Genomic DNA, 211421 nt, shown 5'->3' with positions numbered 1-211421 from the left:
AGGTCACTCACCTCACACCCAGGCAAAGCCAGGGCTAGGACAGGGCTGCTTCTCCTGTCGCCATGTGGTGTCTCAAAAACTGGGGAAAACACTCAATGGGAGCCAAGTCCTTCTCAGAAATAAGAGGGGAGCATCCCTCACCCTCCCCTCCTTGTGGTAATGTAACTACAACTACCAGCAGAGAAAGAGTAACACGGAGCAACTCGAACAAATCAGCAGGAAAATGGCAAACACTGGAGAACCAAGAGGAATCAATGGTTCTGGCATCACACTTTACAGCCACTGGCCAGCAGCTCCAAAGGATCATACCTGGAGACATCAGTTCCAGTATGAGAGGGACACTGAGTACAGGGCACCAGCAGCTCCAGATGGGACGAGTCAAACCACACGGGATTCTGATTCTGAGCAAGAGCCCCGGCCCAGGGTTTAACCAATCCTCACATTTCTGCTTTTTCCATCAGGCACCAGCATCAGGCAAAGCTTTATCCCTACTCGAGTGGCCGGGGGACATGAAAACGTAGCTAAAACCGCTTTCTGGCTATTTTTGTGTCCCCTGTAGAGCTGCGATCGCGGCTGGCAGGTAACAGAACACACCCCACCGTGAGCCTGCATCGCTGCGCCAGTCTTTGTCTCCAGTCGTTTCTGCCGACGCCTCCTCCCGACAGATCCAGCTGCGCCGACAGAAAATGTGCCTCAAAATAAACAAGTCAAGCCCGAACTGCTCCCCGGGACGAGGAGCTGTCGGTGGTGGAGGAGGCAGCCTGGCACTGCTGTCAGCACCTCAGGGAGCCTTTGCTTCACCCTCCTCCCTTCGGCTGCTCCGTGCCCGGCGCGTTCCTGCAGGCGATGTTGAGGGAGTTCCGCGGAGAATCCTCCCGGCTCTGCCGGGGATAATTCAGCGCAGGAGCTCCCCGGCTGCTGCTGAAGGGATGGAGGGGGATTGAAAGCTGTGTTTGAGGGAAAGCAGCGTGAGGGGTAGCGCTGCTCGCACGCCGGCAGCTGCTCTTCCATTTTTATAAGAAAAGGGAAAACGCTGTCCCCTCCTCTGGGAACCGCCGTGGATTTACTGCTGCTGGAAACAGAACCTGCCGCCATCCGGGCAGGGACACGGGGGCTGGGGTGGCAGGCGGGAGAGAGTGGGGAAGAAAAGAATAATAGACCTTTTAATACCCCAGAAATCCTGCTTTTGAAACCAGAAAGAGAGCCCTGAAAGCTGCCCCCGAGAACCATCTGCGCCCGTGCAGCCGCACAGAGCAGAACCCTCTCCACCAGATGGGCGGGGAGATAAAACCAAGGGTGATTTACACGGCTGCCTCGTCCCTAAACAATTTGTTCCCGAAGGCTTCACAAAGCCGGCGGCAGCGGAGAACAGAATTCATTAAAAGGGCAGCCGAAGGCTCAGACCCGGGCGTTACAAAGCCGAAGCACCGCCGGACTCCTCCCCGCCGCGGCCGGGCGCCTGCCGCGGGGTGGCAGCTCTGATCCGGGCGGGAACGGCAATGCAGCAGCGCCGGGTGAGCGGAGCCTGCTCCCCGCCTCCCCCCGCAAGCCTGCTGCATTATTCAGAGCGAGTGGAAAGCGTCTCACGGCATCCGCACCGCGCCGGGCTCGGGGGAAGGAGCGGATCCTGCGGATCCCCGGCCGGGAACGCTGGGCTAAAAGCGCCGAGGACAAATGGAAATGAAATCGCCCCAGCGAGACGCGTTCCGCAGGCAGCGAAGCGGGGAACCCCCCGCACCACGCCCAAACTCCTGGGTCTGCCTCGAGATGCTTCGACTTGTCCCTTCTTCCTCCGTGCCCTGTCGCAGATGTACAAATGCTCCTCGTGCTGTTCCAGCCTGTGTGCAATCGAAAGGATTCCACCGTCCTTCTGCTCAGCTGCTCTTGTGAGATGGCCGTTTAATGACCAAACACACTCAGCTCCCTTCTTTTCCTCTTTTGCTGTGTTTCGGGCAGGTTTCACACCTGTACCTCGTTCCTAGAGCACAGAACTAAAGGCTCCCGTCCCTCCCTGCCCTTCCACACCGGCAAAGCCAGGAATGGCTGGCTGGGGATTCGTGCCGAGGTCAAAGATCAGAGAAGCCCCTGGATCCCTGGAATTGTCCCAGGCCGGGCTGGACAGGACTCGGAGCAATCCGAGACAGCAGAAGGTGTTCCTACCCCGGGCAAGGACCGGAACAAGATGATCCTGAAGGTCCAACCCAAACCGTTCTGTGACTTTTGGTGTGACACCAATTCACACAGTGCCCAGCTGACACTTCACCCTCTCCACAAGGGAGAACAAAGCTCTTTTTGCTCTTCCAGCTCTGTTCTCAAGGCTTCCTCTCCCAGCCCAAGCTCCTGAGAGCAAGATGCAGCACGAGCAGCTCCTGCTGGTACCTGACCACAGCGATGGAGCGGAGGAAAGGCCCCAGAGCTGCGAGCTGACACCAACACACAGGCTGTGGCACTGCAGGAGGAAAAGAGCACGTGAAGAGTTAATCCATGTGGGAGGACACAAGGAACCAATACCAGCCCAGCACATACCAGGAAAATGTGTTGTTTACTTAGAGCACTGCAGAAGGGCTCAATAGCAGCAGATCCATCGCTCAAAGCTGCCCCGGCAGCCACCGTCCCCAACAGATGGTACATTTTTCACCACTGAGGTTCTCTCAAGTGTCAGATATATATAAACCCACCTTTGGAAGGCAGCAAGGGTAAAAAAAAAAACCAACAAAAACAACCAAACCAAAACCTAGCAACAACAAAACAAGCGCTTTTGAGAAATTCAAACTTAATTCACAAGATTAAAAAACAAAACAAAACAAAACGAAAAAGAACCAAGACAACTCTTACAGTATAAACATGCCAATTCATTCATTTTTACTGATGGTTGCATTTATGAATTTCATTCTTGTGAAAAAAAAGGGAATAAAAGGAAAAAAAATTAAGAAAATAGCTATTTATAGAAAACAAAACAAAAAACAAAGGGCTCAAACAACAGAATCTGTGCTGATGCTTTTGGATGAGCAGTCCGATGGCATTGAACATTACCTGGGCAAGCAGGCATGCTTGAAAACCTGTCTGAGTGCTGCAGCTTCAGTTCCACAATCCAGGATTTCTTTCATGGTTGTTGGAAGAATAAAGAGCCTAATAGTTTCATACTGTATTTATTTAATAACTAAAATTCACAAATAAAAAGATACTTGCAAAGTCCTTTAGTTGTCTCATCCCCTCCTCCTCCACTCTACTGCTTTCAGACCCATATGCATAAAAAAATGGGTTTGGATTTTTAATTTTAACTGTTATATGATTGGTCGTTGGAGCTGAAGCACCAAATGGAGAAGATGCTTTATGGAGATGAGGGTAGAATCCTTTGCCTTCCCACACACATTTTGGAGGAACACAGGAGATGTACCAGCGCCCGGACTCCTCTGCTCCCATTTCCCCCACCCAGAGCATTCCTTTCATTTTATATTTCCTCTGTTAAGTGACTGACTGCAGCCTCCTTTCCCCCTTTCTGTCCTCGTGGCACTGCACACACGTTGGACATTGTTCATGTCTCACTCTCCAGGCTGGGAGTCAGTGTCAAGTAGGTCCTGTTACAGCTCAGTGCGAGTTGGTTTGTAATGGGTCTTTTCATTTCAGGTAGGTTTGTGTGTCGATTCAGAAGGCTTGCGTTGTTTTCTTCCTTGTTTACATCTGACAAGCTGCTGGATAAGGCTATTCATACTCCAGGAACTGTTTGTGATAGAACAGCAAATATCTGGAAGAGAGCAGAGGGTCGGTGTCAGTTCCGTGCCAAAGCAGATGAGTTTCCATTGATGCAACCATGAAGCACGAGGGCTGTTAATTTTGGTTTTCTTTTCAGTTTGAGGCCATTCCAGGGACGCTAACCAGGGATGAGAGGGAGGGGAGCCAGCTGACATAATTTTACCAGCAACTCAGGGAACTGAACAGCTGTACATCAAAGAGGAACCCCATGGATTCCTCATCCCTGGAAGTGTTCAAGGCCAGGGACAGGGCTTGGAGCAACCTGGGATACTATAAGGCGTAAAAGTAAAAAGGTGGAATAGTAAAAGGGGCTTGGAGTGAGATGAGATTTAAGGTCTTTTCTTAGCCAGGCCATTCTATGATTCTATAGAAGTCAAACCTTGTGAAATCAGGACCTGAAAACTCTGGAAGATTGGATTCTGTTGGTGCTGAGGCAGGCAGCAACCATTTAATAGTAATGTGACACAAAAGAAAGGTGCTTTAAGGTACAACTGTTGCTTTAGAGTCCCACTGCCAGAGATCAGACCAGGATTACTGCAAAATGCCTCCTATTTACTGGAACAGAAGCAAAACGAAGCAGCAGCCATGTGGGTGAACACTCATGTCCCAGTCCAATATCTGATGTGTCAATCTGTACTCAAATCTGGTGTTTTAAAGGATGAAATTCTTCCTGTCCCTAATTACTGTGAGTGCACTGGTACAGAAGGGAGCCCAGCCCCTCAGCAGTCACACAGAAGAAGGGGACTGATCTCCACACAACCCCGTTCCCACACTGGCACAGCCACTGCTGAGTCCTCAGAGCACTTCTGAGATGTTCCAATTGTTGTAATTCCATCCAGGCCCTAGGGATTCCCTCACACAATGCAGAGCCACTGTGTCAGCCTTTATCTGAACCAGGGAAATGCATCAAAGCTCAAACCAGCCTTTCTGGGCAATAGCTGTGCCGTCCATCCTCTCCTCCTGGCCTCTGGCAGGTTCTTCCATGGGCATAACCCCACCTGAGCACCAGGCACGTGTGACTGAATCACAACAAACTCCTTTCTCTGCTCGCCTCAAAGCAGAAGTTCCCCGTCAAGTCATTTAACGCTAAAATTCAGGTATTATGGATTTCTGTTTTTACTTCCTAAATGAAGTTTAAAAAAAGGAAAAATGGGAGAATCTATTAAAAAAATTACAACCTGAACACTGTGCCTGCAGCAATCTTTGAAAATGTCATGAATAATTAAAACAAGAATGGTAAAGACTTATCTCTGCAGTACCAAATCCATGGCTGAAAATGCAAGATGAAGACTTCAGATTTTAAGTTGCTTTTTTCTTGGGACATACACCAGTCCTCAGTGCTTCCCTCAAATGAGGAACACCACGGTGCTTCCCCTAAAAAATACCGCTCTGTCCTCCCAAAGCTTGTGTAATATAAATATCAGAAGGCATAATGTCAATCTGAGATTAATTTAAAGCCATGAGCTAAGAAACAGCTCATGTTCTCTACCTGCCTCCCATAGAGCCTTACTATTCTAGGTCACAGCACTTCCTTAATGGCTTTTCTTTAAATCTTTTACACTCATAACAATCCAAAGGTTCTGCAGGCGCAGACTGGATTGTGCCACAGAGGTAAGCACTGCTCCTGCACTGGGTGATCACATCACCCTGGTTTTCAGAATCCCTTCCATCAGCAGGAGTTTGGACATGAGCACCAGCTCCAGACATTGCAGAGTCACCCGATTCCCCTCCCTCTCCTTCAGCAAATCCAGGGTTATAGAGCAATTCTGTATAAATGTAATTGTGCAGTCTCATGCTGAAGCACTGAGCATTACAAGGGCTATTCAAGAGAGAAATTACCCTCCTCTATGAGTAAATGGGGTTTTTTAAAGTAAGGAAAACCCAACAAAGGTCAAAGTTTGCTTCCCTTTCCCCTTCCCAGGTGACCACTTACCCTTCACTGTCTAGCACATCCTTAATGCTTGCCTTGGTGATAATGGCATCATCACACTTGAACCACTGGTCCTTGTGCTGCCTGATGAAGCTGGTATAATGCCCACTCTCCAAGGTTCCCTGGTGATTAACTACTGCAAACAAGGAATACCTGGGACACAAAACACATCATGAATACGTGCATCAGCAGGGGGAAGGGGAAAACAACGGGTATTTCAGACAGGCAGAAGCTTTTGTACATAAATAGCACATAGCAATGGTGAAGGATCTGATACACGAGTAAAACACCAGCTTTAACACTAGGCTGGGACAAAGGTGGCCTTGCCCAGGGAAAAAAAAGAAACATTTTTTTCTTTTCCTGTCTTGCTATTTCTGCAGCTCTCCAGTCTGGTGACCACTGTCAGCTTTACCAATACTGCCTACCAAATTTCAAAAATAGATCAATATTGGTGCATTCCTGAAGAGGACCACTGATTATCCAGTCTGACCTTCTACTTCCCTGATTTACTCTAGTGAACCAGAAAAAAATGCATTTGAGGCATAGGGAAAGAGGTAGTCTTAGATATTTCTAATGATAAACTGCTGAACTGATTAACTATCCTTAATCTGCAAAGCCTGTACTTATTTTGAAGTACTGAATTTATTCAGCCTCAACTTCCAGCTCTCAGATGCTGCTGTGCATTTGCCTGAAAACTTTCAGGCCCACCTCTGTTCCAAAAAAGATACTGATAATCAAGTTGCTCTCATTTTTTTTTTTTTTTTTTTTTTTCCCCGAGTGCAAGACCGAAGTCTTTGGCTCTTTTGTTCTAAGGTAAGATTTTGTTTCCAGTCTTAAACACACCAGTGGCTCTTTTTCAAGCATTTTCCACTCTCTTTAACTCTTTCATAAAATGCTGCCCTCACACTTTGTGTGTGACACAAGGACAGCTACACAATGGTAAAATAATCTCTCTAATCTCACTTGACATTGTCCTACTCAAGTTTAAAATTCACAGACCTCTTTTGACACAGCGGTGCCACAACAAGGCACCTATTCACTGACTGCCTACAGAGCCACTGATTTAGAGCCACCCTCTCCAGGGGAGTCCTTGAATCCATCTCGGATGGATGGACAGCACCCCTCAGACCCAGCTGGAGCCTTCTGACATTGCCCCAGCTGTTCCCTGGCACCCAGATCCCTGAGGAATCCAGATGTCTTTGCTCTCATTACCTAAATCTGCCTAATTTTTAACAACTTCTCAAGTTGAGGCATGTGCAAACCTCAAAAGTGATCAGCTGTGTTACCTTCAGACCTTTTCCAACACTACTGAACACCCCACATGTAATGATTCGAGCTGTAGGCCCACACAACACCTGCTCTAAGACCTGGTTAGTTTGGTTTTACATCTTTGTGTGACTCTTACTGGAACTTTTAGTGGCAAACCAAGTGCCTTGACTTTAAATACACAACAGCAGCAATGAAACTTGTAACCTTATTTAACTGAAGAGGTAAGGTTTGTGTGACCATTTCTATTCCCATACAGCAGTGGATACTGGTTTCAATGACATCCCCTTTATGATCCTGACAGAGTCCCACACAAGTTCATCATTTATTCTGACTGGAATCAACATCTGACCAACAGACCCCAGGATTTCTGGGATATCTACTCCTGACTTTGTCGGTGTTCTATTAACTTTCTTTGGTCCTCTGGAACTCCCTTTGCAATAAGAAGAGGAATAATTCAAGGCGACACCCATCCCTTGTCATAAAAATTGTGACCCCAGCATTTGATTTTGCCCACAGCCCATGTGCTGGGGGAATCACCCTCAGCTCTGGAACAGCTGCCAGAGCAGGAACTGCAGGGAGTGAAGCTTTATTTTGCAACATTTCAGACTTACTGCGCTGTCAGACATGGTAATGCACCGGCACTGCAGGACATAAAGCAACACCATCTCCTTCTAGAAGGCAACTACCTTTCACAACAGGAGCCATGGAATGTAGCACTTACTTATTATCATTGTTTAGACTATCCGTCGGCTGCTGGTACTGCCCGTTCATTCTGCTCTCTTTACTGCAACACACACACACAAAAATCCAGTCACTTAAAGCAGAGGCTTCCCAAACCCAGGAATTTACTCTGGCACGACACAGCCCGGTTTGCTGAATCCAGGTCCTTATTCCAGCTGAGCAGCAAAGGGCTGATCAGGATGCTAAAGATGCTTTATTTGCTCTCCCAGCAGTGCTACATCACAAACACCATTTCTCCTCCTGGTCAAATACACATCTGTTTACGTCAAATGTTTTATCCAAAAAGCTTAAAAAGAGGTTAAGAGAAGATTTGTGTTTGAAACGCGGGAAATTATCTAATTACATCAATCCTTTATCTTGTGATGGGTCAATCATCCCGGCTCCGACTTGTAAATTCATTTTGTGTTTTGACAGCAGCAATAGGATTATGCTGGTGAAATTCAGAGTACTGAGTTATGCCTGCTGATTATCCCATCTCTATTCCATTATGCTGGATGCCTTTCATCAGCAGAGCCTGTTCCATCCAGGGAGAATTCACCACAGAGGACAAGGAAGTCACAAAATCTCCAGAATATATTGGAATAAACCATATATTCTTAATATAACAGTATTTAACAGAGCTTCAGGGCTCTCCTTTCTCTCTTGGTAGAAGCATCTACTTTTTTTTTTTTTTTCTTGGGAAATGAGGAGTGCAGGCAAAGCTTGAAATTTTAAGTAAAATTTAGGCATCAAATAGAGTCTCTCTGTTAAGAGATACCATGGTTTGGGGCTTTTTGCACTGCTTCAGATATAAATTCAATCTGAATACCCTCTTGCATATTTGCATGAATACCTGACAAATACTTTTTTAATTAAGCTGATTAAATTCCTTTCATAAAAAAGATGCATTTATATAAATGCCACTTCTTCCACAAACCTGGGAGGTGGGAGAAGTCTTGCTGTTTCTATTTTAATCTGAACTATGTTTTTGCTTCTTGCAGCATTCTCTAAACACAAGTTGAAGGCACTAAACAAAAACCTCTGGATTTGCATATGTGCAGGAATAAAGAGGAAGGGTTTTTATAACTTCAGGAATACTGGTTAGGGATTAGGTTGGCTCTGCTGTGGCCAACTGCACAGGATGGCAGGTGGGTGGGCACTGAAGGGATGGGACCAAAGCAGGGATCTGAAGGCAGGATGGACGTGGGTCCATAAATTTAACAGGCAACCAGAAACATAACACACATTAATTAAAGAACCCCACCACAATGTTTAAATATAAATCCTTTTCAGGCACATGAAACTGAACAGTTTAGCTAAAAATGGGTTTAGACAAGTTACACCTTCCACAGAGAAGCTCATGGCAGAAGTACCAGCACAGACACTGTTCTCCCTGTTTTGTGCTGCACATGTATGAACTGGGAACCAGTTCTGCTCAGGTCTCTGGGGGGTTTTGGACTGGGAACCCACCTGGAAGCCATGAAAGGTGTCATGTCCAGCTCCAGTGGAAACGAGACATACGTAGTGATCTTCCGCCTCAGTTTGGCTGAGTGTTCAAACCGCTGTAGGCAAAGGCAAGAGGGTTTTTTCTTTAGAGAAAAGTTAAATTTCATGTCTTTTATAAATGTCCTAAGCTTAGAAACAATAACATGAAAGCACATCAGCAGTCACCGTGCAGGGACAGCCCCGGATTTTTTCCTACCATCTCTCTGGGAATGTTCATGTAAATAACAACACGTTTCTATCAGGAAAATAACCCACCATTTGGGGGCTCAGTGTTAATACAGTATTAATTAGATTCTTTACCTTGATGTCTGTGCATACAAACTTATTCCCACCTGACATCAAAGAAAAAAAATCTATTAAACAGGGAGAGCACACAGAGCCTTTACCCAAAGCAGTGTTCATTGGCACGAGGGCTGTTCAAACCCATGGCTGCTGCCTACCCTGCCTCACAGAACTGGTGAGAACAGAGTTTGCCTTCAGATTCACACTCTGAATCCACCCATCCAATCATCTCAAGTGACAGGAGTCAAGCCTACACAGGAATACCCACTCAAATGATGGCAAAAAATGGAATATGCTAACAAAAAAAGCCTTGTCCCTCAGCCAAAAGGGGCCTGCAATACCCACCATCCTCTCCTCATCTCCTTCACTGAACATTAAATGGAAACAGGAACGAATACCAGAAAGAGATGAATGAGTTTCTATTTAAGGGCAGCTTCCCTCTCCATTTTTCAGAAATTCTGCTCTATTTACACTTCAAGTTAATTATTTTCCAATTGTGTTGCTGTAACAATTCCCTAGCAACAGATCCAGATGTGAAAAGCTGAGACTTCTGTAATACTTATCTTTTGTGTTTCTCTCTTGCATTAACACACAAAATGAAATTTGCATTTTGCATGGACACGGCAACACAATCACTTAGGAAAAGGAATTTATTTTCCAAAAGAAATCTTCAGTCATTTGGGATAACACAAATACTGAACTAAGTATAGGAAAGGAGTGGAGCACATTCACCTTGACTTGCCTAAAGAGCAGAATCATGAAGGTCTATTTTGTCAACTACTCTACAGCAATAAAGACAGAAGCCCAAAACTGATGAAACAATGTCCTTCAGGAAGATCAGAAAGAGCCAAATTAAAACTAAGGAACTGTGCTTCTACCCAGTCCAGTCAGGCTATAACATCTGGCACGTGACACTGCACATCCTCATGGGCAATGCTGAAGCTGCAGCTGAAGAAGCTGGTGGGGATGAACACCTGCAGGAATGACTGTCCCACAGTCTGGAAAAGCCTGTGAATTAGAGGGGGAAGTCCTTCCACCTGATACACCTTCTTCCAGGACGTGGCATCACTTGGCACGTGGCATCACGTGGCATCACAAAGGACCCTTTGCCTCTTGACACAGAATGACCTTCACCTGCTGTGACAGCTGCTCACTTTACACCACATTTCAGACAGAAATTATACAGGACTAAACTCTCCAAGGGCCCCAGCTGTGACATTATCTGCCATAACTTCACCTGACATCTGCTTTGGAAATATTTAAAATGTTTAAAACTTCACTGCAATTGGAAGATACAATAATGTTTCTCCATTGATATCAGAACTTTTCAATGCTTTTCCTTCAATACAGTGGCAGCCTTTCAGTGAAAGTGTAAAAATTGTATCATGTAGGATGAAGGAGTGTAACTTCCATTCTGTCTCCGGATTCAAGCTGGTTAAGTTCCCCCAGACACAGTGCAAAGCTACATCAGAGATAATGTAACACCATCTTAACAAAAAATCTACCTGGGCAAGGCAAGATGTTCTTTATATTAATTTATATCATAAAAGTTTAGTCAGTGAAAGCCAGAATACATATCCAGGAATTCAGCTCATCCTCTCAGAGAGGAATCCACATCCTCTGCTCTGTTGGCCCCCCGTGAACTTACTTTGAGATGAAAACAGGCCACAATGGGTAACTTCTTCATAGTGAGTTGTTTGGTAGATTCTTGGTAGCTATGGCAACCACTACATTTGATTTTGGCACTGCTTCCTAGATGTTCTGGCCTTGTAAACCTAAAAATAATATTGAAAAGCAAAGGAATGCACAAAACAATCAGATGGTTTTTGACATGTGCTGAAAACACTTTTATTTGTGGGTCACTGGCACCACAAGAGACCAGAGTCAGTGGGTTTTAAGTAATTTTGGAAAAGCCTACAATAACACCATAATAATGTCAAGTGCTGTGGCTCAGATATCCAAATGGGACATGGATCATTGCTCTCACCTGCACTGAAGTGAATCAGTGGCTAAGAAAGGAGCTCAGTGTTAGTTCATCTACAGCAGAACAGCTCATTTTCATAGAGAAAGCAAAGAAAGATCTTTTGTTTTCAAACCCAAAAACACTGATATGGAAGATACTCTTGTGCAACACACTATTCTACCTTGCAGCCCTCCAGGGCTGAGATCAAAGCTCTGAGATGGAAAGGCCTGTAAACACAAAGTTCTTTTCAAAATACCCTTCTAAAAAACCTTTGTTGACAAGTAGAAAAAATCTCTTTCAAAATTTTCAGACAGAGCTGCTCAAAGGAATGATGGGAAGAGACCATTAGGGAACAGGGAAGGGCTCACAGAAAATGGACTACCTCAATGTTCTCACTACAAACTAACGCAAAATCCTTCTTTTCCAGAAATTCAGAACAGAGAGGCCAGGACCATGGACTTTTCCTTTCTCAGTCCTTTCCTCCAAGTTTAGATTTCCACAGGGCAACTCAACCATGTCCCCAGAGGCTGCCTTGTAACTAGGATTTTTCAGATGAAGTATTTTGAAATGTAGGGTTTTTTTTTCCATTAATGCACACAAAGAATGTGAGGGTAACAGTGTCAGTTTGTCCCTCACCTCATTCTATGGCCAGAGCAGCCTCTAGACTTAAATGAAACCACAGCTTCCTGATTAATTGACAAGATTTCCTTTACCTGGCCTATGTGTCATCATCCTTTTGTTTTTCTTTTTTTTCTTTGCTTTGCATTTGTTTTCCCTTAAATCACTTCAAAGGCTTATAAACTTGCTCTGATAGTTGTTTGGAATGCCCTTATCTTCTCATTTTTGTGTCACATTCCTGCTGAATCCTTCCTTCCTCAGGTCAACTTCAGCTGCATGGCCACACTGCCATGAAGCTGCACACCCTTTTTCTTGCTAACTTTTGGATAAACACACAGACCCATCCCCTGTATCCATTACAGTTCAACTTCTTTCCAAAATCCATACTTTCTGGAAGTATCTTTGAACCTGGATGTTTTTCCTTCCCTATCATCAATTTTGATTCTACCAATCTCTGTGTTGAAGAAAATCACCAAAATTCGATTGGTTTTGCCTCTTGATGTATTCCTGCATCAGCAATTTTTCATCATCACTAATTCCCTCATTTCCTTAAAATTATTGATCTTAATGGTGTCAAGCAGATTAGAAACCAGATGTTAGAGACTACGAATTTTTATTTCAGGAGGATTAGCTTTGCCCTAGGCTCCACATAACCTCTTCCTCAGGCAAATATCTGCATTTGCCACAAGAGAATGACTTTCAGATCTGCTGAAAGATCCAAGTGAACTGTACACAAAGCCACAACCTTCTCCCCAGGTACCTCTTTCCAAGATGCCAAAGTGTCAGCCTCAGAATTACCTTTTCTTTTTGAAAGCTCCATTCTTTTAATCCTTAATGGCATCCCTGCAACTAAGCTGGCAGTAGCTGACTCTCAGCCGTGCTTAGAGCAAAAATCTGACCCCTACTTGGTGTTAGAATTTAGATAAATATTAAATGCAATGTAAATTCTTCTCATGTGCCTCCTCAGCCACCAGAACCAAGAACAGGGAGACAGATGTTAGCGATTTTGATCATGTAAAACCACACTGCCTGGCAGTAGCCAACGCAAAATTTGGTTTTTTCTTACATCATGCGGCAAGAGGCTTTGAGTGCTTATTGTTGCTGAGCCTTCTTACTTCCTCACGTGCAAACAACAAAAATACGTGTAAAAATGCCGCTTGTGGACAGAGCTGTGACAAAGCACCACTTAATCCCAGTGTTCAGAGCCACCAGGAGAAGGAGATGAAGGCAAAGTCCCTTTCTCCAAGGCCAAGCTGTGCCTGAGGCAGGCCATACCTTCGCAAGCAGTCTGTGAGCGTGGTGGTGCCCGACACGTGGCTTTCCCCATTGACGACGCTGCCATCGCTGCCCGGACTCAGCGGCCAGAACGGGGTGGAAGAGCCTGGCAGATCCAAACTGATGTCCCAGAAGGGGTCTATCGTCGTGGAAACGCCACTGTGGGAAACAGAAGGGTGCCACACACCTTTAAAGGAAGCCAAAGGAAGGGTTTCTCTCTCGCTTTGGGGGGGACACTCCAGGTACTTGGTTTTAAGGGCTTTGGGATCTCCATCACCCCTAGAGGGCACTCAGAGATGACAGAAAATAGAGCTGCTCCAGAGTGTTTCCCCACAATCGATCGTTTCCCTGCATATTTAAAAGCCCTGCGCCTGGGGAAATGCACCCGATGCATTAAATGCAAAATGAAAGCGTTTAAGACATTCTCACACTCACTGGAGCCCTGAGACTCAAAGCAGAGCTGCTCTGAGACAGAGACACTCCTGCCCAGTATAAACCAGTTCACATCTGTGACAGCAGCTACGTGCCATCCAACTCATTTACAAGCTGATCTTGTCTGCTCAAGTTATGGAAGATGGTGCTTGAGGCTACCTCAAAAAAGAGAAGTCTTTAAAAATACTTTTGGTGTCCAGCAATGCACTGAATTCAGCTTTGCAGTTCCTCTAACCATCTCCTGCAGCATTTGAGATTTGAGAGGCCAAAGAATAACTACACCAAGTGGTAGCTCATGTTCTCCATCAGAGCTGTCTAAAGACAGCTGAAGAGAAGCCAAGAGCCAGACTGCAGAAAAAGCTGCTCAAAATTTTAACTGCTATTGACTCAAATCTTTTCTTCCAGCATCCACATTTTTAAGAGAACTTCAGGGGTCTAAGCTCCTTGTTATGTTTAATTTTTGAGTTCCCTCTTCCCCTAAAACTAGCATCTTTCACTCTGCTATCTCATTAAGCCTTCAATATTCTACCTTTTCCCCTGCTTCATTTGTGCAAAAGTTGTCAGTTTTCAAAAGAAAACTGCTTTTGTCAAAGTTTCATCAATGTTAATATTGTGTCATAACAAATCAAGCTTTGCATTACCACATAAGGATTCTGTGGCTCTACCAGGCATAGAACAAAATCTCCTATGCTTTCCTTACAGTAAATCTTTTGCAAATCCCTCCAGGACACTGAGAATAAAAGCAGATTCAAACAAGCCCAGCCCATGTGCAGGACAGCAAGAATGCAAGGCAGAACAAAAAACAAGAACTCTGACTTCTGCACTATGGCAACACCAAACATCTCCAAAGAGAAGTCAACTTGTTCCAGTACAGAGCAGAACAATAAATACCTTTTTCCATACTCTTCTAAAGGCTTTTTTTTCTGGTACCTGAGATTACATTAGGCATCCGCCTCTTTGAAACCTCTCCCGATGATACATGAGGCTCCTGACTGAAGGAAAATGTGGCTCTGTATCAGAATCTTCTTCAAATGTAGTTGCAATTATGTATTTCGAAATTCAAAGAGATCTTGGAAGTCTTTTCCTTATGATCTTGGGAAACACCCACCTTTTCCAGACTAGTAAAAGGTTTATGTGCATAAGCCTGTGGTGCTCTTCAGGCAGCTTTTAAGGTGTGTCCTAATCTGTGACAGTTAACTGGTAATTGCTTGCATTTAGCTGATAGAATTATAGAATCCCAGGATGGTTTGGTAGGAAGAAACCTTAAACATCATCTCATTCCAGCCCTTGCCATGGGCAGGGACACTTCCCACTAGAGCAGGCTGCTCAGAGCTTCATCCAGCCTTGCACTGAACACTCCCAGGGATGGGGCAGCCACAGCTTGTCTGGGAAATCTGTGCTGGTGCCTCATGGTGCTGCACTTACACAGTTCTCATCCTTCTGGAGTTTTGCTGGTATTTATTGGCATTCAAGAGAGGAAAGGGTCAGGGCACTGCACTGGAGGAGGTGCAGATTCGAATCAGAGCCCAGGATCAGGAAGAAGTGACTTACTGGCAGACTTGACAGGTAACATCCGACTGCAGTCCGCCTGTGAAGATTTGGTCTATGATGCAGTTACAGTGGTTGGGGTTGTTGGCCTTCTTCCCATTATCATCACCTGCAGGAATGCAAACACAGGCTCAGAAGTCAAAAATCCTCTGAGGGAACAGTGGTTTGTCTTGGACTGTGTCTCCAGTAACTCTTTCTAACTCAGACTTACACTGCAAGTTCACAAGGATAATACAGAACCCTGCAAAAGTTGTGCATTGCAGAAACATGGAAGCAAGATGGGAACTCCTTGAAAAATATAGAAGATAATCAGAAGGTGACTAAATGTAGAGGTGAAGCTTTAAGCCGTAGCAGCTCTTAGCCAAACCCTTGCTCAGGGCATCTCCCTTTACAGAGGTTTCTTTGCACTGCCTGGCACAGAGATCAGCTCCTGAGACAAAGGAGCTGCCAAGATGGTTCATGAAAATCAATATTTAAACCTCACAGAGGGAAAGAAACTTCAGCAAATGCTACTTTTTACTTCTATCCCAGTCAGCTTCTGTGAGTAGAGTGAGGGGAGAGGGTTTGTTAAGAGCCATTTACCCCCAGCCCACTGCCTTTCACCATCAATGTGCACCTTCCATGCAGGTTTTCTCAGTGGGAAAATGAAAGATGTCCTTATCTGAAGTGAGGAGGCTATGCTGTGTCCTCCTCCAGCTTCTCCAGAGGCACAGCAATCCTCTGAGCTCCCCAGGGGCACAGTGAACACATTCCCATCTTTCAGGCATCACACACTGTCACTGCAGGTCCCAGGAGTAAAGTGTCATTTTTAGGACTCGAGTGCTGAGATTAGGCCAATTCAACTTTCTCAAAATAACCAGAGTATTAAATAACCAAACACTTCTTCACACAGTCCTCAGCTTCAAAGCCTTCTCCCTGCATTCCTCACAGGTGAAGTAGGAATGCCACCCTTTACTTTGGATGTGCAGACTGTGCACTGCTTATTCTCCTTGGGTAGTACAGATGCACCTGGGCTTGCTTTGCCATCAGAGCTGCACACACCAACTACTACACAGCACCAGCTAATTATTTTTTAAAATACATCTCAAGATGTTTTCCCAACTCCTTCAACAGCAACTGCTACAACAGAACTAAGTTTGGACAGATTTCCCAGTGTATTTAACTCACTGGGAAGTATTTGATTTCTGAAAGTGAAATGCTAAGACGGAAATACTGAAATACTCCTCAAATCTCAGCTATTTCTCAAAACCATTTATTTTCTACCCAAGAATGTCCAAAAAACCATCTGAAGAAATGGAAAGTTTCTAAAAGTAGGGCAACAGACCATCTTCATGTGTCTAAGGTGCTCTAACTGGAGTTTTCTTGTAGCAGGAACAGATAGAATTATGTTTTTTTTTTTCTTCCACTGAAGCTTTAGAATTATGTTGAAAAGTATTACATAATAATCTGGCAAAGGTTCCACGGGATCCTAAGTGTGGAAAAGCAGTCATAGGTGATACCTGCTAAGCTGCAATGGGCCACTTGAGTTAATTAGATTCTAAATGCCTCAGGAAAGTTCTCCCTCAGCTGCCGGATTTAGGCTTTAGAAACTTTTGTCTGAATTGCCAAGAAAAGCACATTGTTTCCTTAAAAAGACTCTTGAAGAAAATGCTCTAAAATTAGATTTCAAGTGTACGAGGTTCAAGTTGAGGGTTATCACACCCGGTCTGAGGCGTTTCTTGATGGGAATTTCAGCTAAATCTTACTGAACTTAAGAGCTTTTAAAGGGCTCAATTATGCTAAGCTAATGAAGAGGGCATACAGGATAGAGACTGTGCAAGGCATCCCTCACCTACAGCAAAAGCTTCTCTTACATTCACAAGCATTAAAGGAAAAAAAAAATTCAAAATAGAATTACCTGGGTTTTAGTTAAAACTGCACTTTTTAAAGAATCCACATGCAACTACCATATCTCTGTAACGTCCCCAGTTCAAACATGGTCTGTGCTTTGTTTGGAGGGGGCAGAAGGAGAAAAGCAGTGCTGAGAGCTTTTCCCTGGACCACAGGTACCAACCATCCCAGCTGGACACCTGCAGCAGACAGTCACCTCCTCCTCCAGAGGGAACTGAGCTCCCTTTTCAATTACACAAGTCACTTAGGATCAGTGATGAGAGGGTCTCAAACGAATATCCTGCAAGCTTGTTCCCAGCAAAACAGAAGGGTATTACCCACTCAACATTATTTCCCATGACATTTGGTTGGAGAGGAGGGAAAAAAAGAGTAAGATTACCACCTACACACACTTGTCAATATGGAACAGATGCTGAGGGGAGGTATATTATGCAGCTGAGAACTAGAAGCTGCTAGATTGGTGTGCTCAAGTTAAGGTTCCCTTCAACATTTCTCCTGAATGAGGTTTTAATTTCAGATTTTTTTGGAGGGTTTAAATCCGGTCCAGGGAAATCAGCAGCTTCTAAGAACGGTCAGCACGAGACTAAAAGCAAACTTAAAAATACATCAATGTACACATTAATTATTAAGAGAATGGCTGAAAATTGAGTTTAGGAGTTTAGACTCAAATTAAATGCAAGTCTCAAAAACCCCCACACAGGTTACTACTGTGTCTGTACAATAACTAAGCATGCTAATCTGTGCTCAAATTTAATATACCACTAAAGGTGAATAATACACAGCAACAGTAAAAACAGCTATAGACCATTTTTTAAGATTGTTTTTGCTTTTGATATAAAAATACAAATTTTGCCTCAGTCTTCCATTCTGTATTTTAAATGAGAAAAGGGAAGTCAAGAATTATCAGATTTTAAAGGGGTGTTTATCAAAACAAGACATTAATGTTAATATTTCAGCTTTGGTCCCTGGTGTTCTGAACAAGCGCTTGTTATTTCTGACAAAGCAGTGTACACACAACTCTGTATGGATCAGAGCAGATGACATGTTTCACAAGCATATGCTCTACCAATTCCTAAGAATATCATACAGAATTCACAGAGCAGGGCAGTGTTTTCCTCCCAAATCTCAATACACCACTCTTTTTCTGGCTTCAGATTTGTTTTGCAGCACCCCTTGTTAAAGGTTGAATGTAAAAAGCTTCAAGAAATCCTAATAAATGAGGACTAATCAGCTTTAAAGTACTAGTCTCCCTTTTTTTAGGCTACTGAGTAAAGACTGGCATAAAAACACAGGATTATTTCTATTTTTCTATCTCGCTTTTCAAACCTTTGTGTACCACTGCCCATCTCTGCCACTTGAATGCTGTTGCTCCTACAAACAGGAACCCCCACAGCCAGTGATGTCACTGGACAGAACAATCATTTTTGACTTGCAGCCTTGATCCTTTTAAGAGAACAGTAATTCTGGTCTAAGTTTCACTAAGCTTGACTTGAAGATGTCTGAGACCAAGGTGGGAAACTAAAAAGTGTCTGCATGACTGGAGCCTCACTGGGGTGGGAGATTACAGAATTAGAACCCCGAATTTATCCAAGAGCACTGGGGATAAAGATGTATCTGTCATGATGACTAAAAGCTGACTTAATGCTTTACAGTATGGGCAGAAATACAGATTATTTACACTATTTTTTTTCCACCAAAATACGAGTTTCCAGTCAGATCCCTGCCTCTGGCTGTTGGAATGAAAAACTGATGCACAGGCAAGACACACTCGAGCTCTTTTATTCAAAAATATTTTCTGTTACTCCAGGAGAGGAGTAACAGAGAGGAGCCCTACTGAGGGTTCAGAATATGCCCTGCCCAGGTGCCACAGCTCAACCCAACAGTGCCAGCACACCTATCAGCCCTCAGCCAGGATTTACATGGAGATCAGACAGATATCCTGGGCTTCCAAAACTCCACAATGCCACTAAAAGCAAAGTATAGATTCAATCAGCATTTAAACACCAACCAAATCAAAACAAAATTACCCGGGCCAGCCTGCCCACATAATATCTCAGGGCAGTTGTAGGATTACAAAACTTATCTTTACATGGACATCAGAATCACGTATTTTTCATAATTTAGGCAGTGACAGATAACAAATATTCACAGCTTTGTCTTCACTTGCACTAAGACACTTCCTAGACAGCTGAGTACATGGAATGGAAAAGGGATAAATGACTAATGACAGCCACACAAACATCACTGGATATTTGTACATAAGGAACACTTTCATTTACTTTGGTGCCTGAAGCTTTGGTGATCATGAATAATGTCCAAAAGCCAGAGCAAAATTTCCCCCATGACTTTATTTTATTTCACTGTGTGTTAATTTTAAAACTTCATTACTATTGACTGGAAGCTTTAAAAGCTTTTTTCGTTCATTAAAATAAATATTTAATACTGGCAGGGGAAGTATTATTTGCTTATTGTAGCTGTAGGACATATTCTCACTATTAGTAATAATATTTTTACATCTGCACACTTCACATGCAAGTGTGTCTGTGTGGATACACAAGTGGGAAAACTTTCTCATTACACTGGAAACTAGTTTGCTCCAAATGTGGTTTTGCATGACTATACTTGAAATTCTGGTTTAGATTAACTTGTTTGGTTCTCACACAACTGCTCAGCCACTTCTTTTAAATTACCTTGATGTGGTATAGATTATTTACTATGATTTAATAAAAGCCTCTCTATTTCTTCAGAAACAGAAATTTGAAAACCTGGCTGCAGAGATGTCAAGGAAGATATGTCAGAGAGATTCTTAATTTAAAGTCAAATCACATTTTCTTCTAAAGTCTTTTCAGATTCTTTATCAGTTTGAGAAGAGCTCAGGGACCTTTATTCTTGCAAGTTTTTCTCTTTACAATTCTGAGACACAAATACTATTCATTCATTCATTAATGAGGATGTGTAGAAGAAATATGAACATTCTCTTGTATCAGAGATAATGAAAAAGAAGATTTGTTAGATCAATGGTTCAGAAATTTAACAGGAACAAAGGAGTGCTTCTGTTTGCAGCTGAATTTGTTCAGTGTTCAGAAGTGAGAAGTCAATATTTGGGTAGATTTTGTTCCTTACTGGACTTCCACACCAGTTTCATTTGGATTATTGAAATCCAGCTAGTGATTGTCAAATGACAGATATTAATAGCTACAAAGGAACTGCTCTGTGTACTCCTGTCCTTAGCAATACTTTTTTTGGAGAAGATTCTTTTGGAGGCACCAATTATGGATGTGAACAAGCCCATCTGCTGCCACGCAGGGCTACCTCAGAGATAAAAGCAAGATTCACAGTGGTTCAGAGAAGCAGCAGCAGCAGCAGCCTTCCTTTGGACAGTCCTCTGATAAGGCAAAGAACTAAACCCTAAGTGCTTTTCCTAAGAGCATTTGAGCAAAGTTGAGCGCTTAAATCTTCTTTTTGATAGCCAAGGACTTTTTGTTTGTTCTGTTAGTATCAACCCTACTACTTTTCTCTTGGAGGAACAGTAAAATTTTTGCTGCTGCAGTAAGCGAATCAAGCTAGAGCAAACATTGGCAGACTGGGAAATTTTCACTTCAGCTAACAAACAGAACATACATAATTTTGTCTGATATTAGAAAATCAAGACTTAGATACTTCCTATCAAAAAAGCATGGCAGTGGATATTTTTATTGTGTGGTACAATTATGTATTGTTCTATACAGACTAATAAAACAAGATCCCATAGCCACCCATTTCTTTCAGCAGTTTGGTATCAGAAATACAGGAGAATCATATTTAAGCAGAATAATAGCATTAAGTATTAAGACATAACCTCTCCCCTATGTTATTTTCATCAGTCCCATGACACTCTGAGTAAGAGTTCTAACTACTTCACGTATAAATAGAATGAAAATGGCAATTTAAAAGAAAAGACAGTGACTCACAACCAATAAGAGAACATCATGATGGTGATTCAAACCAATGTACAGGCTTGTCTGCTTCTAACTCTTGATCTTTTTGACAGTGGAAACGGTTTGTTTATTTATTTATTTAGAAATATTTTTAAGCCTACCGAACATTTTAAAAGCAATTTGCCAAGAGTGCTGTACTGACACTAAACCTGGTTTAAGAAGAGATGGCTCTACCTCCTTTTGATGCAATAATCCTTGTTGATTGGAGCCTCAGGACAAGCCTTACCTTTGCAGTGTCTGTGTAGCACATCTAATGCAGCAATGAGGAACTCGTGTGCATCTTGTTGCTCGTACCCTGCTAAATGCCGTGCGTGAGTCCATACCAGGTGCAATAACCTATATGGAATGTGAGGAGATCGGTGCCCAGAGTAAAACTGCTCAAAGCAAAGAGAAGGACACGACTGTTAACAACTTACACAGCCTCAGTGCATTTCATTATTAAAAAAGTTAAATGAGCGCAATTAGTCAAATCAATTTAAAACGTTTAATTCTGATGGCCTTAATAAGAAAGGAGAGAGGCAGATTTTGTCACAAACTGCTGGAGAAGTGATCTCAGAACTGAGCAGCTCAGTTTCCTCCCCTGAAATTCCATCGGTTTGTGATGGATTAGCCTGAAAAATGTGGGGGTGAAGGGAGTGGGGTAGACAGACACAAACATCACTCACAATTTGCTTACTGTTACCATTGGCTTTTATTAAAATAGGCTGGGGAGGAAAGAGAGGAAAAAAATCCTGCATCTGAAAAGGATCAGCAATTTCATTCACAAATTATGTGAATGAAACACCCACCCCATATCAGAACAAACACGGAAGATGAGAATATTAGATGCTGACTGTCAGCCAATCCCCGACCCATGGCAACTCCGCATCCAAATGCTGTGCACAGTCCAATTTTATGGAAAAATTTCCAAGCAGGGCAGCAGTCTCATGCCAGTACTGGCCTTTCACTGTAAAAGGCTTTGAAAACAACTTTATTGAGCCAGCTGTTTGCAGAGCTGAAGGTCCCCATTCAGTCAGCAATCCCCAAAGCCAGCTGCCATCACTGCTCCAGCAGGGTGCCCCTGCCTGGGAATCTGGTGCTGGACCAGCTCCTGCATCTGCTCCTTCATCTGCTTCAGTCAAAATTTGATGAGTTGGCTCCAGAGTGACTAAAACTGCCCCAGGTGATTTTGCCAGAAGCACATTAGAGAGTGCACAGATGAATTATTCAGTCAGCCCAGCCTGATGTGAAACACTGCTGCTGCTGGGGGGTGACACAGCTGGGGAGGGAAGTCAGCACAGGGCAGGAAGACACTGCCACTGAAACTTTTTTTAATTAAAAATCAGCCAAGCCCCACTTGAAAAAACCCAAACAAACAAAACAATACCCCAACCAACCAACCCACCCCCCAAAAAAACATGCCAAAAAACCACCCATGCTAAGGGTCTGTGTTTCCCTGGGTTGAGGCTCAGCCCTTCCTTTATCCCTGCACAGTGATACCAGTTCCAAAAGCAAAGCAGGGATGCTTGTGGTGTCCCTGCAGGAGTCAGAAAAGGCTCAGAAGAGTTTATTCACTTGACAGAGTAACATTTTATTTTTAATAAGTGAACATTTGTGAGTCATTTTGCCTTCCCTCACCTTCGGCAAAGGTATCTGCCAGTAAATGCTGCCTGCAACTCCACAATTATGTTTTCCCAAGATCCTATCAAATCCATGGCAGTTTCTTTTCAGTCATTCTTCCCAAACAGAAGACAGACAGTGGCAAATACACAGAACAAAACCAAGATTTAAACCCCCAGCAGTATGTAATTCTCATCCTTATTGGAAAAGTGAGCTCCCTTCCCCATCCCCGAGTTTCTCCCTGCACAGTCTCTGAACATTTTATGTAAATCCAAGCACAGGCACTGTGCTACAAACCTGCTGAGAGAAAACACTGTATTTTAAGGGACAGGTTAGCAAAATGCAGCACAATCTTCACCCAGTCCTCATATTGGTAAGGATTTTCTACATTATTTTAGTGGATTTTCCCCCCACAGAAATATTCCCAAACAAGAAGCTGCACCTCTGCAGCTCCTATAAATACAAAGATCAATAGTTAGCTCTGATGCCAACAAGGATGACACCGAGGGGCTGGAGCAGGAGTGTGGTAATTGAAATCTGCTGACGCAGCTGCTGCTCAACATAATTCAGGGAACTGCAGCAATAAAACTTCCCTGTTCTGTCACTTCTTACAATTAGTCCCAGAGCTCTCCGGTCATTTTAACCACCAGCACTCCATGTAATTACTCCACTGCAGACACAAGACCTGCCAGCAGATTTCTCTGCTGCCTCAGTAGGATGAGAAGGATCTGACGTGAAGCTTTAGCGAATTATTAACAATTATCTCACAAAAAATAAGAAACCTGCCTGGTCAGAATGTGGGGTGGGGGAAAAGCTTCACTGCTCGAATAAATACTAAATAAAACAAAGAATCTGAGCACATTCAATAATAATATTTGAACTGGAATGTCTAAAACATCCATCCCATCTCTGTCATTTCCTTGCTGCTGGGAAGAGCAGCCTATCAGAGCTGTTCCAATCCACAAAAAGGAAAAGAGTCCATGTAAAGTCTTATTCCAACCTTTTCACTGAAGTGTGAAAATATAAACAACAATGTATTTGTCATCTTTAAAACACTTCAATGGCACAACTGTTCCAAACATAAAAATCTTTTTTTTTTTGTTTAAATTTGTTTTCAATTCAGCAGTACCAGCTGTTTATATTGGAGAGAACCAGTCTGAGCAATTTCAAAGTGTGGGGTAATACACTGCTTAATTGCTGTTCCAGGAAAAAAAAGGAAGGGGGGGAGAAAGGAACAAACCAACCAGGATTCAAAGCTTCCATTCTTACACACAGCCCAAGTAAAAGTAATCTTGCTTTTCCATTTAAAACACTTGCTGTTGTACTTTAGAATCTTTGGGGGATTTAGAAGACTACAGGCTTTTTAATTTGTATTGTTGTTACCAAAAATATACAGATACCAGTGAGGTTTTAAAACAAAACAAGACCTCAGCATACACATCTGTATTTCTTTCTCCTCCTCCTGCCAAAAAAATGTACAGAAGTTTTTCAGTTATGTGAATAACCAGATAAATTTGATTTATCCTGTACATGTATCTGCTAAATAGTCTCTGAGCTTTGTAATTATGAGTTTATAGGCAGAAATCCTGTACCAGGTTCAAGTCCAATTAGAGAAGTAAAATATACTCCTCTTGGAAATTGGTTCTCAGTAAAGACTTTAAATTTTCTGACAATTTACAATGGATGAAAGGACTGGGCAGCACATGGAACACATGCAGGAGAACACCTTCTGGAGATTTCCCAAAGAACAATGGTTCAAAGAATCACAAAATGCATTTTGCTTGCGTGAACTCTGAATGTTCTACACTTATTTCAGGGAAAAGGTTTTATTAAACCAGCACAAACTTTGTATTTTCCATGACAAAATGCAAGGCTTCTGTCTACGTAAAGAGCCTTAACTACATTTTCCCCTCCTGTTGTACCTTTGTTGTAACTTATTTTATACAAAAGTCACTTCAACAGTAGCATCTTCAGGTATCAAAGGCATAAATCATCTCCTCCTTTTCCCTCTTGGTCCTCACTTCTCAGCTCTTCCTGTGCTTGTGCTGTGCACTGAGATAGGTTCACGAGGATGAGTAATGATGGGAAGAAGGAAGGTTTTGTTCCTTCCATCTCTGATACGCTGCATTCTGCTCTACTCCCGGGTATTCTTACTATTCCAGTCACAGAGCACATGAGAACACAGATCTTCTAATCCTACCTTCCTGAGTGCTCATTCTGGGAAGGATTTGGATAAACCTCAGGGCGTAGACCATCCTAAAATTCATTTTTATTGCTGAAGCAAAACTACAACACAAACACCAGTAGGTAAAAAGGAGTGCACCAACCCTTTCAGCAAAAGGCTCAATGAATGGATTCTGGGTGTTCTATCTTCCCTCTGTCCAGCTTCACCACTATCTGTTACTCCCAAATCCTTTCCATTCCTTTTCTTATGCAGTGTAAGTCATGCCATGATTCTATTGAGAAACAGGTTTCATGTAGCACAAATGGGAACGTTAATTGATGCAGTCAGATATTTTTAAAACAAACAGAGCTCAATGCTTGGTGTGTCTGTAAGAAAAGCTACCAGGAAAAAAAACACTTCAGTCCTGAGAACCATTTGATAGTCATTACTCACCACCAACCTACTTCAAGGTGGAAGAACTTTGTAGGTTCCTATTTATCACAGAGAAATCACTCAACCTATATACCTACACAACCTTAAACAAAACAAAAGTGGGATGGTAACTTCTGTTTAAGAGCCAAAAGGGCAAAACTTGCTTATTTATATATAGCAAGTTTCATTTCATGCTCAACACAGTCTCGATTTTTTTCTCCTGGAGAGCTCCCACTCAGGCACTCATCAGATCCCCTGGCATTCCATTTGCCTGAGATCACACCTTCAGAAAAGAAGGGTGGAGGGGAGATGAAATTAACCCTTGCCCTGATTGTTTGTCCCTGGGTAAGATGCTTTGGGATAACCACACCAGTTAATCCCGGTGGGAAAGCTATGTAGAAACAAGACAGAACCTGAATCAAAGTTTCCCTGGTAATTCAATTACAGAGGAATTCTTAACCATAGCACTGAGATCTCCTGGTTTGCCTTCCTTCACTCAGACCTCAGCTCTGCAAAGGCAGTGACAGAATCTTCACTGGAACCACTGCACAGAGCTGGGATGTGAAGCATGACCAGGCTGCTCCAAACCAATCCAAAATTTTCATTTTAATTCTGAATGCAAAGAATTAAAACTCTCTGGGAACAGAGCTATACAATGGGTGCTGACAGCCATAAAACCAGTAAGGTATTTACTGCTTGTCAGTTAAAATCCACCGAGTTGGTTACAGACCCAACAGCTTTGCTCAGGAGGATTAAACTCCAGTTTTACTTCAAGGAGCTTGAGTCACTTTCTGTGTCCTCCCACAGCACATGGCTGCAGTATTTAATGTGAAATAAGGACAGGGACTATTGCTGTCTGCACAGTCTGGTGTCACAGATATGGCTGTTCCCTCATCCATACACCCTCGTGTTGCAGAACAGTTAATTAATAGAACTAATGCAAGTGTAGGCATGCATTTTGATTTGAAAATGGAGGCCGAGCTTCCCAAAGCTGTGTATGAAATTTAACTTGATTACAAGTGAAACTAATACAAATGCTGTATTTAACCCCCATTTTGGATAACAGCCTGTTCTTTGTTCCATGCTCACAGTAGAGCAAAAGGCATCCTGAGCCATCAACAGGGCTCCACATATAAAAATGGAAACAAAAATCATTACTTAGAGAGTCTTGATCTTTCCTGCAGCCTCTCAATCTGTAACCTAACACTCATGTCCCCCTTTCCCAAGGGATTTTTTAAAAAACCCATGTGTTAGTAGAGTGTGGTGATGTTCATCAACATAAGACTTTATATCACTATTTCAGGAAAGGATATCAAGAATATAATAGTTCCTTATTTTTAAATAAGCAAATAGGTTTCTGCTTTAACAGTGTACAGAAACTGGTATTTCTGTACCATGACTGATTTTTTTATCTAGGCATTGTGGTATTTCCCCACTTAACTGCACATCTGGTTTCAATAATCCTACAGCTGCTACCTATTGGTCTGCCTGCCTTTTGTTTTTACCTCTTTTCCTGACAGACTCAGGAACAATTGAAAAATAGAACAAAAAGTAAGAAATGTAACATGCAGCTAATGATTGATAAGCAGCATGAAACGTTGCAATTCCCCAGAAGTCTTGAGTATGAGCAGAAAACAGCTTTGTACTGGAACAACTAAAGGGGCTTTACCTTCTTATGAATATGTTTAACTCACCTGCAGTGGCCAAAAAGAATAATCTCTTGTGAAAAAGGCACAAGAGTAAAATCAAATTGAAAATCACAAGATAAAGGTAAAGCTATTTTAGGTTGGTCCCTGTCAGAATGAAATTCCACAACAGCACATCCACAGAAAACCTGCTCTGTGTACAGACATCTCCAGCAATTTTAAACACTCCATGACAGCACTACACTACAGCTCTTTTTGGTTTTTTGGTTTTATTTTACTTTCCAAGAAAGCAGATCTACCACTGAGGGAAAGGCACAGAACTGGGTTTGTTTTGAAAGACATCTTAAAATTACGAGCCTGTGTCCACCCCCAGTCCTTACATTACTGATGTGGAATTAAGATAGTTAATAAAAACTACTTATTAAGGAAAAGCCTGTGCCGGTCTCATACAGCACAGAGCAGACCTACAGTAAAGACACACTGCAAAGCCAGATTCCTGAGTGGGAAAGGGAAGGAGGTGCAGCTTGTACAGGGAAGACACAAACTGTGGCAACACATTTACTTCTCTTGATCCTCCTTCCTTGCCCTTACTGGGTTTGCACGTAAGAGATGACAGAAAAGATGTTTCTGCCGGTGAACAAGCACTGAATTGAGATCTTTAAAATATTCATACAGACCTACATAATCCAGCACCTTAAACCACAAGGATGTACACTACTGCTTTATTCTCACTCCCATTATCATCCAAAGAGCTCATGACATATTTTCCAGTTACAACTTGCACTTTTAATTAAAGCACACATTCAGCTTTAAGACTAAGGACTCCCAGATCAGTCTCAGAAGAACAGGCAGCGCTGTAATTATTTCCAGTACCAGCTTTGCCTAAACAAGGGTGACTTCACAACAGGACTTGAAAGCCGTTAGTTTTCGTTTCAGCAGCTGCGTATTTTTGACAGGGAGGTCTCAATCTTTACTGCTTCGTTTTACTACATTTTGAGGGGAAATATGACTTGCACTCCCTTTATATTTGCAAACAGAACACAATTCCTTTCGGGGTAAGAAACAGCATCTGTGGCAAGGCGATGCTTTGTGGCAAAGAGCACTCACCTCCTGAAAGAGCGTAGACATTTCACAGACCAGACATGAGCTGGGGCTTTGCATTTCACATTTGTGCCTGTCGGAGAGGAAGAAATCTCGCAGCAGTGGAGTGTGGGTAAGTGCCTGGACAATACAGTTCATAAAACATGTGTTCCCAAGATTGATTAGCCCTCGTAGACCTATAAAGACAGAAAGGGGGAGGGGATGCATAAGCATTATCAAGTTAAAAAACCGGTAATTTGCATTTTTATATAGTTTTTGCAATATTGCCATGGATTTATGGTATTACATGCACGGCTCCAAATACAGTTTTATACTGGTTTAGGGAGGCTATTGGTATTTCTGTACTCAAGTCACAAGAAGCTGCAGAAGCTTTCTGAACTACACTAGGATTTCTTAAATTCTAAGAAATAAAGAAACCTAAAAGTTCAGCAATACCAATACCACTATTTTGCAATGGCTGCTGTGCCACATGTCACCAAAACATGTCCCTCCCCAAGACTGATACCAAAGTGAAATGACAACAACTGGTAAATCAGTACAGTAAGAAACCAATACATCTAAAGAAATCAGTGAGTAAGTTTTCAAATTGTTTAAAAAGCTTTCCTGCATGCAGGTCATGAAGCCAGAATAAGCTTTTGCACTGTTATAATCATCATCTTTCTAAGACAGGCAGCAAAGGAAACACCCCTGACAAACCGAGTCAGGCTGTGACATCCAATGCAGACTTAGGAGATTTTGTACAAAACCCAACATCTGAACAGAACAACTTTAAAAAAGAAACTCTGAATAACACTAATTCCACACTCGTTTTAGGTAAATTAAACATTAATCTAGAGCATACATCAAAAAATTCAACTTGGCATAAGAGGATTCATCACACCTTAAGTCAAACGTTCAGTAATGCCCAGAGACGACTCCTTGTGCTTGGAAATCAAGATGCTTAAATGAAAGCTCTTTTGTTGCACAACAGAAGAGAGGTTAGGAGTGGGGAAAGCTTTTCAGTCATTTGCAAAGTCTAAGTGAGAAGAAAAACATGCTCAAATCCTTGAGTATTCTTCCAAAACGTTAACATAATACCACCATACAGGAGCACTAAACGAGAAGAGCACCAGGTGGCTAAGAATGCTTATTTTTAATCACCAACTTACTTCAAAAGGAGACAAAACGCACCGATAGATACAATTCTGGTACTGATTTAAAACTAACACAGTCCTCTTCTGCAATAAAAATAAGATTACTACAGAAACATTGAAAGAAAACACAGGATTACTGGACAGAGAACGAAGAATTTCCTTGTCATTCCACGGGATGAAAAAAAAACCAACCCCAACCCCTCTGAGCTGGCAGTGCTGTGCTAATTAGGAGTGGTGCAGTTCCCGTGCAGTACAGCAGATAGTGCTCCAAGGGCTCTTTAGCATCCTGCAGCAGGAGGGGGTGTGGTGCAGTTGCTACGTTACCGAGGAGAACGGGCACCACAGCAGCCTGAACTGCACCCGGAGCTGAAGGCACGGGCACAGAGCACTCCTAAATTTTTTTTTTTTTTTCCTGCATCTAAAGCAATATCGAGCTGCTTCCAACAGCTTCCTGTTCCTTCTGTTTATTCACAGGACAAAGTTTCTCATTATATTACAGTGATTTCTACCGGGCAGAAGCTTGTTGCAATTATTTGCTTGATTTTCATGCTGAGAGGCAATAAGTGTGTGCACAACATTAGCAGAGTGTTAAATAGTTAATTTGTTGGAGCAGCTTGAAATACTGTGTGATGCTTCAGCTTGGTCCACAACCCTATTTCAATTCCCAGTCTGCGTCTCTGCAAACAATGTCACAACAGGAGGGGGTTCACACTGTGCAAGTGGAGAAACGTCTTGGTACCTCTTGCTTACCTCTCCCCTCGTTTTCTGCCATTTAAAATTGACTGGGTTTATTTAAATCACAGGCTGCGCTCACAGGAGGCTGGAAGGCTCCCTGACATGCAGGGTATTTTGAGAAGCAGAAGAATCTCTCCCTATTTCTCCCTCTGGTTAGCACCAGATTTCCAAGCCAGCCTGTTCAGCACAGAAAAACTGGAGGAAAACCAGTAGTACATTTAGAGATTCTCCCTAGCACTTTTTGGTGTCTAATAGAGCAGTCACAAAAGCAAACACATAAAGGCAGCTTTTTGGAATCATTTATTAAGAATCATTTATTACATGCCTGTGGCTGGACTGTCTTTCCCTGTGACCACAAGAATCAAATCTTCCTCAGAGATGCCACCAGGAGACAGTTACAGGCATCAAACTCAGAAGGCTCTTGGTTTACTCTGCTTGCTTGGTCTTGGTCAGTTTTTCACGGATCTAAATGGAGTGATTCATGTGCTGGGGCTTCACTTGAATGAACCAAGACAAAGCAACCTGCAAAACAGAAAAGGCTGAAACGTGAATACTCCAAACCCCAATAAAAATCAGAAAATGCTGATTTGTAGCAAAACATGAGAACTTACTCAGTTGAAAAGGGAAAAAGGAAAGGAGCACACATCAATCTTATCCTTGTGGAAGCCATGACTGCAGCTGCTGCACAGTCTGTTAAACGGGTGTTTGAAATTAAACAGGTAGGAGGAACTACAGCTCAGGTACTGCATAAGTAATTGCAGCACATTGAAAACCATCAGAATCTGATGTAGGTAAACTAAAAGAGCTGACAGAACCCAGAGCAACACATCCTCTTGTGCTTAACTTTTATGGGGAATAATGAGTTTTGTTGGAAAGAAAAACAGCTAAAAGTGACAGCACGCTGGTCAATAACATATTGAGAATGTAAAAGCTTTGTGCCTGCCACACCTATTCCCTCCCCTTTAATAAAGCCTGGCAAGGTTTTGCTGGAACAGTCAAGCATTGCAACATGTGGGTCATAAATTAATAGAAAAATAATGTGCCAAAACCTCACATGCAGCAGCCCATTTGTGCTAGAGCACCCACAGTGGTCTCCACCAGGCTCTAATCAGAGTCTAAAAATTGCCAGCAGGCTCCAACCTCTATTAATAATAAAGCTCTGGTACTTTGCAAACTTCTGCTGAGCTTCATAGCACTGTCTTTATTTTTGTTTCTCACGAATTGTTTCTGAAATGAGCAAGGGCAACCTGTGAGATACTTAGTATTTTCTACACATGGGTGTGTGCTGTTGTGGTAAATTTACTTCACAGGAAAGCAGTTCTAGCTCTGAACCTTGCTGATACAATAGTAAATATTAGAATAAATTAATGTTGCTGTCAAGACAAAATCGTCATGTATGGTATAATCATAAAAGAAGGAAATATCCTTTAATCATCATGCATGGCATACCAACACTACTCTCGTTCTGCCAAAAGTTGGGTAAGGCAGGGCATAAGCAAAGGCAAGAAATCGACTTTTGCAATGCTTTGAGCACAGGGAAACCCATCTGGGAAATTCTTTGTACATTTGGTCTCAAGACTGGGCTTTGGCTGGCTTACCTTTGTCAGCTTCAGTTCTTCCATCTTCTTCCAGGAACAGGTTCTGTTTTTCCAATGCTCAGAGCAATGGATCTGCAACACCAGGCAACAATGGTTGTTGGGCTGCAGGGAGATCCAGAACAGAACACTGGTTCTGCCAGTCCACCCACGTAGGGACGATGAAAAATCCAAGCCAAGATAAGGAAATTCCACTTCTCCATGAAATGCAACTCTACAGCTATTAGAGGTGGGGAAGCAGGGAAATGAGAGGACCACACATGAATAGAAAATACAGAAAACCCAATCTTGACCTCATGGAGGAGGTTCAGTTTGCTTCTAATCCCAGGCTTGAGGCTCGGACTGGAAAGACAGCAAACAAACCAGTCTGAACAAATGTTCCCATGCAGAAAGCTGGGATTTAATGGAATGAAGGTTCTGGAAGGAAGAGCAGCGGTCACTGGTCAATGCACCTTGGTGAGACAACCAGGAGATAGTTCAGATGCACCGAAGCACGGCCAGCCTGTGATCCTTTCTACATGAAGCACAGGCTGGCAACACCTTAGAGCAATCTTTGTCCCCTACCCCCAGTCCCCCATCTGGTGTTGATGCTTCCCTGCAGCTCCATCAGACAGTGTCACAAGTGAGGAAGAGCTCACTGAAATATCAAGAGAGGACTGCCCTAGCACCTCAAACTACAGCCAAATTTTCTCTCAGCTCTCAAATTTCAGGTGTAGAACTAATCACACAGGACCTGAATGGAGCTGCCACAAACACTGGCCCAGTCAGACCCAGAGCTGCTGTTGCACCTGCATGCCAGGAGCAGCAGTTGTGCTAATGGGGTTAGTGACAGCAATTACTCTCCAAAGCTAATCCCTTTTGAAATGTTAATACAAAAATACTCATTTCAGAAAGCAGCAGTATACAGACATGTAAAATTACAAGTCTACACAGGAAAACTCATCACATTCTGTGACACCGATGATCACAAGAGTGATCAAAAAACCCCAACCATGCAGTTTTGGTGAATTTATTTCCCAACACTCCAGCTAAGCATCCTTCCTCAGGGACTGAAATCCACAGGAACTACAGAACCAGGAACACTGAGTCAAATGAATTAGAACTTCTTCTTCAGAGGCTTTTACTGAACATTTTTTACAAACTTACCAATAACACATTTGGGTATTAAATTGTTTTGACAACTGTTTAAGAAAAAAACTGCAGAAACTTTTGCCACAGCCAAATAAAATGAAGAAACTTCAATGACGTGATCTTAAAAACTAACTGAACAATTCGACTACCTCCAGCAAACACAGAACATGCAATCTACCCTAAAAGAAAAAAAAAAAAAATCACCTTGGGAGTGAGAAGAGGAAAAAGAAAATACGTGATTCATTGATTCACACTGCTTCATCAGTAGATCTTTTCTTCAGCAGGGTGGTTTTGACAGCAAGGGATTACACGACAGATCAAAGAAGCGAAGATGAACACTCAGGGCAATACTCTTTCCTTGCTGGGTTACTACTGAACCAGGTGAAAACACGCTCATGCTCCCTCTTTTTTATTTTTCTGACTTGACTCCTCCAGCTATTCAGGGCTGCCAGGTCAGTCCCTGCTCAGTGTGAATGACTGTAAATCCCTCTGGAAACAAACCACCTTCCCTGAGCTGCATCAGCAGCACCCACCCACCCACCTCCCACCCCCTGAGCTGCTCAGCACCAACAGGCACAACCTGGAGAGCTTCACTCACTCTTCTCGACCCAACTTCTAAGCTTAAACCTTTTAAATCACAAGTCAGGATAGAGCAATACATCTTACTTTAGAAAATGAGATCTGCAGTACATTTTTCCAATTTTTTTCTATATATGTTATATTCTATACATTAATATTTCTACTGTATCGCTCTGTTATCTAAAAATATCATATATATGTTTGTGCACATCAAGATTCATAGGCCATGTTGAATCCTACAATTTTGGGAGGCTGAGAGGATGACAGAAGACATTGTATTTAGATAATATTGTTATAAAAATTTGGATTTCTTTTTCCAGTTTTAACTATAAATAAGTATTTTCATTTGTCACTGACAGGAATCTGAAACCAGTCCCTTCATCTAAAAGCCTTGATAATACAGAAGACATTGAGCCCAGAAGCAGTCAGCATAAGACTATGAAGAATAAGTCCTATAAACAGTGAGAAAATAAATTATAGGACTATTTTAGATACACTGCATTGTGCACTACACCAAAACCTGTAAGTTTAGCAATCCCTACATAGCAGAAAGGCAAATAAAACAGAAAAGGCCTTCTGGAATGGGGAAAAAAAAGAAAAAAAGCCATCATAGGAAAAAGAAATATTTGAATTTTAAATGAAATCCCATCTTTAACTTTCCCATTTCCAGCTAAAGGATTCTGGATCACTGCATTTTTTCCATTGCTACTGAAGTAACAGATTGCTCAATAGCAAAAAATTTGCTTATGTGTACTAAAAGAAATTGTCCACGAGTTTGTTTCCAGTTGAGAACCCTGGAGTCAAACTACAGAAGCTGCTGCACTGGAGGGAAGAAGAATATGCCATGAGTGGTACATGTATTGCAAAATCATTAACTGTGGAGAGAAAACAATATAGTCATTATTCCTCCTTGGATGTATCAGCAGCACCAGAAGACAAGGACTATTTATAAGGCTGAATCATCAAACCCCAAAGTTCTCAGTCTCGGTGTGTCACTGCTGAACAGAGTTGGTGGAATTCATCCTCACTGCTGACCTGTTTCACTGTTAACGCTGCTCTACCCCGAGGCTAAACTGGCTCAGTCAATCCATTTAAAGGAATGATCCAGACAAAATTCACTCTCTACCTGAGCAACCGACAACCCAAACCCAAAAGGGGAATGTGTCCCACACACTGAACGCAGGCTGGCACCTCCACCAGGTGCTCTGGCATGGACTTACTTTTCCTAAGGTTCCTGACCAAGGATGGTTTTTTTTTTTCTAAAAGAGAGTTCATTTCCCACCTGGTTCAAAATAAACAAAACAACACAGCCGTTCGTATTTCCCAGTCTGTAAGAAAAAAAATCTCACCTTATGTGCTTTGACTTAAATCCAACATTTAACAGCATGTTCAAGTGCTTTATTCAGGCTCACAGGGCAACTTCAAGTCTTTTTCTGGATAATTTCTGGCATATTTGTGTGCAACTGGGCAGTTCTGGTGTGACCTCAGCATTCCTAGGAGACTTTCCAGATTTATTCTTTATGTCGTGTCAGAATTGCCATTCAAAAGTCAATGTTTTTATTTGTTTTCTCCATTAAAACATCCATAAACCCATGAAAAGTTACCAAATGGCAAAAACCCACCTACATCACATTGTCAGGATGGATGTACAGTGAGATTTGCAGCAATTCAGCAGCAGAGATGAATGTATTTTCTAGCACATGTATGAAGAGGACCCAGTTCATCCACACCACATGGAAACAACAGCACTTACTGAGACACCAATAACGTTTTTCCAGCATTTAGTTTGCCCCCACCCCTCTTAGTTAACAGGGAATTGATTGCATTCACTATTTTTATTCAATAGCTTCAGTGGCATCACATAATACACACTTAGAGAAGGGACAAACTGCATCAGGACAGTGCAAATGTAATTGGAAGACAAAACAATAACTCAAGAGCAACTTGTTAAAGGGGAGAAACTATCTGAAATCAATTAAATTCAATAAAAAACACTGTGAAGTAGGAAACAAGGAAAAATTAAGTGGACAAACACAAAATAAGGAGCAATGGCTACAATAACTCAGCCTCAACAACTCAGTCTTGAGCTGTAGCTCTTCTACAAACAGCATTTTGGAACTTAACAGGAATATGAGAAGGCCTGGAGGTCACTCTGCTCTGGTGACAGGTAAACCTCAGCTGTACCATGTCTGGAATTGAGCACCCATTTTAAAAAGAAACTATGCAAAATCAAGAACACGAGTAAAAATTTGAATGGAATCAATATTTGAGACTGGAGAAACAACTGAAGAATCCACTGGTTGAGTTAATTAATTAAAACCAGATAGTGCTGGTGGAGGAACAGCCAGGCTGACAATTTTCAAGTATGTTACAGGCCACTACAGTGAGGACTGTAATTAACTCTTGTGACCTACCAAAGCTATAATAAAAAAAAAAAAGACTGAGCTCACAAAAAGCAAAATTTAATTAGATATTAAAAATAATTGTCTCAGTTAGAAAACATGGCAATGAGGGAGTTTGGGACTCTGAGTTGCTGGAGTGGTTCCAAAAGCAGCTCTGTCAGCCCAGTGCACCTGACTCAGAAGAGGTGTTTGATGCCCTTCCCTGTTTCTCATCCTGACCCTGCTCAGCCCCTCAGACTGATCTCCCAGCCTGATCCAAGCACACAGACCAGCCCTGGCAGGAAGGGGAAGGTGAGGGCATTTCCACACCACAGCTCAGCCCACCTGATGCCAAGCGCAGAAGTGGTGTCACAGAAAGGATGGACTCACCCCCTGCACACAGCAAGGAGCCTCTGAGCTCCGAGCAGCTTCACCCAGCCCGCAGCCAGCCAGGACACACAGACAGTGCCAGAACAAGAGAGGGCTGCAGGACCTGTCAGTGCCTCCCAAAACCAGGCACCCCTCTCCTGTAACAAACCCCCAGTGCAGGCAGGTGTCTGAAAGCCACAGGCTGAGCAGCGAAAAGCCCTCATCCCTGGATCCCTACTCAACCTCACAGCTCTGGAAACCAAAATTACCTGCCCTGCTGCCACTCAGGCAAGGATGGAGAACAGGTAACAGCTGCTGCTGGAGTGAGGGCTGCTAACTCTCCTCAGTGTTATTTTTAGATTACATAGGTATTCTGTGCATGGGCTTTTGCATTTGTGGCTCAATGCATCATTCTCTCCATTTAGTAATTCAAAAAAAGAGTCACAGGATAATGCAAAGAGATTGCCTGGGTCTGGTATTTCGGTTCATTACCTTCGTGTCACACATGCTACTGTGTGTCAAGGAAAATTTAAGTTTGCAGCTATCAAGAAGGTTTAAAAATCAATTCTGGAGGAGCTCAGTGGAGTTCCTGTATCGTGCTGCACCTTCAATTAAAATCAATTGCAAAACATTGACACAAGACTGGACCCAGGGTTCAGCATAAGAGATATGTGTTTGTGGCTTATTTAAACAAAGAATTTCTAACAATGACATAAAATGGAGATGAGATTCAAGAAAGGTTGCCCTTTGCCAGATTTAGGAGGAAAATGACATCTCTAAGCAATGACTACCAGAGATGGCTTTACTACAGATCCTTCCCAAGAGCAACAGCTTGGCCTTTCCACACATCCTACTCGGACACATATTGCTGGAAGAACCTAAGGGCAAGTGACATCGCTGGAGCCAACACATCAAACAAGTTACCAAGAGTATGATCCAACACAAAGTGTATCATTTTATTATTATTGCACAGATGAAACCTCTGAGCCAGAAATGACTCCTGAGTGTGCACAGTGTGCCAGACACAAAAAGTACTCTCTATACTCTACTTCCAACATGCATATCTTTGAGCCAATTCCCAAAGTGATGATGCCAAAACAGGAGCCTGTGCACTGCCCAGACGAGTTCCCATTCCCTGCCTTAGGGCACGCTCCCTGTGATTTCATTTCCTGGGGTTGCTGTGTGTGCTCAGCAGTGTGCAAGCACCGTGCTCCTGATTCTCTGGAGGGGTACTGATCACTTAGGATTGTTTTTATTCCCGTTTCTCCAGGCTTAGAGCATTTCACACAAGGCAAATGGCCTCTTTGGACAGTGTGGGCTGTGAGGTTACAGCTTGTCACTACTTTGCAGTGGCTGCATGCCCAGATTAAGACCAAGTACACAGACAGAGCAGGAGCACTTGATGTCCTTTAAGTTCTTCTCCTTCTGATTTGGTGGCAATTGACTCCTGTGTGCACACCCTCAGCTTGGTAAAATGAGTCAGCATTCCTAAAATATCTGGCAATACAAACAAACAAACCCCTTAAGGTTAATTTTTCATATGGCCTGTGTAAATAGAGAAGCTGTTTAAAGCAAGACAAGGGACTGCAAGTATCTCTTCCCTCTGAATTTAAATTAAGAAATGTGTTTCCAAAACAAAATAAAGTGAGGGGTTTTGACCAAGCCACTGAAAAGTACATTGAATCTTCGACTAAAATCACAGGAAACAGCTGTAGAAGTTCTTGAGATGTCACCTGATCTGTCCCTATACCTCAGTGCAGAATTAGCAGCACATGTATTATTCCTGACAAATGTTTCTGAGTTGTTCTTAAATCTCTTCAGTGATGAGATTCTGCAATATTCCCTGATGCCACTTGTATTCTGAAGTGTTCCAGTCTCATTTTTGTAAACAAAGTAAGTCAGAGTTTAAGAACTGCAACAACATTAATATGGAAGATACACATACAATAAAACATACAGATAAGCTCCCCTAGTGCTCGAGCTTCTGAATTAGAATAAATATAATGCTGCAAACAGCAATAGCTTTACAAAAGCTCCTAAAATGAGGGAGGAGACAACTTGTCCAAGATACTGGGTTAATCACTGGTTTTCTTGATCTATATGAATTTACTATCTCCCACAGCAAGCTTAAGTTGAAAATAAATGTGAGGGAGAGGAAAAGGTGAGTTAAAAGAAAGGATTTCTGCATTGTGCAAGAGTAGTTTGGAACCTTTTAGCAAGCCATCTCACATGATGAGGACCCAGGAGCACCCTGCAAATAAAGGCCTTTTTTTTCTTCCCCTTCAAGGCCATGGAAAATGTCAGGTTTTATATCTGTAATTTTGTATTTCAGAATTTTTACTGACCATCTGCATTGCGAAATTGTTTTTCTCTCTCAGGTGTCAGGAGGAAACCAACACAGGATGTTCTCAAACCAGAAACGTACACAGCCTGTAATCATTCACAGCAACCATTTCTCTGTTCAATTCTCTCAACTGAAATGGAGAAAGCTGAAAAAGACGTTAAATTCTGCAGCAGAACTCAAACCAAACTTCTCTGAATTCCTGTCCTGGCATATCAAGACCCACTGAACAAATTTTGACTGTTGGGCTTCAACCTGACCCAGTCTCTGTCAGCATCTTTGAGCATTGAGCAAACATTGGGGAATGTACAGACAAGAGAAGAAAACACCTTTCATGTATGTCACTGGAAATAACCACATAATCAAATCTAGATAAATATCAAAGTAAAATATGATCCCTTTAAAATATGAAGATCAACTGCCTGGAGGAGAAAGAATTGTAGAATCCTGGAAAGGTTTGGGTTGGAAGGGAGCTTGAAGATCTCCTAATTCCAATCCCCTGCCATGGGCAGGGACTCCTTCCACTAGGGATGTGGAAGCATGTCAGAACAAGAGCTTCAGAAACAAGAAAGCTCCTATTCCTGAAAAGCAGAAAGAACAATGAAATGCCACATTTAAGTATATGCACTGTATAAAATGCCTTCGTTTACTATAGAAGCCAGAGACGTCTCAACTGTGGTGATCATTGCATACTCAGATTAACAAGCTCAACAAATTTAAAGAAATTGAATAAAGCTGTGGAGAAGCCCACAAAACAACCAGGAGCTGCCTTGTCTCACAGACCTTATAAAGTTCAAGACACTGAAGTCCTAAGAACCAGAGCATGAAAATAATGGTTATTCTCATAATTGCTGGAAGGTCAGGGAGAACAGAAGACATCCAGCATCAAAAAAGTAACTGCAGCAGGCAAAGAACAGGAATTCTGTTTGTGAAAACGCCTGAATGATGGATCCAGAGCTTTATGACACTGGTCTTTAACAGCCAGTTAAGCTGTAGACCCTTCAAGGTGTTTTCCTCTGGCAAAAGAAAGCGTTTATACAAAACAAAACACTTCAAAAGGTGGCACAGAATAAAATATTCTCTTTGCCCTCCCCCAAAGCAGCCGAAGTTAAAAGCTCAGCGAGCTCTTGCGTGCTCTGCACAGAGCACAAGCCTTGCAGAGAGAGCCCTGTGCAGATGGCACCCATAAAGAACAAGAGGTACTCCCACCAAACTGACAAAATAAAATTCACACCCGCAGCCGTCCTTTCCCCCCAATATCACACCATATGCTGCCTACAAGTTTTCACCCTTCCTCCAAACAGATTTCACAAATTAATAACTTAAGGAGCAGGCTAAGCGCCAATGAAATTAACTGCATCCAAATATATTAATATGCACAAATTATTGTTGATGAACTGGCACGGAGCTCGTCCAACAATCCACAACACAAACCACACCACATGCTGTTTATGCATATTCCTGCTTCCAGTATATACTGTATCTACCTTCTGGCCACAGAAAGCCAACTCTGGAAGCAGACAGGAAAGAGCAGAATGGAAGGTCAGAGTAAATATAATCCAAAAGCAATCCACAAAAGAACAAAACTGAGAAGGGGATGCCTGGCCTTGTTGAAAATGTCACGCCTGCTGTGCTGACACCGAGTTAATCAGGTGAAAATACAGTGGTAAATCAAGGTTTATTTCAGATTGTTGGCCAGAGGTATCTATGGATGTGCCATCCCTAGAAGTGTTTCCAAGGCCAGGTTGGAAAGGGCTTGGCACAACCTGGTCTAGGTGAAGGTGTCTCTGCCCATGGCAGGGAGTAGAACTGGGTGAGCTTTAAGGTCTCTTCTAACACAATCATTCTGTGATTCTTTTAAGAAAAAGACCTTCTCATGCTAAGGACACATGTCTGCCTATGACCAGGCAACAGGCACTTGCTATAACCACTGCAGCTCCATGGGCTGATTCTCAACTTCCTTATCTGTATCAACAAATACCTCATCAAAATGAGGTATCTTCTTCAGAGAGCCATAATCAGATTCTGGCTAAGTACTGCTGTTGGGTTTTACCTGGTAAGAAAATTCAGATTCCCATAAAAACCCATTCAAACAGATGACAAAGTCACTGACACCGCATTTTTCAGAGAGGCTGTTGTTTTGACTGCATACTGAAGTTATATAATGACTTAGTGAAGAAAACACAGAAAACACAGGAAAAAAATTAACTACCATTAGAGAAAGAGGTAAGACAAATAACTGAGTCAGCAAACATTTTACACTTGAAATCAGTATCTATGAGGGAGAAAAAAAAAGAGCTTCTGGTGCTTTTATCCAACTGGATTTAAGTGATTAAGTTTCACCTGAAGAAGTACAGAGCACAGTTTAGGCAAATCAAATTGAAACACTGTCTGTAAACTAAAAATAATGTGTCTGGATCAGTAACAACCATGGACCTACTTCTAAAAACTCCAGAGCAGGAAAATCAGGTTTGAGTTAGAAGTTTGGAACGTGATCCAAGCCCTGGATCAAGAACCCTGTCTTCTAAGGAATTTCCCATTGTGCACACACAGGATATCTTCCTTTGCCTCCAATCCCCAAGAGCCACCTAGAGTTACAAATTAAAGTATTTTCTATGCAAGTAATAGGAATGGCAGTTTTCCAAGACAGGATAAGAGAGAAATTCAACCCCAACTGCAATCTGCTGATTTCACATATAAGCAGTTTTAACTTTGTACAGTCTGCAGGGGTTTTAGCTGACGTGAAATGAAAACATCAACAGGACAACTCATACACTGAGGGTCTAAAATTCAAACAAATATTGAGATAACAAGATCAGAACCCTCATCATTCTTCACTGGAGCTGGCCTAGTGGCAACAAGGTATTCTGAGGAAGTGCTGTTCATCAGTCAGCTCTTCAGATGCTGATTTTTGTCTAACAAAAGTTTCTACAACAAAAGTTTGATGGCCCCAAGCAGGAAAATGCTGCAGGGACTTCACTGATAACTTGAATGTTCCTAATCTTACCCAGGAACAATTAAATCACAGATAACTCAACCAATTGCTGTGCAGATAAACTACACACAGTGACATTACTGCAGTGATGCAAATTGCTTTCTGGCACCAGCTTTGGAAAACCAGGTGACAAGCTCCCAGACAGTCAACACACAAAAAGGCAACTGAAGCATCCAGTCTGGAATTTCTCCTCACACAAAGCCTTTTGCAGAGCTACATTTAAGGAAGTCTAATAAGACTTTCTTAAAGAACAGCTCTACAAACCTCAGACAGTAAATGGCTACTTGTGTTTTGGAATGCTTAAAATATTCACGTTCCTCTAATTTTTCTTAGAATTCCCTGAGAGCTTTGAGAGGGAGGGCCTTCTAAAATTTATTTTTAGGATCAGCTTTATCAATTTTAGACCTAAGAAATGTATTACACAGCTGGGTCCAATGGTCAGACATGCTAAGCTCGTGACAAAGTAAAACAGGAACAGAAGACTCTTCTTATTGATATGAAGGTATCATTTTTTGATTTTACCAATCCAACCTTTTAAAAAACAATTTTTCATCAAGAAAATGATTTTAATAATGAAATTAATACAAATAAAGCCAAAGAAGAAACATTCACCTGAGTAGTCTTAAAGGTGGTTTTCCTTTCCTTCATCACACAGCAATCTAAAAGAATTTAAGAATCAGAGATTTCCATTCAGGATGCACTTTGTGCAGTCATAACTTCAAGTATCAAAGTACTACTACTTACAAATCACTGATTTAAATTTAAAGCCACAGCTAAAAACGTGGCACTGTACCAAACCATATTTTTCATTCCTCTTTTCCACTTGAGCTACCTTAAGCACCATCCAACGAGAAAAAACACACCTGAGTGCTGGTACAATCACAAAAATCATCCCAGTACTAAAGCAGCCTTCAACACTTCCAAGTTAGAGAGGCAAAAATCCTTCAGGTAGCTTGTCTAGAGAACCAGCAATATTTTCCAGGTCACCATTCCTCTTCCCTTGCCACCTTCACACGGGAGTTCTGCTGCAATATTTATTCCACTCGTGCTGCTCAGCACTGCAGCTGCAAAACCCAGCTGCTACTCCCCGGCAGTTTTTTGTTTTGCCACCTCTCCAGCCCCTCACTCCTGGTGAAGAGGATTTGCTCAGTCTCCTGGAAAGGTTTGTCTCCCCTCTGCCTTTTTGTAACACTGCTAATGGGAATCCCGGGTGGCTCCTGCTAATTACCCACGTGCATTGGGAGTCTCATTCTTCCTATTGTTAATACACCCATCTTTAGCCACTAAGTCACTTCATATGCTAATCAGAGAACAGCTGATCCCAAGCTAATATTTCATATACTCAGGAGAATGGATCTGCTGGGGGCATTAATGACAGCAGAGCAACACCAGCTTGGCAAATAGTTCCCAAAAGATATTGTATCACTTCTAGTACAACCCCCTTACAAATAATTTGCTTGTGAATGTGGAGCTTTGTCCCTTCCCTCCCTTGCAGAGGGAGGCTGCTTTACAGACAAGAGGAGAATGAAAAAATTAGGTTTTTTCTTTTACAATGTTGGAATCTAATTAATTAGCTGTTAAGTCTTACCTAATTTTTGCCTGAAACATCAGTTTCAACACAAAATGAAGATGAGCATTTCTAAGAATGCTGAATAGTCCAGGACACTACTCAGTCCTGCTGCTGAGAGCAACGTAAAATAACTTGGGAAATTTCTATGTTCCCCACAATACACCATCCCTTCAGCCTCATCTGCGGAAAAAGCTGTGGCAATACAATGAAAAAAAATCAGCATGCAAGTGTCTGAGGTGGAACAAGGTCTGAGAATGTCTTGAACTGACACCGCTTCCACAGAGCACGTTTGTGGTCTGAGTGGATGTGACATTCCTCCTGAATCTCCTGAAATACAGAAGCTCCATCAAAATGTCAAGTCAGGACACCAGAACATGCAATGTCCCACATAAAATCCACACTGCAAGGATTTCTCATCATGGCTTTTTGCCTGTAAGACAACTCAATGTTTCCACTTGGTTAACAGCGTGTTCCAAGTTACTTTGAAGGTGTTTATGCGCAACATTGGGAACAACTCTGTACATCCCAAAAGACAGGAATCGGCACAGTTTCCACAGCCTGCAGCAGTGCCCAGTGTGAGTTCTCATTTCAAGAGCAATTTGCTCAATGGCAAAATAGAGATTCAAGTCAGGTTACCTGCACTATCTTCTTATTCACTGGAAAAGTACCTAGGAGATGGAAACACACAACATTTTAAAGAGGACCAAGGAAAATTTATGGATTTCTGGTTTTTCCTCATTTTTCTGAGGATGTGAACAAGAAGTTCCTTCTTCAATGGGTTTCAAATTGTCACTCAAGTAGAAAAATCAAAAGCTGTGAGCTTTGCACATTATTTCCTCCTTGAACTACCAGTTCAAGTCTCCATTATAAGATATTCATCTTGTGTCTGAGTATTCTTCAGTTTGAATTCATGGTGCTGATCAAAGACAAAAGATCCTGCAGCTGTACAAAAGTTCAAACAGCTCCAAAAGCAGCAGACACATCCAGCTGTTTTGAGAAACACCATGAGATTGCTACAAATCTGGGATTAAAAAAATTCCCTTCATGTACCCAGAACGTTCAGCCCCAGAGTAAACATCCACCTACATGAGTGTCATGCACGTCACACAGATGTGTCAGGCAACTGCAACAGACATATTGTACCACCTAAGTGTGCTTTAGATAGGAAGAACATCAAGTTTAATGTATTTTATTGTCAGGGCTCAAAATCATATGCAAATCCTTCACATACAAGTTATGTACATCCTTGCAAGGCCACACCTGCCCAGGTTTCAGTCTGCTGTCCCAAGTATTTTAGTTGTAACACTGAGACACTTGTCTTACACAAATGCTGAAACAAGAGTTGGCACAACCACCATTCCAGGTCATGGCAGAGCAGCGGAACGTTCTACTCCCAAGTGATATCCCTGGATCTCTGGGGGTAGAAAGCCATAAACCTCACCCTGGCCTTCTTCTTAAAACAGCTTTGAAAAGAGCATTTTATGCATAAAAGGCAGCTGGTTATGTTTTAAAAGACTCTTGTGTAAACAGAAGTGCTCAACAGATGTGCAGCGTCTATCAGAGATGGTTATCAGCATCATTTTCATTTCCAGAACCAATAAAACTGGACATCATGCCTACTCTCTGAGCCATTTACCTACCTCAGAAGATAAACTGGACTCACTAATATCTGCTACGGGATTGATAAAAACCTGATGTCAAAAGAACTGAGTATTAGAAAAAGAGAGAAACGAGAATGTCCAGCTACTGCAGCATTTCAGTCTGCAAATAGGCTCTTCACTGATCTGAAACTGCAAACAGACAAGTCAAAGTGAGGGAAGGGAAGGCAAAAAGACTCTGAAGCAGATTTATATTTAGCAGCAGGTTAGGTGGAGAGAAAAGGCTCAAGGACAATGGCAGGTCTTTTCTTTCTTGAGCTAAACCCCCAATGCATTTTTTTGAAAGAAAGCAAGTCTTCTGCTTTCAACTGCAGCCCAAAACTGCATTATGGCTCCTGGGTGCTTTGATTTTTTTTTTTTTTTTTTTTCCTTTCCTTTCTAAATCTCAGCACACAGGCAGCTCCAGGGCTCAGTAGGAGAACTCTTAAAAGCAGGCCTGTAGAAGTGAAGAGATCAGTCATTCCCTTGTCCCCGTGTTCCCGGAGCTCCCCCGCCCAGGCAGCCGCAGATGAGATTTCACGCAACCACACACGGCCTTTTTAAACAGCCTGAAAGATTTAAAATCCTCCAAGAGCAAGCAGAGCATTCCTTCTGATTGGAAAGGGAAACACTGAAATGTGCTTCAGTTCTTCACAAAGGTCATGGTAACCTTCAAAACTCTATCAAACTTCTTCCCCCCCCCCCCTCCAGCTCTATTATCTGTAGTAATTTGTAACGTTCTTTACAAAATACACTGGAGTCTCTCAGAACACAAACCCCAATGTGAACATGATCCAATCAATCTTTGCTTAGTTAATTTTTCCTAGGCTGCTTGAAGTTTCCAAAGTCCAGATGTTTTTCCAACTGTCTTCCCTGTCCCACGACTGCAAAACCATGGGCCCTTTCTTTAGAATTACTGTTTTATATACGTTTTCAACTTACTCAGTGCGTCTCAGTCCATTTTTTTCCAAATAAATATACACATACTTCGGATTAAATGACTTACTGTGTTAGAAACATGACATTAGAAAGCTTTAGAAAGTATGTTCAGTGTATTTTGACAAATGCAAGCGTGCTGAAAGCGCGACATCTTCCATGAAACAGCATAGAGCTTTAAAACTGTGGAAAAAATTTAAAGTTTCCTACTTGCAAGGTCTATAGCTACACCTCCAGCTTTGTATGATTAACAATCTCGTACCATTAACCATTATTTCCAACCTTCACCATTAAAATGTTACTGTGCATTTAACAGCATAGGAAAATGCCTGATAATCTTAATTAGAGCTTGTCGGGGAATTATTTTAACCCCCTGCTACCCCAACCTAAAAACAGCGGGGAAAAAATTGGAAGAACTGTTAATTTTTATCACCTTTACCCAAATAACTGTCCAGCCAGAAGCAGATGCACACATTTCAGAGAATTCTTTGCTCTAGACCACTGAACTCTTAAAGCATTCAACCTTTGAGATGCATTTCAAACCTGCTACTTGGCGCCACTGGAGAAATAAAATCACTTTTCAGAGCTCATATGAGGATGAAGAGATCCCATTTAGCGTGTAAAACTTGAAGCAGGAATGTGCTGCTTCTGCTAAACCAGATTTACCAATAGACTGCTTTGGTTAAGGAGGCACCAACTACAGGATTTCCCTTCACAGCTCTGCATGGGATCTCTGGTGAAGGCTGAGATAATATCACTGATTTCTCATTATAAGTATTTTGTCAAAAAAAGGATTGTGTTTTGTTGCTGTTACACAGCTCAATCATCAGCAGTACCTGAAGTGACGGAGCAGATATCCTTCCACAGCAAGAAAAAGATAGTGTAAAATAAACGGATTTTGTTATCCTAAAGCTTACAGAAATCCACTACAATTGCCAATGGAAAAACAACACAGAATTCTGAACATAGAAATCAGTGACAATTTGGCTCCAGAAAGGATTTCTGGAACTCACCTATGGTGCAGTTTGTGGTTATTTTTCTTCGCTTGGGGTTGTGTCGTAGCAATTCTAACTCTCTCTTGGTCGGCTCCCATGTTGAATACTTCTCTCCAATGCCTAAGCAGATGAAAACAAAGTTTCAGGAAGTTCTTTAGTGAAAGGATTAAAAATTCTGTTCAAGTCAAAACTTTCAACCTTCTGTCCATTAGGTTAGATTCAATTTATGCACAACTTCAGGACACTGATTGCTTTTTACCCCTTTTAAAAATATATGTTTTGGAAAGGTATCACCATATTTTCCAACAAAGAAAAACTAATATAAGAAAATAAAGGTTCTTTTTTACTTATAAAGAACAGCTAGGCCAATACTTTCCACTATTGGATTATAATCCTCCTTTCAGCTAAAAAAAGAAATTCCAGCACAAGAATAAACTTGTTGTTACTCAAAAATACATTTCTTTGTGCTCAGAGGAGGTTAAATGACAGAACCAGCATTGATGAACTCGACAAGTTATTAAATAAATCTAAACTGACCCAACTTAATGGACAGATAATCTTTAGAGAACAGCAGAATTTAATAATTCAATATACTAAACAGTTACTACATGTCTTAGGATATGCCATTACATAGAATGACCTCTCCTTATATTATTAATGCAGGATTAGACAAGTTTTAATTTTTGACATTCCCTTTGCTGACATATCTAATGTTATCTAAAAATGAAATTAGTAGTAGGTTTAAACACCACCCTCCCTCCACCAACCAGCCAAAACTCTCCAAATATTAAACTACCCTTTCTCATAGCTAAAATCTGTCATTATTCTCTTTGAAGACCAACATTGCATTTCCAGTAGATTTCTTTTGCTCAAAGGAAAGCGCAGTAGGAATGAGTCAGGTCAGTAGCATGGAGACCAGATTTAAAATCAGCACAGAGCTGTGTTCAGTGTAAACCTGATACTAGAAACACACAACAGTGAAGACTCACGTGCTGACCAGCTCAATACTGCTGCAGCTTTCTACGTAGCACAGAAATTGCTGTGCAAGGTCAATTATTGTGGATCACAAAGGCATCTCACCATTAAAAATAAAGAATTAGAAGATGGCAAGCAGTCTATTCTAAAACTGAGAATTAAAGTCAATTAAGAGTTATTTTTCACAGAATGCATGGAGCAGAAGCAGCGCTTTGCCACAGAAAATAAATTATAAATCATACATATGAAAAGGATAGTAGAAAAATATAGCTGGAGGCTTACACATTCTGCATAATATACATTAAATTTTAATCGTTCTTTGATCTTCATTTTCAGAAATAGCTATGCTTGTCAGAAACTACCCTCCCAAAAATGTTCAATTCATGGTTACTACCGACCCTCCAGGTTCTAGTAATAGAAGCTCTCATTTTTTGGATTCTCAAGGACTAGAGAATTCTTATTTACACAAATACACCCATCTCTCACTTTATTTGATTCAACAACAGATTACGCAAGGAGCTTAAGGAACACCACCAGAATCCTTTCCTTCATCCAAGGTTCAGCATCAAGCTACACACCCAGGAAAACAGAAAAGGCAGGGAATGACTGAGACTGATGAGATAACACAGCTGCAATGCTTTGGACACACTGCACGTCTGCAGAGACCCTTTGGAGACGCACAGATGGACACTTCACAGAGGATGGAACATTGGCTTCCAACAGGTTTGGCACTGGATGTCTCCAGCAACCCTGGTCATGTTTGTAATGCTCCCTGAGGAATTGATATAAATTCATTGGTAACAACCGTGTTAGCAGCAGTAATTGCACTGTGCGGCTGGAAATTCCTGTGTTTGGGTTCAGTGCAGTTAAAACGCGGCCAAACGCAGGCAGTCAGTGTGATGAACCCTGATAATAATTAAAAAATACCCCTTGGATGTGTTTAAATCCTGGTTTAAGTCAAATACAACAAAATTCATACCTGGAAACACATGTGCACTTTAGGCATGCAATAGCTCCACGTATATCAGCAGCACTATTCATGTGTATTTATATTTATCTATATATAGTTATATAGTTTAGATGATGTAGAGGATGGGGACCAAAGCATATCATAAGAGCAACTCTAAGTAAGGTTAAACATGACAGACTGAATTACTTTTAAGGATTCTGGGTGAATCAAATATTTGTTCAATTAAAAAGAAATGAAAGGAAACAAAAAAACATGTGCAATTAATGCCACAAACAGAGCAAACCAGACAGAAAAGGTTTTTGCAGAAGCCTTTCATTAGAAGGAGCACAAGTAAAGTCAGACACAGAAATTAAAACATGTCCTGTTCCAGCTATATAACTTAGCAGGAATGCTGAGGTTATATTACTCTCAAAATTTTGGAAAAGGCAGAGCCATTTACCAGGAATGGTTTGATGTTTAAAAATTAAAAACAGCAACAAAAAAACCCAAAAGACAAAGAAGGAAAGAGGTTTAATAAAAAGGTTTAATAACACTCACAAGCATGCCAAAAACTCCAACATAAACTACCTTAAACGAAGATTTGCAAACCATGCACAGGTCACCATTTACAATTAAAGGAAAGTAGTGTTAGAGAAGTGAAAATTAGTATTTTTAAAATGTTGCTATAAAATAGCCAGAGATTCAAGTCAGCATGTGAAATCTCCATCTAAGAAATTATTTTATTGGGTGAAATACTGAAATTGGCATTTCTCAGAGAATTCATCAGGGGCATAGGGTTGAGTGAAGGAAAATTAAGACTCTAGTTTATGTAAGTCACCATTTTTCAATCGTTATTTACTTTGCTAAACATCAGCAAATTCCCATTTTTCTCCTCCCAAAAATTCAGACATTAATTAGAACGAAGGGCTTTGCGTATTCTCACCTCCCCTGTTATTAATATTCAATACCAAAGGAAAAAACACTGGCCAAGTTACAACTTGTTCAGAGTTACATCAGATAACCCTGAACTGCAGCTGGACTGGGGAATTCAGCACACTGAGAGTTAATACTACAGGAGTATGAAATGAATCTCATGACATTTGGGGGTTTTCTTAAACATTTTTTTTTTCTCCAGGCATCATGTTGTTATGTGAGCATCTATTAAAGTATAAACTAACATCCTTCAAGCACTGTGGAGAGAAAGTTGAAAATATATTGCATTTACCCTTCAGTTTTTAAGCCAATCAGTTTCTGCAGACTGGATTCACTTCTGAAGTTAAGTTGGCAACAAGATCTGAGGTAAATTAACTCTGTGGTAGCAATATAAACGCAAGACACTGAGTTTGGGGTTTGTGCTCCTCTTGACATTCAGTTTGGAGAAAGAAGGGATCTTTCAAATAACAAGAGGGAGGGAGAGCATATGGACTGGAACAACAGAGAGAGAAGGAAGAAACTGGACATAATTCTCCACTATTTCTCCCATATAGATTTCTCATCCCTCAGATAAATTTTTGAGGAAACACATGGTTTTATAATAAAAACATAAAAAAGAACCTATGCCATGACTTTAAAGAAAAAAATTAAAAGGCTACATTGCAGACTGCTGTAATTTAGAGTATTGTTGTCTGCTTCTTGATTTTCTGTCTTCACTGGTCACTACAGATTAGCTCTCCAGGGACAGAAGATGCAATGTGCATATTCATACAAATATGCATTTGTGTATGTATATTTAATGTGCCATTCATTAGTCAGTTAATCAGGACAGAGGCTTCCTGCCTGACAGTTCCTCTGGGTGAGTCTCCAACCTTCCCTCCACAATTCTGTGGTCAAAGATGACCAGAGGAAAATCTTGTAGCTGTAATTCCCTGGAATACAAACTACAGCAGGATGATGTCCAAGGCAGGACAAAGTGGCTGCAGCTCAGTCCACAAGGCACAAATGCATTGATAAGGACAACATAACTAAGAAATTACTCTTTAAATCTGCATATTTAGAAGTAAGGAACTGGGGGAGGTTTCCTCTTCTATAGCATAATGAAGATCTGTTATGTTGTTGCAGCTGATTAATTTGGTGCCTCAAACACAGACTGAAGGAGTTTCCAGAATAGCTGCAGAGCTTGAATGAAAGGTTTTTAAACATATTCCCGTTTTGTCTTGCCTTGAAAACCAGTGCTTTGTGCTAAAACATTTTAAGGTGCATTTCCTTGCTCTAGGACTCCCAATCCCTCCTTCCTCTGACTCCCTTCCCTCAAACAGGGAACAAGCAGGAAGCAGACAGGGATCTGTAGCAGGAACCAAGTGAAGGCAGCTATCTTCTGAGCCAGCAGAAAAGCTCTCGTTAATACGATGTTAGCTGCTATTTTTAAAATTGGAAATGAGGTTAAGAATGGTTTGAAGTCATATCAGCCCTGACTAAGGTTGTCACATTGAAACAGGATGCCACGGATTCCGGAAGAGACGTTACTAGACAGAAGTCATCTGTCTTCAAATACAGACTTTCCCACTTTAAGCAAACATACCCCCCAGAGGCCAATGGAAATGGAAGATGACAAGCTTTTAAAAGTGATGCTTACAAACTACTCAGTTTAGAATGAATGATATTTCCTTTCCAAAAAACAACAGCAACAAAAAACCCCAACAAAAAACCAAAACCAACAAAACCAACCAACCAACCAAACCAACAACAAAAAAAACCAAACAAAAAACCAAACCAAACACAAAAAACACCCCCCAAAACAAACAAAAAACCCCACACCCACCAGAAACATAAGGAAAAAAAAAAGGTTGTTTTGGAGGAACTCTATCAAGGAAAGGGCATATGAAATCAAGTTTGCTGCAATTGTTCAATCATTGGAACATATCCAAACAAGAGGAAAACGATTTGCACGATAAAACTGGCATTCTTAACTGTGATTCATGTCTAAAATGGCAGGATAATCAGCAAAGGGACGCTTGTTAGTGAGGTGCGTCGCCAGCCCACGCCTCTTACCTGTCATTGTACACTGGTAGTGAGAAACCACTGTTGGGGTGAAGGCTAAAAAAGAAAAAATTAGGGAAAGCAAACTGAATAAAACAAATGTGTGTACATATATTTGTGTGTAAATATTTCTACATAGATACTGTGCATGTACCATGAAAGCACAGGTGTGTAAGTAAGCTGGCATGATCTATTTAAAAAAAAAAAAAAGTTACAAAAAAAAAAAAAAAAAATCACACACAAGGGTGGCATTTCATGTGAGGGGAACAGATTTATTGCCTGTACCACGTAAATAAGCCTAAAGGAGCAGACTGTTACATTCTCTACCTAATAAAGATCTAACTTTTGATATTATGCAAGTTCTGCAGGACTAATGTTAGATAGTTCTATAATTTCTAGAATTAAAAATAAAATATTTTTGCTACAATTAGGTGTGGTGCACGTGTTAAACCCACAGTCTGACTCCTGGAAAGCAAGAACTAACATCTCTCTCCCATGGCTTGCACTACTCTATCCAAAGAGCTCTTTCTTCCCCTCAGCATTTGTTTTTTATTTTTCTTTTTGCCACTGAACAAATAGGAGGGACAGGTATGATTAAAAACAGAAACAAGAAATTCAGGCAGGAAAACCAAACCTTGTAATTTCCAAGCTTTTCGTTGTTCTTCTTTGGCAATTTGTTCCATGTCTTTGTCGTATATGTAATCTTGACACATAAAGCAGTATATACCCCCATACAAAAGGTCTATGGCTGCAAAACAGAAGGGAAGTTGGGGAGGAGGAAAAAAGATGTGAGTTCATAAACCAGAAGGCATTTTAAAGCAGGCTTCCAAGTCAGGCATTCTTTCTTCCAAGCAGTCCACAAAAGAAGAAAAAGCTGTACCTTAGAATCTGGAAGAGGGAAAAAAAAAAAAAAAAAAGAGAGAGAGAAAAACCCAGACATTTTTCCAGTTTCAGTGTGAGTTATTCAGTTGCTTCAGGCAGAGCAAGAAAACTGCAGGACAACAAAGCATAAGCTGCCTTCAAGCTGTTTGTAATCCACAATTTACCTTTCAAACACCTGAGTTACCAGGAGGCATCAGGACAGTGACTGACTACAACACACACAGAACCAGCCCTGTAAGAGTTGATATATGAGTTTGAACTGTCTTTTCCTAAGACTTCAGCAAGTTCTCTTCAAGGCCATTATAATAATCAGAAAGCATCCAGTTAAAAATCCAAATGAAGGCTCAAACAGAAGACAGCACTGCAAATTCAAAGCTGTTTCTCCAGGGGAAAGGTTTTCCAGGGTAGTTTATTCCACAGGTTACTTCTGTCTCCATTTTTCATTTCACACACCCTTTCAGAACAAACAAATGAACACTGACCAATGCTAAAAATATTTTTCTTGCACAACCTTAAACAAAAGAAAGCCAAGAAACAAAATGAGAAGTGTAATCTTACTCCAACATATACCACGGAAAAAGTGCAAAGTAATCATAGTAAACTGCTGATTTTCAGTACATAGATATGAAAAACAGCAACAATCACAAGAAAGTTAAAAATCAGCTGGCACTAATAAATCTTACTGAAACACAATCAGCAAATACCTAAGAAACACATCCCCCTTCTCCCTCAAGTGTAGAGCTTTCATTTATTTTGGTTTTTAAATTCCTTTTATTTCCAGATTAGCATTATTAGAGTAATCTTATTGCAATGGAAACTTGTTTTAAACACAGGAAACCATTACCACATTAGGTGGCCTGCAAGGAACAGCAGTGAATTACTCTGAAGTGCTCAGTAAGCCAAACCACATGCCATGCAGCAGGAATTCTGCCATGGAGCCCAGCAGGCAACACAGGTGAAGTCTCTGTGCTCCTGTTAGTGGGGCAGTGCTTGTGGTGAGATTTTTTGGTAAAGTTCCTTTCTAACTCCATCTCCTCCATCCTTCACAGCCTCTTCTCCCTCACAACCTTCTCTTCCTCTCCTCTAGTCCATTGCAAACTGGTTTTTTCCCCTCCTTCCTCTCTTTTAAAATCACTTTTTTAATGATTATGTCAATTGTTTGTTACTTCTCCTCCTAGTCAATAAACCCCAATTACTTTAAACAGTTTTTTATCTTGCTGATGCGCTCCATTCTTCTGTCTTACCTGTTTGGACCACGCTCGGTTTGTGGAAGAGGATAAGGACTGTGTTACCTCATGTAAAGTCACCAACTCAGGATTTTCATTGCCTTGGGTCATGTCCCAACACCAGAATATTTCACCCTGATGCCCAGAGGACTGAATCAACTCCTTTAGCAGAACATCCCAAAAGGAGACAAGACTGAGCTGTGGTGGAGGATCAGTAACAAAACACAATGCAACTGGGGTGGGTGATATATCACAACTTACAGAATATTAGAGTTCTACAATATTTACTCCATTACTTTTTGCATTACCAGCTCTGCAAAACACCTGTTGAAAATCCAAAGTATTGGCCTTAAAACTCAAACCCAAATATTGTTCTGCATGTACTTCTAAAGCATCCCAATAACAGACCCCCAAAAATAATAGAACAGAGCTGGCAGAATACTGAATAAATAGGACTTTGTGAGCACTAATAGTTACAATTGGCCATCAGGCTGTGTAGGCATAGCTGTGCTCAGATGATTCCTCACCTTTCCTTTCTTCCTGGATTTACATGCCTGAGCAATGAAACAGAGATGTCAGCATCTAAACCAACAAGAGACCACCTTTCACAAACCACTTGTTCAGAGCAGAAGGAATTTGTGGTGTAAAGTAACAGAAAGTTTCATAGAAACACTGGTGGAATTAAAGCTGTAATTGTCCAGCACCTGATTAATGACTCTTGAGGAAATATCCTCTCTCCAGCACACTTATGGGAACAATGCAGTTGTACATTTGCCAACACTTCCAATGTCTTTTTAATGACTGCAAGGGGTTTTGGACAAATTACCTCAAGCACCAGTGATAGGGCAGCCACACAGGCCTGGCCACAGCACAGAGGAAAGGCAGGAGTTTCTCATGGAGCCAGAACAGGGCTGCTCAGGAGAAGAATCTTCTAGGAAAGTTTGGAAGTTAATTGTTTCAGGTTAATGTAATTTGGGTTTGGGTTTTTTTTCCATTGAAATACACTTAATCTTTCTTATGCTGGTTGTCTTGAGGTAAAGAAGAACAGAGGACCCACTGAAGGGGCTGTTTTACTGACAGAAACGTCCCAAGCTAGCAATTCCTTAGCACTGACTGAAGTTACACCACACCCTAACAACAAAGTCCACACAAAACTTTCTCCCTCAAAGGACTGAGGGGGAATGAAACAAATTTCATCTCATTGGTAGGCTAAACTTTTTTTGTTTTAAACTAAAGTGCCATGAAGCTCTATCCCAAACTGAAACACCTGGCCAGAAAATTCCGTAAAAAACCACGACAGTAAAGCATGAGAATGCACATGCAGCAATTTTGCCACTGGTATTTGCACTGATACTTTGGATCACAAAACTAACAAAAAGACCTCAAATTCATAAAAAGTTTGGGAACTACCAACCGAGGAATAATGCTCAGGTGTTTTGGATTAACCCCCTGCCAAGTCTGCCAGGATGCCCCACATTCCTCACGATGAACATCTCTTTTAGGGAGCTCCTCTGGAATGGCTGCTGCTTCCAATCTCCAGGATTTGCTTTTCCTAAAACTTCTCCAAACCTTCTCTCAGGAAGGTACAGGGGGATAAAATCAGTGAACTTCAGTTTTAGCTTAATATACCTACAGAATTTATTACCCTGGGAAAATAAAATATACATTAAGTAGAAATCTACCTTTTTCTTTCACAAGGAAGAACGAAAAGCAATTTGAAAGAATCATAATGTCATTTTCTTAAATTTGATCAATCCAGATTCATGGGTTAGGAATTCAAAATACCTACTTGGTGATCACAGGTGGAACAATTTAAGAATGAAAAGACCTCTTGGAATGTAACGTTCTTCTTTGCTTTTATACCTTCTGTGCTGACAATAAGCTTCCCTTCCTTTAAAGTCTGATCTCCTCATTCCCCTTTACATACAAAATTATAAGCAGCTGCAACCCAAGAGAGGAAGGAAAGTACATTTTATTTTTCATTTAAAAATAAAACTATCAGCCTGGAGAGACAAGGAGGCAGCACAAGAGATCATGCAGGAACAATAACTTTATTTACTGGTGCAAGGAACACTACGTTTTAAAAAACAACAGCTCTGTGGTGAAAGTTTAAATCTGGCAGCAAAAGGTCTTCAAACTGCATCTGGGAGCCAAATAAAGTGTTTTACTTAAGCCTAAGTGCTTTACTTTACCAACTATATCAACTGATGTCCTTGTGAAAATGTTAGAGACCAGAGATGACGGGAACACAACAGAAGCAGGGAAGTGCACATCTCATCCAGGTAAAAAACCAGAGTGTGCACATCTCATCCAGGTAAAAAACGTTGGATGTCCAGTTTTTGAAAGATCCAGGTTAAAAGAATTGATTTTGCTCAGCTGGGAATGGGACACTTCACCATAATATTTGATACCATTCATCAGACAGGAGATATTTGTGAATCATGTTTTGGTATCATCTCCCTTGGATCACTGGGTGCACTCAAGTAGCAAAAAAACCATCCAGCAGCAACTCAGAATTCAGGTCAGTTTTAACCTGTACTGAAATTAATTCCATTGTGAATTTCTGTGACTTGGCATATTATCAACCTCAAATCAACACGCTCTGTGTCCTATGCAAGAAACCTGCATTTTCTTCAACTTCTCTAACAAAGGAGGCTAAATTGGCAATTCTTTCAGACCATTTTAAGCCAACATCTGAAGCTAATTCATGCTCCCTGATTTCTCACTTTGAGTGTTAATCATTAAACCCATTCCAGGTAATTGGCTCAGGTTCCCAAGCAGTGATTTGTTAAACTTCAGCCCGTTCTCCAATGGATCTTGTCTCTGATCTATCAGTACAAAGCAGGCATCTGATTGCCTTCCTCCTAATTTCCTGGCACTTGGAACCTGCACCACAGGTCAGAACTCCTGAATTGATAAGAAGGAAGGAAAAGAAGTGGAAAATGGACTACTTTTGCTAAATGATGATCCAGCCATTGAGAACTGCAGGTATTTACTGTCAGGGAAAAAACCAAACAAAAACCCCAAACAGCCTTCTGTTGCCAAAATCTTTTAATCCACATTAAAAATTTTAGTCAGAGTCAAGCATTATCCTTCCCTCTCACACTGAGTATCTTCTCCTAATATTCGAGGTAGAATTATTCCATTAAGTGCTGCTTTTTCTTCTTTTTTTCAAACCAGGAGCCAACAGGTCAGAAGTGTTTTTGTGGCTCTGAATTCTCCAAGATGCCTATTGGCCCCATATGGATCTAGAATTTTAATGTTTAAATTCGATTTGCCTGCAATCCAAACATGGCAAGCACCCAATACTATCCTGCAAACCACTTAACACCAGGAGCCAAATGGGCAGCCCCTGTGCTGTACACTCTGTGATGGTTTAGAATATCATCCTGCAACTCCAGATGAATCCAAGCCAGGAAAGATAAGAGGGAGAAAAAATGTCCTGGTATCCCTATGGAATCTAGACAGCAAATCTGCTTTTAACTGCTCATTTAGAGGAACCACAGTGTGTCAAACCATTTGATGTTAAGTTGTCATAAGTGGAATTATTAATTCCAGCTCCTTGACCTCAATCAGAAATACATGGATTGTACACACACATTACCTACACACGTGTGCATGACCCAATATGCTGCAGAGGAGGCTGCAGTATTCCTATACATAAGTTGTCCTATCATAAAATATATTTTACCATTTGTCAGTCTTCTCCTTGCCCTCCTCTGACTCTACAACCTTCCACAGTTCCCCTCTTTGCAGCAAACCTTTGAAAACTGAGAAGAATGAAATCCTCCTACTACAGCACGTTTTCTTGATCCCACAAAATATTATTCAGGTTTGAAGGAGAGAAATTGTTAAACACTCCCTTACTTCACCTTGTTAGTTTTTTTTTTTCAGAAATCTGGGGGAAGAGTCCCCAGATCACAGTCACCAAGTTTTGAGCTGCTGCACATGATGTGATACAAACTGCTTCTATTCATCTGCATATTCTCATCTGAACAACAGTGGAGACTTATCTAAAAAAATCACTATTTTCAGTAGAAGCAGTAGCAAGATCCAGAACTCTGTGGCTGGGTCTGAGGCAAGCAGATATATCCAGAGCTGGTAAATCAGCAAGTTGGCTTTCAGAGGGATAAGAATATTCCAGGTATAGAGAGAACTCTTCAGAAGTCCTTTCTGATACTAAAAGGAGCTTTTGAGGGACAGCTGGCAGGAGCTCATCACTACCTGCACCTTCCAGAGCAGCTCCCAGCAGAAGACAATTCCAATTAACTTTCCTGCTGCCTCCTTATGAGTCCAGTCTGGCTCCAAGCAGGAATGCCATGCTGGAACGTGCCTCACATAAGCAAAATATTCCCTGAAATACTTTGCACAAAACATCCCAGAGCAGCAAATATTGTTAATGGCAATCAGGCATATTGGAAGTTCAAGCCATATCCTGGAACTGACCTGTGCATCCAAAATGCTTTCCTCATTCTCCTCCTCTTCCAATCAATGATTCTCCAGTTGGCCCCACGAGGATATTACATTGAAGTATAGTATTTTGTAACTTCTGCTATCAAATTTCACCTCTTTTTTTTTTGCTAGAGTCACTGAGGTTATTTAATTCATAGGGTTACCCAGCCCTTCTCAGCACAAGTAACACCTCTGAACTTTGTGACCATCAGAAATTTCATACCCAGACAAAATTCCTTCCCCTGAATTACTAGAAAATAGCAGTAAATCAGCACTGGTTCTGCTAGTTAAAGTCTGTGTCCTACACACTCTGCTTTCAGTTCATTCATCATCAACTTCCCTTCTTCATGCTTCTTCTGCACCATGGTTCTCGTACTGATCCTTGCCACTTCTACCTCAGGGGGCAAAACGTCAAATCCTTTACTTGGTCCAGATGAGTCAGGTTCAGTCTATTTCCTTTTTTCTGTGAAAATCAGTTGTGTTATCAAAAAAGGCATATTCATGTGACACAATCCATCTCTGACATAACAGAACACTTTCTGTGCTGCTTTCCCCTCACTTTCATCTCCCCAACAGACTCCTCCACACCACTACCAAGAAAAGCATTAGAACTCAAATCCAGAGGCTGGTAAAATACCCAGATGACCTTTTCTACCACTTTCTGAGCCTGGATGTGAACAGAAAAACCAAACTGCTACTCCAGCACTGCAGGAAACTGCGCTGGGAACAGCTTTAATTGCCCTTTTCATGTAGGGTGTAATGAAAATCTTTGCTGTTTAAAAGAGAACTGGCAGAATCAACACTACAGTCAACACCTTCCAACTCAAATGAAAATTAAACAGCTTTTACTGTCACTCCTTTACAGAAGTGTTCTGTTTCTATATATTAAATTTCAGACAGGTATGCACTAACAGCAGCAACCAGATTTTTCCCTTTTACCCATTTCTGTATAGAAACCAGCTTTCTATCATGTTTCCTCTGAATCAGATGAAAAAAATTAGTTATTTGTTTTCTACAGGAAGTAAAAGCTTTTTGAGTTGTACCAAAAATCCTCAACTTAATCTATGAGCTTTACTATCAGGCTCACCCACCCAGTTCCTCTCACCACAAATGTATTTATTGGACTGAATTTTACATCAACATATACTTAAAGAAAACAGTTGCTCAAGAAACAGTTTGTGATCTAATAAATAATGAATGTACTCTAGCAGGCCCAACTCCATAATGAACTGTTTGCCAGTGTCTCTAGAAATGGAATAATAGTTCAGTCTTCCAACTATTTCTTGCTTAGCCTCTAAACCACTGAACCTCGTTCCTGCTAATTCACCTCCCTCAGGAAGTTTTGGAGCCTCTTCGTTTAACTCCCAAGTAACAATATCAGCTCTGTGCTGAACAACAGGTCAAGAAGCACAAAATATTGGCAGCATTAACTAAGAGTGCAAGACATTAGCACAGCAAACTGTCTTAATCCAAAGGGCTGGAACAAGAAATGGACACAGTAGAAATAGAAAAGCCAAGTATGATGATGATATTGAGAATCATACAAGAGTTTCAATAAGAAAAGTAGAAAATAGTTCAGGTTCCTACAGGTGGGAAAAAGGAAATATCTGACAGGATCCAAAATACCAAAAATCCCAGGAGAGCTCAGTAAGGACTTTGCCCTCACCATTAGACAACTCCTCACAAAAGACACCCAGAGCCCAGTGGGAATATCAGACTGTCCTGGACATCAACTGAGAGAGACTGAGCAATGCAGAGATGAAAAAAAGCAGCTCCTATAGCTGGATCTTACCTCACCTACCTGTCACCCACATCCACAGCTCAAGGAATACATCAAATTAAGCACAGCATTATTAACATACATTGAAGAGGGAGGCAGATTCAAGAGCACAGGTATCACTGTAAGGTCAGATTGTGAGTGCCTAATTTAGATGGCTCAGGGAAGCAGAGATAGCAAGGGATGTATTTAACACCACTCTGGAACATGATGCTGGGGCCTCCTGAAAGTCATAGCAGAGAGCTGCAAACACATCCCTGCCACGCTCAGACAGCTGTTACAGCTGAAATCCGTGGTATTTCTTACAACTGTGATTAAGTGTGCAGCTCCTGCCTGTCTCCATGGAGACTGATGTTGGCTCAGCAAAAAGTCACCAAGTGCTTTAAAATAATTCCTCTTCGTTTGGAAATTTCAAAGCATTTAACTTGTTTTTGCCTATCAGATGTTATTTTCCCAACTAAAACTGCAGCAGGAAAAGCAACCAAAAGCACTAGTAAAACTACAAAAATATTTTTAAAGCTCATTTCACATGCAGCTGGAAATTAAACACCAAAACATACATTAAAATAAAAGAGAGAAAGGAATCTCCAAAACTAGAAATCGAGCAGTCACTTGCACAATCTTCACATTATATGTATTTGTGCACCAAGTAATTTATATTTAGCTTCTGAAGAATCCTTTTTGGGATGGTTCAGTGAAGTATTTTGTGCTTTGGCTTAATTAACTCCTGCCCTTTTTATGTAAAGGCTATTCCTTTTGGGAAGTACCTTTTCTGACACAGCCTTGATTGTCTAATACCAGGACAACAGCTCCTTAAGCAAGAGCATCTCTAAGAATCTCCCTCCTCCATCCAGTTTTGGTTTTCCTTCAAGGAATCAGAAGCTAATTCACTACAGCAGACAACAGTAAATTCTACCTTGCACAAAAAAATAACTTGAATTAAAGCTTCCCAAATACATAAACAGCAGCTGAGAATGCACGAGATTAAAAAGCTTTTTTAAAAGGTGCTCCATAAATATGGTGTGGTTAGTGGTAAAAATATTACAGTGTTTACAAAGTGTCCACACATAAACAGGTAAATACTGTTGACAGTCTCAATTTAGCGCAGTATTTTTTAAACCTTAAATGTGGCCATAAACTTGCATTAGCAGAAAAGGTTGTTTTATATATATATATACACATACCCACACACCCCTTTTACCAGAAATTCTTTGAGTTTACCTCAAATAATTTGCACTTCTGCATTCGTAAAGATTCTAAAATAATTTCAGCTAATGAATTGACTTTAAAAGCTCTTTGAGATCACACTCTGCAAAAAGCAATTAAAAGATGTCACACACAGGGTTGGTTTGGTATTTTCAGTTTTCACAGCGTGGCTGAGGTTGGCAGGGACCTCTGAGGTCACCTTGTCCAGCTCCTGCTCCTGCAGGTCCATCCAGAACATCCAGGCTGCCCAGGCCCATGTCCAGAGAGATTCAGAATATATTTGGAGATAGACCCTCCACAACCTCTCAGGGCAACTTGTTCCAGTTCTTGGTCACCCTCACAGGCGTGTGACAATCAGACAGAACCTCCTGTATTTCATTTGTCCTCCCTGCCTCTTGGACACCACTGGAAAGAGCCCAAAAGCTTTTTTTAACCCCACTTTCAGGTATTTGTACCCATTCATGAGGCTCCCCTCAGCCTCTCCCGTGAGCTGAGCAGTCCCAGGGCTCTCAGCCACACCATGATGGAATTTTCAGTATGGAATTTTCAGTACTAGTTTCCAGCATTCTATTTTTCAAAGACATTTACAAACTTCAACTATACCACTACTGAGCCTCATCTTTTTCTTTCTCGACACATATGGAGGAAGAAACTATAACGATCTGCTGGTTTAAATCATCTTTTCCATAAATAGTAAACTTACACACTCGTTTCTTAAGCACAGGAGTACACAGCACTGTTGGCCTTCTGGAGCTTTTCTGTCTTCATGAAAAATAAAGACAGTTTGTTCCATGAGCACTTAGGATAAATTAAATTAGGAATGGTGGCCACACTGGTCAAGAGGAAATTTATGCCATAAAATTATGCCTTTTTTTTTTTTTTTTCTGTTTCTGATCATTCCACCAGGTATGTATTTTAATATGGAGAATAATTATATCCATCCATTTTAAAAGAGAATTTTAATATAGAATATAGATCAGGATTTTGCATTATAACTCTTCTGAGCTACAAGCAATAAATAATTTGAAACAAAACCAAAGGCTTTTGGTTTTGAACACGAAATAGCACCAAAATTGACACAACAGAACTTGTTGGCCTTGAAACCAGCATTTTCTGAGACTGTTGAGGGAAAGGTATTCCATATGAATTAAATTGTTTTCTTACTACTTAGGTTACTGACCCAAATAGAAACAAGAAGCCAACACAGAAAAATTAAGAAACCTTCCCCCTGCCCACCCCCAAACTTTAGCAATTTAAATAATTCTGATTGCTACTCGATTAGACTTCTTTGTGATACAAATGATGGGTGTTTTCCTCAGCAAGAAAAGAAGTGAACATGACCTCCCGAAAAAAAAGTTTACTGAAATAAATGTTCTAGTTCCAGGCACCAAACCCACCATTTTTAACACTTAGGAAAAAAAAAAAAAACAACAAAACTCTGCCTTCTCACATTTTTATATATGACATTAATTCATAAATACCAAGATACTAAGGAAATTTTAAGTTGTGAAGATAAACTTAACAGTGATGCAACGGAAGTTTAAGCACCAAGTTTAGAATGATGCCACTAAACTAACCCAAACCACAAATAAAATTATCTCCCTGCCTAATGAGGTAACTACAAGAAAATATCATTTTACTGGCCTGGAACAGCCAGGGATAACACAGAGGAGGATGAGCACCACTGGGATGAGAACTCACCTAAATTGTGTCGCTTTGTCTTCGCGTGCTCGTGAATATGTTTCTTTGTAAAACAGCCAAAGAAGACACAGTAGAGGCAAGAGTGGAGTCTGTTCAGGTGGGCACCACACATATGACAAATGCACGACTTTGCCTGAAACAGCAAAACAGAGAGAGACTGTGAGTGTCAGAAACACATCCCCAGGCCCAGGTAACGGGGCGCAGCTCTCACGGTCGCCCTTCCCTTTCCCTCGGTGCCTCTGGGATGCTGCAGGGAACTGTTCTGTGCTCATGTGACACAGAGCCAACAGCTGGACATAACAGAGAAAACTCTTCCATTTGTCCAACAGGTTTCCAAGTTCTGTCAGGGAGAAGGTCTCACAATTCAGGTGAACACCAGAAGCCAGGGAAAGCAGCTGCCCTGCAGGGAGGTTAAGTGGTGAAGAGGCAGGAGTTTGGGTGGTGGGACTGCGGCAAGAACTCTGCTTTTTCAAAGCACTGACCTCCTCGATGCACTCAAAAGCTGTCATATAACTTGAACGTTAAAATGTGTGTGGGCATATGATATTTATTTTTCTGCTGGGAGATTCTGCCAGATTCCCTCATTAAGTTTTTCTACATTAGTTCACAAAACAGTGGCATAATATCAAATCCATACCGGCCAGAGTTACAGAAGTTGCCTTTGCCATTCTGAGACTGGCTTTGAACCAGGAGCTGACAGCAATGGGCTGAACTGTTCCCCAAAACTACCCAGAATGGGCAGGTCTGAGGAAAGTTGCCTTGATTCATTGGAAATTAATAAGCACACACCCCTGATACGACAGCCTATGATAACAAAACATTTTAACAAGTGAGGCTTAAGGACCAAAAAAAGTCATTGGAAGCTTAAATACACCTTTGGACTCTTAATCATATTTGAAGCACTCTAAGCCAACAGTATTCAAACCCATCTCTTAGCATTAAACTAAAGTACTTCAATATATATATTTTTTAATTACTCTGTCTAATAAGAGACTTGAGAGAGTTTTGAGAGTAAGTCTTTTGCTCAACCACATTGACAGGAATTTAGGTTCAATACCATGCGACTGGAACCTACAGTCAGGGGAAATTCCTTGCAGTAAATTCACTTTTCATCTCAGAACTGCATTTAGACCTATGTCTGAGAGCAACTGAACTTCTGTAACAGCTTAGAGCTACAAAGAACACTTAGAGGTATGTCTAGGTACGATTTTACAGCCCAATCTGAAAATACTATTTCTTTGCTTGTCAATATAGAAGGATCCTTTCCATACTAAAAAGAATTGGTATTACTAAAATCCTAAGATATCATCTAATCCAGGCAGTGCATTTCATCAAAAACAACCCACAAAATTCTTCAGTAATATTTGCCCAGTCTGCCACGACTTAAAATTACTGCTGAATAAATGATGCACAATCTTGTTCTCTAGTCTGGCATTTTTATCTCAGAATACTTCTGGCTTTTTAAAAAAATCATCAAAGCAGCTTGCAATATGTTGCACCATGTAATTTATTTTCAAGCTCCTACAAATTAAGGCTTAAATTCCGAATCTCACATGTTGTGTATTCAAAGTTATCATAAGTTGTTAGGGGAAAATGTTGAATCGAACTCCACACACCTACAGAAAGAAATATTTTAAAGTTGGGCCAAAAAAAATTCACCACCACCAGCACAATTTCCATCTTTAGAAAAATGCTGCAGAACTGTCAAACTGTTGCCTAACGGCCGCTCGTTGGCTGCAAAAGCTAAATAGGATCAGCCTATCTGTTAAGATTGCTGCTATGACAACAACTCCAGCAACCAGCTATTTTACTGAGCCAGCTAAAAATAAATCTTTTAGCATTAAATGTATTGTAAACACATGACATAACAAGCATGTAAAAGCTGGTCATTTTAGGCTAAAAGGTAGAACATTCGTATCTTAAAGAGTTTTTACTGCAATGGAAATTAAGAGAAATTGAAGAATGTCTATGAAATTTAGTGGTAAGTCGAAGGAGAAGTTCAATCACCTCTTGGAAGGAAGCTATTTTATCCATATCCTCTATTTGTTCAGTATAGCTCAAGATGGGTTTTCAAAAGTTGTAAGAAAACAAGGTTAAAAGATAGAGTACGGAAAGAAATCAATATTAAAAACCATAGTGGCTTTTCTTAACCAGATTAGCTGTCTCCTTTTCATCTGTCTGTGCTTTTAAACAATTTGCTAAGTTAAAACAAAGCTGCCACCCTCCTACCCCACCCCAAATAATCAAATTACTTTGTTTCATAATACTCCCACCCCTGCTCACATCTCTTGAGGCTACAGTCTAAGATGAAACAGAATACTGCAAATGAGTAATGAGAATCAGTCAGATCCATACACTCACCAGCTTGTTTTAAAACAGGATTCAACTTTTTAAAAAAGCAAGTTGGGTCTTGCTTATGGTCTGGATACTTTAGCAAACTCCACCAGGGTTCCAGTTACAGAATCAACCTGTCACTTCTCCTCCTCCAAGATACAGGAACATCCCCTCCTTATCCAAGACAATTTTCCCCTTTCTTCACACCCTCTCCCTCTATTATTCTGCTCCCTCCTCATTTTGTTCTCTCCCTTCCTGCTTCTCTCCTGTATTATACTCACCCTCAAGTACTCCACTCTCCATCTTTCACCCCATTCTCTCCCCTTACCACACACAATCCCTCCTCTTCATGTCCCCAGCCAGTCTTCCTCAATCCATACTGAACCTCTGCCTGTCCCCTTTATTTTTACTCTGATATTCCAACAAGTCACACACAAACCAGAGGAGGCCTTGAATGTTTTCCTTCTGGAAGCTTGTAATCACTTTTTTAAATGATAGGAAAGAATGGTCCTGCACAATAGAAATGGTATATGCACATACAGAGAGTTACTGATCATTCTGACAGCGTCTCAGTTCTCTGCAGTGCTTCACCCTCTACTGATCTCCTGTATTGCTGCCAGGGCTGGGGTAACTCACAGGCCCAGACCCCAGCAATGGCTTTGTACCCTCTGTAGAGGAGGTTTAGCTCAGCAAAAGAAGGTGCAAACGTTAGTGCATGACACACACAGGGGAACTGGCTGTGATCACCTGTGAGAACAGTCAAAAGCCCACCTCCAAAACTGCTCTCAATGCTGTGAACAGTTATGATACAAAATGGGTTAAAAAAGAAAGCAGCAGGCATCACTAGGTCAAAACCTAGAGTGCTGACACTCCAAATCTTCCCAAATTGTCAGAACAGCTTATCACTCGTTTACCATCAAACCATCAGAACAGCAATGGAGAAAATGAACACATCCACCAATGTTCTGCCCTTGCACTTCTCGGTCTGACAGCTCCTGCTCTGCTGTCCTGGGCCAGTCTGACAGCTCCTGCTCTGCTGTCCTGGGCCAGTCTGACAGCTCCTGCTCTGCTGTCCTGGGCCAGCTCAGGCTCCACCTAATGCAAGAAGGTCACACAGGGGAGGAGCATCACTTGTTCTAAAAACCCACAAACCTGTTTCAGTTCCATGTGACGCTGGCTTCTCAAAACAACCAACGGCAATGGAAATAAACCATCCCTACAAAGCCAATAGTGCAGGGAAAGCCAGAGGCATCCAGTGACCTGAGCTATTACAAACTCTCCATCCACACTTGCAGCTATTTCAGAAATAGCTTTAGAAATACAATTTTTATTTAACTGTATGTGATAAGAGGAAAACATCTTTTTTGAAGTTTTCCACTGAGGTACTTAGGAGTCTTGCCTCTTATGCTCACACTAAATATATCAACGCACTTTGAGAACAGAGAGGTTTTTAGCTACAAGCTTGTAAGCCAAAGACCTCCTACCCTTCACAGCCAGCAAAACATATCCACCAGAAAGGTACAGGGGAAAAGATGATGGAGGTAACACTAACAAGACAGTGGGAGGCTTGGGAGGTTAAAAGATCATAAGGAACGTGTTGCCACACACGTGTTCACAAGTAGCTCAAAGAAGCAGATTCTTAAGGCAGCCTTAAAGCAAACACCAGTTATGGATGCCTGCAGTGTTGGATCAAGTACAAATTTGTAGCAATAGGAAAAGTAAAAGCTTCCCAAACCAAATCTACTTCTATTTCCCCATCTTTTGATGTAAGTCTTTTGTGTAAAACAGATACAACGTTTAGACACATCAGAAAAAAAGAGAAAGGCTTTCATTTTCTAACATGTTATAATCATTACTGGAAGTTTTTTCATTTTCCAGCCCAAACCTTCTTCAGAAATAACTTTATTCTCAGTCTGCACAGATTGTTTGTTGGGTAGCTCTACTTATGCCTACCTAGAGAATATATGTGGCAAATTCTCCATGCCTAAGTTTGCCACCATAACCTGCTTCATTCCCCAGGAGCAGTGTTTGTGCTCCAGAAGTGTTACCTCGGCTCTGCCAAACTCTTCCTTACAAGGTTGTGCTTCAGAGGATTTGAAAAAAGGTGAAAGCAACACTTGTGCAGAGCCTTAGGAATCTGTGACAGTTCCTGCAATAAAACTCTGCTTCCTTGAATTCTTAATCCCTTACAGACACATGAACAAAAGTGAAGAGACTGATTTAAGGTTCGTAGTGTTCATTACCTTAACAGCAGAACAGGGGAAAGAAGAAAAAACAAGCCCAAACCAGAAAAGTCAGAGACCTTAGACTGAATTTTTTTTAATATGAAGTGTAAGTGCCTTCACTGGGCTACAGATCAAGACTCTGAGGCAAAATTTAAACATTTCCTCACTTATTCAGTGTTCCAGGCTTTAATATTCACATTTTAGGAACAGTCAATCCTCTCTGGGAATTTTTGCCTATTCTATTCCCCTCGCTATGTTTAGATCACAGCCTAGACACGGAGTTTTATTTTTATTCTTATTCATTCATCTTGCAACCAATTCTCTTCCAGATCTAAAGCAGCCACAGCAGCTCATGTTGAGTGACGAACAGTGTGCTTCCCTTGGCCTATTTTTGAAAGGAAAAAAGGCCAGATAATCACAAAAGGCCATGAAACTAACCACCGCTTCTCTCCTGGCTGAAGATGGAGACCCTATGGCTATTCTAACAGTGGTGTTTCTTCTGCCCGGCAGGAGGACAGAGCCAGGATTAAAGCACAGCCAAGAGCATTTATTGCTCTTGAGTACCCTGCACCTCAAGAGTAACAAAAATGGGTCAAATCTGTCTTATGACAATTCTGTCACTCCTTAGTCTGTATTTACTCCCAGCCTCTCCGTGCTGTGTTCCTGACACCAGTCTGTCACAAATCCATCAGCCACCAGTACAGGGGCTGGGACTTTTCAGAAATTTAAATAAAACTTCAAAGCCATGTTCTTAAGAGTTGAAGAGACAAAAAGAGGGAATTGATTCTACAGTTCTCCATGATGTGGCATATAAATCACTCCTCCACATGCTGATAGGATGATTCAGTTACTCTGAGTCAGTGCACTGCTCTGACACACCAGCTTTAAATAATTAAAAAATCAACTTAAGTATTGTTCACTCACTTCCTGCAACCAAGTCTGAGTTATGATATTGTCCAATTAGAGATGTCAATTTTGTCTTTAAGAGAACATGACATCAATATTGTAAATTTTATTTTCAGACCCACTGAGGTCAGGGGTACCCAAAAAGTTTTTATTTGTATAAGCAAAACTGTGCACTAGTTACAGAATTTTTGAGTTTGTAAGTGCTCAGAAAAATCACAGGTAACTTCTTAAACTGGGTTATTCTAGAAGTTTATTTAGATAGCAGCAGAACCAAAAAAAAAAAAAAAAAAAAAAAAAAAAGGCAGAGAGGAGACGTCTACACAGCTCTCCCAGACTGAACAGGACACTTGGCTCTGACCATCTGCTTGAAGTTTGAAGACAACAATATCACAATTTATAATTAAAGATGAAATGGCCTAAGCTGTTAAATAACATCACAGTTCTCAAATTGAGTGTAAATAAAAATATACCATTATGACCATGTGAGCAGCTTGCTGCTGATTCCAGTGAGTCCTACTTCTGTCTGTAACTGAAAAAACTGTGGAAGAGAAAAAGGAAAGCACTGAACATGATAGAAAGCAACTTGAGGAAACTTTTTCCCCTTTCACCTGAGAGGGATTATACGCATGGACAATACTCAAAAGAAACACAACACATATTTCTGAATTCACTCTGAAATGAAGACATCATTAAACGAGAACCGTGTTGCAGCCAAAGTCTATCCAAGTTACAACAACATTACTTTGGTTCAAGGGCTCTCATCAAGAGAACAATGCAAGTCAACCTACAACTACATAACTCAGATGGAATTAGTAATTGTATCTGGGGGCAAAACAGAGAACTGAGTAGGTATCATTAATTCTACATACAGATTGTACTCCTGCTCTCCTTATTGGATGATGAGTCGTTTCAAGAGATGGATATTGAATCTCTGCAGTTCTTTTAACTTTTTCCATTTTTTGTTTTACACAAAATTCTGCAACAGGTTCAAGGCTGAAATGAAACTCGGGAAGAAAAGAAGAGTTGTGCAATTTAAAAGACAGCATGAGATAGAGGAAAAAATAGAAGGATGCTCTAAAAATGTAATTCTGCTTTTCCTGTACATAGTCACAGTAGTAAAAAGTTGTATTTCAACAAGAACAAAGCAATTCTCCGGAATTCAAATGACTATGCTGAAATTGCTTCTTTGCTTCTCCTTTGGTAGGTGCTCATCCCCTCCACCAGCATTTACAAATCGAAATTATTTCTCAAGTACTCTATAAAAGATGCAGTTAAGAGTCTTTTGTGTTTTTAAACCATTTAAATAATGGACCTTATTTAAATTAAAACACACGTCCTTCTATAGTAAGATTCTTTTAACAGTGGGAAGTCTATTTGCCTTGTGAAAATACATAAGCTTCTTAAGGTTCAAATGCATGGCTCTTTCCCTGGATATCTACATTGCATGGAACCATTCTGTGTGTTGATTTTTATCTATTTCCTGCAATGCACCACTGCAGCAGCAAATTCCATATGAGAACGAGGGGCTTGCCAAGACCGCAGCGGTGTGTGCTCAGATCGAGTGCAAAATCTATTCCTTTCCTTCACCGTTCCCCCACGTCAGCAGATCGTGGAAATGTTTTTAAATGTCCTATTAGGTAACGCATCGATCTCTTCTGTGGGCACGTGACTGGGAAAGCAGTTCAAGGAATAAGCGAAACAGCCAAACCTGCCTGATGCTATGCAGAGTCTTATTAAACCCTGCCCAGGCTGCAGAGATTACGTTTTGCCCTGTGTAAAACTAAGAAATGGGATTCTTCCTATGGAAACAGGAATGCTCTTGGGAAGTTTGCCACAGCACTTTGATGGAAATACTCTAGATAGCATTCTTTCAGAAAGGAAAGAAAAAAGAAACTTCAGGATACATAGGATCAAAGCCCTAACAACTCCTACAGGCTCATTTGGAAAAGTACACATATCCCAGCTATCTTTTCTTTAACTGCTCTAAGATAGCCATAAAAATACAGGCACTTAATTAGTCCAGATCAAAGTCAAAGCAATTCTGCTGGTAGGAAAGATGGATGGGATGATGCTACAGCACAGATTCTCCACGGTGTGACTGATCTGTGGGACAAATACAGCAAAAAAGATGATCAGTTGCAAATGAGCAGCAGTAGAATGAGAAATGGCATCCATTAGTGACTAACTGATCTTTAAGGTCCCTTCCAACCCAAGTCATTCTATGACTTTAAAAACCCCAATGCCACACTGAACAGGGCACATCTACTGCTGATTTGTCAAGACTTGTTTGAGTTCTTATATATGACATATATATGAAATTAGAAATTCTGCTTGTCTAGTTCCACTTATGATTTTAAGTCAGCAGCTGAGTATTTATGTTCAGGAATACTCCAAGCCAACCTGCACATTACTGCTGAGGAACAGCCAGAGAATGAAAGCAAATTCCCAATGTGCTTGCACAGAACACGCTTGATATCCAGTAAGCTGAAGCTTACTCTTCCCTCACGCCTCAATACAAAACAAATTAATAATTCATGTTACTAGAGCTAAATAAGAGGTCATTCATTCACTGCAAAACTTTTATGCAAATTTGCAAGCCTAAAGTTATGGAGATAAGACAGAGGTAGTCAGAATTGCAATTCACCCTTTAGAGGACAAGATTTAGACAGATGGATATTCTTGAACTCTACAGACAGGCAGGTCAGCATAGAAAAAACATTATTAAAGCAATATGAGCATAAAATATGTTCTGGAAGAGAAAAGGAGCTTTGATTTCTTGCATTAAAACTGGTAAGATGAATGAAAGCATCTTCAGAAAAACAGCTGGGAAAGAAGCAGTCTCATGACAGAGATTTACTCCTTTATCCATTTAAAGAGTTTGCAAATTGCTGCAATCCCACAATAATATAACAAACATTAATCACAAAGCATGTAGGAAGGTGGGCGATAGATTCTTAGCAAAGAGCTTCTGTCTCTTTCCACAGAGTGTACAGCCAACTATGTTCTAACACTTCGTGATGCATTTAGAACATGAACTTGTTTTGCAAAATATGTGCATTTTACCCTCCTCCCAGAGGAATTAATTGGGAGGAAGGTGCTGATAAACAGTGAGTACCTCTCAAGATCAGGGCACAGGGAATTCTACCTCCTGTGGTTAAGGAGGGCTCGGGGAAGGGGTGCTTCCCACACAGAGACGTTTGGAGTCACATATATGGAACCAAGAAGCAACAAAAATGTCAACCAATGTGCCCCACATTGGCTATCAGGACTGTTGAAGACACCACTTGGTTATTATGTATTTTAACAAGGTTTCAGTTATAGGAAGAGTGTAGGATGACAACCTCACAGAAGCAGCTCTGAATTCTTTCCTCACTGCAGTTTGTTGAATACATCTGAAGACATCTTCTGATATTTTTTTTCCCAGCAATATCTGTACACTCAACAACACTTTGTTTGTTTTCTTAATGTACCAATCATGAGTATTAAGTAAAAATCCATATATTTCTTTCTCACAGCTGCCTGTAGGCCATTAATAGATTAATTATATATTAGTGTCACTGCTTAGTTCAGGCAACTTAAATTGACAAATTTCTGAATTGACATTTTTAAAATGGAGCACACAGAAATTCATCCCGCTATTTTCCATAGTCTCTCCTGTAAATTACTAAAAGGAGCACTACTAAGAAAAAAGTGCTACTTTTTAAAGTCACATGAAAAAGTCTACCCTTTTTTAATAGTGCAAATGCAATTATCTGTGTCTTTCAGAGGTGCCATCCTCAGTAATTTTGACTCCAAAAAACTTAACATGATTCTGATCAATCACAGTTTAATAAACACGAGGCAAACCTGTAAATGAATGGAGTTGACACCCAGGCCCTAAATCTGTCCACTGACATTTGCGTAAAGGAAAAAAAATAAAAAAGAGGTCTGGAGCTTCACTGCAATGCAATTATTCAAAAAGCAGCAAAAAGAACCAGCAAAGAGGTTCAAACCTTCCCCTGACCCAGCTCACACAGCTGCCTGCAACGACCAGGAAACATTTGTGTGCAGGTCAGATGCCACTCACCCTCACAGCAATAGGAGAAGTTCCTGCTCATAGCAGCTTTGAGCTATGTGAATTCACTAGAGGAAAAAAAAAAATCTGCCCATATTTCTGTGAATAAACATCCAACCAGGGTTATAGAGATATCTTGGTGGTGGTGGTTTTATTATTGTTGTTATGGGTTTGGTTTTTCTTTTATTTAATTTCCAAGCAGCTGCTGCATCATATTAAAAAAGCTCCACTGAAACGAACAGCCAAGCAGAAATTGGCCAGAGCTTTGTATATTTGACTAGTACTGTATGGAAAATGTTCACATTCAGCACAAAGTCAGAACAAAAACATTATTTTCCACAAATTCATGGAGAACAAACTTGCACAACAATTCCAGCGTCACTACTGCAGACTTGTAAACAATGATTCATGAGTATTTTGAAACAGACTCTATTTCATGTTTTACCTTCTAGCATTTCTTCCGTTCATTCATAATTTGGAACAAATTGGAAAGATCTGGCTGAATTTCAGAGTGTTTGAACACTTTTTATCAGCTCAAGGTACCTGCAAGACTGCAGCCACCCTGAAAGTTAACCCATAAGGAGACTCCAGCGAAGTGCTACATGTTGATGACATTCATCATCACCTACAGCAAAAGATACCAACATTTGACAAGAACATTTTGTGCTGACCAGCCAGGCCCCACTCTCTTCACTCATCTGTAGTTATGAGAGGAAGTGCTAAACCCTTAACTCAACACCGACATTCCCTCCAACAAAGGCTAATCCCTTCAACTTAGTCCCATTCACATCCCACCAGTATTATTTCCACATCTTCCTTTTTAGTTGGCTCCTAGGTTACATAATGCTGCCTGCTGAAAGCAAAAATTAGTAGATTATAGTGTTGGGTTTCATTTATGGACATTGTATTCGGTTTGTCATTAAATGTAAAAAGTGTTAGTTTCATTTAAAGCATGGCTATAAAAATTAGTTAAGACAAAACAGACGCAGACTGCAGCAGCCAGCTGGGCTCAGTGGCTAGGAAAGCTTATTAGGCAAAGCACATGCTTTTAGCTAGAACACACCTCTGCATTCCAAAAAGAAATCCCAGCAGGACAGAAAGCTTTCGCAACACCAGGATAAGAAAAGCAAGCAGAAAAACTCCCAGGCTGTTAATTACAGTGAAAGTCTATTTCATAATATCAACAACAGATCTTTCTCCCTATTTTCCTGTCTCTTTGAAGGACGGAGTAAACCAAACCCAAGGCACCTCCACTTTTTGCCATTTGATTTGCAATGTTGTACAGAGAAGCCTGTGTCACCTACCCTCTGCTGTTCCAAAGGAAGGGGCTGGAAAGGCTGCAGAAAAAAGGGTCAAAATACAGTTAAAAAGTGCAGGAATTAACCAAGCCTTCCTTCATTGATGTAAAGCACGAAAACATAATTAAACACCCTGTCCGTGCAAACACCAGTTTCTTTCTAAATTGATTAGGATGCATGAAATTCTAAAGTTTCTATTAAAATATGGAAGATGGAAATGGAAGATGATATTTCAGTTGAGGTGCTACCCAGTCCCAGTGAGATAAAAATCCATCTGCCTTTATGCTACCATATACATCAAATCCTGTGTCTTCAAAAATAAACCCTCAAACCAACCAGGAACCAGAACAACTCCTTATTGCTGTACCCCATAAAAGACTCATCTTACAGAGCAACTGGGGAGTTCCAAGAACCATGTCTGGTAGCCAGCTCCAAGCAGTTGTTAGTGATCTTTCAAAAGGCACACAGCTTTAAACCTAAATACTTGAAAATCTGAACTTAAAAAATCCTAAAACTATTCAGCTCCTGAAACTGCTCAGAGTTCTGCAGAACAGGAACCATCAAGACAGAACACGTTGGACACGATGCCACCTCTTCATTCCACAGTGCATCTTTCTGACAGTACTTCAGAACTCATAATGTGCACAATGCCTCACATTCTCACAAACTGCTCTTTAAACCAGAATACAAGAACTTGTAAGAAAGAAGTTACAAGACAGCAACGCAAAATGTTTCAAGATGTCAAAGAATATCTTGAAACTACATCCAAACCAAAAATGCTTATGAAGCTTAGCGACAAAGACCTGATTTTAAAAAGAAACACCAATGAGTTCACCTTCAGCGGGTTTAACTCCTGCCCTTACACGAGCCAGGTGTCAGTGAAGTATTCAAAACAACCATCTCACCTTCCAGGTGCTCTACAAGCCCTTATGTCTGTAGCCTGCAAGCAAGAAAAGGTAACATGCTACATAATACATAACATTTTCCACCTCTTTTTTTATGAGGACATTAAGGTTTCTGTTAGAGATTTAATTTTGTCCACTGCCAGAGAGCTAGAACAGTACTTGGATGTAAAAGACAATTTGCCTGTCAAAGTTAATTTATTAATCCAGTTATTCTTTCATTAATCACACAGAAATTAAGGATGCAGAGAAAAGATTCTCTAAGAGAGGGGAGATTTTTCAGAAACTTTACAGGCGAGTTCAAGTGGTTTTCATCAGTCCTGCAAATCCATTCCTTGGCACTTCTTCCTCAGTAATGAAATAATTGAAATTAACGTGCCAAAAGACTTAATCAGAGTAGGATTTCCTGACATCCCATTTCTGATAATCAAGTGATGGCAGTGGTAACTGATGAGGGAAACGGGGAGAGAGTGATACCTACACATGTTTAACCCAAAATCTGCATTAGGACTTTCCAGTTCACCATTTCCAGGTAAAACTCATGAAGGAAAAACTTATCAGATCGATTCATATTCCACATGGCCCTTTGAACAATTGTTTGCATAGCAAATTCATCACCGCAGTTCTGCTAGAGACAATTCAACTGACAACACTAAAAAGCAACAAGGAGAAAAAAAATCCACATAGTGGACATGTCAGGAACACTGTGAAGAAAGAGGGAAAGCAGAACTCCACTCAATGTGACAACTTCTTAGATCAAAATCATTTCAGCCCGCTTAGATCCCTTTTCTTTCATTGGCTCATGGGAAACTCTAATTTGGAAAGACTAATCTTCCTTTTCAAATGAAAATACAATTTATGTGCATATATACACACACATACATACAACGTGTTAAAAATTCTAGCCATTCTACTCAGAAGAAAGAAAACATCATTTGAATCTTAATTTCCTGCAAAGATGGTTTCAGAACACAATTTATATACTCTTAACATGCAGCAAATACCAAGTACCAGAAACACACCGCAATTTCAATTAAAAATAATGCCTTCACACAAGAAATGTCCGTATAATGGGAAAATACATGGGGTTTTTGTAGAGGCTTTGATCTATTTATGTCTACTTATATTAATGCCATGGATATTCAGTAGTTCACATTGCATCCTTGGACAGAAGCAGGTTCTATAAGAGCTGAGAGATCTTTAAGAAGAGAAAAATGCAGAAGGAGCCATTACTGGAACACATGCACCTGACAAATTAGGAGCATGTGGCCTTTCAGGAATAACAGTGCCTGCAAAAGATGCTTGAAAGAAGAGAAGTCAGTCTGCTTATGAATTCCAGGTGATTGCCAGCAACTCCTCACGCACGTGGCACTGATTCATTCAGACACGACAGTCAGAACTACAGTTCTGTCACATTTGTCAAGCAGAGAAAGACATAACTTAGATTCTACCTGACAATAGCAAATACTGAGCCCACAGCATATCCATTAACACTAATAATTAAGATAAGTAGTGTTTCATTTAGCAAAAGGGCATCTGTACAGCAAGGCTGCAGACAGCTTCAGAAAAAGAATTACTCAGATATAATTTAGAGCTTATATTATCAGAGGAGTGTGAGGGTACTTGGCACACATGCACTTTTGTACAAAGCAGAACACAGAAAACTTCAGTTGTATGAATATAATAACCATGTCATTTAAATAACTTCTTTGGAAAGCAAAAACTTTGTATCTGAAGACTCCCAACTAGAAAAAAGACACTAATGAAAACTGGAGCACGCATTGGTGAAACAAATTGCTTTTTAACTCCTATCCCAAACTAAATTCATCTTTTAATCAGAGAATAAGACAACAAACACCAACAGCCAAACACATCCAAAGAAACTACAGAAAAGGATAAAGGGAAAAGACATCCTGCACATGGTCTAGCTCTGCTGCTCTGACAAAACACAGCAGACCTCGAAGCCTCTTTAATTGATCGTTAAATTGGTGAACCTGAGGCTTAAAAAGGCAGAGAAAGAACAGATTCTGTACTATACTGGATACCACACACCTTGAAGCATCTCCTGTTACCATTCTCCACTGTTCCTGCCCAAGGTTAAGCAAATCACCAGTGACTATATGCGTGTGGGTTTTTAACATATAGACGCACACCAAAAAACCCTAATTAAACTTCAAAAAAACCCCACTACAATGATTCTGAGCAATGAAATGAAGGATTAACCTCAAAATTCAAACTGAGACTTTCAAAAGTTAACATCTGGAAATGCATTTATATAGGGGGAAAAAAAAAAACAAACCCAAACCCTGAGCTCCACCCAACGACAACATCACAAAAAAGAAATAAGCGCTCATACAGGATTCTAAATACCAAAACACATTTTCTTGTCATACATTCTGGTCTCTCACGATATGAGATGAAGTTTAACAAGAGCCTGTCGTGAGGCACTGGGATTGAAAGAAAGAAATTTTATAACCACTTACAATAATTACTTGCATTTTTAGTAAAACAATAGATGAAGTCACAGTATTATTAAGTCTGCTATAACAGAGCAGTGACTGTTCAGTGGACCAGAACTCAGTCACTGAATGCAGACTGACTGGAATAACCTGAGGAACATTTTTCTTCTTTTATGATTAAGACAATACCATGGAGAAGGGGAAAACTTTACCAAAAGCAACTACTAAACCAGCCTTTGCGTACATTTCTCGACTTTTTATAATTAATTACCTACACAATATCTACATATAAAACATCAAATCAATGTGAGACTGCCTGACAGATGAGACAAAACAGTGCAGAAAGTTTAATGAATCACAGGCTTAAGAAGGAACCAACCACAGACTTCAAACATACAGACTGCTGGAAAAACTAATAAAAATAATATTTGTTGAACATACATGAATTACAGTTACAATTTTATTGCTCTGTATTTGTTCAAATATACCCCAGTGTTCTTTTACACAAATCTAGGCTTCAAAAAAAAATCAATGGAGTAATTAGAAACACTGTAGAGAGTTAGTGCATTGAGTAACATTTCCATAATTTCTCCTAAGAAATGATTAACAGACATTAGATACCAGGAGCAGTGCTTTTGAGGGACTTAAGGATATACTCATTTGGTTTTCCAATTGAAGAAAAGAGTTCTCATTTCCAACTGGCTTCCCATCAGCCAATATGTTTCTTCAAGACTCTCCAAGAATAAGAAGTATTGGTACAATTGAGAAATCTCACATGCTCCTACAGCACCAAGTAAAAGGGTTCTGGGTTTCAGATTGATAGAAAAAGTTTCCTTTGTTATGCAGTTTTGAATCTGGATCTCAACACATGCATTAAAAAAAAAAAAGGACAAAAAAGCAAGAAGGTCCATCCACAGTAAAGTGCTGTAACTTCCCTCTGAGCTGAGCTTACTCTGTAATTTCTGCTGAATTTACAGCGTCCTTCAGGGAAATCAAACTTGGCCAACAGTTCCTGTGCCAAGGCCTCCTGTTAACAATCGTGTACAGAACACATTGCTGGGATGGGCAGAATCAGCTGTGCCACCAAACACCATCCTGACAGAATCAGCCTGAAATCCTGTTTCTTCCTAAGGTCTGGAGGGATCACTACACCTGAACACAACTCTGGGTTGCTCTACCGCACTCAAGCGGGCAGTTATCAGTGAATTTCCTGCCATATCCTCACTGCTCACTGTTCAGGGGTTTCCCGAACAACCACCACATCAAAAACACTCTTCCCTCATCATCTCTCCACCTAAAACAAAGAGGCTTTGCCTCAGACTCTTCCACCTTCCCTCACACTTTGTATGAGATTCTGTACAGGCTTCCATCTCTCATTATTGTCCATTTACTTACTTTCCATACAGAAGCAAACCTTTTTTGCTGAGTTAGAAGGTAATTATTTCTATCAAGCCGAAGACTGAATTACAGAGAAGCCCAACAAGCCAATGCTCAGACAGCAGCAAGGGCTCTGTGTGTCCCGCCTTCCCTTCTCAATTTCAGTTCTCTCCCCAAATGAGTGTGGATGGTCTGCTGGAATCCACAGCCTCCCCTTAAGCAGGGAATCCAGCTGATGCAATCTCAGGAGTTACCACATTGCATTCCAACAGGGAAACATCATCACAAGGTAAGACTCCACAAGCTCTGCCCCAAAGCTGTAAATGACTGATGTCTGAAATCAGTGTTCAAGCTAACAGATCAACTTAACACTCCTTGCCTCCCAACTGAGCAACTGAATTTGGGAGGAGGGGACAGCTGGACTTCAAGATCTCAAACTGCAGTCTCACTGGGAAAGAGGGAAGTAATGTATTTATCATTTGCTTTCCTTCTTCCCCATATCACATAAACCTTAACAGTTTTCAGAAACTTTTAATTATTTATTGCCCTGAACACACTAACAAATCCTCTTTGGTAGATGAGACACGTTTTTGCACATTCTTCCATGGATCTAGCCTGTCCCAGCTTTCAAAACTCAGACAGACTTACCAACACTTAGGGAAAACATTAGCTGATATACAGCAACTCATCAAAGCTCCAAATCCCTCACCAAAGTTAACATAGCAGCAGACATTTCTGTGTGCTTGGCATTGCTAAAAAGAAAGAAAGAAAAAAAGACATTGTATTTGCTATTAAAAATAACCACAGTGCAATCTGAATGTTGGTAAGAACAGAGAACTCATCTGTCAATTTGTTCTAAACAAATTCCTGCTCCTGCGCTCAAAGAAACAGTACCAGGAATAAACTCAACATCTATAATGAGCAGATTGAGCCTCAATCCATCATTTGGATGTGGCAATGGAGGCCAGAAACAGACCAGGGAACTCAGCCTTTCTCCCCTCAGCCCCCAAGAGCCGTGCAGGCTACCCCAGGAACTGTCTGGGCTCTTAAGGCCCCTGTACACAGAAAAATGAAAGGCTGATACACACACAAACCACAACACTGGGATAGGGCAGGATAAGGGGAAACATGGGAACAAGGGAGAAAGTGAATTATTAAGTCTTTTATCTGAAGGAAAGCCAGAACTTCCTTGGTATATTGCACTTGAAAAACCAGTTAAGAGCTTGAAGCAAAACCAAGAGATTCTTCAAGAGAGTATTACAATTGCAAATCACCAGTAATCTCACATAGATTAGAGCAAAAATACTCCATGAGAGCCAGTACATATTTCTAGTCCTGATCGCTTGCTTTGTCTCCAGAGTTATAAACATTGGTGGTGTTTTGGGGACAAATACATGGCCTTTACGCTTTACAGCAGGATTAAAAAAGCATTTGAAAGCATTGAGGCCCTGGGCCTTCTCAGAGTACCTTAAATTGCTGAAAAGCTCTCCCTGCCAAGCAAAGAGGTGATTTGCTCAGGTCTAAAAGAAGCCCTTTTGAGTTCTGATTTTCAGGGCAGTGTTTCCTGTGATCTCAAAGTGCACAGAATTGAGGCACAAGGAATGAAAAGCAGAGGAGCGCTGCATGACACACACTGTGTGGGTAATAATAAACTCACCAACACTGCATTTTTACCTGGATTTTGTCCTGGGGGAAGGCATTCATAATAACATAACTTCTATGGCACCTTCTCTTAAAATACCAGAGAGGATAAAATTATTGGTGACACAATGCCCAGCCACTGGATATGATGAGATTTATGCTGGAAATACACTAGGTAAAGTCTATTTCTGTCTGACCAGAACAGTCAGTAAATCTCAGCTCCCTGGTAATCAGACACCACCATGCCCAAAATGTAATGGATACCTTGTGAAAAAACCTACATAACTTGCATTTTTCTACAGCACATATATAAGAGCAAATGTCGTTATGGGGACTCAGATCCTGTACCAAAAACCCACTTATTTTCCTCTTCAGGGCTCTACATCTTACATATAACTAAACCAAACATCATCTTTAGGCCAGTGCTGAGATACTATGATATCCAGAGTTCACAAAGGTTCTCCTGCTTTTGAAAGGTCCTAAGAATACAGCTGGCAAAGGCTACAGTTCTTCAGAATTGAGCCAACCTAGCTCTTAAAGAAAACACAGAATTTCCACAGCACCCAGAGAAACCAGCAAGGGAGACACTGTTAATTTCCTTTTTAAAATCCCCTCATCCTACCTTAAAAGCTTTCATTTCTCTTTATCCTGAACACAAACCAGAACTTCCCTACAAGAAAAACCAGAAAAATTAGCCACAATCAGAAGTTCATCCACGTCTTCACTGGTGTTACACAGGAATGTGTTTCAGTGTATAATAGTTTTTCCTCCCTGAAGTCAGAACAGCCATAAAAAGGGGGGAGGGGAGCTTGATTGCATGAGTTCTGCAGCATCTGGCTATGCAATAAGACTCTTGAAATAATTTTCTCTAGTGTAGCATATAGCCAACAAATCTGGCAAGAAGCAACTTTCAGCATGTGTTGCTGTGACAGCAATGAATTATCACCCCAGTCTGCAGCAAGATTAACACTTACAACCTTGGCATGAGGAACAGTCTGCTCAGACTCTGTGTCAGGAGCAGTGCTCCATGCTTAGGCTCGAAAGGGTGGGCTCATGTTAAGAAATTAGGAGCACAGAAATGTAGACATTTGTCTAAACTGTAAACAAACAGATAATTTCTAGGGGAAAAGGCAGTGTACAGCCAGAGAAGTAGGAACACGAAGGAAATCTCATGGTATGGAAGAAAAAAAAAAAGAATGAAGAAAAAAGTAGCCATTGAAAACAAGGTACTGTCTGTCCTAGAGGATGTGCTCCAAAGAATAGATACAGAACAAAAACTGGAAAACAATGCAGCAGATTACCTCTGTTTAACACAAAACCACTGAAGTATCCAGTGGTATCCATCAAGCTCAGAAAGCTTGATGTGATCACTGAGCCCAACTCAGGACATTACAAAGTTCGTCAGATCTTGTGTGCTCTGCAGCAGAACTCACCTTTACTTGTGAGTTAAGGGCAGGTTCAAAACCAGCTTTGGCCTCACTGGAAGGTCAGAGAGGAAATTACATCAAAACCCATCTCTGCTAAGAAGCAGACTTCTGGTCATCCATTCCACTTTTCCAGCTAAGTGACCACAGAGAGAAGAAATCTGGAACCAAAGCTCCTTACCACAAGTTCTTAGACCAAAAACTGCAGAGGGAAATGTAGGACAAAGCTGAAGAAAACATAGTGGAATCTCCTCCCTGCGTGAACACTCGCCATACTTAGACCTTCTTCTGCTCTGTAGACTTGACAGAACTATAAAGCATGACTTCTGCTCTTTGATCTGGTCTGCTAATTTTTTTTTCAATAAACAGTTTGGAAATTCCACCAATCATCAGCTTCAATTCTAATTCAATCTCTTTGCTTCGTGAACCAGAAGAAAAGTACATTAATGCTGTTAAGAGTTGATTTCACATATTATCTGTTCTACTTTCAAGACCTTAACTTGAAGGAAATACTTTAAGAAGTTAAGCAGTGTGAGTTGAAACATATGAATTGGTGAGGTTAAGGGGTTCAACACTGAGGAAGAGCAGGACAAAAGGATTTCAGGTCTTGAAAGAAAATAATTCACTATTAGTAGTAGCGGGATAGAAAAGTACTTAAAGTGACAGGAACAGTCTTGCAGGCATCACACTCAGCAAGGGTTTACATAGAACAGAGCTTCCTGCATGACAAAAGGAAAATTTCACTATTCTCTTGAAAAGCTTTATTTCAGATACCTGTAAGTAGATATAACTCACCTGCAAAACAGAGAATTAAGAGAACAGTATGTGTTGAGAATTTTGTAAGGAAGCTATTACAAGTCATTTACTACCTTGCTAGGAAATTGCCTCCAATTCCCTGCGATTCGAAGCTTCTCCAAGTAAAAAGGTAGCAAAAATATTATGTAGCAAAGAGGAGCACACACTGAGTAGAAACAGTTCCTGCAACTGAAGGTCACTTTGAAAAAATCTACTTTGTAAAGAAATCAGGGAAATTCATCTAAAGCCTTTAAATTATTTCTCACCATACATTTCTTCCCACTGCTTCATTACCTCAAGCTCGTGTGCCCTTCAGGATAGACTCAGCTTTAAATCATTTGCCTTGCTAATACAAGACTGAATGATCACTCCCAAACCTATGTCCTCAGAGATCACAAAAACACCATCCTTCTCCCTTCAAGACCAGAGATAAATAATATTTAGGCTGGAATATGGTAACTACCACTTTCTGTGGTCGGTTCCCCTTGTAGCTCACTCCTCTAGCACAATCATCAGGGCAAGGGAGCTAGGAGGCACATCCTTCCTTCCCTACTCCCACTCATATCCAGCAGTTCTGGAGACTTGACAGGGAAAGCTGACTCAAAATATACTTGTTGTTCCAATAAGTCCTTTGTACATACTATCAAGTTGTGTTTATTACCTTGTTTAAATTAGACACTTGAAACATCTGCCCCAAATAATCTCACATGCCTCAGCTTGGGGGTGGTTTCAGCTGCAATTCTGCATGATGGGTTACACCAACTACCTGTGCAGCAAATGCCACCACAAAAAAATCCAGGCTTGGCAGCTATTTCGGGCTGCTGGATTAGAAGCGTGAGCTGCATTAATGGGTCAATAAGAACAAAGCCTTCTGGGTCAAGAGAGTGAAGAAACACTGGGTAGGTTGGTATATCTCAGCTCCTCTACAAAACAAGTATCTGTTGGAGCAGCCACCAGGGAATTGGATTCTTCGTAGAGTTTCACCCATTTATTGTCCTCATCTCCACAAGATGGGGATACTCAATCACATGGGTTTTGTGGGGTACATCTTGTGCAGATGAGGTTATTCTACACTAAGATTGCTCTGGAATACAAAAAAAGCCACCGGGCTAAACACAATGCAGTAACACCAACAACTGATTTCAATGGTACTCTAAAAAATAGATTTTTTTCAGTAAGTACTATAAAGTCAACTAGGCAAATGAAGGGATGAAAACTTCTGCTTTTATTTTTGGGCATATCTGAAGTTGTCATTACAGACAGTGGAATGAACGGTTTGGGGTGTTGTTTCATTTTAATGAAAAAACTAAAAATATCAGCATTAACAAGCTTTTTCTAGTCTGAGTATCCTATGGATAACAGCATTTTTTGGTAGTCAGGAAAAAATCAGGACAACACATCAGGAATCACCACACTTAATCAAATTGAAAAAATCTGTCTCAATACCGAGCATCTGTACATGCTACAGAATTGAACATTTCACAGATACAGTACAGAACCATAAACCAGGAAAAAGGACATGCTAACACACTGAAAATGTTTAATAGCTGAACACTGTGAATCAACTCCAAAAAAAGCCCGACTGATGCCCAAGCCCAGTCCTTTCCATGGCTGCACCAGTACAGGAGTGAGTGAGTCCCAGGACAGCTCCTGCCCAGGGATCCCGGGCGGGGTTGCAGAGGCTGCACCTCTCCACGACCCCGGGAAGCACGCTTGGCTTTCACCGGAGTGCTGCTGGCTCCATCTGGCACAGCGGCCCCCAGGGCTCCAGCCAGCTGGCACCGCTCGGAACAGCCCTGGGGCTGCTCTCCACTGCACAAGGGAGGAGGCCAGAGGAAAACCAGCACCATAAAGAGATAATTTACAGTCCCATTATCCCATCATCCTCGACTACATGCAGCAGGAGCATGATCTAGGCACATGCCCCACAACCACATGCTTTAAACCAACAAAAAAAAGTTACGTTAGCTCACTAGAGCTGGATTATAAAAGACAGAAATCTTAGAGACGGGCCTATTTAAAGAGGGACACAAGTGGCTCATAACTTGATTACTTGGAAAAACACTATTCATTTCATTAAATTAAACATAATATGAAAAGTGGATTTGCTGTAATAGCTGATCACAGATTACAGACCTTCTACGCTCCCTGATTCATTTATTTTTCACAAGGAAACTTATTTGCATACAGGAGTAAGTTCCAACAATTGCAGACATAAGACGAGTTTCATGTATCAGGCTCAGCACAAGCCAGTGCATCCCCTGTGAGAACAGCAGGTACAAGCACACCACTGCAGCACTAACAGACGTTTCTTCACAGAACCTTTTGGATTAAGTCAGTATTAGAAACTCTTTACAGAAGAAGCCACCATTAGGACAACACACAGGGTCTGTCACTGGCACAGTCCAGAGCACAGCAGCAGTTATTATTCAAGCTGCCACATGCAGCCTCCCAATGTCACTACCCAGCTTGGTAAAATATCAGTAAGAGGAGAAAAAAAAATGTTCATCTTTACCTGCTCTTTCTGGTTCATGGCACAACAACACAAGCATGACACAGCAAAGGCACAACAGCAGGAACGTGCAGCCCAGAGCTGGTAATTCCTTACATTTATGTTAAGGAAAGATACTTGTTCACCCACAGCTGAAGAGCTGGATTTCATGTTCTTTACTCACCAATCTCCATAATGCACAGAAAAGTTCAAATTTTACATCTCTGGCTTTTCTGTGATAAATCAAATATTGCCTGTCCCTTACCTCAGTGGCATTCTTCTCACCCGAACCATCTACCAATCCTTCATGTACTTGTACCTCACTGGAACCCATATCTACAACCAGTTTCCAAATTTCAATTCAAGATTTTAAAACTTGTCAGATTTGCTAACTCACCTTCTCCTTAACATCCTTTTCACCACTGCATAAAACAACTTGTCAGCCAGTTTCAATGCACAGGTATAACGTGCTTACAGAGTTAAACTGCTTGTTTTATAAAGAATTACAGTAATAAAGTAATTCTTCAAGTTACTGCAAAATTGGAATAGTTTTTTTACAGTCAGATTTGTGCAGTGCACAGCCTAAGACAGACAAAGAAAACATCTCCGACACCCCAAAGCCTCTCAATAAGGATGTAATTATTATAAAGAGATGCAGAAATTTAATTTATTGTGGTAACTTGCATAGCAAGAAAAGTTCTCAGTAGCAGAACTATGTGACAAGGAAATACATCACAAAGGGCAGTAAGATAAAATTATGCTGAACACAGTATAAGATAAATTTCCTTAGGGAACAGCCTCATCATGACAGAGGAGAGTCTTGTTCCTCTTTATGCACAGAACTGCAGGAACTCTTGGAACTATTTTCACGGCATTTCTCATCCTGTTCTCCGCATCAAGATCATCTCACAACCAAAAACACAAAATGCAGTCATGAGTGACCAAAGAACTGAGTGCTCATCATGCAGATAAACATATCCAGTAGTAAGCTCTTGGGAGGGGATGCTTGCTGAGGGAGCACAGCAGAAGTCAGAAGGGCACAGAAGCCAATGTGAATGAGTTTCACCCTGGTCACCAGCTGCCAACAGGACAGAGATACATTTCAGAGCAAAACTGGGCAGTAATACGAAAAAAATGAAGCACAGCAAAGAAAAACATAAAACCTTAAGACAAATTTTGCATTTGTCCCTGGAGGGCAGAGGGTCACAAAAGCTCACCTAACACAAACGAGGTACTGAGATCAGTCAGCTATCTCAGCTGTCTGCACTTAGTGAGCTGTCATACATCTGCTGTGCAATAAATCTCACTTTTATTTACCAAGTATATTGTAGACAAGGTCCCTTAAAACCTGACTTGCAATGCAACAACAAGGCTGATTGCAGAGGACAGAAGCACAAACTGTAATTAGACAAACTCTGTGAAATAACATCAATTTGTACAAAGACACAAGGAGGGAAAGATACTTTTTAAATAGAAGTTGGCAAGGCGGAGGTAGGCAAAAATACAGCTTATAAACTGCTGCTTTCTCTCCTTGTGCTGATAAACACTGAAGTAATTCAAGTCTGTACTCGATGCAAAAACAAAAGCCCATTAAAAACAGAAGCAAAACATACATATAAAAGCCCTGGCAGTCAATTCAGTGAGATGAATCCAAAGCCAAACCCTATTTAAAAGAGGCTACTTGGCTGCATGAACTTCTGAGTGACAAGTGAGGCAAATGGAACTCAGTGCCACATGGGTGTTTGATACTCCATCATCCCCATCACTAAACTATGTTCAAATACTGCAGGCTCTTTTATGCATTTAAGAAAAATAAAGGGACTAATAACTACATTATTTTTAAATATAATACATCTTGAACTATGGATTAATACATGGATGAAAACTTGGTTTAATATCCCAGGGAAGAGCTGCAATGCAGAACTCCACATGAAGGCACTAATGACAGAGAGAAGATATTCCAATGATCTCTTGACTGTAATGTAGATTCATAATCTCTACATCTTAATTCTCCATAAACACAACTCACTGAAGGTATGAATAATTATATTTTCACACCTTACATGTATGTGCAGAAGAGCTCAGTTGTGTGTTCAAACCAACCATGGCAAAACCAGCACGGTACAAGGACAAGACCACTAAAGCTCAGTCAAATCCCAGTTCTGTCTTCAGACTTACTACAAAGCAATGTCAGTTAGTGAGCCAGTACTCACCAGTACTTTGACTACGCGGATATTTAATACATTTGTCATGTTTAATGTCAGAATTCCTGTCAGGATATGAAAACTTGCCCTAGCCTCAATAGTTACATTAAAAAGACCCAACATTTTAAGCAGTGTAGAAAACAACTCTTGTTACCAATATCCACTTTTTTCTCTTCGAGTTTCACCTTGTCTAATACCCATTTTTTTTTAATTCAATGACAAATTTAGTGCACTGTAGATCTTCACAGATAAATTTCCCACCAGGGATATGCTGACATCACCAGTGATACTATGCAAGAGGTAGACAAGAAGTGCCACGTTAATTTCAAGCTCCATTAAACACAGGAAAGGAAGAATAAGAGGGGGAAAAGTTCTCTTTACCAACTTTAAAAGTAGCAGAGACAGGCAAAAAAAATTATGGGTTTTACATTACCGTTGCATATCACTGAGATGTTTTAAGAAAAATAAAACCAAACCTTAAGGAACATTCTACTGAAGTAGAGAAATGGAAAATCTAGAGTATTTGCTGTACTCCACACAAAAAAAAAGAATGTGACAGGACAGACTGCTTGCTGCTAATCAGTTATCAACTGATAAAGTGAATCTCAGGTTACTTTGAATCAACTGGTGTTTGGTAACAGTTCACTTTACAGATCCTCAAATAAGGTCTTGAGACAGATAAAATGATTATTTCTCTTAAATGAGAGAGATCAGCACCATGGCAGCCTCTCCAGCACTAAAGTAAACCACAGATCATTCTCGAGCTGCTGTGCCAGTTGCATTATGTGGTCCCACTCCCAAACAGAATGCAGGTCAATTTTGCAAGGAGTAACTCTTTACAACATTGATTCTATTACCAGCTAATGCAGCAAAGTTCTTAGCTTGAATTAAGCCGAGTGTACATAAAGGACTGCCAAATCAATATGTAAGAGAATACAACTACCAAGACAGAGCTTTCATCCAGTCAGAACAGATCCATCAGCTTCTAGAACTGTTTCTGCTAAGGAAAGGTTCCCAATTCAGGCCTCTCAGATAACATACAGCTCTCCCTTATGCTGCAGCACTGCTTGCTGACAACACAGTCCGGGATAACAGAATAAACTGTAATGTCATTAGAGCGTTTCACTCACTTGCTCCATTGTCCATAGGTTAACAAGAGACTGGAGACAGTGGTCCTAAGCAGCTCTTTCTGTCCAGCTATAGAAAGGTTCTAACAATGGCTGTTTGCATGGTGGGGAAAAAGATAATTTCTTTTTTTAATAATGTTTTGAACAGGCCATTGAAATGCATGTGGGTCACCTTCAGACTGCCTTTCTCCTGATGCCACTATACCTGATGTGTAATAAGAGGACATATGGATCTCCTCACCTTGGATACTGCTGTGGGCTATAGACACTTTACAAATACTTGGAGAACTACGAGAATACAAGTATATAAAAAACCCAAACCAACCGTTTAAAAGTAGCAGTCAGTCAAGTGAAATGGAAATGTGTGGTAGGTTAAAAAAAAGGGCGAAAAAAAAAAAGCCCCATATCTACCAGGAAAGACAAAAAGTTTCTTCATGAGAATTCATAGTTCCTAAGAATTTACAGATCTGCAAATAAACATGAAAAACTGTGGGTGCTTGGTTTAATGTGGGAGACAAGGTTTTAAACCGAGTTAATCCTTCTCTGGTTTAAAACAAATCAGCCACCACTGGGAATCAAAGTAACAGTTGCAAGAGCATTTGTTAGGAAGAAGGATCCCCTGAATCCACCCCAAAGGAAAATACTTTTTTTTTTTTTTTTTTTTGCTCAACTCAAGGAGCAGTAATTCAAGAGAAGGGGACTTAGCAACTCACAGGCAGAGAACTTCCACTCCCAGTCACTAACATTTGTCTCTAAATTTGTTACACACGGTTACTGAAACAAAAAATCCTCAAATGAAAGCAAGAGAGTACAAGGTTTGCAAGCAATTTGCAGCTCTGGTTTCACCTTAACTCTACAGATTAAGGCTTGAAACAAAAAATTAGGCTATCACCTAACCTTTGTTTGGGGTTTAAAGCTCTGATGGCTTAAAATAAATCTCAACAGATAGACGAGCAAATCAAACAAAGCCATTCCACCCTGCTAACCTTCACACTATTCGCTGTCATTTCAGTTTAAAAGCTTTCAGCATTAAGCAAATAAAATCATTGACTGCACACAAAATTAAAGAGATGCCACAACTACACTGACAAACAGCTTGGCTATGAGCAAACCTTTGACTGCTGATAAGACTACAGAAAAAAGTAACTAAGCCTTCTTGTCCAACATATCCCTATTTTTTCCTTCATCAGCTTGTGCAGATCCATCTTCTTGCTCTACAATGGAGAACAAACACAATCAGGGAGAAAACTGCATTTACTGTCTCTCCAATCCATGTTAAAAAACAGAGAAGTCCTGATGGCTCAGATCCCACAACTTAAGAATTGCTATTCACCACCTTCAAGTTCACAGTGCAAGACTAATTCCTAACCTTTGGCCCAGAAACCAAAAAGTGATTTTAAAAAACCCCATGGTACAGGATACAAAATAGGCATTAGCACCACTAGGAAGAGGAAGGTCTCCTATTAAGTTCTTCAGCACCAGAGACAAACTCAGTGGAGCATTCTCAATCTGGCATGTGCCACATACACAAGGCTCTGCTGGGTATGGAGTTAAAACCTCTTGTCTGTATCTCTCACACCAAAGGTCATGTCTTCACACTGAGAGGAAAGAGAACATTACCTTCAGCAGGTCTAAGGACCTTTTTAGTCCTTAGTGGTTAAGAACTAAGGAAGACTGCTCAGGTATGAAACTGGAGACCTCCAGAACAATCAAGCTTGCAGCTGACTCTGACACTTCTCACGGGCTTTCAGGGAGAAGGCAGTACCCACAGACATGGCAAAGAAGAACATCCTTCCTGAGTCAACCAGACAGTTCACACAGGCAGCCAAAGCAGAGCTGAAAAAGAGACATGCTTCTTGAATCCTGGACTCCTCTTTCAAATGCTCCACAGAATTTGCAATCCAGAAGTTTGGTGCACACACTAAAAACATCAAAGAAAAACAAGCTAAGATTTCCTCATTAATCCAAACACTGAGCCTGCAAAGGTGGCACAGCCTGGTGAGGTTCCTGGCCCATTGGTTACAGTACAAAGCAAATCACCTAAGCAACACCTCCCTGGACAGGTACATGGGGCAAGGCCCTTGGGGAGCAAATGTGCCTCAACTGGCACAAGATGAGAAGTTCCACCAGTAGCTCATCCTGAAGACTGCAAGGTCGCTTTAGCAAGAATATGACACGCTGATTTAGACTGTGAACCACAATACTTGCTACTGAAAACATGACACGGCAGTTATCTGCTAAGTTCTTTTAAGCTTTTTCTACTTTGAAAGTTAGGAAATGAACAAAAGTCACTTCAGGTTTAAGTGTAAGAATTGATTATCTGTCAAAATATTACAAGGAACCGCACACTGAAGTCACAAGTTCATGGGGAGAGTGATACCTGACAAAAAGTCATCACCTATAAAAGCAAATGTTTCTTCATATCTGAAAGGATCAATTGGTCTGTAGGACCCACATAAAGAGAGAATAATGGGGAAAACAAGAGAAGCTCTCAAACAGGCAGAAATACGCCAGAACACAGCTGCTGTCACTGAGAGTGCACAGCCCCTGACAGGCAATTATTCTTTGATCTATTGGCTGAAGCACTGAACAAACATTCTGAAATTCCACACAGAACCTTGTGCATATCACAACTGTGGTCACAATGACCAGTTTACTTTTATCATCAAGAGCCTTTTCAGGGCAGTGATAGTAAGAACCCTTCACAATGAGACAGTTTTCCTCCAAGGCGTAGAGGGACAGAATAAGACAGTTTTCCTTCAAGTCCAAGAAGAGGGAATTTAATCATAAATTCAGTTGCCCTTCCAACAATGAAACCATTACTTACCAACTCCTGGACACAAAGATGCATCTACACGTGTAATTGCTCACTATGGAACAAAAGCTACATTCAGCACTGCGAAACAGATTCTTCTCATCTGTAATTCTAAAGGAATAAGCCAAATGTTTCAAGTGTGACCCTACAGAAAAATGAAAGAAGCTGACATGAAGGTCTGGCCTTTTCAGCATCCTCTGTCTGCTCCGTAATTCCTGAATGGGGAGTAGTGGTGACAAATTTAAGGACCTCTTCTAGAGTGTTACTTAATTAAGCGTGAGATAATTTTCACATCAAAATATTCAAGGTAAAGTCCACGACCTACAGAAACATGAGCTTTGCCATCAGGTTATTAAACAGATTCTAACTACGGCAAATTAAAAATCAAGAGTTACAAGTCCCAGTCCCAACAATGAGACAGTCCACCCTAATTTTGTGTCACTTTACACACAACTTGAGCCCTAAAACCTAGCTCCAACTCTTAATCACAATAACTACAATTTCAAGAGTCAGTCTTTGGATTTCTCTCCCTCTCCCTCTTCTATTCCACACTGAAGCGTGACAGTTTTGTCTTTCCTTAGGCTTCACCACCAGCACCACAACTGCACCACAGCAAGCCCTGTGTCTAGAACAGCTTGTACGAGTGCTGCAGTTGAGTTTGGCCAAGATGCAGTGAGATGAGGCAAGTCACAGCCACACTCCTCCATGTGGGTACAACAATGCACCGTGATGACAGCTCAAATCCTGGCATAGCCAACGCTTCGGGAGCAAACACACTCTGAAAATCTTCACCAGAATCCCAGTGCCTACAAAGACACATATATAATTACCCCTTGGTTCTGACTGAGGATTGAAATACACATTCAGGAGACAGCTTTCCTGCTATAAACCAGGCTTTAGAGCCATTCTGCTCGAAGCACTGGCTGTAAAGCAAACTGAAGCGCGAGCTGGAGCTCGTAAAAGCTTATTCACAGAAAAGGTGCGTATTAAAACCAAACAGCACAGCACTAAAATGGTCTGCCAAGGCAGAACGCAGTGTAGGTACAGCAGGAGAACAGACCCTTTCTGCCCCCTGCAGTTCCCACAGCTCCCTGGATTTTTAAGACAGGTTTAGGAGGGATGGTAGTTACCATTCTAGAATCAGAACCATTTACACCTGGCTCTCACCAACAGCCAAGGCATTTTTACACCTACCTTCATCTGAACAACAGTCAAATTGCCCAGTGCCTTCCATAAAGATCAATTACATATATGGGATGTTTCCTGTGATAAGTATATAATGTGACTGTCCTTGATCATGTAGTAAAAAGAATATCACTTGCTAATAAACCTTTAATTTAGCCTCATCATTTTGATGATTAGGATTACGAAGAATCTTCACCAATAGGTGCTCTTAAGAAGTCGCAGCTTCCTCATAGAATATATATATACATATACATAATATATGTGTATGTAAACTATTGAAAGACAAAGGACTGTTTTCCAGTTATACGGACTATCTAGGTAATTTTATTTCTAGTTATTAGACTATAAAGATGCCACCAAGCAGAAAACACCAATTTTCTAATTTTACATGTAAAACTGTAAGGCATATATATGGACAGGGAATTTCAGTGAATTAAAATTCCATGGGAAGAGGTCTCATGTGCACATACATAAGGGGTCAATAAAGTACCATAACAGTAATTTATAGACTTTCTTCAATCCTTATAAACATAGACAGGGAATTGAATCCCAATTTAGCAACCCAAAACGTTCCCCTATATTGATCACGTACACCCACATATTTCAGCTGGGCTGGATTCAGAAACCCAACTGTTTTCATACTGGTAACCTGCTTAAAAAAAAAAGGGGGGGGAGGAAAGCATTTTTAGTATGTATTAGGAAAACTGGTGTTTTCCCTGGGCTAACAGATAATTTTGAAACAATCCTGTTCTGCTTTATGAGCCTGGCTGTGCAAAGAGGAAGTGAGAACAGATTGATTACAATGGAATATTCTGTATTTCCAGCTGTTTTCTCAAGCATCCCTACATTCAATTTCGGAAGGAAAAAGCTGTTGCAGCACACAAGAGGTATGCAGGTTACACAGGATGCTCCATATTTAGAAAAAGGCTGTTTTGCTAAAGAAATTTTATTTTCATTCTTCCACATAGCACTTGCTTTATATTTAGTATATAGATGTCTGAGATATCTTCATACCTCACTTGCCATTTTTTTTCTTCCACAGCACATATACAATTTTTCTCCATTTAAGCTGAAAGCACCATCTACCATATCCTAATTTGTATTTTAACATGCTAGAGACTACATAAACCCAGATTTTGACAATTATACTTCATAATATTGACCTGTAGGGAATTGTAAGATATTTAAAATAAGTCGGGCTATACTTTGCAGGGCTATCAAGTAATTAAATCCATTTAAAACGCATTTCTTCTCGGATTCCATTTTTTCCTCTTTAGGTAAAAAAGCTGGGAAACTGGATTATGCTGAGAACATGAACTGAACGCAGAAAAATGGTCAGGCACCTCACCCTTAAAGTCCATCCTTCATGCTCTAGTTCTGTTACGAATAATAAACTGAGCAGCTTAATGCAAAGCACTGGGATCAGAAAGTTTTCAATGGGTTGTTCCAACAAAAACACAATCCGTGCTGTCCCAAACCCCAAGTTTTGCTCCGTGTAGCTGCTGCCTTCCCCTCCTCAGTCACCAATTCGACGACTGACACAAATCTGCCAAGTCACTTTGGAGCAAAAACTAGTTGATTCTAGGGAAAAACAGTAATTAGTTGCACAGCGCAGAGAGAAGCCCTCCAGAAACATGCATGTGTATAAGGATGTTATTATAGGAGATAGGTGGGGAAAAGCACTCTTCCTGCTTTTTGCCTGGTTTACAGGGATTTTTCCCAGGTGCCAACAGCTCCCAAAGCAAACCCCTCCTGCCCTTGCCTGTACTCCAGGCTGAGCCAGTTCCTTCCCCCCGCCTCACCAGAACAAGAATCCCCTTTTCCAAGTGGATTATCAGCACGAGCAGCTTTTTTCTTTCTTTTTTTTTTTTTTTTTCTTTTTTTTTCTTTTTTTTTTTTTTTTAAGGAAAAACACACACATAACCGAGCGAGCCGCAGCCCCCGGCGCCGGGACCCGCTCCCAGCCATTGTGCTCCGCGCAGCCCCCCGGGCTCGGGCGCGGCCCCGCGGGGCTCCACAAAGCTCCGCCACAGGCCGGACGTGCCCGGTGCCCCGGGCCTCCCCTCCCCCCGGTATTCCGGGAAACCTCTGGGAGGAGGAGGAGGAAGCGGCGGCGCTGCGGAACAGCCCCGCTGCGGAAAAGCCGCCGGGGCAGGTGGCAGGGAGGGAGGCCCCGCCGGGGCTGGTTCCCTCCTCCATCCCGGTGCCCCCCCCTCGCCATCCCGGAGGCACCGAGCGCTTCCTCCTCCCTCCTCCCAGGACCGCGTGCGGGAGCTCGGGCCCACCTGCCCCGTGGGGAGGGAAGGAGGGAGGGCTAGAGGGGGACCGGACCCGTCCCCTCCCCGAGGCGGCGGTGGGTAGGTCGGGGAGGGAGGGAAGGAGGGAGGGAAGGGAAGGGGGGTGGATGCGAGCCGCCCCCGGTACCTTGCGCTTCCTGGTCTCGGCCGAGCCGCTCCACACGAAGCACTGGTAAATCGCCCGCAGGTTCTGCTTCCAGTTCTCCACCTTGAAGCCGGTCACATGGCAGCACCCGGCCGCCGGCGGACTCATGTCAGACCCCCCCACATCAATCCGCCCGCACACGGGCCGGGCCGGCGGGCAGCGAGCCGGCCCCTTCCCCCGCCCCGCAGCACCGACACGGGCCGGGGCCCCCCCGCCCTCAGGGGCTCCGGCCCCTCACGCCGCCGCCGCCGGGGAGCCGCTGGCACATAGAGCCGGGGCTCCGCCACGGCCCCCCGGCTCCGAACAAAGCGCGGCGGGCGGGCAGCGCGCACTCCCTCCCGCCCTTCTCCCGCACACACAAAGATGGGGCGCTCTGAGGCGAGGAGAAGGAGGAGGCGGCGGCTGTAGCGGCCGCTGCCGCCCCCGGAGTGGCCGCCGCTCCCTTCTACCTCATAGAGGCCGCTGTGGAAGCGGCGGGCGGAGGGGAAGGGAGGGGATGGGGGCGCTGGCGGCGGCGACCCTGGCCGCGGTGCGAGCGGGCGTGTGTGGGGAAGGGGGCGAGTCCCCGCCCGCTGCTGCTCCGGCTTCCCCCGCTGGCGCCCGCACGGCTCTTGTCCCTTTAAACCGCCCCCCCGCCTCCTTCGCCGGCTCCTTCCTCCTCCGCCTCGCCCGCGCCCCCCCCGCCCGCCGCGAGCAATGGTCCGAGCCGCTCACTCAACCCAGCCCGCCCGGCCCGGAGTGGGATAGACCAACGGGGAAGGTGCGGGAGGAGCGCCCCCTCTGCCCCGCCGCCCGCGAGGGAGGGAGCGGCGGGGGGAAGGAGAGTGACGATTGGTCAACCTATCTGTCAATCTATCCATCTCTAGTGTCTCATTGGTTTCTTTCTCTTTCTTCTATCCCCCTCCACCCTTCCTACCTAGCATTTCCCCCGCCGGAAAAAGGCGGGACATCCCGGACGATTGACAGGTTATCTGACCAACTGAGATAAGAGGCGGGGGTCTGTGTGGTGGGAGCGGCGGTATGATTAGTTAGAATGTGTGTCAGTCACATCGCAAGCGGAGAGCGGATTGGCGGTGGCCGGGAGGGGGCGGTTCCTCCCAGAGCAGCCTGCGCTGCTGTCACATCCGCTGGTCCCGCTCTCGCTGTTCCCTCAGTGGTTTCCTGAGGGAAGAGGGATCTCCTGAGGGAAGAGGGATCGCCGCGCTCCCGGGAGAAGCTCCGCGCCACGCTCCGACGGGCTCCCAGGACCATATATGGTCCCTCCATACCGCCAGCCTGCATCCTGGTGTTTCCATAGGGAAGAAACAAAAGCGGTGTATAACCAGAACTGTTGTTATTTCAGCTTTTTCCTATACAAGGAAATGGGAAGACAGTTAAAAATGTTGGAATCTGTACATAGTTTTCATCTTGTATGCCACACACACTACAGGGGTGGAGGCATAGATATACATATGGAGGCATACATATACATCATTGAGTGAGGAAGGAGGGACAGGATGGGAATTGTGCCGTGGTTTCTGAAGAGAGAGACCGGAGGCTTTGGACACTGCAACAAGGAAATAAGTGGCGAAGTGCCACCACATTATTTCACCAAACCCATTTTTCAGTGCGTGCTAATCACATTCCTTGGGAGCAGTAACCTTGAAATCTTCATCCTGGCAGATTTTCATATAGTGTCCAGTTTCCTGACCTGCTGCTACAGCTTGCAAGAAATAAATACAGAAAATTTTGACAATCACCTGAGGACTTTCCATTTCCTTCAGAGGTGCTGCTGTTTTAAAAAGAAAGCAAGGTAGGTCATAGGAAGCTTAGTTTACGATTTGTATATAGCTAGAAGGTTTGGTGGCAGAGTAGGACTAAGAAAAGAGCTGGGTTTGTGCCCCCAGGCTGAGGCAGCAGCAGGACACCCTGTCCTTCTGCGTGGGACACCTGTAGTTGTTGCATCTCCTGGCTCACACTACTTATTAGCCTCTCCCAGAAATCCTAAATCCTTCTGTGCAGTCTGGAGATTACGCTCCAGCGATAAACCTGGAATTGCCCCACAGGTGGAAAAAAAAAGATGCCAAGAGCCAGGAGAGGGCCTGATTATCCCACTGTGTACACAGATTGCACTGAATGTTTCAGAAGATTATGAGCGGAATCTGGAGGGAGGCTGTACCCTCTTTGACCCTATGTAATTATTAGACTTATTAAGTCATCACAGTTCAGCCTACACCTCTTGGGAAGGGAACAGGAATTGGTGCTGCACATCCTTCCTGTGTTAACCCAAATTGCAGGAGAATTAACTAGTTTTCAATAGCAGGAGTCAGAGGGAGCCAGTCCCTCCCCTGTGAAAACCACCTAAACATCCCTCAGAAGAGGGAAATTAAGGATTGTCAGCTCAAGGTGCATAGAAGGGAATGGGATGGGTGATTAGTGTACTAACAGCATCTAATAATTATTCTCTGAATATTTCCAATTAAACAAAGCCCCTGATATTGCTACAGTCTAAATACAAGCAGAAAGTTATTCTTATTCTGCACCAACCTACTGTTACTAATCTGGGGCTTTTCTCCATGGCTACCACATCAAAACAGGAGATAAAGATAAAAGAGAGAATTTCTGCCGATGAAATTTAAGTCCATCTCGCTGAAAAAAAAACCATGATACCAAAGAGACAATACATATGTTCAGTGTCCTGCAGACTCTGAAATTTTCACGGAGATTTCTGTGCTGCCCTGTCTTGCAGAGTCCCTGTGTTTACTCCCCATAGGGTGTGGTGTCTTATGCAGAAATAACGAGAATTGTGAGTTTAAATGAAATTGTTTTAAGAAAAACCTACATTTTTTTAGGGGTCCTCTTTCAAAGAGAGAACCTTCGGAAAAATAACTGATCTTTCTCTCTGGCCACTTCCAGAATAATTAGCACAGTTAATCTCTCCTGTCCTGGGGGTTTCTGGCCCAGCTGAGGATGTGAGGAGCATCCTCTGAGCCACAAAGAACCCACATGGAGGACACCCATCCTGGACAGCACCTGGTGACACCCACTGTTCACTTCCCAAAGGAGCAATGTAGAAATTGAAAGATCAGCTCTTTGGGGACATTTCCAAAGTATAGATGTTACCTTTCAAATGTGAAGTTCCCCCAAGGTTTCCTTGGCACCTTATTCTCCATAAAAAAGGTTTATTTATGCTAAAAATTCAGCTTGGGGTTCTTGTGGTAAATTGGAACCAGAGTAAAAATCCACTTCGGAAAAGTGTAGAAAACAGTGGCTTTTGAGATTTTTTGAGGCCAGCTCCTGATTTGGGGGTCTTGAGGCAAAAACTCTACACATGTCATTAAACCCTTTGCTTTCTGGTCTGTGAAGATGCCAGACTCCTATGAAGTATAAAAACTTCCAACTCTACAGACACTTCTTGATTATTGCAGCCCACGCACTAAAGGTGACACAACAGCACAGAGCAGCAGCCAAAACAAAATAGGAGCAGAAGATAGTGACAACCTTTTGTCAGGTAGTAATTGTCAAAGCAGGGCCTGCTTGCTGCACACACACACACACACACACACACAAGTTTACAAGTTTGCTGTAGTTAAATTTACTCTTGGGCATAGCTTGGGAATGTTTCTAGAATAAAACCTTTTGGTGCAGCAGATAGCTTGGGAAAGGATTTGCCTCTGGGGGAATGAAACAGTTTCAATCCCTCCTGTGTCTCTTGGAAGAATTTTTAATTTTAAGGCATTGATGATTATGCTAATTAGTGCTTACCCTCAAATGCCAGTGGAATATAAATGTTGATAGTAGCTAAAACACACTGCAAATGTGCAGCAAAGTCTTCCTCCAGAGAGTCATCTGCATTCCATGATAGCTCAGCTGGGGAGAAGCAGCATTCTTTACATGGAAAAGCAAAGTAACTGCCTCTTCTATCCATGTCGTCCCAAACTGGCACTTCTAGACTCCTCTGGACAGGCATGAATCAACTATTACCTCATCACTTGGGCATGCTTTGCCATGATATGTGTTAAGATGTCCAATTTAGTTCTCAGGTAAACAGGAACCTTTCCCTTTGATCACATATCTGAGCAACATCAAGGATTTGGGTAGGATTCCTCCTGTAACCTTGGATTACAAGGGAAGCTGGCCTAAGTTTGGACCTGCAGGAGGCTGAAGCCCCTGGCTCCACAAGTGAATTTAAAGGGAGATGTTCAGGAGCTTTGCTCCTGCGAGTAGAAGGGCTCTCCATGCTAATAAACAATACAGAATACGTGAAGATTCCTCTGTACCTCTCCTGCATTTTTTCAAGCACTCCAAAAAATACAAGTTTTTCCACATTCTAAAAGGAAAGAACTCACAGAACAATTCTGCTTACCAAAACACACACAGAAGAATATTTTAAAGCCTAAAAGGAACACTTCTACCTCTTAAAAATGACCCTAGTTTTAATCTTCAGGAATTTTTTTTTCCCCTGAGCTCAAGCCTTTTGCCATCCAAGCCCTGTAAACTTTCATCCAAGTAGTACTGTTGTTGCTTAATCCAAAGGGTTTAAAGCAGATGAGGTTGTATGTCTGGCTGCAGGGCTTAAAGCTCTGGAGATATCCAGAATCCATTGTGTGATTCTGCCTGAAGGTGATTGCTTCTGAATCCCTACAAATTCAGCTGAGTTACCTCAGACACCTGAAGGTCTGTAGGGAAACACTGGTACCTGTCATTTATCTCGGGGATGGAGTACTGACCTTGCTACAAAACTAAATGGGCTGTAAAGTCCCAGCTACACCAGCTTCTCTAAAAAGCCTTGTTTTCATCCCAATCCATTGGTAACGGCACCTGGTAGGTGCCAGAGCAGAGATTTCCATGTGGCTCAGTCTTAGCAAAGGACACAGAGTGGTTTCTTGAATCCACAACATTCCATGATAAAGGATTGGTTCAGCTGAGCAGATCCTGCCAGAAAGATGATTGTCAGTCCAAGGACTGCACAGATAAGTGGATTTCAATGGATCAAGCTGACTTCGAACTTGGTGATCAACTCCTGACATTCTCCCTCGGAAGCATGGCCCCCTGTATAGCAAATTTAAAGGTACTGACACTAAAATTCCTTGTCTTTGAGGTCTTCTGCAGACCTCTTCAAAGCAGTGCACAAGACTCCAAGGATTCATGGCCCATGGGTTGAAAACAGTCCTAGAAAAACACAATGCCTGTGCTTATTTTTCTGAAGATCACTCATTAGATTTCCCGTCAGCACTGTCAGAGGGTGAAATCTTGGCCCCAGCTGAACTCAACAGGAATTTTGCCACTGACTTGAATGGAGCTAAAATGTCACTCCTGCTATTTGTCAAGCCAATTACATCCAGACAATACTTTAACATCTGGCTTCAAGTGAACACACAGAGCAGTTTGCTCCCTCAGTCTCTGAAGGCAACACAGGACGTTGGCTATCTCCATAAAAAATGAAACATTTGTTCTTGGCAAGCTGTTTGTAATGAAGAGGGGATCCATCCAGTGACATCCAGGAACCAAGTCCCTGTTCCTTAGCCTATAGTTTTTGGCAATAGCATCAATAGATTTTCTGTCACTTTCTGGGAAGAATGTCAAAAGCACCCATCTACTGTTGCAAGTCATTCTGTTGTAAAAACTTTGTTTAGAACAGCAGATCTGGCCTCATCTGTGGTTTCTCGCAGACGAGGGGGGTTTTCACCCAGTTCATCTTCTGTTTCCCAAGGCACTGGAAGGTCTCTTGTTAGGTCAGGGAGCAGCATTTCTATCTAAACCCTTCTCTGGGTATGGTGGTCAAAGGTAAGGCTGAAGCACAACTGATTACAGGGGAACAAATGGTGTGAGCTCATTTCTCTTTCTAAAAACCCACCTAAGACAAGGCAATATTGATTTATTGCAAAATATAAAGGTTAGGTCAACCTCAAGTAGGGCACACCTTTTCCTGGCAGGAAAAAAAAAAAACCCTATATATAGAATTATTTGATCAGTGTGGTTAAAAAAAATCAATTTGGATGGGAAGAATCACAAGATCACAGAACAGTTTTGATTGGAAGGGACATTAAAGATTATCCAGTTCCAGCTCCATGCTGTGGGCAGGGACACTTTCCACTAAACCAGGTTGCTTCAAGTCCTGTCCAACCTGGCCTTGAGCACTTCCAGAGATGGAGCATTCAGAACTTCTCTGGTCATCCAGAACTTCTCTGAGTCACTGGAGGATGTCTGGAAGAACAGAGGTGTACAAAGAGAGGGCCTTTTGTGCATCAGGTAGGCAGGGATCTGTTCCCTGCCCTAGTACTGGTAAGTTGCTGTACTGCTCACCTGTGCAAATCCAGCTTCCCTTGGTGTCCTTCCCTCCCTTGGGATGCAAAACCAAACTCAGTCACCAGCATCTGATGAGCCTTAATTCCCGGCACTTAAATAATTAGCTTCTCAAATGCACGAAAACAACTCTCATTTTCTGGATTAATGAAGGGAGCCGGGTGCCACTGAGCACAGCTATTATGGGGCTGCTAATGCAGTGTTTGATTCCATGGCTGCCACGAGCACAGAGCGATCTGGGCCCCTGGGAGAGCAGGAGCACGGGGAGAGCAACGCTGCAGGGTTAAAGTGGAAGCCAGCAGGGGAAACCCTGGCAGCGCTTTGTGGGTTTATGCAGAGGGAGGGGATGGTTTTATTTCTGTGTCTGCCGAGTCTCATCTGGGTTTATGATGATGCCACATATCCCAGATGAAGGCTGAAGCTCAGGGAGATCCTGAGGGTGGGTAGTTTGCTGTAATCACAGGCCAGGTAAAGGCAGTTTCTGAAGCAGGGTAGGAAAAATGTGACACAAACAGATACCTAAAGCTTAAGTAGTCACACAGCGGCTTCTGCCCAGATTCTGTAGCCAGAGCAGTGGAGAATGGCAAGGAGCTGGAAGGCTACAGTGGAACTGGAATATTATTGTCCTCTGTGTTCATTTTACTGAGGAGCTGGTAGGAAACCGGTTGCAAAAAGTCAATCTTGCCTCATTTTGGCAGGTACAGACAATTAAACTCTTCAAAACAAACTTTTGTTCTTTCTTTGGCGCAGGGCTGCCAAGTTTGTTTTTCCCAAATGGAAGGAGAGGGGACTGAGGAAATGTCAGCCTGCAAAGGCTGCCTTGCTCTGCCCTGGGAGGTTTAAACTGAGGCCACATTTCATGGAGAGCTCAACACTGTTGGGACTGTTCCCTTCCTCTCTCTACATCGCTGCTTCCCTGCCTTGTACGTGGAACAGGGAAGAGAGAATAATTACAAAATCAGGGAATTTGAGGAGTAACTGCAGCCACTCAACAAAGTCATGCAGCTTCTCAGAGAACTGGAGTTGAAAAGGCCTGGGTGTTGATTTTCTCAAATTCTTCGGCCATCAAAGAGCCCTTCAGTACATGTCATTCTCCCCCACCCATTAGTACATCCAAATTAGTGGTGTTGCAGCCCTAGATGTGGATTTGGGGCTAAATATCTTCTCACACTGAAGTTCTCTCCAACAACAGGCCCTCAAGCACATGACATGATATCTAAAACCAAACCAAAACTTTTGACCTCTTTAAGAAAAGTTTGAAATTGCAATGAGACCCCTGGGTTAATCAAGAACCTTGGTGAAAATACAGCAAGAGTTGAGAGGTTAACAAAGAAATTCATGGAACTGTGATGGTTTATGCAGCAAAGTTTCTGCTTCATTCAGTGACAGGCATCAGGGACACCAGCGACCTGCTCAAGAATCTCAGCACCTTCCCAAATCAGGAGCACTTCCCTGGAGGTGGTCATGCAAAATTAAGCATCTTTGAAAATGCATGGATGCTGCTTCTCATGTCAGGGCTTGTTGGGCCACTGAATTGAGAGGAGTAATTTAGCTGAAGCAATCAGGAAATAATTATTACAGTGGAGAGTTAAAAGACAGTAATTAAACTGTATAAATAAATAACTGAAGAGACTAAAAAGTCCACCCAAAGCCTACTTTTGGAGCACTATTTAATGTAAATGAATCACTTAGTGGACAATACAACAATCATCTGTTCAGCTTCTATTCATTATCAAAAACAATACAGAAGGATTGGCAGGGAATAGCCATGTGCCAGAGGGAGCCCTTTAGGAAATACCGCAGAATCTGGGCTGGTTTTGTCTCTTCTTCTATTGTGTTCTGACAATGCTTTGCTAATGAATGTCCAACGTCATTTCAGTTGTCTTTTTCTTTTTTATTTTTCCCCAAAACCAGATCAGTGGTAGTCTTGGCCTTCCAGAGTTGCTTGTTCCTGTTGGGAAGGCTTCCACACATTATGTATCAGTTTAGCCAAGGTCCGGGAGGCTGAGGATGTGTTGTCTCAGGCCCTCTGGGAAATCCCACTGTAGGTGATGAGACAAAATCCTTTGATTTGGGCAAAAATCCATTAAGTTTTAAAGAAATCATCACATATCTTTGAAACAGGCAGTGCTTCAGTGAGTTGTATACTCAGTAAATTTGCTTTTTGTTACTCTATTTGAAAGGACAATAACCTCATTCTGCGAAACAAGCCGCTTTTCTGTCGGGAGTATTTACACTGATCATTCCCAGCATTATCATGGGAGTTATCTGCAGGAAGCTGCAGGCTAAAGGGAATCCCCAGCAGGAATCTGGGGAGCTGAACCTACCAGGCAGACACCTATGCTAGAACAAACAGTGGTAACACAATATCAAGCACTAAAATGCTGTCATTTTGCCTCAGAATTGATGATCCACTGACATTCCCATATCTTAGGAGTTACTGGTGTGGAATAGCCCCAAGTTCACACCTGAGGGTGCAGCAGGTACCCAGAGGGGTTCCCTTTTCTGACCTGGCTCCTTGGCTCACTGCAACTTTCAGCTCCTGCAGCGTTGCTGGTTGGACTCTGTGGAGCCCTGCAGTGCAAAATCACCGTGACAGTCTGAGCTAAGAGAAAAGGGCAACAGTGATACACTTAAGAGAATAAACAGGCTTTTCTGCTGAGAAAATGCACGTGGAACAGCACCCGGGTTTGACTTTCCGAGGCTGTCTTTGAGGTAGTTTTATTTTGTATTAAAGAAAACCTGAGGCTCTGCAGCAAATTTCTGCAGCCAGGGATGATTTCTGCCAAATCCAGCGACAATGGAGGATGTGGGTTTCTAGTTAACGCTATCTAGAATTTGAGATAGAAATAATGCACACTTCATAAAATCTTGCTTCGAGCTCAGTCTTCCAAATAAAACCGAGATGGCATCAAACCCTCCAGGGCCTTATGTTTGCAAAATCCCCACCAAGTTCACTGCAAGCTTAGAGGGCAATTTGGGAGTTCCACTCAGAGCATGAGCTCAGAATGCCACTGAAGGTGGGACCTCAGGGTGGACAGCCCCTCTGGGGGCTATTTCTGATATTACTATTTCCAGTTTCTTCCTGTCCTTGAGCTGGAGATCATTGGGGCTGCAGGATGGGTGGCAAATCTCTCAGTGTCACCGCAGTGCTCGGAATAGCCAGGGATCCTGAAATAATTGCAGGGCTGGATGAATACCCTGGGCTGTGTGTGGGGATGCACAGCTCAGCGGCCACCTCAGGGCCAGGGCTGAGACTTCTGACACTGAGCTGGGGCAGCAACAGCCAAAATCCATCCTCCTGGAACTGCTACAGCTCTTTGGGAGGCACCATTAGTGTTACAGCTACTTCCAGACACAGTTCTTGGTACCAGTGAGGCCAAGCTGCCAGGTAGAGTGCTGAAAATGGGAGGTTATAGCACCCTAAAACTGCAATGCTGCACTTCCACTAAAAAAAATCTGTCATTGGCTTGGGTAGGGAGGGAAAACTGCTGAGCTTCTGATAAACAGTACTTCATTTTGCAAGATCATTGCCACCATTTGCACTAATTGTCACTTTTTTGTAGTAATCTCTGCTAAAAGAATTTCTCAAGTATCCTTTTGGTAGGAAAAGAAAAGCTGATTATGTTAATGCTCAGTATATTAAAGGCATCATCCTAATTTTGGGAGAAAGCAAAACCAGAATAATTACCCTCCTTTTTTTTAATAAACTTCCCCTAAAATATATATTTAAAAAAAAAAAATTATTCAGTAAAGTTCTGTTCCTCCCTGCTCGGTAAAGAATTCTTTTTTGTTAGTCCCTCGAGTGGATGCTTAAGTCAGGTCTCGCTGTAATTACACACCTCGCAGCGGTGCAGGAGACTTAATTAAGAGAGTCACTGTAGGTGTGTTGTCAGACGGATACAACCCAGTGCTGCTGGAGCAGGCACCAGCATCCAGCTGCAGTGGGCATGTTGGGGAAGGAAATTCAAGTTTGCAGAGGATTTTGAGATCCTCCTGCAGAAATAGGCAGCGTGGACACACCCAGCAGCCTCTGTTCAAAGCCCCTCAACTCCACCATGAGGGAGTCTGTGGTTTTAAAAATCTCTCTGTACTCACCAGGAGACGCTCTGCCACACGGCAAGATTTCAGATTCTTCTCCTCCCCTCCTCCCAAAAGTGTGACTCACCAGTTTCAAATGGTGACATTTCATTCCCAAACTATTCCGGGAGCAGCTGGCTCCATAGCACATGGGGATGTGGGGAGAAGGGAGGAGGGAAGGAAGAGCCAGCTTGCACAGTGAAAACCACTCCATCTCTCCCCCACACAGGTACGTTGCTTTTAAACTTCAGAACCACATAATTTGGGAACAGGCTGGCAAATTCCATCGCAGGAAAACAATAAAACAAGCACTTTTCAGGGGAAAAACAAAACAAAACAAAAACCTCTGCACGCGCCAGTGATGCAATTCCCTGCCAGCGAGGAGGGACTGAGAGAGGGGTTTGCTCTCCAGATGGAATGGATGTGAGGAAATGCCCCGTCCCCACTTCTCACTCTCTGCGAGTCCGAGCCCCGCAGTTCTGGGCGAATTTCTGCGTGATGCAGGCTCAGGGTTTAGTCAGCATCGATATCTTAATAATGACCAACAAATGCATGTGCAGAGGGACGCTGAAAACAGGGGAATGACGGAGAAATCCGTGTCAGCTCCCGGTCCCGAGGGGAGTTTCGTGTCACGGCATCGCTGTGTCCCTGCTGTGGGGACATCGCTGCCATGAGCACATCCTGCATGTGAGGAGGGGGATGCTGCTGGCACCGGCCTCCCCAGCACACACGTGCAGGCACAGAACCCCAGGATATTCTGAGCTGGGAGGATCACCGAGCCCAACGCAGACGTGAATGGCCCATCCGGGGATCGAACTCTCGACCTTGGCGTTGGCAGCGGTGGCTGGTGCGGTGCCGGGGACAGGAGCGCGATCTCGGACTGTCACCGTGAGCGTGGCCGTGGGCTCCGAGCAGCCACCCAGCCCCGTTCACTGATGCTCGCCAAACCGCACGGGGAGGGAGCTGCGCCCGATGGAACCCGCCGGCAGCGCCGGGATGCCCGCGGGCACTGGCACAGCAGCCTGGCACCGAGGCACTGGGGACACCAGGGACCATCCCCAGGGAGGCGACAGCCTCAGGGAGACGTGGCAGGGGCCCAGCCGCTGGCTCTCGCAGTGTGTGCCGGATTGGAGTGCCGGGAACAGGCTGTCACAGCCCAGCCCAGCCCCGTGCATGTCTGCACAGGAAATGTTTGATTACAGCTCCATTCATCTCCTCCGCTGCCGTTGGAAAAGGGGACGCTGTTCCCGTGGCTTTCTCTGCCCGGCAGCAGCTTGGGACCTTGCGCTGGCCAGATCCAAGCCTAATTCCTATTTTTTCCCTTGGTGGAGCCCCACTGAAAGCAGCGCTCATTCAAGAAGACGAGGATGGCTCGCTGCTCGATCCAGGCATTCAGCAGCAATGACCTTGGCTAGGTAACCGTCTCCTGAATACAAAGACAGATATAAAAGCAGCAATTCCCTTTTTTAAAAATCACCCAGTCTTCTGCTAAGGTAGGGAAAGGCAGTGGTTTGTTAAATAAATGCGTCTGTCAGGGCTGGATTTCTTTCCCAGCTTCCCTAAATGCCCTTCACCAGCAGAGAGGGGGAGGGGACCTGCTCTTTGAAGCCTTTTCCTTATGGGAATAGAAAACACGGAAAGAATTCAATTCTCTGCCACAGCCCAGCAGCACTGATCCACACTTCAAACCCCAAAGCCCGGGAGCCCGGCGGGCTGGTGGGTGCTTGGAGCCTGCAGTACCACAGATTAGCCTCGTTCGATATCCAGCATCATTAAGTGTCTCCCGTGGTGTTAAAACACAGGAAAAAGGGGCAGGAATGGAGACTGGGGAAGAAAAATTAGGAAATTCTGTGCGGAAAGAACTGCGGTTATCCAAATCTTTGATCAAAGCACCATCTAGTGAAGAACGGGCTCCTTGCAGCTGGCAGCGCTCTGGGCAGCTGCACCAACATTTGCCTTTCCCCGCAGGTTCGCTGCTAAAAACCCCCAAATATCACCCAAATATGCACAGCCCGTGCTGGACCTGAACGAACACGAACATGCCCCAAAAATTGCTGCCCTCTCCTTAAATCTTTCTGAGTGGAAACGCGTTCTTCTCCTCCCCTCATCTCCCACCAGAGAACCTCAGCCCCCCTGAAACCCGCGGGGAATGAGGCACCACAGGAAGAGAAGGATTTCCACGTTGTAGTTTGGGAGCTAAGGAAAAGAAAAGGTAAGTGAGCGGTCCAAGGTCGTGCAGGAAGCCAGAGGCAGATCCGGGAATAGAGATCAGCCACCCTGGACCCAGGGATGCCTGAACAATAGCACAGCCTCTCCCTCTGTTGTCATTTAACTCCTTCCTGACCCACCAAAACCCAGAGAGGGGTGGGCTCTCCGCTCCCCTGCATATGTACCCGCGGCTTTACAGCTCTTGGGGGCCCAGCCCTCAGCCCGTACCTGCTTTTCCCCCTCCAAACCAAGAAGTAAAGGCAGTAGGGAAGGACAGGGTTGGATTTCCTGAGAGCAGTGAAGATGCAGGTAGGAAATATTTCTGTACAGTCGGCCTGAGCTGTCCCTTCATCAATTAAAACAACCGCAATTAGCATCTTTTAATGGAAATGGTACCTCAGCTTTGCCATATCTGTGTGTGACAAAACATCACTCTCTCCCCTGGAAGCATTCAGCTCCACTAAAACGACTGTGGAGTGTGGGGATCTTTAGCTGCAGGAGGAGAGGATATTGCTGCCTCTCCCTCTTCCCCAGCTTTTGGGTGATCCGCAAGGATTGGGGATTTGCAGCACGATCACACATCGGAAATGCAGTTTCACTAAGTCTACACTGTTCTCACACTGAGCTTGGAAATGCTGCAGTGCAGGCTTTGCAGGAGACAGTGATTACAAACAAACCTTATAGAAAGTAGCTGGGAAAGAAAAATAATACTCAGGCGGTGGAAAAAAACTGAACTGCAATGAACTGAACCTGCAGCAAAATTCTCCCAGAGACACGAGCTGAGAGAAATAGTGACCAAGTATCCAGAAAGAGTTCTCTGAAAGGAGTTTGATGTCCTTGAGTCAGAGCCCAGTTCCAAACCAGAACTATAACAGAGGCAAAAGTTATGACCATCTTCTCGGGTCACTGTCTTGAAGGGACACAGACAAATCTGCAAACAGCTGCAGGGGCAAAGAATTGGAAAAGCCCTGAGAAGCCCTTATTTTTCTGTTTTCCATCCTAGGTCTGTTTTTTTGGGGGTTGTTTGTTTGGTTTTTTCCTACCACCCCAGAATGTTGTAATTGACTCCTATAAACCCAGTTATGGGAGCAGGGAGGGGAGGAAAAGAGTCTGCACCCTTGTATGAGAGGCTGAGACAAGAAAATCTTTAATCCTGCCACAGCCTTTTGAACATTTACATCTTCCAGCCACAGGCGCTGTGAAACTGGGAGCTCTCAGTTCAAACTAGTTCAAGGATGTTTTCCCTGGGGAAGGGTTTTGTTACCCTGTGGGGATTTCTGCCCAGACCTTTGCTCTTAGGATAAGCAACCAAAGCTTTTCTTACAGAAAGAAGCTACATCTTATACTCCTTGCGGGGGAAAAAAAAAAAAAAAAAAAAAAAAAAAGGGTGACAAATAGGAAATAGGGCACAAAATTGCTGCCCTAAAGATTAGGGTTAAAAGGCTGCAGATCTGCACTCAGTGATTGCAGTGAAGCAGATGTCACCAAACACAAGGGCTAACTCAAATCCTTCAGTTTGGAGATTTTTTTCCTTTTCTCCCCCTCAAAAAAGAGTTCCTGCACTGCAAGAAGGCACAGGGAGAACAGCAGGATGTTTGTCTAAGGAAGTGTTAACACGTTAAAAGGATTCCAGCCCTCTGCAGTTGTGGCCTGACAAAATGAGAAAGAAAAGAGGAGAGATTTGAGTGCTAATAAAAACAACAAACATAGTTTTAGATTATGCCAACATTTACCAGTTGGGGCTTGCACAGTCTGCAAACCAGTCCTAGATTTGGGGTAGAGTCTTCACTAATGGTTCTGAGAACAAAGACATGTTGACATAAGTAAATCATCTAATTCCCATCCAGTGCGTGATATGTCAATGAGCAGGTTTAAATCAGAGGTGAATTTGTTGCTAATTACATTAGATTAACCTAAGAAAATGGAATCTCAATCAAAGTGACAAAGTAAAGCTTTACTTCACTGACTTTCCCTCTCCAACTGCAGCTCCAGTCTGACCCTTTGCTGTGTGACTTGCTGGGCACTTGGTTTCAACCAACTCTGCCAGCAGCTGCCAGTTTGGGCACAGAGCATTCCTGTTAAAATAAACACCTGGGAGATCCCAGGAAAATGACCAGAGCAGCTTGGGCAGAGCTCTCAGATAACTGCTGTCCTGTGCATTAAGCTACAGCTCTTGCTGCCCCACTTGAGAGGAAAAGAAGGACTGAGATGGTTTTTTCCAGCTCTGATTTTCACAAGACTGAACCAACTACAGCTCCCAGTAAGGCTGCCATGACATAAACCTTCTTCTGGGTTTTATTTTTCGAGTTCATCTGTGTAAATAAAATTATTGATTCTTCCATTTCATAACACATTGTCCCCGAAGTCAAAAAAGTGCATTATCATCCTTACTTTCAGATGGTAATTTTTAGGAAGATTTTTGAATTATTTTCTCATCTTTTCCCTGAAATATTGATCCCTTACTAATGATGAAGTGGCACTGAAGTTTTGGGTTAATTTCATTGTTTTCCCTATTAGAGGAGAGGAGCAGAAAAAAGTTACCACAAAAATTAACGATAAAACCGTCTTTCAAAGAACTGCTGCAAAAAGCTATCCTTTATCTCACTGCTGTCCACAGGGAAAGATATGTGGGATTAACTGCCCTTGGAAACGTTTGAGTATCTCTGACTGCCTCTGTAAAAAACCTTCACAAAGAGGTGGGGAAGCTCCCTGTGCCTTTCCTTCCTCAGGGCAAGAGTCCTGACACATTTGGACTTTGGGCTTTTGGGATCACTGGAGCCAGGTTTGTGCCACAGCCTGGCAGCGCTCCATGGCCCTTAGCAGTGCCAGCACCCCAGCCAGGGGATTTATCTAAATCTGCACAACCTGCAGCACATTCGGGCCCCGTTCCTGCACAGAGCTCACGGGAAAGCACAGAAATCGGGTTTTATCCCGCCATGGATTTGAAAGAGGCTCTGCAGAAACGCCTCTTTTCTCCTACAGGATTTAACTGCTGTTCCTCACACTCAAGCCTCGCGAGGGATCCTGTCCTGTGGGATTTTGGGGATGTCCTGTGCAGGACCTGGAGCTGGTGACCCGTGTGGGTCCCTTCCAACCGAGCTTTTTGTGTGATTGTTTTCATGTGGCGATATGAAGAGGATGGAATTTAGGTCGGTGTCATCAGCAATGAGCACTTAAAAGAGTGACCACTGCAGCTGGGAATTCGGGATGTGCAGGGAGGGGTCAGAGATGGTCCAGGATCTGCTCTGTGGGGCCCAGCGATGGCACAAGAGGAATGGACACAAACTGATGCCCAGGAAGTTCCACCTGGACATGAGAAGAAATTCACCGTGCAGTGCCCGAGCAGAGAGGGCGTGGAGCCTCCCTCACCGGGGATATTCCAGAGCTGCCAGGACGCAATCCCGTGCCGTGCTCTGCGATGGCCCTGCTGAGCAAGAAGGCTGACGCAGATGCCCCACGGTCCCTCCCAGCCCGACCCCTTTGGGATTTTGGGATTCTGGGAGTGAGGGCAATGCCCACCCGGAGGGGAACCCCGAGAGGGCAGAACCCCTGCTTGGCAGCGCCGCTCCCCGGCCGGGCTGCACAGGCGGGAGGACAGGTGAGGGCAGCAGCTCTCCGGCAGCGACTTCCGGTTGGCGTCAGGGCGGATCGGAACCTGGACGGAAGTGTTTCGTCACTTCCGGCGGTGGCCATGGTGACGGCGGCGGCCAGGTGGGAACAGCGAGGCCAGGGAGGGACAGGAGGGGCCGGGGGACACCCGGGAGGGGCCGGGGAGCTGCGGGCACGGCCCTGAGGGCGGCGGGGGGTCTGGGAAATGCCGGAGAGAGTGGGGAAACGCGGCGTTGGTGCGCGCACGGACAGCCAGCGCTCTCCGGGACAGAGTTCACCGCCGGTACTGCCATTAAATACCTAATTATAGATAAACCAGGGAGGCAGCCAGCGGTCGTGTTCTCACGGAGGTTTAGGTGGTTCTTGATTTGGTAAATGCCTGCAAAATGCTTTCTTTAGAATAACAAATGTTTCTGTTTTCTCATCGGGCCACCTTTGTTTCTGTCCCGAACACCAATAGAGGAATTCCGCGTGGGAGGGTGGAATTACAGTTTGTAACTGAGTAAAAGTGGCACGAAGATTAATGAGAGGACAATTTAATATAATCCTTGGCTGGTTCGGGTTGAAAGGACCTTAAATCCTGTCTCATTCTACCCCTGCCATGGACAGCGACACCTTCCATAGACCAGCTGGAAGACCAGATAATTTCTCAAGTCCAGGCTGGTTTTTTGGAAACATATTTTTTCCCCTCTTGCTGCACCATGGGTTGAGGTTGTTGTTTTGCATAACAATTATGGAAGAACTTAGGCAGGATGCACAGAATGACTGCTGAGGGTTTCCTTAGGTGATGCTTCAGGTAATGCCTGGGTGGCAGCTTTCTGTTGACAATTCCACTTGGGTGGTTGTTTTCCTTCTCCCGTTTTCTGTTTGGAACAAGGAGCTCTGTCCAGTTGCTTCATTCCTCCTTAGGAGTTTTTACTGGTTTCAGAAGTCTGAGTTCACTTCCATCTTCTCAGCCTGGGGGTTAAATTCCCCCCCTCCACTGGAAAGGTCAGAGCCTGTATTCCCAAGGTTTGTTTTTAGAGGCAGCCCTTGGCTGAGGTGGCATTGGACACTTGCTTGGATCGCTGCCATTTCCAAATTTAAGCCGGGGCTGTCCTGCTCCGGGACCGAGGGAGCTCCAGCTCAGAGTCACTGCAAGTGAGCCCCTTTCTCAGGTAGGACATTGTGCTTTCTTCAGACTAAAGTCCTCACTCAAGCCTAGAGGGGCTGTGCTTTCTGCCTTAGGAAAAGCAGATTTCCCCCCCTTCCTTTTATCCCTCCAGCCTTTAGATTTGGGAATGCAGCCTCCTGGTTGCTGCCACTTGTCATGGAAAGGACAATGTGATTCTGGGAGCCTGAAGCCACAGAATCAAAATTATTTGGGGAAGCTTTCAGGAGTTTGGTTGTTTAGGACTTGGTCTCATCTTTGCTGCCTTTTGTGCACCTTTGACCTTATTAATTAATATCCTTGTTCCTTCAGAAACCATTATCCTGGCTTTTATAGAAGAATATCCAGTTTTGTTTTAAGGGGAAAGTTCTGGGTTTGCTTTTAATTGGATGAATGTGATTTATTCTGTGTGAAGCCTTCAAAAATTTTCCTATCGCCTATATTTGCTCACATTGTCAGTGTCCTTATTTCTGCTCTCTGATTTCTGCACGTTCCAATCCTGCCTTTTGGGATGGAGAATTGGGAATTACAGGACTTGGTTTGCACCAGTTAACGAGCAGTGGCTTCTCCCATTCTGAAACCCTGGTGTTATAAACATTACCTGTTAATCACAGGGATTTTTTTTTCAGCATAAACACCCAAATTATTGAACAAAGGTGACAGTGGGGTCTCAGACCTTTGAGCAGGAGGCCTGAGATGCTCAGTTCATCTCAAATTAGGTGTGGAACCCGTGTGTTCCCCACCCTCACACCCTGTGACACAGCATTACCTGTGCTGGGGTGTCTTTGGCTGCTTCACTGTTACCTAAAGTTGGGTTTGTGATAGAAGCAAATCACGAAATCAAAGCAAAACTTGTTGCTGTAGGTCTGAAGTGCTACAGAAGTTCTTCTGTGCCAAATAATTTATTCAGCTGAGTTGTCCGCTCTCTCAAGTCTGACTGAACTGAGATTTTCTTTGTTTTGGGGTTAAGAGGCCATTTGAGCACCTTCTAAGAAGGAACTGCATCTGCATGCCCCAATATAAAGGGGTTTACATCTCTGATTGGCAAATCCTTTTCTTCCCCACCCCATATTTCCCCTCCCCAGAGCTGTTACCTGTTGGTTCAGTCTCCAGCCTGGAAGCTGCCAGAGCAGGTTGTTGCTCCTGCCTGGGTTCTTGGTTTGCTGCAGCCCTCAGGCAGAGATGGACAATCTGCCCAGCTCCTGTGTATAACATGGAGAAGAAGGAAAGAAAAACAGTAAAAGACTTGGAAATATTTTTCAGATCTTAGTGTGCTTTAGTTAGGAGAGGTGTCAGGAAAGCCCCCTGTTCCCAGTTAACTTTTCACCTGCATTTCACTGAAACCAGAGCAGGGCCAGCTTTTTCCACTGCCTCATGAAGGAAGTGCCACTGCACCTGTCAGCTCCCACTTTGGAAACAATGAAAGGGCCTAAACGTGGGCTGAAGATTTTGGTTTTGATTCCAGAATGTCCTATAAGCCCAGTGTCAGCACAGCACCTGTTGGCCCTGCCCACACCTCGTGTTGTGACTCTCAAGAGACCTTTGAGAGAGCAAAAAAAGGGGAATCATAAAGAAGGCAGCTGCTTTCAATGACCACCTGAGCATGAACCAGTCAGGAGAACCTTCTCATCCAGCCTAAAAATCCAGTGGCCTTGTGTCAAAACATCTCTTTCCCAGGAATTATTTTAGGGAAGATCCATTCTCTTACGTCAAATGAACTGTACCAGTCCCTGGCTGCAAACCAGCACAAAATACAAAATACACCCTGTGTGCACTCTCTCAGCACAGGGGTGGAGGAATAAGATGCTTTGCAGTGGCCTGAGCTGAATCCTCCTTCTGGGTTTCTGCTTTCCTGCTCTGGGCACACTCCCTGTGCCCGGGGGAGCTGCTGTTCCCATCTCTCCCTGCATTATCCACAGTGGAGCACACCAGGAAGGACTTCAGACGCACACAAGTCAGTTTGGGAATGGGAAGCTCCAAAGAACCCCAAGAAGAGTTGTGTTCTGACTCGATGGCTTTGTTTTTAGACCTTGCCAAGTTTATTTAGAGCTGTCTTTATGTGTTATTTTATTGTGTTCCAGCTGTACCCCCAGAAATACTTACTTTATTCACTTCACTACTATTTCAGCAAGCTGTTCACTGAGCAGCTATTTGAGGAATTCTCTCCAAGCCCCTGATGTATATCTGGAAGAGCCTGACATTTTCCACATTAGCTCTGTTCCATGGCATGCAGAGCCTCTGCCATCCCCTCAGTTCCACACAAGCTCAGTCCTACTCAAAGGCACTGAATTCTGTCTTAGCATTGTAGCCACCTCTTGTTTTCTGCTTCTCATGCTGTCCTTTTATTTGAAGGAACACGAGTTGTGTGCCCAGAATTTCCCAGTATATTCCCAGTAAAGGCCTCTCTTGCAATTCAGACTGCAAGAGTTCAAACTCTTGCCTGCACAAGAAAGAAGAAGGGAAGGGAAAATACCCTGATGTTTGGTTTTGGCTTCATGTGTCACCCAGAAGATTTCAGGAAGGGCTTGTAATTAACTTTACTCTCTCACCAAGCTTTGATAAAAGCTCAAGGATACACAGAGGGAAAATTAGTGGCCTTCTCACAGAAGTCCCACTTGCTCTTTGGCCCTGTAGTAAGCTGTCACATAAACTACTCCCATGAAGGAATGGCTTAGCAAGGGGATTAGGGCTGTGCCTTGGTATCAGAGTCCAATTCCAGGATGAGATTTCAGTGTGTTAAGCAAATAACTGACTCAGAGAGAAAACCTGGAGCCTCCAAAAGACAGACTGGCTTATGTCCATCTGGGAAAATACACAGTAACTGATCTCTGGCTTGTAGATACTCTGGTACTGGCTGTTCTAGAGAAATCTGAACAGTTTTATACAATCAGAAGAATGTGGAGAAATATCCCAGCCCTGAGGAATTTCCACACAAGAGGGTGAATTTAGGGCAAAACACGGGAACTGCATCCCTGAACCCAAGTTTTGTTACGTGACAGCTGACAGGATGCAATGCCAAGTGTCCTGCTGGGATGTTCACATTACTATTTAAATGCTTAAAACTGGGTACTGATGTGAACTTTCCAAAGCCTAAATGGAGGGATGAGAAAATCTCTTGAAGATGCAGAGGTATCTTAGTGGTTTATTGGTGGTCTAAGGCAGGGTTAAGAAAAAGAATTTCAAAATACTTTTCGAGCCTTTGCTGATTTTCTTCGTGGTGAAATGGTCTCTTTCCTTTCATCCTGTGGCTCCAGGAAGACAGTTCAGAAAGGAAAGCTCATGGATTTCACAAGCACTGTCATCATCCCGCTGCTTTTTGGCAGCTTGGGGATCTTCGCGCTGTTCCGGCTGCTGCAGTGGATGCGGATGCGAGCGTACCTGCAGGAAGCAGTGGTGGTGATCACAGGGGCCACCTCTGGCCTGGGAAAAGGTATGGACCCAAAGCAGGGCACCAGGGGCAGGACAGGCAGGGGGGCTGTGGCAGGAGCAGCTCTTGGAATGAAGCGGTAATGAGCTGAAAGCTCCTGGTGATCCGAGTTTTGAGAGACGCGGCTCCCACCTCAGTTATAACCGCAGCCAGTGCAGATTTGGATGTAAGAAAATCTCAACATTTGCTACAGAAAATTTTAATCATCCTGTATAACCGGAGCTTATCAAAGCAAGGAATTAGATGCTGTTTTTATGCTGGCAGGGGTCTTTTTCCTAAATCCTGAAAAAGCCAGGAAGCCAAATTGTTTCAGTAAAACCTCCCAGAAGTGGTGTTCTGCATTTGTGTACTTCCAGCTGCTCTGCCAAACTTTCCACTCCTTCTCCTTGTCCCTCACCCTTCAAGTTAAGGTACTTTTCCTCTCATGGTAGAAATCCATCCACTCTAAAGTCAAACTCTTGGCATTATTAACACCAGGGAGTATTTCTTTTCCAACTGAAACTTATGTTTTGCTTCAGTGGCTACATTCTCTAATTCTGCTTTCTATAATTGCTTTAAAAGCTGCTTGAAGAGAAGACAAGGTGCTCTCTGCTATCAAGGCCTTTCATTAGGATGAGTACATTTATAGAACAAATAGAGCTTTAATTGATGCTGCCTTTGCATGTGAGTTTGTCTCTAAGGACAGGGGTGTTCAGGAACTGGCCAGAGGAGATGAACTGGTTCTCTCTGCCTGCCTCAGCCAAAGAATGGGAGTGGTAAAGGATCTTGTACTTCTCATCAAGAAGAGAGGAAATTAGTATTCCAGGAGAGACCTTCCAGCTGGAGCTCCGTGTGTGCTGTGGGGTGAAGAGACTTCCACCACTGTACAGTAAAGTTTCCTCCCTTCTTGACTCATTTGCAAGACCTTTTACAACTCCCCTTACTCCTAGTTATTAATGCACCAGACCACCTCTAATTACTGCGTGTTCATTGCCATCCACTGTCATCCCTTGTGCAAACAAGCAGTTTGTCCCTTTGGCTCCCAGAGGGGACAGGAACGTGCAATTAGGAGGACAATAGTCTGGCATCCCTTCTCCAGGCTTTTCCCAGTGAAGGGAATCACCTTGGTGAAGCCATTAAATCCCAGGCTCCCAGAACCTCTGGAGGTGTTCATTAGAACCGAAACTCCTAAGACCCGTGTTAGATGACAAACCCAGGGGTCCCTATTAAGAAGGGCGTAAAGTCAAAAAGGAAGAGGCACAGGCAAATTTGACCAGCTATGGGGGAGGATGTGTAAACAGCACTCAGGAGAGTGGGATGTGGCTGTAAATCAGCCTGGCCATCACACAGCAGCAGTGAAGCCACCTCAGACCCTGCCAGCAATCAGCAGTTTTAGCTGTCACCAGGTCTGATGTGGGTCTGTCCTTTGTCTGGGATTCACATGCCTACTTTTCTCTCTTCCTTGCTTCCTCCACAGAATGTGCCAAAGCTTTCCACGCAGCTGGCTCCAAGGTGGTGCTCTGTGGCAGAGACAGCAAGAAGCTCAAAGAGCTGGTGCAGGAGCTTTGTGCCGTGAAGAATCACCGCAAAAACGTGAGTGTGGGACAAGGACAGGCCTGTGCCCTGGATTTCTGCTCGGGTTGTTACAGGAGTTACAGAATTGCCTGTGGGTTGTTCTCTTGAGCAATAGGAAAAATACAACTCCGTGGTTAGGGATATAGGAGTACACTGAGCTGGCATGGCATTCCTTGTAAAAATCCCACCAAAAGAAGCCATCTTGGCTAGAAATGGAAGCAAAAGCACATGAGGGCAGAGTGCCCAGACCCCTTACACCTGCACCTCATACACTGAATCTGGAAAAGTGACTTTCTTTCTGTTGGCTTTTATTTTTTTACATCTATGCCTGCTGACAGTGGCTAAGAAAGGTACTGCAGGAAATACAGGGGTTACGTTTTGCCTTTTTCCGGTACATTTCCTTTAATAAGACAACAGGACACTTGAGGAAGATCTCTCTTGTCCCTTTCTTAGGCTCAGGGATAAGGAACAGGCTACAGGAGCAGAGAAAGACAAGCACAACCTGCTTCTGTCATGAATTCCTGCCACATGGAACTGCTGCAGTGTAGTTGCACGGGGCCCTGTGCTTCCAGAGCTGGGGGATCCCATCACGAGCTGGCACATCCAGCACTGAACTGTATTTTGCTAACTTTAGTTTATTCACAGACACACGAACCTCACACTGTGGTGTTTGACCTCTCAGACACCAAAACTGTGGTAAATGGTGCTGAGGAGATCCTGAGGGCCTTGGGTCATGTGGACATCCTGATCAACAATGCTGGCATCAGCTTCCGAGGCACAATTGTGGACACAGGACTGGATGTGGATAAGAAAGTGATGGAAACAAATTACTTTGGACCTATAGCCCTCACCAAAGGTACCTGTGATCCACAGGCTGTGGCTGATGCCTCTGCAGACCAGCACAGCTTCAGTTGTGTTTGTAACTGTCCCTGGTACAGGGTGAAGGGAGGTTTGGGGTTATGGGCAGGCCTGAGGGCATGACTGTGTGGGAAATACCCCACTGGAGGTGATCCCTGGTTCCATCTCTGACTGACCCTGGCAGGGACTTGGAAGAGGTCCAGTTATCCTGTCTGCACTGACACAGAAAGCTCAGCCCAGAGCGTGTCAGCTGCAGGAAATGGGAAGATGCTCTGGTGGTAGGAAAAGCAAGTCCTGCTGCCCCCTGTGTGGGAGATCAGAGCCACCCCAGCAGCCCTTGTGCAGCCTCTGGCACAAGGAATCTCCTCACAGGTGAACGTCCCAGCCAGACACAGCTTCAGTCAGGCATCCCAAGCACTGTCCCAACCCCTGCACTGAAGAGGGATCTTGTAATTCCCCTCAGCATCTCTGAGTGCGCTGAAAGCTTTGATTCTTGACAGCACCAATGGCAGGACTGCTGTCTGAATGGGTCTTTTCTGTCCTTTGCTAGCACTTCTCCCCTCCATGATCAAGAGGAGACAAGGCCACATTGTGGCCATCAGCAGCGTGCAAGGCAAAATAAGCATTCCTTTCAGATCTGCATGTAAGTACCTCCACAGAAGATGGGAAAGACATATTTGGGGCACCAGGCTGAATAAATACTTGGCTTCTGCTTCCACATTTAGCTCTCCATAGAATTGGCTGTGTGCAGGGAAGGCAGAGATGTGCATCACCCTCAGTGGGGTCACAAACCACTGACAGAGCTCTTAAATACAAAATCTTAGCCCTGTCCTAAAGCTTTTAAGGGATGGAGAAGGAGAATGTTTTGAAAACAGCTTGATAGTCTTATATTAACATGCGAGAATCACTGTAATTCCATAGTTTTATGGTATTTTATCCTTGTCATTTGTCTGCATTATCTCCTCTAAGAAAGCAGAAATTTTTTGTTTTAATAAATTATGAAGTGCCATAGTACAAACAATGCCAGAACAGAAGCCTAAACAATCTTGATCCAGCAAACCCTTCATGCTAAATCAGTTATGACAAGAAATATTGGTGGGATTATTGAAAAAATAGCTTTTTAAAAGATGGACGAACTAAGAGGAGAGCGTTTGACACACAGGCATCTGTAAATCACTGAAAGCCAACACCAGAAGTAGAGTGGTGATGGCATATGGTGGGTCAGGAATGATGCTGAGCTGGGGAGAGCCTGGAACGCCTGAGCCATGGGGTTTCGCAGGTGATGTGGGTCCAATTGCTCCAGAATTGTGTTCTGAGGAGCTCCCAGAGCGCTTGCACAGGGACCAGAGCCATGTGGAGCTGGCAGCAGGAGCTCAGCCGTTGCCTGGGTCCTCGCAGGGTGAGCAGCCCGTGCTGAGCTGGCTCTGGTGCTGCTGGTGTGGTGGTGGCAGTCGCAGGCAGTGGCCAAGCCAAAGGAGTCACTCAGCCATTTCATGGGGGAAAATCCTGCCCTAGGCCACGCTTCCCTGCCTGTGTGATCTGGTGTTGCCTTTTGTGCAGCCAAGCCCTGAACCTGCTCTGCAAGTCCCCAGTGCTCAGCACGTGCGGGGCAGCCAGCTCTGCCTTCCAAAGGCTTTGGGTCTCCTTTATCAGGAGTGGGAGGCAGCTTGGGTTCACTCTGGAGTGCTTTGGCAGGGCTGTGACATTAAGCTCAGGATCCCAGCCAGTTTTCAACTTGAGTTTACGTTTTGTCTTCCTAAATTGCCCCTGACTCCCACTACCTGTTGCTGCCGTTCACTAAACAAAAACAAATGTAGAGGCTGGAGAACAGCTCTCGGGTTCTTGCTGAGAAGCAGCTGCATTGCAGTGAAAAATCCATTCAGAAAGTGAAAATTCCTTCAGCCCTGCTCCTTCTCCTTGGTGCACAGTCCTTTTCCTGTTTTCCAGATGCTGCCTCTAAGCATGCTACCCAGGCCTTCTTTGACTGTCTGCGAGCAGAGGTGGAGCAGTATGACATTGAAGTGACAGTTGTGAGCCCTGGGTACATCCAGACAAACCTGTCCCTCAACGCTGTCACAGCGGACGGATCTCGCTATGGAGGTGAGATACCGCTCACTGCCCTATTTCTAAAACATCTCCATGTTATTATAAGGTGTGTTGGCAACACATGGCCTCTGGTGGGGACACGGGTTAGCCCTGGAGGACCAAAAAACAACTTTGGAGGCAGGGTAGGAACAGCGAGCCCCAAAATTTAGTCTTCCCAGACAGCAACTCTTGCCTTCCAGGCCAGCCATGAGGAACACCTGCCCACCCACAGCTGGAGTAAGAAGCAAAGCAAGCAGCCATGTGCAGTTAGAGCATTGCTAGGAAGGGTACCTCAGTGAGGGTTTACCTGCTGGTGTTGGTGCTCACTCAGCTTTCCCTTGGCAGTGATGGACAAGACCACGGCCGAGGGACAGACGGCGGCCGAGGTGGCTCAGGTGGTTCTCAATGCAGTGGGACAGAAGAAGAAGGAAGTGCTTGTGGCTGGCCTGACCCCCTGTCTGGCTGTCTACCTGAGGAACCTCTGCCCCAGGCTCTTCTTCAACTTAATGGCATCTAGAGCAAAAAAGGAGAGAAAAGTAAAGGGTTCTTAGAGCTCAGCTCCCCTGAGCAGGGAGAGGCTGAGCCCCTGCAGTCGGCTGGGACATCACTGGAGGTGCTCCTGCAGGAAAATCCTTTCTCAAAATGCGGTTTACCGTTGCATGGAGACTGGGAAGTGTTTTCCCCCACACTGCTGGAAGACAGCACCTAAACCTCAGCTGGAGAAGGAAGGGTGCTTGGACAATGGGGGAGAGCTGCAGGGGAGGGGTCAGGGGAACACTGCAGCTGGGGAAGCCCCTGGCTGGGAGACTCCTCACCTCACTGCAGGCATGCTCAGCTTTACTGGCCTGCTACAAATAAAACCACCTGTTCTGCCTTCACACCACCAGACCTTGGCTGTCCCCACCCCTGTGAAATACAGTCCTCAGCCGGGAGCTCTCGTGATCAGTGTCTCATTCCCACTCCTTCCAATCTGATCCAGGACATGCTGCCTGCAGTGGGAACTTCAGAGCCTCTTCTTGTTAACGTGCCAAGTCATCTGATAAATTAAGCTCCATCCAGTGCCACTTTTAAAGAAGTACCTGATGTATTTGGCCATCATTTTACCTGTCTGAATCATGCCCTACCAATGTACTGGGAGAGTTAATTCTGCAGTGACAGCGCCCCGTGAATCCCAGCCCAAGGAATGCAGGGAAGCACTGGACAGGTAGAACAGCAAAGCAGCTGCTGCCAGGACACATTGCACAGGTGGCAGGAGCACACCTGGGCCACCTGCAGCACAGAGCAGGAGTGATCCTCTGGAGACCAGGCACTCTCTGGCACTGGAGGAGAATCCATCTGTGTAGGGTGCAGAGCGTAGCACACAGAGCCTTTGTTCTCATCTGCTTTAAAGCAATCACAGATGCTAATTAGGATCACATCCAGTGGGGAATGATAGCTGCCTGTTCAGGTATCACTTCAGGGAGCCCAACAGCCTGAAGGGGTGCCGTGTTTCATTCCTCACCTCTTCTCCTCATGTGAGGGATACCAGCAGCACTAGGAAAAAGGAATTGCTGCACAGAGATAGGACGGAAATAATCTTAAAATTGAAATAAACTCTGCTAGTAGGAGCCAAGGTCCAGACCACTCCTGCCACCTCCATGCACTTGCCAGCATTTTCCGTGTGTCCTGCCTCACATGTCCTGCCTGGGAGTGCACATCTGATGACAATTTCATTGCTATGAAGTTAATCCCTGGGTCTACTCCAGCTCCTCACAGCATGTAACATATGAGGAAGGGAAAGCAGGAGGGGTTTGTTTTTTCTTACATCCCTGCAAGGTGCTATTGTACCAGCAGCAGCTGCAGAACAACATGCTTTATTTATTCCAGTCCTCTTTATGGGACCTGTAAATCCACACAGAGGATTAGTCACACAAACCCTGATACAGGTGTGCAGGCTCAGAAGGACCTTCTTCCAAAAACCTTTTCTTAACCACTACAGATTTACAAACGATCTCTGAGAAGCAGGATGTGCTTATTGACGACAGTGCTGCTCTTTGTCAGGACATCCATCCTCTGCCACCTTCCCTGTGGCTGAGGCTGCAGCTGTGTCACAGGAACGTCTGGGGTTGGATTGACAAATTGAAGCTTTCAGGTGTGTAGACACCTTTTTTCCTGTTAAGATAGGAAAGCAAGGCATTACTTTCTCTGCCTCTCCACAAGGGGAGTGCTGGTGTTAGCTGTGCTTTTTTTTTTTCCTTTTGTGTTTCCCATACTCAGCTCCTCACTTCCTTGGTGAAATGCAATGCTCCTGCCAGGCTTGTTCAGCTGTTCCATGTTCCGGTGTTTCAGGTCGTGGCTCCCCGGGAAGGACCGAGGGGCTGCTTTGCATTTCTGTGTTCCCATCCAGGGCACTGAGGGTAAAACACATCACGCCTGAGGGAAAAATTATGTGTGGGGAGTTCCTGTAGTTACTGTGGGAACTGCAGCTCCAAGGCAGAGGTTGCTGAGGGTGCACCCATTCCCTTTGGAAGTAAATTCCCTCTCTGTGACAAGGGGAATGCAGAGCATGCCACAATGGGCAGGGTGGGCAGCAAAGTGTGGGGGCTTCTGAAGGGAGGTTTCTCCCCAGCCACTGTTGGTTCCACTGAGCTACTGGCACTGGGGACAGCAGATACAGCACCAGTCCACATGGATGAGAATTTTTGGAAGTTGTTTTAGCATTTCACTGTGCACTAAAATCCCCCTCTCATTCTCCCAGGTCACCTTGTACAGTTACAGCCCTGAATAACAACCAGAATGTTAGAAAGCATTTTAGCCACGTTATCACTCAGATTCCTTGGAAAACAAGCCCCTCTGCCCCTCCACCTCAGAATGGAGTAACAGCTGTGTTTTTCAATCAGACCTACCCATTGTGAGAGCCAAGCTGACTTTTCACCTTTCCTCCTGCAATGAGACCCCAGGAAACTTGATAATTTTTAACTCAAGTCTCTGATGCCAGCCATGCATTTAGGGAACCTGCCATAGTGATCATTCTACAGCAGGGGAAGCTTAACACAAATAAGTGTTTGGTGCAGGAAAGGAACTAACAGCCTTGAGAATTATTCTGCATTAAGTAAAAAAAGACCAGGAACACCTTTGGTGTGGCCAGCACTAAGGTATTTCAGGACCTTCTGTAGCAATAAAGCAGTATTAGCTGTGGCAGATGTGCCACTGACTCCAAATCCATCCAGCAGGGACTGTGGAAACACGTCAGGGTGGAAGGGCAGCCTGCCCAGCATAGCTTAACCACTGAAAGATGAAGTAGTTGCATTTCTTTGCCTCCTCTCTCTGCCAAGGCAACTGTACATTGTTGCTATAAATAGACACTCTGGATCCCAGCTTCTTTTAACCTTGGAGGGAGAGAGCTCAGCCACTGTACAAAAGGCTGCTGCCACCCAGAAATGTCTCACTGCCACTGGAGCTCCTCCAGCCCACTCGGGTACAGCTGCCTGTGCTGCTGCCAAGGACGGAGAACACCCAGCAAACCCAGTTTGCCCAGCACACACACAATGGGCTGCATGTCCTGCTCACAGAAAAACTGCCCCAGCCGAGAAACACAAGTCAGAACGGGGTCAAACAGCCCATGGGGGTGAGGACAGGGAGAGTCCTTGGTGCCTGCTGTGGCAATTTGGAGAGATAAAGACAGGAAGGCAGAATTTGGGGTCTGACCCCTGTCAAGGTCACTGTTTCAGCTGTAAGGTCCGGCTGCAGCTCCCACTGGAGCAGGGAGCACAAAGTGCACAGGCAGCTCTCACTGCAGGCCTTTGCTCTCCTGTTCCAAATGTAACACCTGGAGCTGTGCCAAGCTGGCCCTGCCAACACCAGCCACACCTATTCCCCATGTGGTGGGAGGAGATTACAGACAGCAAGCCCCTATCTTCTCCAAATAACTGGCAGATCTCGCAGAAGAATAAATGCTTCCCATTCTAAGAACAAGATTTTGAGTTGAGAGCTAAAAAATGAATTAATGCACAGGACTGAATTCTAAAATTTCAGTTACAAGACGCAGTCACGTGGATGCCCTGCAGCAGGAGCAAGCAGCTCCTGTGTTCCAGGCAAGAGCAGTGGAATTGTGTGGTCAGGGCAGGACAAGCAGGCTCCCACCTTGGCAGCCCCCAGCCCTGCACGTGGCTCAAGGCATTTCAGAGATGTATCCACCTTAGGAAGAACTCACAAGAACTGAGCAGAATGTGTTTGTAGCTGGACACTTAAAGTGGTATCACTATGATAACAGTGACAAGAGAGCAAGAGCATTTGAAATTCTCATCCTTTAATGGTCAATGATAACTTCTGTCTGGTTCTGTGTAATACAATTAAACAATATACTTAAATGTTTCCCAAAAAAAAAAAAAAAAAAAAGGGGAAAAAAAAAGGAAAAAAAAAAAAAAAAGAAAGCAGCTCTCACACCCCTTCTTTCTACTGCTTCCTTTTATCGACATTCCACTGCTGTATTGGACTCCCCTGGCCTAACATACGTATCTCAAGTCACCACACATCCACATCTCAAGTGTAATGAAGAACTGAAAAACCTTGGTGCACCAGTGATGTGTTATTTGAAAAATAACAGCTCTATTAAACCAAATCCTTCCCAGTCTCCAGCGCTTCTCAAAGAGGAAAAACAAAATGTTACTGTGGGAGTCTTAATACACTTGTCTTTGTGGGTTTCTCTCTTCCCTGCTGAAGTCATACAGCATAGAGTTCATAGATCTTCTTTACACAGTACACCAGGGCAGCGAGTGCTATCGTGTTGTGCAGTCTCTTTCTGTGCAGGTCATCCTTCCTCACCAGCACCACGGGAGTGGACGAGGTGAGCGTATGCAGGGGCAGGCGCGAAAGTTTATAGGCGTCGTACTCGACCTGGTACTTGCAGCAGGGATCAAACTGCCAAGAGATCCCGTAGAGGGTGCAGCAAGCCACGCTCAGCACTCCGGCGGGCAGGGAGATGTAGTGAGAATAATCTACGGGCAGCGCCAGGGGCGTGAAGAGGCAGGTGGTGCCCGCCAGCACGGCCGTCTTGTGCAGGCAGTTCCCCACGGTGATCCAGCGCGCCGTCTCGTCCCCGATGCGCGTGGGCTCGATCACGATGTACTTGTACTGCGCTTCCAGCGCCTGCTCCAGCTCGTACTCAAACTGGTCCTGAGCGTTCTCCCCGTTGTAGATCTCGTGCACAATGTAACAGTCCGTGGAGGACAAGGTCACCCTGGTAAGGGAAATGAAGAATTAAAACTACAGGGCTGAAGGACAGGCCGTTCACCCACCCGGCTGGGAGAGCAGGACACGAGTGTCCTAAGTGAGGGCAGCCCCTCAAGGTCACTGCCTCTGTTTCACAACCAGCAGCTTCTCAACTCAAGCTCCATTTCACATCAGCTGATCGCTCCTGCTGTACAATAATTGATCCCAAAAGAAGGCAATGTTTTTCTTACCTTTTCCTAACCTGAAGGATCTAGAACAATTTGAGAAACAGGGTCTTGTAACAGTCCTGAAATGGTTTCTCACACTGAAACCCACACAGTTTCTCTGGAGAGAGCAGAAGTGTCACTCACACCCTAGTGACCACAACACATCACTGAACAAACCACACAGACTTCGGGAGCTTTCACAGAAACCAAGACAAGCGGCTCATTGATCAGGAGGACATGCTGCTCTGGGAGGTCTGGAGAGAGGAAGCATCTCTAGTTGGATACATTTGCTTTCTGATGCAGCTTGCTATTTAGTCCTGCATATTAACACAGCCTATTAAATCCATGGTAAATCCAACAGGGATGGCCAAGGACCATCTTTCCCTTTCCGCTGAAAGGGAAGGCGAAGAAGGCAGCAGAGCATTCAGTTTGTGGCAGAACACTCCCTCTCCTGAAGTGGAATGCAACAAAGTAAGACACAAGTTTTTAACCCAGGCAGGCTTAAGCAGTGAAGAAAGAGCTGCTCACTTTACCTGGGAGCACATTTCTTACCCAGGGGATTCAGGGAACTTGTATTGGAGCAGCAGCTTTCATCTACCTCATGTCACATCATTTTCCACCTTCCCTCTACCCTCTTTACCGCATCACCTTGTATCTGCAGTTACTTTCATGTACAGACTGCTAAGAAAGAAGATTATGACTGTATACCTGCTCTGAGAACGGGTAAAAACCTATCCATCAGAAGCAGGCAAAATCCTCCCTTCTAAGCAGAAATGAATATTTCTGACATACTTGTGCTTAACCAGAGCAAAACTGAGCACGTGGCCTAGCACAGATAAAAATATCTAGCAGATTCCTTTAGCAGAAGGAGAACAAATCACACATCTGACCTAATCACAGCAGACAAAGCAGCCTCATCCCTGTGATACCAGGAGGAACACACTGCTGATGTGGAGAACAGAATGAGCACTTTTTGCTCCATTAGTACAGTGGTACTTATGTGCATGCACTGGAAAATAAGAGAGAAAAATACACATTCACAGGCTGCTGTTGCCAAACATTATCCTTAATGTGCAGCTCCACTCAGGCTGCAAAGGGGATTGAGCAGTGGCCAGCTGTAATCAAGAATATTTTTAAATTACAAGCTGTTGCAGACATGGCTGGGTTTGTAAGAGCAGCAAACATCAACCAGCAGGACCTGAGAGGCACCACCCTCTCCCAAAGCAGAGTTATAAGCACTTTCATTAAAAGTCCAGCTGGAATTTATATAACCTACAAGGAAAACTCAACTTACAATGTAGTTATTGAGTTCCTTGCAGTGCATTTCCCCTTTGGCCTGTTCATGTGTAGAAAGAAAAATAAAAATCCGCCTTAATTCCGTGTATGCCGGGGGCTTCTTTAGGGCAATGAGTTTGTCAGGCATTGTTGGGAAAATTACCATTAACCCTTTCAGCACTCTGCTGTTCTGCAGTGAACTGAGAGGTATTTAGAGAAAAAAAATTAAGGACAGGACCTATATAAGGAATTTCTGACAAGAAACCAGTTAAGCAGGTGTTACGCTGACCCCAAGGACACAGCTGGTCATGGTTTCTGTCAAGGATTCTTTTCCCTGGTAACAGCTGCTCCAAGTGCAGCTTCTTCCAGATCAAAAATTCCAGTTTCACTGTGAAAGACATATAGAGACTTAAGGTAACTGCACACCACCAGCCATGACTTTGTGAAACCACTTGCTAGGGCATAATGACTTCATGGAAAAGCTATTGCTGAAAGGCATTTTCAAGCTGGAAACCAACCCAGAGCTAACACAATCCTCCTGACAGAATTGATATTTCCAACGAGGAGCTTCCAGCTTTTCAACACTTTCAGTGTTTTGTAATACCTGGGAACATGCAGATGGGTCTGCAAAATAGAGAAGCAGAATCCAAATTCAACTAAGAACTTCCCAGAGGCTTTGCAGCACAGTTGTTGTCATTCCAGATCTCCGTGTCATCACTGGGAAAACATGGATGAAGCGAGCCCATTCCTTCCCTGCCTGTACAAGAGCCATGGGAACTGAGCTTCTAACTCCAGGAATTCAGGATCTACATTACATGGGATTGCTCCAGGCTCAGCACCAGGACAGGTGGCACAAACCCATCAGCCTCATTTCTCCTCGCTCAGCTCTTGCCTGTTCTTCCCTCTTTTTTCTTTTCACCGTCACTGCACCAGCAGAGCCACACCACAACAGCCACCTGTCAGCAGGAATCCAACAGACTGGCCAGAGGCAGCACTGTTCATCTCCTCTGGAAGTTTTTGGCTTGCCATGCTCTGGGGCTTTCTAACAATAGTCAAGAAAAGCACAGTCCTCCAATACCAAAAAAAAGCAGAATTTAAAGTATGTTGTGCTGGGAAAAATAAAAAATCACTGGGAACTAAACAGCTCAAAGGCTTCGTCCCTGAAAAAGTCAGCTCCCCAACTGTGCTGTTTCTCCAAATGAGTCCTCTAAAATCAGAATAAATCTGTATCATAGTGCTGAAACTGCACATGGCAAAACAGCCAATCCAAAAATGACAAATGAAAAGGTATCTGTTCAAATAAAACATGTGAAGAGTCAGGAAGGCAGGCAGCAAGTCTCCATTTCTGCACAGGGAATTGGGGTTCTTATGTATTATTTCCACACAAGAACTGGCTGCCCTTGGAACATGGAAAGCTGAAAACTGTTTGGATTTCAGATGATACAGAAAGAGACAGAGATTTGTGAGCTTGAGGAGGTTTCAGCCAAGGACTTCACAGAGGGAACTCTCCTGACACAGCCTTTCCATTGAACACATGAACTGCACACGAACAAATCCAGTCAAAGCAACTGGATTTGCTCAAACACTGGAGGCCGTGGAGTTTGCCTTTTGGAGCTTGTCACCCACCCCTGGCCATGACAAACACAACTGCAGAGCTGTGCAAGCAACTCTGAGCTGGCATCATTTAGCAAGTGTGGGCATTTTATATAAACTCCATTTTACTTAAAAGAATAGTAAATAACCAGAGAGCACCTAATGCCAGAAGACATAAAATACTGCCAGGTGTTCAGAAGCCTGACAGGCTCTGTTTACTAGAGAGACCAGAGCCTAAAAGCAGTTGTTAATATCATTCAATCAAAGGATTTTCCAGGACCTGTCTCCCCAGTCCAAATAAGAGGGCACACTTAAAAACTTGCACACCTGTTCTGTAAGAATAGTTCTAGACCTTATGTCCAAATATTTGTTCTATTGCAGCTTCAGGCATTCTGTATTTGAGAACTTTTAGTGCTGAATGAATGCCTAGATGAGGGAATGTGACAGAACTCTCAGCTATTCATCACAGCAAGATGTAAATCAGTTAAAACTCAGCGATGTCAAAGTTTGGTATTGCCAAAGTTATAAATAAGGAATCCATTGTTAACAGAACTACAGCAGCAGGAGGGGCAGAAGTGTCTGTGTTAGCTATAGAGCAAGCTTCAAATTACATTTGGATTGTCTTCCTAACATGGGAATATGGGAGAGCACCAGGACAGGGTGAACAATAGCAGCTCCAGCAGTTCATCAAATCCTGAAATGGTTTGCAAGGGACCTCAAAGCACATCCATTTCCAATCCCCTGCCACGGGCATGGACACCTTCCACTGTCCCAGGTTGCTCCAAGTCCTGGCCTTGGACACTTCCAGGGATCCAGGGGCAGCCACAGCTTCTCTGGGCACCGGTGCCAGGGCATCTCCACCCTCACAGAACCTCTTCTGAAGTTCCAGTCCTCAGTACAATTCCATTTCTCTGCCTCCACCTTGGAAGGAGGCTCCTGAAAACAGCAGCCTGCCTGGTAAATGGGAATTTCTATTGGACAGTCTTTATGGATGAAGAAATAAATAACGTTCCAAAGAGGAGGCACAATGTCTCTTCATGTCAAAAGATCTTTTTTGCCAGGTGGCAAAAGCAGAAACAAAGGAACAGAGGACTGAGTACAAGGCAGGGGAAAACATCCTGGGAGAACCCTCAGCATCCTCCCACCACTGCCCACCTGCAGGGAGAAGGACTGAGCCTCCTGAGTTTGTTGTCTTCAACCTAATGGCACCTGCCAGACAGACTACTGGAGAGGGTTTCAAGTTACCCAACTATCTCAGTTCTGCAAATGCTCAAAATCACACTTGCAAACAATCTTAAATACAGTTCTGGGTAAAAATAAAAAGTTCTTTTGAGCCCCTCCCATAACATGCAGGTCAAGTTTTATCGAAGTTTTCTTTACTGAGCAAGAGTTTTGCTCGGAGCACCACACAGTCAGATTAACTGAAAATGAAGACCAGTCTGATAAGTAGTTAAAAAAATTAGAAAAGAGAAGCTTGCAGCAGTGTGATAACACCTGGTCACAAGCAGCACATACAGTCCAGCAAAACAGTGCAAAAGGGATTTCGTGCTGGCTGTGCAAGATCTTAGAAAAAGGACATTACAGATGGCCAGAGCATGTCTGGGAGCATTGTCAGCATCTCAGCCAAGCTGGAGGAAGTCAACAGAGTCAAGGCATGACAAATTCAAACCCTAAACTTCCCTCCCTCCAACTTAAATCCTTCCTGAAATTTAATTTAATTTCAAGATTAAGGAATGAGCTGTGGCCTGCCTTTAATTCTCAGTGGAAATATTCCACCTCCCCGTCATATTCCCCAGTGTACGTTTCTGCTCAGGATATGGTGCACAGAAAGCACAAACACATCCCACCCTAAACACCTGGAGAATTGTTTTCTCTGCTGAAGGTCCCCACAATCTACCAGGCTCAAGCCCTCAGCCAGGGCTGTCAGGCTTGGGGCTTTAAGAAGGGCACTCAAGCAGAGGAAGAACAGGAAATGCGGGGCAATAAAGCAAGACTTTAATTCAAAAGATGCACCTTGAATTCAAATAGGAAAAAGGACAGGTGAACATTGGGAAGCTCTTCAAGCAGCCTTAGGGAGGGACAACATTCCCTGAACACTAAGGAAAACACCACCAGACCATTCCAACAAATCCAGCCCTCAGACAACAAGGAGGTGTCAATTTTAAGTCAACTAATGATTAGCCAGACTGATGGAAATAGGTCAATCATTGCTGCAAGCAGAGTACCAGAAATCTGAGCAGTGCAGGTAGCGAGAGCTCTGTGAGGGCACAGAGGAGCCAGTGCAGGCAGTGGTGATGACATGAAAGCTGTTCTTTCCAGAGTTTGTCAGAACATCTCCCAGGGGAACAAACAACATGCTGTCCACTGCTCTGGCGGGCACTGGGCTGCCTTTTATACAAAAACACCCAGTACAATCCAGTGTCTGTTCTGTATGAAAAAGTTGTTTTGGTCTACAGATTAACAATTCCCTTTAGACAAGCTCCATTAAAGAGTCTATCCAGAATGAAGCAAAACAAATATTTAGTTGGTTCCCTTCAGTGTTTTTGGTTATTTTGTTTTAACATTATTATTTCACCACCAGGGCCAGCTGGAGTTCAGTCAACATCCTTTGAAATTAATGTCCTAACATTCACTCCTAGCAAGGAAAGCACTTTTAAACCAGTTACAGCTTTCACTGTATCAATAAAGTCACTTTTGAAGGGACTCAGTCTCCACAGATATGCTGGTCTTTTTTTTTTTTTTTTTAAATAAATTCAAATGAAAGCTTCTCTAGTCTCACAGCAGACAGGATTTTATTCAGCACCGAGTCTCCTCCGACACACAGATGCCTTTTAGAGCGGCTGGCTGACAACTACAAACACTCCTTGAAGCAGCTCAGTTACCAGGAAAACTGTATCAGCACATTCAGTTCAAAAGAACGTGTCTTTGGACAAGAATCCTGCCCAGAGTAAGAAAACTCTATTCACCCTATAAAAAGCACATGCCGTCATGTGATGACATCAGGTCTGTCAGCGCTGCCTTTGCACAACCGGTGCTGCAGCAGCCCAACAAGATGGGCAGGTGTGGTTTGGGATCAGCAGAGGCCCAGTCATCCTCATCTCCTGCTCTGCAAGTGCCAGGAAGGAGCAGCACCTCGCTGACATCACCCAACACCTTTTGGAATGATCCTCCTGTCACATTTGTACAGGGTGACACCTTAAGAATCACCAGCTTTTGATGGAGATTGTGAAACGCTGCTCAGGGGAGGATCTGCTGTTCTGTTCTCTTCCATACCCTTCTCGCTGGCAAAGGAAAAATAATACATGCAGCAGGTTTGTGGAATGACTCGTGTTTAGGAATATTTTTGATCGTAAGATCAAGAGCAATCACAGCTTTGAAAAAAGATCATCTCAAACAACAATTAGATTATTGTACAGGTCACAGATGAAGTTACACAGTAACAACTCACTTTTAAGTCTGCGTCAATTTTCACCCTAGAAAAATAATTGAAGTTATTAGGTGTTCTTTTCCATGTTCTGTTTCTTCCCTTCTGTTGGGAGGGCACATGAAAAATCCACATGGAAACTCCACACCTCCCGTGCTGGGGCAGTGCCAGCACTGGGTGCAGACAGTTTTACCACTGTGGTATTCTTAGTTGTTTATTTAAACCACGCTGATGCAGGAATTCCATTGGCCCTTCCAGTTCAATTACTTTTGAATTCCCTGAACACAGGCAGCATTCCTGTAATTCACATTAGCGCCAGGATTTTCAGGGCTACTTGTGGCTCTCCTTGGCCATGTAAATTCAACAGCATCAAAGCAAACACTGTTGAACACAGCAAAGGGAACAAAGTGAAGCAAAAACCACAACACAAATGAAGGGGGATATCAGAGTTGCTAATTAAGAGGGATATCAGAGTTTCGAGGCAAGGTGGCAGGACAAAGGAAAACTCAGAAAACAGTGCAGCAGCTTTCAGCAGCTGCCGGTTACATCAGTCAGCCCTGAGGCAGAACAGAAAAATGCCAACGTCAGGAAATGCGGGATAAACCCAGACATTTTCAGCAGGTGGAGAGCTGTGAACACGGATTTTAAAGCAGCTCGACCAGACATTGTCTTAAGCTGTGCCAGGGGAGGTTCAGGTCGGACATTTGAAAGGATTTCTTCACAGAAAGGGTGATTAAATACTGGAATGGGCAGCCCTGGGAGGTAGTGGAGTCACCGTCCCTGGAGGTGTTTCAGGAAAGACTGGGTGGCACTCAGTGCTCTGGTCTGGGTGACGGGGTGGGGATCGGTCACAGGTTGGACTCGATGATCTCAGAGGTCTTTCGAACCTAATTGATTCAGTGAGATTTCCCTGTTTCTTTTTCCCATTTTAAAGTTGCGATCCCCAAACTTCCACCGCTGCTCCGTGGGTATTTCCAGCCTGTGCTAGCCGCTCCTCCGCCCTGGCAGAGGCCGGAGCGCGGTACCGAGCTCTCTGCTCGCCGCGGCCCCGGCAGAAGGAGGTCACCCTGGAGGACTCGCCGCTCCCTCCCCGCCTTTAAAAATAGCCGTGGACGGAAGGAGCCTCCCGGGGCCGGCCCTCCTCTACCCGGCCCCCAGCACCGCATCCCGCCGCGGGCAGCGCTGCCCCAGACACGCCGCGGGCCGCGCTGACCTTCCCCGGGCCGGCCGCGCCGAGCGCCCCCGGCCCCTCCGCGCCTCAGCGCGGCCGCGTCCCGCGCCCGCCCCGCCCGGCCACGCTCCCCTCGCGGCGCCCCCGCTCTTGCCGCGGGGTCGCGGGGCCGCCGCGGGCGGTGCAGCCCCGCAGCCCCCGCCGCCCCTCGCCCCGGCCCGGCCGCCCCTCACCTGTCCCGGCCGCCGCCGCTGTTGGTGCCGCCGGGGCCCGCGCGCCTCCTTCCCCACGCCGCCATCTTGGAGACACTCGCCTCGCAAATGTCTCCGCCGGCGGCCCGCGGGCGCGCCGCGACGCCCGACGGAAGATGTAGTGCGCGGGGGCGGCGGCGGCCGCTGCTCGGGGTGGGGCTGAGCCCGCGAAAGGACTACAAGTCCCAGAGTGCCCCGCACCACCGCACGGCCGCGGGGGGCTCTGGGGCGCGTAGTCCCTTGGACGGGGGCGGTGGGGCCCAGGGGGGCACCGCGGTGAGAGGCCGGTGAAACCCCCGGCCACAGCCCCGTCACCGGTGGCGGAGCGGCTCCGCGGGGCTCGGCTCGGTTCGGCTCCGCCGCCCGCGATCTTCCACCCGGTGGGAGGAGCGCGGCGGCGAGTCCCGGCCTGCCCCGCGGCCTCGCCATGAGAGGATGCGGCTGCCGAGGGTGGGCACCGGTCGGCAGCCGCTGCGTCGCCTCGTATCCCCGATCCAAAAAACCCAGGAGGTTTCTTCCCTGCAGGGGACTAGGTGCTCATGCAGCACCTCCCTGGAAGGAGAGGCTGGGCGGTTTTGGGGTGAATTTCGGTCCCTTAATCTCGAAAGAAGGGGCAGTGAATAGGGAGGCTCCCCTGCTGCATCTCTGAGGAACAAACCACAGAATCACTTAGGTAAAGACCTCAAGATCATCAAGTCAATACCAAGTTTATAACCAAACGCTCCTCTAGAATTGCAATGTAGGCTTGCTGCTGCCAGAGGTTTCTCAGCTCCTGTGGATCCATCAGGTTTTGTGGGCAACCTGTGCCAAGGTGCTTGGATTGGTTATCTCCGGGATGCTCGAGCCTCTGCAGGGCTCTCTCTTGCTTCTATCCGGATTCCTCCTAGAAGAGAAGCCTTTTTCTCAGGAATTTTAAGTTTTCCTTTATCAAACAGCAGCTCCCTGTTCTGTATTCCCCCTTTCTGGGAGCCCTCCTCCAGCCTGACAGCGCACATCAGGAGACAGCGCTGGTTCTGCATCTCCCGTTCCTAGAAAAACCCTCTTTTGGACAACATTATTCCCAAGTGATGTAATGTGACTGAAGAGAACAAACCCCTGGCTGCCTCCACCTTCCCAGGCATGCCGAGGCTGCTCTTCCAGCCTACAGGGCCCTCCCACACCGCTGCTCTCTCAGCTGTATTTTGGGGGGCAGCTGTTTCGGGGGAGGTAAACGCTGCATTCGCAGGAACAAGGAGGTGTTTGGGAAGCGTGCCCAGCCCGGCAGAACGTGCAGCAGTGCCGGGACAGGCCGGAGCACGGACTGTCTGGAATGTGGAATGTAAACAGAGTGTGTTACCAGCAACAGCCCAGCTACAGATCCCAACCGCCCGTGCTGTCCCTCGGGAGCACAAACCCCACGCTCCTGCTGCAGCCCAGGGGCAGCTTGTCACACTGGATCAAATCATAACTGTTCCCCAAACCAACCTTCCCGGCAGTATGAGTTATCCAAACTCCAGCCTCAGCCTCTGCAGCCTTCACACAGCATTGGGAAGTGACAGAGGTGCCCTGCTAGGATCCTGAGTGCTCAGGCTGTGCTCCGAGTCCTGAGGAGTGCTGGCTCCAGGAGGGAAGTGCCTACTGTCCCTCTGAGTCACTGCTGCCCACCTGGCTCTGGACAAGCACAGAGCTGGATATTTAAAACAGTGGACATAAAAGCCTGAGTGTCTGCTCATTTTCAGGACAACTCCCAAAGACCGGCCTGAAATCCTGAGGAATGATGAAGGTGAGCAGGGCTGGATCAGCCGGCAAAGGAGAGGAAGCAGTTTTGATCCCGCTCACCCTGAGCCCTGCACAGTCATCACGAGGTCAGCCAGCCATGTGACCTCAAATAAAACACAGTAATTTCACCCCTCACCTACTGTTCATTCGCAATGGGAGCATGTGGCCCCCCCAGCGCAGCACAGCCACTGCAGCTCAGTTAAGCCACACTTTTATTGTATTGTATTCCATGCATTATGTTCATGTTTTATAGTATGACAGAGGGAGGAGTCAAGATAAATGTTAAACATAAACAAGAGCAGAAAGGTCGTTTGTAACAGGTCCTGAGAAGGAAAGGCACATCGTAACCACCGAATCCAACAGAACGGAAACCTTGGACAGAGGAAGACAACGCTGGAGAGCGGACGAGGGAGGGGGTGTTTCAAGTTGGGGGCTGTGGAAGCAGGTTTGACAGCCACCTGCATTCCCCCACCCACCAAAGGTCTGTAGTTCAAATGGGTTTGGGGAGCTCAGTATTCAACCAAACCACTTCCACACTCCTGTTGCCCGGGGAGAGTCCAAGATCCCAAACTCCTGCAGGCTTGATCAGCACCAAGGGGCAGCGCAGGACTCAAAGCTCCTTTCTGCAGAGACCACCTGGGAAAAGGCAGCTGGTGGGGAGGCAGGGAAGGGCTAGTCCCAGCACCGAGGGACCCCGAGGCGGGTCCCACCCGACCCTGGTGGGTGGTGACCTGCGGGTATTGCTATTCACTGGCATCGAGGAGGAGGGAAGGCTGGGACAGAGCACGGACACAGCGGAGAAATGGTTGGCACAGACACTGGCACACGTCTCTGTCAGGTCAGGGGTTGTAGCACCTCGAAGGGAAGCAGCAGCAAAACCGTGTGCTGTGCCTGATTTAAGGCAGCCATCGCTGCGGGTGAGCCGGCGCCGGGAAGCACGAGGTTCCTGCCAGAGCAGCACAAGGGGCTCCAGAGCCAGGCTGGACACTGGGACACTGCCCAGACAGCGAGCACAGCACACCCTCCAGCGAGCTGACACAACAGGGAACTGCTGGAGGCTGCACACAGTGGAAATGAGCACAAAACCAGCACAGGGGCTCGCAGCACTGGGCTCAAACATCGCTCCCGAGCACCCAGCCCTGCTGTGGCAAAGACACAAGTGTCTTATCTTGGCTTCCAGGGGAGAAAACAGTTCAGCTTCACCTTGGAATCAAGAGAAGAGACGGTTCAGTCATCACAGCAGTGCCAGAGCCAGCCTTGCTCCTGTAACTGTGTGTTGAAGTGCGTTCTGCATGTTAAAGAAGGAACATTTAGCAGCCCACATTTCTTCTCTAGCCCCCTTAGTTTGCTACCTGCCACCCTTTCCCTGTCCCTCGAAGCCACCCTAAAGGTCACAGCCTGGGTGAAATAAGCAGCAGGAGGGCAGAAATGAAGCAGAGGCAGGGCTGAGCTCGAGGCCTTCCCTGAGCAGCACAAAGCAGGGGCGGCTCTGCCCCCTGGCACAGGTGGTGGGCACGGGCAGGGGTCTCACAGCCTGCAGCGTGCAGGGCAGGGATGGAGTTTGGGAGGTTTGGAAGCCTGAGAGGGCTGCGCTGTGCTGGTGATGGGCAGCCCAAAAGCACGGGCAGGCAGCAAGGGTTCCCCTCGAGCTGGTGGCCAGGGACAGCTCAGGCTGAAATCCTGGCACAGGGCCTCCATCTCTGGCCATCCCAGCCAGGAGAGAAGACTTGCAGGAGTTTTTGCCTTTGCTGCCATGGACTTTGTGCTGGGCTCTGGGAAAGGGCTGAGCTGCCTCTCACCTGGGGCTTCAGTCACTCCGTGGCACAGATTGTAAACTTTAGTCACTGCTGGGCTAAGCAAGGTCTGGATTTGGTCTCCAGGTGAGAGGCTCTCCATCTCCTGCCTGGCTGCAGCCTCCAGCTGCTGCTCAGGGCTGGGTGTATTGAAAACATCATCTCCCTCACCACTGCCCTGCCCTGGGACACTACAGAATCCTGAGAGCTCCCTGTGAGATGCTCTGAGGTGCAGCTCAGGACCTGGAAAAACCAGGCGAGGCAGGGCAGGCAGCAAGCTGGAACCTGGCAGTGCCCTGCCATCATGGTGTCACCTCTACATCTGAGCGTGGCAATGCCGGGTTGTGCTACAGAATCATCATCCGTGGAGGTAAGAGCACAAAATGAGGGTGCTCCTGCTGCTGGCCAAGGTCCCCACGATGCTGCCAGTGCCCTGAGCTCGGAGCTGTGAGGAGGCCACTGAGCAGACAGGTTATGCCATGAGCCAGGGCTTCTCTCCAAAGGCTGTAAGGAGAAGCCATTGGAATCCACATGGACGCCTCCAGCACTGAACCCTGGAGCAGGTCCTGGAGGCCTCACCCTGCTGCTCTCAGGATGTCATGAGGGGGCTGATCTGGGGCATTGACAGGGATGCAGAGATGGAGAAGAGGGAGATGTGGGGAGCCTTCTTCCTCAGCTGCAGGAAACCACCTTGGTGTCCTGGGATGCCCCTCATCGCTTAGGCCAGGGCTGGCTGTGGGGCTGGTCTCTTCTCCTGAGCAGGCTGTGTCCACACCAAGGGCAGGAAGATGGGAATAACAGTCCATGTCCCTGTGGGATGCCTCTTCAGGCTTGTGTACAGAAGCTGGGCAGGAGCTGGCATCTCCAGGGAGCAGCATCTGCAACTCAGCCACATTTCTTCCTCTGCACAGACTCCGCAGTCCATGTCCGCTCCTCACACGGCTCTCGTCTCTGGGCTCGGGGGTGTCACCACCCCAGCGTCTCCACAACCAGTGCAGCAAAGCTCCCGAGGTGCCACCACGGTCCACATGTTCCTGTATGTATTGCATGTGGGCTTGGACACGGCTTGGTGCCCAACAGGGGCTGCAGGGGATGAACCTGACACCCCCCTCTGTCCCACGGAGCTTAATCCACAGCATCTCCCCGGCTGCCAGGAGCAAAGAGGGGGTTGGTACCCCACAATCACCCCTAACCAACATCCCCCAGCGAGTTCAGAGCCGTCGCCAAGCGGAGGGGAGAGGACGAGGTGCGGAACAAGTCATCCCCTGGCCTTGCGACGGAGTTTGGCGGAAAAATCACCCTCTCCTATCCCCTGGTGAAAAGCACTGGGGGGCACCACGTGTGCCCAGAGCCAGCCTGGCCCAGGGGCTGCAGCCATGCTCACACGTGGGCAGAGAGCGGGAGGTCGTGCCCACACTCGCGCGCCGCATGGACACGCTTGAGGAAAACGGGAATTGCGAGTGTGGGAAGGGGTTTCCTGAGACTGCGGAGAAGCGAAGGCCGCGTTGAACAGTCAGGGACAGGTGTGCTGGTGTGGGAGCAGTCCTGCCTTAAGGCTGCAAGTGTTCCAGGTACTGCGGCAGCGGGTTCTCCTTGACGTATTTCTGAATGTACCAGCACGTCAGGTGAGCCTTCAGGTCCTCCTCCACCACAAAGTCCAGGGCTGCCTGCAACCGACGGGGATCAGGTGAGTTACAGCCAGCAACCCCAGCCTCCGCTCCCCTCTGAAGCCTCGTGGGGTCCTGTACCCCTCACCCAGATGGGGGAAGCAGCAGGGTACCCCCTGTGCGAGGCAGGTGGAGGGAGAGGCTTGAGGGGACAGCACTGTCCTGCCGCAGCCACCACCTCACCACAGAGTCCCCGGTTTAGCCCTCAACACATCCAGCCCCTGGGGTGACCCAGCCCACCTTCATCATCCCTTTGTCACTGCTTATGGGGCCGGGGAGCAGCTGTACCCCAAAGCATCACCCCACAGTCCCCCCACCGTTGTGCTCATGGCTGCTCAGCTCTCCCTGCACAGCAAAGGGCTCACGAGGGCACTGAGGGTTTGAGAGGAGGGGTCCAGCTTGAGCTGAGGTGAAGCATCAGCCCCTGCACGAGGGTTTTCTGCTGAGAGGAGGAATGGGCCAAACCTAGGCGAATGGATGGATTTGCTGACACTTACCCAGCTCAGGGTAAGAAACAGGAATGTCTGACCCCAGATTTCCATCTGCCCCTTCTCCCATCAGAGCTGGATTCCCACAGGGCACACATGCAATTGCAACGTGATGGGGCCTGGCTTCAGCCAGGATCTTTATCCACAGCTGGGATGGCAGCAGCCCTCGCCCTTGTGGGTGGCTGGGCTCGTACCTTTGCCAGGTGCTTGGCTATTCCTCTCCCTCGATAGGCATCCGGCACCTCCGTGTGCTGCAAGTCCACGATCCGCTTCCCCACGTACTCGTAGAGCAGCACGGCCTTGTCGTGGCAACCTGGGGGGTGGGACAGAGGGGTGAGGGTTGGCATGTCCCCAGAGAGCCCACTGCAGTGCATGGGAGAGAGGGGTGAGGGTTGGCATGTCCCCAGAGAGCCTGCTGCAGTGCATGGGAGAGAGGACTGAGGGTTGGCATGTCCCCAGAGAGCCCACTGCACTGCATGGGACAGAGGATTGAGGGTTGGCATGTCCCCAGAGAGCCCACTGCACTGCATGGGACAGAGGATTGAGGGTTGGCATGTCCCCAGAGAGCCCACTGCAGTGCATGGGGAGAGGGGTGAGGGTTGGCATGTCCCCAGAGAGCCTGCTGCAGTGCATGGGGGAGAGGATTGAGGGTTGGCATGTCCCCAGAGAGCCCGCTGCAGTGCATGGGGGAGAGGATTGAGGGTTGGCATGTCCCCAGAGAGCCCGCTGCACTGCATGGGGAGAGGATTGAGGGTTGGCATGTCCCCAGAGAGCCCACTGCAGTGCATGGGGAGAGGATTGAGGGTTGGCATGTCCCCAGAGAGCCCACTGCAGTGCATGGGCAGTTTTGGGATGGCTACAGCATCCCTCGTGCCCATGGGAATGGCTCTGGTGCTGGGTCAGACACTTTGCTCTCAGTGACACCTGGATGTCCTCACTGGTCCCCCAGAGCCAGGTCTGCTCGGCCTTTCCAAGGCCCTGGAGCAGGAGCAAGTTTTTGACCCAGCCCTGAATCAATGATGCCAGCACAACATGTTTAGGGTAGGAAAGCAGCTGTGAGGAGGGAGGAGATGTGGTGATGGTTGGGGATAGCAAAAAGGAGAGAGGGAAAAACAACAAAGCTGACCCAGGTAACAGCCAATTAACTTCTCCTCCAGTGTAGGGTTATTTGTTGTGGCACATGAAACAGGACAAGGCTCCTTGGTCTGGTGGTGCAGCATTGTCCAGACACGTTTTGGGGGAGATGCTGGGGAGGTGAATCCCACAAACACACAGGAAAGAGCACACAGGTGTGCAAGGGGGGCTGTGCACACAAATTTACATGTACACACACACAGGCTTCCTGTTTCGACACCCTGACCTCTCTCACAGCAGCACAGTTACAGGAAAAAAGAAGTTTCAGCTCATGTATAATCAGAGGAGTCAGAACACCCCTCTGGTTTCAGCCACAGAACCTGAGCTTCTGCCTTCAGTGCAGCAGCAAATGTTTCATTTCTAGAGAGTTTCTGTACTTAAAAGTGAGTTTCAGAAATGCAAGATCCCAATCAAAGAGACAAGTTTGATTAAAATAATGGAAACTTCCTTCTCTCCAATGGTTTTTTAAGTTCGCCTGCATTCAGGATCTGCTTTAGCTGAGCTCAGTACACTCTATTTCACTGCATTTCAGCTGACAACTCCAGCCCAGTTTGCCTCGTCCCTGTATTCAAGAGAAACTAGAAATTAGCCCATTGGAATTTTGTGTTTCCAGAGAAGCAGCTCAAGCTTTTATTCCTGCTCCTTTTATGCAGGCACTCAATTCTCCTGCACTGGATGGAAACCTTCACATTTCCAGCCCGAGTTTATTCCTGCTGGTTTCTGCCCACTCCTGCTTGTGCCAACATTGTTCTTGGGTGGACATAAATAATTTCCCTCCCTGCTGTTCCCCCAAGTATTTATAGGCTTCAGTCCTGCCCCTCTCAGCTCTGGTTCACCAAAAAGCCAAACTCTTCGAGTTTCCCCCAGACAGAAAAGGAGCACTGCAGTGTTTCTCCATGTGGATCCAGGCACCCCAAAAAAGCCAAGGGAGCAGGTGAAGCCCTCCCCCAGCAGCACAGACCTGTCTTGCTGGAGGGAAACCTGCCCAGGCTGGGGCCTGAGAGGTGCCCTCAACCTCACAGAGCATTTGGTGGCAGCACTCAGGGGTGGCAAGGGCAGAGTTGGCAGCACCAAAGGCTGTAAAATGATCTTATAACAGCAGCTTTCACTCGTTCCAGCCCTTCCACTCCACTCTCCTCCCAGGCTAAAACTTTCCATAGCCTCTGCCTGAAGCTTTGAGAAGTTTAAAACTGAATTGACAACAGAAAAAAAAAAAATCTTTTTTCTTTAAATACACTTTTAGAATATATGATCTGTTTAGAAGCATCAGACACAAATGCATTTTAAAGCGGGAGGTGATGCAGTGTTTGGAGGATCTCAGACATGTCCTGCCAGGCTTTTCCTCGATATTCCCTGTACCACAGCAGCACCACAAACCCCCAGCCAGGACAGGAGCTGCGGAGTGCCACCAGGGCACAGATGAACACACACAGAAAGGATTTTACAACCAGCCCGATTTTACAACACAGAGTCAATGCTGCTGGAAACAGGGCTCAGCTCAGGAAAAAAAAAAAAACCATCCCAGTTCAGCCAAGTGCATGATCACATGCACACACGCTCGTGCCACAGGCTATGGTGTGGGCCCTGCAGGTCACAGCTAGCAATAAACCAGCCCTGGTGCTGTGGGGTACCCTGGACATGGGGGGCTGCTCCCAGGAAAGCTGGGGGAGCTGGAAGCAGTGCTGACCCTTCCTGGGAGCACCCAGCCCCAGTTTGGTGCAATCCCCCCCAAAGAGAGGGGGCACAAGCAGGAACCCCACCAAGCACGGCACAGGAGACACCTCCTGCCAGCCTCCAGCCCGTGCCAGCCCCTTGGGCTCCAGGACAGGAGTTCATCAGCCTGCACAGACCTTGGCACAAACCTCCGCCAGCAGAGCCCCAGGAGCCTGCCCGTGGTGTTGGAGCCACTGACACTCCTCTGGAGGCGAGGAAGTGGAGCCGATGCAAATCAGCACCGGCAGAGAGGAGCAGGGTGGCAGCAATGGCAGCACAGCCGGCGCCCTGCTGGCCCTCTGTCCCTCCCTCCGCTCACGGGGGGCACAGGGAAGGGGAAGCTGGGCAAGGCACCAGGTGTAAACTCGCTCTCCATGGAGGGTTTCCACCGGGAGCAGTGCCGGGCTCAGCCCTGATGTCAGACACAAGCGCCCAGGCTGGGAGGCTTGGGAGCCTGGGGAGCAGCGAGCCCAGTGCCAGCCCAGCTGAGGAAGGGACACGTCAGGAACACACAGAGCCCGCTGCAGCCCTTCCCTCACTGACCCCCTCCCCTGGCATACACCCAGTGCCAGCCCAGCTGAGGAAGGGACACGTCAGGAACACACAGAGCCCGCTGCAGCCCTTCCCTCACTGACCCCCTCCCCTGGCATACACCCAGTGCCAGCCCAGCCGGTACCTGCAGCACTGCAGGACTATCCTTCTCCCCGTCCCCCTGCAGCAACCCCAGCCCACCACACCCCTTTGTGTGCCCAGGGCCCGGGCAGGGCCATGGCTGCTGCCTGCAAAGCCAATTTCTGTGCCCCAGCCTTTGGAGCAGCCCCTGAGCTCCAGCCCCCTTAGGACACTGCAGCAAAGCCATTCCCTGGGAGCAAAGGGAGACAACAAACGCCAGCCCCAACTCCCAGGAGCAGGGGCCAGGAGGCAGCTCAGGTCTTCAGCTGCTGAGCCGAACAGTGGGGGAAAAAAAAAAGCAAAAAGCTGCGTGTGGGGTGGGCTGAGAGGACGAGACGTCCCGAGGAGCTCATGCATCCCAGGCTGGAGCTCGCTGCCTGCCATGGGCTGGCCTCATTCCCCAGGGAGCTACTGGCACGTTACTACGGAGAGAAAACACAACAGAGCACAACAGCCAGAGCGGAGACAGCACAACCCTCATGGAAGGGCCTCACTGGCAGGGATGGCAGCGGGGGGGCTCTGGTTTGGAGCAGTTTCCTGTTTAGGAGCTCTCTGGAGGCGCCTGTGGCATGGGAAGAGCGGGGATGTCTTTGATGCAGTGGCTGGTGACAGATCCCTTGGTCCCTGCTGCAAACTCAGCACCTTCCCCTCTCCTGGAAAGCGCCAGGGAGGAAAGCTCCAAGGCACGACCTGCTCCAGTGTTCCCCAATAAATCTGAGTCTGGCCTCCTGGACAAGGAGCTCCCAAGACTCAGATGAGCAGCGGGCAAAGCAGGAGCTTCCAGCCAAAATCCTGCCCAAACGCAGCTGGCGAGGAGTGGGAGGTTTGGGAAGTGTGGTGTGCTGCACCCGAGTGTTGGAGAATGGGAGTCGGAATGTGCCAGAAGCCCGCGCGTCCCTGAGGAACTGGAGCTGCTCCATGCACGTGGAGCCTGTGCTCCTGACTGGAGAGCCTGATGGGTGTGATGGGCACCAAGAAATCACAGCAGCTGCTGCTAAAAGCTCTTCCCCTGCCCCAAACATCTGTGCCAGCAGCTGGACCGACCAGCCGACTGCTCTGGGGTGGGGGAATCCCTTTGGCTTTCTTGTTTTGACCTGAGATTTCATCTCAGATCCAAAGAAATGCCCGATATTCCTCACAAAACCAGCCTATATGATTCCCATGGAAGCTTTTAGCTTTGGCAAACTGACATTTTCCAAGAGAGTCTCTGCACAGGGAGATTTCCGGCTGGCTCAGGCTGTTAGTCACATCCTAACCCATTACAAATCCAGTTGGGCATCTTTCTGCCCTCCTCTCGAGGGATAACGAGGCTCAGTGAGGTCTGGTTATAATCAGCTTTGCTTTCAGCTTCTAAATGTTCTTTCATTTGGGATGCAAGGGAAAAGGGAACGTGTTCAAGTGAAGCAGCTGTTCCTATCAGAGTTTTAGGAGCTACTGCAGCAAACAGGGGAGACAGGGGAGGAACCAGCAGAGAAAGAAAAGACAGGGCAAGCCCCAAAAAATCGAGTGCAATTCATCTTCCTTGCGCACAAGGAGGAAGTCCTGACACGAGGTCACACAGGGGCGCAGAGGCAAACACAGGATGATGCTGAAAATGAACACTTTCACAACCAGTTCACAGCTTTCACTGTCTCAGGCCTCCTGCTCCAGGGATTTCCAGAAATTCATCACCATTGGGAAGTTTTCTACCCGACATCACACCACCATAAACCACCAGGTGTCAAAGCCTGGCCGCTCGGTCCACATGCCTGGTGCATCCATGTTTTCCCAGGGTATCACCCACACTTGACATTTAGCAGAAATTAGGACGTCACAGGAACAGGAAAGTCGACCCTGGAGCCCACAAACCGCTGCTCATCTCTGCTGCAGCGCAGTGACACGGGACAGGAGCGCTCCCTGAGGGACACGGGGGTCACTTCGATGCCAAAATCCGCGTCTGACCCATTTCTTGTGGCTCCCTGCACGCGGCAGGGAAAACCTCCCAGGGCATTCCACACCGCTGGTGCTCATCGTGCCAGGAGTAGGAGCGACAAAGAGCAGTGCAGGAAATAAACACCCTGCCACGCACTCCCACAGAGATGTTATCTCCTGACCATCTTCCAGGGCTTGGCTGCTACCAGCGAGCGCCTCACAAGGAGGAGGAGACACGGATCACCCGCTCCACACGGTGTCAGGCAGCGCGGCAGCGCGGGCACCGCGGCACCAGGACGCTGCTCTGCTCGGCTGCCTCGCCTGTGAACTCACAAAAAACGGTGAACGCCCTGAACTCCCAGAAAAACCCGACCTTCATCACGGGCATTCAGCTGGGTGAGGCCATGGCCGGACTGGATGGGGCTCGGAGCAACCTGGTCCATGTCTGGGCACAGAGAAATTGTCCCACCCAAGGCTGGAATGGGATGAGCTTTAGGATCCTTCCAACCCAAACCATTCCGGGATTCTGTGATTCCACGACCCCCTCCCGAACCAGGAGGTTCTGTGCTGATTCACACACGACTCCCACAGCTGATTCTCTCCCTCTCAAAGTTCACCCTCTCCAGTCACGACTCATCCCTGCTCAGCCACCAAACGCTGCTCGGCCCATGGTGTGGCTGGCAGAGCTTTTATCCAAAAAACCACGATAAAAGATTACGTTTCCCTAATAACCCTTGGCTGTGCCCTCTATTTCCCGCACACACCAACTTCACTGACAGGGACAATGCTCTGGTGGTGGCACCTGGGACCTTGTTTGATCTCAGGCTGAAATAAGCAGTTGGTGAAATTGTTTTCTCCGCACCCGTCTCCTCCTTCCTCGCTCCACCACTGCCGAGCCTCCAGCCTGCACTTTGTAATTAGTGGTTGAAATGAAAATGGGGTAGGGGTGGGGAGGAAGAGAAGTCAAAAATAAAATCTGGACTATTCCTGTTGTTTTATCGACGAAGCCTCCTGCACTCCCTACGATTTCTGAACTGCACATTTTATTTTATGCGATTTCTGCAGGGCAAATGAGGCAGCTCTACCCAGAGTAGTTCTCAGCATGACAAAAATGGATGGGGAAGAGATGCTGGGATTGCTGAATATCTGGAATTAACCATTAAGATGAAGGCTGGGAAAGAATCAGTGCACCACAGACGAATTTTCGTGGCACCTACTTTGTTTTCTTTGTTCACTCCACCCAATATGTGACAGAGCTTTTTGGGGGTCACTGTGTCACCGGAGCTCCGCAGCCCTGGTCCCACAGGTGGCTGTGGCAGCTTGGATCCCTGCTGACGATCCCACAGAACCGTGACACCCTCCCTGCTGGAGCCCCCGAGGGGCTTCCCTGAAGGAATGTCCCCAGAGGGGCCCCGGTTCCCAGCTGGCACCGCAGCTCCACAGCACCCAAAGGTGCTCCTGGGGGGACAAGGCAGTGCCCCCAAACCTGCCCGTGCCACCATCGGGCTCCACACACCGACCCCAACCGAGCGAGCCGAGAGATCCCCAGATCCGGGAGAAGGTTTTAGGCGAGAGAACCCCAGATCTCCTGGGAGAAGGATTTAGGGTGCAGGAAGGGGTGGGGAGGGTTTGGGGGGGGGTCACACCGCGGCACGGCGGAGAGTACAGGGGAAAGTGCTGTGGGACACAGCGGCACGGGAGGAGGAGGCATCGGGAGAACCGGGGGGGAAATAGGTGAGAACAGGAAAAAGGGGGAGGAACAAGAAGAAAAAAGGGGGAGAGCAACGGGGAGGAGGAACGGGGAGGGGAAAGAGCGCAGAGACGGGGGGGCCAAATGGAGAGGAGGAGGGGGAAACAGCGAGGTCTGAAAAGGATAGCGAATCTGGGTTCCCCGGCGAGGTGGAACCGCGGGCAGCGGGCGGCAGGTAACGCCCGGGGAGCCCCGAGCGCCGTCCCTTACCGTTGAGGCGCACGGTGAACTGCCGCCGCTTGCGATCGTGCTCCACCTGGATGGGGCAGCCCTGCTCCAGGAGGCCGAGCGGCGCCGAGTGCGCCATGGCGGGCCGGGGCCGGGGCCGCTGCCGGTGCCGGTGCCGGTGCCGGTGCCGGTGTCGGTGTCGGTGCCGGTGTCGGTGCCGGTGCCGCTGGCGGAGCGGAGCGGAGCGGAGCGGAGGCGCGGTCGGGCCCCGGCCGCAGGAAGCCCCAGCTGTGCGGCACGTGCCCGCCCCGCAGCCAATGGCCGCGCCGCGCTTTTGTTTTGGTACGGCCGCGCGGGCCTTAAAGGGGCAACGCCGCCACGGGCCCGGGCACCGCGGGCAGCGCACGGCGCCCCCGCGCGGGCGGGCACCGCCACCAGCGCCCGCGGGCAGCGCGGCCCTGCCGTGGTGCTGTGCTGGGACCTGCTGGTGCCGTACTGGTGCCGTGCTGGGTCTGTACTGGGTCTGTACTGGTTCTGTACAGGTGCCATACTGGTTCTGTGCTGGGTCTGTACTGGTTACGTACTGGTTCTGTACTGGTTACGTACTGGTTCTGTACTGGTGCCGCGCTGGTTCTGTACAAGTGTCATACTGGTTCTGTGCTGGGTCTGTACTGGTTCTGTACTGGTGCCATACTGGTTCTGTGCTGGGTCTGTACTGGTTCTGTACAGGTGCCATACTGGTTCTGTGCTGGGTCTGTACTGGTTATGTACTGGTTCTGTACAGGTCCCGCACTGGTTCTGTGCTGGGTCTGTACTGGTTACATACTGGTTCTGTGCTGGTGCCGTACTGGTGCCGTACTGGTGCCGTAGTGGTTCTGTAACTGGTTCTGTATTGGTTCCATGGTGGTTCTGTACTGGTGCCGCACTGGTTCTGTACTGGTTCTGTACAGGTCCTGCACTGGTCCCACACTGGTTCTGTACTGGTCCTGCACTGGTTCTCTGCTGGTCCTGCACTGATCCCTCATGAGTTCTGTAGTGGTACTGCACTGGTTCTGTACTGGTCCTGCACTAGCTCTCTACTGGTCCCACAGTGATTCCTCAGGGGCTCTGTGCTGGTTCTGTACGGGTCCTACACTGGTTTGGCACTGATTCTGTACTGCATCTGTACTGGTTCTGTGCCGGTGCTGCAATAGTTCTCTGCTGGTCTCACAGTGATTCCTCAGGGGTTCTGTACTGGTCCCACAATGATTCCTCACGGGTTCTGTACTGGTCCCGCGCTGGTTCTGTAGCGGTTCTGCACTGGTTCTGTTCGTACTGGTCCTTTACCGGCTCTGTACTGGTCCCGCACTGGTTCTGCACTGGCTCTCTGCTGGTCCTGCACTGATCCCTCAGGAGTTCTGTAGTGGTACTGCACTGGTTCTGTACTGGTCCTGTACTGGTTCTCTGCTGGTCCCACAATGATTCCTCACGGGTTCTGTACTGGTCCCGCACTGATCCCTCATGGGTTCTGTACTGGTTTTGCACTGGTTTTGTTTGTACTGGTCCCGTGCTGTTTCTCTGCTGGTCCCACAATGATTCCTCACGGGTTCTGTACTGGTCCCGCGCTGGTTCTGCACTGGTTTTCCGTCCCGGGTTACTGGGGCTGTGCTGGTGCCGCCCGGTTGTGCCCCCGTCCCGGGCAGACCCTGGGCGCTCTCCCTGTGTACTGCGCTCCCTGCCCCGCGGCTGTGGGGTGGAAGCACCAGGCCGTGGTCCCTGTGAGATGCCGTGCGCAGGGATGCGGGAGGGAAGGCGAGGGCTGGGACGCGCTTGGGGACAGCAGGGTCACACCCTGCACTGGCAGTGACACCCCAGCAGCAGGGCCGGGGTCCCACAGGTCCCCACAGCTCCACGTTTGCAGAAGTGCTGGTGATGCTCTGCTGTGCCACGGACCCCTCCAAAGCTCACACCCCAGCACTGGCTCGGCCCAAAGCTGTGTGGAACGGTTCCAACCCCGCTGCTGATGCCAAGATCTGTGTGGATAAAGGTCAAAAAGGTCCGCTCGGCTCACGCTTGCCCAGCCCTGCAGTGACATCCCCAGCTCTTGCATCAGCGCTAATGACCCGCGGTTGGGCTGCAGAGCAGTTTGGTGGTTTTTTTTTTTAGGAAAGACTCCTCCTCGTCTGTGTTGAAAGACTTGAAAGGTGGTTGAATCTGCGACGTCTCTGGGGAAGGTAATTGCTCCCCCCATTAAAAAAACCCTGTAATTTATTTTCCATTTGAACTCTTCCACCTTCAGCGTGCAGCTGATCCGGTGCCATCGGGGCTGGATCGCAGCTCTGCTCGAGGCACCCGTGCAGCCACAGATCCCGACCCGTCCAGCTCCTTCCCTCTGGCACTCATTCCCTTCTACTGCCTGGGTTTGAGGAAGTTTTTCCAGTCCTCAAATTCACCCCAAATGCTCTACAAAGCTGAGAGCCGGCCGTGGCAGAGCAGCTGTGACCTCACCGGTGCTGTCAGCAGTCGCCACCCCTCCAACCCCTCCTTTGGATCTTTACAGATCACGCTAAGAATTCCAGCCAGAAAATGGCACTTGGAATCTCCTTTTTTTTCCTTGTTCAACTGCATCTCTCACATCCTGTCCAGCACAGCGTTTGTGGGAGCATCCTTAGCTTGGGATGTGCCACGTGTAGGAGGGATTGATTCCTCAGTGACTCAGAGAGGAATTAATCATAGAATCACAGAGTATCCTGAGCTGGAAGGGACACACAAGGATCATCCAGTCCAACTCCAGGCCCCAAAATCCCACCTGTGCCTGGGAGCCTTGTCCAGACGCTCCTGCAGCTCTGACAGCCTTGGGGCTGTGCCCATTCCCTGGGGAGCCTGTTCAGTGCCCCTCTGGGGGAAGAACCTTCCCTGATATCCAACCTAAACCTTCCCTGGCACAGCTCCAGCCATTCCCTCGATCCCCTGTCCACTTCCCAGCCGGACCCACGGGCGGCACCCGTGGCGTGCTGGACCCACGGAAGATGTGGCGAGTTGACCATCCTTAGCTGACAGGTGAGGTGCGTGGATCGAGGAGCAGCACAGGACAGGGACCTCAGGGGATGCTCCGCGCCCCGACCCTGCGGGTTCCTCGGCGAGGCCACACCGCCGCCGGGGACACCGGGGACACCGGGGGACACCGAGGCCGCCTCTCTTCGGGAGCAGCGGCGCCGCCCGCCCGCCTCACTTCACCCTCGCAGCCGCGCCCGAGAACCGCAAAGCCGTTTCGGCGCGGGGGGCATTGACCACGCCCCCTCGCCGGCGCTGGCCAATGGCGGCGCGGGGGCGGGGCCGGCGGGGCGGCTGCCGGCGCGGCCGCGGCGGGCGGGACTCGCGGGCTCCGCTCGGGCCGGGCCCGCCGGGCTCGCACAGCGCCATGTCCCTGCCCAGAGGTACGAGCGGGAACGGGATCGGGGAACGGGAACGGGAACGGGAATGGGAATGGAGAATGGGAATGGGAACGGGCGGCCGCGCCCGGGGGGAACCGCGGGGCCGGGGCTGTTGCCCAACCCGCCGGGCGTGGGTTCCTCGCCGCTTCCTCTGCGCGGGCCCCGGTGATTCCGCAGCCCGGCGCCGTCGCTGGGGCCGGAGCCGGTGCCGCTGCCGCGATGCGCGGGGCTGCGGAGCCCTTGGTGGGGATGTGCGGAGGGAGGGACGGGGCGAAGCCGCGTTTGGCGTGGGGAGAGCGGTGGAAACAGGCGGGTTTGGGTTTGGTTTGCTGCCGCCGGAGGTTTTCGCTGTCTTGGGTTTCCATTCCTCGGGAATCCTGGGCTCGGAGCCCCCGGCGCGGCTCAGGCGGGTGGGAAGGGCCGGGCTGGGATCCCGTGCTTGGGCCGTGTCGCCGTTCGGGCACGGCCAGGACCCGATGCCGGCGTGTGCCGGGGGTGCCTCGCTGGTTTCCCGCTGTCCCCAGCCGGAGAACGTGACCGTGTGTCACAGGTGTTATTTGCAGAGCGTGGCCGTGACTCATGGGGGCCCGTGCCCATCCCGAGGTGAGCATCCCGGCCGGTATCGGGGCTGGATGGGGACAGGGAAATGGCTCTGCCGGTGTCCCGGAGCTCCCCGGAGCCGGCTCCATCCGCGCAGACCGGACGGAGGAGGGAGCGCTCGGAGTGCGGCTGCTGCCTCTCTCTATCAGCGGAATAGAATCTGAGGGGTTTTCCCTGTGCGAGAGTGATGCTCTGGAAACTTGGAGTCAGGAGCCATGTGAGCAGATGTACGCACCTCCCGTGACTTTTTTTTTTTTATTATTTTTTCTTCTCCCCCCTTGGTTTTAAATGATCCGTGTCTTATCCGGAGGGAATGTGGACCTGAGTTTCCTGTTTGCTGTGTAAGCAGGGGGTGAATCAGCAGCGATTTAGGGAGCTGCTGACTCACAGGTAGGAGCACATGCCTCCAGCCATCCAGCCTTGGAAGGGATCATCCAGGCTTCTTAAAGGCTGGGACACCCGAGCCCAGACCCTTCCTGGGCTGCGTGTGCCGGACTGGATGTGTGCATGGAGGGACGAGGTGAGCCTGGCCTGGCACCGCTTGTGCCCCACAGCAGATGAAGCCCGAGCTGGGCCTGGAGGATTTTGGGGGAAGCAGCGTGGCTGACGCCAAGAGATGATGCCTGGAGGAGCGCCTGGGAGCGCGGTGCTTTCCTCGGAGGAGGTTTGGAGAGCCGCTCTGTGTCTGCAGGTTTTCTGTTGGTTGTGACGAACTGGTTCATTCATGCAGTTAACCCTGATGTGCTGTGCTGGAGGTGTCCCAGGGGTGCTGAGAGCTCCGGGTCCCCGTCTGACCTGAGCTCCTTTGCTTCCATCAGGGCAGCAGCAGCAGCTGAGGATCGATCCTGAGCGTGTGTTGCACATCTGCCTCCTCGCAGCCCTCTCCTTGCCTTGCACCTGCCTCCCAGCGGGTTTTTCCAGGGATGCTCGCAGGTCTGAGTGTGTGCACCTGCTGCTCATGGCAGCTACTTCCCTTTCTTTCAGGCAGCCTGAATTTAAGCTAATTTTCCCTGGTTTTCCTTAGGGAATTTCAGCGAGCAATCTCAGGTTTCCTCTGCTGATTCTCCTTGCGTTTTGTATTGCTCAGGGTTGTAAACAGAGGCCACTGTGCTGAAGCTCTTGGTTGGCTCTTTCCTTGACAGATGCCTTCCAAAACTCACCTGCCATCACTCTGGCTTAGTCACGGGGTTCTCTCCTGCCTCGGGAGATTTTTGGGATGCGTGGCTGGTCGTGACACTGGCGATAGGAATGGTGCTGGGCCGGGGCTTTGCTCTGCACTAAACATAGCTTGGGAGATAAACGCCTTCTGGGGATTTTGTGGAGCTTAGGGAGGATTTCAGCTTTCTTTCTTCCTCTTCCCATTGCTCCTGTCTGCTTCATCCAAGTTATCTCGCAGGATCTCGTATGTGGGAGAAGTCTCTTGTGTTATCTTGCAGCTGTTGAGGCTGATGTTTACTCATATATGCAAAAGCTCCCTGTCTTCTCAGGTCACCCAAGTTCCCTTGAGCTGTGCCTCATGGCATGGGTGGCACTGTAGGAAGGAACTGGGAACAAAGCTCTGGAGCTGTCCCTGTGTCCTCCTTGCAGGGCTTTGGGAGGCACACACAGCCTCTGGCTGCAGCTTGCAGCCTGTGGCTGGGCCTGGGTGTGATTTTCCTGCAAGGTCTGCACCTTTTTCAGGGAATGGATGCTGTGCACGGAGGGTGTTGTATCCCAGAGGTTAAAGCAGGAGGGAATGAAGCCTCAGGGAATTTTCAGCCTTTTTGTGGGTACAGAAACACAGTGCAGGGTGCAAGGTCTGAGGCTCTGGGGACACAAACCCAGGCTGTTGCCTTTTCCCTGGACCTCAAGGTGTATCTTCTGCCTGCCCTGCATGTGGAAATCCCTGTGCCTGTCACTGTTTGGCTGTGACTTGAGTGGCTCCTGATGCCTGGGAAGCTCCTCCTGGAGGGACAGGCAGGAACGTGCCTTGGGAACTTGTTTCCCAAAATTTTGGAGTTTGCTGGGAAACGCAGCTGCGAGGGAGGGAGGGAGGGAGAAGACTTGCTTGGCCTCCCCTGGCTCACCCAGCACCCATGCCTGAGTAATTCAAAAGCAAGTGGTTTTCCTTAGAAGGGAGATTGCCCTGTGGGAATGGAGGTGCTGTTGGGGACAGGGATCAGGATCTGTCTGGAGCCAGGCTGTGCCCCTGGGGAGGCAGCTCTCCTTGGCCGCAGAGGCTTGGAAAAATCAGCAATGAGTGATGCCAGGAGCTGGGGATGAAGTGGCGCTTGTTCTCGTGGCACGTCTATTCTGGGTGGGTAAATAAGCAGTGGGGACGTGTCCCTGGCGTGTCCCTGCCGTGCCCTGGCCGTGCCCTCCGTGGGAGCACACCACTGTTAGGCAATTCAGTCTGTGAATCCAGCACTGTCTCATCTGCCATTCGCACTTTTCCAGCTGCCACGCTCCCCAAAAAAAGGCAGCTCTGCCAAAAATACGCGTGTGGGTCGTGACCTGCTGAAGCAGGACTTTGGCTGTGGGCTCCTGTCGTGTCCAGGCAGAGCAGCCTGGTGTTCCCAGGGTGTGAGTGGCTGGAGGGGTGGGAGCTCTGATCCCATGGAGCCATTATTTAATTCCAGCTGAAGCATCACGGAGCTCGAATCCAATTAATTCTAACGATCCCAGAGAAAACACGGCACTTTGCTCCTGCCTTCCTCCTCTGCTGGCACCTGGAAAATATCATGCTGGATGTGATAAATATTTAGCTGTGCCTCAGCAATCCGTTTCCCTCCCTGGAGGGATGCTTCCCTGCTTTTCTTTTAGTGGATAATGAGTCTTCCCCTGAAGGCTGATCCTTTTATTTTTCAGCTCTGAGCCGTGGTCCAGGGATGAGCTGGAGTTTGTTTGCCCCTGTTGTTTGCAAAGGTTGTTGTGGCTGGAGGAAACTCATCTGTGCTTTGTGCAGGCTCCCTTTGGGAGCAGCTTTCTGGTACTGGTGGTTTTGTGGCCCCAAAATGTCACCTCTGCAGATGTGGGGCTCTGGGGGTTTTTGGACAGGAGATGTTTTTTTTACTCGTGTTGGTTAATAAGGCACAGCCTGTGCTGGCTCTTTGCTGGGGAAAGAGCTGGGAGAGGAGCTTGTGTTGGCTGGGGAGGTGATTCTTTACTCTGTCAACAAAAAGTTTGGGGTTTTGCTGGCATGACTCAGGATGGCTTGGGGTACACTCGGGGCTGGATCTGCCCGCTGCCTCTTGCTGACAAACCTCTGTAGCTCAGGTCAAGTGTTAGTCAGGGATCTGGAGTGGGGGAAAGGGCAGAGAGGATTTTTTTTTAATGATGGAAACTGGAAGTTTCTGTTGGTTTTTTCCACCTGGGAGGTATCCCATCTCCTCACAGGCTCTTATCTGTGTGGGGGCAGTGCTGCAGTGGTGCTGTGGCAGCGTTGTGAGTCCCAATGTTCTTTTCCTGAGGAACACTGGAATTGCTGGACACAACTGCAGCGATTTTGGATGCCATGGTGCTGCCTTGTGGCCGCAGTGGATCTGAGTCTGCTCCGTGTTTTTGGAGCTGGGACAGGGCTCCCTGTGTGCTCCTTTCTCTTCCAGCCATTTCTCTGCCCATCAAAAGGCTGGAGAGGAGGTGCTGCTTTTGTGGAATGGGGAAGAGCAGAATTTGGGGGTCCCAGTGGGCAGGGGAGGAAGGAAATCATTGCCTTATGCTGGGGACCTGCAGTGGGGTGAAGATGAGGATGAGGTGGACCCCCTCCAGCACCCACTGAGCTGCCACAGCCTCCATCCTCTTGCCTGCACTGTGCCCAGGGTGGGCACTGCTGAGTTGATCTGTCCTGTGCTCTAAGCCTCAATTTCATCATTTCAATTGAAATTATTTTTAAATTTTTTTTTTTAAAAGATACATTTCCACTAAAAACGTGACTTGAGTGTAAGAGAAGGCAGGATGAGGAGGAGACAACGCTTACCAGAAGTTGTTTGTGGAGCGTTCACCCTTCCTCCCCCCTTCACCACCACCAAAGACAAATCTGGGTTTGGAAAGGAAGAAACCTCCAGTGTGCTCAATAGAAGTAATTTCCCATCAGAGGCTGCTAACCTTAGCTGTGGTTTGGCACTGGCATCAGCCAAGCTGCTTGTGTCTGGAAAAGGCTTGGACCCTTTTCTCCCTGGGATCTGCCTGCTGAGCACCGAGTGCCCCCTGTCACCAGCGTTGATCCTCTTCTGCTGTCACAGTGCCTTTTAGGAAACTTAAAAACAGCTTTTAATTCCTGTACTTCGATCCTAAAGGTCTCAGAGGTTTCTCATAAGGAATGCACAGATCCCTGCAGCTGGGATGGGGTCCCGGTGCCAAGAGCCACGTCCTCCCTCAGCATCCACGGGTGCAGGACAGAGGGGGCAGGGGGGGCAGAAGTTGTCCTGCAGGGCCTGGCAGGTGACAGTCATGTGTGTGACAGATCATAAACACGCAGGGCTGCTTACGTGGATGGGCTGGGGGTGGTTTAGGGGAGGATGACGGGGTTATCTAGGGCGTGTCAGCCTGTCTGGGCTTGCAGGCCAGTTAGAAACTGCTTTGTGGCGCGTGTGTGTGTGTAAGAATTCCCTCCTGGCCGGGGTCTCGTGGGGACGGCTGACGCAGCAGCCTGGCTGTCCTGCAGGGCCTGGCTGCCGTGGCTGTGCTCACTGGGGTGTGTGAGCAGCAGCTTGGAGCTGGCAGCATCCTGACCCTGCACAGCTGGGGCAGATGTTCCCCCTTGCTGCGCTCATCCCTGCCCACAGGAAACTCTTCCAAGGTGGTGACGGGCGACCGCGCTGCGCCGCCGAGGAGTTTCTTTTTGCTGTAGCGCCGAGATCTTGGTTCATTTGGTGTGGGAGTGGGAAAGCTGAGGCTTGAGGGGGGGAGATGATGCAGCAGCAAAGTGTGCAGCCCTTGGGATGGCCCCTCTGAATCAGCCCTCAGCGTTACGGGCACGGCTGCAGGGGCGCGTTGTGCCGCGGACGCCGGGATGTCTTTGCAGCTCGTCACCGAAGATGACGTGGCTCCCGTGCTGAGGGCCAGATGTGCTCACGGTCAGGGCTTTTGAGGAAAGCTGCTCTGCATAGTTCACGATCCCCAGCCGCTCTGCACCGCTTGGTTTCTCTCCTGACGTGCTGCCAAGTTGCGCCCGGGCCAAAGCTGAGACGATCTCGTGCTGATACGTGGCTCTGGCTGCTCTTTGTCATCTTCCAAACGCCTCTGCAAGGTGCTCGGGGGTAGGTGACAGGCCCAGCCCCACGTGCCTGTTTGTAAAACCCCCCCAGAAAATCCCTGCTGGCACGGGGCAGGGCAGTGTGAGACACCTCTGTGTGTGTGCGTGTGCACGTGTGCTCAGCTGACTTCGGAGGTTTCCCCTGGTCTTGCCAGAACTAAAATCCTCCACCCTGTGCCAAATCCTCACCTGATTCACCCGTGGTGCTGACTGCCACCCCTGTGGTGGTCAGGAAAAAAAAAATAAATGCATGTAATTGTGCAGAAAGAGGGATGAAGTGGCTGGAGGGTGGTGACCAGCCTGGACCTGACAGGGCCAAGCTCTGTCTGTCTCTTTTTGGCGGCACCCGTTTTCCTTAAGTCTGGAAGCAGTTCCACGCTGCTTTAAGGCTGCTAAAAAGAGGGATGTGGTGGGTGTTTTAGATGATCTGCTTGTAAAGCTCCCTGTGTTCACTCTCTGTCAGCATTTGCAGCCCGTTTCCCTCAGGTTTTTGGCTGATCCCTGCAATTGTTTGGCCGTGAGCGTCATCCTTGAGAATCAGAGGTGAGCAGCAGCCAGGGCTGGGGTTGTCCTTGGAGCCCAGGACACCTGCAGGGCTGTGCTGTGCTGGGCATGCCTCCTGTGCTCTGCAGACACTGCTTTCTTACCCAGGAGCAGCTTTTTGCAGGTATTAATTACATCTGTCCGTGCTTGGTTTCTCGAAGGGTGCTGAGAGTGAAGCGCGGGCTGGAGGAGGTGCCTCCAGAAAATAACCAAGCAGAAATTGTGGGTGAATTTCTAATTCTTATCAGCCTTGTGTGTGCTGTTCTGAGGTGCTCGAAAACCACTCAGCTTTTCCTCCAGCAGCTCCCCTGTAGGTGTGATTGCTTTGTGTACATTCCAGGTAGCTGCCCGGAGAGTTTACCCTTCGGTTTGGATCCACAGAGGGTTTTGTGTTGGGTAACTGTGGGTTTCCCCGTGGGGCTTTACAGCCTCAGCTCAGCGAGGGAAACCGTGTGTAAGCATCCCAGGGACAGGAGCCAGGGTGTGTTTGCCTTGATCTCAGACAGGTTTGATGTTTCACACGTCTCCTTGCAGCTCCTCTCCGCGCGTCACCCTGCCGAGAGAGCGCCGCTCCTTTCCCCGGAACACGGATGTGAGAGGGAGAGAGAGAGAAAGGGGATTCTTAAAAATTGATTTTGTCTTACTCAAATGGAAATGGTTCTTGGAAGCCCTGAATGTGCCCCAAGACAGCTGCGAGCTGAGCTGAGCTGAGTCACTGCGAGCTCTTGAGCTGGGATGCGAGCCGGATGCGTCGGGACGAGACCTCTGCTTTCCTGGGATGGGGAGGCAGCTCTTTAATCTGCCTCTACTAGGAAAAACCTGCAACTCTCACTTCCCTGAACACTGGAAAAAGTTGCAGTGTGATGGGTGGATGTGAGAGAGGGAGAGAAGGAGGGGGGGAAAAAGATCAATCCCAGCCAGAGGAGCAGCTGTGCCCTTCCTGCCGGGGCCACGTGGGGCCATGGTGACAGAACACCGCCGAGCTGTGGGCACGTTTCCTGTGGAGCCCCTGCTTTTCCTTGTCATGAATCAAAACTGCCCTGTGGGTTCTGGGCAAATCCAGCAGAAAATGAGTGTTTTCCCCACACAGCCTTTGATAAGAGAGGAGGGGAGTGCAGGGTGATGCTGGGCAGTGGGGCTGGCAGCGTGCTGGTGGCCTGGCATTTTTTAAGGCGTTTTTAAAGCTTTGGAGCAGGGAGTGTGAGGGAACAAAGGAGAGGAATGTTCTCAGGTGATTTCTCATGGAGCAGCTGGATGTGGGGTTTGTTCTGGGAGTGTGGGGCAGAGGAACAGTGATGGGAGGGAGAGCAGGAGGCACATGGGGTGGGCCATAAGGATGGTGTGGTTAATGCCAGGAGAAGAGGCTGCAGGTCCAGCTTGTGGGGCCTGAGCTCTCCCGTTGTGTTTGTGTCTCCCGCCGGGTTCCCTGTAGCAGAGAAGGGATGGCACTGAATGTGCACCAAAAAAAAGAGCGAAAATTTGGTGTGGGACAGCAGGAAATGTAGGGATTTGTACTGCAGCACTTGCCTGCTGCTTTCTGTAAGCTGCTGGAACAGCACCCTGCTCCAAAGGGAATAATTCAAGGTTTTCTCTGCTCCTGCAGCCGGAGATGTGGTGCTGGCTCAGTGCTGGAGGTCAGAAGCTTTCCTCTGAGGATGGACAGGCTTTGTCCTGTGAGCTGTGGTGGCACCCCGGGAGCAGGGAGGCATTCCGGGTCCCTGGGGAGTAATGTCACTGTGAGCTCTCTGAGCAGCTGCTTGGCCTGTTCCCCAGGGCAGATGCTGCTCTTGAGAGTCCTGCCTGAACTCTGTGGGCCAGGGAGGCACCTGGGTCGGTCTCTTGTTTCTGCCCCTCTCCCAGAGCAGGCAGCTGTGAACATGAAGGGGTTTTATTTTTCCCCTCCATAAATCCCATTTTCATAGCAGGTGCCTGCTCTCTTACATCATTTGCAGAGATGACATCACTCTGTCCCTGCCCAAAGCAAATTAAAGGGAGGATGGTAGAAATCTCTTTCTTCCCTAATTTTTCTTTTTTTCAGAAGCAGAGAGGGGAATACTTTGCTCTCTTGCTAAGTTTACAAGGACACCTGGAAGTACTTGAATGATGCCAGTTTGGATAGAAAAAGTGTCGATTGACGCTGGGGTTGAGTTACTGCTGACAGTTACAAAATCAAACTTCCCTTTCCCACTGTGCCTCCTGTCAGGCTGATCTGTTCCAAGGACGGCTTGAGTCTTCTCTCCCATCAGGGAACTGTCACTAGCCGGTCACATCAATCCCAGGCAGATTTTATTTTTTCATGGCTTAGCCTATGAGACATGAGGAGTGAGCAATCAAAGGAAGGAGTGATGCTGGTACCTGCTGGCGAGGAGATGGGCACAGGTGATGATACTTCTGCCCCTTCCTTTTTTTCTAGTTTTCTCTTTTTCCTAGCGTGTCCTTTGCTCTTCTCTAAGCATTGTCTCCTTTGCCTTCCCCTGACAACCCCAGGGCACCAGGGATTCCTTGCAGACCTCTGTCTCATGACAAAGCTGAGCTTTGCTGAGGTGCAGCCCCAGCCACTGTTTTTTTTGGGGAGGGAAAATGCAGTTTGGGCGAAGGATGTGAAGGAGGCAGCGCCCATCCCAGAGGATGCCCTGCCTGCAGCTCAGTGCCTGCTGCACGGAGGTGCCCCTGCGACTGTCACCACCTTTGCACAGAGCTCTGGTGCAGAGCGCCGCGGCTCTGGGCGCGTACGTGGCGTGTGCTGCGATGTCACCGCGCGAGTGCCACCCAGACGTGGCTCTGCCGCTTCCTGAGGGGAGTCTGGCCTCTGGTCACACGTGTGCGTTCCATTGTCACGGGGCTGGGAGCAGGCTGACACCAAAATCAAACGTTTTTTCCAGCCCTCGAGGTCGTGCAGGTAAGCTAAAAATACAGCTGGAATGTGGCTGGGCGGTGACATCCTCCCGGGGCTGCCCCGGTGTTATCTGGCCGGCGCACGGAGCCCGGGTGTGGCTGCGAGCCCCAGAGGTGGCCGTGCCAGCGCCTCCGCTTGTCAGAGGCTGTGCCTGGAGTGCCCATCCCCAAATTCCTCGCTGGGCACCGGCAGGTCACATCCTTCTCCCTTGCACGGTCTCAGCCGGAGCCGGTGGCACCCGTGGGCGCGACGTCCCGCTCCGCTCGAGTCCCGTGCGCTCCGACTCATGCCCCCGTCCGAGGGGATGAGCAAGACACCGCTGTTCCCCTTCCGGCTGGATTCAGTTCAAAGGTTCTGTTTTAAAACGATTTCCAGCCTGCGTGGCCGGTGCGTGGCTCGGGCACGTGGGGCTCTCCCGCGGGACGTGCGCCTTGCGTGTGGAAAGGCGAGAGTGTGCCGGACCGGGGCAGCGGCTGGAGGCTGCTGCCATTCCTGCAGAGATGCGGGGCATCAGGCAGTGTGCTGCTGGGATGGGGCAGCCGGCTGGTGCACGGGCTTGTCTCCGATGAGGGGAAATGAGCTATTCCGTGAAAATTGCGCTGTCCCTGTTGGTTAGACAGCAGCTCTGCTCTTGTGAAGTCGTTAATTTTGTTGGTCTATCCCAAACAGGCCTATCAAAAGCTCGTTTCCGACCCCAAATGGGAAACTTCTGCTGCTCATGGCAAAGCAGCTCGTCCCCTTCTCCACTCCCTGGGTGTGATGGTGACCCAGCCTTAACTGCAGTGGCCTCGGGAGGGGCTGTGTGTCCGCAGGGGAAGGGTGGGGAGAGGGGCCCGGCGCTGGCAGGGCACTGTTTGAGCTCATTGCTGTTTTTGAGGGTGTGCTCTTCCCCTTATTCAAGCCAGCCCCCTGGCAGGAGGCTGCAGGGAGGGATGGGAGCCATCCTTGTCCCTGGCTCTGCCCTGGCACACCCGACCCTGTGCAAGTGCCTGAATTCTCCCCAGGATTTGCTCTCCCAGCATCCCTCACCTGTTCTGGGGTGATGTCCCTCGTAGGGAGGCTTTGTTAACACCAGTGAAACACCTGATGCTTTTTGTTCCCCTGGGATTACCTGTGCCCTATAAAGGGCTGGATCATTTCTGGCAAATGGTGCTCATCTTTCCAGGCTGGGTTCTTCCTACTGCACCAGCAAACTTTTGAAAGAGTTCCCAATAGTGAGACTTGAAAGCATGGTTGGGTTTGTTTTTGTTTCTTCTCTCTTTTTTTTTTTTTCCCCCTTGTTTGTTTATTTTTAAGATGCTTTTGAGATGTCGGGAAGCTCTGCTTTACACCACCCCTGGTCCTCGGGCGCTGAAACCCAACGGGACAAATTCAAAGGAAATCTTGTTTCCCGTCCCACCTGCTGGGTTAGGGACTTTCTGCTCCAAAGCAGCTCTGGCTCAGTGGGTGTCTGTAAAGATCCTCGGAGTGTCTGTGTCTGGGTGAGAGGGAGTTAGCTGTTAATAGAGTTGGTGACAGGAGGGCAGCACGGCTCTGTGCCGGGGACGGGTGCTGGTGGCTCCCGGTGCCATCTGCAAGAGCAGCTCCTGCGTCAGCATCCTTTATGTGCTGATGATCTGTGCCTGAAACTATACCCTGGGAGTGGAAATGAGCCTGAGAAAATACCTTCTGCAGTCCTTCTGGGGCTTACATAAACACTATTTAAAATTAGAGCCGCTCATTATGTTGGTATGTGCGTTTACCTTGACCTCTGACTTTTGAGCCTGCAAATGTGCCTGGTCCGGCACAGCCTGGAGCTGGGAGAGAGAGCTCAGGAGCAAAGCACTGGTAGATTTTCTATGATTAGTTGAAGGTAAAGAATCTGGTACAGTATCTCCCCTCCAGGCTGCCAGGGAAATTGAAAACAAAACTGCAGCCTGTCAGAGCTGAGCCTGGCTTTGATCAGGAGCATCGGCGTTGGCTTCTGCTGGAGCGGTTTGGAGGGGAAGGGGAAGAGCAGCAATACTCGGCCACGGCTTTTCTTGCACGTGCTCGCAGAGAAGCTTTTATTTTCCCACTCTCCCTCGCTATTTCCCAGCCAAAGTGCACGCAGCAATTTATATTTTGCCACCAGAGATGCCGTCTCGGCTGTCACCCTGGAACAGCTGCTGAGCTCCGTGCTGGCATTGTCATGGAACGCTGTTCCTGCTATTTGTTGTGGTGATAGTCGTTAGCGGCGCAGCAATTACCGTGTCACCTGCAGCACAATCAAACGCCACCTCTTTTCCATCCCAGCACCCTTTTGGTGCCCAAACCAGCGAGCCGGAGCTCCCCTTGGCTTTGCCGCTTGCTTCCGGGGCTGTCCTGGAGCACGGGTCCCTCCGGTGGGCCGGGCTGGCTGGGGACGGTCGGATCCGTGGGAAGAGGACGCGTCCCGCCGGGATGCGCCGCAGCACTCCGGCTCTCCGGCAGCTCCCGGAGCTGGAGCTGGCTCCCCACCAGTTTCCTGTTGACGTCACCTGCTATTTCTCCGCTGCAGTTTTTACAACTGTCGAGCTTTCCAGGGTAATCGGAGCCCGGTCCGGCCAACCTCGGCAGCTGCCGATGAGGGAACGCGGCTCTGCCTTCCCCGATCCTCCCCGCTCGCCTTCGCTGCTGCTCCCAGCCTTGGGGACCCCTGGGGTTTGGGGACACCGGGCGAGGAGGGCTCTGTGAAGCCGGGCGGCTGCTCGGGGCCATGCATTCCCACTGAAAAGAATCATCGGCGCTTGCAAAGAATTGCCGTGCGCTGGATCCTGCGGGGGAATTTTTTTTTTTTTTTTTTTTGCTTTTGCTCCCCCCCCCCTCCCTCCTCCAGTCCGCCCCCATCCCTCTCTTCTGCCAGCCTTGCCGACGCTGCTCTTCATTTCTGGGAAACCATGGACAAGAAGCAAGGTAGATGTTGCAATTTCCAAAACACGTGGTGGGGGAGAGCGAAGGGCTGGTTTTGGTGCTAAAAAAAGGGGCCGTGTAACTTTGCGGGGGTCAATGCACGCGGTTTTGTTTCTCCTGGCTCGGACAAGGGCGGGGGGGGGGTGGGTCGGGTGTTTGCAGCCGGGGATCTGTTTTTAAAAAGCGCTGGAGAAGTTGCACGTTTTGTGGGGTTAAAACTCCGGCGTCTTTAATTGTTTTTTAAAAAAAAAAAAAAAATAAAAAAAATCCAGCATGTCTGAAGGAAAATATGCAGAGGGTAAAGCTGGCTTCTGGCTCGGGTTGGAGTCGCATTCCTGGCACGCAGGGTTTTCCAGCAGCTCTTCGAGGCCGTCCCCTGCCTGTTGCATGGCAAAGGTGGGTGCCCACGGCCCCAGCAGTCGGGAGCTCTGATTCAGCACGGGCTGAGAGGCTCTTTTGGGGCTGCAAGGGGCTTTTTTTTTTTTTTTTTTTGTGCAGCGTGTTTTTTTCCTGCTGCTCGCTCTCGTTTTGCAGAAGTGCGGAGCGCGCTGACCCGCGGGAGCCCCTCTGCAGCGGGACCCGGGGCCGATGAGTGATGGCTCTGGGCAGGTTGAGAGCCCTTTTTCCACTTCCATGGATAGCTTTTTCCACTCCCAACAGTGGAAACCAGCACAAAGTGTGCCTGTGAGGAGCTGGCTCTCATGACCAAGCACCCAAATTCCCCTCTCTGCTCTGCACCCTGCCTCCAATTCATTATTATTATTATTATTTTTTAGATTTGTTTTTCCTCGGTGCTTTTTTTTTTTTTTTTTTTTTTTTTTTTTTTTTCCAGCTCTTTCTTTGCAGCAGGGCTGGGATCCACCCTCCAGCCTTCTGCCCTATCCATGGCATTTGACTCTCCTCCTTGGGTCGAGGAGAGCCGGGATGCATCCAAAACATTTCCCCCAGCACTGACAAAGCAGCGCAGCTCTCGGAGCAGCCTCCCGTGCCCAGGACTTCACCTGGGGCTGCAACCAGTGCTGAGGTTTAATTTCAAAGGTCGACTCAGGCAAATAGTTTTTATTTGCAGTTCTTTAGATTGTCCTGTTCATTTCTCTCCGCCCACGCCAGCAGAGTGGGAAGGAAAAGCCTCCCGCGGTGAGGTGCAGCTTAATGGGGCTGAAGTTGGTGGTGGCAAAAATGAGGATTCCGGTGTTGAATTAGACAGTTCCAGGAAATGTCTGGTGGTTCTTATCTGGTGGTGGTTATAGCATGAGAAAAAAAACCTCGTTGGGCTTTTTTTTCTCTCTCTTTTTTTTTTTTTTTTTTTTCTTTAGGAGGAAATGGTTCCTTTCTTAGCATAAAGGATGCAGTTACGTGCCTGCGGCGTCACGTGGGTTGCAATTTCATCCGCACCAGGAACTTCTGTCAGCTAATTTTCCCCTGCCTGGGTGCAGGGCACCGTGCCGTGTGTGTGTGTGCGTGTGTCCGTGGCTGGCAGCCCTTTCCTGTGCCCGGAATGGTGCCCTGCCATCCCGTGGGCTCGGGGCTGGCAGCTTGCAGGGATAACCAGGACGTGTCCCCAGCTCGCCTCGTCCTGCTGCTGCCTTTTGGCCTTTGCAGAGGGATCTCTTGAGGGGGGAGCTTGTGCTTGCAGACACCCCTCTTGCAAGAGCCCTGGGAAACGGGAGCGTTTCCAGGATTTTCAGGTGACATAAGCAGTTGTGCACAGTCCTCCTGCACCCGACCCTGCCGGGGTCCCAGATGTGGGAGGGATTGTGCTGAGTCTCAAGGGTAGGAGAGGCAGTGCCAGGGACTCTCCAGTGGGAAGGAGCTGACAGCAGCTGCCTGCAGGGGCTAAAGGCAAAAGCTGCCCTGCCACTGAAGGGCTTCAATTGCAGGGTCGTGTCATGCCCATCCCGCTGCCTTTCTGCTTCTCTCTTTTTTTCCCTTTATTTTATTCCTTTTCCTAGTTTTTCCTGCGCTGTCATTCAACCTGAACCTCTCCTTGGTGCCACAAGCAGTGGGAGAAGCTTGCAGCAAGGAGCAGTTCAGGGCTAGCGTTTGGAAAGCTCATGTCAAATTTTAGAGAGCTGTAACAAACGAATCCAACCTCTGCCTGAGCTCCCCGGCTGCAGGGCAGCATCTTGGGTGATTTTATTCCTTCAGGCACGGGCTGAGCTGGGTTTTCTGCCCTTCACAGGTGGCTCGGGCAGAGCCTGGGAGCGGTGGTGTAATAACCTCTGGTTTTATCAGTGCTTTTGCACGTTGGAGCTAGGAAATGCTTTTTGGGGCTAAGCAGGACAGGCTGGGAAGGGGATGGTTGCTGACTCCAGCTCTGGGAAGTCAAGAATGGGTGTACAGGGAAGTGTGAAGGGTGCCTGTGACAGCAGAGTTCATGGCCAGTGCACATCAAAAGACTCTCCTGCACGGAGCAGGGGGTTTGGAACAGGGAATCTCTTGCTGCCCTGCAGATCCTGCCTGCAAGCTTGGGCTCCGCTGCACGACGCACCCTGTGATTCCCAACCCCACGCTGGGTGCTCCCAGCTCCCTCCAGCCTGGGTGCTGCAGCCAGAAGGGCTGAGGAAGGGCTGAGGCCATCGTGCAGGAGCCTGGCTTGGGCGCCTGTGCACCCTGCTCCTGCCCTGTGAGTCACAGCCGCGGTGCCAGGGGAGCTGCTGGTGGCACAGAAGGCGCTTTGTGCCGCTCTGCGGGGTTACTATGGCAATTGGGGACAGGGAGAGCAAACAGATGGAGCAGAATCCCAGCCAGCACGGGGGGATTTCAGGGTTTCGTGTAGAGGTGTGGCTGGTAACTGCTGGGGGGGTGGGGTATGGAGCAGAGACCAGCCTGAGTTTCGGGGTGGGTCCTGGGGGTGAAACGCTCGGCACGGAGATAAATCCATCCCCCGGGATAGGATGGGTGCCCACAGCAGGCTCCCCAGCTTGCCTGAGTGCAGGAGGACTCAGGGGACCCCAGTTTCTAGATTTTGCTCTTGGCCTCCCACACGGAATAACGAGAGGCTGGGAGTGGGAAGGGGAGGCATTTCTGAACCCACGGACAACGTCTTTCCCTTGGCCCCGTTCTGCGTTTGCTCCCGTCATTACTCAACCGGGTGTTTTGCAAAGTGCCATCAGTGGGTGGTGTGGGGCTGTTCAGGGTACCCCTTCCAGCCCTGCAGGGTGGGTGATGGGGAAGGGAAACTCTGCAGGCTCCCAAATTGGAACTTGTGATTGCTCTGCCACGGTCGGGTGGTTTCCATCCAAGCGGGATCGGTTTGGGGTGGAGCGGCTCGTTGGCTGGTTTCACTGAGCTGGAAGTTCACATCATGGAAACTCTGCTGGTCTCGGAGCTGATGGCTCAGCTCTGATGCAGGGAAAGTGGCAGATGAGGTGGGGATGTGGGCTGATCTGTGCTGATTCCCTCGGCAGGGAGAGATGCTGCTGGTCCTGCAGTTGGGACCTTTGCAGTTTGGTTGCAGACCAGCTTTAACCCGCAGCCTCAGTGAGGTTTGCATTTGGGGAAGGGCAGAGCAGGAGAAGCGAGTCCCAGGCGCCTGTTTTGTCTCGGAGCTGGCAGGGCACAGAGATGGGGACGCGTTGGGCACGTGTCCTCCTCCTGTCCTGCAGCAGCTCTCGCACGGTGCTGCTGAAATTGCAGCTCCTCGCTCTCCCCTCCCTTCCCTGGCAGCCTTTGGAGCGCTGGACTTTGTCCACACGCCTGCTCCCGGCAGCCAGGCAGGTAGGAGCTGCTTTGAAAGGCTGTCCAAGGCCACGCTGAGCTGTCTGCTCCCATGCCTGGAGCACACCTTGATATTCCTGCTTTCCAATGGATCTGTGCAGCCAGGGCACCTTCAGCTGCAAGGTGCAGCTGCCCCCTTGTCTCTCCTGGGGGGATCAGGACCTCGATGCTCTCAGCTGCTGCACTTCCAGCCCCTTGGGCTCCGTTTATTTTCCCAGGGGGCTGGGGTGGAATTTTCACCTGCAGGTTTCTGGCCTGTCCTGGCCCTGCCTGAGCCCCTTTTCCCTCTGCAGCAGTGGGTGTTGTTATCTCAGGGCTGTTTGTGGTTGGGAGGAGGGGGACAAGAGCATCCTCTTGCCAGTCACTCCTGATGCCTTGTCCTGGTGCCTCGGGCTGTGCAAGCCCAGATTTGTGAGGGGTTCACTGCTGGCTGATGGCCAGCTCGTGTCTGGTTTTCCCCTGTTTTCCGTTTGTTGTGGATGTTGTGTCCCTCTCCTGCTGGGACTTTCTGTCCCTCTCGCTTTTGCTGGATGTCTCTCTGTGGTCATTGCCCTCCATGCCAGATCCAACTCTGCCTCTTCCCAGGAAGGCCAGGCTGGGGCTGGGGCCCTGGGGGTCACGGAGCCTCTGGACAGGGAGCATTTTTTGGGAGCCTTGCACATCACTAATGGCGTGGGGACCTCTTGTGGCTGGAGAAACGGGGATGGGGCCAGGCTTGGCTGCGCTCCCAAAGCCCAGCTGCCTCCCTCTCCTGGAGCTCTCCTGGGTCCATGAGCCGTCAGGGGGACAGGGCTGCTCTCTGGTTTGGCTGGAGCGTGAGGGCTGAGCTGGTGTCTCGTTTTTCTCTTTCAGATTCCAAAGGATCCTTGGAGCCACACAAACCAGGTAAGTGCCCAGCAGAAATTGCAGCTTTCACCCCAGAAAGGCTTTAAATCCCAAAGATAGGGGACTGTTAATTGCCACCTTTACTGGCTGCTGGGAAGAGGGTGCTTGAAGGAAAAAAAAAGGCAAAAATCCATTTGCTCACGTGTGCATCTTCTCTTGCAGTGAAAAGCAAGAAGAAACGGGATCTGAGGATAACATGTGTCCCCATCAAACCACCCGTTGCCAACACGACGTAAGTATTTCTGCTGCTTAAAGAGGTTCTGCAGAGCTGGAGCTGGCACTTCCTCGAGGGGAATGGCCTGTGAAGACTTCCCAAAAATCAGCACAGTTATTCTTTTCTCTTAAGCTGTGGCTCGTGGGTGATGAGAAGGAATTGCACGTGTGTGTGCAGACACGAGCACGGCGTGTGTCTCTCTCTGGCAGGAAATGTCCTAAAGGCAAAGACTCAGAATCCTTTGGGGAGTTCTCCTCAGTCTTTCTGCCATGGCCCTGCCGATGCCAAAGGGCAAAGATGGAGAGAGAGTGAATCTGCCTGAGGGAAAAAGAGGGAAGAATTTCATTGCAGGGGAAGAGAAGAGGCGGTGGTAACTGCACCGGAGGCTGGGGAGTGTTTTACACCACCCGAGTATCAGGTTTAGTTGTTGTTTGCAGCTCCTTACCCTGCTAAAAGAAGGACACAGACATCCTGCACTGTTGTGCTGTTTGGTGCCGGGGTTGGTGCCCAGCAGTATCTCAGGGCACTGGAATTTCTCCCTGCCCTGTTTGCTTCGAGCTGCTGATGCTTGTTATGCCATGGGGGAGAGCCCAGGGAAGCAGTGCTTGGTTTGACAAAGAGCAGATGGCTGAAATTCCACTTCCATGGTGTTCTTCCAAAACACTTGGGGCTGCATCGCCGCTGCTGAGCCTTGTTTGCTCCAGAAACCTGCTCTAGAGAGCTCTCCCAGCTCCAGGAGAGCAGCGAAGTCCCCAAAAGAGAAATATCACTGCTGGAAACCCCAGGCAGAAATGGGGAGGCAGGGGAGCTGCGCAGCCTCGCAGGGTGTGTGACAAGCACCTCCTTCCCCCACGGGCACGTTTGTCTCTGCTCCTGCCAGAGTCTGAATTTCCCCTGGAGAAGGCCTCGTGCTGGAGTCTGCAGGGCTTTGCATGCCCAGAGGCTGGTGCAAGCTGCCCGCAGCTCCTTTTCTCCCTGCTCTTCAAGCTGCAGTGCAAATATTTGCGCAGTGCAAGGCTTTTGCTCAGAGCCCAGAGTACTTCCTTGAAGCTGGAGGCTGCTCTGATGGGAACTGAGGCTAAACCAGTTGGGCAATCCCTGCTCTTAGAAGCTCCCAGGGGATGGGGAGAGCCCAGAAGAGAGAGGCACCAGGGGCAGAACTTTTCGCGGTGGCTCTAAAAGTGCCCGTGCTGCCCAGAAGGGGAAGTGGGCGGCAATAAGGAAAATAAAGGCCATAAAAGACAACTTTCACCTGCCTGGTGTTGTGCAAAGGGTGACACCGAAGTGCTGCCTGCCTGGAACAGGCAGCAGAGTGTACACAAATGACTCACAGGGGAGGAATTACCTGTTGCTCCCTCGCGTGCGTTTCGGGCTCGGCGGCTGTGCTGTTACAACACCTGCCTGTCAAAACACGACAGCCGAGCTGCTCTGCCACAGAAACCTCTCATCCCTGCTGCTCCCAGCTCCTGGGGCTCCTCTCCCGAGCAGGAATGGTTCCACAGCCCGGTGGTTTGGTGCCTGCCTCACCTGGCTGGCTCCCCGGGGTTCTCGCTGTGCCTCCTGGGTGTGGGGTGTTGCTGGCAGGGTTTAAAGCGTTTGTGGGTGTTTGGAGGGGGCTGGTTGGAACCTACAACGAGGCACGGGGGAGAAAGCGGCGGCTGAAAGTGCTCAGGGGAATGTGAAACCTGGCTCTGGCCACAGAGGGTGAATGAAGCTGGGCTTTCTCCTGACTCTGTCTCTTTTCTTGCAGGCCCCCGAGGAACTTGGACTCCAGGGCGTTCATTACCATTGGAGATAAAGTACGTGTCAGTGGGGTTTCTTTTTCTGCAGTCGGGTTTCCCCTGGGCATGGAGAGCTCTGTGGGATTGTGCCTTGCAACCTGTCAGATCAGGAATGCAGCCTCATGGGATACAACTTTCAATCTAAACCATTCTAGGATTGTCCAACCCATCTGCCCTAAATGTACTAATCTGTACTTGCTGGCCTCACCAAGCCCTGAGTGTCCCCAACAAAGTCCCTTTATCCTGCCCACCCACAGGTCTGTGTTGCTGCTTGAGGCCCAGCAGAAGCTGGGCACAAAGTTTCTCCAAAGTTTTTCCTAGTGACCTGATGAAAAACACGGCTGGAAATAGCCACTGTCTCTCTTTTATTTCGTTCTCTTGTTATGGGCTCTCCTGGGGCTGCAGAAGCTGTTTGCAAACGAGCTAAAAATACCCTGCATTGGATCAGCCCTATATCTGGACCCTTCCAGGCTGGGAGGTGGCTTGGCTGATGGGATCTGGGTCCCTTGGCCTCAGTGCAAGGATTAGGATTCAGGAGAGGAAGCTTTGGCTGGGTCCAGGGAACAATCCCGCTGCCTGTGCTGTTTTCTGGGCCTGGTGTCGTGTGTAGCGAGAACTCTGGGAGCGATGCTCTCTGTGGCAGCCTGGGCACTGTGTGTGCAAGGGGACAGTGCTGCAGCCTAGGGAAAACTCTCTGGAGTCGCTTCCTTGCGTGCTGCAGTGTTTGCAGGAAGGGTCTGGTCCGGGGATTTCAGAGTGACATGACGGAGAAGAGGACCTGGGCAGAATTCCAGCTTCAGGAATGGGGCTGGGTGGTGACCTCGGGCGCACAGGATCTGCAGAGGCCGTGCCGTGCATCCCATTGTGCTGGGAGGGAAGGTGGCTGCACCCACCAGCTCTTGTTGCTGGGCAGAGCAGCGCTGGTTCCTGGAGCTTCAGGGGAAGCCTCGTGGCAAATGCCAGGAAAAGCAAAACACAATAACCTGGAACAAGCGCGGAGCGCGTGTCCTAAAAGCAGCACCGGCTCCTTCCCGGAGGCCCGTGCCAGCCCGCGCCGCTCCTCCGCCAGCCGCCCGTGGCGGGAGGTGGGACGTGTCCCCTCTGCCCTGCTCTCCTCGTTTCGGGATCCCGGGAAAGGGCTGGCACCTTCCTGTGCTGGGCAGAGCACGGCTGGGCGCTGAGCTCCTCCCTCGCTCCCCGCCCGCCACATCCGCATCTGCCTGCAGCCACATCTGGCAGGAAGGTCCAGCAGACCTGCTGGCTGCTGCCCGTGCTGTGGCCAGCGCCCAGGGGCCGGTGCTGGCCGGGGGCCACATCTCCCAGCCTGGCTCCTCCACGCCGGAGGCCGTTTCCTCTCTCCCCGCTCAGGGCGTAGCTCGCCAGGCACCGTATCCGGAGCTGTGCCGCGCTCCTTTCCCACCCTCGCCGCCTTTTGTTGGCATCCTGGTATTATTTTCGTTCCCTGAGACCGGAGGAAAACTGGATAAAGCCTGGCTAAAAGGAGGCCTGTGACTTATTAGCAGCGATGAATGCAGAGTCCAAAAATAGCCCGTGTCTCACTGGTGCCCTGCCCAGCAGAGCCGGCAATTACAGGGGAATGTGTCTTTAGGGAAACTTGTTTGTGTGGGAGCTCGCTGGGGTGAGCACTGGCCGTGGGTCTTTTTTGCCAGCTTGGAGCAACACTTCCTTGTTTTCTTGGTGTTAACTCAGGTTTTACCTCGCTGGCAGCTTTTTGGTGGCAGGAGAAAGTGTTGAAAGCCTGTTTGAACTCACTGATAATTAGAAATGGAGTTGCTGCGTGCACCCCGTCTGAGAGAGGCTTTGCATAGGTGTGTTTGTGATGATTTTTGGGATGTGGGGAGAGGTGAGGGATCCCTGGCTGCACACAGGGGTTTGGAGCAGTGGTGGAGGCTCCTGACTGCTGCCCAGGTTGTTAAAATCCTGCAAGTAGTTCAGCAGCTGCAGAAATACCCTTGTGTGGGTAATCCCCTGCAGGCAGAGAGCACCAGCCTTTGGTGCCCTTTCTGGTGGCAGCGTTCCCTGGGCTTGAAGGGTGAAAGTCCCGATCTCTAGCTGCAGAGGGGGAATTAAATGAACCCTGGTGAGTGTGGGGGTGACAGAGTTTGGGCTGTGATTCAACAGAGCCCAAAATCCCCCCATCCTCTCAAAGCGTGGTGCCCCTGCGGGTGCCATCGCTGGAAACGCTCCGCACGAGGGAGCTGAAAGTGTCGCTGACGTCCTCGTTGATAGATGTGCTTGTCCCTGATGTCATTTCGTCCTCTCTCCCTGCAGAACTTCGAGGTGGAAGCTGATGACCTGGTGACCATTTCGGAGCTGGGCCGTGGGGCCTACGGCGTGGTGGAGAAGGTCCGGCACGCGCAGAGCGGCACCATCATGGCCGTGAAGGTGAGGACACCCCGGTGGCGTGGGCATCACGAGGGGCAGCTCCGAGGAGGGCAGAGGAGCTGCTGAGCTCCGCTGCTTGTGGCAAAACGCGGATGGGCTTGTGTGGGTTTGGCAGCCTGCGGTGTTCCTGCTGTGGTTTGGTTCTGTGCTGATGGTGGCTGGGCACGGTGGGGTTGATAAAAGGCTTGGAAATCCGAGGGTTGGTGCCTGCAGTGCAAGGCTGGGGTGTCAGAGTGCCTGTCCAGGCTGCTGGGCTGGCCCTGCAGCAGCTGCAGAGCATGCCAAGGGTTTGGCATTCCTTAAGGCTCTGTCTGGCAGAGGCAATTTGGGCGTCTCCCCCTGGGTGCTGCAGAATAAAGGATAGAACGCCCTGGCCCCAGAACTGCAGGGGGTGATGGTGGCACCCCAGCTCACACCAAACCCTTCTTCTCTCCTTTTTGTCTCAGAGGATTCGAGCCACTGTGAACACTCAGGAGCAGAAGAGGTTGTTGATGGACCTGGACATCTCCATGAGGACAGTTGACTGCTTCTACACTGTCACCTTCTACGGAGCCCTCTTCCGTGAGGTACTGACCTGGTGGCTGCCTGGGGGCACCTGGGGCTCTGGGATTGCACTGGGGGCACCAAACTGTCCCCAAACACCTCTGTGCTCTTCAGCCCAGCTCTTTACCTCCCTCGGATTTCCAGGGAATTCCCTCTCAGCTGCTTTCTCTCCGTCCCGCAGGGTGACGTGTGGATCTGCATGGAACTCATGGACACCTCCCTAGATAAATTCTACAAGAAAGTACTGGAGAAGAAGAAAACCATCCCTGAAGACATTTTGGGGAAAATGGCTGTGTCTGTGAGTGGCCCTTGGGTTCCTAGCTGGGTTTTTGCCTTCCCTGAGCCTGCTGGAAGCCTCTCCTGAGGCCTGTGGTGTGTTTGCAGTGAGAGGCTGCTGCTGCTGCGTGTGACTGATGGGTTCTTTTTCACTCTGTTTGTCCCCAGATTGTACGAGCTCTGGAGCACCTGCACAGTAAACTGTCAGTAATCCATAGAGGTAAATGCTGGATGGGGTTAGTGCAGTGTGGCTGGAGATCCAGCCTTGAAATAAACTGGGAGTGGGACTCCTTTCCAGGTGTGCTGTGTCCCTCTGGGATGCCTAAAGTGGAATCTGCTGGTGCTTAGGACTGTGGTGAACAGATCTAGACCCTGGTTCCTGAGATGCTTCCCTTTTTGCAGGATGTTGTTCTCTTCCTCCTTTCCAGGTGAAGGGTTGAATGTAACAACAGAATTCCTCACTGCCTGTATTTTATGAGCATCTCTGTCCCTCTTGGAGTGCAGAAGTGCTTTGAAGGCAGCTCTTGGAGATAAAATCACCAAATTCTCCTGGCTGGGTAGTTTTAGCAAAGTGAGGGCTGAAGGAGACCTTAAAAATCACAGATGGGAATTGTAACACCCAGGTTTTGCTCTCCATCCCGGTCAAGTCCCTTGTGTAGTGGTGGACACATCAGGATGTGGGTGAGACAAACTGTCCTGAAGATTTGGTACAGCTGTGCTTTAAGGGCTGTGCTGGGCACTTAAATCTCTCCTAAGGAGCTGGGGATAAACTCCTCAATATTTTATTTCAACCTTTTGACCTGCCTGGCTGGAGAGGAGACTTATTCTCCCTGAAGGACATGGTTGTAGTTTACCTGTGAATGGCTTTTACTGCAATAAGACCGGTGGGGGTTTGTCTCCCTCCCCTTGTGTTGAGGCCTGCCTGATCCCTCCCAGGCCTGCAGGGACTTGCCTGGCTTGTCTCAGACTCTTCAATACCCCTGCAAATGCCCAATTTGCTCTCTTGCATTTCCTCTTAGACGTGAAACCTTCCAACGTGCTGATCAACAAGGAGGGGCACGTGAAGATGTGCGACTTTGGGATCAGTGGTTACTTGGTGGACTCCGTTGCCAAGACCATGGATGCTGGCTGCAAACCCTACATGGCTGTGAGTGCAACCCCTGTGCAGCCCTCAGCCCTGACTCTTAAGAGGCTGCTGCTTAGAAATCAGTCAGTTCCACCTCCAGCCTGTGATAAAAGCCTCTCCAGAGCGCTCTGGTCTCCCTGGCTCAGCAGAGCCTCCCTTTAAGCCCAGCTCTGTGTTAATCCCACAGCGACTCTGCCTCTGCCCCTTCCATTCGCAGAAGGATGCAGAACTGGCCGGTGCTGCTTGTGGCACTGCTCCTTGTTGGATAGAAAGTGCTGAGGCTTTTCTTGGCAGGATGGTTTCGTTTCATCCTCGGGTCAGTGTGGATTTATTTCCCTTTGCCATCTGTGGCGTCCATGTGGGGAGCGTGTGCTCCTCAGGCAGGGCTCACGCGAGCCTCGCTCTCCTGCGAAGAGGGAGGGCTGATGTGAGCTGTGTGGAGCAAGATGTGGCTTCCATCAGAGCTAGATTTCACCTCAGACCCTGCCTCCCTGGGGATGTGAGCCAGGGAAATCCACCCAGCCTGGCTTTTCGGAGCCAGAGCTTTGCTCTCTGGGGTTTGCACCGGGGAAGCAGGAGCGGTGACATCTCCCATTTTGCTGTTACAGCCAGAAAGAATAAACCCTGAGCTGAACCAGAAGGGCTACAACGTGAAGTCGGATGTCTGGAGCCTCGGGATCACGATGGTAACGCCAAGGGCTGGGATCTGTGCCTGCAGCCCTGGGCTGGGGATGGGCTTTGGGCAGGTGGGGCTGGGGCCCTGCTGTCAGCAGGGGCAGCTGGGTGGGTGCCCAGCAAGCAGGACTCAGTTTGAGCATGACAGCTCAGGGCAATTCTCAGTTGATTACCCAGGGGATTCAGGCTCCCAGCGGACAATATCACGATGACAACGAGTATCCACGCTGAGTATCCAAGATTCTGAGTTGCTGTGCAGCTCCCTGCCTGCTGCCTGAGGGGTGGTCAGTGGAGCAGGGTTTGCTGCTTTCCCCCCCTCCATGTCACCAGGGCCTGGCAGGGGATTCCAGTCCTGCTGCAGCGAGAGCTGTGCTGTGTGTGGTTTGCAGCAAATCCTGCCTGCGGGGTAGCTCAGAGCAGCCAACAGGAAGGGGAAATGCTTTCAGTTCCAAAATTGCAGCTGCTCGGGATGGTTTATCTGCCTCCTGCAAGAAACAGACCTTGCAGAAAGCAGCTGAGATCCTCTGGCGCCAGTGGACAAAGGAAATCCCAGCTGCTGCCTCCAAGGGATGCTGCCTGAGAAACAGCTCCTGCTTTCCAGGAGACTCTCTCTGTGAGGGTGGATTATTTTCAGGATTTTTTCCTGTGCCCTCTCAGCCTTGGCTTTCGTTTTGGGGGCCGCACCCCTGCCTTTGTGCATGCTGTGTCTTGGCAAATATTCCCTGTACCCCAGTGTGGTCTCGTCCACTGTGCCAAACCCAAACCCCTCTGCCTGGTGTCCCCATGCCAGCACAGAGCTGACTGGAAATGTCATCAGCTCTGAGCTGCAGGAAGCTCTGGGATGGGAGACTCTGAGTGATGGAATATCCAAACCTTCCCAAAGCTGGAAGGGAGAGAGGAGCTTGCTGAAGGCTGGCCAGCCTGCAGCTGAATGGAGCCCCAGAATGTTTGGTTCCCTCTCGTGCCTTCCTCCTGGCTTCCTGGGGTTTTTTTTTCTTTTTATTTTCTTGATGAAGGGGTTGGGTTGATTTCAGAACAGTTTGTGGGAATAGCAGGGCTATTCCAGGCCTTCCTGGGCTGGTGGCTTCATTCAGTTTTGCAGCAGCAGGAACTGAACTCCTCTGACCTGATCCACAGGCAGGGCTCTGTCCCAGTGTCTGTCCTTTCAGGTTTGTTACTCCTCCCATCCCATCGTGCCCTACCAGGCAGGTCTCAAGGTTCTGTTGCCCATTTTGACACAAGAACTGATTCTTGGCATGAGGAGAGTGCCCAGGAGCTGTGACAGACTTTTCCCTGCTTAGATGAGGGATGGAGCAGAGGTGACTTGTAGGAAGAACCCAGTAATTGAGGTGGTTTGGGCAAAATGATGTTCTAGCACTTAATTTGCTTGGGTTTGTGGATTTTTTGTGTGTTTAGCTCACGCAGTGCCAGCCCAAGGCCCAGAGGCTGCCTTAGGGCCAGCAGAGCATTTTGGAAGCCAGTGCAGAAACTGTGTGCTGTTACTATTATCTTTTTAAATAATCCCATTTTACATATCTTTTGTGACTTCCTGTAAAAGCGTTAATATGCTGAACAAGCCTGAAAAGGAAGTATTTTTGGCCTCCGGGTATTTAAAAAAAAAAAAAAAAAAAAAAAAAAGGTGGTATGACCCAAATTGAGAAGGGTTTCTAAGGAAAAGAGGGTTTTCCTTTGCATCTGAGCTGGCTGGGGTTGTGCTCGGCGTGTGTCTCACCTTGCCCTGCCTCCATCCCCAGATTGAGCTGGCCATTCTCCGCTTCCCGTACGAGTCCTGGGGGACGCCCTTCCAGCAGCTCAAGCAGGTGGTGGAGGAGCCCTCGCCCCAGCTGCCCCCTGAACGCTTCTCCAAGGAGTTTGTGGACTTCACAGCACAGTGGTGAGGCTCCAGCAGGGACTGCTGCCTCTGCCAGCCTGGCTCAGGAGGAGCCCTGATCCCTAGGGGTTGGAGTGGGGCGTGGGGCTGGGTTTGCTGTCCTTTGGGAGCCCTTTGCTCCCCTCCTGCCTGTGCCTGGTGCTCAGCATGGCAGGAAGCGCTGCCCAAACTGGTTTTGCTCTCGGCCTGACTCACCCAGGCCGGCTGGAAGGTGCAGAGGTTTCTCTTCCCCTTTTCCTCTCGCTGCTGCTGAAATGTTGGTGCTTTCTGGCAAAGTGGCAGTGAAACCAGAACCGACCCCTGGCAGCCTCTGGGTGAAAGCTGCTTTGTGGTTTTGTGGGAAGCTGCTCCCCCCAGGGTGTCCCCTGCTCCCTGGGTGCTGCCTGGTGCTGCCAGGCAAAGGCTGAGGAGCCAAATCCTCTCCTTCCCAGTTGTTCTGGTCTGTGTGGGACAGGCTGCAGAGCTGCTTGGCTTGTGCTTTTTGTGGCAGAGCACTGAGTTGTCCTTCCCCAGTGACCTGCCTGGCTGCTTTGCTGGTGGTTCAAACCTGCTCGGCCAAGGAGGGAGAGGGATGGGTGCAGCCCATTTCATGTTGACTGGGAAGGGGAGATCAGCAAAAGAAAAAAGATCCTACAGCCTTTCCCTCTCATTTTTTCTTTCCTTGCAGCTTAAGGAAGAACCCAGCTGAGCGAATGAACTATTTAGAACTTATGGTGAGTGCTGAGCTGTTTCTGCTGGTCTTTATTCCCAATTTTGGAACTCAAATCAGTGGTCCAGCAGGGAAATGGGACAACACGTGGGTGAATTTTCGGGCACGGAGCGGGATGGGTGTAGTGTGTCACGGGTGGGAGGATGTGTTGATTTCATGGGTGTTAAGATCAGGGGTTCCAGGGGTTTTCTCCCTCTTGGAGAGTTTAGATCTCAAAGGATGGTAATGCAGCTGCCAGGGCAGGGTGTCCTGCTCAAGCTCAAGTGAGAAATGCCAAAGTTCATCTTTTAGCTGGACAGTGATGTCTGTGGGAGTGTGGGGAGGAGGTTGGAATCCACCTCCAGCTGTGTGACATCCCTCAGGGCCTGTGCTTGCCCTTGGTGTCAGCTGAGGTTTTCTTTGATCTCGTTGGCAGGAGCACCCTTTCTTTACCTTGCACGACACCAAAGAGACTGACATGGCCTCCTTCGTGACAGAGATCCTCGGGGAGGACTCCTAACTCCCAGCTGCCAGCTTCCTGCAGCCCCTGCATCCCGGCTTCCCCCAGGACAGCCAGCCAGGGCTCCACTTCAAGGTGGTTTGCACAAATCACAAAATCGAACCTGGGGACATCTCTGGCCCCATCCCGCCTCGAAATCGCTTTTCTCCTTGCCCCGAGGAAAAAAAAAATCCCCCCAGGAGGAGCCTTTTGAAGCCAACAGCTTCCCAGCTAAGCCAAGGACTCTGAAGGCTCGGGAGGTGCCGGAGAGGAGCAGTGCCTGAGCAGGCAGAGGCCACCTCCCCTCCCCAGCACAGGGGAGTGTGTGTGTTTGCTGCCAGGGGAAGACAGAGAATCAGTGCTGCTGTGCTTCTCCCACTCCTCTCCTCCCTGCCCAAAGCCCTTTCCCGGGCTCTGGTGTCACTGACCTTCCCCCTGTGCCTGGCTCTCCGTCCCCAGGAGCCCACGCAGCTTTAGGGGCTCGTGGGGCTCCCTGGGCTGCTGCTCACACCAGAGGTTTTCAGTTTTACTGCCTGGCTCGACACCTCAAGGACCCTCTGAGGCAGCACCAGCTCGGGCATCCCTCTCCCTCAGTCCCTGCTGCTCCCCTGAGGCCGAGGTGGAAAAGGCATTTTTCCAGGAGCCCACGCCGTCCCCACGGGACTTCACCCAGCGTCCCTCCCTTCCCTGGTGGGCACAAGGTGATGGAGACGCAGCAGGTGCCCCGTGCTGCCTCTCCTCCCTGGGCTGGGAGGGCACATCCCTGCTCCAGGCATCGCCATCCTCAGCCCTGGCTGCCTCCACCTTCCCTGGCTCCCCGAGGAGCCGCTGCTCCCTCCGCTTCCCACCGCTGGAGCTGATGTCAGACCTCTCACTGTGCCACCCGCTCCTTGCAGAGGCTCAGCTCGCACCCAGCGTCCCAAACTGTGCCCAGCCCCTGCGGGTGCCAGCGAGAGCCAAACCCCAGTGCCGGGCCCGGGGCTGCTCGCACTTGTACAGTTGATGTCTGTGTATAATGGACTTTGTAACGCGTTGCCTAGGTTTGATCTAACTCGCTATAAATGAGAGCCCTTCTGTGTGGGAGGAGGGAGGAGCAGTTCCTTCTCTGCTGACAAATCCACTGTGAAAACCTGATGTGTTTCCCCGTGCTCCCAAGCCCCAGGAGCCGGGGGAGCAAGGAGGGGTTTCTGGCTTCTACTGTACGTGATCACGGATAAACGCGCCGGCTGTGGATTTTGGTTTTGTGGGTTTTTTTTGGTTTTTTTTAAATAATTGAGTTTTTCCGAAGGATTTTTTTTTTTTTTTTTTCTTTTCTAATATATATTTGTGTGTGTGTATGTGTGCTCTATATATATTATATATTTTTAAATCAATGATGAATGTGTGGATGTCTATGTGGCCAGCAGATCTGGCGTAATAACATTTTTCTGGCTAAATTTGGGCACGTGGGGAAGGGGTCACTTAGAAAACACTCTGGCTTAAGATTGCCTTTTTTTTTTTTCTTTCTTTTTTTAAAGAAATGCTTCTATTTTTTAACTGAATCTTTTAAAAATGTTATTCCTGAAATTCATGCCCTGGAGGCCTGGATTTCGGGGTGAATTTCCAGTGTTCAGGGTCCCCCTCAATGAAGAATGACCTCCCCTTAAATTCATGATCCCCCCGCTCCTGCACTCCAGGGTTTGATGCAGTGCCTGGGAACTGGGGTGCTCCACACCATCTATCCCCACGAGCTGCTTCTGGGAAAGCTGCCTTGGGGAGTTTTCAGCCCTTGGTGCATCACACAGCCACGCTTTCCCCTGTGCCATCCCTCTGATCCCCCTCCCCGAGTCAGCAAACCCTGAGGGAAGCAGCCCAGGTGGAGCTGCTGAACCCTGTTCAGCTTCTGTTCGACCCTGCCCCCCCCAGCCCACCTCTGGATGGAAAATAAGGAAGTGATTGATGTTCTCCACGTCTCCCTCCTCCTCATCCTGCTCTGCAAACCACCCGACACTCACCTGTACCTGCTTGGTTTGACAGCTTTGCTGCCGAGATGTACAATTGTATTTTTTTTTTTTTCATAGTTGGTTACTTTGGGTTATTTTTGTTTTGAGCTGAGCTTTTGGGTTTTCTCCCTTCTCTCTTTGTTTAAACCCTTTTCCCCCTTACTTTATCTCACCCTTTTTTGGTGCTTTGAGGAATGGTGTTAATTTCTTTTTTTAAAAAAAAATTTTTTGCATGCTTTTTATTTTTTTTCTGCGTTTCTCCTCCCGGAGAAAGTCCTGATTTCTGTATTTTGGGATAAGGGAGCATCTGCCCTTTCAAACACAAGGGAGGTGGCTCTGGGGTGGGCTTGGGGCCTCTGGGGATGAGCTGAGGCTTTGCTGAGGAGGCAAACACACCCCACCTCCCTGTGCCACCTCCTCTGCTTCATCCAGCACGGGTCTCATCTGTCCAAATCCCATTGTCCCTTTTCCCCTCCCTGCTTCCCTGTCCCACCGTGTTCCCTCTGCAGTGGCAGTTCCCTGGGGAGAACCAGCTTGGCGTTAAGGTGGGCGAGGATTTTGGCCCGCATGGGAAGCCCCTCTCCCCCTGTATTTTTGGGAATGGTCTGTACCCTCCAACCCCCGTCCTTGATTCCAATAAAATTCACCCTCAAACCTGCTGCTTGTCTCCTCTTGTTTGAGCACCAGCTGGGGGCTGTGGGGCAGCGGCTTGGAGGGGGATCCTGCTTTCTCCTCTTGTGGGGTGATGCCGCTCCTGATTTGGGGATTGTACGAGCCGTGACCCTCGGGATGGGATCCCTGGAGCAGCCCCCATGGGTTGGGGGGAGTGATCCTGGTTCCAGTCTGGGGTTTGTACAGTCCAGGGACCCTCGGAGCTTTCCCCCGGGAGCGCTGCCAGGAGCTGCCCAGGGTGCGGCTGCTCTTGCGGCCGGGCAGGAGGGTGGCGGTGGGGGTTTCTGGGGCAGGGGGAGGCTCACCATGGATTAGGGATCCCCTCGAGTCCAGGGTCCCGGGGCAGCACGGGCTGGCCGCGGCCGCGAGGGGGAGGCAGCGCCCGGCGCCGGGACCGGGCGGGATGAGCCTGGATCCGCAGGGATGGACATCCCCCGGGATGAGCCTGGATCCACTGGGATGAGCCTCCACCGGCGGCAGGACCCGGCGGAGTCCCCCCCTTTCCATCCCAGCCCGCTGTGCTCCCCCCTCTCCCACCTCCCTCCCTCGAGGGTGTGCGGCCGGGATGAGGGCAGGGGTCCGGGGGATTGTGCCCGTGGGGGATGGAGCGCAGGTTTGCCGGGGTCCTGGGGTAAGGACACAGCTCCCTTCCCGAGTATTTTCCCTGTCAGCCCTCTCCAGGCGGATTCAGTGCGGGGACTGCGGGTCCCTCAAGCCCCGGGATTTTGGTGGCAGCACTTTGCCTGGAAATGGGGCAGGGGGAACAGTGGTGCTGGGGAGAGCACACTTGGAGAGGACCCGACCTGCCGGGAGCTGGAGTCTGCTCTGTTCCAATTACCAGCTTAATAGCTACACCGAGACCATTAAAAATGCATCAGTGCCTCTGAGGAAAGAACTTCAGGAGAAGTGGAAAATTCATCACTTTGAGTTCCCTTATTAGGAAGAAAAGGTGGGGTTTTTTCCCCCCCCCCATTTGTCTCAAACAGAGGCAAAACGAGGTTATTTCTGCCTGGTTGACTCCCCCGTGGGACTGTCACGAGGTGCTAACAGGCAGTGCCCAAACCTGGGTGAGGAGGACACAGCTCCCACTGCAGAGAAGGGAAAACTCAGCACAGCCAACACAGGCAGGGGCACGGGGAGCAGCGGGGCTGCAGCCCTCCTCTGACGAAAGGCCAACAGCTTTCCCTGCCCTGCGCCGAGAACACGTGTTGGGAGCATGTTGTGACAACGGGCGACGCAGGGACGCCAGGCAGGTGTGAAGGAGTGCTCTTGATGGCTGAAACTCGGCCTTTTGGAGCAGTTATCTGGCTACCAGCTCACACAGCTTTAATGCACAACAAGCCCAAGTCAACCAAGCGCCACAAACCACGACGTGGACGTGTGGCAGTCGCATCTCTCATCTCTCACACCTCTCACACCTCTCACATCTCTCCAGCCCTGTTCCAGCTGAGCCACTCTCCCACAGCTCCCTTCTACTTAGCCCAAGTAACAGGCTGGAGCTGTGTTTTGAGGCCGTCCCTTTACAAAGCCTCACCCATGGGTAACACGGGCAGTCCCTCTGACAGGGCAGACCCCAACGTGTTCCCCAGTACGGTGCAGGGGTTTGTACTGGTCGTACTGGCCTTTTGCAGGGGTGCTTCATCAGGAGCTGCAGTGGTAGGACAAGGAGTGACGGGTTCAGACTGAGAGGGGGAAAAGAAAGGTTTGATACACACACATAAGGAATTCTTCCATGTGAGGGTGAGGAGGCCCTGGCACCGATTCCCAGAGAAGATGCCCCATCCCTGGAATTGTCCAAGGCCAGGCTGGACCGGGCTTGGAGCAACCTGGGATAGTGGAAGGTGTCTCTGTCATGGCAGGGGGTGGCACTGGGTGATCTTTAAGGTCCCTTCCATCCCAAACCCTTCAGTACTTCCATTCTCCGGTGGCTCTCTCCAGGAGCTCCCGAGTGGAGCTCACGCTGTTCCTAAGAGCCGTGTGCGGAGGAGGGCTGGCTAATGGATTAGCAGGGGGTGTGATGATGCAGCCAGTTTTCTGGGGCTGAGGGTTATTTATTTTGCTTAATTTTTCTATTTTTTTTTTCCCCCCAGACAGTGGCTGAGCCCGTATCTAGGACAGGGGTGGTTTTTTTAGGTTTGGGTGGCCTGTGGGCACCTTGTCGCTCGATAGTGTAAATTAGCGAGTTCACCCAGGCCAGGGGTTTGTACCAGACCTGTTCAATCCTCCCCTAATAGCTGCCTCACCCAGAAACTTCCAAAGCTCTTGTAGCACCTCAGCACTAATGAGCTGAAGCTGCAGAATAGCAATGAGGCCTCGGGAATATGGATCAGCCTTTCCTGGCCCAGCCAGAGGCTCTGAAATCGTTTCAGCTGGCACCCAGAGGGACCAGCACAGCCAGGCAGGGAGGGAAGGGTTGAGGTGAGGTGCGTTGCGTGGAGAAGCCTTTGCTGCCCATGAGGAGCTGCTGGGAATGTCTCCCAGCTCTCCTCTCCAAACAGAAGTGTAGGTGCCTTGTTTTGACATGAGGAGAGCTCAAACTTTGGTTTAACCACTGGTATCCAGGTGCTCTGGTGCCCTGCTTTTCCCCCTTGATAATTGATCATCCCTGCCCATGAGTTTCTATGTTTTGCTTTGTTTGTACTGCTGGCTTGGCCAAAGCATCTCCAAGCACTTTCCGTGTGTCCCAGCAGCCTGCTTTGCACATCCAGCCCCAGAGTGTGCGCATTTATGGAGTGAATTGTGCCACCAGTCCACGCACAGCTGCTTTTCTGCTCCATCCCCTGGGAATTGCACAGGACCAACTTCAACCCCCCCACCAACAGGGTGCTGGAAAACTGGGCTGATTTCCGCTGGAGCCCCAAAACCAGGGGGAAAACTCCTGGCTCGCCCAGCGAAAGTCATCCTCCAGCCTTCCCTCTTCAGCCTGAAAACTCCTGTGCATTTTTCAGAGGCGGGGATGCTGCCGGGGGAACGTGGGGGTGGGAGAAGGAAGCCTCGGCAGCGCAAAGCCTGAAAATATCAACGCTTGACGCCAGCGCTTTGGGGGTGACCGGGGAGGTCACCTGCCAGGCGGGGAGCCCCGCTCCCCCGGTGGGTTTGCCGGGAGCCTTTCCAGCCCCGCGAGCGGTGCCTCTGGCCCCTCGCACGCTGCGTTAACCTTTCTGCAAATACCAAGCGGAGCTGGAACAGGCTGTTTATTCCCAGACGCCGGGAGCTGCGGGCGTGTGGGCAGGGGGCTGAGAGGAGCCCGGCGAGCCACCGTGGCTTTTGTGCTTGATTTACACCTCGGAGAGCAGCTCGGCGTGGAGGAGGAGACAGAAACCTTGATGAGCCAAAGATGCTACCCTGAGACCAGCCGTGTTTTCCTCGGTGTCATTCCCCGCTCAGGGCCGCTTGTCCTCTCCTCGAGTGATGCGCTCCTTTCCTCCGACTGAAGCGGGGATTTCATAAATAAACCCCAAGGTTTCAGACAAAAAGCTGTGCCTTGGGTCCCAAGCTGCCCCAAACGCCACGAAGGTTGCGTGGCTGCTCCGAGCCCCGCTGCTCGGCTCAATGAGACAATTAATCAGCGTTCCTCAGGTCATCCCGACCCTCCGCCCGGGCTCTGCGCAGCATCACCGCCTGCAGCAGGTCCCGTTATCCGCGGCGGCAGTGAGGAGCTGCTGGCTGATCCTGGGGCTCCCGCAGGACGTGCCCGTGGATTGGGAACGCTCCCCGGCTGTGGCAGGAGGCGTTTGGCTCCTGCGCTGCTGCCCCATGCCCGGCACCGGGAGCCCCAGGGATGCTGTGCGCTCGCAGGCCGGTGAATGGCTCTGTAAACACCCAGCAGATGCCGTGAATCGATGGAGCCGGGCTGGCTCTGCACGGCACGGGAACGGGAACGCACCCCACAAAGCCGGGCAGCGCTGCTGGGGGGAATTTTGGGAGCCTGGGGGAAGGTGCAGAGGTGCTGGCGGCTCCCAGGGCTGTGCTGGTGTGAGGGGTGGCACTGGGATTTCTCGGGCAGCGGTGCCCCCAGCTTGTCTTCTCACCCCAGTGTTTTTCACAGGGGTTGTGGGGTTGGTTTTATTGAAGCTTATGCTGTGCCTCTTTTTAGGAACCTCTCCAAACAACTCCAAAATGGTCCGGGGATTCTGGTGACTGCACCCCACTTCCCAAAGGTTTCCTGGGCTCTGATCTGGCCCCTTTTGGAGCAGAGGGGGTGAGCTGGGGTCAGGACCTTCAGCTGTGAGGAGCCTCCGGCCTCTCCCTCACCTTTGCCATAACTCAGAGTGGGATCCACGGGAATTTGGGTTTGCTGTGGGCTTGAGCACCTGATTGCCTTGTGGGGGACCTCAGCCAAGACCTGAAGGTTGTTTTTTGGGGGTGCAGAGCAGCCCCTGGGACCTGCATGTGGGGGATCCTTCCACTCGGGGAAGGGGGCAATGCTGACCCCACAGGGCCTTGATGGGGGTCTCCACTCCCCTCCCAGTGCCCTCCCCGAGCCCCCGCAGCAACAGGGCGCGTCCTTTCTCATCATCCTGCCCCACCCTGAGCTTCTTTAATTACAGCTTCAAGAGAGATCTTCCCCTTTATTCCCCCAAATCTTCCCCTTAATTAAATTCCTCGATCTGGGCCAGCGGGGAGCAGCTGTTGTCCCTTCGCAGCGTGCTGGGGTGTGTCGCAAGCTGCCAACCTGGTTGTGGGCCACGCAGGGACAGAGCGGGGACAGGGCGCACTGGCATTGTCACTGCCCCACCTGGCATCCCCAGGGGAGCTGGCTGCTGGCACCAGCCTTGCCCTGCCCGTGGCGAGGGCTGAGATCAACTGAGCTGTGAGTGGGGACCGAGCACTGGCTCCCTCTGCGTCCTTCCCACCATGGAGCTCTTCCAGCGGGGATGAGAACGGCCGGAGCACAACGGGCCCAAACTCGTTTTGGGTTTGCCCAGCAGGGCTGGATGATGCGAGTGGATGAAGCTGGGGCTGGGATTGCTCCTTCAGGTTTGTCCCTGGTGTCCGTGATGTGTCTGGCCAGGGGCAGCTATTTCCCATTCCTCCTGTCCTTCAGAGGAAGCTCCTTGGGAGCCCTGCAGGACCCGAACCCATCGCTGGCACCTCACAGGGCTCTTGGGACACTCCTGCCACCCCCGTGTCCCCATTCCCAGCTTGGGGACATTCCCTGCTGTGGCCTCTGCAGCCTCCTCACGTTTTCCCCCAGAATTATCTTAGGGAGGTGACTTCACCCCTCCCTGCCTGCTCGGGCAGGCATTTCTGCAGCGATCCATCGTCAAAGCAACAGGGAAGTGTCAGGAACCATCAGTGAGCTGGTGGTGTCAACTTTATCACAGCTGATGTGTCTCTTCTTAATGAAACTTGTGGAAGAGAAAAGAGCGGGGGGGAAAAAAAAGGAAAAGGCTGCTGACAACAGATGTATTATTTCACTTCAGATTTACCGGTGCATGCATTTTTCATTCATGGAAGAGGCTGATATGCAGATTTATTCGGAGCAGAGCAGGTAGAGCCCTCAGTGGATCAATTCCTGTAGCAGGCTTAGGAGAAAAGGACTTGGCTGAGCCAACAGCCATGCAAGGCACTGCCCAAAGCCAGCCTCAAAAATTTGGTCCCCAGGATAGACTAAAAGGCCAATGTATTTTTTTTTTCCTCAAATCCATGCACTTCAGCTCCAGTTCTGTTCCTGCTTTTGGCCAGGGCAGACTTCCACTGACCATTACAGCTTTGGTTTCCCATGTATTTTTAGCTGGGGTGGCCTGGGTAGATTTTGTTCTTCTCCCAGCCGTGCTTTGCTGGGGGCTCAGTGCTTGGTACCCCCAGGGTGGCTTCACCCCTACCCTGTTTTGGAGAGGCTGAATTTATGTTATGGCCAATATATGTATATTTATATCTAATGTAAAAAAATGTGTTATTTATATTGAGATGGCTTCTTCTGGAGACCCTTCTTTGTTCTGGCTCCTTGTCATACCAAAGTCATACCTTGGACCTCAACACCAGAGCCAGGGGTCTCTTACTGGTAACTAAAATTTGGCCTCCAGACATGTCTGAAGCTCTTCTCCTTCCATCCACAGCGTGTTGTGGTTTCTCTGTGATTTGGGGGGCTCTGCTCCCCTGGGAGAGGACACCCTCTGAAAGCCAAGTAGGATTTAATCTCCCTGCAGTGATGAAAGTGAATCCAAGAAAAGTATTTGAGGTGTTTTTCCCTCTCATTAGGAATGGAAGACAGGAGTCTTCTGTCTTCTGGGTACTATACAACCAGCATGAATTATTTAGGACCAAGCATCTCTCCGATAAATAATTTTTTTATGTGGGGAGATTAAATCTGATTTTTTTTTAAATATAATAACAAAAGCAATTTCTCTCTCGTAAGTCCTCATATTTCACACAGCAACGAGATCCCAGGCATCCATTCCTGTATTGATCAGCAAATAGGTCCTTGTATAGATTTAGTTCACCCAACCTTGTTTAATTTTGGATTCATTGATTCAATGCAAAGATCTAGATGAAAAGCAAGTGGGCTGTTTCCAGTGCTGGTGATGCTATTTTTAAATAAATCTAGTGCATGCTAAAATAAATATGCAAAACATTTTGTAAGGCCGCGTACGGGTGGGGAGACCAGATGTACTAAAATATTTAACAAACTTTTTCCCGATTTCTCAAAATGAATGTTTTATTTACTAAACAGCAATGGAATTTAATCTCACCCAATGTTTGCTCCCAGGCTGTCCCACACCCATTGTCTGGGGTGAGCAGGAACGTGGGACCTTGGAAGAACTGTCTGTGCAGTGACATTGGTGGCACATTTAAATGCAAAGCTCATTAACCGCGTCTGGGATTTTTTTGTTTGTTTCTCCCTTTTTTCATGTTCACGTTCCTTACAAGAGCAAGAGATGAAATATCCATCTACAATTCCCTTTCATCTCCAGGCGTGTTTGGTTGGTTGTTTTTTTTTTTTTTTTTCCTCCTCTTCTGTTGCTCAGATGACAAAGTTTCTCATTTGGAATTTTATTTGATTTCAGAAGATGAGAAGGAATTAAAAGCATCTTCAGGAGGTTGGGCTCACCTTACTCTATCCAGGATCCTTCAGGAGGAGGATGAGTGACTTGGCAAAGGCTCCTGTCCCCAAAGGATGGAGTTCATCCCAGGGTCAGAGCTGCATCCTGGCTTTTCCTTCACCTGGGGCGACCATCCTGCAGATCCTACAGATCCCAGCCTGCTCTCCTGGGGGATGGCATCCCGCTCCGGGTGTACGTGCCTGTCTCCTTGAAACCCTCTGCTTTCAATCCAATCAAATTTAATTGAATTGTGGTTTTGATCACATCTGACGGTGGCAGAGATCTTGCTGATAGTCAGATTCCCATGGGAGACGTGGAAACGGGGCTGGTGGAGGAGGGAGGAGAGACAGGGGCTTGTGTGATGCCACTTGGTCCTTGTGAGACACCGGGGAAGTGACACAGCAGCCAGGCTCTGTCCACCCTGGGCTCAGGTCACGTTTTGGGGACCTGTGAATTAACCAAATGTCTCAGTGGGGGCTGAACCCTGCAGGTTCTGTTGGTTTTGGTTAAAAAAAAAAGGCAATTTCCTTGGCAAAGCCCTCCACCTTGGTGCAGGCTGGAGCAAATCCAGCATCCCGCAGCACTCCTGGTGCCCAGGCTGGCCTCACCCCGACCTGCCTGGAGCCTGTGCAGGGAGGTGGCTCAGCTCACGCACGTGTGCAGCCGTGGAGGGCAGCAGTTAATTACAGGGTTCATGAGCGATTTACGTGAATTCAGCTGGGAGTGCAGCCCCTGGGATGGGGGAATATTCCAGCCGTGCTGCCCCCACTCCAGATGCCTTTTTGTCAGCAAGTGCCTCACGGGGTGTTTGCTGTGTGTGTGTGTTACGGCCTCCAGACATCTCTGAAGCTCTTCTCCTTCCATCCACAGCATGTTGTGGTTCCTCTGTGATTCTGGGGGTAACTAAACAGGAGGGGAAGAGCGAGCAGCAGCCTCTCCTCCATCCCTTGGTCCTTGGCAGGGGCTTTGGCATGGCAGGGAAGGCCTGGGATGCGCTGAGACGCCAGGAATTTCCCCCTGGATTGGGATGAAGACAATATCCTCCACCTCAGCCTCAACTTCTCCCCCGAGATGCTGGAGGGACACGTGTCCCCCATTCCAGTGCCAGTGCTGCTGACCCCAGGGCACATGAGGAAGAGAAGATGAGGGTCCACAACACCACCCCGATCCCTGCAGCCTGTGGTGTGGTGCTGCCACAAGCCTTGCTCTGAGTTTGCAGGATCCCAGGACAGAGGCTTGGTGGACCTGCTCTGCCTGAACTCTTCTTGACCTCCCCCAGCTCTGTTTCCCTTGGTTTAGGTGTCACAGCAGTTCTTCCCACCGAGCATGTGGCTGTGGCTAATTTTCCTCATTGCTGTTCGCATGGCACAGCCCTGTGGTTTAATGCACCCAATCTCCTTGGATCAGAGAATCCCAGAGTGGTTTGGGTTGGAAGGGATCTTCAAGATCATTCAGTTCCAGCCCCGGGACAACTTCCACTAGACCACGTTGGTCCAAACCGCATCCAGTCTGTTTCTGGACACTTCCAGGGGTGGAGACAGAAGAGATCTATGGCAGTGAGCTTCCAGAGGAGGATGGAGAGCTGTAGTTGTGAGCATGCATGAGGAAAGAGAGACTCCTGCTAGGACCCTGCAGTGTGCTGGCTTGGTCCAGGAGAGATAGCGACAAGCCAAGAGACTCGAATATCCTGGCCAGAAGGATGAGAGAACACTGCCAAGACAAGCAGGTGTCCAACAGAGCAACTCCAGGCCTGGGGGCGACGGAGGGAGTCTGGAAAGGAACGACGAGGAAAAGAAACTGAGGTGTAAGGTGACAGCTAGAAATAGAAGGGAGCAAGTGATATTTGTCTCAGAGGTATCCTGGGGAAGGCATGAAGGAATCCAGCCCTGAGATGCCCAGCTCCTCGTGTTCAAGCCTTTCCTCTCAAACCCAGCATAAACCATCTCAAAGGCTCGTCTCGGCTCACCACGAGAGGGGATGGAGCTGGACAGGGCAGTCCGGTGGTTCGCTGGCTTGGTTCACACCTCCACTGGTGTGGTTCGGATCAATAATGAGCTAATTAGTTGCTATGGAAATGTAATGTGCGAGAACTTCGGGGAGGAGAAATTATAGGTAATTTTTATTTGTTTGGGCCCTGTTCCTATAGCAACAGGAGAACTTGTCACTGACTACCAGTTGGTTTCCATGGAGTTGGCTGCTAGTTCTGGGTTATTAATGCCTCCAAGCATAAAACAACTTACCTAGTAGGGCTGGTGGATTGCCCTCCGTCATCCATGGGAACTTTACAGTTTGCCCAAGTCGGGGCCTGGCCCTCGCAGCGGAATGTGCACGCTCCCAAAAGCTGGGCTGGAGCGTTCATCATCAGCTGATATGTAGTGCTGGAAGGATCGATGGTTCTACCCCTCTCTTGAATTGAAGATGTCGTGGAATGAATAATCCATCACTTCGTAGCTTGTTCTACTCGCAGCACTGCCTGATTTTTAATTGGATTTTCCCCGTCTTCGGCTTCCAGATGCTTGGCGTTGATCTGCCTTTCTCTGCTAAATTAAAAAGTCTTTTAGCACCTGGCAGTTTTGCTGTAAAGGGACTTACTGTAATTAAGTCCCTTCTCATCTCTCCAGGACGGGTTCTCCTGAATGAAGCCGTTTGTTTTCCTTCAGCCCCTCACCTGGCACGTCCCCCGTTTTTGTGCTCCTCCGAACACAAGGGATGTGGTGTCTGCATTCCAGGGGGCTGGAGCTCTGTCGAGGGACCTCTCCAAACTCCTCCAGAAGCTGAGCCTTGGAACGAGACCAAACGCTCTTGAGCCCTGAAGAGACTGGATTTGGGAGAGATTGGTTTTATGATAGGTTGTAATTTCCCTCCCACCAGCTAAATCCTCAGCTTTCCACGGGTGATAATTACCCAGTAGGAGCTAAAATGTCTCTCCCCATTCCCCTCTTATCAACCCATTCTCCACTTTGAAGGCATCGCCGCTTCTTTCCAGAACGTCCCGGCCAGTCTCCGCAGCCAAGCGAGCTCGGAGTGCATCCTCTGTTGTTCTGGAAGATGGTGCAACATCCACCACCTCTCCCCACGGAGACCGACCTCGCTCCCTCTTTGAAGGCAAATAAGTTGATCAGCGTGTGGATAAACCTTTAATGATATTTGGCTGAGCGCACCAGGCAGTCGGAAGGGAGGCACGAAGCAAAGGGCAGCTCCTCACAACCAGCCCTTCCTCGGATCTCTTGGCAAGCTCTGCTGCTGGCCCCGGCTCCGCATGCTGTGCTCGCAGCTGCTCTGTCCCCGTCGGGGAGGCGCAGCCCAAATGTCTCAAATGAGGGTGCAGAGGGGGAGGGAGGATGAGGCTGAGGATGAAGGCTGGCCGTGGAGACGGCAGGAAAGTCCTGAGCCCTCCTGGTGGGGTCTGGCTGGCAAAGCCAGCAAAGCCAGACCTTCAAGGTGGAAGAAATACTTCATCCAAGAGCTCCTGCACCTCCTTAGTGCCACTTGATGTGCAGATAAATTATGTGAGAAATCCCTCTGCAAACTCTGTGTTTGTTCTTCCATATGTTTCTTCCCAAGAGCAGTATCTGTGAAGGGAGAGACTTGGGAAGTTCTGTACTGAGGCAGCTGGCAATGATGGCTTTAGCACAGACTGGCTGTTGGATGGATGAGCGTCAGCTGGGTGAAGGGGGCACTTCCAGCGCAGCAGGAACGCAGCTCTGGGTTGGGAATCCAGGCTGGAGACCCAGGAGATGAGGGCAGTAGGTGCCCAGGAGGTGCTGTGCAGGGAATGCACCGTGTTGTCCCTGCCTGGGGGCGGCTGCTGGGGTCTCGCTGCCCATATCAGTGTCATGGCTATAAATAACAGGGATGTTCTGGGTGGTCACCTCCAGCCTGGCCGTGATGCGTGACTCACCAGCTTCCTGCCCGAAGCAACGCTTCGGATTGACTCATGGCTATGGGAGTGTTTCACCCTGAGCCCACAGCCCTTTGATTTCACCAGACACCCCTGTGTGTTTACAAACAAGAGGGCTCCGTTTCAGGGCTGTGAAAGCTGGTGACATCCTGCAAAGCCACGTGGCAGATGATGCTTCAGCCCGAGCTTCACCTGGTTCTCCTCCTCCCCTTCCCTCGTGTGTGGTTGGGAAGAAATTCTTTTTGGTGTGCTTTGAGCTGCAGCTCTCCCAGGCTGGGCTTTGCTTCTCCTGCGTTGTTGCAGAACCTTGAAAAATCAGTGTTTTCCCACTTAACGTCCCAGCCTTCCTGAGCCTGGAGCAGCCACAGCTCTGCCCCAGAGTGGGCATGTGGCCTCACGGAGGTGTGGGAAGGCAAACGATGTGGGCCTTGTTCAGCCACCCAGAAGCTGTTTCAAACAGCATCTGAAGAGGGGTCTGAGCATGCAAAGTACCCAACACCTGGAAGGGTGAGACCAGCCTTTGGAAAACGGCTTTGAGCCACAGAATCACGGAATGGTTTGGCTTGGAAGGACCTTAAAGATCATCCAGTCCCAACGCCCTCACCATGGGCAGGGACTTTGTGTCCCTGGTGACGGTGGAGCTGTGCTGCTTTTCTCTGAGCATCTGTCACCACCACGGCACAGCAGGAGGAAGGATGGCGTGTGCCGTGCCACCAGGTAGGGCTGGTGCCAGCTGAGAGAGCCGTCCCTCGGGGATATGATGGCTCCTGACACGTCCATGCAGGGCTGCTCTCCTCTCCTCTGGTGCTCTGAGGGGCGTGGTGGAGCCAGCCGGGAGGGGTGTGATGAGAAAGGCTGGCGTGGCTGCGGTGAGCACTGGAGATCCCGCCCGGCTCTGCGGGGACTGCGGTGGGAGGAGGACGCAGTGTTTGTTTATGTGACACACGGGCACATGCTTTTACTCTGAGTAACCTTCTCCTGCCAGGCAATGGAGCCTTCCACCATGCCCTGTGCTCCCAGGGAGCTCCGTGGCAGAGCTGGGGAGCCGTGCGCGTCGTGTCCCGGAGCAGGGCAGCCACATCCAGTACCTGTCCCTGGGAGCTGGCAGCAAGAAGGTGGCCATGGAGGAGCTCCAAGCTGGGACAAGCCTGGCTGGCTGCTCCTTGTCACCCAGCAGCTCTGCCATGACTGTAACAGGCAGGTTTGGGTTGTTCTCCACAAAGTAAGCAAGACCTGTTTGGGTGCGATGCTGTCCCGATCTTCTGCCCCAGGTTTCTGCTGTCCCCAGCCCTTTGTGACACCTTCAGATGGATTTCTTGGAGGTTTCTCTAGTGTTGAGGTGTCCAGATGGGCTTATGGTGAAGCCTGGGGTCCTTCCCAGCACTTACCTTCACCTCCCAACAGCCCCAGGGTTTGTCCACGCCCTAAAGGTCAAGCAAGATTTAGAGCAACTGAATTACCCACAGAATGGTTTGGGCTGGAAGGGATCCCAAAGATCATCTCATTCCCACCCCCTGCCATGGGCAGGGACACCTTGCACTGTCCCAAGTTGCTCCAAGCCCTGTCCAACCTGGCCTTGAACACATCTTCACAGTCCACCCATGTTTGCTGGTTTTATCCAGCTGTAGCTTGGATCATGCTGTGATCCTGCAGATCCTGGTCCTGGAGCAGCTCAGGAATGGGAGAACCATTTCTCCTCATGTGTGACCTCACAGCTTCAGTCTAAAATAAAACAGAGGAGCGTGAAGGTGTGTTAGAACACCAGATACCAGGGTTACACTGGAGCGAGCCCAGGCTGGATTAGGCCTGCGTCAGAAAATCCTTTTAGCTTTAGGAACGGCCACAGCAGACCCCATCCTGCACAAAGGACTCGCTGGCAGCCTCCTCTCCTCAGCTGTGGCCACGAGCAGGTTGCATGTGCCAAGGGGTGGATCTCCTGCAGCCTCCCGTCCACTCCCTGCCTGCTGACAGCCTTGCCTCACTAGGAACATGTCTTTCCAGGCGAGCACGGCAAAGGTGTTTCCTGTGGAGCCACTAACCAGTGGTTGAGCAGGCGTTGCTGGCTTGAAGGCAGGTTCTCCACCTTCCCCAGCCCTTTCCCTGCCCTGGATCCATCCGTGGGGAAACGTCCTCTCCGAGCTGCCTGTGTTCCCCGGCTCCTCAGCCTCGCCCACGGGAGCAATGGAGATGTGGCGGTCTCCTCTGGGCTCTGGCAGCAGGAGAGGGTGGTGAGGGCTGGCTCCAAAGAGGTGAGATCTTTTCACCAGTGCTTGGGAGGTAGGAGCAAGAGGAGAGGCACAGGAGCCATCAGGAGCTGACTGAGTGTGAGTCTGGGGTGGGGTGGGATGGGCGAGCGTATCCAGCTGCTCCAGCCTTGTTTCACCTCCCACTGAGGTCCAGATGGCTTCTTGATTGCCAGGAAGGGTCCTTTGGAGGTTCAAAGCAGTGATCTACGGCAGCCCACATCTGCTGGAAGTGATTTAGATGCTCAGGGGATGAACCAGCCATCTCCCACGGGACTTGGAAGGGTTAGGAGGAAATATGGGAGTTTTTCTCCAGCCCTGGGCTCCTCGTCTGCCCCCAGCAGTGAAGGAAAGAGTGGATGTGGTGGCCTGGGGGTGATCTCGGTGCTTGGAGGGACCCAGGGTGGTTTTCTGGTCTAGCTCAGGGTGCAGCAATGTGCTCCAGCCCCAAGCAGGGCTTTTCTTCCCAGCTGGGCAGCAAGGCCAGAGCAGGTGTTTGTTTTTGTAGGAATTCTTTCTACCAAGGGATTCCTTGCTCTGTCCTTCCCCGTCTCAGCACGGGCTTTTCCAGGGCGTTCCTGGGGGCTGTTGGCAGCACGCTGGGCTGTCTCTGACAGCGCTGTCTGGATTTTGGACGCCGGCAGGGATTTTGTTCTCGGTGTGTGGACAGGTCGTTTTGTGTCTGCTGTAACCTGCAGGGCAGGGCCTGGGGCCGGTGGCTCTCTGGGGATGTCACCTTCTGTGCGAGTGCCAGTGAGGTGCTCGCAGTTTCCAGGGTTCAGGGATCTGGCTCCGGGTGGGACGCACGAGGCACGAGTTTCATCTCTAGGACACCGCGCTCCGTTCTCCCTTCTCCATCCTGTTTAAACTTTCATCACCCAATCAGCTTCTGCAACCGAGCAAACATCGTCTGGTAATTAATCTGCACAGATGGGCTTTGTTTGAGCAAGCTGCTCTGCACTGGCCTCAGAGGAGGGTGCAGCAGGGGGCTGGGGTGGGGGCACGCCCTGCTCCGGGCTTTTCCCGTGCCAGGGAGATTCCTGGGATCACCAGATCTTTTGGAGCTGAAGGTGGTCCAGGATATTTGGGTTTTTAGAGGGGGACAGACATGAGAAGATAGGTTTTGTGAAACCCTGATGGAGTCAGGGAAGGAGGGAGGGAAGAGACTCCCACTCCTCTCTCAGGTGCTTCTTGCCTCCTCTTGAGCTGCTCCCTGCCCTGTGATCACAGCAGCCGGGTTTGGACATGGAAAATGTCGAAGTGCTGTCAAAGATTTCACCCAGAAAACCTCAAAGGAAATGGGAACCTGCATTTCCCAAGGCAAAAAACCCAGACCTTTTGGGAGCCCTCAAGTGCTTCAACACCCTTGGATTATTTTTGCTCCCCCGGTAATTACTGCCTCAGTTTGTGCTGAATTGCCAGAGTGCTCCTGTTGCCCCAGAACCTCCTTTTTCAGGTGAATCACTGTTAGCTGGTGTTTTCTGCTGCAGTGGTGGCCACAGGGGCTCACAGCACCGTGGCCACAGCTGAGGGGAGAGGAGGAAAATTCCCGACCCCATCAGCACCGGCTCCAATTCATTGGGAGCTCAGGGCGCTGCCTGCCCCTGCCCTGCCCGGGGAGTGCATTTTTGGGGACAAACTGGAATCATGGAGCTGTGTCCTGAGACCTTTTGTGACTGAGCCCAGCCAGCCATTAGGGAGAGAGACGTCTCCCCCACCTACATCTGCTGGCTGCAGGTGACAGATGCCACGGAGCTGGGCAGCTCCATTTATTTGTAATATATATAGATATAATTTATAATATATCTTTGTAAACAGGAGAGCAGAGCAGCGCTGCCTGGCCTCAGAGACTTCCACCTACCTGGCAGCCAGATCCCAACCCCAGCTGCCCTCCTCCCTGGCCTCGATTCTGTTTCACTGCCGGCAGCTGGGGCTGCTCTTGTTTTTAATAGAGCATTTCTAGATTACAGCAAGCGACAGGAGAGTGATTTGTGATGGGTCAGGTTTCCTGCCCTTTCTCTTATAGCCCTGGCTTATAAAAATATGCTCCCTCTGGGATTGCTTCGGGTCCATCTTTGTTGGCCAGTTCAAATCCCTCTTTTTTATTTGTGTTAGGAGGGCTTGGGAAAGCTTGATGCCTGCTGGTAGCAGTGCCCAGCAAAGCCCAGTCCTTGCCCTGGCTCCAGGGTGGGGAAGGCTGATTCCCATCCCCGTGGAGATGAAGGGAGGTGTCCTGGGACCCCCAGGCAGGGAAGGATTCACCCTGACCACACTGGAAGCGAGGCCTTGGCCATCACACGTTCCAGTTTCACAAAGATTCCTCTCATGTGCGCTTTGCCTTTATTTAGAGGTCCTGATCTCATTGCCTTTTAAAAAATCTCTGGCTCAGGAGGGAATCTGTTGGCTTTGGTGGGGACTGATGTCTCAGGGGCCTGGGGGAGCTCCTGCAGACCCCAGAGGCATCAAGTGAGCAATTAACCGAGGCTGATGAAAGGGTCTGAGGGAAGAGTTCGGTGCAGAAGCAGCATGGATCACATCACCACCCCCTTGTGCCCCACTCTGCCCCTCTATGGCTTCTCCCTGCTTTGGGTGATCTCAAAGGGTCTCCCAACCACCACTAAATGGAGATTTTTTTTGTGGGCATTTAAGATTGTCCCTGCATCCCAGACAGGGAAACAGGAGATTAGGTGAAGCTGTTCACCAGAGCCCAAGCAAAACCTCAGCAGCAGATCTGAGCCCCAGCCTCCAGCACTGCTGCAAATCCTCCTGCTGATCTCTGCTTGCTGAAGACCACCAGGGGATTTTTAGTGGTCCCCTTGAGATTACCATCATTTTTCTCTCCCTACTTCAACTCCACCTCGGCAGAATCCATTTCCTTTATTTGCTGTAGGCTTTCACTGGGGTGCCAAATCTAGGAGAAGATCCTTTTCTTCTGCAGGACCCCTCTTAAAAGACCTAGGGAGCCTCCTTAACCTGTAGGAGTGGATGCAGCTCTTGTTTCCCAGTGCTAGAGGTGCCAGCTCTTCCCTTTGAGAGCACTTCCAGCACTTCCACTCCAGCTTGTAAGAGGCACAGCACGGATCTCGCCGAGAGCAGAACATCTCCAGGACCTTCAGGCAGACAGAAGCACGGCAGGACAGGCAGAGGAGGCCCCCAGCCCCCTGGGATGTGCCAGGCAAGGAGAAGGCACCTTGCAGGATGAGGTGGGTGGGCTGAGCCGGTGCTGCATCCATCCCAAAACAGGTTGGAAGTGCTGGCTGCATCCCTGTGCTGTGCTGGGGCTGGGCTGATGAGCTGGAAAGAGCCCGGGGAGAGAAGATCAGCTGGCAGAGGGTCTGGTGAGCAGCAAAGAGCTTGTTGCTCCGGCAGGAAATCGCTGTGTCCCAGAGCCCCGGCCTGTGCTGAAAGTCCCCTCATCTGGGGATGGTGTGGGCACAGCTGTGGTCCCCAGCCCCAGAGGACCTGCAGGACCACAGCTAAAAACCAGCTGGGAATCATGGAAATACAAGTCCTGGCTGTTGGCACCTGCTGCAGTGTCCCAGCACAGCACAGCCCTGAGCTCAACTCCTGGTGCCTCCTCCCAGGCTCCCAGGGCAGATATCACCCTCTCTTGCAGCATTTTGGGTGGCTGAGATGCTTCTGCAACAGCAGGAACTGGCTTTGAGTCTGATTCTGACCTGACAAAGCCCTGCTAATGCAGCTCCTGGATCAGAGCCAGCAAAGCTGGGGTGGAATTCCACCTTTCTCCACAGAGGGAGATGCTCAGGCTTGGATATGTGCAAGCAACATCTCTCTCCTGCTCAGACATCGCTCCCATTCCCAAGGCAAGCAGCGATGGGAGCTGTGGGGTGGGATTGCCTTGTGGCACAAACACGGGCTCAGCCTCCCAAAATCTCTCAGGAGTGCAAATCTTTGCATCCTGCGGGCATGGCATGGATGGATGTGATGAGCTGTTAGTTGGGATGGAAGAAACACATACCTGAGCCATGGCAGGGTGGGCAGGCAGAGGAAAATGTTCAGGGTCTGGTTTGAGAGCCAGAGCTGCCAGCAGCCTCCTCTCTCCCCTTGAGTTGTTCCCAGCCCTGTGAGCAGCTGATACCGAAGACAGATAGGGAAAAAACCCCATAGCCTTTGGAGGATTTTATAGAGAAACGGGGAAACCGAGACAGGGAGATGTGCTGAGACTCATGCCAGGAATTAATCTGAAGTGCTTGGGCTCCCTTGGCTTAGATGTCCCTCTGTCTTGTCCCTTCTTCTCTGGACTGAGGGGGACAGGGAAAAGGTACAGCCTCAACCTCATGAGGAAAATGGAGAGCTCCATGTCCATAGCCTGGATATGCAGAAAAAAACATTTGCAAGATGGAAAGGGTCTGGAGAGGCTGATTTCCAGGAGGGGCTGCTGGATGCTGAAAGACGCAGAAATGCCAAAAAACCAAATGGCTGCAGCGAATCTCAGGATCCAGCAGGTTTGAAGATGCAGAGGTGAATCCTTTTCCAAAGGCAGGGAAGGGAATTTGGGGGGGTGGGAAATCTCCCTGGCAGTTATGCCACCCCTTTAGGACACTGCCAGTCTGAAGGAAGTGGCCCCAAACTCACTTCCATCCCCCGGATTAAGCAGGAGGAGACAATAATAAAAACCACAGTGTCCCTACAAATATAATTAACATGGAAAAAAAAAAAAAAGAAAAAAAAAAAAAGAGAGAGATTTTTCAAAGTTTGGGTCCTCAGCAAGGATGTTTTATTCATGGCCCGGCAGGGAAGTGCTGGCGGTGCCATTAATTATGGGAGCTGCCGGGTGCTGGGCTCGCCTTCATCATCCTGACACCTGGAACGGAGAGCTGGGGCAGCCTGAGGGGCCACCACGCTCAGGGACACGAGCCTGGCTTCTCCTCCCTGCCACCATCCTTGCTGCTGGATGTCCTCGGCCATCCGAGGGTCCTGCTGCCCCATGCCGTGCTTGGGGGATGAACACCGCATTCCCAAAAAAAGCAGAGGTGGATGGAGGGTGGAGAAGCAGCCCCAGGGATCACCAGCCTCCCTACGGCTGGGAAGATCTTGGCAGTGCCACTGAAGCAGCACAAGTGGCTTGGTTAAAGACCCAAATCGAAAGGGATAATGGTGATATAAAAAAAGCACATTCAAAGCACGCCTAAAGAGCTGGTTGGAACCATCCCCGGGCTTGGTGCACCCCTCCAGGAGCAGCTCTGATTATTTCCTATTCTGGGAAATCTCCCCAGTAACTTTCCAGAGAGGTAATAAATAAAATATTTAGTGTTCAGCAAACTAAAGCAGGTGCAAGAACGGCACAAATGGGAGGAGGGCCCTGGGAAGGGTCCCTGTGGGAGTCGGCAGCAGCTCCCAGAGATGTGAAGGAGAGGGACCAGCACAAATGGGGCCAGCCTGGGAGAGAGGTGACCTTGCATAGGACATCCCTGTGCATCACATTTATACCCCTGGAAGTGTTCAAGGCCAGGCTGGACGGGGCTTGGAGCAATCTGGGATAGTGGAAGGTGTCCCTGCCCCTGGCAGGGGGTGGAACGAGCCAAGATTTAAGGTTGGGATTCTATGAAAATATTGCCATGAAAGAAACTTCTCCAAAAATCTCTTCAAAATACAAAAGTGGTGAAACAAGGCTGAAAACTGGGACAACGACCTGGGGGCAGAAGAAGAGGGTGACCTGTGGCATCATTAGATCCAGCCCAGGGCTGTGCCCAGGGGTGCTGCTGCGCCTGGTTGGTGGCATCGCACAAAGAACAGGGTCTTTTGTGTCTGCAGCGCCTGAAAAGGCAGGTGACAAACCAGGAGAAGCTTTGAAACGGCAGGAGCATCCTCAGAGGAGCAGATGCTGGATTAATGAGTGAAACAACCTTTGGCTGCCGGGCCAGGAGGGACGGTCCCTGGGAGCGCGGGACGGCGGGTGGCTGGGGACCCAGCAGGCTCCTGCTGTCACCTGCGCTTCGGGGAGCTGATGACAAGGGACAGTCCTGCCTGGCTCTCCTGGGAGCCTGCTGGGACCAAGTGCTGCAGCCACCCATCTCTTTTAATCAAGGTAATGCTCAGTTGTGCCCAGGCCCGGGCGGTGTCACGGGAGGATTGATGACCTGGCACACCCAACCCCGGTGGCAGCCTGGGCTCGGGTGGCCCCGCTCATCCTCGCTTCCAAATGCAAACTGCATTTCGTTTCTGCGGGAGATGCAGGAAGGGAAGGGGCTGTCTGAGCACTCCCGCCTGCATTCTCAGCCCCAAATCTCTCCTGGCCTTGCTGCCCCATGGGTAGGGCTCCACCAACCCCAAATCTCTGCTGCTCCATGGAGGGGTGAGCACTGTCCCTGAGTTTCTGGTTGGATTCAGTGGGGTTTTTTAGGAGCAAATAATCTAAAGAGTTTTATCTGGGGGATTCCATCCTACACTCAAGGGGCTCCTATCTCCCAAAATGCAGAGAGAGATCCAGAACCCCTGGGCTGTGTGAACAGGGACCCAGCACCAGCTACTCAGGGGGAGGGGGATGCAATTAGCTTAATTGGTGTATTAGAGGGAAGACTCGTGTCCTCTTGCCCAGCTCAACCCAATGACAGGAACGGCATCCTCCTCCCCACCTGCTGGTTATAAATAGGAGGAAACAAGCAGGGTGGGTTGGATGCTGGGCCGGTGTGGGGTCTGCTGGTGGGGGGTGAGCTGTGCCCGTGCTCAGCCCCTCGGTGCCTCCCCCAGTCCCCTCAAGGGGGTCTCAGTGCAGCATCTTCGGGGGAGGTGGCGTGGGACAGTCTGTCACTGCAGCAGGGCTGGGCTGGCTCCCAGGCACGGCAGCTCCATCTGCTCCTGCAGAAAGGCCTCCTGTTCCGCCTCCACAGCCAGCCAAAGGTACCTCGGAACCCTTGCTCGGAGCTGGCTCCACGCAAAGCCCTGCGCTCTATAAAAAGCCGCGCTCCCTGGGAGGAACCTCTCCCCCCTCCCTCCATTAGGATTTATTTTAGAGACACCTGATGATGAGCAAATCTCCCCTACAGTCCGGAGTGGATGCTCTTGGAAAGCAGGTCTGGGAAGAAAGGATTTGCGAGGGGAAGAGGGCAGGTCCGTGGGGGCAGAGGGGCAGGGACCTGCTCCTCATGGGCTGAGCTGTTCAGGGGCAATCAGCAGCAGCACTCGCCTTATCCCTGAGCCCTTCGTCTCGCTCTGAACGTGTCAGTGCCTGAAACTTTAATGCCTTTACACTGATGCTTTAATTATTAAGTGTGGAGGTAATGGAGAAGCCAAGCTGGCAGAGGTGGCTGCTGTGCAGGGGCGCAGTCCTGCATCCCAGGCGTGCACGGGGCTGCAGCGTGGATCTGAGCATCCCGGGGCTGCTGAGCAGCACAGATCAGACACTGCTCCGGCTTCGTTCTTAGTGCTTTTTGGAATTCCCCACATTACATTCCCGCTCTGCAGGGACCACGGAGCGTCTCGGTATCTCTCGCTCTCTGCCCATGGTTTTGTGTTTTTCTGGTTAAGTTTGCCAGAGGGGGTGGATGTACCCAAGGGACTGACAGGAGACGTTTGTGATCCCTCTGAATGAATGTCTGTGCCTCGGTTGTCTGTAATTGGGGAGAAAACTGTGAGCTGTGTGGCTGCTTCCATCCAAGGTTCTTTCCCAAAGGGAGCTGTGTCAGATTGAAGTGGAGGGGAGTTGAGCTCGTCCGCAGCCACCGTCGGAGCCTGATGGTGCTGAGGAAGAGCCTCCCTCTAGCTACAAAACTGCACCGTGCTTGCCAAAAAATGTAAAGCTCTTGTGCTAACAGGGTAATTAATTAATTACAGCTCATTAGAAGAATTACAATCCCATTAGTTCCTTTGGATCATGATGGGGGGGAGCTGATCCTCAGAGGATGAGACTGAGGGCACTCCGGGCTGCTGAGAGCTGCGCTTTGCACTGGGGGAACTGGGGGTGCTCTGGGGCTGATCTGTGGGGATTTTTGGTTTCTGTCCTGCTCAGACAGCCTCATTTGGCAACCCCCAAACGATGGCCCTCTGCTTCCAGGGAAGCAGACACTGAAATTGCTCCTGCCCTCCCAAAACAGAGATGCCGGCACTGCTGTGTCCCAGGCTGCTCCCAGGAGCTTGTGCTGGCTGTCAATCCCTGCTCTGTCCTGCTCTGCCTACATCCCCGTTTAGAGCTGTCTCTCGAGACTCTGCCTGAGGAGGGGTGGATCAGGACAAGTATCTGATCCCACGGGGGACAGCTCATGGGGTCCTGGCACCGCAGCTCTCTGCTCTGTCTGGGAGCAAATCCTCCCTCCTGCCCTCCTTCTCCCCTTGAAATCCCATTAACGCTTCCTTTATTCTTTGCTTCGTGTTGCTGTCACTCGCCGGTCGCTCGCTTCTTTGATCCCTTTAATTTGTTATTTTTATTCCGCAGAATCTTTTATTATAATTTTTTTTTTCCCCCCCAGTAAGAGAAAGGCTCTATCATCGAGGCAGGCTGAGCGGGGACCTCTCTGATTAAATATAGCCACGAGACGTGCTGCTCACCTCGTGCCAGCCCCGGGGTGTAGGGTTTGTCCTCGCAGAACTTGGGCAGTTTCCCTCCTCCTCCTCCCTGCTGGGACGTGGAGGAGTTCTAGGGCCTGCCACGAGTCCAGATAAATTGCTCCAGACCTTAAGCCCTGACTGGAACAAACACCAAGTTCCCTCAATTTCCGTCCCCTGAGCCTGACGCTCAGAATCTGGGCGTTTCTGTAATGCAGTAACGTACCTCATGAATAAAGATTAAGTTGATTAAAAAGGAAAACCCAGAGCAAGGCTGAATAAAAGTGATTTCCAGAGATTAGATGCTCTGGCACATCAGGAGTTCCCTAAAGGGCTGAGCTAACATGTTCAAACATAAGAGCTTTAAGCCCTCTTCCCTGCTTTGTAACTAATGGCTTGGGGTTGGGAAGACTGACTCTCCCACTTGATAATTGTCCCTGTGGGACACACTGAAGTTCCATGCACTGCTCCAGAGGCCAGCATCCCCTCTAACCTGTTCCCTGCTTTCCCTGGGATGCGCTTTGGGCATTAGTTGCACAAACAACTCCTGTGGGGGGAATGGAGCAAAGAAGAGGATGAGCCTTGTACCCCAGCAGCCACAGCCTCTTCCGTGCTCCTGGGTCCCAAAACTGGGGATAACTCTCCTGTGTGACTCGGTCTAAGGAGGAGAAATAGTGAAAATCAAAGTTTTCTTCTTATTTGTGAAAGCGAGGCTGAACATGAGCTGTGTCCATGCGATGCCCCAGCAGTGGGCATCAAGTGTCTGGAGCAGTCAAGGAAAAATACCCAGCTCCTTTTGCTCTGCATCAAATCCAACAGGCTGCTGCTGTCACAACCTGAGCTTTCCCTCTGCCACATAAGAGCAGAGGTACATCCTCTCTGAAAAACAGGAAAAAAACGAGGGAAAAGCTCCACAGTCTTTTCTTTCTCCAGGGAATCTCCTTCCCCGGACAGCCCTGGGCCCCAAAGCTTTGAACCTGCCTCTTGCATGCCTGGGGTGATGCTCTGGCGTACGCTGGGAAAGGGGCACTGTGTGTTCTTTAATGGGACAGCAGGGAAAGGAATGTGCACACGTAATCTGGAAAATCTTTTGTCCTGGATTTGCAGGGGTAGACAAACGGACAGACTCCAACTCGCTCCATTTTAATGATGCAACCTCTGCCTTCATCAGAATTTCCCATTTGTGCTCAGGGCTGCAGCAAGGTCGCTGCTCTGGGCCAGGGCTGTGTCTTGCTGGGCCCTGTTTGTACCTGAGAGATGATAACGTAATCAACCTTTTTAATTCTGCCCAGGAAACGTGAGGTTTTCCACGCCACATATCCCACTCCCCTGTCCCCATTCCCTTTCCTCTCTGGAGATGCTGTCACTGAGTTAATGCTGCTTGTGCCTAACTGGGAAAGCAGCCCCAAGGTGAGGCTTTGTGTGTCCCAACACGTGGGGAACTCGAGGTGGGCACACCTGGAGTGGAGCAGCCTCAGGTGGCACCTCCAGAGCAGGACACGGGCACCAGCGAGGGGTAGAAAACAGAGCTAATTTCAAGGTTTCCATGAGGTATTTCTAAACCTGATTATGCAGCGTGGTAGCTGGGGATGATGGCGGGGTCTGAACTTGGCGATTCAGGGTCCTCCTCCTTGTCCCTGCACGACCCAGGAGCTGCGATCCCAGCTGTGGTATGTTTTTTGTGTGTGTGTGTGAGAGTCAAATTCCATCGTGGTTCGAATTCCTCGGGGAGCAGGGAAGCCGTTGCTGGTCCTGTGCCTGTCAAAGGAATCTCAGGTGTCAGCGAGCTGCAGCCTGGAGGTGGCTGCATTGCAGGCTCTGAGATGCTCGCAGGCGCTCGCGCCGCCGCGGCTGCTTCGCTCTCTGATTTCTTATCAAAAATAAAACGCCTGTCTCCCCTCCGAGCTTCCCAACAGCGATGGGAGGGGGCAGCTTTGAAGGGTGCATTTGTGTGCAGTTGGGACAGTTGTGCTCCCGTGCTGAAGGATGCTGTCTTGGGAAGGTGGGAAGAGCTTTGAATCCAACTGGAAATGCAGCTGGTGGAGCAGCAACTCCCCCCTGCTCCTCTGCCTTCTCCCTGCAGTCACAGCCACTCATCCCAAGCAGTTGTATCCAGCGCTGTGCTTCAGCAGGAATTGCTTCCCCATCAATCCAGCTGCTATTCCTTTCCCCCCGAGGCTTCCAAAGGCAGAAAGTCTGCAGCAATGTGCAAATGTTGGAGAGCTGCGCGTGGGGGATTAGAGACTCGGCAATTAAAATATTTGACCTACATCTTGTTGAGTACCAGCAAGGTCAGATGGAGCCGTGCTTCTTCCCAAAACTTCTTCCTGAAGGAATTTTGTTGTTGCATTTCCTTCTGTTGGAACAGGCTGCTACTGGATGCAAAAGGGAAGGGCTCAGGGTCCGGATCTGTGGGGCTGTGTGAGGGCTGCACCCCTCAGCAGGGATTTTTGGGGGTGCTGGGAGTTTCTGAGGGAGGGCTGGAGATCATCCCTACAGCACAAACACCCCATAATATTTACAGGACTCTTCCCACAAACACGGCAGAGAACAAGCATCTCCTTTTGTTCCTGAGATTGTACGTGCTGAGAATCCTTGTCCAAACAAATGAGTGGGTTTTTCTTCCAGCAAACATCACAGATCTCTCTCTCTCTCTCTTTTTTTTTTTCAATTTTTTTTTTCTCTCTTCTCCTTTTCACGTGTTGCTGGCTCTGTTCTGCAAACAATGTTCTTTTTAAGCCAGGGCAGAAAACTCTGTGTGAGTCCAGAGCACGATGTGACGGCAGGAGCCGGCGATGTCCGCTTGGCAGGGAGATTAAGCGGAAGCCTTTTATAAAGCTCCTCTCATCCCAAAGCAAAGGGAGGGGGAACAAAAACAAAGCCCCCCCAGTGCTGCTGGATTTGGATGCTTTGCTCACAGCTGGGGCTACAGGGACAGTAGTCAGAGGGTTCCTGGACACCCCCAGCCTGAGGTCGGGCACAAACCCTCCTTGGATTCGAACTGCAATGAGCGGCAGCAACAGGGCTGGAGGAAAACTGTGAATTTGCTGCTTTGGACTGTGGGCTGTCGATTGTTTCTCCAAAATCCACTTGTATAGCTGGCACCTCCCAACAACCTGGGGAAGCTGTTTTGGGCTGTAGTTTGAGTTATAACAGGGGTCCCTTGTTGTGGCTGGGCACAGCAGCTCTGCCTGTTTCTCCCACCCTTGGAAAAGTGTCTGCTCCGAGCCTACCTGCTCCAGGCAGGGCTGCTAAGACACCAACTTGCTGCCAGTCTAAGGCAGTTTGGAGTTCCTGCCTCCTGGAGCTGAGCAGAGGAGGCTGTTGGTATGTGCTAAACAAGCCCGGAGGTGACTGCAGCCCCTGGGTGTGATCTCAGGGAAGGGCTGTGCAAAATCCCTGTGGACGGTCTGGGAGTTGCTGCTGGCTCCAACACAGTGAAATCCCAATGCCCCTTCCCCTGCCTGCTAAGCAGGTGCTCCAGGATGCTGTCTCAGAGCAGGAGAAGCCCAGGCCATTGTTGGTCCCAGCTGATGCTCAAAGCAGAGCCCAAAACCCGAGCGGATCCTCACCTCACAAGGAAACCCTGACCCTGAGGTTTTACCTGTTGGACCCAAGAGCGTGAACTTTTACCAAGAGACCCAAGTAACAGGTTTATCTAACAGGAGCAATGCCAGATTTTGGCATTTACAAAATGTTACTTAGTTAGAAAATTGAAACCAACAGGTTTGCAGAACCCCCCGTGGTCTGTCACTCCGTATGGAAGTCGCTCACCCATTTTTTCCATGCTGAGGGATTCCCCGTCCTTTTCTTTATTTTCAGTGGGGTGATGCTCCTCAAAAGGCGTGGGGCTGGGGTGAGAAATTCCCAGTTGCTGCTGGGGACTCACCTTAGTGAAGGTCATTGATGCTGTTCGCAGTTTTGCTGCCTGCCCTGGTCCTGCCTGGCTCCCTTGCCTCCCCAGGATCGCTCCAGGTGGGATTTGATAGCTTGTCTTTATTGAGCCGTGCTGTCCTTTGGAGTCTGATAGCAAGAATTTCTTGCAGAGCCATAAATGTCTTCAGGGCTACCAGTCTGTGAGCCAGCAGGGAGCGGGGAATTGCTGAGTTTGGGTAAACTTGTCATTAGAGAGAAAATAGTTCTTCAGGTTCCTCCCTGAGCAATACACGACTTAAAAATAAACCCTCAAAACAACAACGAAAAAAAACCAAAAAAACCCCAACCTGTTCAACAACATACACCTCAGCATGGCTCAAAAGAAAAAGAACACTTTTTTTTCATTCAACAAATTTTCCTGCAGCCTCTCCCTGACTTTCTTTGGGAAATGAACTTCTGGCTAAACCTATTCAATCTCACAAAGCATTTCAATTTTGACAAGAGTGCATATTCTGGAGGAACGTGGTTTCATCAGAGTTTCTCCAGCCAGCTCTAATCCCAAATGCCTCGCTGTGACTAAACCTCATTTCTATGTTAAGTACTTGAGCTTGCCTGTAAGGACCAGGTAAAAACTCAATCAGTCGAGTAGCCTCCCTGCAGCTGCCTTGTTAAACAGTGAGCTTTTAAAACTTTCCTCCTTTTTATCTTAATGGAGAAGAAGTGGAAGATCCCCTGGGGAGAGGCACAGTTCGATCCCTGATAAACCAACCCAAAAAATTTACACTGGAACCTCGCTGACATCCAGGGAGATGCGGGGGAATTGGGGGTCCTGGTGGCTCGGCACTGGGCTCTGGGAAGGTTTTGCTGCTCTGTCTTTTATCATCCAGGATGGAGGGGAAGAGGGGCAGAAAACAGGAATTCTTAAGGAGCATCTTCGCTGGGAAGCACAAAGTGCCGGCATGGTCGGCAGTGCCCTCCTGCTGGCTGCAGTCCTTAGGGAAGGACACACCTAACTTCTGCCCTGCCGGGGGCATTCGCAGCTGCTGACGGCCAAATTTCCATCCCAGCGGCGCTGGGTTTGAGGCATGGGCTGCTCTAGCAGCAGGAGGAGTTTCCTGTCCTCCCAGAGACCTGGATCACACCTTCCCGGGGTGCATGTGCCACCTGTGCATTGCGGAGGGGCGAGGTCCCTTCTGAACAGGAAGGGTTTAGGAGGTTCCACAGCAGCTCCATGAGGGAATCACCCCCTCTGTGTAATCTCTGTAATCTCCTGCACTGGAGCACCCCGGAGCACCAGGTATCACCTGATGGGATCTGTGGTGCCACCCCCTCATCCCAAATGGAATTCCCTGGCTCACCCCGCAGGGATAAGCACCCCAGAAAAAGGGAAAGAGCGTTTCCTCACCCCTTTAGGAGCTCCCTGCCCTCGGCTTTGCTGGGTGCTGTGGCTCTGATGGTGCCGGCAGCTGCGTGTGCTCGGCACTGGCGCTGCAGAGCCTGGCACCCATCCCAAACTCATGCAGAGCTCGGGAATTACATGTGATTGCACAAAATGGGGGAGAGAAACGACTGGGAAGATCACGGTGCTTTACCTTTTGGAAATGTGAAGTTTTCAGGAAGAGTCACAGTGCTCTGTTTGGAGATTAATTTTTTTTTTTTTTTTCAATTGCCTCTTCTGCTTCGGCAAATGTCTTTTAAATGATCTAGAGGAGAACTGTGATTTACAAATGAGTGCAACAGCCTGGTAGGGAGTTGGTTCCTTTTGGATTAAACAAACTGCTTTGAGGCTCGTGGAAAAAAAACCCCAAACCTTTATAATTTAGTCTTTCACTTAAGAATAATTTGTTTCCATATGAATGTACAGCTTTATTTTGCTCCACAACCCAAAGCATAGCTCAGCCTTTCATCTACCTGGCCCTGGGCACTACGGAACCTCTGCTTTCTAAGACCCCACCCTCCAGAAACCCATCATGGGCAGGTGATTTCGAAGTGCAGCTCTGTTTCAGACGTCTCTTGGCTTCCCTGGCACAGTCCTGGTGTTTGGTGCCGGTCTTGCTCGTGCCTTTGAGCAGAGGGTGGAAACTGGGGTGGGGTTTGTGCCAGTTTTGACAGTTTCTTGACTCTATAAATTCCAAGCACTTGGCTCTGGCTCCTGCAGCTGCCCAGTGTCACTTAGGGGACAGGACTTGAGCAATCCTGAAGGTTTTTACCTTTATTGCCATACCCAGCTCTGGGGCCTGCCACGGGCAGCTGCTGGCCGGACCCGCCTGCCCTTTCCCAAACCCTAAGAGCTGCCAGCAACGGGCAAAGAGGCTTTGCCAAGAGCAGGAGAGCACAAATATTTGTGCATATGTTCCCTTCTGCCAGCTGCAGAGACAGAGACCCAAATTCCCCGTCTGCCTCTGTTTTCCTCTCCAGCCCGGGGCCGGTGGGGGCACGGCCGGCTCAGCCCGGAGCTCCAGCGCTGATGGAGAAGCTGCTGGTGCTGATTCTGCGGGGATGAATTTAACCTTGCTCCGTGCCCAGGATCGCCCCGGGAGGTGCAGTAACGCTGGGGCTGCTTTATTTAGCAGCGGGGGCGGGTGTGAAATGCCTCTCGTGAGAGACGCGGCGGGTTTTCGGTGGCTGCAGGGTTTGACCCGTCAAAGGGGAGCAGGAGGCTGGGGAGGGTCGTGTCCTGTCTGTGCCTCCGAGCGTCCTCCAGCCCATGTCTGAGCCCACCGAGCTCCCGAGTGACCTGGTTTGGATGTCCCACGGATGGGCAAGTCCCCCAAGGCTGGTGGCTGACAGGTAAAGGCAATAGTGAGGCTGGAGGCCGCTTATTTGGGATTTTCTTTGGATAAAACCACCGTGGGTAAATCCTTTGAAGATGTGAGCCCAGAGAGAGGGGGGAAATAGCGTCTGCCAGCACAGCCCTCACCACGGTTTTCACCTCACTGAGCAGCCTGGAGTGACTGAAGGTGTTTCAGTGCTGAAGATGCTCACAGGTTATCCAGCCTCTGCATCCTGCTAATGCCCCAGCCCAGCCGGTTTTACCCCCAGCTGTGTCCATCCACGGGCTCTCTCCAGCCTCCCAACTCCAGCTGTCTCCAGAAGGCTGCTCAGGACAAAGAGGAATATCTCTCTCCGTGTCTCTCTCATGCTTCTGGCAGTGCTGAGAACTTTGGTGGCTAACCTGCCCCAGGGGAGGCTGAGATGAGAAATTTCCCATGTGGTGGGAGCTGAGCACTGGCAGAGTCTCCTGGCTTGGTGCGATGTCTCCATCCCTGAAGGGATTTATGGTCCAGCCAGCTGGGGCTGGGCTGGAAGCAGTGACCTTGTAGGAAGGGCTGTTGGGCTCTTCCCAGCCCTGCACTCAGCTACCAAGTCCTGGAGGACAAATAGATGGGGGGCAGAAGCGATTTGTCATTTTCACTCCTTCTGCTGTCTATTTTTGCCTCTGGGGACGGGCAATTCTTCTCCACACCCCAGGGCTTCCCCTGGAGCCTCCTCTGGCCGAGCTGAGATGGACCACCAAGGGCATCTGAGATGTCCACCCTGGTGAAAGCCCCCTCAGGCCCCCCAGGCCAGCCTCAGCCCAGGAGGGAATGGCTGTGTGACACGGCTGCACTGGCTGCGGCCCCAGGCCAGAGGTGCTTACATAAGATATTTACTGTGTGCCCCAAGACTGCCTTGGGAAGAAGCCAACGTGCTGATTAGGTGACGTCTGCCCGGGACCGGCTGGATTTGGCCTCGGAGCATCTGCTGCCTGCCCTGGTGGTCTCGGAGGCGCTGCCCTCGGGTTGTTTATGTAAGAAGCCAGTTGGGCTCTCTGGCTGCAGCCGAACCTCTGGGTCGTGAGAGGTGCCTCTCTGACCCCCGGGGTGTCCAGCATGGGCTCTGCTGTGAGCAGCCATCGGTCAGCTCATCGCTGCTGAATCTTCCTTCTCCCTTCCTAAAATAATCCATCCTTTGGAGGAGGGAAAGGGGGGCTGAGCATTGGTCGTGGGGTGAAGAGAGCTGAGAGGGGTCCATGGTTTCTCCTGGGTGCTGTGAGCCCCCAGGGGAGCTGCCCTTGGCTGTTCCTTTTGGAGGATCCCATGGTAAAAGCCAAAGCTATGCTCATCACAACATGTCCAGGCCATGGAGCTGGCACTGGGATTGTGCACAAAGTCTAGGAATTCCCATCTGCTGCCCCAAATCCTCCCCCCAAACACTGCAGGCCATGACAGAAGCAGATAAGCTTCTTTTCTGCTGCTTTATCATGGTTTTTTCCAGTCAGGATCCAGAGTGATGGGATCTCTGGCATGGTCTTGGAGTGGTACACGGTTTTCCCAAACTGGCTCTATTTTTGCTCTTCAGTTGTGGATGAGGAGCAGGCTCCCACCTCTGGCCATGATGAAATTCACTGGCCAAGGTCTCCTCAAGTGTTTGTGCATGGGCTGGACCTCTCTGCGGGCAGCAGGGCGAGGTCAGAACCTTTCAGCTCCTAAAAAGTGTATCCTGAGCAGCTGGGAAATCCTCTGGGATTGCGTAGGGAGGGGCAGGTTCTATGGAGGATGTGGCTGTTTGGAGCAGCGCTGCTCATGGTGGAGCAAGGCTGAGCCATCCTGAGGTGAGCTGTGTGCACGTGAAGAGGAGAAGCGGAGGAAGAGTCAGAGGAGGATGCTGGGGAGCGACGTTCCCTGGGGACCCTGCTGAAACAAGCTCTAATGGGTGAAATTAAGCTGAGTGGAATGGGAAAATTTCCTAAGATATGCTGGAGGCTCCCAAGGGACACGGTGCTATCCCAGCAGCACGGTCCCCAGGGCAAACACAGGGGAGCAAAGGGTGGGAGCAAAGCTGGCAGCGGGATCTGTGTCCCTGCCACGGGGCAGTGCCTGGGTTTGCAGTGAGCCTGAGCCCCTGCCGTGGCACCAGTGCTGGGATGCGACGGGGGATGCTGCCAGTGGCCGTGTTGTGGCTGGGGCTGGAATCCAGCTGGAAGCTGGATGGAGCAGTCCTTCATTAGCAAAATCTGCAGAGTTTCACTGGCTACAAGTGGCATTTCATTTCATCAACTGGCAGAAATACAAATGCCTTTTTTTTTTTTTTTCTTCCCTGTGCTAGCCATTCCGGGGAGAAATGGCTCACCTGCTCCATGGCTTTTCATGGAACAGATTATTGCTCCTGGATGATGGTGCCTCAGGCCCAATCCTGCCTTTATTTTTCTTTCCTGGGTGAGTGGATACAAAGGTGTTGAGCAAGACCTGCTGAGCATGGTGCAACCAACCCATGGAGAGGCTCTCCACATCCCTGCACGGCAATGGCCAATTCTTGCCTCCATCAGCAGTTTCTGGTCCCCAGGACCTCGCTCGTAGTGCCAAAAAAGCACAGCAATCAAAAGACCCCAGCTGCTGTGCTCCTCCTGCCGGCAGCCGGGCTCCTTCCCTGCCGTCCCTCCCTCCTGGTCCTGCTGAAAGACAGCCAAAAACCAAAGGTGCACAGGGATTTGCATCCCTCTATTCCAGATGAATCCAGGGCAGTGTTACAGTTCACTGCTCCTCATGCCCTGGGGTCAGCCTCCCTGAGCTCTTTTGGTAGCGCTCCCTCTGTGCCGACACAACCCCCGAGATGCTCCGGACATGGAGGGTCGCTCTGAGCATCCAACTGCTCGTGGACAACCCTGACTGCTCTCCCAGGCCTAGAAATCACCCGGTAACACAAACATCTTTTCTTCTGGGCTCCTGAGCGCTCCAGGGGCACGAGCGGCGCCCACAATCTCCATGCCATCCTCCCCTCCGCCTGCCGCATCCCCTGGCCCGTTGTCTTCCCAAATCCCGCCAGGACTTGGCCCTCTGCATCCCTGTGCCGGCCAACAGCGCGGCCTGGCAGGGCGGGCATCCCGCGCCCGCAGCAGATGGCCGCAGCCGGCCGGACCCTTCCCCGCGCCGGGCTGGGTGGGCAGGCGAGGCGGGAGCCGGCTCGGCCGGAGCGCCAGGGCCGGGCGTGTCCGTGGCAAAGCTCGCGGCTATTTTTAACCTGGGTGGATGGGAGATCATTTCCTGAGCTGGCACGTGCGGGCCCCGCTGCCCAGCGCGATGGGAGGGATGTGTTTGGGGTCATCAGACGGCGACCCTGAGCCTGCAAATGGCCTTTTCTAGGAGCAGGAGTGGGGAGCTGGTGTTCCGTGGGGACGTCCTGCAGCGGTGTCGTGGTCTGGTGTGGCTCGAGTTCCGCGTGTCCTGCTGGGCTCTGGGGTGGGCGCTGCATCCATCAGCCTTGGGGCTTTCTCAGCTTGTATTTCCAAGCCCCGCTTATCCCACTGGGATATACAGTGAGGCTCCGAGCCTGTTTGCCCCGGCACCCCACCTTCCCCCTGCTGCAAAACCCATCGGAGCAAAGGGGCGAGACGGGAGCAAAGCCCTGCGGGATTTGGGAACAACCCTGCGCCTTTCGGGGCTCAGCAAACCCAGTTTGCTTGAAACCCCACCCTCTCCAGCTGCTGGGTTTTTGGGGAGGGCTGGAGGGGACGGGGTGGTGGCACCGATGCGAGCGGCCCCGTGCCGTCGGGAGCACGGGTGACTGAGCACGTTTGCCCATGCCCGCGCCTCCCCCTCGGCCTCTTCCTCTGGGAGCCCTGACACTAATGCAGCGGGAGTGGGGGATTTATGGACGGCAGCCCTCCAATCGGGCCATCCGTCCTGATTGAATTAGCCCTAATGGCTCAGCGCTGACTCGCTCATGGCCCTGCGCAGCCGCGCTGCGGGCGCTCGGAAGGGGCTCGACCCCGAGGGATGCCCCCCTGGTTTCACCCCCTCGTTTCACCCCCTCGTCCTCCTTCCCTTACTCAGACAATTCCTAAAAGAGTGGCCACACGTGGCCTGGGGCAGCCGGAGGTTGGATCCTGGCTGGAGCTGTTCCCTGGCTGGGAGCCCACGGGACAGGGGGGACAGAATGGACAACGAGCTTCTCCCCAGCCCTGATGGGAAACGTGGAGAACTTCTGCCCAAAAGCAGAGGGCATCTGGGGCTTGCCGGGATGGAAGTCCCAGGCCATTCATTTGCATTTCCTGTAGCAAACTGGGGAGAGAGGGACAAGCCACCAGCATGGGCAGGTGATGGGAACACCAGCCCGGCCAGCCGTGGCTGCCCAGCTCCACCCAGCCCTCCCAGC

General features: G+C 47.9%; 5 protein-coding genes across 9 annotated transcripts; 2 read left to right on the top strand and 3 right to left on the bottom strand.

Annotated features, from left to right (window-relative positions):
• Positions 1-3133: 3133 nt before the first annotated feature.
• Positions 3134-94497, bottom strand: USP22 (ubiquitin specific peptidase 22). Of its 2 annotated transcripts, XM_040079174.2 has the most exons (14): positions 94308-94497; positions 62647-62779; positions 52037-52150; positions 51415-51459; positions 46521-46622; positions 28112-28281; positions 21390-21537; positions 15300-15405; positions 13317-13475; positions 11109-11235; positions 9143-9234; positions 7674-7736; positions 5687-5836; positions 3134-3745 (listed from the first exon to the last, which is right to left on the bottom strand). In XM_040079174.2, the coding sequence occupies exons 1-14, from the start codon at positions 94431-94433 to the stop codon at positions 3703-3705; spliced, it is 1578 nt and encodes a 525-aa protein (XP_039935108.1). In that variant the 5' UTR covers positions 94434-94497; the 3' UTR covers positions 3134-3702. The 2 variants fall into 2 exon arrangements, with proteins under 2 accessions (XP_039935108.1, XP_039935109.1); XM_040079175.2 differs by lacking the exon at positions 51415-51459.
• A 16034-nt stretch (positions 94498-110531) lies between these two features.
• On the top strand, positions 110532-123955 carry DHRS7B (dehydrogenase/reductase 7B). Of its 3 annotated transcripts, none has more exons than XM_040078753.2 (7): positions 110532-110609; positions 114912-115087; positions 116541-116656; positions 117284-117494; positions 118047-118139; positions 119444-119596; positions 119927-123955. In XM_040078753.2, exons 1-7 carry the CDS (start codon positions 110590-110592, stop codon positions 120130-120132), a joined length of 975 nt encoding a protein of 324 aa, XP_039934687.1. In that variant the 5' UTR covers positions 110532-110589; the 3' UTR covers positions 120133-123955. The 3 variants fall into 3 exon arrangements, with proteins under 3 accessions (XP_039934687.1, XP_039934689.1, XP_039934688.1); XM_040078755.2 differs by lacking the exon at positions 110532-110609 and adding an exon at positions 110687-110790; XM_040078754.2 differs by lacking the exon at positions 110532-110609 and adding an exon at positions 110823-111664.
• On the bottom strand, positions 123939-132805 carry TMEM11 (transmembrane protein 11). Its single transcript, XM_040078757.2, has 2 exons — positions 132695-132805; positions 123939-124799 (listed from the first exon to the last, which is right to left on the bottom strand). Exons 1-2 carry the CDS (start codon positions 132757-132759, stop codon positions 124283-124285), a joined length of 582 nt encoding a protein of 193 aa, XP_039934691.1. The 5' UTR covers positions 132760-132805; the 3' UTR covers positions 123939-124282.
• A 1860-nt stretch (positions 132806-134665) lies between these two features.
• Positions 134666-145931, bottom strand: NATD1 (N-acetyltransferase domain containing 1). Its single transcript, XM_040079547.1, has 3 exons — positions 145809-145931; positions 138613-138731; positions 134666-137930 (listed from the first exon to the last, which is right to left on the bottom strand). Exons 1-3 carry the CDS (start codon positions 145903-145905, stop codon positions 137814-137816), a joined length of 333 nt encoding a protein of 110 aa, XP_039935481.1. The 5' UTR covers positions 145906-145931; the 3' UTR covers positions 134666-137813.
• A 3182-nt stretch (positions 145932-149113) lies between these two features.
• MAP2K3 (mitogen-activated protein kinase kinase 3) lies at positions 149114-178706 on the top strand. 2 transcript variants are annotated; one of them, XM_040079410.1, is made up of 13 exons: positions 149114-149182; positions 165934-165966; positions 166129-166198; positions 167931-167979; positions 170254-170367; positions 170814-170933; positions 171092-171208; positions 171355-171406; positions 172206-172333; positions 172921-172998; positions 174742-174881; positions 175546-175591; positions 176003-178706. In XM_040079410.1, the coding sequence occupies exons 1-13, from the start codon at positions 149167-149169 to the stop codon at positions 176084-176086; spliced, it is 1047 nt and encodes a 348-aa protein (XP_039935344.1). In that variant the 5' UTR covers positions 149114-149166; the 3' UTR covers positions 176087-178706. The 2 variants fall into 2 exon arrangements, with proteins under 2 accessions (XP_039935344.1, XP_039935345.1); XM_040079411.1 differs by lacking the exon at positions 149114-149182 and adding an exon at positions 160887-161364.
• Positions 178707-211421: the final 32715 nt, after the last annotated feature.

The sequence above is a fragment of the Hirundo rustica genome, chromosome 15 (genome assembly GCF_015227805.2).
Source record: "Hirundo rustica isolate bHirRus1 chromosome 15, bHirRus1.pri.v3, whole genome shotgun sequence".
Lineage (NCBI taxonomy): Eukaryota > Metazoa > Chordata > Aves > Passeriformes > Hirundinidae > Hirundo > Hirundo rustica.
Note: the sequence above shows the minus strand (reverse complement) of the source record. Positions and strands in the feature narration are given on the sequence as shown.

Excerpts from the sequence above, each read along its gene's own strand:
- USP22 (XM_040079174.2), bottom strand. The coding sequence starts at position 94,433 with ATGAGTCCGCCGGCGGCCGGGTGCTGCCATGTGACCGGCTTCAAGGTG. Across the intron at positions 62,780-94,307 it reads CCGAGACCAGGAAGCGCAAG|GCAAAGTCGTGCATTTGTCA; the intron begins GTACCGGGGGCG and ends TTGCTGTTTCAG. Across the intron at positions 28,282-46,520 it reads AACCACAAACTGCACCATAG|GTCTACGAGGGCTAATCAAT; the intron begins GTGAGTTCCAGA and ends CTGTCTTTATAG.
- DHRS7B (XM_040078753.2), top strand. The coding sequence starts at position 110,590 with ATGGTGACGGCGGCGGCCAG. Across the intron at positions 115,088-116,540 it reads CACCTCTGGCCTGGGAAAAG|AATGTGCCAAAGCTTTCCAC; the intron begins GTATGGACCCAA and ends CTTCCTCCACAG. Across the intron at positions 117,495-118,046 it reads ACCTATAGCCCTCACCAAAG|CACTTCTCCCCTCCATGATC; the intron begins GTACCTGTGATC and ends GTCCTTTGCTAG.
- TMEM11 (XM_040078757.2), bottom strand. The coding sequence starts at position 132,759 with ATGGCGGCGTGGGGAAGGAGGCGCGCGGGCCCCGGCGGCACCAACAGC. Across the intron at positions 124,800-132,694 it reads AGCGGCGGCGGCCGGGACAG|GGTGACCTTGTCCTCCACGG; the intron begins GTGAGGGGCGGC and ends TTCCCTTACCAG.
- NATD1 (XM_040079547.1), bottom strand. The coding sequence starts at position 145,905 with ATGGCGCACTCGGCGCCGCTCGGCCTCCTGGAGCAGGGCTGCCCCATC. Across the intron at positions 138,732-145,808 it reads GTTCACCGTGCGCCTCAACG|GTTGCCACGACAAGGCCGTG; the intron begins GTAAGGGACGGC and ends CCCACCCCCCAG. Across the intron at positions 137,931-138,612 it reads TAGCCAAGCACCTGGCAAAG|GCAGCCCTGGACTTTGTGGT; the intron begins GTACGAGCCCAG and ends CGTCGGTTGCAG.
- MAP2K3 (XM_040079410.1), top strand. Across the intron at positions 170,368-170,813 it reads GCACCATCATGGCCGTGAAG|AGGATTCGAGCCACTGTGAA; the intron begins GTGAGGACACCC and ends TTTTTGTCTCAG. Across the intron at positions 175,592-176,002 it reads TGAACTATTTAGAACTTATG|GAGCACCCTTTCTTTACCTT; the intron begins GTGAGTGCTGAG and ends TCTCGTTGGCAG.